At 42.8% G+C, this 208795-nt stretch overlaps 1 protein-coding gene across 3 annotated transcripts; it reads right to left on the reverse strand.

The window, feature by feature from the left end:
* Positions 1-20671: 20671 nt before the first annotated feature.
* Positions 20672-180987, reverse strand: AOAH (acyloxyacyl hydrolase). Of its 3 annotated transcripts, none has more exons than XM_059171560.1 (22): positions 180943-180987; positions 180397-180551; positions 162035-162130; positions 148505-148571; positions 140758-140857; positions 123821-123880; positions 118381-118451; positions 113044-113104; positions 111924-111994; positions 111030-111078; positions 109794-109842; positions 107975-108069; positions 88185-88276; positions 69002-69084; positions 54068-54104; positions 53230-53304; positions 44918-45090; positions 37810-37868; positions 37664-37723; positions 36278-36374; positions 30450-30526; positions 20672-21035 (listed from the first exon to the last, which is right to left on the reverse strand). In XM_059171560.1, the coding sequence occupies exons 2-22, from the start codon at positions 180521-180523 to the stop codon at positions 20907-20909; spliced, it is 1728 nt and encodes a 575-aa protein (XP_059027543.1). In that variant the 5' UTR covers positions 180524-180551; positions 180943-180987; the 3' UTR covers positions 20672-20906. The 3 variants fall into 3 exon arrangements, with proteins under 3 accessions (XP_059027543.1, XP_059027542.1, XP_059027541.1); XM_059171559.1 differs by lacking the exon at positions 180943-180987 and adding an exon at positions 180730-180931; XM_059171558.1 differs by lacking the exon at positions 180943-180987 and having other exon boundaries at positions 180397-180931.
* Positions 180988-208795: the final 27808 nt, after the last annotated feature.

Below are 208795 nucleotides of genomic sequence, written 5' to 3' on the forward strand. Positions count from 1 at the left end.
TCTCTGTCCTGGATGGAGAAAAGTGTTAGCAGACACCAGGTCTGTGTTCTAAAATCCTGAACAGTGTCTGACCAGTGGCTGGAGGCTCCGGAAGGCCAGACACAGGGCTTCCTCATTCCTGCTTCAGGCTCCAGCTCAGCATTGGGCTGAGAGAGGGCTCTCTTGGCTAACTAATTTGCATAAGAAAGTGAAAAAAAAATTCCTATCATCTTACGAAGTGTAAAGTACAATCTGAAAAATATAGGACACAAACGGAATGGCTGCAGGCTGCAGAAATTGTAGGGAATAATCCTAATAATTGTAGAGAATTGTAGGGAATAATTCAACAAATCCTGTTGGATTTGTCTTCTGCTCTGACTGGACTAGGTTTCCATTCAAGTTACTTAAGATGCAAAGATGATGGGGCACTTGGGTGGTTCAGTTGCTTAAGTGTCTGCCTTCATGTCAGGTCATGATCTCTAGATCCTGGGATGGAGCCCCAGCTTGGGCTCCCCACTCAGTGCGGAGTCTGCTTCTCCCTGCCCCCTTCCACCCCCCACGCATGCCCTCTCTGACTCTCTCTCAAATAAATACATAAGTCGATAAAAATCTCTTTTAAAAGCTGCAAAGATTTCCATTCTCTTATTTAACCCCAAAACAGCATGTACACACAAACTCCTAGGTAGAAATGTGGAGTACGAAGCCGCACATGTTTACTTCCCGGAGCTACCGAATGTTCTGCTTCTTTTGGGCGGGACTTATTTCCAAGGATGAAAGGTCAGTTCTCAGCTTCAGTTCTCAAACTTAAGGCCTCTGTGGAATCCTATTATGGTTCTCCCCTTCCCTGAAAGGAGCAGCTTTTGTTAGGAAAGCTGAAAAGCTGTCTATAAACACTCATCTATGGACAAGGAGATTCCGTCTTGGAGTCTGGTCCAGGCTTCCTGTGACTCCCAACAGACCTGCGCAACGGCCGGCCTATTACACTCACTTAACAGGGGAACAAGCTGAGACCCTGGGAGCTTAATTAAGTGGTTTGCTGAAGATCACGATAGCTACCAAGTAATAGAATCTAGGTGCTTCAGTTCCCTAGTCAGTGGTCATTCCACTGCCTTTCTCTCCACATAGTGACCCATAACATATATTTTCTTTTCTTCTTTTTTTTTTTTTTTTTAAGATTTTATTTATTTATTTGACAGACAGAGATCACAAGTAGGCAGAGAGGCAGGCAGAGAGAGAGGAGGAAGCAGGCTCCCTGCCGAGCAGAGAGCCTGATGTGGGGCTTGATCCAGGACCCTGAGATCATGACCTGAGCTGAAGGCAGAGGCTTTAACCCACTGAGCCACTCAGGCACCCCAAGTATTTTTTCTAAAGAAGTAAAACCATGACTTTATCATAACTATAAAATGAGCACATGTCAAAGGTTTTCTGTAACTGCCTAATTAATGAGGGAACCCTACGGTACAAAAACCAGTTTAAAGAGCACCCAGGCTGTCTGCTGCGTGGGGAGCCTGCTCCCTCTTCTCTCTCTCTCTCTCTGCCTGCCTCTCTGCCTACTTGTGATCTCCGTCTGTCAAATAAATAAATAAAATCTTAAAAAAAAATTAAAAAAAAAAGAGCACTCAGGGAAAAGATATTTAGATCTAGTGTTTGGGTAAGGTTGCTGGGTTAGATACAAAACAGGTTAATGTCCAACAGGGCAATAAACTATACCCCTTGGGGTTATCTGTTCTACTAAACAAATTATTTACATCTCCGCTAGACAAAAATCTACAAATTAACCTCTGCCCCGAGAGATTTATGAAATGGCTCATTTGCTAGGAAGTCAAGCCCAACACGGCACACCACACAGGCACCCTGTAATCTTTTCTATTTCCAAGTCTCAGATAATTTCAGATGGATTTTGAGACATGACTTTCAGTTGAAATTGACAGACACATAAGGAGAAGGCTAACGTTTTTTTCCTTTAAGGAAGAAGGTACAGGGACTGATAGCATTCTCTTTATGCACTATAGTTCCCTTTCTTATACTGTATGTGATAAATTATTATTGCTGGAATACACATGCCAGTTCAAAACCTTTAGGAAATCTGTCATCAGCTTTTTTGTATAAAGATAAAGCTGTGAAAAGCTTTCACTTTTGGTGAGAAAAATGCCTTTTGAAGCACTATGTGATTACTACTCTAAAAGTCTTGTATTCTCATAGTGACTTACTGAATTTCTACTTAATTGAAATTTTAAGGACAAAAAGCACATATTTTTCTATATTAGACAAATAGTAATTACCTGAATAGTTTTTTTTCTGCACCCTGGAAAGAGAGTACAGAGTTGGACTCACTGTCGCTAATTTGGCAACTTCATTAACCTTAGTTTCATTATCTGTAAACTGGTAATAATACGGAACTAAATGCATTCTTCGGTTTAAAAGCATTATTAAATGTCTCCTAATCTATGCTGTTAATTAGCAAAATATTTAACCAAAGTATAACTGGACCAGTATCATTCTATTTTCTGGTAAGATGTCTTGGGGAATGTAACTTGCTTTGGCCAACTAGCCACAACTGATGAAAGTCCATCCACTTTAACTGCCTCATAAAGTTAGAGGTTAACTTAAACAAAGCTGATATGATGTGTGTGTGTGTGTGTGTGTGTGTGTGTGTGTGTATGGGTTGACCTGATAGGGGACACCCCCAAGTATTATGGTATTATTGCTCTAGAGAAAGTTATTCAGTTTTACATCCAACTAGACTTTCTCATTTCTGCATTCATTTCCCCACTATTACACCCCATGTTGCAAGTGCTCTTCTTGTCAGTGCTTTTATTTATTGACCTCCTCCTTAAAAATTTAAGCAAAACTTTGCCTTATATTTCTATTTGTAAAAGAAGTGGGTTTTTGCCAGCCTGAGAATTAAATGTTTAACCAACTCAACAGAAACAAAAGAAAATAACCCAAACCTGATACCCAAATTTTTGAATGACAGTGTAGATTTTTACTAAATACTCTCAGAGATGGACTAGAGGGGATTATTAAGCCAAACTGACAAAATGTTCTCTAGAAATTTCTTTGTGTCTCCCAAACCTCTGCCTAAATTCCCTGTCTCTCTCCAAACTCACTGCCTCCCAGGCCCCACCTGTTCCCAGGCTCTTCTGACCCTTCTCCCCTCCTGTGGCAGACACATCCAATGGTGACCCCCAGTGAGTCACACACATGTAAAATCTCCTCCCTGGGTGAATGAGGGGAGAAATCTGGAACTTGCTTCTAACCAATAGGATATGGCAAAGTTTATAGGGTGTTACTCCTTTAATTAGGTTCTATTACATGCCAAAGGTGATGGAAGGTCATTCCCAAGATTATGCTTCATTATCTAAGACTCTGTTGTAGCAGATTGGAGGGACAGACTTTCCTACTCGTCTCTAAGAAGCAAGCTGTTCTCACATGAACTGTCTATAGAGAGGGATGCATGGCAGGAAACTGCCGAGTCCTCTGGAAGCCAAGGGCCTCAATCCTGTAACCACAAGGAAGTGAATTCTGTTATCACCCAGGAGCGCTTAGAAGAGGACCCCCAAGTTCCAGGAAGGAACATAACCTGGCTGGTGCCCTGATGTATCCCGTGAGACCCTAAGCCAGCTCAGCCAGCCTGGACCCCACATCCACTGGAACTGTGAGATAATAAATGGATGTGGTTTCAAACTGCTTGGTTTGGGTTAATTTGTTACCCAGCAAAACCCTCTAACCTTATTGGCTTTTTTCTTTTGGCTTCTTTCTTTTCCTTAAACCACCATTTCCCCATCAAAACATAAGAATTTTAAAAAATTATTATAATGTTCAGTTAGCCAACATATAGTACATCATTAGTTTTTGATGTAGTGTTCAATGATTCATTAGTTATACGCAACACCCAGTGCTCATCACAACACGACTCCTCTCTTCGGATCCGCACTTTGGAGAAACCAGGGAGTATGTGTGTGTGTCTCTGTGTGTGTATATGTCATAAGTGTCATAAGTGGGCCATAAGTCTCATTTTACCCTTGGTAAAAATCTATTGACTAACAACCACCCAGATGCCAGTAGGCTGCTCTCCAATGTGTGTATGCATCTCTGCCCCCACAAGCAAATGGTAGAAGAGTCATCGTGGTTTTTTTTCTCAAGTCTGATCTTATCAGTTGTAAATGTTATTGTAAATGATATAGTTAAATCTTGCATACACTGAAAGTCTGAAAAGAAAATTTTTTTCTATGCGAACCATGAGAAGGTCTATAAAGAAACTGCTGTTATATTAAGTAGAATAGGGGCAAATAATAGAAATCTAGAAAGACATTGCTCTGAGATTAATTCACAAGTATCTTTAAATTGGAGGGTTTTGTTTTTATTTTTGTTTGGGCATAGGGCACATTGGTTGTTTATGTAAGGAAGAAGCTGTATAACTCACTCTGCAGACTTCTGCTAAGAAAAAAAAAAAAGGCCCTGTCCTTATAATATGTTTGATGAATGAAAATGACTATTTGAAATGTGTGTGCAATCTTTTATAATGCGCTCCCACTTTAATTGGCTTTTTCAATTAATTGATTGTGTTAGATAAAAAGATTCCTTCTGAATTTTAATTTTAACATTTTTCCCTCTGTCACAATAAGATTGCATAAATTTCTATTCTGTTTTTAAGAAAAGGAATGTTTTGTGCTCACCGGCTGGAAGTATTTTAGGAAAAGTTCTAAGGCCTTGTCATAAAGCTAACTCTTGAATTCTGTTTGTCTTAGAGCAGCAGCAAGAATAGTTGAAGAGTTAAATGATAAGTTTGACAACAAAATAGGAAAGTGATCTCCAGGTAGCTCTTGGCATGTTTTCAAATGAATAACATAACAGGGTTGGAAGAGACTCTCATTGCTGACCTTGACAAAGAATTACTGGCTAGTGTGAATTAATTTATAAAAGGTAAATAACAAAGGACTCCCAGGAAGAATTTCCTTCATTCCTCCTTTCCTCCTTCCCTCCCTTCTCCTTTAATCTATATAACCCACATCTGTCCTAAGGCACAATGAAATCCTGATGGCCAATACAAACACATAAAATGATCCTATCCCTGGAACTAAAAATCCAGATAACTGGCTTACCAGTGGGGACAGACTATTTGGAACTGGGACATTCACTTCACTTTTGCTGTGGATTTATATAAAGAAGGGCTTGTGACTGTGGCTAAGAGCATTAAGAATCTGAATTTGGACACTGCCTGAAGGGGTGCCTATAAAATTTCTATTCTGTCCCTAGGCAGGCCTTGGGAGAAGACAGATATATCTCCCAGCCAAGGGAATCTTCAAAATCCTGCTCCAGAATCTGCAGATAAGGGGAGATTAGAAAGTGGGGAAAAAGAACCTTGTAAGTGATTTACTTCTTTAGGAAGACTCAAGAAAAAGGCTCCCAGACAAGAGAGCCCCTTCCTTGGTCTCCAAGCTCTTGACACTTGTCCTTTCTTGCTTTGGCTCACCTCCAACCACGCACCCCCTCTGCAAGGCCCAGAACCTGTGTCTCCCCTTCTAGGCCATGCTTCTGGCAAACGTGTCCTCAGAATCCCTTGCACGAGTGACTGGAGTCTGCTTCTAGGGCCTGCACGAGGCTTTCCTCTGGGCCATCCTGCCAAGGGTCGACTATGATGCCAGTGCTTCCCTGACCCTGAGAGGTGGTTGTGTATGGGTGGTGTGGAAAGAGCTCAGCAGGGTGAGCTAGGGTGTTACAGTGTGAGCACAAGGTCCCCTGAGTATGGTAATGGGACAGCTGCGGAGAGAGGAGGTAGCAGCCGCAGGCCAAAGACTGCTCATCCTTCTGTTTTATTTTATTTTATTTATTTGAGAGAGAGACAGAGTGAGAGAGCATGAGGGGGAAGGTCAGAGGGAGAAGCAGACTCCCCATGGAGCTGGGAGCCCGATGTGGGACTTGATCCTAGGACCCCGGGATCATGACCTGAGCCGAAGGCAGTTGCTTAACCAACTGAGCCACCCAGGCGCCTCTGCTAACCATATTTTGATGTAGGACTCAGAGGATTCCATGGTTCCTAAATTCAGATTTGGACATCCAGGTCCACAGGAAGATATATTTTTCATGGCATCAGAATAGGGCACACAGACCTTATTTAGCAGCTTGTTAGCTTAATATATAAGTTTTACATATACTTTTTATGTAACTAGTATATAGGTCTTCACTGTACTTTGTCCCAGCCGTTGCTTAGAGCTGCGTTGCTGGTAAAAATACAAAGCAGCCTAACCTTGGTGGGGCAAGCTGGCGGTATCTGTCAAAATTATAAATGTGTCTTCTTTGGCTCAGGAAGTCCATTTCTGGGAATCTATTCTACAGGGTAGAACTCTGACCCACCATCTGTAGCGGCGAGTGCAAAAACCCACTTAGTACCTACAGAAACCAGCCTAGCAAGTCATCTTGCTGTCTACAAGTCATACTTGGAGAAAATTGGGCCACCATCCTCGTACCTGGTCCAGAAAGCCGAACAATGACCTCGGTAACAATTGGCTTGATCAGGCTTCAATCATCACTGACAGCTTCCCTAATTCTTGTCCCCCATCCAATTTAGGACCAACCTGAGAAACCAAAATATGCATCCCCATCCAGTCACACGGGCGCTGTCCTTCTAGTTGGCCTGCCTACAGCTTGCGCATACCAACAGCTTCCAACCAGGGCACACCTAAGCCCCCCCCTTCCTCCCACCACAGAGCTGTCCCATTCCTCTGCCAACACAAGTGATGGTGACCCCCTTGCTGGGGCAGTCCCCAAATAAGGCTCCTTTGCCTCTTCTCATTTGAGTGGTCTTGTTTGTTTCCAGAATTGCCGCCGCTCTTCTGATCTCCCTAGTTCTCACAGCTAACCCAAAGGCAACGTTGTCTTGCTAAAAATGATTACTCAAAATATTTGTGTCTTTATTATTTACTTACTATATTAAATATTATTTAAAGTTTTCTGAGGCAGAGTGAAAGGATTACAAGTATTGACTGCTGGGAACTAGGGAGTATATGTATGTGGATTTCAATTCTTGTTTATTCTTTTTTAAACGATTTTCTTTATTTATTTGACAGAGAGAGAGGACAAGCAAGGGGAACAGCAGAGGGAGAGGGAGACACAGACTCCCCACTGAGCAGGGAGCCCGACACAGGGCTCGATCCCAGGTTCCCGGGGATCATGACCTGAGCCCAAGGCAGACGCTTAACTGAAGGAGCCACCCAGATGCCCCATAAATTAGTTCCTTATGGAACTTCTTTCATGTGAGTTTTCTTCTGGCCTAAACTGGACGGATATCTCAGACCACTGGTGTGAATTTGTGGGGCTGATTATAGACATTCTGGAAGGAGGGCAGCACTTGAAGAAGCAACACCAGCTGGATCAATAGTCTCCCTGGTCTAAGGTCTGGGTTTGGATCAGCTGAAGGTCGTTCAAGTGCACGTGCAGTTTTCAGTTTTACCAGAGGATGGTGCCAACACCTCTCCAGTAGATTTGGCCAAGCCGCCTTGGGACCCTCCCCAGCAGCATTGGAGAGACATGGAAAAGATTGGGTACTTAACTCTTCATCAAACTAAGGGTTTTTTTAAATTATTATTAATTCAACTTGCTATGTAGTTAAAAGTGAGTATACATGTATAACATCTTTCAGAACCACTTACGCCCAAGAAATCAGACAGCCTGAAATGAATGGAGAGCTACTTATTTCCTACAAATGTATCCACACTTTATATTTTAATTTATACAATTTCCCCAAACCAGTTTTTACAAGTGAGATCTTTTGAAATTTCCGTTTGTGTGCCATCTGCTGCACTGTAGACCAGCCATTTAATATTAAAAGTTGTTCAGAAGACGTGCTCTTTAACGCAAGTCCCAGCTCAGCAGGGGGCTTGACCCTAAGCTGGGAGGCAAAACGGAAGTCGCTTGTCTGTCGTCTCAGTCTTCATGATGGAGCTGAGCCAAGGGCATGGCCACTCTTTCACTTCCCCTTCTTTGACTCCATTCATTTGTTCAATGATGTCTTCTGAATAAAAGTGGTTGTAACATGTCTCCCGTGTCCAGGAGACTTGAGCCTGGCCTGGAGGTGGCAGACTGCTTTGCTCAGAAACTTTTGGAAGAGGACCCCCAAAACAGCCATAATCAACTCACAAAGACTGTTTCGAGATAAACTGAATCCATACCTCCTGAGTCCATAGTTGGTGCCAACAGCCCAACTCGAGGAGCACCTTGAGGAGCTGGGACATGCATTAGAGAGCGGACCTTCCAAACAACTCAGTGGGAGGTCTTAACCTGCCATGAAGTGGGAATAGGAAATTTATAAAGTAACAATAAAATAAGGATGTCAGGTGGTTTCTCTATCCCTTATCTGAAATTCTTGGGGCCAGATGTGCTTTGAAATTCTGAATGTTTTGCGTTTATAAAGCTCGAGTGGTATATATACCCAATAGTACGCAATGCCCCAGAAGGGTCTAAGGCAACTCCCCATAATCCAAACATTAATATTTCTTCAGAGAAACATGAATATTCACATTAAGTGGGATAAATAAAGACTAAGAGGCCTCTTGTCAGGGTATAGGTCAGGTTTTGCCTCCAAATGAATTAGGAAACAAAGCTTTGGTTTGTAGGAGTTTTTGGATCTGGAGAGTGCAAATAAAGTATTGTGGAGCTGTAATGAGTGCTTTCCATGTGCTATTTCATTTGACACTCACAGATGTCCTATGTTAAATACATGGATATAAGAATGGGGGGAATGAGTGTCAGAGTGGTTAAGTCACTTTCCCAAGATCACACAGCAGAGCTAACATTCAAACTTCGGCCTAACCCTTGCTTCCTACATTTAATAAAAATACTAAATATTCTCAAATTATAAAAATGCTCTAACTTCTTTGCCAACTTTTGGCCTTTCACCCATATTCTGCACTATCCTCTATTTCCCTAGTGGCCCATGAAAAAGAATAATATGGCATAATGAACTCTTCCATTGTCATGGATAGAAGTAAATCTGTCTGGCGTCTGCACAGAACAGGCTCCCCTGCTTAGGGAGAGAGCAGGGCTGCAGCCTGAAGAGTGAACCATCAATGCTCCAAACGTGAGATTTGCCAGTGGTTACAGATTCCTGCTGTGTACTTGGTCTGCACAGCTGATCAGGCCTGACGTCATCGGCAATGTGATCCAACATCTAATTAATGTCTGTGGCCTCGTTTGGCAGATTTTGCACCAGCCTGCCCTCCCATAGAGGATTCTGCTTCTTCGAATCAGTCTATCAGAAGTCACTTGGCTTAATAAAGTTGTCAACGGGGAGGAATCTTCGGCTTTTTTTCTGTACATTTTCTCATGATGGGAGTGAATTAAGATATCTGTATTTTAAAATTGTGCCTTCAAAGTAATTCATGAGCCATGTTCCTTTTTTTGCATTGTAATTATCCTTTTCCTCTCTTCCTTTAAGTCCTCCTCTCTTCCAAATTATAATCCTACTTCTACTCTAAAGTTTACAGGCATACCGTCTTTTCTCCCTCCCCGATGTTTCTTTCTTGTAATGCTCAGCAATTGCATGGACAGAAAACTCTTTTTATATTCTTGTAAAAATATTACAAGTCACAATAAACTGTGGAGCATTTTAATGGATTGTTCCAGTGACCTTTTATAGACTTTCAAGATCTGTTAGAAAGATGATTCATCTGTATAGATATACATATATCTGTATGTCATGCTGAAGGTGATTAAAAAAAATGCTTGACTTACTTTTGTAAAGGAAGATAGCAGACACAGGCAGTCATGCATTTGCACACCTTGCTTCCCATCTGTCCGTAAAATTTCCATAAAATGAAGTGTGCAAATCCGAAATGTTTCATTATGCTAAGTGCATGCATCTGTGTCATAGAAACCTTTATCAAGATAGAACTATCCTTCCAGAAATTTCTCTGATGCTCTTCCTCAGTTCTCTCACTTCAGGCAAACGTTTTTCTGGCTTTTTCCATCATAGATTCGTTTTGCCTGTTCTCGAATTTCATAGGTATACACATACATACAAATGATAAGGTGTATATGCTCTTTGTATAAGACTTCTTGAATTCAGTATAATAATCACAAGATTCATTCTTCCTGTCTGTGTCAGTAGTTTCTTTTATATCGGTGGTGGTATTTCATGTGTTTATTCCATTTTCCTATTGACGGATATCTGGACAGTTTCCAGATTTGAGCAATTATGAATAGAGCTGCTACAAACATTCTCATACAAGTCTTTTTGTGGACATATGCTGGTAAATAATTAGGAATAAATTTGCTGGGTCATAGGGTAGACTTATAATTAGTTTTATAAGAAACCTTTTTTTGATATTTTAATTCCAGTATAGTTAACATATAGTGTTAATTAGTTTTAGATGTATGACATAATGATTTAACTATTTTATCCATTACTAAGTGTGCATCAAGATAGCTGTACGCTTAATTCCCTTTGCCTATGTCCCCCCATCCCTGACCTGTCTCCCCTCTTGTAGCCATCTGTTTGTTCTCTACAGTTAAGAGTCTTTTTTCTGGGTTGTCTTTTTTGTTCATTTATTTTGTTTCTTAGGGTCCACATAAGAGTGAAATCATATGCTATTTGTCTTTCTCTGACTCACTTTAGTTACTTAGCATTAGATTCTCCAGATTCATCCATATTGTTGCAAATAGCAAGAGATCATTATCTTTTTTATGGCTGAATAATATTCCATTGCTTGTATATGAATGGCTCTGTGGGCTGCTTCCGTAACTTGGTTATTGTAAATAGTGCTTTAATAAACAAATGGGTGCATAACTCTTTTTGAATCAATGTTTTATAAAGAACTTACTCAGAAGCACTTCTGTATAAGAGTTCCAGTTTCTCCACACCCTTGCTAACACTTGCTACTGTCTGATCTTTTCATTTCTTGGCTATCTTGGCGGACGTGAGGTAGTAGTTTATTGTAGTTTTGATTTGCATCTCCCTGATGGTTAAGGATGTGGAGCACTTTCTCACATACTTGGCTCTTCACATACCTTCCTTTGTGAAGTATATTTTCAAATCTTTTGTTCAGCAAAAAAAAAAAAAAAGGGTTGTCTTTTAATTATTTTAAGTTGAATCATAGGCGTTCTTTAAATATTCTGGAGTCATATTTTCTCTCTGCCTGTGGCGTTTCTGGATGAGCAGGAGTTTTAAACTTTGTGTAATTTAACAGAATAATGTTAATTCTGTCTAAAGTTTATCCAGTTTTTTTTTTTTTTTTGCTGTTGTTGTTGTTTGTAATTGTTTCTGTGTCTTGGCTAGCAAACCCTTACTTATCCCCAAACTGTGAAGATATTTTTAAAAATATTTTCTTTTAGAGGGGTTTTGGTTTTAACTTTTACATTAAGGTCTATAATCCATCTCAAATTAGTTTATATATATTGTATGCTATTGGGGTGGAGGGTTGTTAAAAACATATAATGTTCCAAACATATAAATGTTCCATTTATTAAAGGCTTCCATTTTCCCTTGCATTTCCTCAGCAACTTTGTAAAGGAATCAAATGACCATATATATTGAGGGTTTTTTCCCCCAGGTACTATATTCTGTTCCATTTAGTTATTTGTGTCTTGATGTCAGTAACACACTGTCTTGATTATTGTAGTTTTATAGTAAATTTTAAGTCAGGGAGTGAAACACTTTCATTGTTTTTTACTATTCTTTCCAAAATTATTTTGGTTAACCTAAGTTCTTTGTATCTTCCTATAAGTTTTAGAATCAGCTTCAAATTTTATCCAAAATAAATCTCTGGGATTATGTGTAGGATTATGTTGAATCTATAGATCAATTTTAGTAGAATTTACAAGTTAGTAATATTTTTTCTTCTTCTTCTTCCTCTTTTTTTTTTTTTTTTTTTGAGAGCGTGAGTGCAAGCAAGGGCGGGGAGGAGCAGAGAGAGAGGGAGAGAGAATTTCTAGCCAACTTCCTGCTGAGTGCAGGGCCCAACATGAGGCTTGATTCCACAACCTTGAGATCATGATCTGAGCTGAATTCAGGATACAGATGCTTAACTGACTAAGCCACCCAGGCTCCCCAATAGTATTGAGTTTTCCAATTTATGAATAAGGTATAAATTTCCATTTATTTAGACCTCTTAGCTTTTTTTTCAGCAAAATATTATTTTTGTATATATGTCTTTCGCTAGGCCTGCACCACTTATGACTGGATGTCTTTTATGCGTGAAATAATTTTCTCTCTTTTTAAAGCACTGTCATTTCTTTACTCATAAGCAGCTGAACCTAATCCTAGAGATTCTTGTGCCTTCTAGCAGACTGTGAGTGTGTCTGTGTCTTCTCATCCGTGACAACAGTGGAATGAGCTGGGTCTTGAAGAATGAATAAGAGTGTTCCAATCAGAGAAGGGTGTGCAGGCTAAGGAGATGGCCTGTGGAAGGACATGGAGCTGTGAGCGGGCTAGGCCTGTGTTTTGGTTCACTGTTGCTGTATAAAAATCTCCTAAAAAATGAGGAAGCTTGGGGCGCCTGGGTGGCTCAGTGGGTTTAAGCCTCTGCCTTTGGCTTGGGTCATGATCCTAGGGTCCTGGGATCGAGCCCTGCTGCTGCCCCTCGGAACAATTTGTTATTTAAACTGTAACCCCTGGAGGATTTTACTAGTTACCAAGCACATTTAGATATGGCCTTAAGAAATACATATACTGGCAACAGGTCTTTGGGGAGAAGGACGATGTACGACCGTGAAGCTGGGCAGCTAGGGATACCTTGGCTCGCTCAGGGCAGAACGCCGCCCCTTCACAGAAGCCGGGCAGCCGGCCCGCCCAGGGCAGAACGCCGCCTGCTTCACGGAAGCCAAGCACCCAGGAACGCCCGGTCAGCTCGGGGTGGAACTAAAACCGCCTGCTTCCCTTTTCCGTTATCGCTCCTTTCTCTTCCCAGAAGCGCCCGTTGTTAGTTAGAGGAGTCCTGTGAATGTGCTTGGTTAACTATAAACTTTCTCCTCCTTCTTGCTGGTCTGCAAGACGGGATTAACATTTGACCTTCATCAGTCCTTCTGTTGGCTATTGTTTCTATCCAATAAAAGTGAGACAGTGGAGTTGCTCGAGGCAGCAGTCCTTTTCGACTGTTGTCCCCTGCTCCCAGTCTTTTGCAGCTGACTTGTGTGTGCCTAATTCTTCTCTCTTCGCCTGACTGGAAGCGGCAGAGCCTGGCATGGGGCTCTCTGCTCCATGGGGAGCCTGTTTCCTCCTCTCTCTGCCTGCCTCTTTGCCTACTTGTGATCTCTGTCAAATAAATAAATAAATAAAATATTTTTTAAAAAATGAGGCTTGGGGCACCTGGGTGGCTCAGTGGGTTAAGCCTCTGCCTTCTGCTCAGGTCATGATCTCAGGGTCCTGGGAATGAGCCCCACATCAGGCTCTCTGCTCAGCAGGGAGCCTCCTTCCCCATCTCTCTCTGCTTGCTTCTTTGCCTACTTGTGATCTCTCTCTCTGTCAAATAAATAAGTAAAAAATCTTTTTTAAAAAAATGAGGAGTCTTGGAATAAGAAGTGTATGATTCCTCATGATTCTGTAGGTTGGCTGGGCCCCATGTGGTCTTGGCTGGGATTGCCTATTGGGCAACATCCAACTGGTGGAGGGCTGGGCTGGAAACCCCAAGAAAGCCTCTCTCACACCTCCGAGGTGTGGCTACTCTCTTCCACATAGCATCTCATCGCCCAGGGCCCATCTTATGGCAGCATGGCCTCGACTTCCTTCAGGGTGGCTCTATGACCCAAGAGGTAAAGAGGCAGCTCGGCCTCCTTGTGCTAATCTGGTGTGGAAGTCTCCCTGGACCAGGCCAGCTTCAAGGGGGTGGGAATAGATACCATGTCTCTCCGTGGAGGGAGCAGCATGTGCATGAGTGGCTAGCCACCATCTTGGGAGACCTACCCACTGCCTGTGTTTTTAAGGACAAGTTTCCCGTAGCTGGGAGGTAGGATAAAAGACGGGACAGGAGAGGAGGGAGCTTGCAGGGGCATGGGCTGTATCGGTTGATGAGTTCTGGTTTTACTCCTCAGAAAAAAGCCAACACTAGCGTGTGTGGTGGCCAAACGACACCCTGGGTGTAGAGACCATGAGAGCAAATGTTGATGGATGACTTAGCCATCTTCTATAAACGTTATCTTACTTAATCAGAGCGGTGTCACCTAGTGGCTGGCAATGCAGAACCTGGAGCCAGAGGGCTTGGCTCAAATCCTTGATTCATCATTTATCAGCTGTGCAAACTCCAACAAGTTACTCAGTTGTTCACTGCCTCTGTTTCCTTACCTGTGAAAGCACATAATCACGGTAGACCTGCCCCGTGTGGTTGTTTAAATGCAAAATATATGTCACTCAGCCCTTTGTGAGCATCGGCTCTTACCATTAATGTTCGCCATAGGGCCGGGAAGCAGATGCTACCGCTCCAATTTGAAGAAAAAGTGACTGAGGCACCAGCGGCTTCAACAACATTCAAACCCAGATGAGAACTTCCAAAGCCTGTTGCTTCACGAAGTCCCTATTCATTGTGTTTTGATGTATCCCTCAGCTTGCAAAGGCGAGCAGGACAGAATTTTGTTCTTGCCACAAGAGTTGTATGCGCCCAGAATCTCCACTTCTTATCCCTCAAAAGCTCTCTGCTTCCCCAGCAGCCTCGCTCGTCGTCTGTGCTCTGGCTGATGTTTACAGAACTGCGATGGGGAGGCTGCTGTAAAAATATTAACACCTGGGTTTTTTCTGAGCCTGTGTAAAGTGTGCATCTCTGAGGACAGAGTCTTTGACGAGACTGAAAGTCTCTGGGGTCTGAAGCTGCCTTAAGCCTCGCCGGCCCCAGAAGCCCTGGGTGCGCCCCTCCTACCCATCCTTCAGCTGCTGCTTATTGACCGAGGCTCTGTGAACCCGTGAGTTACATTTGTAGCACTCCGAGGCTGAAAAGCGTTCCTCTAAATGCTCTGCGTATTTAATTATAAACAAAGCAGCCAGCCAAGAGCCCAAGGCCCAGAGCAATCCTCAGCAAGCCTCATCGTGTGCTCTTTATTTCCCCTCTGCATTTCTATCCATCCAAGATCTTGGGAAGTGTAATCCTTTTTAACGACAGATTCGTGATGATGAAGCCATTATTTTTGGATACTGTGGTTTTAAGAAGCGACCCAGAAACAGCCTTTAAAAGAAACCTCTCCCCAACCCCCTTTACCCCAAGCAAAGGACCAGATTAAAAGAGACCTAGCTCGTATGAATATTTATGCTAGAACCTCTGCCAGATCAGATTAGAGGAGTTCATCCCGCTGGGCAAACACGGATTCCGTACTCAGATTTAATGAGAAACTGACGTGTTAATAGCATATTGATGCATCCATTCATCAGGAAATCCATAAAGCACAGTGAATGTACCCTGGGTCTCAGGGCCCTGGAGAGGTGCTGCTTTGGTCATTTTAAGTTTGACCACGAAAGCTGTTGTTGCAATGAGAAGGATTCCAAAGACATTCTGCCTCACGGAGAAGCTGAGGAGTGGTGATTTGAGTCTAGATATACCTGGGAAATTGCCCTCTTGCACATCAGTGAGTACACTGGACAGACGCTCATTTCTCTAGGCAGGATCTCCCAAGGCAGTTCCATAGAGCACAGTACCTACAGCGTGTTAACAGCTATCATACAGGGAAAAGGCTTTAGGTTGAAAATGTGGGGTAAATGGTGAGTGGAACACCCTTCTTCACTACAGAACTTCTGCCCTGTGACTTTTTGGGAAGCAGAGAAATTATGCCATGCTTCCAGCTTTTTTGGACTGTGGGGTTCTTTGCCAAACACCACCTCCCAAAGCATACAATCCTTTGTGTCATGAATCCCTTTGGCAGTCTGGGGAAGCCTGGAGCGTCCTTTTTCAGAATAACATTTTTTAATGCAAAAAATAGAACATACAGGATTACAAAGGAAACCAAATATCACCCTACTAAAAATACTTCGAAATATCAAAAACAGGCACACATTAATACATGTGCTTCTTTTGCTTTTACTTTTTTATGTGCTTCCTTTATAATGGGTCTCATAACTAGAGTGATTTCAAAGTATTTAGGCCATAAATGATATTTTAAGAAATGGTCAATCCTCATTATTCAGGATTCTGTATTTGTGAATTTGCCTACATGCTAAATTTATTTGTAACCCCCAAATAAATACCCATGTCACTTTTGCAGTCATTTGAATAGGGAAAATTTGGTTCCCTGACCTGTATGTTTCCAGCTGAGGTTGAGTAAGGCAGTGCTCTTCTTGTTTCAGCCTTAACATTGTTAAGTAACTCACGTTTTGGGAAGTTTTATACTTTCTGCTGGTGATTTCATTGTTTAAAATGCAGGTGCAGTGCTGAAGCATCATGTGGGTTCCTGAGTGCAAGAAGGCTGTGACGTGCATTGTAGAGAAGATAGATGTGCAGATAATCTTCATTCGGGTGGGAGCTAAAGTGCCGTTGGCTATGAGTTCAATGTTAATTAATCGACTATAAATGAAATAGGTGTCTTTAACAAAAACCACACATGGAACAAAGTTATGTATTGATTGGCTGAATGATAAATGTTATGACCAGAGGCTCGCAGGAACATAACCCTCTATGTCCCCTAGGAGCGATGGTTCATTATTTGCTAATTCAGTGTTCAGAATGACTTAATGGAACATAACTCCTATGAATAATGAGAATTGAATTGATTGTATCTGCAGCAAATGGAATGTGATATGTAAATATTTGTGACAAAAATACAGCTATTTTGTTGCCTACATTCATAATAAAAGGAAATGCCGTTGTAGAGGGTCTTGAATACAATTTTTCCTCCACTCAAGTTCATAGGCATTCTAAATTCTGGGGGAGAGTAGGGTTCCCATGGGCTTTAGTTAAGAATCCCTTTTCTAGTGGCGTTAACGGGGTGAGAAAGTGGGATGGGGAAGGAAGCCATGTTCCTGGGTTTAGGTCCTGCTATGTCATGTGCCAATACAAGTAGCATACAAAGATTTTTAGCTGATCTACTCTGGCTAGGGGCCCTGGAGTTTTGTCTTTCACCAAGGCTTGAGCCCAAAAGGCTCTCTCCCAAATGAAAAATGCCCAGGAGTGGTGGTGGGAAGAATAGAAGTTCTTAATAATTGTTCATATGGAAAATGAGCAGCTCTATTTCAATAGGAAAGGGCTAGACAGGTCTTCAATCTGAAAGTAGGAGAAACCAATGAAAATAGAGGGCTGGATGTTTAGATGAAGATTATACAGGAGCCCAAGCCTCCCCACCAATGGTCCCTGGGAGCAAGGCATCTTCTCATTAATTGCTTTTCTCTTACCTTCTCACATCACAAGTGTGCGTCAATGGGGCAAATTTAAATGTGTCAAAAAACAGCCTCCATTTTTTGTTTTGTTTTTGAGTAACAAGAAATAATGAAATGTGACTTGGAAGGCAACTGTAATGTCTCCTTCCTTCTTCATTCATTCACTCGTCCACTCAGTTATCACTTGGTACTACTTACTGAACATCTCTTGTGGGCCAGCCATTGTTGTAAGGCTGTGGATACAGGAGGGAACATGACTGGCCAGGTTCTCATCTCCTGGAGCCTCTCTTCCAGTGCATCTCATCAGGAGGCCACTGCAGGAATGGGGGAAGGAGATGGAGAGGGATGTGAGCCCCCTAGAAAATCCTTCACATGCCTCTCTGAGGCTAGCACTCACACACTATGATTCTGAAAACATGGAGGCTAAAGACAGGATCTCAAGAGACACCAGTGCAGAAATACAAGATAAAAGTTGCGCCCTGCAGCTATCTTGTAAATTCTGAACACTTAGAAGTTATGAGAAGTACACAAAGCACCTTATAGGGACAGAACATCTCTCAGTCAGAGAGAAAGATGTGATTGAATCTCGAAGAAGGAATGTGTTTAGATTGGTGGAGTATAAAGATGGAGGCAGAGTGGACTTGCTTCACCCATAGGTTTCTGATCCCGGGGTGAGGGCCTGGCCTTGGACTTCAGTTCTTGAGGAGACAGTAGTGGTATTTAGCACTTACTTTGTGTAGTATTGATGTTTTGTTAAAAAAAAAAAAAGTGAGATGGGGGTGCCATCTGTTCCCACCCTTGGATTTTGGGATGTCATGCCCCAGGAGCGAGGAGGAAGGCCCGTCTGCCTCCTGACATGAACTGTTCAAGTCGGGGAGGGGAAATATGGTTCTGGTAAAACTGTTCCCCAATGTGGGGGCTTCCGTCCCTAAGGGAATTTGAACAGGGAAAAGTGGCCAGGCCAGAGATGACTTCTAGGGTAGGAAAAAGGAGGCGGAGGGTCTCAGGATGTTTCAGTCTGGGAACCTCTTCTCTGTACTTTCTGAATCTCCCTCTTTACTCCACACTTTTAAAACAACTCTAGTCCTTCAGGGCCTTCTGGAAAATGGCTAGGCCTAAAATGAATTCTCTATCCCCCCAGCAACAGCAAAAGCAATATGAGATTATCAGCTTCACAAGTAGCCTGGAAAGTAGAAGTTAGAAGAGCAATAAAATAACTTGAAAGCATCTTAAAAAGAGTGAGGATTAAATAGAATTCTTTCTAAAGGAATAAAAAATTTTAGTGCAGTGTTCTCTGTGTATGTCTTGAGACTACCCGCTTAAGATTTCAGATTAAAAAAAAAAAAAAGAACCAAGAAAACAATGCTATGACAAGTATTGGTATCTTGGTCCTTAACATAACACGAGATGTTGGAACACCAAAACCAGTGATGGACTTACCAAGACACTGTTAGTGGACACATGCCCCGGGAGGAGACAGGTAAGATTTCCATAGTCTTACACCTCCACACCTTATATGCTCCGATTCACTTTCCTCATTTGTATTTCCTGCTGGAAACAAGAGGCCTCCCGCTGGCATGTTGGTCCCCTGTTGATCCATCTCCCCAGGACATGTCCTGGTCAGGCTGAAGTAAGGGTTCTGTCCAGGGGACAGAAATTAATGGGTCGACAACATTTTAAGTGTTTAGGCCCCTAAAACGGAACTCGCACACCATCTGGCAAATTAATTTTGTGAGCTGAGGTGGATTGACCATGAGTCAAAAAGAGATTAAGTTTAGGGTTCCTTCCAAAGCCTCAGAAGGGGCCCAAGCAATGGTTTCGCATGGTTACCTGCTTGTAAAATTGGCAAAAGCAGGGTATTTTAAACTCAATTGCTGCTTCTCTTTATACTTTCTTTTCCATCTGGTGGCTGTGAGCTAGCCATGGGAATTTTGGGGCAGCGGAAGTGGAGATCCATTTAGGGTGGGTGTATCTGGAAATATTTATGTGGTTTGCAGTCATTTCTGGGCACAGCTGGGTGACTTTCAGTTTCACCAGCCTGGTTATAAGGGTGCAGGGCCGATGGGCAGATCACAGTATGAACATATCCTACAGCTCCCAGCATGGGAAGTGGTGGATCACGGAGGAGAAACAGGTGTAAAAGGCACAAAGCCAGACACTGGTCCATGGCAATGGACGGTGTACTGTAAGTAGATTTGGTTTGCGTTGATGTCTAGTTGAAAGAGAAGCATCTGCATATCAGCATTATTCAGTAGTAACGCATACACAATTCTGCACATACCATCATTTTAACTTTGTCTCTATTGAGACAAAGACTTAGGTGCAGGTGGTTTATTTGGGAATTTATTTATTCCTCCAGAGAGCAGGAATGAGGGGACAAGGAGAGTGTCAGAGTAGAAGGAAACACCATCGACGGCATTGTTGCAAGAACAAAGGGGCTGATTCTGCCCCTGAGAAGCACACTGAATGCCTCCCCAAACTGAAAGGAAGAGCTTGAAAGGAAGTGGCTGGTGCATTTATTCCCTGGCTCCTGGGATCCCTGGAGTAGGATAGCCCCACATCTCTGGGCTGTGGCAAGCAAGCTCCTGAGGGCAGAATGTAGGAAGACGTGCCCATGTGAAGTTGGGTGCTGGCAGTGCGATGTGGGTCTGGGTGTACACCTACACCCACTGACCCCCCAAATCCACGGCTGCATCAGAGATGGGCAAGGGAGGTGAGACACCAACGAGAATGGTGTCCAATAGAATTTACCAGAATTCCTGGGCTTATATGCACACAAAACACAAACAGTACTCCAAATAGGGAGCATAGCTCTAACAGCTCTCACTCAACAGAAATTTGATAGAGATGCTCCCAATTTGACAACAATCCTAAAAATGTACATGACTTTACCAATGAGTTCAGCAGCTGAAAGAAACTCCTCTAAATTATCCATAAAAAGCAACGCATTTTTGCTTTTCTGTCCTTTCTGTAGACCATGATATCACTGAGTCATTGTTATAGGGAAAGATGATGAGATTATGCAGCCAACGAATGTAAGAAAACCTTTTAAAGAAAGAACAATTGTCATTTTTCTCAATCATCTGGATTTTGTGGGGCTTATGCTATTTGTCAATTTTTTAAAAAAAATTGTCATGTTGTGATTTCTTTTCTTGTTCTAGATAAACATTCAAGTTTGTACCCACATTTTGTGTTTGTAGTCTTGTGTTCTCTTCTGAGAGTCCTTGGCAGCCAGCCAGCAGCCTTCCCAGGGGCCACCCCAGCTTGCTGGCCATCTCAGAGAAGCAGCAACAGACCGAGGTTCAATCCTGGGGTATGAAGACCCTGGCTAAGTTGCCAGGCATCGCTGGACTTTGAATTTGTTTTTAGAACAATTAGCTATTAGAGGGCAGAGATACCCTCTCTTGCTTGGAATGGCAGCCACAACACTTTATTAAAGGTGATTTGAGGGACAAACAGAAAACACTCAGCATCACACTGCCATTCAGATAGACTCCAAAATGAGAGAAAAGCACTTTGCAAAATTGCTGTGAAAGAGGGTCCTATGGGCCGGCAAAATGGCAGCCCCATAACCATCTGTTGAATGAATTCACTCAAGTTCTTGCTTCCCTGAGCTTCCCAGGAGTGGGTCTCCTAGAGGCACTCAGTGGCCCCCTTGGTCTCCAAACACCTGTTCGATCTGTGAGTTGAACGGATTCTCCTTTCCCAGAACCTGGGGCCACTGGAGCTGCACCTTCTTCCAGAAGCTATCTGCCAACAGCTGGGAAGCCACCTACAAGAGAGAACCCGAAGGAGGAACAAAAGGAAAATTATACCAAAGTAAAGAATTTAGCAGCAGGATTTACCATATTCTTTGTTGGTGGGCAGACTCTGGAATGGTCTCCCATGATTCCTCGCTTTGTGTCTTTGTAGAACCCTTTTCCCTTGCTGTGGGTGGGACCTATCACTTGGTTCTTATCAATGGAATATGGCGAAGGTAAAAGGATGTCACTTCAGTGACTGTGGAACATTATCTAAGACTCTGCTTTGCTGGAGACTTGGGAGACTCTGTGGGATTGATGAAGAGAGAAGGTTTGTCAGGAAGCCTGCATGGCAGCAGGCTGACATCCAGCAAGAAGCTGGGTCCTCAGTCCTACAACCACAAGGAAATGAATTCTACCAACAACCTAAGTGAATCTGAAAGCAATTCTTCCCCAGTTGAGTCTCTGGGTGAGGATGGGACTGGGATGACACAACTGGATTTCCACCTTGTGAGACCCTAAGTAGACGCCCAAAACTGCCTGCCTCACAGAAGTTATAACTTCTGGGTTGTTTTGAGCTGCTAACGTTGAGGTGATTGATTTTTTATTTAGTAACAGACAACAAATGTATGTTTTCATTTATCTGTGGACAGCTAACATCTAGTGCAGGCCTAAGGCCTAGGTTTTGGAGATTAATAGGGTAAACCTTTCTTCAAGGAACTCCAGACATGCAAAATGACACCACCAAGCCCACCGGGGGTTCTGTCAACGCTGGAAGGGGAGGAGGTGCCGGCTCTGCTGGGGGAAGTGACAGGTCCTCCTTAAAGAGGGTGATGGCTGAGCTGTTTTCAAGGAGGAAGTTCCCCCAGATGGGTGATGTGGGAAACAGTGCACCTTGTGGAGGACACAGCCTGTGCAAAGGCACAGAGGTGTGGAAGAGAATGGCATGGTGGGAAACCAAGAAAGCCTGGGAGACGAGGCTGCAGAGTCACCAGCTGAAGGAGGCTATAAGCACAAAGAAAGTGGCTGGGGTTCTAGGGTGAGCCCTGTCTCTGGCTTTTTCAGCTTAACGCCCACCTTCTGGTTGCTTGGTTTTACAGCAGGTTTCCCTTTACTCATAGTGTTAGCAGGATCCAGTCTTGGTTCTCTAATCCTCTGGCTCGTCACTAACATGACTTTGATGAGGACTCTTTCTCTGCAGATAATGCCCTTATTTAGCAGATGGGGCCTGGCCAGGCCCAGATGTCCTAACTTGGCTACATCGGCAAAGGGAATGCTGACAGAGAAATGTGGTTGCTGAAGGCCTTTTGGGGGGAACACACTGTTCAGAGCAGGTGCTCAGGGATGTCCCCAACTTTATTCAGAAGCACATGGACATGGTCCCCAGAGGGCAGGTCCTGTTCACCATTCCAACAGGTAGTGCTGCCGGATCTCTGAGGGATGTTAGGCAGTTCCCTTCTACTCTCTGGGCTGCAATTCTCTCACTTGCAAAATGAGTGGGCTAGAGTATATGGTTTAAAGACCTTTCTGGGTCTAAACTGCGTGTAAGGTTTTAGCAGCTGTTAGAAAAAACTAGAACTGGTTAAGTTGCTACATTAAATACCCCCAGTATTTTAGTATGTTCCTGAGCCTTCTGAGCTGGACCCAAATTCTGTGTATCCAACACTGTAATCTTGATCATATCCATGTGGTGCCTATCAGAAACATACCCCGCTACCCCTACCACATAGAAACATACTCCCAACACCCCCCCACAACACCTCACCCTCCAAAACCACGCACCACATACCCCATAGCCACCCTCCTCCATAACGGACACACACACACACACACACACACACACTCAGGCCTATGCTCATTCCCACCTCCTCTGCTCCCCCTCCCCCTCCCTTCCCACCCCAAGGATAACTATTAAGGCCACAGGTTTCCAGGAAGCGGCTACTCCTGTCTCACACACCAAGCGATCAGCATCTTCTGAAGACAGAAGGTTGGTCTTGTGGCTGTTTTTCCTGCTATTTTTCAACAAAGGAAGCTGCTGCCAGGTCTGTGGAAAATTACTGCTTCTCCTGTTTTGTTTTCTGCCCTTCTGCTATGTGGTACACCTAAGCTTTCTTCCTAACAATTATGTAAAACCAAGACATTTGTGATGATTTATTTCCCAATCTAAATTAATAGAGGAGGAGATGGGGTGAGGATAAGAAGAGGAAAGTTAAAAGGAAAGAGCTCAGCTTCGTGCATGCGGTAACTCTTCGGCTTGAAAGCAATTAGTTGGCTGTCACTCTAATGGAGATGAAAATATTTATGAGTGTGCACTGCTAATACACTGGGTCTAAAGCGAGAGCAGCGTGGTTATTATTAAACTAGAGATTTGGGGTACGATGACCCACTCTCATCACTCACTCATGTGATAAGCGTTTACTGAGCATCTACTGTGGGCTTCTCTTAGGACCAGCCTCCTGTTGTAACTCCTATGATACCCAGGGCAAGGCACGGCCACCTTTTCCCCTGGGTGAGGGTGAGCTCTTCCCTGAACCCGAATATTCTTTTGTGCTTCCCTGGTCATGGTTTTTAAAATAGTAAAGCAATCCCTATTCATGTGAGAAAAATCTGACAAGACAATTAAGCAAAAGGAGAAAACAGAGTAAGTGAAAGTTATCTGTAATTATAATAGAGGGAGCCCACGTGCACACACACGCACACACACACAGAGGCACACAGAGAGCGAATCCTTCTGTAAATATCATCTGACGGTCTGCTCTTCCCGAGGTATAATTTACACACTGTGGAATTAACTTCTTGGAGTAAACAGCTTCGGGAGCGTTGACAAATGCACACGGTTGAGTCATCGCCCCCACAGTCTGTAATCCGCTTTTGTTTGCTTCCCTCTGTATTACGAACGTGTTTCTGTGTCGCTCAAGGTAGATCTGTATCACGGTTTTTTTCAGGGCGCGGTATTCCATCAGAGGCTCGCCGGCGGAGACTTTGGTCACCCACGTCCCTGGCGTCTGTCCTCAGGACGGGGACCAGAGACCGAGCACCTGGAGGGGGTTCCGAGGCTGCGGGGCTCGCCTGCCTCCCACGCAAGTGTGCGGGTGACCTCCCACCCAGCGCAACGCTGGCCAAGAGGAGGTTCTGGTTCAGGGGGACTTCGCAGTTAATGCAGTCAGGCCCGTTTGTGGGTGATGCGGCGTGCGAGCTCTGGCAGCCCCCGCTGCGGTGCGTGCGGACCCCACTGCTAAGTTCAACAGGTGGGGCAGCTCCCTTGGGCTATCCTCTGAGAAGCCCTGCTGCCTTTTTGCAGGCGTTCCTGCAGCCCCAGTGCTTCTGTGGGATACGGCCACCCCCACCTGTCCGCCTGTAGGCCCTGCTGCTGCTCAGAAGCTCACGGTGTCCATTCCATGTGGGGGTCCCTGGTCCACTCTGAAGGCTCCTCTTCGAAATTCTCCCAGAAGGGGTAACAAAGCAGGGGGACTTACCCCTCCGCCGTTGACTTAAGTGGGTCTGGCGAAACATATCTTCCAGGATTGCTGTGCGGCCCTAGAATCCCCTGCGATGGAAGCAGGCGTCCCCAGAGAGGAGAAGGGGAGGGTGGGAACCTGGCGAAGTTTCTGGAAGAGCCACTGCAGGTCTTCTAGACTCTCTCTCCCTTCTGATGACAGCTTTTAAACAGAGCCACGCTTCTTCTCTTAACTATATTTGGACTTACGCCGAGCTCCTCTCCAGGAGAACGTCTGGTCCTCCCCGTGAACACACACCGTTGGGTCTGTCCCACAGGTTCCTGAGACACACCTGCATACCACAGAGGCCCACCGGGGCTCACAGCTGGACGCGATCCAGGATCCCTTCGCATTCCTACTTGATAAACTAATTTTATGTATTTTGCTACAAAAATAGAACTCATTAATAAGACAACTATAAAATCAAACCCTGAACAGTAACTACCTTTTTATAATATTAAAAAAAATAAATGCAATTCAAAGCAAGATTGCATAGGTTTCATCAAAAACTTATCATCCCTGATCCCTTTAAAGTTGAACCCTTGCTAAATTTAACTCTTGGGTTTTATGAGACCAAAGTTAAAAATAAACTCTGAATTTATTTTTCCTGTAGGAAGAACATTCTGGGCTATCTTGGTAAAACTGCTTTTAAACGCCTGCAGGGAAGTCCTTACCACAGGGAAGGCATGGCTCTGCTTCCCTGGGCTCTTAATCTGCCCAGAAATATCGTCTATTGGACCCAATTAATTTAATTTTATTTTTATTGAGAAAGAGTGAGAGAGAGAGAGAGCAAACAGTGGGAGGGGGAGAGGGAGAGAGAGAATCTTAAGCAGGATCCATGCCCAGGGCAGAACCTGACGTTCAGCTCCATCCTAGGACCCTGAGATCACAACCTGAGCTGAAATCAAGAGTCAGACGCTCAGCAGACTGAGCCATCCAGGCATTCCTCTCCCAATTAATCTTAAGTTTGTAAAGCAACAACGTGTCAGTGGTGTAAGATGTATTTAAACATTTACGTCTATGGGAGAATGGAAATTCCCAGCTCGGCCCTCTCCGTGCTGACTCAGTTTGTCATTCCAGAGCCACTGTTGCTAGCTGGCTTTATGTCTGAAGCAAACCGAACAGATATAGTCCTGGAAGCACAGGCAGGGCCAGCCCAAAATGTTTGAGAGTTCCCTGGCCCAGGAGGCCCTCCTCTCCACCCTCCCCACAGCCAGCATCATTTCCTTCTTTGGGGGACTCCACAAGTCCACTCAGGACCTTGGGTTCGCAGGGGCTTACATGCTGAGATAAACAAAGACCTGAAGGCTTTAACATTTAATAACCAATTATATACATAATAAATATTAAAGCCAAAGATATAAATACAATTTAAAACCAATCCACTGATTAGTATCTTATGTCTACTTCCAGCGATGCACAAGGTTTAGGGTTCAAGAGAAAGGAGGGGAGTCAATGTCCTGGAAAATTTATTGCTTACGGGAAGAGTTTGAGGAGCCTGGTTGGAGCTGCTACTGGCATTGTGATAGGAAAGGAGGTGGTCTTGCAGAGAGCTCTGTGGGGCAAAACTGCTAAGGCAGAAGGTGTCAGGGATGGTTAGCTAAGTGGTCTCAGAGTAGCCAAGGACACTGGACTTGATGTATGTCTATGGCTCTTCCAGTATTTTCTGTTTACTGTTGTCTGACCCCAGGCCCAGAGGTCTTTTAAGTACCAATTCAGGAGCTTAGCTTTGCAGAGATTTTAAAATATTTTTAAATAGTAGAACTGCTGCGGCTTCCACAGGCTACAGATCTAGGTCTTGGCCATATTTTTTCTTTTATAAGTTGAACTTTCTCTACATTTGGTCAGCGCTTTCTCAGTCAGCTATTCTCCCCTCTCTACTATACCTGCTCAAATGGTCTCCTGGGTCTCCTCTCTAGGGGGTCCTTCTGTGATGGGCCACGGTCACAAGTTGAGCCCATGGGCCAGTCTCTACCCTACAAGTGTCTCTAGTTCTCAACTAGATACTGTTGATTTCCAAACTTGTGTCTCCAGGCCAGGCCCCTGTCCCGAGATCAGAAACCATCAATTTGATCTAATGGTGATTTAGACATTTCCATCTGGATATTGTGCAAGCACCCCAGATTCAGAATGCTCAGATCTGCCCCCTTCCTCTTCGGGGTTTCTTGCCTTGGTATTTTTCACTTCTGTTCCTCCAGATGCCCAGTCCTGTGAGTCATCTCCTTCCCACCCACCAAATCCCATCAACTGTCAAGTCCGGCATTATAACCTACTTTCCCCTCTCCTATTGAAGAAGATATTTCTTAAAATTCTGGTTCTACATTTGGGCAGTGAGATGAAAAGGTAACACAGTTGTCAGTCTGTACTAAGATTTTTTTCTACGCCTGGTTATTTTCCAATAAAATATAAGCAAAGGGTTTAGATGGTCGATACAATTTGGTCAAAATATTTTAGTATATCAATCATAAATTTGAACTGTTCAACACGACTCATGTTTATACTTAATTAAACTTGCCTTCCTAAGAAAATTGGAGCAACTGAATCAACATTCTAGTAGTTCTCTTATAGGGTTTTAGAAAAAAAAAAATAGGCCAATAGGATAACGTTTGCTCCCTCCTTGGTGGTTCCCTCCTAGTTGGGCCAACACCAACTGCTTTTGCTGAAATGGACAGGAATTGGTGGGCGGACATGTGAATATGGCCGGAGTGTACTCCTTTTGTTGGTGTCATGTCCATGCCATTAATGTGAGGCCCTTGGGCCAACCTTGCCCATCTAGGAAAGACGTGGACTCCCATAGCTCCCTATATTTTGTGGATCATTTGCTTGTGTGTGTGTGTGTGTGCATGTGTGTGTGTGTGTGAGTACACACTTGTGTGGCAGTTTTAAGTTATTAGTTTTTACATAATAACCTAAGGTTCTAAAAGGAGCCATCAGTGCTGCCTCTGCTGTAAGAGGCATCATCTGGAAGGGACCTTGCGGGTAGGCCAAGAGATTCCTCTTCAAGGCTTTAAATCACAATGTGCTCAGCGGCTCACATCTGTAGCTTCCTCCTAGACCCCTTCCTGAGCTCTAAGCTTGTATATTCTCTGCTAAAACGACACCCCCATTTTGGATGTCCTGCAGGCTCCTTTAATCCAACATGCACCAAACTCCTCCTCAAACCACCCTGCCCTCTGTGTTCTTCACCTCAGCGAGCAACAGAATCATCTCTCCAGTTTCCCATGTCATGCTTAGCATCTCGTTCTCTTCCATGCTCACGTCCAGTAAACGGCCATGTTCTGTTGATTCAACTGTGGGAAACCAGCCCGTGCACACCTTTCTCTCTCTCCCCACTCCCCTGGGCCACCACCTCTCACACACAGAAGCACCCTCCAGACCATCTCCCTGTCTCTAGGATGGGCCCCACCACACTATTCTCCAGTTGCTACCACAAATCTGGTTATTTTTCTTTCTTGCATGAAAACCTTCAGGGGCTCCTCCTTTCCTACAGGAAAAAAGTCAAACCCCCTACAGACCTTATGTGATCTGGTCCCTGAGTAAGTATGCTTGGTTGCTCTCTCTCAACCCCATGCCCATACTCTATGACCCAGCCATACTGCAGCACTTTCATTTCCTCCAACATGCTCTGCTGGCTTTTTTGGTTTATTTATTTTATAATAAAATAAACTGCCCACGCAGTTTGCTCCGATCAGAACACTTCGTGCAGCCCCTCCCTCTTCCCCTGCACCTGACTAGATTGGGCTCTTAGCTCTGAGTGAGCTCCTCTGAAAACGTCTCCAAACCCTGCTCTCTCCCATCCCAACCTGCAGAATGCTCCCATAGCTTGGTGCTCATGCGACTGGAGGCATCGACCACACTGTATTTAATTGTCTGTTCACTTGTCATTCTTCCCCTCTAGACTACCATCTCCTTAGATGTCAGAGGCAGCTTCCTGTTGCCTCTTGAATTCTCACTGTGTTAGGCACTCATTAAACATTTTTGCATGGCAAGTTGCAGTCTGGACTCTTTGGCTCAATATATGATAAACAGGCAGGTTTTATGCATGGCCACCCACCGTCGCTCACTTTGAATGTGGCTTCAGCATGCCATTGTGGACCACCATGCCATTTGTGGAACAAATCTCTCAGGAGTAATGTGTGATTATGGCACACACTGATTTTCTGCTTTTTTACTTTTTAATTATTTAACTAATTAATTAATTAAAAGTAGACTCTATGCCCTACGTGGGACTTGAACTCATGACCTTGAGATCAAGAGTCGTATCTTCTATCCGACTGAGCTAGCCTGGTGCCACCCCTCCCACCTCCGCCCCAATTTTCAGCTTTTGACCCGGTTCTAAACGATCAGTTATAGGCAAAGCTGTTTCAGTGCAAGATAGAGCCCTGATGTGACAGACTTTGAGCCCTAATATTATTTTAAGTGTCAGGGACAGGATGGTCTTTTGATGGATCAGACAAGTATGTCCTAAAGAATAAAAATAAAGCCATTTTTGACCCTCTCCTTTTTAGTTTGTTCCTAATTAACTCCTTCTCTGACATTTCTTCATATCCACAATTCTCTCTAGAATGAGAAAAGTTAAACTCTGTGATATGCAGGAATGACAAGCACCACTGCCTAATTATTGCCAGAAAGAAGGTCTCTATATTAAAAATCATCCTAAGACAAAAGTCATCATTCTATGGGGAGCAGACTCTAATATTTAACCAGCTTCTAGCCAATAAATCTGTTGGATCAGTTTATCCACATGATACACAGGAAAGTTAGATATTCTGAGGTACATTTCCTAGATTTATTTTTTCAGTTGTTTAAAGTGAGAAATGGGCATTTGATGCTCACTTCCAATTTACTCAGCATTTATGGGACTCCACTGTTTATTCATTTGTAGACAGAGTGGCACTCTCTTTTGTTTCCTCTGAGACAGTTCTTAGCCTTGCCTGTGCACTCTGCGAGCCTGCAGCTTGAAGGAAGGTGGGCTGCCATTCCATTCAGGTTGCCAAGGGGATGGTCAGCCCTCCCTGTGGCCTGACTGACCACTGAGACCAAGGCTACTGGGAGAGCACACCAGGACTGCTTCTCTGGTGTAGACCGTGGTCGCGGCCACACCATCCTTACCAAAACTAGGCAAGGAGGCTAGAGTTGCAAAGGATTGCCAGCTTTTCAAAATTTGAAAAGTGGCAGGACTACTCCCATACTTACTTCTTTCTTCCTTCCTTTCTTTTCTTTCTTTCTTTCTTCCTTCCTTCTTTCCTTCCTTCCTTCCTTTCTCTCTCTCTCTCTTTCTTTCTTTTTCTCTCTTTCTTCATAAATGAAGAAATACCACAAGCAGGTCCAGTATAGATGACAGATAAAGGTAGAGCTTCTCTGGTTGAAGCTGGGATAATGAGTGGGGGGAGCATTGGAAGGGACAGAGTCCCACGCACCAGCAATTCTAGCTCTGTGAGGAGGCCAGATTAGAACTATTTTCCAGAATTGAACCTTGGAATCTTAGTTAAGAAACAGCTCTTACTGCAGGATAATGCTATGGACACTGTTTTTCTCTCATCCAGTGTTCTTTCTGGAAAGATCCATAGAAGAAATTTCTCATAGGTCTCGCTTCCAGGAATCCTTGCAATTTTTTTTTTTTGAGTATTTATTATTATTATTTTTTATGGATGCCATGACATATGCCCCTTTTTACATCAGCCCCTAGAAAACAGAGCCGATGTTGTAGGCTCTCACTGGCAGTCTGTGAGGACTGCCCAGCACACATGATAGGAAATGCAGGAAGCCAGGTATCATTTCCATCTCACTTGCCTTTTATTCTGATTTTCAGTTTGTTTTAATTGAATCGCCTATCTTTGACATGAGAGTACATCTTTCTGGAATAACATAAAGACAAATATATGGATGCCGGGCTATATTCTACAAGGAACCTAATAGCCTCAGCAACTGCCATGTGACTGCACTTACCTCATTGGGGTGGAATCCATCGACCGGTTCAATGAGCTGCCAGGGCTGCCCGCCTTGCTTCCGCCACTCCTCCGTGACTGCAGGGCACACAAAAGCATAGGGTCAGCGACCTGCTTCTCTAAGTGACGGTCAGTGCTGGAGAGCAAGGACCACATGGAAAATGTCAGAGCTTCCCATGGCCTGCCTGGCTGATGCTTACTCAGTCGTGGCTGCTCTGGGCTGTTACCTCGGGCTGGAGGCTTTCTCATCAGAAATGACCTTCCCATTGTATGTTCTCTCTCTCTCTCTCTCTTTTTAAATTTTCTAACTCAGGAAGAAAATGTGTGAGGGTGTTGGGTGTATGTGGTTTGTGCAGGGAGGAGGGCGGTGGGAAAAGGTGAGCTCTGAAATATTCAACACCGAAGTAAATTCATCTCACTTCTCAGTGGGAGGGTATCGCAAGAGAAGGGGGAAAATTAAACATTTTGTTAACATCTCTTTAGGTGGGCTGCCGTTCCCAGATACTGCCTGCATATGTCAAGCCGTCACCATTAAAAATCATACAGTTTCTCAGAAATATAATTACATGAAATGATCTCAACATCACATTTAGAGTGAGTATGACTACCGAGGAAATATTGTGAAGCCCCAAAGTGTCGAAAAGCAATAAAACTGCCCTTCAAACAGGAGTAAGAGACCAAGACTGTCAGATGCTCCAGGAACTCTCTACTGTAATATTATACGGTCAGGAAGAACTCCTCAAGGAAATTTCGAAATCCCTAGAGAGCCTCCAGAGACAGAGATTTGAAGCTGGCTGCTCCCAGCGTCACCCCTGCCCTCACTTCCTTGGCGCTCAGAAAGGGGAGCAGGCGTGGCTGCAATTTTTCTAGCTCTTCCCTCTTCACCCCCTGAAGACTCAAGAGCAGGAATGTGTGCCCTCTTGGTTCCCCCCATCACGCCCCAAAGGAAGGAATGGAAATTCTACCAGAAGCTTTGGCTGTGCAGGCTGTGAAGGCTGTCCCAGAGCTGAATCAGCACCACGCTGCTTTTGTAATTAGCCCTACTATCACAGCATGCTACCCCTGCTTGCTACCCAATCCCTGTTCCCTGAGGGGCTTCAAATACTGCTCAGAAAAAAAAAATCCTGCTGGTGGTCTGAAGTCCTACACACAGGACCACCAATTCCTATTGGCTTCCTCTCCTGCAAAATGGCCACCACCGACCCACTCCTCCATATTTTGTGTCTGGCTCTTATTGGGAGTCAGTGATAACATATTCCTTCCGGCCAGGAAACATGTTTCTGCTGCTGCACAAGTCCCTATCCCGCCTCACTACAAAGGAGTCCAGTCTTTAGAAGAACTGGCTTATCGTAGAGAATAATCCAACAGGCATTAAAAGAAATGCCGCAGGTTACCAAGGCTACTATCAGTCTATTCAGAGTGAAAAACATTTTCCAACACGATTATTGTGTCTGGGAGGGTTACCCATCATTGCAAATCTGCAGACATCAGTATTATAACACTTAAAGAGAGAATCAGAAACTCACAGGCAAGAGTTTAAGGTTTTATCTGTATCTGTACTGTGACTAGTGCTAGACAGAGTGACCCTTTTATATTTGTTGATCTCAGGGGGAAATTTTGCTTTCTGAGAATAAATGCAATACCAGTGAACTCTATTTCTTCTCTGATTGGTTTTATTTATTTAACTTTAGAAAAGATTTTATTTATGTATTTGAGAGAGAAAGAGAGAGCATTGAGGGAGGAGGAGGGGCAGAGGCAGAGGGAGAAGCAGACTCCCCACTGAGCAGGGAGCCCCACATGGGACTCGATCCCAGCACCCTGGGATCATGACCTGAGCCAAAGGCCGATGCTTAACTGACTGAGCCACCCAGGCGCCCTCTGACTGATTTTAGAGGAGGAGATCCAAGCAGGGGCAACATGGTAAGTTGGTCTGTTTTCTTCCTGCCTGGGACCACAATTACAAATAGGTAAATGGGGCGCCTGGGGGTGCCTCAGTCAGTTAAACAGCTGCCTTCAGCTCAAGTCATTATCCTAGGGTCCTGGGATCAAGTCCCACATTGGGCTTCCTGCTCAGCAGACAGCCTGCTTCTCCCTCTCTCTCCGCCTACTTATGCTCTCTATCTCTTTGTCAAATAAATGAATAAAAATCTTTAAAAAAAAATAGGTAAATGAATTCCTGTTTCTTCAGAAGACCTGAATTAAACTTCTTGAGTAATCACGAATGATCTCTTGGGATTTGATGCATAACGTATTTTCTATATCTGTAAAGTCAAGGCAGCTCTGCGAATGACCAGCTTTTCAATAGAAGCCATTGAAGAAGAGTTGTAAGCACTCGGAAGCTCCTGGATGAACAGCAACACTAGCAGATACTTAAAACAAGAAATCTGAATTCCGGACAGCACCAGGAAGTCATTGGCTGTTTTACAAACAAACACGTGGGGAGAACTAAGAACCAAGTTTACTCCAATTGAGTTGTCTTGGAAACTGAGAGCAGCTGGTATATTTAAACTGTCAGTGTAAAAACGGCCTTGTCAGCCAAGTGGCATTTTCCTTCCTCTGTTTGGGAGGTGCGGTACAGACAAAGAAAAAAGGGTATCACCTGCTCCAGCTGGGGTTTCCTGAAGGGAGAAAAGATTGCTGCCTCTGTTTAGCTCATAACTAGTTAGAGGATGAGTCAGCAAGAGACAAAAAGAATCTTTGGAGATGAGCAATAGCCCTTCACTGTGGGACTGACGCTGTCAGAGTGGAGAATAGATAGGCTCGTGCCTATCCTCAAGGGACAGCGGCCCTCAGCGGCAGTTTGCTCGGTCACAGGGGGTGGAACAGGCCATTTGCTGTGAAAAATGGGGATGTTTGTGAGGCAGTCGTCGGCTCAAATACAGCACTGAAATGAGAGGGGAGATTTCCATGTGACCTGAAGACCGCAGGTTTCAGGGGTGACTGGGTGGTTTAGCAGGTTAAGCATGTGCTTCGGCTCAGCTCATGATCCTGGGATCAAGCCCCGCATGGAGCTCCTTGCTCAGCGGAGAGCCTGCTTCTCCTTCTGCCTGCCGCTCCCCCTGCTTGTGTTCTGCCTCTCTTTCTCTCTCTGACAAATAAATAAGTAAAAATCTTAAAAAAAAAAAAAAAAAAGGCTGCAGTTTTCATAAGTGGCTATGCGGTTTTTATGCCTGGTAACTAACCTAAGACCACAGTGTGAATGAGATACATTTCCACATGGCTTCCTCTAGGGGACTCAAAGTCATCCACAGGTATGATTGGTCATGGGAGGTGGGTTGGACATTGGAAGAGAATCAACAGTTATTCTTCTATGACAAGCCCTAGGAGAACGTAGTCGAGCACACACGGATGACAGCGGTGGTGGGGAGACATCAACTAACAGGGTTCTCGCTACATCGCAGTGTTGTTTCAATCCTCACACAGCCCTGGGGATTACCCCCCAACCCCACCTGCTCCCTGGCTTAGTTATGGTTACCCTACACAAAAGAGAGCAAAGCAGAGTGATTACTGTCTTTGTAATCAACTCAAGGTTACGCAGTCACTCTGTGTCTGAGCTGGGATAGGGGCACATTTCCCTCTGGTGCCGAATGCTGGGCTCTTTCTACAATAGCACATTGTACCTCCATGATTGCTGGGGTCATGTGCTTCGCAGGCATGGCGGTTACCCACGGAGCTGGATCTGGGAGTGAATGAGCCTCCTCTGTATTGGCTGTTCAAGGGGGACAGATCATGGGCCGCCACCTCCTCTGCCTGTCGGCTCCCTCCCGCTGGCCCTGGATGTCCTCCCTGGAGCAGTGCCCCTAACTTCATATGGAGAAGGCAAAGAAGGCCCTCTACCAACCTGGATCTTCAGGTTTTATTTTTAATAAATGTCTCTCAGGAAAGTCCCTGAACTGCTGATGATTGTTGCCAAGTAAGGCCAAATACGGAGGAGGGTTCTCAGTAAGATGACCCACTGCCAATTGGTTTAGAATGTTCCATTTCACTGAACTTCTGGCTTTTATCCTGCATTTACTGTTGCCTTGAGGACAAGAAGGGGCCGATGAGCCTCTGCCTTCATGCCTGTGAGGTCATCAGTGGGAAGTGGGTAGCACTGGGTCAAGGGTAAAGCTCTTCTCCCCTATCCTTCGTGAGGATAAGGGCTGTTTTTTGTTTTTTTTTTTTTGGATGGTGATATTCCCAGCACCCACAGAACATGGTAAGACTTAGTAAAACTCAGATGACTAACTCCTTAAACTTGGAGCATTACAGAGCCCCATTTATTAAATTGTAATGTGCATACGGGTCATCTGTGGATATGTTGAAATGCAAATTTCAATTAGGTAGGTCCTAATTAGGGGTGGGGCCTGAGGTCTGCATTTATAACGCCCCCAGATGGGGGCGGGGCACTGCCTGCCCTAAGTCACATGTTGAGCAGCAAGGGTGCGAGGGGACCTTACTCCTTCCTGGGCACCTGCTATGAACCAAGCAGAGCATTTAGGGGAATTACACATTTTTTCCATATAGTCATCACAAAGATTTGTTATGTAGATATGGTAGCCCCATTTCCAGGTTTGGAAAGGAGCATTTAGACATGTTCAGGGAATTGCCTACATTCCCAGAGACAATAAACGACAGAGCTAGGGTTTCCTTCGGAAAAGGAAAAGTCCCATGTGAATGTTCGACTTTATTATATTTTTAATAACTTTATCTATATTCAAGGTTGACGATCATCAAAGATCACTTGGTGGTGCATTTGTTTACACCAGGAATTCATTAATGAGTCTTTAGCTCTGCATTTTAATGAGAGGTTATTTATCAAAACGTCTCTCCCCAGGAGACAATCATGTATCACCTAGGCAGGAAATCTAGTTAAGGGAGATCAGTCCTGTTGAAAGCCTGTTTAGGACTGAAGTACGAGGGTATGCAATGCCGTACGTGTCAGCTAAGGTAAAATTTGATAATTCATGATGGCCATCTGCTTCATTCCAGCTGCTGGGGCTGGGGCTGTTGGTGGCAGGGAGAGAGAGATGATAAACTCTGGATGAGACCTCTTCCATCATTTGCATACACTGTAAAGCTTTCCATTAGCATCATCTCAGCTGGCAGTCAATCAACAGGAGGCTTTTCTCTTGTATAACAAGTGCTTAGCCATGAAAATGAGGCTGGGAGGATTAAAGTCAATAAATAACAATTTTCCAGAGTTAAGACCTAAAGTTTAAATCAGTAGCTCTGATAATCACACCCATTTTTGTGTGGCCACTCCTCAATGACCCCCATATTCTGACAGAATGCTAGAAAAGAAAGAGCGGTGTTCTTTCCAGAAAGCTGGGAGAGTGGACACACTTGGCCACCGGCCAATCCAAGATCCCATCCTTAAAGGCTCTGATAAGTTACATCATGTGTGGGGGGCTGGGAATCTACACTGCCGCTGAGTCCCAAGGTCATTCTGTGTCCACACAGGGGGGGGCACTGCCTTATCCCTCATTCCTGCCACACTCATCTTTAGCCCACAGGTAAGCAGAGCATTGGTGAACTGGCACGAATGATCTAGGTGATTCCATTGATCTGCTGGCTCCCGGCCCAGAGCTCTCTCCAACTGGTCACAGTGGCTTCAGGGATTCCAAATTGATGGTGTAATGAGGTGAAGGTAAGCTTCCCTCCTCCCCGAAAGGGCCTCACAGTCCATCTTTCTTCAGTACTCAGAGCTGTGAGTGTGCCTGAATGTGTGGGAATCACGCTGCCCAATCCACTGCCCGTGTTGGCTTATAAAGGTTTTGCTCAGTCAGGCTCTAAACTGTGGTGGCTACTCCTTGTCTTGTGTCAGTACCGACTCCAAGCAAAACTTACCTTCTTGGAAGTCAAAATCCACGTAGAGAAGATCGAAGTTCGTAAATTTCTGGCTGGCCGCAATTTTTTTCAGTGTATCGGAGAGTTGTTTTGCTCTCTGAATACAAAAGAAACAGGGAGAATCCATGAAACCCAGAGTTTAGTGAGACAATTCAGGCAGAACAAAGAAATGGAGAGTCCCCACCCTCTCTCGGAGCCATCAGCGGAGGGAAGCTGCCTGTGAAATTCTAGTCATGCACAAACAGCTAATGAACATACAATACTGTTAACATTCATTAGGAATCAATCAGTGAAAATTAAAGAAATAAGATAACCTTTCTTTCCCATGGGGTTGGCAAATAAAAGATGGATAATCATGATAATATAGAATATTGCCTTGAGAGAGGTGACTGAGAATGTCAATTTGCTTTGCCTTTCTAGAGAGCAATTTGGAAATGGGATCAAACCCTTAAATGTGGCATGCCCTTTGACCCAATAATTTTTCTAAGAATGTGTCTAAAGGAAATAGACACAGTATAGAAAGAAATACAGATCTGCGTACATACAGGTTCATTGTAGTGCTATTTTTCATCACGAAAAACTGGAAACAACCTATCTGTCCAACACTAAGTGGTGAAATAAATCGTGGTACATTCATATGCTGTATGCTTTAAAATGATTACAAAATCATGATGTGGAGGAATCACTTATGAACACTGGAAAGCACAAAACAATATGTGTACTCTGATACTGTATAGGCAAAAATCCCCCAAGTATCTATGAAACTAATATAGGAAAGACATACATACATATTGACTTGGGTGATGGGATTTGTGGTAATTTTTGTTATTATTCTTTGTGTCTCAGGTTTTTTATATTCCCTAAATTTTTTTTAATTGAAATATATTTCTTCTGTAAAAAAAAATAAAAAATCTCTAGGTCTCTTACAAAGAGATTACCCACCATCCATGAAATAAGTACATGGACCATGGATCCCCTCAGAGAAGAGAGGAAGGTTACGGAGCACCTGGTCCTCGAATGCCGGTCGTCTGTACGCCTAACCTTGCTCACTCCTCTACAAATACGCCTAGGACTACAAATACTCCTAGGACCAGCTTTAAATAGGGTATACATGTGTCCATACATGTGTGTGTACAAGAGAGAAATGCATGTCACAGAGACAGTGAATGAGAGATCGCCAGAGCCACAGACCCAGAGCATGGCAGAAAGAGAGGGACAGGGCAGCCCACATGCTCTTGGCTTCTCAAACACACTGGCAGTTGGATGTTTTTATTCATCAGCTTGGAGGCCCTTCCCCTGCCCAGATCCCCTCCCCAGTGGAAATGCCAGAGTAAACACAGGAAGGAACGATCAAGGATGGTATCAGAGGAGCTATTACAGTCCCACCTCTGAAGTGAGAGTCCGGAGCGTCTTGTTGGAGGACATCCAGCTGTGGCAGGGGCTGACCTGTGAGTAAGAAAACAGCTTTGATTACAGAGGAACCAGGCCAGTAGCAGGGAATTCGGCCTTGGAACAAGTCATTGTGGGCTCACCTGGAGACAGTTCAGGAAGGAGTAGAAATGTGCATAGGTCACATCCTTATTGAGCTGGCCTGGAAGACACAAAGAACTGGTATGTTGTACTTGTTCAGATCTAGCAGCCAATTAGGGACACTTGTGGGTGACCCTGTCTTTCCTGAGGAGGGTGGCACTTCCAGGGACCTGCCCTGAGTTTTCATTCAGCTATTCCTCTTGAAGAAGGCCTGGGTGCCCTAGAAATCAGACCGAGCTGGGAGGGGCCCTAAGAGCTTTGGCCCCTATCTGGACCCCAGGTAGAAGGATACAAAGGCCCCCCAGACTGGAATCCCACTAACAAAGGACTTGCAGAGCAGTGGCTCTGTCCTGGCAATGGTATGAGATGCCAAGTTCCTACGGGGTACGAAGAGCATTCAAGGTGGTCATTGGCCAAACCCTCCTTTGTGACTTTATGTAACACTCAGATCGGCCCAGTTATCCCATGATGAGGACCTGCTGGGACACTCTGGGTGTCTGAAGTTCTGACCATGCACTTCCCTGACGTTTGGAAGACTGAAAGCCTCCAAACGTGCATGGGTGGCTGTTGGATGGGAGAGGACAACATGTCCTATCCCTTCACAGCCCGGTGCATATCTTATTTGGGCCCTAATTACTAGCTCTAATTTATTTTTTGGTTTAGGTTAAGAGGTGCAGAAGAATAAAGGTGGGGGCACCTAGCTTGCACAGCTGAAAGAGCTCACCACTCTTGATCTCAGGGTTGTGAGTTTGAGCCCAACACTGGGCATAGAGATGACTACAAAAATAAAATAAAACTTGAAAAAAAAAAAAAAAAAGGAATGGAAGTGTTAAGTGCCATATGTGAGTTCATCCAGAGTATTTCCAAACATCAGTTGTAGACCCAGAATCTGTCCCCACGGATTTTCCTCTGTCTTTTCACACACCTCCCCACTTCCCTCACCTCCCAGCCTATCTACCCCTGGGGGCGATTTGACTTTCATGGTGTGGCTGAGACACAAAACCCAGGCCCTCCCAAATCTCAGGGATGAATTACTGATGTCTTATCCATTAACATTTCTCTCACACTTGAAAAAATAAAGGAAAATAACAGGACCTATCTCGGAGTGAAAGGAAAGATTGAAGGTGATAGAACACAGTCTTATTTTTCACTTATACCTCAGATCAGTTAGACTGAAAGATAGATTCAATTTTCTTGTCATTGAGGAAATATGTGTTCTCTCTCTGTGTGGGTGAGTGAATCCCAAGCCTGGAAAACCACAGGGTTATTATCGCTATTAAAGTCACAATGACACACCAGGCCTCCTCTGTTCTCAAAGGTGTCTGCATCTTTGTATTTTGGATGAATCCCAAGCCACTGGCTTCTGTCTTTGCTTTCATTTTTTGCTCAACATGAAGCCTTGAGCTCTCATCTTTCTCCAAGATCCTGCTTTCCACCCCTGGGGCTTCTTTCCCTCTCTTGTATATGTGCACATGTGTGCATATGTGTGTGTGTGGGTGTGTTTTGTAATTTACCTTTCTGTATGTGTCCGTGTCTGTCTCAGCCTAGCCAGCTGCATTGACTAACACTCCATACCTGCACTCCCATCCTCCATCCTGTGTCCCAATGACTTGGCTCTTGTCTCCGTTGGCACTGCCCCTGAGCTGCAGCTTTCCCTCTGCCATCTTGTTTTGTTGTGTTTGTTCTTGTTGGGCTGCGGCCTTGTAATTAACCTTAGGTAGCTTGGCTGGAGCCCTGTTGACATGCTTGGCCCTGATGACTCCCCTCTCCCTGAGAACTGGCCCCTCTCTCTTTCTCTTGCCCAGTGGCTGACGTCTTTTTAACCTGTGTGTGGTGTCACCTAAGGCCTGACTATAAGGAACACTCTTGCACTTTCTCCCTTCCCACCAGCAAGGCTGGATTGCTCTGCTATCCAGAGGGACCAGAGTTTGTCCTGCTACTGGATACTGGGGATTCATCTGTGGGCTCCCATCTCAGGGCTAAGTCCAGTCATAGCCTTGTCTATCCTGGCTTACTCCTCTCTACCTGCTGTCCTACTGCTGAGGTCCCAGCACACCTTAGGATGAGACCACAAGGTGTGTCCTCCTTCTGAGCCTTCTCTCCATTCCTGTCCCTTTCCCCCCATCTTCTTGCTCATCTGGCACTAGCTCTAATTAGACAAGGTTGTTATAGGAAACATTCTTAGTTGAGTAGATAGGTCTGTTGAATAGGATAAGGGCATGTTAGCTGCAGTTAGGAGGGAACTGGGAAAGGTATAATGAGTTGGTTTCCCTTCTCTCCGGGATTTCTGCTATGGAAGGTAGGGTGACTCTGGAGTTGGCCAGTGGAAGGTCAGCTGGGCTTATAGTTTAAAGAAAGGGAGGAGAGAAAATAATTCTTAGGCTTTCCTCCACCTTTTGGTACTGTCAGTTGGTTATTCATTCTTTCCTTTTAGGTATTACTTTTCAATGGTATTCTTGCATATCGAGGAGCCTTGGTATAAAGATTGAGCTCACCCACATGTTGTACCTATAAAGAAGCAGTGTCTGCCACATTCTGGTCAGAAAATGAATCTGGTGAAGAAAGCTGGTCAACAATTGCCCAGGACAGGGGCAAGAGGACTGGAATTATGAAGGCTGAGGCACTATAAGTGTATGTGTGTGTGTGTGTGTGTGTGTGTGTGTATGCACACGCACGTGCGCGCGCTTATGTTCATGCACAGGCACAAGGAGTGGGGAGCCAGTGGGCTGGCCCAGTGGCCGCCCATATTTCCCCTTGAAGATTAGAGGGCATGTTCTTCCCCAACTAGCTATAGCAGCAGTTCACATTTTTATTAGTTCTTTAGGGCAAAGTCTTTGGCATTTACTTAACGCTGGTGGGACTGCAACTCAGATAAAAGCTTAGTACCAACAAAGATCAGCCACACCTCCATGAAATACCATCTGCAAGTATAAAGCCTGAGTAAAACCACATGAACACAGACAGGAGGTAAGCCAGTAATAAAATAAGGTATGCTGCAAGGTACTTTAAAATATATTAGGTTTCAAGTTTAGGAGTAATTGGGGAAAAATTAAGTTGTTGATGTTCTGTGGCAGAGGCCTTTCAAGGAAGGCCTACATGCAGACTTATTTGTGGCAGCAATCCTGGACTTTTTGACTGTAGTCCTCTGGGAACTTCAGGTAGTTCCCAGAATGCCCATGGCTTGTGCCAATGTCAGTGGCACAAGGTGATTTCACTGATAGGATCTATACAGTATTTTACCCAGTGGAATTATCTTTTCTCTCTTTTTTGAGGACAAGGACACCATTTTAGTATCAACTTTACCCCCAAAGCACATAATAGGTCTCTCAGACATAATTATGGAAAGATTGACTTTCTGTGCACCTGAACGTTTATAGCAGCAATGTCCACAATAGCCAAACTATGGAAAGAGCCTAGATGTCCGTCAACAGATGAATGGATAAAGAAGATGTGGTGTGTATATATATCTATATAGGAATATTATGCAGTCATCAAAAACCCAAATCTTGCCATTTGCAAGGACGTGGATGGAACAAGAGGGTATTATGCTAAGCGAAATAAGTCAACAGAGAATGACAATTATCATATGATCTCTGTGATATGAGGAATTCGAGAGGCAAGGTGGGGAGGGTCATGGCAGGTTGGGAGGGAAAAATGGGAAAAGGGGACTGGGGAGGGAGACAAACCGTAAGAGACTCTTAATCTCAGAAAACAAACTGAGAGTTGGTGGAGGGGTGGAGAGGGAGGGAGAGGGTGGTTGGGTGATGGACACTGGGGAGGGTATGTGCTATGGTGAGTGCTGTGAATTGTGTAAGACTGATGATTCACAGACCTGTACCCTGGGGCAAATAATACATTATATGTTAATTAAAAAAAAAAAAAAAGTTTGCCTTTCTCATAGACTGTGTCTGTGAGCACTTATCCCTGGTCAAGCTTGAAAAGATCTATGTAAGTAGAATCCTAATGTGTGAGACTTACTTTCTGGTAATTCCTCAAAAACACTATACATTCTCGCTAGGAATTTTAATTACTGCTAGAGACTGTGGGGCTGTTGCAGTCCTTGGCAGCCAGACTTGGATTGGGTAGTAACTCAAACATGGCTAAGAGATGCCAGGAGGGATTTATTACCCCCTCCTCCTTGGCAGGAGGGAGCTAGGAATCTGTTCTTGCCCTGGGCCTCCACTACCTGCTGATGCGACGTTACAGCATTTAACCTTTTTTTCGGTGAGTTCCTACCTTGTCCTACTGAGGCAACAGAAAATGTATCACTGACCCAGGAGTTCTGTTTGGTTCTTTCTGCTTCCCGACCACTTCCTTAATCCATAATGGGTGGCTAAAGTCAAGTCTAAAGTGCATGGTCACCATGTTTCCAGGCGCAAAGACAGAAATAAATGGAAAATCCTGCTTATTTGCTTACACAATCCTTTGCACAGTGCCCTGGGAATCAGACTCTGTGTTTGGTTATTGATTAAGACAAGACCTACTCTAACCTAGGCAGAGCAGCCAAACCCTGAGACTGGCCTGACTTTAACCTGTTCTACCCTAGCCTATCCTATCGGATGGGAATGAAGATTGACAGGCTGGATTTGAAGCAGGAGCGGAGCTGAGATGTAGGGCAGCAGCCTCCCCTTAAGCCTCTCATCTTATGTGAGTTATGTGCCAGCCAAGGGAGAAATGAGGAAGCTGGGTAAATCCCACCTACTTCCCCGGGCTGTCTAGGAAGGATACCGATGCTTCGTTGAGGAATTTATAATTTATTTCCCATGGCAACCAGGCAGCAGGGATAATTTAGGATATGAATAATAACTTAAAAACATTAAACAAATTTTAGATGGTTTCAACTTTGTTCCTAATTGGATTCTCCTCCTCCCCCCCGCCCCAAACCAGGTCTGTTTATATAGAACAAACTCATTCTACCTTTTCCTTCTTCATCTTTTGTGCTGTGAAATGCTGCTGCCTGATTAGTGGCTGGTGAGAGGGCATTTGAGGACAAGGTCAAGCCTAAAGCAGGATTTTTCAACCTTGGCCCTACTGATAGTCTCTGTTGTGGGGGGCGGTCCTGTGCATTTCAGGATATTTAGGAGCATGTCTGGATTCTACCCACTGGATGTTAGTAGCACCCCTTCTCCAGTTGTGATAATGAGTAGGGGCGACGTGAGAACTACTGGCCTGGAGAATCCAGCAAAGTGACTGGTGAGTCTCCCCAGTCGCCCTCTTTCCCTCCCTTCCAAATTGTACCGTGTCATTATCACCTACTGTGGTTGAGTCAAGTGAATTGTGCGGCATATCCGAGAGAAAGCATGGAGTTGTCTAACCAGAGTTCATGGAAAGAAAATGGGATTTGAAGCCAGAAAACCCAAAGTCCTGTCCCCACTGATGTGATAGAGTAAACCGGAAGCCCATCTCTCCTGTCCTACCCTTAACTTCCCTTCTTCAAGCATTTCTTAGTATGGGAGAAATCTAGGAATCTGAAAACATTTGTTGGGGGAACTGAAATTTTCAACCTCAATGGCTCAAAGAGACTTTCTTGGCTCATGTGACTGTCCTTCCTGTGTTAAGGCAACCTAGAGAGGAGTCATGTTCTCTGTGTGACCGTGATACTGTTTCTAAGGGTCACAGTCAAAGCTGTGGAACAGAAGGAATATGCTTTCCTCTTGGGAGGTTGGACAGTGTTTGGCCGGGATGATAATGATATTTGTCGTGCACTAAGTAACTGAAGGGGAAAAATGACTTCCATCTTATTGGTGGGAAGCCTAGAATGTGGGGATTTACTGTTGTTCCCCTGGTGAAGGCACCACAGTCCTTTGAAAACTGGTTAAAGGGAACCTGCTCTTTTCATGTGTTAGGAAGGGCCAAACTTCCTGAGGGAGGTGGTGGGGGTTGGCTGAAGCAGAGACTACGGGAGGAGGAGAAGAGGAGACTGGAAAGGTACAGAGAAGTTATTAATGCAAGGAAAAGCACATCACCCCCAACCCCCAAGGTGAACACTGAGGAAGGAGTTGCAGGGTTTTCTCTTTGAATTGCTCACCTGACTCATTAGAAACTGCTTGGACCTCCAGAACACGTTAGCAGGGATCGGTCTAGGGAGGAGGCTATGGCCATTCCAGGGAAGGGGTCGACTCTTTAATGAGACTGGCACACGTGTTGTTGACATGGAGCTGAGGGGAGGAAACCCAGGCCCCTCAATGCACATGCTTGTCAGAGAGGCCTGAGGCCAGCACTTCCTAACCCCGTTCCTGCTCAATTTATCTAGTAATACTTATCATCCTCTGGCATACTCCTACTGCAATACAAGCCTATGTTGGCAGGGATTTTTGATTATTGTGTTCACTTTTGGTTATGCAGTGCCTAGAACAGTGCCTGGCACATAATAAATATTTTTTGAAAGGACATTCTCTTCCAAACAGAGAGAGAGCCCTACTACTCCCGGATCACACATACAATAAGTCATGTAACATTTGGAGCCTTGGGCTTTTCACCAATAACATGGAATTAACAAAAATACTGTTAATTGGATTAACAGTATTGTTTTAAGGATCAGCATGGCAGCCCTTCCTGATGTGAATTACTATTACTTTTACAATGTTTAGAAAGAATCTCGAATGCTAGAGATGCTACTGACAGTTTCTGGAGATCTTCGAAGCATTTCAGAGCCAAGGACTCCAAGAGAGTGTAGAAGCAGGAAGCAAGCTCATGGGAGGATGTGTTGTGTAGAATTTTAACAGCTACCAGGGTCCACAGAATTTTTTAGAATCTGGCCACCAGGGGGCACTCACCATTGGGGTTTGGAAAAACCCTCCTCTGACTGGAGCTCTATCCACTTATTCTAGGTTTCACTTTTCCTTAAAGGAGTTTCCTGATTAAACTCTTACCCTTTGGTTGTCCTAATTTTACATTAAAAACTTCTGCCCTTTCTGACTTTGGATCTGGTTCTGACCATCTTTGGATACTGACCTTTAGAAGCGTACCTCAGGGCTCTTGCCTTCCACCAGTTCTGACCTATGCCCTGTGGTGGCACTTTAGGTGTATTCCTACATGGTTTGAACTACATATATTTGAACGATGTAAAACTGACATTGTTAAAGAGTAAAAGTATCTTCAAACTAATACCGAGAGGATAATATCTGTTGTGCAAATTATCCCAGAGAAATGTTCCATCTGGTAAGCCGTATAAAATAACATGGCTGCCATTTGGCAGGTGGGAATTGAGATACTTCAGAGTCTGCATGATACTGGAGTACAGTTTCTCAGGAGTGGTCATTTCTGGGATGGGGTCAACTTTCCTGTTGGTGAAAGAAATAGAAAATATCTTAGTAGATAAGGATAAATGCATACACATCCATTAACCCCCCCACCCCCTCCTCTGCTTGCCCCCCCCCCCCCAATAAAGTAGTTATTGGTGTTATTGGCAAAATATGTTAGGCTTCCTGATTCTCTTGTGGTTGGGTGGGCCATGCGACTGATCTAGCCTATCAGTTGTGAGCAGAAGTGTTTGTTGATATGAGAACCTCTAGAATGCTGTCATGAGTCTGGGCAACGCTCTATATAGCAGCTGCTTCCCTAATCTGAGTCCTGGAATAGAGTCCTGTGGTGATCCCTGGGTGACAATGTAGTAGAGTAAATATTTGTTGCTTTATGCTACTAAGATTTGAGGTTGTTCCTGCAGCAATGACCTTACTTATCCTGACCAATAACAGAACCAAAGGAGTCTCGTGTTAACTTATTCTTTGTTTGACCCTTTGAGATCTGTAACTTCATCTTTAAACTTTTCACATATATCACAGTTAGGAAAATATAATTTTACTGAGAAATAAAATGTCATATTATGTATCCATACTACATTCTTCCTTTCTACATTGAATTCGAACTTACACACTTCCAGGAATACATTAAGTTTGAGTTAAGATACTAACCTGCATTAACCTGGGAATACATTGTAGAATTCGCTAAGATTTTCAGCTACTCTGTAAAGTGCCTTTTGTTAACCTAAATGGAATAAGTTGTTTTCTATTTGGAGTCCTTAAAATTCCTAATTTACATAATTATCCTACCGTGTGTTGAAGAGTTTCCCTCAGAATGTGACCTTATTCGGAAATAAGGTTTTTGCAAATGTAAAGATATGGTCATACTGGATTCGAAATGGCCCTAAATCCAAAAACAAGTGTCCTTCCAAGAAGAAGAGGTGTTATGCAGACTCACAAATAGGAAAGAAGGTCATTGGAAGCTGAAAGCCCAAGGAATATTCTGAGGATTGCTGGGAGCCCTCCCCACGGCCCCTACCCCCAACAGGAGGCAGAAAGGACAAGAAACAATTTTTCCCCTGGACCTCTCAGAAAAAGCAGAGCTCTGCTGACACCTTGATTTTGGACTTCTAGCCTCCAGAACTGTGAGAGTTATTTGAAGTCACCCAGTGTGTGGTGTTTTGTTATGGCAGCTTTTGGGAACTTAATACAGGTTCCAAACCAGAAAAAGTTAGTCTACTACTCACAGGCTGGACCTGAGGCATAAGAGACAATGGAAGGAAGGGACAGAAAAAAGCCCCCAGGTATGTTCACTATTATCACTTTTTTAAAAATTTAATTTTTCTTTTTTAAGATTTTAAGTAATCTCTATACCCAACATGGGGTTCGAACTTACAAACCTGAGTCATGTGCTCTACCCACTGAGGCTGCCAAGTGCCCCTCCACTGTTATCCCTTCAAAAGGGCTCCTAAATGGACATTGATGCTGCAATTTTGGAGGCAATTTTTCAAAATGTATCAACATTTGGGGCACCTGGGTGGCTCAGTTGGTTAAGTGTTTAGCCCTTGATTTTGGCTCAGGTCGTGATTTCAGGGTCATGATATTGAGCCTGAAGTTGGGTTCTGGGCACAGTGGGAGTCGGCTTGAGATTTTCTCTCCCCCCTACCCCACCCTCTTGCTCTCTTGTCTCTCTCTCTCTAAAAAAAAAAAAAAAAGTATCAACATTTGAAGTTGGCTTAACTTTTGACTTTAAAATTTACAGTAACATTTCCACAAATGTGCAAAGACATATATACAACAATGCAACACTGCAACATTGTGTAAAATAGTGTAAAGTAAGAAAAAGCCAAAAGTCTGGTTATATAAATTATAGTACATCAAAGAGGTAGAAGGCTATGCAGCCACTAAAAAGAAAAAAGTAACTAATAGGGTGATAGTTATACAACATTCTGAGTTACTAAATGCCACTGAATTGTTCACTTTAAAATGGTTAATTTTACATTATGTAAATTTCACCTCAATAAAATAAAAAAAAATTAAAAATAATGAAGTAGTCTGTATGCATTAGCCTGGAAAAGACTGCTAAAAAGTACTGTTGATTGAAAAGAACAAATTACAGAGCAGTAAGCATACTATTATTTCATTTTGATGAATATTAATCAGTCTGTAAGTTAGAATTTGCATAGAAAATATCTGGATGCAGATACATTAAACTGTCTCTATTGGGGAGCTTGGAGCAGGCTGGTAGAGGGCTGGTAGGGAATGATTATGGGGAAACTCACTTCCTACACCCTGTATTATTTGAACGTTTCACAACAGATGTTATTTTGTAATCAGAAAAATAATAAAAATAAAACAGATTCTCATATTATTTTTATTCTTTCTCAAGCAAAGGGGGAAGAAACTGAACTCCACCAAAGCTTTAATGGGAAGAGCAGAAAGCATTGTAATTTTATGTTATCTGTCCCCCACCTATTTCACTTAGCCAAATAAAATCACTGAATTGCTGCCATCCAGAGGTGACAGGCTGACCACGGATGCAAAGAACACTTTGGCTCGTTTGTGATGAGCAAGATGTACCCAGGAAGAGGAGAAGGCAGAGCCAGGCTGATGGGTTGCCAGTAAGGTCTTAGTTGTAGGTGAGGTCCATACTTTTATACTCTCTAATGGGTTGCTTAGAACTCCCCCATCCAGCCCTGGGTGGGGGGGGGGAGAAAGAAAGATGTCCTATTTTACAAAACCCCAGCATATAGAACAGAATGCTAAAGTCATGCTTTTTGTTACCTTGGGAAAAATTATACTACTTTATGAGTAAAAATCTCTCCAACCCGAATAAAAAGATCTCATAAGGATATGCGATTAGGGTGCCTACCTACTAAGGGCCGAAGGCTGGGTAATGGCTTTGGCTTAACTTGTATATGTGCAGAAAGTCCTAGAAGGACCCCAGTTTGTGAAAAGGACTCAGACTGCCTTGAGGGTTTGCTCAGCCTGGGAGGACCCACCCAGAGTCACCAGGCTTGATACTCACTGTGTGTATGTGTGTGTGTGTACTGTCGCAGCAGGGCTGAAATGGATACCTTATCTTCCATCATAGGTAAGGCTAGCACATACTGCTTATTAACTTTTGCCTTGGCACTTCAGCTTCTTCTTCTTCTTTTTTTTTTTTTTCCCTTTTCCTGCTGATACACTAGCGCTCTGGCACAAGGCAATTATGCTGAGCTATGGCTCTCCAATCACATAAAGCCAAGATGAGTTAAGATGGAGAAAAGTCTCCCAAACTCCCTATTTAATGATTATTTTCTGGCTAGAGACACAACCCTGATGATAACAAGTATTCTGAGCTACTTTGTGCTTTTGCAAAAGCAACCATAACTGAAGCAAGCATCACAGAAATGGCTAACTACTAAGTGAAATCAAAATGGAAGCCTTGGTGTTGCTGGCAGAACATTCTCCAGTCATCTTTGCTCCTTCGTGCACAGCTACATAATTTACACATGTGTGCTGTTAGATAAAACCATTTATTTATTTATTTTTTAAAAAGATTTTACTTATTTATTTGACAGAGATCACAAGTAGGCAGAAAGGCAGGCAGACAGAGAGAGGAGGAAGCACGCTTCCTGCTAAGCAGAGAGCCTAATGCGGGGCTCTATCCCAGGACCCTGGGATCACAACCTCAGCCGAAGGCAGAGGCTTTAACCCTTTGAGCCACCCAGGTGCCCCCAAAAAACCCTTTAATGTGCATAGCAAAACTCACTGGTTCTTTTTTTTTTTTTTTTAAAGTAAGATCTAGGCTCAACATGGGGCTTGAATTCATGACTCCAAGATCAAGGGTTGCATGTTCTACTGATTAAGCTAGACAGGCATCCCCAAATTGACTGATTCTTAGTTCAGGCAAGAGGGCAAATGGATCTAAGTGACAAGGAGATGGATCACCCCTTCTGGATGTTTCCATAGGCACCTTCTGACTCTTTTCCTGAAAGATTGTCAATGCCATTTCGATCTGCCCACTCCTTCTTATCTGGTAGTTTCTGAGGAGAGTTAGCACTAGTATCTTGGAGACCAGAGTTCCAGGGGTTTGGGAAACATCTCTTAGGCCTTCCCTGATGTCCGCCGCAGGTTGAGCAGACTGAGCTGGAGGCGTCTAACCCTCTCCAGCCCACGTGTCAGGTCTGCTTTGTGAGCCCAGGCTTCCCTGCGTATGCCAGTGCCTGCATCCCTCCGCACACACCGGCGAGCTCACACCGGCCACTCAGAGAGGGGAGAAGTAAGGGGTGCTGAGCTTACATAGGGCAAGCCTGGGGCACGTGATGCTGGTGGCAGGGAAATGATGAGGGAGCACTGGCATCCCGGGCTGGGCTCTCAGGTCAGGAGCACGCGGCCGGCCACAGAGAAAGATTCTCGCCCCATGGGTGGCTCAGAGCCTGTCCTTATCCTCATGAATTGTGTCTGACCATGGAAATAAGCCTCGTGACTTGGGTGCAGGGCTGGCTGTGACTCTCTCATTACCCTGGCAGACATTCCAGCCAGATTTCACCTGCTGATGCCAGAGAGCTGTGCCCCTCTTAAGGAAGAAGGCAAACAGCCTCTGTGGAAAATATTTCCCAGAACCACCGCTGAAGCCCAGACAGGCGTCACGACTGAGTGCTCAGCCCTCACTCAAGCTTGCACTTGAGTTCTCTCAGCGGCCAGGGAAGGCAGGGAGCCCTTTTCTTCAGGCCAGCCCGCTGGAACCGCACTGCTGACCTCCCACCGACCCACCTTGAGGAGGCATCTTGACACCGACTGGGGAGGGCTGGGGACTCAGCGGGCCCACATTAGCCCACGCATGGAGAGCCTGGGTCCCTGAACATGGGGGTGACCTGGAACATGCTGGCTGCTTGGGAACCTCGTTATCCTTCCCTTGGCTGCCCCCGCCTCCACAAGGAGGCTGGGAGAAAGAACTCCTCTGTGCATTCCCTTCCGCGCTGGTTTTTCTACCACTTGATTGGATGGAATGGAGTGTTTGCTGCCAGTGCAGGCTCCTTGGGGCCAGTGACCTATCAGCATGCTGGCTGGTTTCCTCTTTTTTATTTAAAATTTTTCTAAAAAATTTAAATTCAATTAATTAACATATATTACTGGTTTAGGAGGTAGAGGTCGGTGATTCATGTCTTATAAAATACCCAGTGCTTATCACATCACATGCCATCCTTAATGTCCAGCAACTAGTTACTCCTGCTGGTTTCCTCTTAATGCAGTGCTGATCAGTTGCCCTGGGTGACATTGGAAACATTGGCATTGAAAATGTCAGAAAAGGGGCACCTGGGTGGCTCAGTGGGTTAAAGCCTCTGCCTTTGGCTCAGGTCATGATCCCGGCGTCCTGGGATCGAGCCCCGCATCGGGTTCTCTGCTCAGCAGGAAGCCTGCTTCCTCCTCTCTCTCTGCCTGCCTCTCTGCCTACTTGTGATCTCTGTCAAATAAATAAATAAAATCTTAATAAAAGAAAAAAAAAAAGAAAGAAAATGCCAGGAAAAAAAAACCCAACTTGGGTGCCAGAGGACACAGATAACCTGTGTAGGGTGGTCCCAGCACTTTCCATTAGGTGAAGAATGTACACTTAATTATTTCTGGGTCCACTATAAAACAAACAAACAAACAAACAAACAAACAAACAAAACTGAACCATGTCAGTATATGTGGCATGTCATGTTGTGGGGTAGAGGAAGGATTTATGATTTGAGGCCCTTAAAGCCATTCCCTTTCCCAGGCCGCCTGGGCTACTCAAGGTTCTGCTGCTCTAGCTCACTCAAATTTGCCCTATTTCCAGGCATTTTTCTCTTTTTGTATCACAGTCATTCCATCGCTTTCGAGGGCAGTGATAGGAGAGGCCAGGGGAAGCTGTATTAACTTTGGCCAAACAGAGTAGAGTCACGGGGGAAAGCTGTGTTTGTCTATGTGACCTTTCTTCTTAAATTCCAGACATTAAAAAGCTATCTTCCAATCATGACCTTCATTCATTTAGCACGTACTTACTGAGTAACTGCGTGAGTTTGGAGAATTGAGAAAAAGCACAGGGCTGCATTATTTCAGTAAATGCTAGCATCATCATAAAAAAAAGGAAAGAAAAAAGTCAAGCCAATATCCCCAAACTTGTTCCAGGGCGGACTTATTATGCAACTCATTGCTGGCTTGAGCTTTTTATGCGATCGCTCTGCTCATTTTGGGTTGTGTGCTCCACCTTGATGTGCTGGCAGATGGGGAGGTACAGCTGCCATCTGTCTTTATTTTTCTAACCCCACCGCAGGACATTGCAAAGTGGGCACTGCGGGGACATCCCACGCTGCCAACCCCATTCTTTCACCCAAATGCTCGCTGCTTCTCTGCCCAGATCCCTGGCGGGGGGAGAGGCTGGCACAGGTCTCTGGCTGATGTCTGCCTGCCCTTTGGCTCCTTGGAAAAGGAAAAGCAGGCCTGGGCTGGAAGGGACTCTGAGTAAGCAGGTTCTGCTGGAAAATGCAGGTGGAGAGGTTTGGGTTCTTGGAGTCAAAGCCTCTCTCTGCAGGTGTTCTGGACTCAGTAGCCATGGTTTGCTCTGTGTCCCCTTTGGGAGAACTTGATCCGGACCCTGGAAGGATGCTAGCTGATGTGACACAGGTTCGTTCTGTTCTGTGACAGGGCTGGGGTTGAAGCTCAGTGCTTCCCCTTTCATAAGCTCCTTGTGGTCAGGCCCTGTGGCCTCTTTGCCATTATGTCCCAGAGCCTGGTACAGCATTTGGCACACCGTAGGTGGTCAGTACATATGTTTACAAAAGTGATTGCCTAAAGGAAAGCAGTTAAGGCAGGTGTGGACTATGAAAAGATCATAGAACTTCCTCAGAGAACCTGGTCTGCCTCTCAACCTGGCTACTTGTAGCAATATAAGCAAGTTCCTTAACCTTGCAGAACCTGTTTGTTTATACAGAATAGGGACAATCATACTTTCCTCTTAAGGCTGCTAGGGGGTGGTGTGACTCTTGGTGCATGAAGAGTTGGAGGGGAGGGGTCTGCTATTTGCCAGAGAGTTCTATGTGGCTCATCACAGAAGTTGGGACTTGAGTCTTTCTTGGGAGCTTTGGGGTTTGGGGGAGGGTGGTAAACTAACCCAGGGGGTGCCAAGGTAGAATTTGGCACATCAGTACTTCTGCACTGCAGTATGGTATCTCCCAACTTGAACTCACTTCACTAATTAGGTCTACACCTCCTTCACTGTGAGAGTTCCAGGGCTTTCCTACCTCATGGAGGTGTTGGTGAGGGCAAATGCATTTTAGTAATATTGAACTGGGTTTTTAGCACAGGCTTAGAGAGCTTGGTGAGTGAAAGCAAAGGACAGGCAGTCAGTAGGATGACCTACTTCTAGTACCATTTGGGTTGGAGGCCAGCTCTGCCATTAATCAATTAATCAGGCAAGTCACATAATCTCTCTTGGCTTTACTTTTCTGTTTTCTGAGATGGTGGGTGGGTGGCTACTGGGGAGTTGTTCTAGATCTGATCTCACCTTTTTTTTTTTTTTCCTTTTTGGCCACAATCCCAGGACAGATGGCATTCACATGTGCAGCATATTCTTAGGGGTACACACAATTTTTGAGAAACCTTCCAAAATGTTGTGGGAGACTAAGGCATTCAACATTTTGAAATCACTACTGATATTAGCAGTTTAGCAAAATTGCTTTCTTACTATGGGCCATGGGCATAAATAAAAGTGGCTGTGAACTATACAGTTTGTTGGCAAATGCTCCAAATCTATGCTTTCTCTCCACGTGAATACCGATATCAGAATGTGAGTGAGGAAGCTATTCTTATGGGGTAGCTGTGATTCAGCCTTGTTTTATTTAAAAGGCCATGATATTCAGGCTTGGATTCTTGGCTAGTAGCAGCATGTATCTTGTGATACAACTGAGAACTCATATCGTGACATACCCATCTGCTGGGAATCAGAGCAGAGAATTAATGGATCAGATATTTTTTAAAGGGTCTTCCAGCTTTAGGGGTTGGTTCTATCAATTTCATATGTATCTAGGACTTGCTAAGACAGAGAAATTCAACTCAATAGTAGGATACTGTAACACAATGGAGTGGAGAAGAGAAGACGGCGGGGGTGGGGGTGGGGGTGGGGGTGGAACCCAGAGTCCAGGATTTTCAAAGCTTTCTTTCTCCTTAACTCACCCATTGCAGACATCGTTTCCGATCATGGCATATATGACAATGGCTGGATGGTCCAACAGTTGGTTCCTAGACAAACTGAGAAGCCAGAGATGGACTCTGAATGGCAAAACCTCAGAAATCAAACTTAGTCATAGCTGATGTCACAGCCTGGACCCGTGAAAGGATTTTTGTGGGCCCCACCCACCCCCTTACTTTGGTAACTTTTTGCTATTTTTCTTTCTTTCCATGATCACTCTTCCCATTTTCCCCTTCTTCTGTATAATCCGTAAATTACTTCCCCCTGAGGGGAAGACCGCTTAAGTGCATAGAGTTGAAAAGGGTGGACTGAAGTCTCCAGGAGGCAGACACGTTACCATCTTCTTAGGATTTTTCACAGCTTTTGTCCTCGAGTGTTACTGGCTTCCCTCTGTCCAGATTCATAGGACATCTGGATAGCTGAGCTCTAGTACTGAACTTTTGAAATTCCAGGGCATTCTGGGCAGCCAGGGCCTTGCTTCTGAATTTTAAGCTCAAAATGAGCACATAAAGTGGGAAAATGAAGTTGTTTTTCTTTTTGTTTGTTTGTGTTTTTTTGCCTTTTTTCCAGCTACCTCAGCTAGACTTAAGTTTGACCCTCTTTGTATGCATTTTTATGATCCTTCTTTAAGGACATATGCACATTAATCACTTTCTATGTCCACTGGTCCAAGAAGTGATAATGTCCAGTGTGTGGGAGTCACTAGCAAGGTCCTGGTGCTCAGTACAAGTGATTACACGGTGACAACAGAGGGTTTTCATTCTTTCCTCACAATGAGAAACCCAATTTAAAAACAACTTCATATATCCCTCTTTCACTTACGTCTCTAGAAATTTCTCCAGGTTTTGGGAAGATCCACCTGAATAATTAAAATTAAGAAATAATTAAAGTTAGTGAGTTCAATTTGACACTATCAGTATGATAATCTGACTGACTGAAAGCATGGAGAAGCATCACTGTGCAGCCAGAGGTCATCCACCCCATCACAGGGACGGGAATGACGTCATCCTGGAATGCTCCTTAATGGGTTTTCTGTTTACTTGGCGTTATGCTAACATAATTCTAAATTCTTTGGATATTCAGATCTCAAGATATTTCCTAAGGATGAGTAAACCTTCTAGTAGATGTGAGAAAATGATATACATCTATCTCCAAGAGGAAATTACTCCAAAGAAATTGGATGAGGGGCAAGAAGTAAAAAGGATTCCTTGAGAAATACCCATCCCCCTAGAAAGCCCCATTTAATCACCTGCTGGTATCCCAGCTCACCCCTGAGGCTTCTTCTGGTTGGCTGGCCTGTGCAAGATTCTGATTGTTCAGAGCCTATATTTCAACTCCTATCAGGACATGAGTGACCAACCTTGCTCTACCCATTACCACCTGTAATGTATCTCTTCCACAATAGTATTCATTTGATACTCATTTTGCTGTGGCCATGCTGTTAGGCACTTACATTATTATTTCATTTAGGCCTTCACACAACTCTGTGAGGTAGGTACAGTCATATTCCCCTTTTATAGATGAGGAAACTGAGGCGTACTTAAGTGAGTTGCCTAAAGCCACACAAGTCATAATAGGGAGAACTGAAGTTCAAATTCAGTCCCTTCTGTCTGCACTGCTGAGCTCTGGCATATTGCTCCTCCTCTAGAAAGAGTGAATCCAAAGAGGTTTACTGCTAGTTTGTGCCTTGGAGGCTGGTCTGCAGTAACAAGTGAGTAATCATGAGGTTAACTCATGGGTGGTACAACTCATGGGACAAGGCAGAGTCTCCTGTAATTTCCAGCCTTCAAAGCTTGGGGGCAGATGCACTTTATGGCAGACTCTGAATGTTTTTACAGAGCCACATGGGGAAAGGGGGCCTGCACAGCTGTGAAGGCCAGAAAGGCCCACATTCCCCTGAAGCAGTGTGGCCCCCTTCTTCACATACAGCTGGCATCAAACTATACCGGCAGCCCCAATGTTCTCTGGGGTTGACTCAGAAACGTCAGTACATTCAATGAAGGTTGCTTTAATTCCTTCTTTATTGCAGTAGAATATACAGCCATAAACTTTTCCATTCTCCCTTTTTTTGAGCGCACAGTTAAGTGGCATTAAGTATGTTCACATTGTGGTGTGACTGTCCGTACTATCCATCTCCTGAACTTTTCCATCATGGCACACTGAATCCTGGTACTCATTAAAGAATAATCAGGTACCTCATATAGAGGGAATCATAGAATATTTGTCTTTTTGTGCCTGGCTGATTTCATTTACTCTTCACAGTTCTTCTGCTGATAGCATGTGTCAGAATATCCATTCTTCTAAAGGCTGATGAATTTTCCATTGTATGGATATACACTTCTGGACTGTCCACTCCTCCCAACTGTCCATGGTGGATAGGCACTTGCTTGGTTTCTACCTTTTGGCTACTGTGACTAATGCTGCTATGAACACTGGTGTACAAGTGTCTGTTTAGGTCCCTCCTTTCAATTACCTTAGGTATATATTTTATTGAAATTGCTGGACCATATGGTATGCTAGGTTTAATTTTTTTTTTTTTTTTTGAAGAACCACCATACTGTTTTTTATTTCCTTCACGCAGCGAGGCGGGGCATATTCAGTATGCACGCAAACACAGAAATGAAGAGCAGTCAGCTCATCTCAGCACGCATGCGCTCATTCACTCTCTCCATTCAATCGCCGAACCTGCCACATGCCTGACATACTGCCATGTGCCTGTATGAAATTTACAGATGGGCTGGACACAGCCTCTATACCTGAGGAGCGGCATCTGCAGGGGTAAGGTTTAATGGGAACCCAAAGGCAATACTTAAAAAGAGGAAAGCCCAATGTGATTTCAGCCTCTGCTCTCTGCTCAGAGAATGTGCCAGATTTTTAAAACTCTGAGTCCTGAATGTAGAGACTCCAAGCATTCCTGGGTGTTAGATGGCTCCCTACTGTTCTCAAGGGGGAGGAGCACAGCCAATGCCTTCTGACGTGCCCTTTGGGGACTCAGTCATCTCGGCTGGGCCTTTCATTCAGTTCCTGCCCCACAATTCTCAACTTCCCATTTTCAGTAGGATAACAATCAAGAGGTGTTTAATTCTCACTCTTTGATTTTTCTCTTAATGAGAAATGAAAACTAATGAAAGCTCAAAATATGAGTGGGAAAAAAATTAAAGGACCAGGTCAGGCCAATAATTTTCCTCATTATCCAGAGTACAGCTGGGAATTTGAGGGGCAGAGCACCCACAGAGCTTGAGGGAAATCAAAATGAGAACCTGTAATGGCTTGCCACATAAGCAGCCCCCTCCCCTGCCCACACCACCCACATCCCTTGGCTGCAACGGACAAGGAAGGCAGGAGCAGTCGCCACTGGGTGCGGTGAGTTTAGAAACGGCCATCACAAACAATCGCTCAACGAGAGATCTCTACCCAAATGCTGATTTTTTCTTCTGCTGAATATTTATATTATAAGCACAGAATTCTCTGTGCTCTAGAGTTGTTGCGCCTTCCACAATTTCCATTTCCTTTTGGGAATCTTCCTTTGATGAGATTATGTAATTAGTTTAGGTAATTCCCATACCACTTTTTCTTCTTAGTTCCCTCTCGCTGTCATTCTCTACTCTTTTGAAGCCCCATCAACATTTGCTGTCTCTCTCCCTCCTGAGCTCTATCGTCTTTCTGCTCCTGGGTGGAGACTTCTCAACTGTGGATTTTGCTGCTGCTATTGTAGAAAATACTGAGCAGCTGGACCTACCTGGAAGATGTGAGCAGGAGACACAGGCAGTTGCTAGCCTGTGGGATGTAGCAAAACAAGGGGGGCATTTGAAGAACCGCCACCACCCCTGAGAGGCCCATAGTCTGGCCTCTACCATTCTAGTTCAGAGAAGTAGAAAAGATGTGACTACAAAAGAGGGGCATTTGATTTATTCATCAAGGTGGCCCAAGGGAGAATCTATCTGTCCACAGTTATGGGAAGAAGGGGGTCTTTTTTGGCCATCAAAATCAAAATTGTGGTTCATTCAGTGCCTTTTAAGTGAGGAATAGTGCATTGCCAGAAGAGAAGAAGGGTTTCATATTCTCTCAGCACTGGCTCTCCTTCCTAAATAAATTTCAGCTTACACTTCCCCTGCTAGATCAGTGTTTACCACAGCAGCAAGTGCTTCATACCTTAGACATGCAAATCAATTGGTAACATACTTTCAATGGTTTTCTAGATGAGCTTGCGACTTTTTGTGCCTGGCCCAGAATAGGAGTGCTCAGTCTCAAATTCCTCATGGAAAAAGATAAGGTATATTTAAGTATAACAGGTCTTCATAAACTAATGCATTACCTTGATCATGTTTGGAGTACTTTGGGCCAGGCATTGCAAACGATGCCAGGAACACATCAGCAAATAGAAAAGACATGGTCCCTACTCTTGTGAAGCTTATAGTCATGAAACAGACAATGACCATAAGGTAGTAAGGTTCTGAGAAGCCCTGAAGAAGTCATGTGAAGCTGTGTACTTAAAGAGAAGTAGGTGTTTCCTTTCTTGAATTTCTAAGACAAGAACCTGTTAATGAATTTCCAATAAAATACCTGTGGATTCTTACATCAGAATTCCTAGCTGAATGCCATCTTGGTTATAGGTATCTGAATAGGATGGGGGCAGATCCAGGTTTCAAGCTCTGAAGCTTATATAATCTGGGGACCCTCTTTAAGGAAAAGGACACAAAACATGAAAATGAGGACTGACCTAAAGGGAAGCCACAGTGGAAGGAGACAAGGGTCTTAACCAATTGTGGTTAACTATTTTAAGTTGGCAAATTTTACAAACTCAAATGGTCACCAGGATTGGGGCTGGGGTTGGTCCTTCAACTGCAGCCTCATTACCTTCCTAACTCTGCCTCTTGGTGCTCCTTAGAGGTCATCTGTGAAGTCTTGGAGCATCCACATTGGGTGGGACCTCCAAGAGCAAGTGATCAGGCAGCCCACTTTACAGAGGAGACCCAGAGGTGGAAAGAGACGTGGTCAAGGTTCTACAGCTAGTAAGCAGTGATTCGTTCCAGATGCCAGTTTAAAAACAGACATTAGTGGGGCGCCTGGGTGGCTCAGTGGTTTGGGCTGCTGCCTTCGGTTCGGGTCATGATCTCAGGGTCCTGGAATCGAGCCCCGCATCGGGCTCTCTGCTCCGCAGGAAGCCTGCTTCCCTCTCTCTCTCTCTCTCTCTGCCTGCCTCTCTGCCTATTTGTGATCTCTGTCTGTCAAATAAATAAATAAAATCTTAAAAAAAAAAACCAGACATTAGTAACCACTGAGACAGATCAGACAGCCTTGTGTCTAGGTTGGGAGATATCAGAGGACAACAAAATGCTAACCTCACTGTCAGTTTGGTGGTACTCGTAATTCTGGTTTTCTTCTTCAATTGACCTGCTACTATTTACTTTTCACAGCTCTCCAGTACCTGTTCCATATTTTCTGACCACGTTTCACAGTGGTATTCCGTGGGCCAGACTGGGTAGTGTGTACTTACTCTACTGTACCCAGAACCAGAAACCTAAAAAGCACTATAGAGAGTACAAAATGTTCATGGAAAATGTGTTGTTATACACAGACCTAAAGAAAATCTAATAATGCTTTTTAACTTTCATCAGATTTTAAATAATGGAGATTTGGCTATTTTTATAATTGAGGAAGCATTTTGAAGAGTATGGATTGTATAAATCTGGCTTAAAAAATCAGCCATAAGAAATTTAAACTCCTTCATTTCTCTAAAGTTGTTTTCTTGAGATAAGTAGGAACATTCAGACTAATACACTGACCTTGAGCTCAAAATAGTAGGCACTTAATAATTGTTTGTTGTGACAGTTTCTGATGGTATTTCTACTACTGAAAATGCTTTCAAATTCACAAGTGTGGTTCTGAATTTCTGTGACAAACTAGATAAATGATTCCCCAAACACATATTTTTAAAAGAAAGTAACAGCCTTCCCAGCATGGCTCTCACCTGACTCCTAGTCTCAGAACTTGACACAACTTCACAAACATCCTTCAGCCCCTCTGAACTTCTCTCCTCCTCTTTCCCAAAGATTATTTTGCCCTTGGAGCCTCTTTGCACCGAGTCACCATCTCCCTCTGTTTTTTGGTTTCCTAATTTTTTTTTTCTGCAGGACACTCTGCTCAAATGTACCTCATTAGTGAGGTTTTCCTGTCCTTCTCCAAGCAGAGGTAAATGCCTGCCACCTCCAACTAATTCCTCAGACTTCAATCTACCTCTCTTTTAGTGTCATTTAACAAGAACCATAGTGGTTCCCTTATTTGTCCCTTCCGCCTTATTTTTGCCTCTTTTATGCTCTCCTTGAAGGCAGGGACTTTGTCCGCTTCATCTTTCTATTTCTAGCAGCTATTACAATACTGGAGAGGATACAGAAGGAGTGGTGGAAGCAAAATCGAGTGGAAAATGAGAAAAAGGGAAGTAAAAGGGAAGACCAAAGGTAAAGGCACATCCCAGCAAGATTGGGAGCTGATAAAAAACCCAGCAAGTTCATGTAAGTTACCAACACAAGTAGCAGCGAGCTCCCCTCCCCACCCCAATGTCCCTTATCTCAAACCCTAAACAAAAGGGATCTAGAAAGGAGACCCCCTAGGACTTCAGGAACACTTGCCATTGACAATGACATAAAATAGTAGAAGATATTTGCTTCTGTATTTGCCATTGGTAAGTGTGCAGACTAAAAAGGTACAGGATGGAAATCTTGACCTAACAGAAGAATGGAAAGCTCACATTCTTCACGTTATGATCATGGTCAGGTGTTCTGCCTCAGACTGTATGAGCTGCCTGGGACAAGGAGAAGCCTTAGGAAAGGCTGCAGAGATAAATCCTAAGAAATTGCTCCACTCAGATCACAATGTCTCCATTGTTTAATAATTCTTGGAGACTGAAAGCCTTGAAAATATTAAAAAAGGGAATAAATCCCCCTAATTAAAAGGAGGGAAATGTGTTCTTCTATAGAAAATGTGTCAGATTGAAATGTTTTTCTTTCAAAAATTTCTGTTATAATATAACAATGTATCTTGGAGATGCGTTTGGACCTTAGGAGAAATGGCAAGTTTTGATACCTGCGGGCACTGAGCCTACCTGCATTTATCTTTTAGATCAAAGCATCTCAAAAATTGGTATTAAAATCGGGCTTTGTTGCTGTGAGCACACTGGATCGTGGCTCCCAAATAGAAATGTCCTAGTTGTCTTGTTATAAATAATTTCTGTCATCTCCTCTCGACATTTTGGGTTGAGACCAAAAATATGACCCAGGAGTTGGGTTCACTAAATACTTTCCTGAAGGCCTACTTGTACTTGGGAGGGTAACTTCTTTGCTTCTTTCCAGTACTCTGTAGCTTTTAAAAAACTGCCTGAAAATTTTCATTTTGAGATCATTTCCAGAAAGTTGAAAATAATTTACAAAGATTGAAATAATTTACAAAAAGTTGCCAAAACAGAACAAAGGATTTTCACCTTCTCTTTACCCAAATTCCCTAATGGGACCATCTCTCACAATCACAGTGCTGTGATCAAACTCGGGAACTTCCCACTGGCACAAGCCTACTGCCTCATCTATAGACCTATTCAGATTGTCCCACTGGTGGGTCAGCCCAACTCAGACCCAACGCTTTCTGTGTCGGACCAACTCAGGATCACATACTACCTTCAGTTTCGTGTCAGTTTAGTCTTCTTTAATCTGCACTAATTCTTTGGTGTTTTTTGACCTTGACACTTTTGAAGGGTACTAACCATTTATTTTATAGCATGCCCTTCGAATTTGAGTTTGTCTTATGTTTCCTCCTGATTAAATTCAGGTTATGCATTTTTGTCAAGAACACAATACCAGATGCTCAGTTAGCCAGTTACAGGTATAAAAAACAGGTACAAATTTTGTTGGAGAACAGAGATCACGAGGCGGGATATAGTGTGATGAAAATAAGTTCTTGTGTATATGACCAAATTCAGCAAAGCCTTGGTTAATACTCATTTATAGTTTGTTTCTTCATCATTCTTTTACCTTTTTCCTTGTCTATCCTTTTCAAAGAGGACCACTTGTGATAAAGAGAGGACACCGGCACAGAATGCTGGGTCGGGGTATCTAATTGTGATCGCCTACCTCTCCAGGGCTGGTGTTAGTTGTTCTAGACAGTGAAGTGAAGATAGTAGAAATGTAGTAAAGATGCTGGCTTTAGAGGCCAGACTCTGAAAGGGGGACAGCATGGTGTAGCTGGAAGCAGGGACAGACATGCTCTGACAGGGCTGGGATAATTCAGACCCAGGCTTGAGCTCTACCATTGACAAGTTGATGGACTATTAATTACCTAAGTTATCAAGTCTATCCAAGCCCCAGTGTCTTCACCTGTAAAATAGGGCTGTTGGTGGATTAAATGGGGATAGAATATGTAAATACTAGGATAGTGTCTGGGTAAGAGAAGAGAAGGTACCTTTAATGAACTGAATATTTGTGTTCCTCCAAAATTCATTTTGAAATCTAACCCCCATTTTGAAGGTCTTTGGAAGTGGGGCCTTTGAGAGGAAAAGGCCCTCTCTCTCTTTGAGAGAGGTCCGAAGGATAGAGTTCTCATGAGTAGAACTGGTGCCCTTTCAGAAGAGGGGGAGAGCTGGTGTGCTTCCTTTCTGCCGCGTCACAAGTGGAGGCGACCGGAAGTCCACAGTTCACAAGCCGTGAGCGGGCTCCCACCCAGGACCCAGGCCTGCTGGCGTTATGCTCTCGGATTTCCAACCTCTGACACTGTCAGAAATGCATTTCCGTTGTTTATAAGCTGCTCAGTCTCTGGGGGTTTTTTGTTAAAGCCATCTGAACTAAGTCAGCAGGCAGGACTTAATAGCTAAAACCTATAAAAGTAATAATAGCACTAGCAACCTCACACAACTCTCCAAAAGCATCCACCCATCGTGCTAACGGATGGTTCTGGAGACTCGAGCCCTGGCCAATGGTCCTGGACTGTAGTCCCAGTGGAACACATGATTAGCTGCCAAGGGCCTGAGAGGACATTGGTGTTTTCTTTCTGGCTCAGAGGAAGGCCTGACTCATGTGTGGTGTTTCTGTGCCCCGGGCACACTCCTTCCACAGTTCTTCTGCTTGTTGAGGAAGGACACTCCTTTCTGGCACATCCAGCAGCAGGATGGATGGCTCCTCCATGTCCAGCCTTGTTAGAACATCCCCCAGAGATGTCTTCTTTCCTCCTGCTTCTCAGCCTGGTCACCTTGCAGGAGCTCTTCCCCACTTTGGCACCTTCTGATTTGTTGTGCTTCCAAGTCTTAGTTCTACTTTTCCTTGAGTAGCTCCTGGCCCCTTAGAATTAAGGGGAGGGGGACGAAGGTTCAAACAGCCACAGGCGCCGGGTAGCTAAACCTGTAGTCCACTGGAGGGGGAGGCCACCACTCAGCTCCAATGGACTCTCGCCAGGCAGGAGTGTGGCTGTGTTGCCAGGGTTGCTGATTTTTGGAGAGAAATAAAAATTGGATTTTTATATAAAAGCTCTGATTTAGAATTTCAGAGTCATAGAGCTGGATGAACATTGAGATTATCTGGTTGAAGCCCTTTATTTGACACCAGGGAAACTGAGGCCCAGAATGGGGCACGATTCCCTGAAGCTCTGGAGCCATCCAGGGATAGATCAGGGCTTGAAGGTGGTCTCGTATGCATTAATAGGTAATCTTTTTATCTTCTGTGTCCGTTAGGGCGACCGGTGCTCAGAAATATCAGCAGAGACAACGAAGGCGTGGAGATGAATTTAGGGCTCCCTTCTCCCCCCAACTTTTCACTGGAGAGCAACAGGAATGAGTGGTACTGTCCTGCGGTACACGAATAAGGTGATTTTCTTTGCTGGTAATCTCAGAGCAGTGATGTGGAGAAGCGACAGCTGAACAGCCGTCAGGGGAGGGCCCAGGGCTGAACTGCTAGCATCATGGACACGCAGTTCCCTGCTCTCCTCTTCCCGCCTCTCCCCTCCCTCCACTTCTGCTCCAGGACCCCCTTCCTCAATCTGCTGAAGAATCTCCTCCACCTCTTCGCACCACCCACCCCCAACTCCCACTTAGCCTTCCCAGCCCTTGATCATGGAGATGGCCTGAGTATAAATTCCATCTGCTGCCCTGAATGTTGTCCCTTGTCTCTAGTTCTCCAGTCTGCTAGATTCTCTCCCATTCTCTAGAAGGTTTAACGCAAGCTTGAAGAAGGGGATCGGCAAGAAATTCTTGGAGTGGGGCACCATGGGGAGAAGTGGAGGGATCCAACTCACATCTGGCTTGCAGCCAAAGGATTGAGGCAGGGTAGGGGAGGTGAGGCTAGAACACATGCGCTTTGGCCACATGTTAGAATCCTCCGTGTTTCTTACCCATACACTTCCAGCTAGTCCCCTGCTCCTACTCCCTGTGAGTGAGTGAGCGCCTGGGTGTGCACAAAGGTGTGGCCCCACACCACGTAGGAGATTGGGCCTGGAGAAAAATATTCCTGTGAGCACTTCTGACTTTCTGAAAACAAAACAACTCGAAAGTGGTGTTTACACTAAGGTTTTGCTACACCTGCAAAGACAGAAAGAGGAAGCTGCCAGAGAAAAGGACATCCCAAGCTAGTGAAGTGTCCCTTGGAGGCCCCTAACCAGTCGGTCAGAGTGGCCTCCCTGGTAGGCTGTGGGCTGCAGGCTGTGGGGGCTCTAGGGCTGTGATCTGCTTGCCTTTTAAAGCAGATGAGTCTTGTTTATTTTAGAAGTGGGTGACTCGTGAATTTCTATTTACTTAAAAATACATATTGAATACCCCTTTAACATTTGTTTTTCTTCTACCCTTTATTTTAAAAATGAAGTGTAATCCTGCCAACGGTGGTTTTTGTCCACCGTGGAGGTATTCAGGTTGGCAAAGGATTACTGTGTGTGCTTTTCCTCTCTTCAAAGGCCGAACATAACTCCTGAAAGGTATTTGGGCTTAAAAGAAAGTGTGTGTCGGGTTGGCAAGTCCCTACTATGCACGGCAGAGCCTGACCTCAATGCCAGGAGTACAAATGTGGTTCCCCTGGGGCTCCTGCTCACTGTCACACTGGGGAGTCAGACTTGAAGCAAGAAAGTCAGCTATAAGCCAAGTAAAGGGGGGAGAGCAGAGGCCACGACAAAGGGCTAGTGCGATGAGGCAGGAGGTTGGCTCTGCTGGATGTGTGAACGTGGGGGCAGGGACATCAGGCAGGGCCAGTGAGGGCTGAATAAATAGCGTTCATTGAGCCTTCACTGAGCATGAGGCCCTGAGGCCCACTGCCAAGACCCTCAAAAGTAGGACATGCAGCATGGGTACAGGAGGTAGTTTTGGGGTCCACGATCGCCTCACCAGCCACCTAGGCCGCACCTAGCTCCCATTCCCCAGGGCTCCCTTGTGGTCCACCCATTTCTCCTTTGGCTCTGGCCCCAGCTCCTCTCGGTCATCTCAGACCCGCTATTTACCAGGCTTCATCTTTCTCACTCCTATCCTTGGCCCAGATTTTCCTTCCAGAGGGAGCTCTCTTTTTCCAGGTCCAGCCAGCTGCCCCTTCCCTGTTCCTGTTACCTCCCTGCCCACTGCTGTCCCAAGGGGCCTGGAGACCCGACCCTAGGTGACCCTTCTTTCTGTTCTTGCATTCTGGGAGTTAACAGGCCTTCCCATTACAGACATGTGTATTCTAAATGTATTTTTGTTTTCAAATCTACTTAGTTTTTTAAAGAAACCCTTTACATTGAAAAAGTGACTGATTTTTTAAAATTGCTGAGGAAATAACAGGACAGGTGGTAAGGGGAGTAAGCAATGATGATGGACACTGAGGGAATACTGCATTTTCCCATTCAACTTTATAATAGCCCTGTAAAGTTCAGGTATGGCCTGTTATCATCCCTACTGTACAAAGTAGGCCCCATCTGGGGTTTGTGATGAATTCCACAATGTCATGTGATGTAGTTTAAAAATTGGCTTTATTGGAGAAGGGGAAAACTTACAAGGCAGGGTTTGTTCCTGGAACCCCATAATCAGACTGACTTTGGGTGCAGCCTTTCCTCCAGCAAAATAGGGGGTAGGTGGCCTACTGGAGCTAGCTTTTCATCTACGCAACCCAGGATGATAGCCCGGGTCACTACTGACAGTTGTGTTCATCGAACCATGACCCCCATTTTATAGATGCAGAGGCAGGCCCGAGAAATTAAAACATTTATCCTAGTCACACACCCATTCCAGCACCTACATTCAAAACCAGTCTACCAGTTTACATGGCAAGGAGACGATTTTATGAAGTAACAAGTTGCAGAAACCTCTGTGGTCTGTTCTCTGGGCCTCGCTTTGCATCTCTGAGTCGTGAGATGACTTTGTGTGTGGAACCAGCCAGCTACGAGGGTTTTTGACCCTTTTCCCCTTCACTACATGGGTCCCTCCACTTGGGAACCTTGGGGAAAGCCGGAAGCTATAGGAGCCGCTGTTAGCAGGAAGCTTGCTGTGCCTAACCCTGGTGCTGGAGAATTGGTACCCAACTTAAACACGACTTTGACACTTTACATTTTAAAACACTTCATCAGGGGCACCTGGGTGGCTCAGTGGGTTAAGGCTCTGCCTTCAGCTCAGGTCATGGTCTCAGGGTCCTGGGATGGAGCCCCACATCGGGCTTTCTGCTCAGCAGGGAGCCTGCTTCCCACTCTCTCTCTGCCTGCCTCTCTGCCTACTTGTGATCTCTCTCTGTTAAATAAATCAATCTTAAAAACAAACAAACAAACAAACAAACAAACGCTTTATCATCCCTGGCAACCACTGGATCAGCAGTTCACAGCAGAGGAATCTATACACGTTTTCCAGGTCTTGTGTATAAACACCAAGAGGAAAATAAGAGCTGTTTCTTTAATTTTTACTGTACAGTTTTTAAGAAAGTCTTTAATATTCTATTCAACTCTTTCTTCTCTTTCTCCTTCCTGTCTCTCTCCACCCGCCCCTCTTTTTACTGGTTCTGAAACGTCAGTGTAGCCATAAATATGCAGGGCAGAGAAGGCTGACTCTTCCTATATCCAATAAACACCTTAGGGAGTAATTGAAATAACTTGGCACAGCTAGTCAGGGTACACACTGCATAATATCGAGAGAAAGCCCACAGTGAGGAAAAGCAACAGCAAATAGGAAGAAGGGCTGCAAATAAAACCAGAATGTTAAATTATGAGTAATTATGAGAAACTAAAACGACAGCGACAATAGCAATAAAAACCTTCTTAGAATTACAGCCTTAGAAAACGAGTCAAGAAGCATCTTCGAAGAAGTTACACTAGACGAGGTACACATTCTAATTATTTCTAAGAATTGCAAATTTAAAAAGGAGGAAGGATCTCATTCCCCCACCTCCCCTCCGCCCCATTCTCCCGCACCTACTCATTAGAAGCATGTCTGACAGACGGCATAGGTTTTTGATCCCGTTCTGACATGCATGCTTTTTCATGATTAGGCTTCCCTCCCATCTCCTTTCCCGTTTTTATCTCCATGATCTGAATGTTAAAGGAAGGCTGTCAACGCGGCATACCGCAAAAGGGAGAAACGTCTACTACAAATTGTACTTTGTACTTTTTGCAGTATCTTCGTTTGGTCTTTTTGATTTTACAAAAGATCTCTGTATGCGTTGTGGGTAGAAAGTAATGTTGAGTTGACATGTCTGGGTCGTGTGCGGGAGGGAAATGCTGGTGTCCTAGGCACAGGGAGAAAGCAGCTTAGAGTCTGTGTTTCCCCAGAATCCTATTGCTTCTTCTCACCCCTACTTGACACCCTCAGCTATGGGATCTTGGGCAAACCCTTCAATGTTGCTACACTGTTTCTTTCTAGGCTATTTTTTTAAAGGTTATTTCTATGTCAAAATAAAATCTTCAGAAAACAGAAAATTTAAAAAAAAGAGTGATCATCCATAATTTAGCAAACATCATGATTTTGGTCTATTTTCTATAGATTTTATGTACATCTAGTTTCTCCTTTTATTTTAAGAAATATAGAATATTTTAGAAATTAAGCTATACCGTCCAACTTTATATCCTGATTTTTTTTTTTTTTTTGCAGTGTTTTGTCTTTCTAAATAAATACATATATAGACTCTGAACCTTCATTTTCTAGCGTTGTATGATATTCAACTCAGGCATTTTTGTTCTTTGTTTTTTACAGTCTACGTTGACAGAGAGCTTTTGATAGCACTGGGGCTGTTAGATTATCTCACTGAAGGAAAAGAGAAAGTATAAGGGCTGCAGTTCACTTTGTATCTGTGATGATCTGTAGCCAGGTTCAATTCGAACTTTCCACTACATTGTCTGATATGTTCATCTGCAGAGAGGTGAGGCCAATCTGTTTCTGTAGATCACTGCAGATCCCAGACCAGTGACTGGAGTACCTGATTGTAGTAAGACAAGCTAGCTACAAATTCCAGCCCTACAACTTTGTTTGTGATCCCAGGCAAGGTTCTTGGTCTCGGTATGTCTCTGTTCTCTCAGCTGTAACAGTGTGGGTGTCCTGATAATCCCTCAATTCTGAGAAATACATTTTAACACGTTTGATAGGAGGTTGAGTGCTTCAATCAAAGTGTATGTTGTAATTCCTCCTTGCTTTTTCCTCCCTTAACACTTCCCAGAGCTATTATTATCAGTGGTATCTTAGAACTGAAGAAATATAGTAATACTTGCCTTACAGTTTATTGAAAAAAAAATCAGCTGAAATATTACACATAAAGTATTTTTAACACTTGGTAAGAGAGCAATAAATAGCAGCTATTATTTTATTAGTAAGAAAACTTATATTGTTCTTAGAATAGTAGAACATTTATTCTGTGCTGAACATTTATTATAAGACATAAATTCCTTGCAGGTCATATATTTAGTTAAAGCTTGAACTGCTTGGAAAATGCCTTAGCACTCTTGTTAATTAGAGATGGCACAGGATGGCAAATAGGCCTAACTCCCTGTGCCAAGTATAATCTGTTGATGATGATTGTCAGACGTGCTGTGCTGTGTGAATTGCTGAGGCAGAATCTGGGTGTAGCAGACAAGAGTGCCAAGGTTGATTAGTAACATCCTAGGGAGATGGAGTGGCAACGCACACCCTAAGTGTCTGCCATGTCTGCATTACGTGGCCTGAAACGTTACTTGGCAATTCATTTGGCATGAACCAGACATTGGTCTCTCAATCAGGGGTTTCACTGAAATCCTGTGGCAATGGACTACCTCTGGGTCCAAGGTGGGGGCTGAGAACCACGCAGGTAAGAAGCAAGCCCAGAGGACACTGATATCCTGTGAAACATGGGAAGCTGATGGAGACCTGTAAGTGTCCACGACACTCTGAAAACACATTCCTTTCCTTAATGACTTTGGAGATTTCAGCCACAATCACTTAGCCATTTTTCTTAAAGTGCCAACCCCAGTAGAAATGTGGGAGACTTTGCACAGAGGGAGAGGCAGAGCCTTTGTAATCATTTTGATTTTGCTCAGCCCTTATTCTTCTAAGGTTTGCTGAAGTTCTACCTCCTGAGCTTTGAATGCCCTGCACCTTGGCCTTTCCAGAACCTGGCTGGGGAAGGATTGATCTCATCTTGTTCTTATTCTCCTCTGCTGTGGGTAAGATGCTCAAATCCCAGGGCCCTTCTGTAGAAAGGAGACTACTCATTTTATTATGTGGTTCTGGTCATCTAACGCTCAGCTTTTGTGACACTTATGAAACAAAATCAATCATTAAAGGCACACTGCTAAAGGCTTAAGTGGAAAGTTACATACCATTTCTTGAAATATTCTGGTAGTCTCTGTGATTGCAGTGGTTTCTTTTCCGTAATCGAAGGTAAACAGAGTTTTCTTTAATTCTGAAACAAATATATATGTGCATAATTAATACCAGGACAGTCACATGATGAAGTTAAAAAAAAAAAACCGGGATTTTGTTATGATTTTCCAAAATGGGTGGTTCAAATGAACTCAGAAAAAACAAATTTTTGCAGACATGTTTTTCTCTAAACTGTCAGTACATTACTGAGCTGTTACAAGAAGCAATCCTATAAAATGGGTTGCATCAATGTAGTAAGATTAAATTCTTTTTGTGAAGACCTCCAGAATCATCCCCTTCTTTTTTTTTTTTTTTTTTTTTAAATTTCAGGCTTTTGTCATGTCCACAAACCTCAATAATTATTTAACTAATAAAAGAAACCAAACAAACCCAAATATGCAGAATGAACTTTTTCAAAGTTGAGTTTCTAGATCATCATAGAGTTCAGTTAATGGGTGGCTAAAAATGTGATTTTGTTTAAACAACTCCATATGCAGAGTCATCCCTTTCTAAACTTTTTACCAAGAGCTGCTATAAATTTCTTGAGCAATTGGTCACCTTTATAAAATGCGTTTTTTAAATAATTTTATTAAGTTTAAAATTTTAATTCAGTAGTAAATAGACAGTGTTTATTAGTTTCAGGTGTGCAATACAGTGATTCAACAATTCTATACATTGTTCAGTGATTTTGAACCTGACCTTATACACTTTCTTCTTTTGATTGCTGTGAAGCTGTGGCAGACACTCTTGCTGATCTTCAGATCCATCCCTCCCCTTCATCTATTTTAACAGAAGTTTTAGTAGAGAATGAGGATGCCACATGACAACTGCTTTACCCAGCTTCTCTCGCAGCCACAAGTGGCCACTTCACTCATTTCTGGACAATGAGGTAAAAGTATCCAATTTCTGGGAATATTTCTTAGGAAACAATTGCCAAGTGACCTTTGCTGCTTCTTTGTCCTCTTTCTCCATTTTGCTGCCCAGAATAGGTAAAAAGCTGTGATCTTGGACAGCGGGGGTGACTTCTACATTGGGAAGGCAGAGGGGTGAGCTGGAAGGACCCTGGATTCTTGAGGACCAGGGGAGTTGACATCCCATACCAGAACCGGACTACACATCTCTGAAATTTTACGTGTGAAAGAAATAAACTCAAGTATGATCTTATTTTAACCACCTACATGTGGAGTCTCTTGGATACTTGTAGCTGAATCTACTACTAATGGACACAGTTTAGAGACAAATTTGTGACCAGTATCAGGTTACAACTGGGCACATACTTTAAATCATTTTCTTGGCTTCTCTTGGTCCCATCTTTGATTTTCTATCTTCTTTTGCCAAGCCTTAAATTTAATTTAAATGTAACTTAATGTTATGTTCTTTATGCTTTTATAGGCTTCTGTAAAATCTTTTTTGAAACAAGACCAGGTATAGACTAATGAATAATAATTAAACTCAGAAGTATTTGATTACTCTGCAAATGTATTGTATCTTCTCTTCATCACAATAACTTCATATCTCATGACCTTACATAAATCACCATTTACTTGTGTTACATGAGTCTCACTTACTGTATTAGAGTGCCTGCCAGCTGTCTTAGTGCTTCAGAAAGGTAAGCATGTATGAGGCTTGGGCACTTGGCATGCACTGAAAATGTCTTTTTGAAGTCTGAGAAAACTAATGATAATATTTTTTGATAGAAGAGCATGATGTCTGAGCAATATTTTAAGTATGGGATTTTTGCTTTGTGGTGGAGTTTTGAGGTGAATGATTTATTTTATTTTCAAAAATCAAACCTACCTATGCACATAGTTTTAAAAAGTCAAATTAGTATTACTTGAGTGATGTTTAATGAGCCCTACTATGTTCCAGGCACTCCTGCAGGCACCTGGGTTGTATTGGTAAATGAGGAAGACAAAGATCCCTGCCCTGTATTGCTGACATTCTATCAGGAAAAGAAAAACCACTAAGCATCCTCAATGAAAAAGAAGAGAGGATGCTAGAAGATGCTAAGTGCTATGGGGAAAAAAAAAAAAAAAAAAAAAAAAAAAAAAAAAAAAAAAAAGGGAGGCAGCAGAAACAGGGTTAGAGTGGTTGGAACAAGCTTCACTGGAAAGGTGAATGTGAACCAAGACAGTTGAACTCTTGATGTCTACAAGGCTTGTAGAGATAAAGAGCAAACCCATACTACCCTCCCTTCCTCATTTCTCCATTCCCAGAGACAACTAATTTCAGCCTTAACTGACTGAGTCCCTGAGCATTTCCTTTCTTATCTCTAAATAACATACCTTCAAGTCCAATTTGTAGTCTTTGGCCTTATTTACTTTCCACCATCAAGAGGAGGAGTTAGCTATTCACAATTGATCTATGAATGCTTTCTCTTCCCTTCCAAATTCTTTTATATCCCTGGAGTTAATAGCAGCCTTCTGTTTCTTTGCCTAATTTTCTAAGTATTTGTCATCAATTTATTCTCAAATCTTTTACAGTTGTTTGGTACCCTATCAATATGCTTTATCAGAGAGCTTATTTATTTTTGTCTTGTGGAAATCTCTTGACCTGATTGCTCTGGACTTGCTACCCTCTCACCCTTGTGCTCAGTGGATATCCTGGGAATTCTCTTTACTTAGCAGATCTATTTTCTAGAAGACATGTTTATTTATTTGTTTATTTTTAAAGATTTTTATTTATTTGACAGAGAGAGAGATCACAAGTAGCAGAGCAGCAGGCAGAGAGAGAGCTTTGCTGAGCAGAGAGCCCGATGTGGGGCTCAATCCCAGGACCCTGAGATCATGACCTGAGCTGAAGGCAGAGGCTTAACCCGCTGAGCCGCCTAGGTGCCCCAATTTCTATTTATTTTTTTTAAATTTTATTAAAAATTAAAAAAAAATTATTTGATAGAGATCAGACGTAGGCAGAGAGGCAGGCAGAGAGAGAGAGAGAGAGAGAGAGAGAGGGAGGAGGAAGCAGGCTCCCTGCTGAGCAGAGAGCCCAATGTGGGGCTCGATCTCAGGACTCTGGGATCATGACCCAAGCCAAAGGCAGAGGCTTTAACCCACTGAACCACCCAGGCACCTCTTTTATTTTATTTTTTTGATGGAGAATGTTTTTAAGTAACTTTTGAAGCATGTGGGAGAAGTAACTTTTTAAAAATCATTTGTATATCTAAAAAGTTTCTATTTTTTCATTTGCTGAGGAATAAGGTAGGCCCAGAAATACAGCTTACATCATTAATATAAACATAAATATGGTTAATAAGGCTTGTTGGGGAAAAACTTCAAGTAGAGAAGTATCAGTGTTTCCTTGGTCCCTGAACTTTCATTACCTAATAGAAAGGTGTTTCAGATAGGGCATAGCTAGACTAGACACATCTAGGACGCCCTACATATTTTTAGGGAAAAAAGTTTTTGGTGTTTATAAGCCATTATGTAACAATAACAGATTTATGGTATAGGCGATTGTTTTGTTAAGTAGGAGGAATCCCAAACATGATAAATCAGCTTCTTGTTAAGCCATCAATAGGAAGATGGAAATAAGCCTCCTGGACCGTCAGAGTTTGTCTCTCCTTGGCTGGTGTGGTAGATTAGAGATGGCCTCATTATCTTTGACACCCTTACCCTTAAATCTTGGCTGTTATGTGACTTTTTGACAAACAGGGTATAGTAGAAGTGATCCTATGTCAGTAATGGCCTCGTTTTTAAGATAGCTGGCAACTATGGTCTACTGAAGCTCTGATCCACCATGTAAAAAGCCTGACTATCCTGCTGGAGATACCATGTAAAAAACCCTACAATGGAAGTAGCCAAAATATCTTTCAAAGGGTGAATGGGTAAACAAATTGTGGTATGTCCATACAGTGGACTATTATTCAGTAGTAAAAAGAAAAGAGCTATCACATGAAAAGACATGGTAGAACCTTAAATACATATTGCTGAGTGAAAGAAGCCAATATGAAAAGGCTATATTCTATATGATTCCAGCCACGTGACACTCTGGAAAAGGAAAAGCCATGGAAACTATAAAAGATTAGTGGTTTCCAAGGATTTGGGGAGAGAGAGAAGGGATTAACAAGTGGAGTGCAGGGGTTTTTGGGGGGAAGGGAGTCAATGAAACTCATTTATGTAGAATTGTAATGGTAGACACATGGCATTATGCATTTCTCAAAACCCATGGAAGGTTCTACATCAAGTATAAACCCTTAGGTAAACTAATGGACTTTAGTTAAGAACAATATGTAAATATTGGCTCTTCATTGAAAACAAATGTACCACACTTATTCCAGATGTCAATAACAAGGGAAATTGAAGAGATGAGAGAGTATATAGGAATGCTGTATTTTCTGCTCAATTTTTCTGTAAACCTAAAATTGTTCAAAAATTAAAGTCTATTTAAAAAAAAAAAAGGCCCTATCTGGAAAGAAAGAGGGATGCAGCTAAACCAAGTCTTCTAACTCCTTTTTCCCAGGCACCAGTTATATAAGTGAAGCCATCTTGGACCCTCTAATCCAGCCACTAGGTGAATACCATTGAGTGACTATGGTCAATGTCACATGGAGAGTTAGAATTGGGCAGCCAAAATTTTCCTGAATTCCTGATACCCTAAACTGAGAGATATAATTAAAATGGTTGTTGTTTAAGCTATGAAAGTCTGGAGTACTTTGTTACACAATAATAGATAACCAGAACAGATGGTTATAGAATTCTAGGTTAAAATCATTTTCCCTTAGAAGTTTGAAGGAATCAGTGCGTTGGCTCCTAGCCTCCTAGTGTTGTTGTCTGAAGCTTTTCTGTGCCTTGATCCTTTAAAAGCCCATGGTAGCTTTCAGCCTCCTCTGTTCCAAGAGTTCTAAAATGTTGTGATGACAGGCTTGGCATGGCTCTATTTCCATTCACAGTGTAGTCACTAACGGATTTTTTCTTTTCTTTTTTTTTTTTTTTAAAAGATTTTATTTATTTATCAGAGAGAGAGAGGGAGAGAGAGCGAGCACAGGCAGACAGAATGGCAGGCAGAGGCAGAGGGAGAAGCAGGCTCCCCGCTGAGCAAGGAGCCCGATGTGGGACTCAACCCAGGATGCTGGCATCATGACCCGAGCCAAAGGCAGCCGCCCAACCAACTGAGCCACCCAGGCATCCCACTAATGGACCTTTTCAACCCGGACTCATGTCTGTCAGTTCTCAGAGATGTTCTTGAATTACTTCATTGATGATTTCTTCCTTACTTCTTTTGCTTAGAACCCCAATTATTTGCATATTGGGTCAGTTGGGTTCTGGTCTTCTGATTTTCCTAGTTTTTCAGCCCCATTTTCTGTATCTTTTTCTGAAGGATATTCTTAAATTTATCTTTCAATCCCTTTATGGAAGTTAACTGATGTTATTAGCATAATTTCCAAGTGACCTTTTTTGTTCTTTGAATATTTTAGTTTTAGCATAACCTTATTATATGAATGAAACCTCTTTACATTTTTGAAGATATTAATTCTAGTTAATTTTTGTAAATAGGATATCAATTAGAATCTAAGAAAAACATTTTCTTAGAAAATAGAGCAATAGTTTGTTTTCTTGAAGTTGCCTTTTCTCTTTTTGTGTTGTCATTCACATTCAAGGTTTCCCTCAGATGTCTGATGATCCTGGAATGTTTGTTGGCTTGTATTTAAAAGTGGAAACTCGTTGAAAATATAAAAACTGAATGGAAAATGGACCTCTGGGTGTGACTTGTTGACCATGGTCCTCACCGTAGCATGGGCCGACTTTCTCAGGGAACCCCTGTTGCCTGTGTCTGGAACCTTCCTCCCTGGGATGTGCAGATTTCCCCTGGGAAGGATCTTCTGGTCTTCAGCTGGCTTGCCAGCACTCTGGGGCTGGTTCTCTGCATTCAGCATGCATGTACTTTACTGGGCTCCTCTCCTCCCTTATGTCTGGTGTCCCTCAACCCAGAAGCCTTTGATTTTAGCATCTCCAGAGAATAATAAACCTCTAGTCTTATACCAGAGTAAGGGGAGGCAGCTGCCCACCTGTGTAAAGTCGGGCAAGGGTCGAAGTATCTAACTGATTCTTCAGCAATCTTTCAACTGACACTTGTTTTTACCCTCGCCTCCATTTCTAGAGCTGCCATATGTGGTTAATCGCCAAGTCTTTGGGGGGCTGCAGCGTAAACTGGTTTGCTTCTTGACATTCCTTTCTACTGGCTTGGGATGCAGCTTTCTGAGTCATCTAGGTCATTTACCTTCTGGCCTGCTTTCTGGCTTCCAACATTTTGTAGCGATGACTCTTCCTGTTCTCTTTGTCCTTGTAGACCAAATCATTTACTGTCATTTTAGTGGGGTTTCTCAAGGGAGAGAAGTAAATGCTTTGTTCAATCTGCTATCTTACCCAGAAGCCTGAAATGAATACTTTATACTCTGCATCATTTACGCTGTCTGCCTTGACTATTTTATTATATTTTGAAAAAGCAGATGGGAAATGGACATTAGATCTGAGTTCAATGCTAAAATAATTTCACGGTCAATAAAGAGGGGTTACTTTCCTTTGGGAAAGTAATTGTTACTAATATTTAGCCATAAATGTATTTTTGATAATTCTAAAAATGGAATTTATGTACCAAAATACTGTTTGGCTCATGACCTGCTCATGGATGAGCGTGGATATTAATATTATAGATACAGTTAGTTGCATCTTTCTTTATAAGAATACAAAATCTTTGCCAACCGGTGAATAGTTTCATTAACATTTCTGACCAGAAATAGTACATAGAATTTTGAGATCAAGGATTTGGATAGGCACTAGAAAACATTTCACATCATCAAAGATAATGTTTTCTTTCATCCCACCTCGAATACATAATCTGTCTTGTAAATTCTAGGGTTGAATTTCTCATGGAGTGCTCAAGAATCCAGAGAAGACAGAAAAATCAATACGATATTTTGTGAAGCCTATAGCACAGTATTTTTGAGATGCTAACAAACTGAGAAGAATGCTTGATGGAAAGTCATCTGTATACAAGGTCAGTTGGATTTGAATTCATAGGAGAAACCAAGGATACTGTGGATAGTAAGCTTAACCCTGATGACCTCTCTGGTTTCAAATCCCTACTTCTCGGGCTCCCCAACCCTACTTGGACTCAGGTTTCTCAGTGTGACCTTTCATTTCTCCCTTTTCCCTCTGTTGTATATTAAAACCAAGTCCAGTGGGCTGGTAGAAGAGGTAACAGTATAGTTTGAGGGATGCAAAGGAGAAGTACGTGAAGTACTTGAAGGTTCTCTGCCTTCCACTTGCCCCAGTGCCTAAGATGCTGGTGTCCTCAACCTCCAGGGCTGGCTTGGAAGCAGGCCATGTTGAAGTCCCACTTTGACCAGATCTGTTTACTGCAGGGAGTTTCATATGAGGACACACTATCAGCTTTCGATTTCTTCTATTTATTTATTTAAAAGATTTTATTTATTTATTTGACAGGCAGAGATCACAAGTAGGCAGAGAGGCAGGCAGAGAGAGGAAGGGAAGCAGGCTCATCACTGAGCAGAGAGCCCAATGTGGGGCTCGATCCCAGGACCCTGGGATCATGACCTGAGCTGCAGGCAGAGGCTTTAACCTGCTGAGCCACCCAGGTGCCCCCAGCTTTCGATTTCTAACACCAAAATTCAAAATAGGTAAATCTCACACAGAATGTCTATTGGCTGCTCTCCCCAACATGGGTTCAGGGAGCAGACAAAAAACCCTTTCTCTGAGAGCCTTCCAGTAACCCACCACCCCATACCATTTCACTATCAAGAAATGGAGAAAAACAAAACAAAGAATAAAACCAAGAATAAACCTCAAGCATGATACAGACGAATGAAAGGGGTTGATTTTAAAACTAAACAAAATCATCACCTCCTATATTGAGTCAAAGTGGAACCTTCTTGGAGAGAAGAAGTCCCGATAGACTTAGCATTTCAGAGGGTTTGGGGATAGAACAAGTGTGATATTATGCAAGCAATAATAGTGTAATTAAGTTGCATCATAGAGAAAAAGACACACAAAAAAGACCAGGTGTGGTAGACTAGCAGCAGGGTCTGTGAGAGAAAAGAGGTAACATCTGATGTGAACGGTTAGGGCAGGGGAGTGAAGTAGGATAAAACTGAATAATTTAGAGACTGGAACAGCTTTATGCAAGGGCTGTTATTGCTAGGAATTTTAAGAAAAGGGTGGATGGTTTTCTTTCTGATGTGGGTGGAAGTCAGACCAGCATGGGACCAGGGAGACAGATTAAAGAACTTTCAGAATTCCTTTTAGTTCTTTGATACTAGATCCCTGTGTAACGTCTAATTCACCACATCATGGAACAACCAAGATTTCAGCCTCAGAGAGAACTAAATGTGCAGAATTCGACTCGTTGTGTATTCAGAGAGACCGGCAATGGGCTAATTATGCAGGGGTGTGTGCAGGGGTGAGAAGGGCTAGAGAGGAGGTCCGAGGAGTTCAGACATGAAAAGATTAGTCAGACAGAATGATAGATTTAGAATTTGGAGCAGCAAATAATACAGGGAAATAGACTTCATGGGCCTTGTGTTCAATAATTCATGAGCCGCTGTACTCAGACAAGGCTTCTTACCTGTTAAGTTAACCTCCCACTAAGATTCTTCCCTCTGTCCTTTTCAGAGCTTGGAGCAATGATAACTGTTTCCCTCCTGGCATGTTTGGTCTCAGATTTGATTCTAGGCCACTGCATCAGCATAAACATTAAACTATGATAAAACTGAGAGATAGAAGGTGTGGGCGCTTATAAAAGTAAAAAGATCACTTGTGATGCACAAAAGATTGTTTTAATAATCTAAACAGCCTTTCTCAAAAGATGCTGTGAAACACTACTTTCTTGAGATGTATCTTTCTCATAAAATATACATACAGACACACAGGGAAGGAGAGAGAGAGGGAAGGAGGAAGAGAGAGAGATTCTACATAGTTCTGTGGTCAAGTATGTAAATGAATTTAGGAACTGTTCCATATTAAACCTTGGAGATATGCAAAGTATTTTTGCCTTATCAAAGCTCTTATTAGTCTTATACTGGATAAATGTATTTCTCCTTGTTCAAAACGGCATCTCCAAAACTTAGTTAACCCAGGAATCTTGTGAAAAATGTATGTGACAGCTTGTGGAACTAGACCTTCCTGGAACAGTGTTTGGAGAATACTGATGAATTATTTCTATCTGTATGTGAGCATGGAGATGGCCTAAAATTTCAGGTTCGGTTGGTTATAGGAATCCTGTTAGAGAAATTTGGAGGTTTTTCCTTTGCTTTGATCAATTTAGACTGCACAATTTATCGTTCTGGACAAAACTTTACAATGAGGCTTGACTCATCTATAATTGGCCAAATTCACTTGTAGCAGATCTCTCTCTCATTTGTTCTATTCCCTCTACCTGGCTACTGAATCAGTATTTTACTTGAAGTTCACTATTTCCAACTTGTTGATTGTGTGGTTATTTTAATATTTTAATTGATTGCACTAATCTCTTGCAGAATATTTATTCTGGAACACACTCAGAAGTCCGAGGGCTTACATTATGCTGATTTATTTTTACGTGATCACATCATGCAGCTGGAGATTCGATTCATGCTGTTTCTATTCCTCCTCCTTCATCCCTAGCATTTTTTTCAGAAATGTTAATTCCTGCAAATCTGATTTGATTTAGGCAATCTGAGAAAATGCAAGGGAAAGAGCCTCGTAGATTGGAAAGCAATCTACAAATGTAAAGTGATATCGTTATGAATGTATTCAGTAATTCTTTTATTGAGCACCTCCTATGACGTCCCGTAATGTGGGGGTGGTATGCGTGTGTGCTGGGGCTACAGAACAAAGTCAAGCCTGATTCTTGTACTCAAGAAGCTCAGGGTCTGGTGTCGGGTAGGTGGAGGGGAAAAACAATAAAGAAACCGTTATGACCAGTGAGATGACATTGGTATTGGAGAAGCACAATGGGGAGTATGAGATAGAATCATCCAGTTAGATGGGAGTTGGCATGAGGCGGCTGTCTAAAGGAACCAACTCCTGAGCGGTGAGTGTCAGAGCGTGAACAAGGGCTAAGTAGATAAGACAAAGGTGAATGTAAATGCTCCTGAAAAGATGCTCAAACTCACGAGTGACCAGGAGGCTACATATGAGAACAACAATAAAATATTATTAGACTGGAAAACATTAAGAAACTGGGCGATACTCAGTATTGGCCAGGATGTGGGGAAACAAGTATTCTCATCTACTGCTTGTGGGAATGTAAAATGGGATAGCCTTTTTGGAGGGATGATGAAAAGTTAAGAATATATACATTCAGATTTAGCCACTTTTCCCTAAAGAAATCCTCATGTGTGTTCATAAAGAGAACTGCCGAATGTTCATTATGGCATTACTGGACATAATGAGGACTTGGAATCGACTGTCTGTTGGTAGGAGAACCAAACAACCTTGCTACGAAATACTGTGTAGAATTACACAAGAATAGAAAGCGCTTCAAGAAGTATTGTAAAGCAAAGCATTAATTTACAGTATGTTATGCACAGTATAATATTATTTATGGGAAAATACCAATGAAATATTTTTTTTTATATACCGATATGCACATGTGATCACACAGAAGGGATCTGAACAAAATCACACTAAATTGATTACAGGGTTTTCTCTTGGCAAAGGGGATGAAACTGGGGGAAAGCTTTGGCTTTTTACTTTACATACCTGGGTATTTTTTTTTTTTAAGATGAAAATGTAGTCATGACTTGAGTAGTTAAATTAAAAAGTGAAAATTTAGAAATGAGTAGAGTCAAGGGAGAAGTTGTTGCAAGTGGAGAGACTTGCCAGGGTGTGGTAGGAAGAGTCCTTGGCTAGGAGCCGTAGTGTCCATAGACGGTCCTTCCTAATCAAGGGATAGTGCCTCTCTCCCGTGCACTGCACCCCTTCTTGCCTTCTCCAGGACCTGGTTCCTTTCCTCATCCACCTTTCTCTCCTTGTTGGATCGTCCTCTCACTAAAGGCATGCTATAGGGGTTCTCATCTAAAAATGTCTCCTTGACCTTTTATTACCCATGAGCTATCACCCCCTTTCTCTGTTCCCTTTAATAGTGAAACCTGTTAAATGAGTTGTTGATGTTTACTTCCTTCATCACCTCCTGGAAACTACTCTCAGCAGTCAGGCTCCCATCTCTGTCCACTGAGACGTCTCTGGTCAGTCTCTCCTGATCACCACCCTGCGTACCCAGGGCTCTTTCTTCATTCTCATCCTCCTCTGCCTCTGGCAGTATGTGGCTGAAGGGCACCTGTCCTTTGGAAACACTTCTTTGATCTGTAGGATACTGAATCCTTCTAGTTTTCTCTCTGCTTTGAGAACTATTCCTTTATCCTCTCTTCTCAAACTTCTGCATATTGGCATTCCCCAGCCTCTGTCCACAGCCACATCTCTCTTTCACACTCACTCCCTGGCACAGAAGTTCTCAATTTGTTGCTTTCAGAACCATTTTATACTCTTAAAATTACTGAGGAACCTAGAGAGCTTTTATGTGAGTTACAGCTGTCAGTATTCATATTTTAGAAATTAAAGCTTAGAAATTTGAAAGAATATTTAATTATTACTTCATTTAAAATAATAATAAACCCATTACATGTTAACTTGAATTTTTTTCTGAGAAATATATATTTTCCAACCCCTCCTCCAATTAGTGAGAAAAACAGCATCATTTTACAATTCTGTGAATCTCTTTAGTGTCTGACTTTAATAGAAGACAACTCAGTTCTCATCTCTGGTTCTGCATTAAATCTGTTGTGATATGTTGTTTTGATGGAATTATATGGAGAAAATCTCATCTTAAACATACATGTGGTTGGAAAAGGGAGTAACATTTTCATATCTTTTTTATATAGGTTGGATAGCCTTCTTTGATTCTATACCAAAACTCGAGATGTGGTATTTTCTTATAAAGATTGATTAGTTGCAATGTACCATCTGAAATTACATCAATGAACTTTTTTGCACCACATTACATTAAAATGCATTTGTCTGTCTTGTATTTTGAATGGACCTTTTACCCATGCATTTTTAAAAAAAAGATTTTATTTATTTATTTGACAGAGAGAGAGAGAGAGAGAACACAAGCAGGGAGAGTGGCAGGTAGAGGGAGAGGGAGAAGCAGGCTCCCCACTGAGCAGGGGGAGCCTCACATAGAACTTGATCCCAGGACCCTGGGATCATGACCTGAACCAAAGGCAATGGCCTAACAAATGAGCCACCCAGGGGCCCTACGCATGCATGGTTTTATATATCATATACTGGCCATTTAGAAAATTTTGGCTCACTGAGTTATGTGGATATTCTAAATGCTGATACATTTTATGATACAATACTGAAAAATCATACTTGTTGGTACCACTATGTATCTAGTAGAAAGGTTTTGAGTATTAGGAAGCTGTAAAGTTCCTAACAGAAAATTCAAGTTTTCAAAAATTCAAAATTTTCTCTGAAAGCTCAAATTTTAATGATTAACAATCAATACTGTCAGTTGTTTTCCTTGAAGCTCCCTCATTTCAGATGCAATATCTGCCACATATCCAATCTGAATAACTATAATTTATTTTCTGATTCTTTTCAATAAAACTGGTGTTCCATGAAAAACTGACTGGAGTGGAATATAGCTCTCAACTCCCTTACACTAGTGTTTTTCCTTAAGAAAATCCTATTTTGTTACACGGCAAAAGTGCTTTATGTGTATCTCCCATTTCATCAGATGAAAATGTTAAAAAATCATGTGTATACGTTAATAAAGTTAATGATTTTTCTGCTTTTAAGTGAACTTTTCAGGGGAAGATGTCCCCTTCTTTTTCAAAACCAGGACCATGTAGAGGTGAAGACCACGGTGACTACTAATATAGTTCGGTGCCACCACTTTGATTTGTGCACGGATGTCAGCACCTTCAACCCCTGCTGCTCTTGCACGTCAGTACAAAGGGCTGCAGGGTGCGAAAGACAAATGCTGTTTTAATTCTGTTGTGAAAATGGCTTTTACCTAGTGGATCCTCTGAAAATGTCCGAGAGACCTACCTCCAGGCAGTCCACGGACCACACTTGGAAAAAATAACTGATGTAGACTATATACTCCACTCCAATCAGCCCCAGCTAACTTCAAATGACCAACTCTCTGGCTAATTATTTGTTTTGCAAAGTATAATTATAAGACAGCTAATCATTGGCACTTACATCACATGTAATTTTTGAATAATGGATTTAATAAGGTTATTAAACCCATTAGTGTTTAGTACTTACATGTCTTTTTTTAAAACATGAAATTAGGTTAGCAAATCTTAGCTGCAAATCCCTTCTCTCCAATTTTCTGTTTTTAACACCCCAAGTGACTTGGTTTGGAATTATACACTGCTTTTCAAAATTGTTCTCTCATATAATGTCTGCTGGGTTGGAGAGAATAGATAACCTTTAACACTCAGATTCTAGGACACCTCTCATCAAAGATGTGTGTTTAAATGTCCTTGAATAGCATTACTGTGCCACTTTTCACAATAGCTTTGTCTATTTCTTTCTAAGCATGTGCTATGTTTCTGGCCCCAAATAGCAAGTCTAAGCCAGAAGCAGAGGGATCAACATTTACTCTAGAAAATTCCAAGTGGTTTGCATCCATTTACGTTGACCCACTGCTCTCATTCGTATTCCTCCTGCTTGATATGATAACTTTGGTAATTGCTCTTGGTTCTTTAACTTTCTTGATTTTCTATGGCTAGCTTCACCTTCTTTTTTAAGGCTCTGATTGGTAACCTGTTTTTCCTCCCAGTCTCCTCTGCCCTCCAGCTTTGAAGGACTTCTCTACCATTTAGCCCTGGCCTGCAGAACTCTACTGACTGGACCATCCCTGCCTCCATGTTCAGAAGGGGATTTGGACAACCATAAATGCTCAGGTTATATGCAGTTGGGTTCAAGTGGTTATTTTGTTAAGGGTTTGGTGTTATCTGTTTCCCTTGCCGAGGTTTGCCTGGAGGAAAAAGTACCCATAAAAGACAATTACAGAGTGCCACTTTAATTAATAGCTGGTCCAGCACCCAGTATCACACAGTGCAGGGCTTACTATGCAGGGTTTCAAACTTTATGGTACAGCAATGCTGGCCCTAGAGAAACATGGTTCCTAGAATGTTTCAGGCTCTGATCCATTAAATTACCCAGGTCTTGTCTGAAGGCACAGCTAGTTAAAGGATGGAGAAAACATATTTGGTGGGTAGAAGCAGGAGCACTGTTCCCCACCAGCTTCTTCCAGTGCTTCTAAACCAAGCAGCATCATGAGGTCGATTGTGGACTTTAATAACACACTGCCCTATAGCCACTAAACTTGGACACTGGGGAGAACTTCAGAGATGGCTAGGTACAACTCAACTCAAACATATAAATGAGGTCCAGGGATGCTATCTATTCCACTGAGGGCCGTACAGAACCAGAACCCTTGTATGTGTAAACATGATCTTCCTCCTACTCCTCCACATGACTCACAGGGCTCTGTAATTTCAGATAATGCTTTTAAACTAAAAGTCTTTCCTACCTGAATTTTGATATTATTCCCCATATTTCCATATTTGTTACTGGGACTTGGATTCTCTCCCTTAAATAGGATTTTTCTCTTCCACTAATTGCTTTTGAGGGTGATCTGAGCATGAAGTACTTTTTTTAATCTTTAGAAAAAAATACCTTTTTCTTCTCACTCACAGTTATAGTTCTCCTTCCCAGTGTTAGTTATCGTTGGGCTCCCAGCTTCCACGCTACCAACCTCACAAGGTGGGTTTTTGTTTTATGTTTTTGCCTTTCAATCACTCAACTGCTTTCTGAACCACATTAAGAAGACAAAATAAAACACATGGTTTTACAGGAAATTGCTTTTTGAATTTTCTGGAGCCTGAGAGTTAAGAGAACAGATTTTTGTTAATGTTGACTCAACTGAAGGATGTAAGGGTTTTTTTTGTTTTTGTTTTTTGTTTTTGTTTTTGAGAGAGAGAGAGGGGGGCGGGGAACATGCGCTAGCTGTGGTGGCAGGGAGGGAGAGAGTGGGAACCTTAAGCAGATTCCACACTCCCTCAATGCAGAGCCTGAGCAGGGCTTCATCTCATGACTTTGAGATCATGACCCGAGCCAAAAACCAAGAGTCAGATGCTTAACCAACTGAGCCACCCAGGTACCCCAGAGTGTAAAGATTTGTAAAAGTAAGGGCTTGTGTTTGTCTTTTAATGCATGTGTGTAATTTCAATTAGTTACATTTATCTTATAAAAAAGATATTAAATTTTGACGGTTGAAGGGTATATTGGAAAAAGGAAAGCAGCCATTTTCTCTCCCAAACAGCATTCTTCTGCTTCCAAAGGTACAATTACAAAGAACATTGTTAATACACAAAGCATGAGGCTGATCCCAGATAACAGGAAGCACTTTCTAGAGATCCAGTTGAACAGAGAAATCAATACATTCTATCCTGTGTTGATAAGCATTTGGACTCAGAAGGACATTTGCTCCAAATGCCTGTGGAAACTGTCTACATGGCTCACAAATGCTGCCTCTGGGTCAACATTCTTTTCATTCTCCCAATTCCACCAGAAAAGGATCTTTATCATACGTTAATCTTTAATATTTTTTACACACTTTACAAATCTTCATTCTTTTAAGAAGGAGACTGGCTCAGCATAGATTATATGCAGGTATATTTTGCATGAGATTACAGAGCTAGTTTAACAGGACCTCCTGCTGGGGTGGGAGGGACACATCCAGAATGGTGACACACAGCGGGTGTCATGCTCTGTGTCTGCCTAATGGGGGAGTCCACGGCAACTCACATTCCAGAGAAGTTCCTTTTCTATCTAAAGGAACGGAATATATTTTTTCCCATTCCAGCTGGTGGCAGAGGACACAGGCAGAGCACACAGAAACAGGTAGCAAAAAGAAACAACTAGATAGCCTGGGGCCCCAGAAACACAGAGGAAAGCTCTGGCAGGGTAGGGGACCTGACAGCCCACCAGTGGGGGTGCTCACCTCCTTAGAAACAACAGATAAGGACAGCACTCAGAGTCACACTGAGGGATCTGTACAGGCAGACTGAGTTTTTGTAAATGGCAACACAGAGTCTCACACTGTGCAAAGTCAGCACGGACTAGCTCAAGATGCCCCCATGTTCATATAACACGCACCTAGACAGTCGCTTCCTTTGTGAGATGAAGTCAGAATGTCTCCGCACAGCCCTTAGAAGGATTATAACCCATGCGAGTCTGAAGACTGGCAACTTTCCTCTCCCTCTCTCCCCACTGCCTTTTTCCTAAGGAAGATCTGGCTGCCCGCTGGGCTCTGATGGGATTATAGGGGACCACCCCCCCCCCCCCCAATTCCCCACCCCCAGAGAAAAACCCTAAAACAACTGAACAGTGTACTTGGGAGCAGGAGCTATTTTGGGGTAGAGTTTGCGGGAAAATTCAATGCAGGAGATGTGGGGCACCTGTTGGCGAGTGTGTGTTTTAAGTGGAAAGAAATGAGCAAATGAGTTTTCACTTCGGCTGGGCCTGCTGAGGGAAGTCTTTCATTCTTTGCATGAGTCCAGGGAAGATTTAAGGTACTTGGCAATTAATTTTAAACATCAGACTGGTTATTTCTTCAATGGCAACTCTGTGAGGCTTTAGGCCAAAAAGTGGCTGAATTTTATAGGGTTCAACTTAAAGTTAAGCTTTCATCAAAATTATAGTAAATGATGTCCACTTCTCTCTCATAATGAATTCCTTTTGTTATTGTCATAAAAGCCTTAATACAGAGAAACTTCTAGGTAGTATTATACACGGCTGGATGGTGGAGGCCCACTTAAATATTTTCTCCGTTCTAATGTTGGCAGTGGGAGATCAGTAAGAGTCTTTCTTCCAGGAAGCTGCTCCAGCCCGACCATCTCTAGATGTAGTCCAAGTGACAAAGACAACAGAAGGTGCAGCTAAGGAGAGAAGGACCAAGGCTAGGGAATAGGGGGCCCCAGACCGCTGGCAGCATGGGTGCCCTAGAAAGGGGCTCCTTGAAAGACCTCTGAGGCAATGCATGCCACATCTCCCTGGGGAAGGGCTCCTTTAGCTTTTAGTCATTTCTTCAGCCCGTAGCCATGCCCTCAGACAGAGTGACAAAGTGACTCCAGATAGCCACATTCCCATGGCTGAAATGAAAGAGCGCACAAAGATTGGGAGCTGGGGGCTGGGAAGATCCACACCAAATCACTCTCTGAGACAACATGACGTCAGATTTCACGACGAGAGACTGCAATACTTCTTATTAACATGGGACCCTAGTCAAGTTTCTTAACCTGTCTACTTAATCCTTAGATTCCTCGGCTGTGAAAGAAATTAATGCCATCTCCCTTGCATAGAGATGAAATGAGAAAAACCTCTATGTAACACTCAGGACAGTGATTGGTATATAGTGAATGCCTCACAAAGGTTACTTCTTATTCTCCCTATCACTCTTATTATTATTACACTAACCTAATTTTTCACATGATTAAACTTGAAAAACTACACTTAAACTTGAAAATGCCTTTCCTCTGCTTTCCCTACATTCACAGATGATTCCTACATAATTATGAGTAATTATGGTTACTTTTCCTACTTTCTTCTCTACCTTTTTCATTACCCCAATCTCGTAAATCCTTCAGGGTTTGGGCCCCCTTGCCTAACATCCCCCAAAGAAGTGGCCGTTGATAAATTCTATGCATTATTTCTTCAATGACTCTGCAGCTCTGTGTTGAGAGTTGTCTTTTGGCATATCTCTCTTCTACTATCATCATTTATACATTGCCTTATCTGCCCTACTTGGTTGTAATTGTCTGTAGAGATCAGTCAAGCCCTATTTACCTTTGAAATATCTGTAGCTCCTGCCTGATGAGGTGGTATTTAATGAGTACTTAGATGAGTGAGAGAAGATAGTAAGATAATAATCAACTAAATTATTCATGATACACAGTGTCCTCTATTAAATTAAAAAATAGGGTGCTAACCTATGAATGGCCATTCCCACGTTCTGAGCCAGCACCCAATTGCACACAGCAGATTGGGATTGTGTGTCCCTCAGATTTGCCATACATTGTCTCCACCTTCAAATTCAAAGCATTAAAGCCAGGGTGATTCCAGGACCTTGTGACTTCCCTGTTAATTTTAGCCCTTACCTTTATAAATATTAATTTCTGAGAGTGAATAATCATAAACATCCTTGTCCCCGAGTGAGAAAAATTCAGTGAAGTGTTTATGTATTTTCCATTAGAGGTCAACAATTGTGCCCTGCAGCAGGAATACTCCCTCCTTGCCAGCAGTGATAAAATACAATTTGCAGCAAGCTGGTGCAGCCACTCTGGAAATCAGCATGGAGGTTCCTCAAAAAGCTGAAAATAGAGCTACCCTATAACCCAGCAATTGTACAACTTGGTATTTACTCCAAAGATACAAATGTGATCCAAAGGGGCATGTGCACCCAAATGTTTATGGCAGCAATGTCCACAATAGCCAAACTATGGAAAGAACCTAGATGTCCATCAGCAGAGGAATGGACAAAGAAGATGTGGTATATATATGCAGCCATCAAAGAATGAAATATTGCCAATGATGTGGATGGAACTAGAGGCTAAGCGAAATAAGTCAATCAGAGAAAGACAATTATCATATGATCTCAATGATATGAGGAATTTGAGAAACAAAATAGAGGAGCATAGGGGAAGGGAGGGAAAAATGAAACAAGATGAAACCAGAGAGGGAGGCAAATCATGAGAGACTCTTAATCTCAGGAAATAAACTGAGGTTTGCTGGAATGGAGGGGGTGGGAGGGATAGGGTGGCTAGGTGATGGACACTGGGGAGGTATGTGCTATGGTGAGCACTGCAAATTGTGTAAGACTGATGAATCACAGATCTGTATCCCTGAAACAGATAATACATTGTATGTCAATAAAAAAATACAATTTGCATTATATCCCACTGCATAGTGCACTCTATGTCAGGGGTGGGTTTCTAGTCTATTACTCATGTTCTAGAAGAAATTCCTAATGATTCCCATTTCAACATCTTGAGAACAAGCCCCATTTCTTGTTCTTTCCTTACATAGATACATTGAAAGGTTAAAGGTAGTCAAACATACATACCCACTAATGGAGTCCAGAAACCCAGTAACACCAGAGAGCTGGGGCCAGTCGAGCTCATTGGTAAGAGCTACTGGTAAATCGATGAAGGATTTCTAAAGAAAAAATAAAGTGGTGATTATAAAAACAGTCATTTGTTTTTTATAGATAGTAAGATTATTGATTGCCTAGGCATTGTCCTCTCTCTCTCTTACTCTCTTTTTCTTAATCTCTTTAAGAGACTTTGACATATATGAAGCATATGCCTCTCTATCATGAGAATCTTCACAAAGATCAGCATCACTCATGAACTGGCTTCCATTCAGCTTCTGTGAAAGATGTGAAATGCATGGCAGCTTCGGCTCATCCCTCATTTGAAAGGGATGCTGCAGTAGATGAGTAAACTTTCGACTCTTTTAAATGTGCTGAATTTTCTTCATATTTTAGTTGAGATATTCAGGAAATCAACTGTCTAAAGAGAAATAATACCCAAGCCTCCAGCAAAAATGTCTTCCTTGAGTTCAAAGCTATGCCCTCAGTCAATAAGATACGGTCTCCTGACCTCCTTGGGAGTCTCAGGCACCTGTGAGAATCTAATTTTGGCTCCTTTTCTTCCAAAGAGGCACATATACTTAACGGGGTCTACAATTTCAAGGGGTTCACAGACCCCCTGCCTCTCTAGCATAGACTCCAGTTCAAGAACTCCTGACACAAGAGTGTTGACAAAACCAGGATTCATTTGAACCATGTTTCTATGGTTTGTACAAAATCAACAGCCAAAAAATGATGTCAGCTATGTCCCCTTATGTTTCCTTTTATAAAGGCCTTCTGGGATCAATCTCTATTCTGGACTAATTTCTAGAAGAAGCTTATTTAGACTGATGTGTTTAGCACAGGGTTGCCAAATTTAACAGGTAAAAATAGAGGACGCCCAGTTAAACTTGAGTTTCAATACACAAACTGTGGTGTAGACATACAATGGAATACCACTCAGCCTTTAAGAAGAAGGAGATTCTGACCCAGGCTACAAAGTGGGTAAAATTTAAGAGCGTTATGCTAAGTGAAATAAGCCAGTTTCACAAAAAAGATAACTACTGTATGATTGCATGTATATAAGGTATTTAGAGTTGTCAAACTCATAGAAACAGAAAGTAGAAATGTGGTTGCCAGGGGCTGGGAGCGGATGTGGGCCCAGGCGGGTGAGGGCCCCTTATACTTGTCCCAAGTGTGATTTCCAGCACAGGAGAGGCTGGAAGTGGCAGAGAGGTGACTCAGAAGGATGGCTTCTTGGGACTGACAATGTTAATTCACAACAACAATGGTGTATTATCATTAGTAATTATAATAATTAGGTATTAATTATATAACAATACTAATGTATCAGTTACAATGTGTCTCCGTCAAAGGAGTAGAGACAAGGTCATGAAAAAAGGCTCCTGATGAGTCTTGAAGCACCATGCAGTTCCAGTGACTGGCACTTTGTCACCCGTCTCCCTCTCCTTAGCAGGAGGCACCCACCACTTTCTGCTCAACACTCCACCATTATTGTGAGTCAGATACTCTCTTTTGGTTTTTCTTTCTGTTGCCAGCATAAATCATATGTTTTCTCTCTCTCTTTTTTTTAAACCTTATTTTTTCGCTAGGTCTTTTTGCTTACAAAGTGTGTTTGCTGTAGGATCTGAGAATATTCAGTTCTTCCAGAGAAGACAAGGAAAGCAAGCAGAATGGATGAAACTTGTCAGACGTTTTAAGAGGAGGTAGCGAATCAGCGAGTGGCTTGTGAGATGAAGACAGAATTCATGCGCTGTGCTAAGTAAGCTAGTAGCCTGTAGAAGACACTGGAAGTTAAAAGAAGGACACAACACTCCTGGCAACCATTCTCTGTCCTTTTTCTCAGTCATCTGCATAATGACCACCCCAGATTTGGGGAACCGGCAGGAAGCGAACTAGGCTTCTCATTCTGGGCAGCTGGCTCCACCTTTCCCAGGCAGTGAGACAGGAGCCCTGCTGGCACAGGGAGGAAGTCTGATGCTCTCTGCAGCCTGGAGCCAGAATGGAGGGGACGGCAGTTCGGAACTGCGCCAGCAAAGTAGGAAAAGACTTTACTTTAGAAATCCAGGAGCTCTGACTTCTGTGGCTGGCTCTCCCAGTACGGTAAAATGCCACAATTTGGACATGATACATTGGCAGTGGTTTCCATATCCCATCCAGCCCCATTCTCAGGCGGGGGTGGCTGGTGAAGTGTTTATCTTCCCAGCTGGGGAAGAGCAAACGGGGAGGGAGGGGTAGGACAGGTGAGGAAATGGCCGGCAACCTCATCTTGGGAAGCGGGGTCTCTCAATTCAGTTAATTGATCAGTTGCTGGATCCATCTGAGGAAATGGATCTCAAACACGTGGGAGACTCTGGGACTTCTTGATGCTCTCAAAGAAGCCCCAACCAGTCCTGGAAGCATCCCCTCCAAGATTTAAACCAGAGCGGATGGCAACTGATGCTGAATCACAGAGGGGACCAGGATGGGTCTGCATCTGGCTCCTGGAGCCCCGGAAGGCCCAGGAAGGTCAGCTGCATAGGTTTCTCCCTGTCACTTGATTAACTCTAACATAACACACATATGTGTTTTCCTGGTTGTGTTTAGACTTCACTTACGGTGTTATGGCAAAGTTTTACTATTCCTAGCTGTGCAAAATCAGGGAAAATGAACTTTACTATTGTGTCAGTTTTGCTATCTCCGATGGCTATCAGATATTACTCTCTCTACTTCAAAAGCAACGTCGGGAGGATCTAAGGACAGCGAGAAGAGCAGGTTGACAAGTAGAAGCCCTACACTATGTAAAGGATCATGCTTGGATGGTCACCTAGTGTCCCTTGCCAAGTGGATTGTCCCAGGTTTAAGAGAAGTGAAGTTTATAGCCAGATAATAGAACAGATTTGAGCAGACAAATGGAAGCCTCGACATACTTTTTCTTCCTTAGTAAATCTGGTAGATAAAAATGAGAAGTAATGGCCATTAATAGCAAAGGTTTTATAGACCCTAGAAAAAGAGAATGTTTAAGTCATATCACATTAAACACTAAAAGCCTTATTCACGCAACATTATACCCAAGATATTTCAGGCATTTAAGGCAGGAAAGATGCAAATTAAGATCTCCCTCATCAACTCCTGCTTATTCCTCTCGAGCATTTATGTTCTCAGGAAACTTGTCTTAAATGTACCTTAAATGTACATATGTGGAAAGACTTAATATTTACCAAGAAAAATTTCCCCAATTTGTAAAGAGCATCAGATGCTCAGTGAGCACTAAGTCAACTATAGCACTGCCTCAGATGTTATTCTGATTTTATCAGCGACATAAAGTGTTTTTATGTCATAATTGGCATGTATATACTATATTTGTGTGATATTTTAACATTATTTTCTGTGTGTATGTGCACTGAGTAAGCCCACTAGTTCTCATTTTTAATGCATATTCAGAAAACGTAATACTTTGGATTTGGATATATCTTAAGCCCTAACCTTAATGAGCAACTTATATTTGGGTTTCTTAAAACCATCTTCAGTGAGAGAAAAAGAGTAAATGTATCAATCAATCACACATTCGTGTGGTCTTGCCAATCTTCCAATGATAAAGGGATTCTTTTTTCTTTTTAAGATTTTATTTATTTATTGACAGAGATCACAAGTAGGCAGAGAGGCAGACAGAGAGAGAGGAAGGGAACCAGGCTCCCTGCCGATCAGAGAGCCCTAAGGACCCTGGAATCATGACCTGAGCTGAAGGCGGAGACTTTAACCCACTAAGCCACCCAGGCGTCCCAAGGGACTATATTCTTGATGCCTTTATTTCACTGTTTCCACTCGAGCCCTCCCTATCCAGCAATGCTATGTACTCCCTTTTCCAATACCACTAACTGGGTTAGATCTAAGTTGTTTATTCTCAAATAACAGAAAGTCACTTGGCAGAATCTGTAGCTAATATTCTGTTGGAAAAATAAATAAAAAACACCATCCTCAGTTAAATTAGTATTTTAAAATTTATCTCCCAGGAACTAAACTGTCAAAGCAGACAGGTTTTGTTGTTTTACTCAAAGAAGAAGATAGCTCTTAGGCTGGTCTTTTGATAATGGTGCAAGAATTTCAAGGCCTGAGAATCAGAGGCTGCTCTCTCTTTAGTTTTGGGAAGAGGAGTCTTCCAGGTGGTCTGCCACTACTTCATCTGTCCTGCAGGTGGCGCAGATGAGGCTACCCTTCTCTGCCTTTCAATCCCAAAGGCCGGCTCTGACTTCCTCATTCAGTTTGCATCTCAATCTCATCACCCCCGCCTCTCCTCCTCCTATCGCTGCCACTACCTTAAAGCCCTTCCTTATAGGAATACCAACTCACGAAACTTGAAGGGCCCTCCTTGACCTTCACATAAACTCTCCTGCTCTGGTCCCATTCCTTTAGACTTTGACATGTGAATAGATCCAGTAAGTGAACATATATCCATTCATGATGTTTGCATGTGCTACGTTTCCCAGATAACTTTTGTGTTTTAGGCCAGAGTAGGGAAGGGAAAGAGTAATGAATTTCCCTTATGTGCCAGGCACCGAGACACGGAAACTTACACACCCTGTTTAACTTCATCAAACATCTCTGTGAGACAGGGACTCGCTTCTTCCTTCCTGCCACTCTCCCTCCTACAAACACTTTCTGAGAAATTACCTGTATCAGATGCTGGACACTACCTCTCAAGAAAGCAATGAGTACCCAGGCCTCAGACAAACAGCAGTAAATTGAATGAGCATGCTTCAACCTACTTGAACCTACAGAAAAAAACAAAACAAACAAACAAAAAAGTTTACCGTGGCGTTTCCCATCGCTGGTTCTGGGCCACAGAAGAGTCTATTTTCTGGGGAGGAACTGGGCAGCACGGGACCCATGGCAGACAGAATTCAGAAGGAGTCTGGGTGACTTGCCAAGGTCACAGAGCTGGTAGTAGGGGGTGGGGATTTGAGCCCAGGTTCAAGTGGGGCTAGGAAGAGAGAGGCTTAAAGCACGCTGGAGTTCTAACGGTCCTTGCTTATCCCCTAAACTGCTAAATCTCACAGAATCACACATGTGACTAAGCTGGTCTGCCAGCTGTTGAAAATGAGGCTTCCTGGGTGTCTACTGAGTGGATGGTCTCTTGGATACTGCTTTGGCTGAAAAGTTCAGAAAGCTACAGATAACCCAGGAGTGGCCGTCATTTTTCCTCTCTGTTTCTCTTACATGGAAGCCCTACATAACTTATGAGGAGTACAGCATGAGTGTTTTGGGGATGCATACAGAAATGATCTGTGATCGTAAGCTGACACCTACATACACACCCCACTCACATATTCGCAGGGCCTGTTCTGTCCTCGCATCTGGGGAGAGGCAGTCAGGGCGCACAACACACACTGCTGACCCGAAGGTTTATGTTCCCATGCGGCCTGGCAGATGAAGCTCTAGGAGAGCGGGGAAAGTGCATTTCATTTGGTTTCTGCCTCTGCAATCTCTTACTTAACTCGGTCGGGCAGCATCATTCACATAGGCTAATGCTTTGATATAGACAACACCAAGAATGCAATTTCACTCCGAATTTGATGCTACAAACTTTAGAATCCCATATGCAGTCAAGTGAGTCTCCTACTGAGGTCCCTGTGGCCCAGTAATTCATTAAACATACAGAGAAAGAGAGCAGAGAGGGAGGGACAGAAGCGTCTGTTGACCATCGTACCGGGCAGCCATAAGTTCCTCCTTCTTGGAGCTCACAGGCTGGAAAATAAAGTCTTCCCAGCTGGGTAACCTTGAAGACTTGCTTTCACTCTTCTGTATCTCACTTTCCTTGTCTGTACAATGGACTCAACACAGCACCTATCTCATCAGGTGGGTGAGAGGATTGGAATGGAAAAACCATGCAAAAAGTTCAGAATTATCAGTGTTCAATGAGAGTTAGCTGTTAGCAGGATTGATAGGGAAGCCCAGGGTGCTAGAAAGGACATCCATCCTACATGCGGGGGTGGGGGAAGGAATCTTGAAAGAATTGTTATCCCATGTGAGTCCTGTGAGGTTGCTAAGAGGGAGCCAGGCAAAGAGAGGCAAGGGAAGAGAGAGTTCAAGTGTTGGCAATATCATATGCAAAATTCCAAGGCTGAATTCATCGTATTATGTACAAGGAAGATGAACAAGGTCTTCAAACAAACCCAAATAACCAGTATGCCAGTTATCCACTGCCCTATCTGTTGTTATGACCAGTAACAAGAACTGCTCAGCTCCTGCCACGATGCCTACTGAAGGCACATTTAGACTTTGGCCAGTGCTAAATAAGTAATTTTCAGGGAAAAGGAGTGGCATTTCATCTTTGACCCTATGCCAGTCCAAAACCTTACAGGGCAGTGAAGAAATAGTCAAATAAAGATTGCTAGCAAAATGTGACCAGGAAATATAAAGAGGACAGAATAGCGGGCAACAATTTTTCATCATTTTCCCTGAATATAGTTCTTTTTATTTATCTATTTTTTCACCTTGTCAGCTCCTCTTAGTCTCTTTCTTTCCCCTTTTCTTTTATCTATTATTTAAGCTCTAACCCCATGATTTATTTATTCAATGAGTGAGTCAAGGGATGCTTTATCTAACTGCCCCATACCAAATGAAAATGCATCGCGCAGTTGGATTTCTTCCACAGAATTCAATTCCCTCCAACATTACTTCCAGAGTGATTGATTGAAGAACTGTATCCAAATTCATAAAACTGAGAAAATAAGAGTTTCAAGTGTCCCACTGTTTTTTTTTTTTTTAAATTTATTTGTCATAGAGAGAGAAGCGAGAGCAAGCACAGGCAGACAGAGTGGCAGGCAGAGGCAGAGGGAGAAGCAGGCTCCCTGCCAAGCAAGGAGCCCGATGTGCGACTCGATCCCAGGATGCTGGGATCATGACCTGAGCCGAAGGTAGCCGCTTAACCAACTGAGCCACCCAGTCAAGTGTCCCACTGTTATGCAGAAATAATCACAACTCAATTCTTACACAGAGCCTGGGAAACAAATTCTTCCACAAACAGAAAAAAATGACTCTTCTAAGGGCCAGGAACAGGCAACAAGGCATGCATATCATATTATAAGAGTCCCTCTTCAGATAGTTTCTTTTGATTTGTAAAGGTTTGGTCATTTCTAAAGCAGCCAGGCTGTCCCTTACTCTGGCATGGAGTAGTTCTCCCTTTTTGAGAGGTAACATCCAACTTAGACTCTAAAAGTCCAAAGTCCATAGCCAAGCTATAGAGGTGAGAAGAGGGGAAGCCACCACGGGGATACCTCATGACAAGGCCAGAACTGGGGTGTCACGCCCCACTGTCTCACTCATAAAGGATAATCTCATTTTCTTCCTCTCCCCTCTTTCACCTTCTACCGAGAAGCTGTCACAAACCTCACTGCTTCTAGCCTTCCAACCTGCACGTAGGATGGCCCTGGGTTACCAGAGCCTGTGGCCAGGGTCCCTGCCTTCTCACTCTCCCCCTACTATCTTCAGCAGTGTATTCCAGAATCTTGTGGGGAGTTTCTTGAAGATATGGATCCTGTTTGGATAGATTTGCGGTGGAGTCTTAGAATCCTTATTTTTAATGGCTGTCGCGATTGGCCAGGCTTGGTAAACACTGCTTTCAGAGCTAGTGTAGCTAGTCAATATCCTCCATCACACTGCACCACCCCCTGTCCTAACCTCTTCTCACACCCCACTCTACTATCAGTGGGCCACTCAGACCTCCAGGCCTGTCTCAAGCTCTTCTTCCTACTCAACCGTCTTTACTGATTGATCGCTGCTCATTAGTCAAGAGTTAGCTAAATCCTGGCTTCCTTGACGGGCCCACCTCTTCTCTGTGAGGGGCTCTCCTCCAGCTCTCGTCACACCCTGTGCATGCCCAGCTAATTACTAATATATTAATTATAGTAATTACTAATTACTAATATATATTACTAAATATTTCATCTAATATAGTAAATATTTCAGGCTTTGAGGGCCATTTGGTTTCTGTTGTGACTACTCAATTCTGCTACGGTAGTGGAAAAGCAGCAACTGACTGTAAATGAATGCGTGTTAAAACTTCATTTACAAAAAAAAAAAAAAAAGGGAAGGGCTGCATTAGGTTCAAGGGCCATAATTTGCTGACTTCTGCTCTAGGGTCTGACAGAATCAGTTTTTATCTGGGTTCCATGTTTAACTGCATTATCTTGGATCAGTTAGTTAACCTCTCTAAGTCTTCATGTCTTCATCTATAAAATATATATAATGGAGTCATTTCATATGACAGGAGGTAATGCTAAGTACAGTGCCTGGCGTTTGGTAAACACATGGTAATATCTGCTTACTGTTATAATTGTGAGTTTACTTGTCTATCCTCCCAAGTAGACTTCAAGCTCTTTGAGGTTAGAGCCTGCTTTTCACATCTAAAGCTCCACCTGTCCACCCTTATCTCTTTTTCTCTGCCTTTAGTAGAATTCCCAGGGCATTCGTTGGGCACACAGCTGCCCAGCCAGGCACTCCTCCCCAGCCTCTGCTGTCGCCTGGTGTGGCCATGCGACTGGGTTCTTCACCGTGAAGTGTCTGAGAGAGTAATGTGTGCCACCTCTAAGTCAGATTCTCCCAGGGAATGTGCGTGTCCTCACTTGGTCCTTTTTCTTTCCTACAGGTGAGAGGTGGCAAAAGCAGGAGCAGCCCCCCCTTAGACCCAGGGGTAGAAGCTGCATGTTGAGGGTGAGCTGGTCATCTTGCCAGCCCTAGACTGCTTCTCTTCGGATTATTATATGAAAGGAAAGCATATTTCCATGTTCAGTCACTAGATTTTCGGATTCTTTGTTATAGCAGCTAAGCCTATACCCTGCTGGATTAATAACTAGTCTTTTGAGAAAGGCTCTACCCTTCTCCTTGCTCTACTTGCTGGCTCACAACTATGTCACCAACAAGAGAACATGACCTTTCGCTCCTTATTGATCTATTTTCCTATGGGCTCTTTCACAATCAGTCTTTAAATTCTTGGCTCAGCCCTCCTGTCCTTAATCTGCCTGAAATTTTTGGACCTTGTGTTTCAGAATGTTCCCCTTGATTTTCCTCTAGAAGTTATGGTTTTGCTCACACCTCTCACCAATCTGCCAGCCATGGCCTTAAGTAGAAAAATCCCCAGGAAATCATTCAAAAGCCCGGCACTGGGGAAGGGCTGGGCTGGCCTATCTCTATTCTTATTACTCGAAGGACTGGCATGGAAGAAATTAGCTAAATGAACTAATGAATGAATGGGGTGTAGCAATCAATTCCAACCAGCCCAAATTATTTCTAAATGCCAGAAATTTCCTCTTTCTACATCCCCACTGGTTCAAGATCCTAAATGTTTTTCCTGTGATGAGTTAGTTCCCTGAGACCCATTTCATGGTTGAGGAACTTGAGGGAGAGCGAAGCAACGTGGTAAATATAATTAACTAGAGGGCAAGAGATTGCCTCGAGTCTTAGCAGCACACCGGCTGGCACAGGTGTTTATGGCCTCATGCTGCCTGTCTCTGACGAAATCTCCATCTCGTGTGCTGGGAGAGCAGGCATGTGGGCTGGCTAATTATAAATGCCTTTCAGAAGTATGGAGCTTAAAATAATTTCCTCTTGTAGTTTTTCATAACAACGAGCGTTTGTCTTTTTAATTCTTGCAGAAACTGCTGAGGGCTAAGATCACTGACGTTTTTGGAAGAATGAGCCCCCGAGAACACCATACTTTGCTGGCAGGTAAGAGCCCCAGATGCTCACCTTGAGCAGGGAGAAAAGGGCATCACATTGATCAGGCCTCAAGGCAACAGCCCGTCTGGCCTGTGCCCATGAACAGGGAATGAGAATCGAAGAACATTCTGTCTCTTGTGGCCTGAGAGCTGCTGGAGAGGATTCACCAAGATGAACACAGTTCTCTTTTTCTGACAGAATAAGTGAGAAGTACCATGGATTGAGGCTTCTCTTCTCACCAGTTAGCATCCTTAATCTGCCAGCCTGCAAGATGTCTGAGGAGCAGAAAATGTAATCTTGTCCAGTTTTATGGAACTCTGGCCTTTCCTCAGCTGGAAAAACAATAATCAAGTATTCTAACCCTTAAGTCTTTCTGGAGTCGACACGAAGTTAGTGGAGGTAGGATTTTCATATTTTACGTGCGCCATGAAAATCAGCCTTTATGCTTTATGGAAGCCTCATGCTCACTGTTAAATCCAGCAGGGCAAGTTAGGGAAGGTCAGGGTGTGAGCTCTGATAATACTGGACTGTCTGCGGGCTAATAAAGGGCAGCCAAACTTGACCTGGACACTCATCTCAAAGAAAGGAATGAAGCGCATGTGGGCTTGAAGACTGGAGCCGCCGGGCTCTCGGGTGCATATGCATTTTCTGCAGCCAGATTAAGGATTCATTTTGTCCTTGACACAGTACGAAATTCAATCTGCGCCTACTTACCCTACAGACAACAGCCTGCCGGGGGTCGTGCCGAGATTTTATAATAGTACAGGCAACAGCCTTCGCTAGCAAAATAAACATTTGGAAAATTGTATTTCAGAATCTCGTCTCCCTCCTCACTCCCCCAGCCCCAGCCCGTCATGCAATTCTGGTTCAGCGAAATGCAGCATTTAATATTTTGGAAATAATTTTCGAGCAGATGGGAAAGAGGCAGGAGGGCAGCCTCTACTGCTGCCCTTGATGATCTCTCTGCCTCCCTTTCTTTCTCAACAAAACATCTCAAGCAGTGATTGTTTTTCCTTTGAAAGGAAAAAAAAAAAGCACGAAAGTGTTTTCAAATTTGCTCGCTGCTTTGCTTTGCAATCTTTCTAAGCTGAGATCTTTCCTGTGGCATGGGAAGCTCATTCTGCATCTGATGACTACGGGTATCTTGGAGAGAAGTGAGGCTTGTTTAGGGAGGGAGCGGGCGAAAGCCTCTTTCTGCCGCCCCCCGCCCAGTGGAATGAAGCTCCTTGTTTCTGTGGAGCCAGTAGGGTGATTCTTCACACTCTCTTTATTGAACTACAAATATCTTTCCAGATGAACACACTCCTAATCTAATTAGCTGTAAACAGGCCTCTCGGGTGCCACACTGCTTAACGAGGGGATGGCAAGAAGGGGAGAGAAGAAGAGGCTGTGGCAGGAAAGATACCCCAGGCCGTGGAGTCTGTTTCAAAGGCGCAGTCGGGAGGGGGCGATGTATTTGCCGCAGCGTTTTCTGCTTTATAGGGAGATAGAGGCCAAGAAATGTTGAGTAGTCTCATAAATGGCAGAATGGCCTATGATGAAACAATGATTCACTGATCTTCTTTAGCACTCCCTGCACTTTCCAGACGATATGATGTATGACTTGGCACAGCAAATGCGAGCACCAGACACGCTGGGGCCGTCCTGACGGGTCTTTGTTGACCATACCTACTCCCACTGGCAGACCCCAGGGGAGGCCACCACAGCTTGGGGGTTACTACGGTTCCTGCATGAAACCAGAGTTTGTGGAGGGATTGCCAGGTGGGGTCACGGGACGGTGGATATTCTCTGGTGTCAAAGCAAAATAGCAAAATTCTGTAGCAAAAATGCTACAGAATCCAAATTCAGAACCCCTGTCACCCAAAGCCCTCAGAGAAAGACCCAGAGGCTTCATTTTTAAAGGTGATTCCTGTTTGTTTGCCCTCTTCTGGTCATTTTGGGAAGGCTTCCTCAAAGGTAGTTCATAAGGGAATCTGGGATCTGACATTGGGTGAAGAGCAGCCTTTACGGAACTCTAGAGATGAGACAGGTCCCAGTGTAGAAGGACATAAAAGGATGAGGCTCTAATTGGCTAAAACCATGCAGGCAGCCAACCAGGCCTCCCATTCCACTGATGGCCTCTGGTCTCTAAGCCCATGTCTAGTCTCTGTTCTGCAGAATGGGCTTGGACTCTGCAAACTACACTTCCCAGGCTCTTCTGCATCCCCCAGCCAATGGGAGGCACAGGTGGGAGAGGGGCATATGAGAGAGGAACTATTTTGTGGTTTCCAGCTGAGGTCAGCAACCTCCGGCAGCCTTCAGCCTCCAACCTCCCGCTTCCTTTTCTACTTCCCGCTCATCTCCACATCCCAAGGTGGTCCCAGTAGCGGCTGGTCTGTGTGCCCCTGGCAGTCAATACAGGATCTGCCAAGGTTCAAGCATCAGCCACACCCCTTGCTCTAGCTTCTGATAAACCCCCATCTTCCTTTTTGTTCACTAGCCTAGCGTCAGCAATGATTAATTTCTTCAGAAACTCCCTCTTAGTTCTAATACCGATGTAATCAGTTGCTTGTATTAAATCCAACATTGTGTAGCCAATCTCCTGTATTAAATCCCCTTGTTGGAATGCTTTTATTCTCCTGATTGGGCCCTGCTAACTGCTGACTCTGACTAGAAACCCAGACTAAAAGGGGTTCCACCTGCTGAATTAGCCAAAAGGTTGGAGGTTCTCTTCCTTTGTGGTGACATTACTAAAAGGCTCTCAAATAGTAGAACCCAGGGGCAGAGTGAGCATTCTCATGGACACTCTCTTGGGGAACCTCACATATCCCACTGTGCTCTGGGAATCTTGGGTTGAGAGGTTAGTCCACCATGTACTGATGGTTTCCCATTTTGCCCTAAGACATTCTATCTTAGAGTACCTCTTTTTTGGCATTTCTAGATGTAAATAATTTTGGAAACCGCACTGTGGTACTCCACAACCACATCTTTCTTTTGTAAATCCTCCAAGTTTAGACACTAGAGGCAGCAGGAAAACTCTGTGACAGTGGTTCTCAAAATATGGTCTGGGGAACCCTGGGAATCTTTGGGACTCTCACAGAGAGTTTATGAGATCACTATTTTCCTCATACTTCTACGACTTGATTTGCCTTTTTCATTTGCCTTCTTATTTCACCCATGAGGGTACAATGTAGTTTTCAAGAGGCTACATGAATGCATATGAAAACAGATTGAAGAGGGAAGCAGGTATGGGGATCTGGCTGTCTTTAGCCAGATATCAAAGAGAGTCACAACAATGGAAAAGAAAACTACCCTTCCAGCTTGTTTTTTGTTTGTTTTGGAAAATAACATTATAGGTCATAAAAATGTTACTTATATTGATTGTTTCTTATTGTTATTGCCAAATGAATTAATGAATAATTCACAGCGGAGGCTTCCGACCACAGGTGGTGCTGGGTGGAGGGAGAAGAGGTATAATCAGATGTGATTCTTCTGGCTGGGCTGATGTCCAAAGCTGGCTCTCTCTAATGGGGGCTCTGAGAGGCCCTGCTGGGAACACGTGACTAACCTTGCAGGTGCAGTCAGTGCATTCTCTTCAGCCTCTCTAGTCTTTTAGTATTCGTGCTCCAGTCCCTGGTCAACTGGTTTACCCTCCATGGTGCAGTCATCTCCAGGCAATCTTCTCCAGGATTTGTAATGATTCATGCTGGCTCTCCCTTCCTGGGGTCCATGTCCTTGCCCCCAGGACACACATTCGTTCTTTCCTCAGTCACCACTCTTACATTATTCATGAGAGTGTTGGACACCAGCCCCTTTGACCCCAGTCTCCGGAGACAGCTACCCAGGTCCGCTAGTGGTCGCCTACTCTGAGGGGGAAGCATGTCCACCCTTTCCCTGAGGGGAAAGCTGAGCCCCACTGCCATGCTGACACCAGCCATGCCCTGCCTCAACTCTTAGACCTTTGAGGTGGGTCTTCTGCTACAGGTAGCAGAAATGATTGTTCACTCCCTTCTGGTGCATGTCCTGCTGAAGTCCTTCTGATTTTTGAATGCGGAAGGTGGGAATTGTTAGCTCACATTGTCTTGGGGCCTCAGTTGAAATTCAGGTAGAAATAAATAGTCCATTTTAAAACATCCTCTTGTAAAATCTTCCCAAATTTCTGATGAGATAGCTATCATTACTTATATATATTTTAGGTGAAGAAATTAAGCTCAGGGAGGATTAGTATGTGGCTAAGCTAGGATTTGAACCCAGGTCTGCTTAAAAGTCCAAGATTATTTTATAGAGAGATGATTTAGGGGCTGGAAACTCCTCTGGGCAAGGCTCTTGGCTCAAGGTGTCGGTTTCCAACATGGCTGTCATGCTATCAGTTGGGTGGCCATACATCCCAGTTTGTCTGGGCCAGTCTAATTAATGCCTATTATCCTCATAAAATTACCAGTGGTGATCCCCCTTCCCTCAGGTTTGGACAACGAACTGTAAGTTCACTATAACTACTGGGAGTTAGGGGTATGATGCAGAAGAGCCAGAGGCATCCGAAGTTTCTTAGGGGGACAGACTCTTCCAGTAGAGTCTCCAAAAGCTGGTTTGACCCTGCAGGGAAGACCTGCATAAGGGGGTGCAGTCGATACAGCAGACTCTTCTGATGTGTGGATGCCCTCACGGCCCCAGGGTAAGCCGGTCAGGTGGGACATCTCCCTCCGGGAGGCTGATCTCTCCAGGAATTGGCTGTAAAGTCCACAGGGTGGGAAGTGTATGGGAAAAATACATGTCCACTGTGCATTCTAGATAACTGCTGAGTTTGCCCATTTCTTTTCTTCCTCACCATACTCTTCCAGGTTAGGGCACTTTCACTAGAAAGAACCTAGCTGGTCTACTTTCCTGTCTCCCCTCACCCCTCACCAGTCCAATCCAACTTGCCACTGGAATCAGGGTGATATTTCTAAAATTCAAATATGACTGCTGCTCTTTCTCAGTTTAAAACCCCTTGGCAGCTTCCTACTGCCTTCAGGATAAACTCTGAATTCCTTAATGTGGCCTCAAGGACCCCTGAGATCTGTCTCCTATGCACCTTTCCAGACTCTTCTCATACCTTCTCCACTTCATATTCTATTATCATCAATGCAGCCACACTAGACTTCTTCTCAGAATGCTGAACCCTCTTACTTCTGTGAGCCTTTGTGTGCTCTTTCTGCTCCTGGGACCCTCCTTCCTGTGAGGACCAGACTGCCCGAACTTCTTCTTTCCTTGAGTTCGGGGCATGCGTATGCATTGCAGCAGCTATGGAGTCTGGTCTTCATTTGCCCATAAGACCTGAAGCCTTCTGAAGGCCTGGTTCTTTCCATGCCCTTTACTTCTGTGTCATTTGCTTCTATCACAGGGCTTGGTATACAGTTGGTCCCAGGTTAGTACTTGGCAATATTTTGTTTACTTGCCACAAGTATTAAAGCCAAACAATCAGAACATGAGACATCAGAGCTCAACATATGCCATGGATGTCTGCCAGGCATTGTAGTTATATATATATGCTGACTCCCTGGCAAATGAAGAGATTCTATAGATAATATGTTTGAAAAATTAGTTTTTTTTTTTTTAAGGGAGTATGATCCACAGTAGTCCAGAAATGAATCAGCTTAATATCCAGTCGTGGCCAGATGGTTTAGTAGATTATGGCTTGTATACTGAAAAAGATGCTAGAGAAGACTGACAAATATAATGAATACAAAGACTAAGTAGCAATGTGGAAAAATGATTATAATTAGTGCTAATTGAAAAAAAGGAGAATGGCCAATTGCATACTTGCTACTCTTATAACTACATAATGTGTGTGTGTGTGTGTGTGTGTGTGTGTGTGTGTGTATGAACACTAGGAGTCGAGTTCTGGGAAAGAATGGAAAAATAATGAGAAAAGGTCAAGATGGTGGGGTTTTTTTTCTTAACTCTCAAAATTGGTTCTAGTACTGACTTCCTATCTTCTTTTTTCCCACAATAAGAAGAATATTAAGAGAATATTTTAAAACTAATCTGATACTCCCAAATGTTAAAATGATTCTCCCCGGGTGGTAGGATTAAAGAGAATGTTAATGATTTCTTAATAATTTCTGTATTGCTTATTTTTCTCGATTGAATATTTAACATTTATAATTAGATAAAAACAATAATGCAAATATTTACTTTCTTCCCTCTCTCACTTTGAGCAGATATACTTGCTTCCCCACTGATCGTGGGCATGGTCGTGTGACTTGCTTGGGCCAATGTACTGATTGTGGACATGATGTAGCAAATGTATTTGTGTGGGGCCTTTGTCCTCTTGCACTTCCACAATTACCATGAAAAGAATACTTTCTGGATAGACTGCCCAACCAAGAGAAAGGAGAGATACATGGTACAGACTTAGACCCAACCTTTAGCTTGGAACCAAGACCAACAGGGTTTAGCTGACCCTAGACAACCCACAGATGTGTGAGTGAGAAGAAATGGGGACTGTTTTAAGTCCCTAAGACGTGGGGTAGTTTGTACAGCATTATTTTGATAATAACTTGGTGATATACCTTCTTTTCAATGCTAACTTTCTAAGCAAAATGTTTCTCTATTATCCTTGTCTCATCTTCCATCTTATAAATGGCACAACACAGAAGTGGCCCCGGCTTGGAGTGGCTGGATTGATCTGTAGCTTGGAGATGTATATTAACCCCTTTGAGAACACTAGAACATCAAAGGCTTGAAATAGGTGACAGAATGCTGCTAAATCGGTGGTGTTGTCCCTACCACCAACAGCATTACTAATATGTTGGTGAGATTCATGAACCCAATTACCATTACGCCCAGTTTGGCTTCCACATCAACTCTACGTTCTTGCCCTTCTTGTGGCTGGCCATTTCTAAGACTATAATTTACTGCCAAAAAATGACAGGGGAGTGGGGTGGGAAACACAGGTTTCCCTGGCTATCTAAACAGGGAGAGTTCTCAAGGTTTGAGTTAGGCCATTCTGCTTTTCTGAAAGACCTACATTAGCATGGTAACGGTTTTTGTTTTTGTTTTTGTTTTAAGTGAACATCTTCTTTAGCTTTCTTTTGGCTGGGAAGAAAGGGGGCTAATGTAGGTCTTCTGTAAAAGCAAAGTGGCATTAAAAAAAAAAAAAAAAACTTTCAGCAACCAGGGGACTCCTGTAACCCAACCCAAACCAACAATGCTGAGCTGCAGTATTTCACTTAATTTGTTGTTGCAAACAGCAGATGAAAAAATGTTAGAATTCAAATCCCAGTTGTCAGGACTCCAGACTACTGGGCTAGCTTCTCAGTGAATCTTTCTCTTCCCTAGAGAATTCGCACACTATAGAGTGAGCTGCTGGCTCTGGTGACAGTTTCTGAGACGCCATTCTCTCCAGGAGAACCCTAAAGGGAGAGGCACCCTTCACCTCAGCCTCCAGAGGCCCAGATGTGGGACAAGAAGGACAAGCACAAGGACATGGACCAGCCTGGTTAGCTGCCACCACTGCACTGCATGAGCTGTGAGTCAATCTACTTTTTGTCTAGTTTGAACCCAATATAGAGTCCAAAGCATTTTCACAGCCCTTAGATCATGAAACACATGGCCTTGCCTGAGATTGTTCCTACCATCATTTACAGAGTTTCTGGGTAAGTGGCTTATTCAAGATGACAATGAAAGGAACTGAATCTTCCACCTGTTAGCTGTGTGACCTTAGGCAGTCTACCTAACCTCTCTGGATATCTGTGTGTACAGTGAAGCTATGTTGTGAAACACCTACCTTGGAGGGTTTTTACAAATACTAAGAAAAACAGTACTTTGGTGTTTTTTAAGCTATTTGCTCAAAACGAAACAAAATGATAGCCCAGGTCTTGGATTGCAATATTTGGTACCTACATAGTACAAATTCACTGAAGAAAAATGAAGAATATGTTACCCAGTGTTCTATAATCCAGACATATCAGTGTTAATGTACTGATCCACAACCTTCCAATTATTTTCTTTGCTTGCACACACAGATGCAATTACATATTCACAAAACTGGTTCATACATTATTACTTCATAACCTATTTTTGCCCCCTAACAAATTATTATTTGTATATTTCTTGCTAAGAAATATGTCTCTGACATGTGTATTAGTGGTTGCGTAACATTTCATTTTATGGGTATATTTTTGCATGTCTAATCCCTGTTTTTTATTTTTAATTTCTAATTTTTGCTCTTATAAGTAACTCTTTGATGAATACTCATATACACAGATTCTTGAGCAAATGACTAATCAGTTTTAGAGGTAAACTTCCAGATGAAGAATTAATGATTAAAACCACCATCATTTTCATGTCACTTTATATATTTTGTCAAATTGCCTTTCAGAGAAGTTCAACCAACTTAAACACTCTTGGTGGTGAAAGAAAATGTCCATTTCACCATATCTTTGCTGAAAATAGGTCTTTTATCACTTCTTAAGCTTTATCTGTTTGAAAGATGATAAATGATATTCTATTATTTTGTGTTTCTTTGATTACAATTAAAGATGAAACTATGTTTATATTTATTAGTTATGTTATTAAAACACTTAAAAATTTATTATTGACATGCAGGAACTGTGTGCTATTAGGGAACTTAAATATCGCCTTATATGTTATAAATATTGTTCTCATTTTTCATTTGTCTTTTAACCTTATGGATTTTTTTTACATTGTTTACATTTGATAATGTTATATACTGAAATCTAGTAATATTTGGAATAGTTGGAATAGTAATCTGGAATACTTCTTAAAATAATCTTTCTCAGGAGGGCATAGGTCTGTTATGTTTTCTGAATCTCTGAAAATGGAGAATAAGTTTCTGGAAGAACAAACAATATCTTGGCAGCCTGAACAATTCTGACATGCAACCCTCAAAATCCTGTCGAGGCTATTCTACTATTTTCTAAAAGTTAGCATTGAGAGGTAAGTCTGATGCTAAAATGTTTTTTTCCTCCTAGTAAGTACCTTGGTGATTTTTGTTGTTGTTGTTGGGCAGAATGATTGCAAGATTTTTCTTTATATTTGGAATTAAAAAAAAAAAAAGGAAGACACGGTTAATAGAGTCTATTTTACACTTGGGCCTGTGCTCACTGCGGGTTTAGTATTGAAGACAAGGATTCCTTCAACTCAGTAATTGAGTTATCTTTTATTGCTTATTTGGTCACCACTTCCTCTCTGCCTGATATGTTCTCTTTTCTGGTTTTCCTATTCAGTCTCCAGAAACCATCCGCATGCCGGTTCTCTGAGTTCCAGAATTTCCCCAGCAGGAGGACTGGTTTGCTAATCTTGTTTTTTTGCATCATCAACTTGCTTGTCAGTGTTGTCACTGGATTTTTACATCAGGTGATTATTGTTCTTTCTCCCTAAAGTAGTCTTTCCTGATGTCTGACTGCTCCTTTTTCATGGGTACAATCTCCTGTTGACCATTATTGAGAACCTGAATTTAATATTGTACAAAATGCCACTCTGTCTCCTACAGCAAGCTTTTTGCCTTTTTTTTTTTTTTAAAGAGCATTCCTCTGTTGAGATCATGAGCATTTTTTTATACATCCAGATGTTTCCCTGCTTGCTCCCCTTTACAAAGGGAAGTCTATGTCTGTTCAGTTTTGGGACTTGGCACAGGTTCAGTTGGAGTGTTTAGATGTATGTTCAATTTCTCTAGTTTGAGAAGAAGGGGTCAAGGAAGAATTTATAATTCTTGTAGTTGGATTTCTCCAGATCGGAGTTTCAGGGTTCTTGGAGAGGGAGAAGGGAACCACGGCTGAGGTGGCCATATGACCAGGGTTTCCCCATTGTGCCTAAGTCTCCTTTCCACCTGGCAGAGGTCCCCCTTCTCTAATGGACAGGACAGTTGCTGTGATGAGCCGGCTGTGACAATGCCCTCACATTTCTTATCACATTGTTTGAAATAAACCAAGCTGGAATGGTTGTGGCTGCGCCTTTTTACAACAGATTTTGCTGAGGAGGGAGATTTGCACCTGTTTGGAGTTGGCATCGCATTTAGAGGGAGCAAGGAGGGACCAAACACAAAGGGTGGCACATCCGGGATAATTACTGCCAAAATTACTTACCAAAGACATCTGTGAAGCTGTGATCCATTCGGGAGAGATGTGAAAATGAGCCCCAGCTGAGTCTCCCAGCAGAATGATTCCCCTGGGCTGTGAACCTGGGAGGCACAATTTATTTGCATTATTTATGCACTCCAGTAGTTTGGAGCTTCTGGATTGGGTGGTCAGAAGGGTAGATACCCTGGTGTGTATCCCGCACAGAGCCTCATAACAGTGATGCACTGCCGCTTTTCAAGCGTTGGGGAGTGAGGGGGATGGCATTTAGGAGTTGACTGAGATTTCTAGGCCACTGAAACTGTTAGGTAAGCTGTACAGATGCAGGTGTGTTTCCTAGCTCAGCATAAAACAAAACTGCTGTGCAACCTCATGAGTGAATGATGGATGAATCAAAGAATCCATACTTTATCTGAACTCAGAAATACACCCTGGGTTTTGGTTTTGGAAATGGCTCTCTTGAATTCTATTGTAATTCACTATAAGCATTAGTGATCTCATGGAGCAATTTGGACTTTTCAAAGTTGTTATGGTCTTTTAAAGCCCTTAATCCATATACACAAAAGCACTGGGTGGACAATTCTGGCTGATTAATGGGAGATGAACATAAAGGTCTCTGCAAAGCCCTATCTGGAGGTTAGGAATCTCTTAATCTGCCTCTGAGGTCCATCTGCATGATTTGTCTACCCATGGGTGATGGATGTACTCTTTTTTTTTCTTTTAAAGATTTTATTTATTTACTTGACAAACAGAGATCACAAATAGGCAGAGAGGCAGGCAGAGAGAAAGAGGAGGAAGCAGGCTCCCTGCTGAGCAGAGAGCCTGATGCAGGGCTCGATCCCAGGACCCTGGGATCATGATCTGAGCCAAGGCCGAGGCTTTAACCCACTGAGCCACCCAGGCACCCCTGGATGTACTCTCCTAAATTCCTTAAGATCCTGAAAGAATCAACGGATCCATCCCAAAGTCAGACAGAGGGATGCCTCTTTCCCCTAGACAATCAGACTAAGTTGATTCAGGGCAAAGACTGTGTGGCATCTGTCCAGGACAACTCAGAGCCAAGCATAGCCCTTGGTGCATAATAGGGATAGGCATTCAGGAAATATCCATCAAGTGGAGGAATGAATGAATGACTGGAATGCTTTTCAATGTTAGGGAAAAGCACTGCCCATATGTAAAAAGTGAGGCTAGCAGAGGGTCTTGCCTGAGACCCTTTGGTTATTACCAGGCACAAATTTTCAGTAGTATGTGGGTGATCATAGGTTTTTCCCAACAATACTGGCAGCTCAGATGTCTGTGGCATTTGGGCATTTAGAACACAGAGCTTTTGCTCAGATTTTTGGGAACTCCCCAATGGCTATAACTTGGAGGTGTCCCTCAAGTAACTCAGATATGAATCTTTAGCCCAGTTGCCTGCCACAGGGATTCTGTCAGCAAACCTAGATATCTGACCTTGTTGTGTATTGAGAAGGACATGGAAATGCCAGCACCTCTATTTGTTTTCATATTTGGGAGAAGCACTAGGTTTCCATTACCTTGTGCTCTCTCCTGTTGCCTTTTCTGCCCTCATCATTCAAGTTTCCAATCGTTTCCAATCTCCACATAAAGGGGGCAGTCAGAAAAATTCAGTTATACTTTTTCTAGGTTCTGCCTCCATTTTCTACAAGTTTTTTCATAGCTTTTTTTCATGAAAATAAATGGACATCGATCAACTTTAAGCTCTAGCACCAGGCACTTCCTCCCTTGGGTGGTCTGTTGGCTTAAGTGTGCCTCCGACTAGAAAAGAGTGTCCCTGTTGTGATAAGCACATTAACTCTACAATACATACCTTCACAGAACTTCTTCTCATATGGAATTCCATCTTTTGGATCAACACCCTTCAAAAGAGAAAGGATGGGATTAGCAGTTTGTTTTTAAATGTATGAGACACATATACTGTGGCTTTCCCTAATGGCTTTAAAAGTACAAAGGCAAGTTAGTGGATAAAACCCATTAAAGTCTCCTGAGCCCTTAATTCAACACAGCAACACTCGGTGTGAGCTGGGCTTTATGGTTGGGGGCAGCAATAAGGAGAGATCCAGAGGGCCAACCATCTGGTCCAGAGGATGCCCCTCTAGCAGTGTCTGAAGGGCTGGCAGTGTCGCCGCGAGGGGGCGCTCTTGGCCCACTAAGTGACCAAGACACAAGGTCAGTGTGTGTCCCTCTGTCTCTGAGCTGGAGCTCTCAGTGTGCTGATGTCTTCACTCCCTAAACATGGATGCTTCCAGAGCCCTGATTCTCAGCAGGGCTGGCTTCCCCCCACCTCTGCCCCGAGGGACATTTGGCAAAGTCTAGACATTTTTGGTGGTGACAACAGGGGGAGGGGGAGTGCCTGGCATCTAGTGGGTGGAGGCCAGGGATGCCGCTGCACAGCCTATAATTTCTAAGGGGCCTGGATTTCCAAGACTCTGGGATTTTGTTGGGATTTCTTCTATTGTTCTAATTAACTATTAGTAATTTGGTATTCTTTTTGTTCAGGAGGATCCTCAGTCATGTATTAGCTCGAGACCCCACAAAACGGAGGTCTGCTGCCGTTGTTGTCCTCAGAGAAGTATTTGGTTGGGCTTCCTCCTTTCTTCCCTCTCTCTTCCTAAAAGCTTCAGATCTGCTGTTCATGCAGAGCTGAAACACCAGCATTAATTTCCACCCTGACTGACTAGCTTTGTGGAATAGAAAGAAAATGGCTGCCTTGACGTGGTGGCGCAGTAAGAGCTTTTCTCCAACAGCTATTTGGGTCGCTGTAAAACTTTGCTAACAGAATTCTTCCTTTAATTTCTCCTGACTCAATGCAGAAAAAAGGGGTTGGATGTGGGTGACTTCAAGGGACTGTGACTGACAGACCCTCAACTCTCATTACATCCCTGCCATCCATCATGTGAGATCTGACTCTACAGCCCTCTTCCAGTTTGCAGAGAAAGCTTGCTTTCATCTGTCATCTTCTTCCATAGGACTGACTAAAGCAAATGGGCTTTTAAGGAGGGCAGAACGTCAGAGGATGGGACTAGGTTTGAATCTGGTTGCTTACCCAAATGCCATTACAGTTTGAATCCTCGTGTATATCCCAGTTGTCTGGCCTAAGAAGAAAACAGCAACATTGGCCTTCAGCATATGCTTCTCGCCCTGTGAATGTCAGCTGAATGAATGAGTGAACCAGTGCTGTATGAAGGGTCAGTGATGGACAACAGGCTTGTCAAGGAGGCGTGCCACGCATGACTGTCAGCGGCACACAGAAACCTCCACTTGGCCTCTGCCAGTATCTCGGTTTGGGATATTTTCTGACCACGGTGGACCAGCTCCAGTGGCCTCCATTCATGGACTGTGCTGCGGGATGGAGCCGATGGCAGAGTGAATGAGTCGGCAGCCCACTTTATTCAGATAGGTGAGGCATCACATGGTACTCTAGACTCCCAAACATCTGGTAAACGGAACACTGTGGCCCCACAGTCAAGAGGAAGGTCACGCATCCACTTTCTGAAGTTCGAGATGTGGCCGGCTGAACATCAGCCCGGGATTGAAAGGCGACACATGGTCCACTCACGGGAGCTCCTGCCTCACTCCTCAGTCCTGCGTATGGACCTTGAGCAGGAGGCTGGACACAGGCCACCCCCCCCCCCCCCCACCGTACCCTGTGGACTCGCATGTTCCTCCTACTAGACCAGAAGCTCCACGAAGGGAGGCCCTACTTCATTTCGTTAACCGCCCGACACCAGGCAGAGCGCTGGGCAACGAGCAGGTGCTCTAGGAAGGTTTCCTGGACAAATGGTGAACGAATGCTGTTCTTTCTTCACTGAGCTTTACTTTGGTGGGGACACGGAGGTCCCTTCTCTAAGTTCAAATCCCCTAGGCTGGGGCTGGAATGACGCCTCCTGCCTCCTTTTTAGAAGGTAATTTCCCGAGTCAGTGACCGTTGGAGACGTACCTTCTGCCCGGGTATGCCATCCTGTTGCTGTCATTGCAGTCTCTCCCTCGCCAGTGGTAGCCCCTCAGCGTCTGGAATTGAAGAACACACACAGGAAGGGTTCATTTCCGCCCCTTGTTATCCACGAGGAAGGGCAGTCAAAGCTGTCCCAGGGGTACCAGCATGTGCAATTCTTAATTCCAGTACAATCTAGGAACACTAGAGGTTACTAAGAAAATTAAGATTAATATGCTGAGACATGCTGTGTGAGGGAAATGTATCAGAGTCCCAGCACCAATGCCGAGTGGTAGTGTGTGTGCGTGTGAGTGTGTGTGTGTGCTGTTGGGTGTGTGTCTGTATGTGGGTGCACAACAGTGTATGCATGTGGGCACAGTGCATGCCTGCTGTATGCACATGTGCATGTGTTCATCTGTGTGTGTTCGTGTGTGTTTGTGTGTGTGTGTGTATGCACTTCCATGGACAGCACGACATCCAACTCTCTGAACTTCATTAGTTATCAATCTTCTTAGGCTCCAAAATAGTTGATTTATTTGGTCAAATGAGTAATCGTTGTACTGGATAATTTAAAAATCTCTAGCCGAGTTGGCTAACTTTGTGGATTTATTATATGATTGACCTGTCTTGATCCTTGATTTGAAAGACTTAAGAGTCACAATAATATCAAACAACATCTTCATTTCCCCCATTCCCAGGTAGACTATCTGAGATCCCACCAACTTGGCGGAGTTATACATGCCTCCTGCTTGTTCGCTTTTCCAGAGAACATCCTGACATCCGTACTGCTCTAAATCAAACATGTGGATACACATTAACACAACACACACGCACTCTAAAAATAGGTTTAAGAATTTCCAAAATAATTCTCAGCACCTTTCAAGATAAATGAAACACCTAGCTGGGAATGGCATCAAGAAACAAAAAATAGTCCCGGCCTAAAGACCCACTCTGACGGTTCGTGTCCTATTAAGATGCCAAAAAGTCCATAAAAATCATGGGATGGTATATTAACAAATTTTTAATACATTCCAATGTAATTCAGTCTTGTCTTATTAAAGGTATGATATTTGTAGAAAATGATACAATATTTAGTGAACATCTGGTTACTCTTAACAATACTTACTGGGAAAATGCTGTGTTTGTCTGAATCTACATCTTTGAATGGCACAGAATTTTGTATCGTTCTAGAAAAAAAGAAAACAAAACAGCTGGTGAGCTAAGAAAAAAGAAACTGTTTATGGAAACAAACAGGGACATTTCAGATGCGCTGTGTTGAGTGGATGTGATAGAAGTCCATTCTAAAAATAAAATGAAGTGTCTCCATGGTATGGAAGAGTGCCAGCCCCACTTTGCCAATCTCTGCTCTCCACCTAATTAGAACTATTTTCTCTCTGATATTAATTTGGCCCATATGGGGAAGTGAAACAATTACATCAACATTTTAGAGAAGACAGGATATTGATGTTGAGATGCCCAGAGAGGAAGGAACTGCATTTTCGGTCCAATGAGCTCAGCACTATAGATTGAATTTGTGCCATTTTACACATTCTGTGATGGAAGTTTTTTCTTAAAATCTACTCTTCTAAACCACTACCTCAAAAAATCTTGAGGCATTGAGCTGGCAACGTTCACTCCCATTCATGAGCCTGAAAAACCAAAGACTTGGATCATTGATGACCAAGGAAATTCATGCTAAAGCCACAGACCCCTCACCCAAGGGAGGCTCTCTCTCTGTGTCCTCACTACCAAACTTTTCCCAGCTCCTGCATGGCACGCACTGCTTTCCCTCTAGGAAAATCTCTTACGGGGTAGCAGGCTAGTGCCATCAGATGGCAGGGTGAGACTACTGGCAGAGCCTAGAATGTAGAGAGTAACATGAGCCTTTACAGAATTTATTAAATGGTCTTTCGAATCAAGAGCATTCAAGAGCAGTTGTAAGAGCCTCAGGGCAAATGGATTCAGCAAGAGCCAGCATGGAGCTTAACTGGTATCTTGGAGTCTGTCTTACTAACTCGGGGATGGTGGACCCAGAGTCTAGGTCATAAGCTTCTCTGGAGATGGCCTCATGATCTTGCGAGGCCTTCTTGTGATCTCTGTGGGTCAAATAAATAAATAAATTCTTTAAAAAACAAAAAACTGTATCTAAATCTGATACTCATGTATCCTTATAGACGCCTGGTTGTAGGCTGAAACATACATTCATTCATTCCATAGGTATTTTTAGAATCCCTGTTGTGTTCCAGACACCACATTAGATATTAGGGATGAGTATAAGACATATTTCCAATGTTAGAGGAGCTTCATGGGGGAAAACAACTCATCAGTAGGCAACTACAATGCTATGGAGAAAATGTTAAAAAGGGTTGGGCATCAAGAGCAAAAACACTTCTAATGCAATACAGGGAAGAAGGTAATCTTAAGTTTAAATTTAAAGGATGACAAAGCATTTTCAAGGCATGTAATTGGGTGAAGAATATTCTAGTAGGAACAAAGAGTCATGGGAAGTCTCTTAACATAGCTCTGGGTTCTGAAACTAGACTCTCAGGGTTTGAATCCCAGGTCTGCTGTCTACTTGCTATATAACCTTAGGCAGATTATTTAATCTTTTGTGCCTCTGTTTCCTCATTTGTAAAACAGGGGCCAATATTAGTACCCACTTCCTAGGGCTGTTGTAAAGAGTGAGTTGCTCCATGGGAAGCATAAAGACCTGTGCCAAGTATGTGGAAAACGCTCACAAAACATCAGCTTTTTATTATTTTGTGTAATGGTTACAGTTATTCCAAGGGTGATTTCTAGGGCTGGGCAAACAGGAGACAGGGATCTGCTCCTATGGCATTTTAGTTTCTGGAGCCATCCCAAATCCAACCCATGGACCCTCTTCAGATTTTCAGATTTCAAGGCACACGGCATTCTACCCAGTTACCTTGTCGGCTGGGACTTGCTCAGGGATGAATATAAAATCTATTTCCACGAGAGCCATTGCTCTATGACTGCCAGTTGTCGAGCTAGCGGGCTTGATCCAGTGAGCAATTGTAATGCAGGTGAATGTTATTCATTACATAATAGAATAGCTATTCAAGTTCAAACTCCCTAAAATTATTTCATGAAACTGGGACATTACAACAAAAGAAAACTAGGGAGAATAAAGTTTCCACGTGTAGCTGTCTCACATTCGAGTCCCAGGCAGCACTCCAGGGCTGGGAATGGTTCTGTTCAATATGCATGTGAATGTGTCAGATGCATCTCTGTAAGAGGAAATGAGAGCCGAGAAAACCAGGAAAGAATACACCCGGGCTCACCTTGGTGGCAGGGACAGGGACCAATATGGTTGGGAGGAGTGGGCCATAGGGAAGAAGGAACAAGTAAAAAAAGAAAAGAAAAGAAAAGAAAAGAATGATGAACAAAGGCAATTAACATGGGCTAGGATAGTCTGTATGCCTTTATGTGAATTGATCCACATGCAGGTTTATGCATATGGAAATTAAATAACAAGAGAAGATTATTAAGAGGGGATTCTCTTGACTTACCATTGTTACAATAAAAAGTAGACAGTGCATAGGCACTGTGAATTCTTACCAGCACAAAACAAAACAAAAAAGAACAAAAAAGTTGATTGCCCCATGGTAGTAGCTTGGTATCCTACATATTTCTGTTCTAGTAAAATAGTGCCTTTTCTTTCTTTATGCCTTGTTTCTTCAGTGAGTCCCTACTAATTGGAAGCAAAGTGTCTAAGTACAAGGATAAAAGGTTTACTAAGAGATGATGTCCTCGCCCTCTAAGAGCTTTGGGTGGTATGGGAGCCTGATGGAGAGAGGCCTAGAAGAACGGGGTGCACAAGCAGGCACTGGTGAGCTTGGGGTATGGAGGGCTAGCCAAATGCTGGGGAGCAGGGAGCTAGGAAACTGCCCACAGTGGGACACTGTCACTGTATTTTGAAGGCATTAGACCAAACAGGATGAGGCAGAAGAGGCACAGAACAGGAAAGGCATTACTCCTGGAAGGGACTTTAATGAAGGATTATGTAATAAAAGACAGGTAGGCCTTATCTCTACCATCTGCTGACTGTGCTTTGGGGTCAGACATCCAATATGCTAGAACCTACTTGCTCATCCAAAAGTGGGGAGAAAAGTCAAGGGACAGACAACTGAGTGGCTCTGAGCTCGGCCTTTGCAACCTGGCTGCTGGGTTCCAATGCCTGATTTATTGATTACTAGCATCACAGCCTTGGACAAAAGACTTTACCTCTTTAGAAAGGGGACAATGATGCCATCTGTCTTGTAGGGCTGCACTGATAAGAGTTCCTTATCAGACAACATTTAGTCATTGTTATTATTACTAAGCCACAGGTTGCTTTGAAGAATAAATGAGGCTGCATTTAAATATGCTTTGTAAATCATAAAGCACTGAATAAATTGTGATCTGGTGCAAATTATATTAGAAGCACAATTATTTTTTAGAAAGAAGGAAAAAACACACTGCTTTTGCTTTTTCATAAAAGAAAAATTTCCCTTTTAAATAGCGCCAGGAAAATCCCTGGTCACAGATGCTCTTGAATTCAATTTTTCGAAGTTGGTTCAATTGAAGAATTGTCACTTTGGGTTCTGCTGGCCTATGTTTGACGTAGAAAATGCAATAACGCTTCAGGAAGGAGGGGACAGGGTGTCTCAATTCAGTAAGAGTTAGACATGATGAAACGACTGGGGGCCTAGGGAGCTGCCTGCATTTCAGCCTTCCAGCATCTTCTTTCCTGTCTATTTCTCCTCTGCTCCCCGTGTCATGGTAGTCACTACATCCAGCCCTAGTCATGAAAAGTGGGGCTGATCCTGTTTCCACGACCCAGGTCAGCACTTTGCATAGCTGACCTATGGGAACTCATGTAGGCAGATGAACTCGGAAAAGTTTTAAACTCTTGGATCTCTAAGAGGCTTTCAATGTAGGTCAGCAGATAGTCTCCTCCTCTCCTGAGAAGCTTTCACAGCAGACAGGAGATGTTTAGTGGATTGAAACTCATGAAACTCATGAGATAAAGGAGGAGGAATGTAGAAAAAGTGCCTCTTCGTATGGGTTGAATTGTATTCACAAGAAGTCATGTTGAAGTTCTAACCCCCAGGCCCTATGAATGTGACCTTTTTTTGGAAACAGGGTCTTTGCCAGTGTTACAAAGTCAAGATGGGGCCATGAGCCCAGCCCCTGATCCAGTATGACTGGTGTTTGTACAAAAGGGAAAGACGGACACACAGGGAAGACGGCAGTGGAGGAGGCTGGAGGCAGAGACTGGAATTGCCAGCAGGATTGCGGGCTCCCATCAGAAGCTAAGAGGCAAAGGGTTTGACCCAGAGAGTCGGAGACACTCTTGGAGAGCAGAGTCTCAGAGGAACCCTGCCAGCACCCCGCCTTCAGACTTCCAGCCTCTAGAACAGGAGAGGATACATTTCTGTTCCTCCAAGCCATCCAATTTGTAGGTATATTATTATAGCTGCCCTAGGAAATGACTATAGCCTCTGAGTCCAGATGTGCAGCCTGAATCACATCCAAGCCCTTGCAAGGGGAGCTAGACGGAGCAGACACACGGGGCAGCTGGGAGAAATTATCTGTTTAAGACTCAGTGTCCTTCAATGTAGGAATAATAACAATTAGGAAAACAAGTAGGAATAATAACAATCCCTACTTACGGAGTTGTTATGAGAACTAACGTGGACAGGTTTGCATGTTTGCATGTGTGGCACCCACAGCAGTGACCGGATGCTGTGGGACAGCAGCCACTGTCACATGAGGAAAGTGGCCAAGTGCAAGGTAGAGCCTGTGCTATTTTGCCTCTTGGTCCAATGTCCCTCTTGGTACACCATTGCATCTTTTAATGTTGTGGACAGTGATTATGATGACACCCAGCATAACCCCAGGCTCAGATGAGAGCTGGGGTATGGGATTTAAATAGAGACAGAAGGTCCTGGGAATTGAGACAGTGTCTCTGCATTGGCAACACTGTATATGCATTTCTGAGCCAGAGCTTTTAGGTAATGGGTTGGGTTCTGTGAAATAAATTAGTCCCTTTCCAGCCTTGTGAGTGCCTTGGACTAAAGATGCTCAGAGTTCCTTTCATGACGAGGCGCCAACCTTGACCTTGTCTGTGTCTTACACAGCAAGGAGGGGCTGTCCCCGTGTGCGGCACGGATGTGCACCAAGTTGCCCAGAAGTTTCACCAGCAGCCTGCCTGCCAGCCCAGGGGATAGGTCAGATTTTTGGTTCAAAGATACTGTTATGCAGTGGATTTCCAAAATGATTTGTGCAGACCTCATTTGTCTTTTAGTTTCTGTACAAGTCATGGTATGAGACACGACCAATGCACACCTTCAGGAAGGTGCCTTTTGCTTCTGACAATTATTTTAGTCATTGGAAAACAGGGACAACCAACGGTGCCATCTCATGCCAGTATTCAGGGAGGTAGGAATAGTATACGTACGATTTAATCCTCTGACAGATCTTGGCCAAAAATGGGAGCGAACAAATATCAGAACTACTTCTGGAATGTTTCTGGAGAAGAGAACAAAAATAACAAAAAGAGTTGCTTAGTTCACAGAATAGCCCTGCAACTTATAAAGCTCCTTTTCCCCCTGCTGGCTCCATAGTCTGGATTTCGGGAGCCTCTTTCCTTTAGAACCTGGGCCATCTCGTTTAACTGAACTGACCTCTTGTTTCTGTCTGCACACTCTGCCCTCACTCTGTCTCCATGCCTTTGTTCTTGCTGGGGTCTCAGCCTTCAGCTCCCCCTTCCTCCTGCTGCCTGCGACCCCCACCTTCACCTATGCTCCATTTCTTCCCCAAAAGGTCTGGCCCACCATGATCTGTTCCACTTGTGCAAACAGCATTCTTCTCCCTCCTTCTACCCAAGGGCTTTGAGAAAGGGTTTGAAAAAAGAACGTGTTCCAATAGAATAATCCCAGCCTATTATGAGAGAAAGACAAGACTAGTTGGAGAGACATGCCAGGGCTTGGGAAGAAGGAAGGAGGAAGTCCCCTTTCCTGGGGGGTGCCGTGGGGGCAGGTGAGGTGGACGGATGAAGCTCCTGAAGCGTCGTGAGCACGGGATTTCAGAAAGCAGTTTCCATAAGACTCTGGCTGTGTGACGGATGGAAAGTCCCAGCTTTTGACTAAGAGATACGTTTACAATGATCATGGTTTCCATGATATGTTCCTCAGATGAAAGTAAAAGATAACAGGGTTGAAAAAGTTAGAAACTAGCATTTATCAGTGAGCAGGGAGAGAGGAGTGATTTTCACCAGCCAGAAGAGTCCTTCAGACGGCCATGAGTTGGATCAGTAGCGTCGGTGAAACATTGACCCTGACAGAGGAGAACAAAGCAAACTCATTTTCGTGCTATGAATCAAAGTTGAGCAAAACTTCGTGAGGTTTGCTCAGCTTTCTAGAATGAGGGGAGCAATCCTTATTGGTGTCCCATCCATGTGTAAGATACAGAGACAGAAGAGGCTGTCCTTGTCCTCATCAAGCTTACTGCTTAGGGAAGTGTAGGGGTGAGCATCTCAGCTCTTGGCGTGCTTTGGGATGTCTGCAGTGGTCCCGGCATTAACACAGCTGTCTAGAAACCCAGTGGAGGAGGCAGGAGATGAGCGAGAAGTCCTGTAGGAAAGATGCTGGCAGGAAGGGACAGATATTCTAGGCTTTGTGACCCCAAGTGTGGTCCAGACTTGCTATAGGTACAATTTGTGCACCCCTCCCTGATCTACTGACTTGGAAAGCCTGGGGTGGGTCCCAGAAATCAGTGTTTTCTAAGTCTCCAGGTCATTCTGATGGTTGCTAAAGTTTGAGAACCACTGATGAAAGTGTGATCACAAACCCAGAAAGTGTGCCTGGGAACTTTCGGAAATGCAGAGTTTTGGGCCCCACAGCAGACCTGTTGAATCAGTCTGTGTTTTATCAAGGTCCCAGGTTACTGAGGTGATTGCTGAAGCGGGGGAAGCCTGGGGCTTTGGAGAGGGAGTGCCCTGTGAGGGGCCGTGGAAGTGTGAGGTGTAGTATCAGGGGACTGCCGAATGTCTCACCCTGGCTGTGGGATAGCAGAGCACAAGGACGTGGTGAACCCCGGAGGCAAGGAGGCAGCATGACCAGTCCAAGATGTCGCACTGTGTGCTTTCCCCCATGGAATGATTACTGAAGGGTTAGCCGAGGGATCCCATTCGTATTTCAGGAAGGTATCCTGGGGGTGAGAGGGTGGCCCGGAGGAGGTGAGCTGGGGCAGAGAGACCCGATCCTGGGGTTGCTAATCTCAGCATTAATGCTATTTTGGGGCTGAATAAGTCTTTGTTGTGGGGCTGCGCTGTGCCTCGTGGGATGTTTAGCAGTGTATCTGGCCCCTAGCCATTCAGACGCCAGCAGCCCCAAAATGTCACCAGACATTGCCAAATGTCCTCGGGGGAGAGGTGGGGAGGATCAAGCTGCTGCTGACTGGGAACCACTGCTGTAAGGCGGGAGGAGGGGGATGTCAGGCAAAGGAGGGGTGTTCAGAAGGTTGAGTCCAGAGACCTGGTAAGTGAGAGGGATGAGCATTGCGGACACACCGTAAAGCAAACACCAGCATGAAATTATACGGCAACAAGGGTGGCAGTTTGGAAATACAGACACATTCTGAGACTCAGAGCTCCAAGGCAGGTGGCATTTGAATGTCTGAGCTCTGTCTTTGAATATTTACCTGAACCTGAAGGCCTCAGTCTAATTAACCTAACGACCAGGTAGATTTTAACACTGATGTAACCAATACATCAGAAAAATTTACATGGACAGCCTTATCATTACTGCACAAGAGGTACAAAAGAATTAAATGTTATATCTGCACAGCTGTTCACTGTCAGAATTCAACGGAAGGCTGCGGCTGTCTCTGACATTCATTGTGCAGAAATGGGGTCTAGGGTGTGTATAATAGATGATGAAGCTTGCCCAGGGACCACCTGGTCCCCCCACCCTGAACTCCTCCTGTTCAGACAGAGGTTTTAAGTATCCGGTCTTTTCATCACATGGCATGGGAAGGACTAGCCTCTTTTCCTTTCCTTGCAAAGAGAAATGAGACAGGCACAGAGTAATGTTGCAGAGTTCCTCCCTTGCAGTTTGCCAGCCCCTTCCTTTCAATCTGAACTTTGCTAGACAAAGGGAAAATGAGAGCTGTTATTGATTCAGCAATGGTTTTAAAATATTGCACCTGGCGGCATGTAATCCCATTTAAATGAAAGTCTCAGTCTGGGCTGTCCCTGGGCACAGGAGCCACGCAGCATCTTCATTTAGCAATCTATTCGAACCAGTTTCTGCTTGTATCCTGAGCTTTCCCATGCACCAGGATGTTAAATGAAAACAGAACAATACACAGGGGTTGAATAAAGGAAAAAAATGTGGTGACTGGGGTAAACAGAAGGTCAAAGGGGAGAGAACAACTACTCTTCTATACACAGCCAAAATGAAGTTGGATTTCTCCATGGTGAAGTGCTTTTCAACACTTGCTACATATTATTTTACCTGGTTTTAATTGCACCAGGGAAGATGATTCTATTAAGTAGGTAGGTTTTTGATGAGTAATGTCAGGTACAGTTGCACAGGTCATGCACTGCATAATTTTAACCTACATAGCCTGTGATGTGAATGGTGCTTCTTGAAAGTTAGTGCTGAGGAGGTTGAGAGCTATTGGCATAGTGGAGAAGGTAGGAACTTGGCAGTAGCTAGATCTGGATTTAAATGATGGGTTTCTCCCTTACTAGCTATGGGGAATGAGTGTATTACTTAACATACCTGATCCTTAGTTCTCTCATCTATAAAACAGGGTTGATAACAAAAATATACTATTTTCTATGAGTTTTTGTGAGAATTCAACAAATTGATTCCACAACTCAGGTACTCTAAAACTTAGATGCTCAGTTTTCTGCTAGATCCATGAGGAGCCTCTCAGGGCCTCACTGAGATGCAGATATTTTCTGGAACATTCCCTTCCACAATACTTCACTTTTCCCCAGCCTGATAGGCTGTGCTGAAATGATATGGAACCCACTGTATGTGTCCTCCTACATCCCAGCCAGGTCTGCTGTTAGACGAGCCATCACAACGTAACTAATTGTAGCTGCTATCATCTGAGCAGTAACTCAAGAGACACTTATTGGCATTTTATGATTATTTTTTCCTTGATAGCTTTGATCTAGAGAGTACATTAATTGGAGGAGGTTTTTGAGGGGTTTTGTATTAGTGTTTGGTAGTTTGTTTTTTTGTTTTTGGCTTCTCACTGGAAATTATTGGAATCTGGCCCTATGAATTATGCTTGCAATTCTGATGACAGAAATGAAAAATCATAAAATCTTAATTAGCTTCTGAGCCAATGCCAAGGCAGTTTGCGCTGGTGGAGTTAACAATGCTCCTAGAAGAAGTTTTTAGATGCGTGTGGAGAAGAAGGAAAGAAGGATCGTATTGTTCTCCAGTTTTGTTTAGAGCTCTGAAGGTGGTCAAGGGTTGCCTATGATGTTTCCAATTTCCTTTCTATGGCTTCAGCTGATTAGCTAACCCACTACTGTTGGTCTTTAATTACTCACTGAATTAAATAATGGTTGACAACATTGTGATTGATTAACTGATTGCATAGAAATGCCTGAATAATGCCATTCCCTGCATCCCAGCTCTGTACATCAAAACCCATATGCCCCCCAAGAGTGGGGCTGCCAGATAAAATATGGCACTGAACATACTTACACTAAAAATTTATTCATTGTTTATCTGAAATTCAAATTTAACTGGTCTCCTCTATTTTTATTTGCTAAGTCTGGCAAACTGAGCCACGAGGGCTTTTCCTCCTCCTTTTTTTCTGTGCTGCCAAATCAAGATTGCCTTAAATGTACTGCATCGGGGGAATGACGAGAGCAGGGTGATGAGGGAGAGGCTGAGGACAAAGGCCTTGCCCTCTCATCTCTGAGGAATGCTTCCTTATTGCCGGGATCTTTAGCATGGAGGGAGACTTGGTTCTTTGAAGGTTTACTTTTCTGCTTCCTATCCAGTTGGGGCTCATTTGCATTCAGGGCCTAAGTCAAATACTTGACTCCCTAATAATCAATTTGAACTAAACATGGTATTGATTGAGTGCTAGAGAATTTCCAGGCATGAGACCAACACTTGACACACATCGTTCTCTTAGTCCTCACAGCCATGCTTTGACAAAGGAGCACGACCACTGTTTCTATCTTGCTGATAGGGAAACTGAGGCTCACCTTGAAGTCACATATTTAGAAAGTGGAGGGTCAGGGGCGCCCAGGTGGCACAGTGGGTTAAAGCCTCTGCCTTCAGCTCAGGTCGCGATCCCAGGGTCTTGGGATCGAGCCCCACACATTGGGCTTTCTGCTCAGTGGGGACCCTACTTCCTTCTCTCTCTGCCTGCCTCTCTGTCTGTCAAATAAATAAATAAATAAATAAATAAAGTGGAGGGTCAGAAAGCTAGAAAGCTAGAAAGCTAGAGCCTCCTCTAAAATGGTCTGCTGGCGAGTAGCAGTCCTCAACTGCACATACCAGAGGATGTTTGGCAACATCAGGAGCCACTCACAGTTGTCACGACTGGGGAAGGGCGATGTGGCCGCAGGCCTTTAGTGGTTAGAAGACAGGGATGTGGCTATACACCCTACAGTGGACAGGACAATGCTCGCAACCAGGGAGTAACTAGCCCCAAATGTCAGTACTGCCCAGTTTGAGAAACACTGCTGCTGGGAGAGAGGGAGGAGAAAAAGGGGGGGGGGGGCGCTCACTTTCCTACGACGGTGTGTTGTGGGCATGGATCTGGAGTAGCCCATGGTCTCAGGGGTGTGAGAGCAGGGGAAGGGGAAGATGAAGGCACCCAGCACAACGCTGCTGTTCTTCTCATCCGCTGCTTACCAGAATGGGGGATTTCTTCACAATCTGTCTCGCCTTCTCTAATGTAAATTTCCATGGCTCCTATAAGAACAAAGTTAGACAACATTACAGCTTGCGCTTCATCTCTTCTTTGTATGTCTTCTCTGAAGTTAGGGCTTTTAAAGTCCATAACTTTGCAGTAAAGAAATGATTCCATAAAACTGTGGAAAAAAAAATTCGCAAGAAGGCGATTTCATGCTAATAACTCTTTATTAAAGGATTTACTCTGTGCCAGATGCCAGGCTAAGTACTTTGCAAACAGGATCTTATTTAATTTTCACAACAGCTCTGAGAGATACGACCTTTTTATAGATGAGGAAATTGAGATGCAGGAAAGCTAAGAAGCTGGGTGAAGATCGCAGAGCCAGGTCTGGCAGAGACCCAGTCTAAACTTTCACCTTTCTACCTGCTCTACTATGTGGAGGCCTCTAGATACCTCCTCCTTATGTCTGGAAGCCCCATGGCAGAAGGCTGCCAACAGCTCACCTGAGTGGTGACTGCTCCCACACAAGGTAACACCCCATCTCCCATGCACAAACTCTTCTGGTTCCTCACCCCTATTTTTTCAGTCATGTCTACAGCAACCAGGTTTATCTTTTTAGTTCACATTCCATGTGTAAACATGTAGGTGATTACAACAAATGACTATTGCTACATAATCCCATATTTGTATACTTGTGGGCAGTTTGGGAGAAAAGTAACCCTTAGGGAAGAGGGTGGGAGAATTTGCTCCCAGCACTGCTTCCCAAACCTTTTGTCCTCCCCCCATCTGGACTTAACTACATTCTTCCTTGTGCTGCTCTCTGTAAAACCTAGGAGAGCCTGGGCGATGGTTTGCACACCGGGGTTCAAATCCCAGGTCTACTGAGTATGAGCTGTGTGCCCTTGAGCAAGTTAAACTCTGAGCCCTTCAGTATCTACAGATTTACTTCCTTAACATGTAAAAAAGCCCTATTTTTGTCATCTGTAGTATGAGGGTGATGTCTACCTCCTAGGAGTGCCGGGAGGATGACAGGACATCATGCATGTAAACCCCTAGGCCAAGGCCTGCCCCAATAATCCCCAGCTCAGTAATTGATGGGTTGGTTGGAAAATTTCTGTTTCAGCTCCGGATGTCCCCTCACGCACATCAGTAGGAAAGCTGGGATTATGGGAGAGTGGCATAGTTCTCACTCCAGGAAACTGAGAACATTGCCCTGCATTTTAGCAGAAAGAATGGGCACTGGAATGGGATTCTGGAGCTGGCTGACAGCAGGAGAGGCCTCCTGGGACATGGGGCCCTTGCTGCTAATGGACGTTCAGGACTTGTGTCCCTGCTTGACTCCTTTGTATATTCTTCACCCCTGGGGAGATGCCTCCCTCCATTATGGAGCACCATGCTATTCCAAAGACCTCAGCCATGCAGAGCGAATGTGGGTGGAGGAGTGACCGCTCGGTGTGAGCTTGGGTTGGAGCCAACTTTCCAGCAGGTGCTTTAGGAAGGAGGAGAGCAAAGCTAGCCATAAGAGCTAGCTTGCCCTCCACAGGCTGGCTCTGAAACCCTCTCCCTGGCTTCTGCCCCACATCACACTCCTCCAGCTCAAATTCAAAGGAGGACAAACTAAGCCTCTTGTGTCAGAGGCAGCAGGCCCACTGGCATCTAAGAGTGCATGTTAGCAACTTGAGAAAAGAAGCTGCTCTCCAGGTCAGTCTGGTCACCAGGACGCCCCTGTACAGTGTATGTTTCATAAAATAATGAACCACGAATGTGCCAGTTGATGAACACCCACGTCCCTGAGCCCCTGAGGGTCCCCATCATCGATCTGGCCATACAGCCTCTCCCTAGAACTTCCAGACTTCCTTATGATCCATCCACAAAGGGGCCAAGGTCATGGTACAACCTCACGGGCACCTGTAGACTGAGCTCCAACACTACACCCAGTGTCCAGTCTGATTGGCTGACAACAGCCCCAAAACAATTCATTATAACCCTCCCTTTAAAATCCTAGATACGTGAATGCAATTTTGGATTCTTCTGGAAATTCTCACAAATCCTGGAAGCTCTCTGGTAAGTAAGCCTCTTGGGTAAGGTCAATATAAGAAACTGGATCTGGGTGCAAATTTCTGTCACAGTGCCCTTTTTGGCTGCTCTCATTAACCTAAAACTCATTCTCTGTAATACCATAATGTGATGTTGATGTCCCTCCACCTTAATTACGTGCCCCCTGTTTCTCTGCTTGGAAATACCCCTTTCATTCTAAAGCTCAGCTCAAGCACCCGAAGGGCCTAAAACTGTCCATGCTACATACTAGATGCTCAACTGATATGTAAATAAAAAGCAAGAGAAAACCTGTAGGATATTATGTTAATCAAGGAAAAGAGGCCCCAGATTTTACACACAGAGAAAATAAATCCTGCAGAGAAATATGCCATAATAATTGCAGGTGACACCTTTTTTCCTTTTTGGTTCTTTCTTGCATTTTCTAAATTTTCGATAATGAGCACAAATTCAGCAATGCATGCTTTTTAAAAAGAACTCAATATATATTGCCCTGTTCCTTCCTGAAGAAACAAAAACATGATCACGGCATATGGATGCAGTGAGAACACTGGAGATCTGGTGCGAAGAGACATTCCTGCCCTCCCAGGGTTTCTGGGTAGTGGAGGAGACAGATGAGGAAGGAGCACAGCAAGCAGAAGCGAGAGGGGCAGAAAGAGGCCTCAGCAGGGTCCTTGTAGGACAGGCCACTTGGGTCCCCTTAAGGGGACTAATTTGTTTTTCATCCGGCTCCGTTCTCTGAGGGGACCGATGTGTAGTGAGGGATAAAGACCAGCAAGCAAAACAAACAAACCAAAAGCCCAGTGACAAGGGCTGCACCAAATACCTTCTGACCCCCATAGTGCCATGTGTGATGATGCTTCTGTCGACCTCCCTGGAAGGCCTAGGGCAGGATCATCAGGACCTGGCTTGACTAGAGTGTCACTTGCTCCCATAGTTCAAGTGCACAAATGTCAACATAAAAAAGAGAATATAGATACCAGGCCTGATCTTCTGTCCCCAGAAGAAAATGGATGTAAGGATTCAAAGATACTTGGAGGGGCAACTGGATGGCTCAGTCAGTTAAGCATCTGCCTTCGGCTCAGGTCATGATCTCCCAGACATGGGATCGAGCCCCAAATGGGGCTCCTTGCTCAGCGGGGAGCCTGCTCCTCCCTCTCCTGTTGCCTCTCCAACTGCTCATGCTCTCTGTATCTCTCTGTCTCAAATAAAGAAAATCTTTTTAAAAAACTTAATAGAAAGATACTTGGAAAAGCTAATTTTTTTTTGCTTGTTGTGATGACAGGCAAATGGGCAAATTGTTAGCCATGGGCAAATGAAGATAATTACTCTCTCTCATCGGTAACCTTTCACTGTTGGCAATCTGGTGCTTACAGCGCCGCTTCTGAAGTATGAGGACCGCTCTTGCATCCTCCAAAAAATTAAGACTTCAGAATGGAGGGGGCAACTGTAATCAGAGGCTGCAGAGAACATTCGGGGCTAGATGGTGAGCTGGATATGACCCCTTTCTGGTTGGAAGGCATACTGGGGTTTCTGACTCAGAGCAATGATCTGAGGCATAAACAGATTCTCCATCAACAATGAGGAGCTTGGTTCTGGAGTGTTCATTTGATCCTGCAACATTCTATGGTCGATCCTTTCCAATTTCTCATTACTTTCTGCCTCTAGTTAGAGTGGCTCCTATTCCAGGCTCAAATCCTCTTCAGGGTCTCTTTAACATTCTCACGAGTGGCTTGCCAAGGAGGGCCCCACACAGGTTTACAAAGAAATAAGCTCTCAGAGTGGGAGCTTTAGAGTCCCAAGAACCATGGATACATAGAGTGCATTTCTTTACTCAAGAATTTGGAAAATTCCAAGGACGATATGGCACCGTGTGCCAGCAGGCTACAAGATGGGGAGAGGTCAACCTTTTGCTTGATCATCAGAGCACAGAGAAACACATAGCCATGGTTGTTCACGGAAGACATCTGCCTAGAATGACTGAAGTGTTCATGCAGACCAGAGCCAGCCCAAAGTCTTTGGACAAGAGGAGAGGTTCGGTGACTCCCGATCTTCCATGGAAGATATTTAAATGCTGTACTGATCACCAGGTCACAGTCTCCATCATCATCTTCTATTTAAAGTGAGTTTGGACTCCAGAGTGCTTGTGGGTTTGAATCCTAGCTTTGCCATTCACTAATTGTGGGACCTTGGGCAAGTTACTTAAGCACTCTGAGACTCACTGTCCTCCACGCAAAATGGGGATAATACTCTGTGTGTGTGTGTGTGTGTGTGTGTGTGTGTGTAAAGAACAAGAAAGCCCTTGGCACAGTGCCTTGCATGTGGTAAGCACAACATTAGTGTAACAGCAACCGATGGTTTTGAGTCGTTATGTCACTAATGCATAGCTGAAAAAATTACTGTAATTACAACATCAGCCTACAAAAATGGATGCCGTATTTCAATGATCTTCAAAACCACCCTGAGTGGAAAGTGGTGAGGTTACATAATGTAAGCAGGGCCACTCAGCAAACTGAGCAGACAGTACTCAAGTCCCTAGACTCCAACACCTTTTCCACCATGACCACATTGTTTCCCGAGAGCAAAGTAAGCCTGAAATTTTAACCAAGTGAGAAAATATGACTCCCAAGTTTCCACCAGGGCTTAAGGGAATGCAAGGGGAATTCATGTGTGTGGGGGGTGCTTTCAGGCAAAGGCTCACACGGTGGAGGAGAGAGATGTGACTCTGTAAGCCAACAATCCATGCACCTGTGTGTGGAAATGCAAGTACAAACATTGTAGCCAGCGTAGGACTGATCATGAGAGAGAAAGAAAGTCATTCAGTCAGTCATTTTGTTGGGCTGTCATTCACTCTACTCATTCATTCCACAAACGCTTACTGATTATGCTGTGTGGCAAATTATGTATCAGGGCTGTAACAGTGAATGAGACATAATCTTTCTCATCAAGGGTTTTATAACCTGGGAGAGACGATTGGCAATAAAATGTAATTAGAATACAATGTAGCAAGTGTTAAGTAATAAGTACCATTATTCCTATTTTACAGATGAGGTAGACTGAGTCTTAAGAGTGACTAAAATCCAAAGTCACAGAGCCAGTGAGGGGCACAGTCCAGATTCAGTTCATACCCCCTGGGCACAAAACCTGTGCTTTTAACCCTGCTCTGGGAGTTGTTAATAGGTGTGCTAGAAAAGAAAACTGTTGTTGTTTTAAGTTGAAGAAGCTGGGGAAATTCGCGAACTAAATGCTCCTCTGAGAGAGCCCTAACACACATTAGCATATTTAAGGCTTTCAGCCACTTTGTGTTAAGACGCACTAGTTAGGAAAGCATTTCCAAATATTCAAATCTTTCAGCCAAAGCGTAGTGTACCGTATTGTCTATGATGGGGAAACACGTAAAGAACACAGTGAACGGGGAATGCTCCAGAACTCGGGATCATTTCTCCTGACATTTTAGGAGTATTGGTGAATTGGACAAGACACATTCATTAATTGGGCCTTCTCAGGTTTTGTGATGTTAAATAATTAAATCCTGGTACACTCAGGAGTGAAGGAAGTAAAGAGAAATAGTATTTTTAGGCACGAGTTTCTACGGTGAACAATTTTTAGCAATTGCGTTCTCTACTATCAATTATAGCAGCAGGTAGATTTAAAAATTATAGAAAGTGCCTTTTGTTCACTTCACAGTCCTGACAACAGTGACAGGTACCCACAAAGGAGAAAGCCCCTTGGGAAGTGAAATGATTTTAGACACAAGATTTTTATTGTTAAAGAGCAGGCACGTACACGAGAGGGTTTGAGGGTGGGGGGATTTCACTGATCTACTTGGATCTTCTCTAGAAGTTTATTAGGACAGGTTTTTTTCCCACACCCCCACACTTAATGGTGTAAGTTGATCCAAAAACGGAGCAAGATTTGAGAGACGCTATCTCCAAAGACTTGACCACCAGAGGCAGTAAGCACAGGACACCTCTAATGTAAGGCAGACTAGAAGAGCCAAGGGAAGGGAGGAAAAGCCCTTTGAGGTGATTTCTATTAAGTAGAAAGACAGAGGTGGGAAGCGCCTCTACTTGTAAGATTTTATGAAATCCTGGCATGTCTGGCCTTTGGGTGGGCTCTGCTCATCTGTTATTGTATCTCTTTTCCACTGTATCCTACAGTGGTGATTTTCCAATATGTAGGATGAAGTCTACCAAAGCCCAGTTTGATTTCCATGATTTCCATGTTCCAACGAGGCCCAGCTCTAAAGGGCATTTATGACTCTTAGCTGTGTGGAAAAAATGAAGTCAGTTCATGCCACCTTCTTCTTCCAGGAACATGAAGGAAGCGAGGGGGGGAGGGAGGAAAGGAAGGACAGAAATACGAAAGAAAAAAGCCATTATCTTCAAATGTATTCCCTTTTTATCACTGAATAGCTCTTCTTCATAGGTATTTTACCGTTAGCTACATTTTCTTCTTTCCTTCTCCGGGGCTACTTCTGCATTGTAGAGCTATTAGTATCATTAATATATTTAATCATACTATCCTTATTCTACTCCCCAGACAGCATCTTTTAAAAAAAGCATTGTTTTATACAGCACTACTCACATTCCGCTCTTCTGACATTGTCATCCATCGAGTTTCCCACCATCACTGCATACATACAGCGTTCTTCGATGCTTCCAGGTCTGTACCAGGCATTGTATATGCTGTAGCTCTTCACCTTATACTGACAGCAGTGGCGTGGGGGTGGGGATTAACAGTTCTTAATCCTGCTTTAGAGACGAGAAGTCCAAGAGCCAGCGCTGGAATTCTCCAAGGCTTCACAACCAACATTCTTCAGCTATATTTTGACCGTTTCTTCCCTAGAGTCTGCGTGCACAGAAGTTCTCCAGTGCTAGACTCTATGGGCTGTTCTTATTACAGGTTATTGTCCTACTTTTTAAACACACAGTTTCTGGCAAATAAGTGGGTTAGTTAGATGGTAAATGTGGTTTGGTCATTGGGTTGTTTAGACCAACTGTTTTGCAACATAATATTCTATTTGTTGTCACTGTTGTTATGATCTATTATTATTCCGTTTGCATTCAGGTTGCTAGATCAGTCTTGTCCAATGTTTCACAATTAACCTGTGTTAGTTTCCTATTGTGGCTGTAACAGATTATCACATAGTGGCTTCAAACAACACCAATTTGTTATGTCACAGTTCCAGAGGAGGTCAGAAGTCTAAAATGAGTCTTAGGAGGCTAAAACCAGGTTTCAGCTGGGCTAACAGTTGTAGTCCCGGGGGAATATCCATTTCTTGCCTCTTTGGTGTTTCATGGCTGTATACACCCCTTGGCTGATGGCCTCCTCAGTCCATCTCTGTTGCCGTATCTTCTTCTCACATTCGGATCCTCTTGCCTCTCTCTTATAAGGACCCCTTTGGATTACATGGGGCTCATCCAGATGATCCAGGAGAGTTTCCCCATCCACAAATGCCCCGCAAAGTCCCTTTTCCATATAAGGTAACATTCACAGGTTCTGGGGATAAGATGTGGACCTCTTTGGGTCCACTGCTCATTCAACAAGTATTTATTGAGAGATTAATAAGTGCAGTGAATTGTGCTGGGCTCTGGGGAAATCACACATAACAGCATGTGCCTGGGGGATACAACAGCTGGGTTATCTGTTGCCATGGAATTTATACCTTAACAGAAGGAGCAGATGTTAAATAATAATTGTATAATTATTTAGCTTATTGTGCAATTGTTAATTATAATTGTAATACGTTCTGGAAGGAAGGGGTCTGATGAAAGGCAAGGAAGTCTGGGCACCAGGAAAAGCTTCTTTGAGGAAATGACTTCAGAACTGAGTTCCGATGTGGCTGACTATTTAGGTGAAGAAAAGGGCCAAGAGTGGATATTGGGAGACCATTGATTAAAACTTTAGGGAAGCCTGGCTGGCTCAGATGATTAAGCGTCTGCCTTAGCTCAGGTCATGATTCCAGGGTCCTGGGATCGAGTCCTATATCAGGCTCCTTGCAGTGGGGAGCCTGTTTCTCCCTCTCCCACTCCCCCGCTAGTGTTCCCTTTCTTGCTGTGTCTGTGTCAAATAAATAAAGAATTTTTTTTTTTTTAAAGTCAGAATTTGGGGATGCCTGGGTGGCTCAGTCATTAAGTGGCTGCCTTCAGTTCAGGTCATGATCCCAGGGTCCTTGGATGGAGGCCTGCATCAGGCTCCCTGCTCAGCGGGAAGCCTGCTTCTCCCACTCTCACTCCCCCTGCTTGTGTTCCCTCTCTCGCTGTGTCTCTGTCTGTCAAATAATAAATAAAATCTTAAAAAATAAAAAAAATTAAAAAAAGTCAGAATTTGAAGTATCTTTTGAACTGTTCAAATTCACTAGAGTCATTAGCTTTTCTTGAGCTAAGGAAAGAAAAGAGCATATTATCAAGAAAAAAACAGTTATTTTTTTAAACTTTTCTAAAGTAGGCAAGAAACATTTTTAAATCTTGAATGCCATATAAGTACATTTCTTGGAATCATTTGATTTCTTCTACTTAGCAGAAAGGGTAACTTAAATTTGCATTATTACTGCTGTATTTTGAAGCTTTTAAAGATCATATGAGTTTAATCACCTCCAAATTTGTCTTTAAACAAGTCTAAGTAGATAAATTCTCTAAGATTCCAAATATGGGCTTACACCAAAATAGAGGATGGTATCTCTGTCAAGATACCTCAAAATACCCAGAGAAAAGACTGAACAGTAGTCTGTATATCTGAGTATGGGGCTTAATGTTTTCCTCAGTTCTGTTAGCGTTTTAAGCCTTCAAGTCTTCAGGGAGCAATTTAATGTAGTAGTCTCTGATATTTAAAACCTTTCTGTTTCTTCAATAATTTCTTGTCTAATGACCTTCAAAGAGTTTTGCAAAGGCAAAATACATAAGAGATAGTTGGCCTCTCATTTAATTTTCACTCTTTTTGTTATGAGAAGAAGATTGGTATCCCCCTTAAATTTTTGGTCCTTTGATCTTCTTTCTCTGTGAACTAATTGTTTGTGACCTTTGCTCATTTTTCCTTTCTTTTTGATTTTATAAAAGCTCTTTGAATTGTGGAAAAATAATTCATTGTGTGGCATATTACAAAAATATTCTCCCCATTTACTGTTTTTTTGACTTTGTGTACAGCAGGTTTTTTTTTTTTTTAATCAGTCAGATGTATTCATATCTCCCTTTATGACTTCTGTATCACAAATCACAATTAAAGTTGCTCGGATTTTTCTTCTTTTAAGGTTTCATTTTTAATGATTCAAACTTTAACTTATTTGGGATTTATCTGGCTGTAAGAAATAGATAAACGTTTAGCTTAAATTTTATTTCCAAATGGCTAGTCTTTAGTTCCATCCATTTATTGAATAAGCCAGTGTTGTACCACTGATTTGAAATGCTGCTTTTATCAAAAACAAGAGTCTCCAATGCACCTGGGTTTATTTTTAGGCAGTATACTCTGTTTCCTTTTCAGCTGACTTTGCACATCTAGAAGGCTATATCGCCCTGTCATTTATCTCATTGTTCAACAGTTCCCGAGATGTTTAAATAGGAACTTTACAAACATTGTCAAATAACTACACAACCAGCAACTTAATTTGGATTTTGATTTCCCACCTGTAAAATTAGGATAACAGAATAAGCTTGCAGTTGTGTGGAAGGACTTTAAATGCTGTATGACAAGTACATAGGCCAGCTTTTGGTACAGGTATAACAACTCAAATTGTGTTTGCCATCGCCTTTTATCATTCATCCCTAATGTGTGCCTGTCACACAAAAGGAGCCTAGAAAAGGTCTATTGTGGGAATAAAAGAATGACTGTCTCTGCCTTAAAAGCCTATCAATTTCACCCAAGACACTTCTGACCCTAGTGCCATTTCTGGTCCCGGTTAATAAAGATATGGTTACCTTCTAGGGACAAACATGGATTTATAAAATGGGAAACTTTATTAACTCTTCCAGAGTATTGAGGTAGTACACAAAAAAATGGTCCAAAATTGTAGGTTATTCTTCTTGGAATGTATGTTCCCATCACAAGTAACACCTGATTTTTTAATAGTTTGTCAAGTCACAACTGAAGATCAGCCATCATTCAAGAAGGAAATTTCCTTAACCTGAAACTCTGATGATCACAAAAATGGGTATTATGTAATGATTTGTTTGCCCCTAAGCTTGGATATGGGAGAAAAGTCACATACTGTACAGAGTTAGGGTGGAAAAAGGGGAAGAGCAAATACGAGCTGGAGGGGTTGACCAGATGACCAAAGAGGAAGAGAGGCTTCTATTTAGTTTAGGTTGGAGCTACTATTTTGCTAGAATTGTCCATGACAGTAACCACGGAGGCTCCAGTGTAGTGATGATGACAGAGGAAGTAATTTTTTTCTTCCATGTTTGAATACAGATTCTGTTTAATGGAGAGCCCTGAATTCATTTTTATTTTCTCATAAAAAAGACAAGTCATCATTACAATGTTGGGAGGACAAAGGTGGACTTTAGAGACTCGGGTCTTATTAAACAGAGATGGAGTAGAGAAATGTACCCCCATACACACACACACACCATATTGGACCTTGGGGGAAGATTAGCTCGCACATCTGAAAGCATTGTGCACAGAGCTCAGCTCATCCTTCGGAACAGAAGGGCCCAACTGACGGTCCAGAACAAAATGTAGTGATTCATGCATTTTAGAAAATGTTCAATTTCCTGTCCACTTGTAATTTTTCCTGAACTTTACTACCTGAGATATTTGAAGAGATGCTAGATATTTTTTTTCACACTTACTGTTTAAAAAACGAAAGTAAGTTCCTGAGATCAGCTTATTTATCTCTCAGCTGAACAGCAAGAATTTGTTGCGTGACATTTTCTCATAAAAAGAGTACAAACTTATTCCTTCCCAAGCCTTTTTATGTCAGCTTTGTGGTAATTTGGGTCCCAAGAAAGCACGAGTTCCCTGTGTATGCATACACTCCCACACACTCAGCCTTGGAGAGCTTCGGGTTCCTGTAGCAATCAGACTCACTCAGGAAAAGCCATTTCAAATTCTGGATTGCTTTCCTCAGGCAACGGGTCCCCTCACAGCAGTTTACTATTTTTCTGAAATACTTTTCAAAATTGGTATTAATATGGTACCTGCATTAGAATCACCATTTATGTAAGATGAGATAAGAAGATGAAGACAAATGAGAAATAACTGGGAAGTTCTTCATAGCTCAAGGATGACCTCAATGCTAGACTAAGATGACTTAAAAGAAGATCGTCATTTCATTTCATATTTAACCCCCATTATACTTTATTTTATGTAGTGCTTCTTTGAAGTAATTTTTATTTTTATTTTTTTAAAGATTGTATTTATTTATTTGACAGATAAAAATCACAAGTAGGCAGAGAGGCAAGCAGAGAGAGAAGGGGAGGCAGATTCCCCACTGAGCAGAGAGCCCGATATGGGGTTTGATCCCAGGACCCTGAGATCATGACCTGAGCTGAAGATAGAGGCTTTAACCCACTGAGCCACCCATGCGCCCCAATTTTTATTTTTATATTAGAATACATTTAATGTATATTTCAGTATATTTGCATTTTACTTCTCTTTTATGAACTTTTGTATTTGAAATGTATTAAATAGTTTGTTTTACAGATTTCAAGTACTTAAAATTTGTTACGTGAAATAAATACCAAAACATGCTGAATTTTCACTCCAGAATTTGAATGACTCTTTAGTTTAGCACTGGAAGCCCTTCCAATCTGCCCCTTGTCTCCATTTCCTGCCTCCCTTGCTCTCTGCCTCATCCAGTGATAAATATGTCTATGTTTCCTTTCCTATATAGAACTCACATCTGGCTACCTTTTTCCTTTGCTTAAGGCCCCTTCTCCTACCTGTGATGTTTACACTGAATAAGCACAACTGGTAGAATAGGCTCTTAGAGCAAATTCATTCTCCACTCCCCCCTCCCTCTGCCTCTCAGCCCTTTAAATGGGTTGGAGGCCCCAGGGAAATGAGGAGAATCTATCTGCAGTAGAGCACATGCTCTGAATATAATTCTCTTTTAATGTGGATCAAAGTGGTGTCAAGTAGGTCTTGACTATGCCTTTGAGATGTCTGTGAATGTAGCATGTCCCTGCAGCTCGGGGGTGGTTAGGAAGGGCATCTGTTCCAAGTTACAGGGTGTGCCCAGAGGGAGCCGCATAAAGCCAGGGAGGCTCCACTCCTGGCCCGATGGGTGCTCTCTAGCACTGATCTAATAAAGACATAGTACACGTGGAAGAACCACATTCAATTTTCAGGGTCAGAGTGCTGCTCGGGCACATGCGTGCACATCTGCAAGAGTGCACGTGCACATGCATTCATGCAGCAGGTGCTGCCTAGTTTTGGGTGCAAATGAGATCGGAGTGGGGTATAAACAATACCCTCAAAGTCAGTAACAAAAAACCACCTGGGTGGTCTTTACAACGCAGTCTGCAATTTTCTTCTTTCTGTTCCTTTCCTATTCTGTCTCGTCCTCCTTCCCCAGCGGGTGCCGACTGAACACTGTAAACTGTTTCTTGCTTCAGTTAATCATGGATGACGCTCTGTCATTCTGAGCACACAACAGGTAAGGATATGACCTGCAGCTAAAAGATGGGCAAAAAGTGGGCTTGGAATGTCAACTGCGCCGTAGATGATGACTAGGCAGTTTCTTCAGGTCCCTAAATGTGCTTCCACTTTTACTTCTGTTCCTACTGCGGTCAGACCCCATTGCTCTGCACTTCTGGGTGCTGCCCACCAGAGTCCTGGAGCAGAAGGACCCGCTTCTTCTCTCCACCCTGCAGCATGCATTTCACAGGGGCAATGGCTCGTGTCATGTTATTTGTATTTCACCAGAATCGGAAACACAAGCAAAGCAGGACACTGAGGGTGTAGAGTCCCATTTGTGAGGAATTACTGACCCAGGATCGGTGGTTCAATTATAGAAGTAACCATAACCCCGGTACTAGCAAGTGGCCTAGAGCACAGTGGGGTAGAACTTGGGCTGAACTTTAAAAGACCTGGGGCTGAATCCTCTCATTGCCACTTACTAGCTTTGTAATCTCTTAACTTCTCCTTGTCTCAATTTCTTCTCACGTAAAATAACCCCCGCCCCCTGGGAGCACTGTTACATGAGATCGCACATGTCAAGGGCAGTGCTGGCATATCATCCGGACACCAAACACGTGCCTGGCACAATGGAGACAACAAAGATGGCAAGACACAGACTTGTCATCTTGATAAGCTTACATCTTAATAAGAAAATCTGTGTAAACTTAATATTTTAATATCGCTGTGCTATACTTTCCTCACCTATAACATGTGAACAACAACAGTACCTATTCATAAGATTAAATGATTCATGTACATAAAGCATTTAGAACAAGACCCGCACATAATAACACTTCAAAAGGTATTTAAGATGTTAGTGGAGAACAGAGTTAATATTTTGCGGAGAGGATTAGGAATTATCCTGCAGAGAAAGTGACAGAGACGTGAGCTCAAAGGATGGGCCTGGTAATGACAGGGCATCCTTGATGGAAGGAATGATTGAGAACAAGGGCGCAGAGGTGGGAAGATTAAGGTGAGCTCAAGGAAGAGCCAATCACTCTATTTTGGCTGCAGCAGGTAGGTAGATAGGTAGGTAATTTTAGTATGTAGGTAATTCTACCCACTAATTCACATCTGCTTTGTAGGTGTGCCACAAGTAGAACCATGGAAGTCCAGGAAGGCTTTTTGAGAATCCTGAAATGCTAAGTGAAAATGTATACCTAACTGGGTAGGCAATATAGAGATAAGCCGGGCACAGAGACAGGCACTGGGAAAACTAATGTGTCCATGAAATAAGGAAAATCAGAATTTCCATCAGCGATGCAAAGGATAAGCTAGAGGCACTTTATTCATTCAACAAATATGTCTTTGTTATCTGTGAGGCAACCTAGGCATTGGGTGTACAGTGGCGACCAAGGCCAAGTCCTCCGGGAGGTGACAGCATAGTGGGAGAGATGGACAGACAATCACCCAGTTCTATCGTTTAAAACAAGGCAGGTTCTGTGGAGGGACCTACAAGAGCTTCAACAAGACGGGTATATAGGATGAGTCAGGGATGCACTCCCTGAAGAAGCAACACATGAGCTGAGATCTGAAGCATGAGGGAGAAACTGATTTCCACATCAAGGCACTGAGGTGGAGTTCAAGATCAAATTTACCTTACAGAAGGGCCTTTCTGGCATTAATGTGGAGAATTTTTTGGGAAGCAGGCAAGAGCAGAATTTGGTTGGACTAACTGGGAAGATAGAGCAGGAGTGACACAAAGGATGATTGTGGGAATCCTTCATGTGGTGTCACACACACAAAACACAATGACCCTCCCAGGCAAAAGAAGCCAGACGTGGAGAAGACCATGTTGTATGATTCCATCTATATGACATTCAAGAACAGAACTTTATATGCATGAACTAATCTGTGGTGATAGACTTTAGAACAGTGGCTATACTGAGGGGTAGGTATTGACTGGGTGAGTCATGGGGGAGGCTGTTCTGACAACAGACTGGAAATTATTTACATCTTTAGTAGGTAGGTAATTCTACCCACTAATTCACATCTGCTTTGCAGGTGTGCCACAGCAATGAAAAGAAGGTCTGAAATATACCACTGAAAAATTTCCAGCCATAATAAATCACCATAAAGATAAAAAAAAAAAAAAAAAAAAAAAAAAAAAAAAAAAAAAAAAATACATGCTCAAAGTGTAATGTTAAGGGGGCAGAGTAGGGTAAGAATTACACGTTATAGTAACTCTCAAAAAAATCAATATAATAGCAATTAATTTAAAAATTAAAAAGAAAACATCCAAGATTTTGACATTGGTTGTTTGTGGTGGTGGGAATTCAGCAGACTGATGCAAAGAGACAACCTGGGGAGGATTTTCGGAAACATTGACAATGGATAAGAGATTAACCAACTGCTCTCAGCAGGCTAGGGATACGAATCGCAGTTCTGTTCTTTCCTAAGGGAATGACCTTCAGCAAGTTACATAACCCCTTTACCCCAGTTTCTGTGACATTAAAAAAGGGCTCATAATGAACAATGGTGCCTCCATCCTAGAGTTATCTGGGGAACTAAATAAGGTGACGGGTAAGCACAGCATCATATAGGACAGTGAGTCCTCAGTAAGTATCAGTTGTTGCTGTTAAAGAAATCTTGGAGGCGGAAGAGAGGGAAGCTGTTCATGTTTGCACCACCTGCCCGTCTTGTTTGGGGCACTTGCAGGGAGGGAGGCTGGTGATGGGGATTTGAGGAGGTGGGTGAAGGTCCAGAACAACAACTAGGGGAATGTCAAGGTGAGCAGGGAGCATGGCCTGAACATTTCTAGGGTGAAATCTTCCCACCTGCTCCGAGCCAGCTAGGACGGCTGGAGCCATTCTGAGTGAGGAACTACAAAGGGTGTCATGACGGGCAGACAAGGAAATGGTATTCTGAGTATAAACTGCACAGGGTAAGAAAATAAAGAAATGTCATTTTACATGGGAAAGTTTAAAGTTGAACATTTTGTGACTATAACTGTGAGTGTGATGTATATATAACGTGATGTTATTTAAGGAAATGACAAAAAACCCCTATCACCTGCCTTTATACAGACACGTTTCCTCTGTGCATTATCAAATAGTGAATTATTATGACACCATATTCACATGCTATTGGAACATATGAAAAAGAAATTTTTTTAATTAAAAATGCCTATCCCTTCTAGAAACTAGTGGATTCCAAAGCTTCTCAGGTAGATTTCGAGGACATGTAATTGGCACGTGGTCAGTCACTTAGGAAGCATGACATGTGCTCATACTGTAGGTATTTGCACCTTTTTCTTCCTTCTCTAGGGGACAGGCTGATGATGTTTAAGGCTGTCAGTCGGCAGCATCATGTTCATTGGTTAGGCCGCAAAGTTTTAAACTGAATTTATTTCAATGAGAGTAAAAAGGAAATTACATTTGAAACAGAAACCTATTGTGTCATACACAGAAAAACTACAATTCTGGAATAGGAGGCATAGAATTTTCTTTTCTTTTATATTTTCTTTTATTTTTATAGGAAGCTTCTGAAAATTCAGTATTTTGAAGCCTAATTAGATCTAATATTATACTCTCACCCAGAATGTGAGCTGAGGATTTTCTCAACATTTGCAGTCCTGTCTACTGCATTCCAATTGAAAATTGTCCAACGTGATACAATGCACACAGGATGTTCTGAAGAGCTATCTCTGAATAATAATGATACTGATAATAGTGATACTGACTACCACTTTTATTAAGACTTCTTTACGTAGCAGGGATTGTGCTGAGCATTTGGGGTGCCTTAGCTCACTTACTTCCTACAGCAAACCTATGAAGGAGTTATTTCAGGCATTTTATTATACCCATTTTATTGGTGAGAACAGTAAAGGTCAGACCAGAGTGACCAACAGCTCAGGTTTTCCCAGGACGTGGGACTTTTAGGACTTACCCCAAGAAATTCCTGAGCAAACTGGATGAGTTTATCTTGCTATAAAAGTGACCTGCTTGATTTTTAAACGTTAGAAAGAAATTTAACCTCTTCTCTTCTTGGCTGATTAGATTTCCCACTTAATGCAAGCCCAGTTCTAGATTATAGTCTATGATAGTTAAATAGAAAAGACATTCTTTGGCAGCATGGTGGAGGGAGGGGGAAGGGTCTGAGTTAAAACTGGGCAATATTATTTGACACGATGTAGTTGAAAATGTCATCTTGCCTCTCTCTGTTCCCAAACCACTGGGCCTGCAAAGCTGAACCTCCCTTTACAACATTTTCAAAGAGCTTGCATGTCACCATAATCTGACATTTAGAGTGAAAACCCACTCACCTTGGGAAGCGGATAGAGATGACACAATGGTTGGCCGGGGTCCTGCTTACAAAACTCCAGGGTATGACACACCACATCAGCATTAATATTTGCGCTAAGCCTGGAGGGAAATGGGACAAAACAAAGGCTATTTAAGATCTCTCGGGCTTTAGGAAATAGAGCCTATTTCAAAGGAAGGTAAATCCCCAGAATGGATTCTAGCATGGTGTTTGAGTCCAGCCCCATGTAGCTGCCAGGTCACAACCATCTCCTGCCGTGTTGTTCTCTCCTCTATGTAGAAGAAGGTCCTGGGGGTGGAAAGGGGGCACAGACAGCACTGAGCTGTGGTCAGCCTCTCACATGGGCACTGTGATTCTTTTCAGGAGAAGCCACAAATAAAACTGGGAAAGGAAAAATGAATGGGGGTTATAATTTGGTGGAAATAATATTTTAAAGTTTGCTAGGACTTATAGCAAAAAATCATGTGTGATAAAGCCTTAAACACCTAAAATTATTTTTAGGCATAATCCAAATTTCTTTCCCTTTAAAATAAATACATTTCTTTTAGAATAAAATACAATAGCGTTGACTTCCCCCCACCCAAGGATAGTGCAAGGAAAGAGTTCTTCAAACATTTTGGTTTATAACTAGTTTGAAGGGGCTAAAACAAACCTTCTATATCCATTTCCTAGCTGACACTTCCCAAACCCTTCTTACCAAGAAGAATGAGAACAATGTGCTGCTTCAAATGAAGGAAGAAATAGAGTATCATTTTCCAAGTAAATCACTGATTCAAGCCCAACCCAACCCAAACCAAAACAATGAAAAGCATCCATAAATATAGGATGGTCATACCTAGAGACTAATCTCAGAAAAACAGGTCTAGATTTTCTTCTCAGCTCAAATGATCATTTAACTGTCCCCTTCACCTTATAGGGGCAGGTTCCCGGCAACTGTGTTTGTACTCCCTATCTCTTGGCCAGTTGATTGGACCTCATTGGATGACATTGGACAAGCAGGATCAGTCAGATTCTCTCTTATGGAAATGTAGAATTAGTACTAAAGATTTCAACTTCATTCTGGGCTGGCTGTTCCCAGAATAACAAGAGCCATCGTGACTTGGGACTGTAATGTCACCTTCTCCCATGTGGAATAGCAGTTGGAAAGCTAATCTCTAGGATGGGGTACAGGGGTGAGAATCCAGTATCTGCAGTGAGGAAACCTGGGGAGAATATGCCCATGTTCCTGGTGGCTTCCAAGTCCTGATGCCATCTCTGTCTGAGGCCTGGCAAGATGGTGTCTTAATTTTTTTGAGCCACTGAGTTAAGAGGGAAAAAGAGAGTCATTTGCTTGGCCCCAGGGCTCCTTCGTGAGAGGTGGAGGGAAAGGTAGCTTAAAGTAGAAAAGGAGGCCACATCTTCTAATTTGTGGGGCAAGCTGTATATGGCAGATAAAGTCTATTAGCAAACTAATGTCTACTAAGGGTCAGTAAATCAGAAGAGGGTAGCTGTTTTCACACATCTGTTCTCAACTTAATGGTTCATTTATTTAACTGATGACTGCTGTCTTTATGGGGGTATAATATTTAGTGGGCTCACGAGGGTGATAAATAGGGCTCTGCTTAACCTTTTTTTTTTTTTTTTTAACCTGCAGCCAATATCCCATCTGTGGTAATCCAGGACCACTAACTAATCATATGATATCTAAGACCTATTCATTATCTCTGCAAGTAGAGCACAATTTCAAGTAAGTGAACTTGATCACTGGACTGGTAATGGGGTCCCCACAGTCAGAGAGTGAGGCTGATGGTCTCTACGTTGAGGAATAGGAGTAGAGAACTAGGTATGTGGTATTCTTCCCAGAGTCCTCTAAAGTCAGAGCTTCATCATCAAAAGACTGAAAGTGAGAAACGGTCCTTCAGACAAGAATAGAAAATGCTGAGCCTCATAAATCCAGAGAAGTGTAGGACCACTAGAATTTACAAGATGGAAAGAAGTGCCAATGTGTGGCAAAGAAGTAGCATGTGTGCTCTTCACCAGCCATGGAACAGAAAGCTCAAGTGACTCATAAAATGTGAAATACTTAGGAGAGCTCCAAATTATTATTATTTTTTTTAGATTTTATTTATTTATTTGACAGACAGAGATCTCAAGTAGGCAGAGAGGCAGGCAGAGAGAGAGAGGAGGAAGCAGGCTCCCCGCTGAGGGGAGAGCCCGATGTGGGGCTTCATCCCAGGATCCTGGGATCATGACCTGAGCTGAAGGCAGAGGCTTTAACCCACTGAGCCACCCAGGCACCCCAGAAATCTCCAAATTCTTAATAACCATTCCCACCCAATATTGTTTTCCTATAGCAGCAAAAAGACCAAAATAGTCACATTTTAGTTTACTTCCTTTTACTACCCTTACTGGTACAGAGGTGTACAGGAGTGAGGCATGTTGTGGGGGAGCAGGGCTGGTGGGGAAGGAGGCGTTAACACATTTGGCAGAGCTAATTAACAAGTTTAATTAGGATCACAGTAGAATGAATTCAATGAGGATGATCATCACCATAAATCAAAAGAAGGGAGCAAGGTCAGGGTTAACAGACAGTGAGAGTAACATCCTATGGCAGGGAGTAAGGACAGGACCTTCCACACATGAAAGCTCTCAAATTTAGACCTTGACATCACTTTCAAAGAAAGTTTAAATATTAATATATAGTCACAGAAATATACTCACAACATTGAAAGATCTTCCTCATGCAATTTAATAATTTTATCCCATTTCTAAACCACACCCATAGCATGTTATTAATTTATTAATTTCCCTAAATCTTGTATAGTAGTCCTCCTCTTGTCTGTGATTTTGCTTTCCATAGTTTCAGTGACCAGTGGTCAACTGTGGTCTGGAAGCTGATGATTATCCTTCTAACATATTATCTGAAGGTCAAGAATAGCACACGTACCCCAATTTTGTAGCGCAATGTCCACAATAGCCAAACTATGGAAGGAACTGAGATACCCTTCAACAGACTAATGGATAACAAAGATGAGGTACATATATACAATGGAATATTATTCAGCTGTCAGGATTAATTAAAGGATTAATAACCACCATTTGCATTGACATGGATAGAACTGGAGGGGATTATGCTGAGTGAAATAAGTCAAACAGAGAAAGAAAATTATCATATGGTTTCACTCATATGTGGAACATAAGGAATAGCATGGAGGACCACAGGGGAAGGAAGGAAAAACCGAATGGGAAGAAATCAGAGAAGGAGACAAACCATGAGAGACTCTGGACTCTAGGAAACAAATGTAATTGCAGAAAGGAAGGGATGGGAGGGGGAGGGGTAACTGGGTGATATTTTTTTTTCCAATGGTTTTATTTATTTCTTTGTCAGAGGGAGAGCATAAACAGAGGAGTGGCAGGCAGAGGGAGAAGCAGGCTCCTTCTCGTGGGATCATGACCTGAGCTGAAGGCAGTTGCTTAACTGACTGAGCCACCCAGGCATCCCTGGATGATGGGTATTAAGGAAGGGCCTGTGTTGGGATGAGCACTGGGTGTTATATGCAACTAATGAATTGTTGAACACTACAACAAAAACTTGTGATGTACTATATGCTAGCTAACTGAACATAATGGAAAAAAAAAGTAGCCTAACTCTACATCACAATGCCTTGTCATTCAGCTCTCTTCACTTCAACATGTAGACATTTTATCATCTCACATCATCACAAGGGTGAGTACAGTGAAATAAATATTTTCAGAGAGAAAGAGAGACAGAGACCACATTTACATAACTTATATTACAGTGTATTGTTATAATTGTTCTATTTTATTATTTTTGTTAATTATTTCCTATGCCTAATTTATAAATTAAACTTTATCACAAGGATGTATGTATAGCAAAAAATATATATAGTTCAGTACTGTCTGGTTTCGGGCATCCACTGGGGGTCCTTGGAATGTACCCCCCTCTGGATAAGGGAGTACTGCTGTAATTATCTTGTGAATGGCACAGATATTGCTTTGTATTTTGGGTGTCTAAATAATACATTAATTACATTTAAGGTGTACTATGTTATAAACCCTGTTACACATTTTCTTCTAAAAAATGTTAGTAGTTTAGGCGTCTCCTGATCTCTGAGAGTTCCTAGGTTTGGAATACAAGGGCTTGAGATTTAGAGGCAAGCATAAATAAATCCCAGGAAGCAAGGTGAGATGTACAGAAGACAAGCATCATCCTTGCTATGGCAACAAATGGCACGATGGAAATCAAAACCAAGTAGCGGAGGTCCTGGTACTGGCTAAGATTGGCTGCTCCTGGAAGTAGCCCCTCCCTGCACAACCCAGGCTCTTGGAGGAATGCATGAATGCTCAGGTGTCCCATTTCCCAAAAACATCCTGTGGCTTGACAATGGGCAGGAAATGTAATTGCTAAATAATTAGTTCATGAATCATTGAGAATTGACTGGTATCAAATAATGAGGAGGGATGCCCTCTGGGTTAAGAAACACATTTAATACTGGAAGCCTGAAATTCAGGTAGAACTAAATCATAAGGTTGTCATTTTCAGCACCTATAACAACCCAAAACTATATGTGATTGATTAAAACAAGTTGTAAGAAGGGCACACACTAAGAGAAGAAATGTCTATCAGCAAACAACTAATATGAGTACTGGAAAATTACTCACAAATCAAACTAATGGTGGACTGAGCCATGAAGAGCGATGATTTACTACATTTGACTTTCTTCAAGTGGCCCAGCCCATACTAACGAGAATTTGTCATCTTAGTACTTTGAGTCATCTCACAGGGAAAAATGTCCTCCCCTCCCCGACACCTACTCAGGGTGTGTTCCTCTTTTGTGGTTTGCTGGCACCATTCTTCTCTATCACCTTGTGTTCATTTGTTGTCATTTGAGGTGGGGATTGTCCCTTGTACAGTTCACATCTGCAGTACCTAGTATAGTGTCTGTCTGTCCTTTCTGATCCTTGTGCTTAAATGTCTCCTGCACTTGCCACTCTCCAGGCAGCTACAGAAGAGCAATGGGTTTCTCCACCAACCCATGCCACAGCCCTTTTGTTCCCAGCACACGTGGCAGCTAATCTCTGGCTCCCCCTTTTGGGTATCCGTATGCCCTGCCCTCTTTAGATTCTGTGACTTTTTCCCACCTACCTTTCTGGTTCCCTGATCTAGGCCCAGCAGAACCTCTGTGGTCAAGCTGACATTTCCCCCAGAGCACTTGGCTTATACTAGGTATATAAGCAGATTCAATGAATAGGTTAAAAAGTTTTTCTTTTTCTCATTTAATATGTTCAACCTATTTCTTTGGGGCAGTCTAGTCATAGCTCATAGCTCATCTGTAGTGATACTTCTGTTCTTTTAAAATAATTAATTAAACAAGCATTTGTGGAAGGCCCTCAATATATATTGAAGACTCAAATATAGCACCAAGCCCTGAAGATTCAAAGCCTTCTCTTTCTTCCTCTCCTTCCCTCCCTCCCTCCCTTTCCTTCCTCCCTCCCTTTCCTTCCTTCCTTCTTTCCTTCCTTCCTTCCACATATTCAGCATTTTGCTCTCATAAGGCTTTCAATCTAGTTAGCGACTCAGAAAAGTCCACACTTTTACACAAAGGTGGGGTAAGTGCTGTGCCTGGGGTTTGCATGGGGTCCTAGGTGTGAGTGAGAGAGAAAGAAAAAGAGAGAGAGAGAGAGAGAGAGAGAGTGTGTGTGTGTGTGGTGGTCGTGGTGGCAGCAGTTGACATGTCTGTCTTAGTCTGCAGAGGGTCAAGAAAGCTTCCACAGGAAGTGACCCAGGAGCTGAGGTCTAAAGACATAGAATTTGTCTGGGGTAGGGGTTTCGGATGCATCGAGCAGGGCAAATGTCCCGAGGCCAAAACATTTGGTGTGTGTGTGGAGAATTACAAGTGGTTTGGAGTATGGAAGGGATAAATCTGAAAACGTCCTCAGGGACTGATTTATAAATAGCCCTGTGTATGTCACTAAGGAATCCTGCAAATGGCATGAATATTGAAGAATTTCATGTTTGTGCCATATTAGTTTGGCATTTAAAAGATATTGGCCAGCTAGAATGTGGACTGTCAGCTTGCAGGCCAATGGGCAGACCTAGAAGCCTAGAATCCAGTTAGGAGACAGGGACAGTAATAGAAGTATGAGTTAAAAAGAAAGTGTTCCTGCCTTCCAAATACTCACAGTCTGGGGTCATTAGAAATCATTTACTATAACAAAGTGAGGTACATATTGATAGAGGCAGGTGCAGAGCATGACGAAGCACTCATGACCACTGTGGACTGTATGATTTTCAGTTCCTCTTGTCCTTAATATTCTGCCATTCTAGGCTACCTAGCTGTAGGGAATGATGCTTCCAAGACTCTCTGCTTTGAGTCTTATGGCATATAAAAGAGGAATCACATAAGAATATTCATCATATCATTCACAAGACAGAAAACCAGTAAACAACCCAAAAACCCATGATTGGAAGAGTGAAGGAACTGACTTTTGTAGAGGCACAATATTCTATATAGTCAGAGGGAATGAGCTACAGCAACAACACTAGGTTATGTTATGGATGAAACTTAGACATATAAATCTAAGTGGTAAGTCCCAGAAGATTATATACATTGTGTTATCCACTTCATAAATTAAAGAAATAACTAATATATGGTTTAAAGCAATATATATATATATAATAAATGTAGTAAAATTCTAATTATTTTATGTAATTATATTATCATTAATTATAATGATTAATCATTAAGCTATTAATCCAATAATATTTGATTAAGATTAATTTTCTATATTTTATTGACATATTTCTTATATACTAATTATTGATATTGCATATATTTGTATATTACATATATTTATATTTATTGTTATTTATAAATATATCACATATATTTATTAGCATAAATAAATATATATAAATTTAATATAATACATATTAACGTAAGTATTTATACACATATACGAAAATTACAAAAAAAAGAAAGCAAGAGAAAGATGAACATGGAGATTATTACTTGGAAGGAGAAAAGCATGAGAATGACAGAGGAACTGGACTGTTAGAGTAAATTATAACTAAGGTCCTAGACTTAGTTTTTTGGGTGGTGGGTTTGGAAGCTAATTACATTATTCAAAGTAACTAAATCATAAATGTAAGAAAGCCATGTATGGATCCTTGATGAAAAAATGCCATGAATAGGAAGGAAAATCATTTATCTGATTCAGTGCACCTGAGCTCAAAATAGAAAGAAACATAAGAGACAGAAGGAAACAGACTGATGATAATGACATGCATGCGGGAACCTGAGAGGCATGGGCTGGGGCTAGGGAAATGGAAAGGGCCAGGAAACCCACGAGGAAGGAGAGAGGAGAAGAGCCTAGGAAGAACACAGCCTGGGACCGGAGCAGGAAGAGAAGGAAAGGGTGGGGCTCCTTGGGGAGCTCAGGAGAAAGGGTTAAATGCTTAGGTCCAGACAGTAGGATCTGGTTACTTGTTGGTAAAATTCCTTCTGAGATGCTCTTGAAGAGAAATCGAGCTAGGTGCCACACTGTAATTCAAGGGGAGTCTTTGCCTCGAGTGACAACCGATCTGAGTCAGGTCTGAATGCTCCACTACTAACAAGAACAGGAACACAGCTCAAGCCCTTGTTCTGTGAATACATCCTGCTGGAAGTGGAACCAGCTGCCTGGCAGCTTTCCTGTTGCCCCCATGTCCCAACACCGGACCCAGGTTACTGTGCCGGCATACTCACAGTTTTATGAGGTCCGGTCCAAACATTCTTATCACTAAATAGCAGGTCGTCTTCAAGAACAGCTTTTCTAAGAAGAAATAAAGAAGGGGAAATAGATTATTTCTTATTCTGATGAATTTAACACATGAGTTAAAAATAATCATCTTTACTAGGAACTGATGCTGAATGATTAATTTAGCATTAATTCAAGTGATTAATTATAAGGGTTTAGAAAAATGTTACAGTTAATGTATTCATTAAAACCTCATTTTAGGATTATGTGAATGCCACTTTATTTACCGTGCATGATAAAGATCACCAGTTTATTATAAAAATACAGTTACATTTTTGGGTTTTATTTTCTTTTGTACAGCAAGGAACATCTGAATGTTGATGAAGTTCTCCTTTGTTGAAATAAAAGAAACAGGACTCACATTGAAGTAAGCAAGCTGAAATATAGCTTTGTTAAAAATACACTTCTTTTGTGTTCATTCAGGGAAAAAAAGATTGCATTTAGGCTATTTGGTTTTGGGTGTTGGTATTCCAGAGACAGGAGACTGTCAAGATCCCTGCACTGCTATCTACCCCAGAGAACACACAGACCCCCGACCCCCACCAACACACACACACACATAAACAAAGCAATCTCCTTCCTCTCCACTGTGACAGTACAGGGATGCCTTGTGGATTGATCTGCACAATAAAACCTATGAACTCTCTGGACCTGTTTTTCCAGTTTGTGACTCCACTGTGAAACCCTGGGAATTAGAACCTTAGCACAATTAGGACAGATGGGCTATCCTGGGAAAAGATGGGAATCTCTTCCTGATGAGAATCTTGTCATGCTTAACTCAAACGGGGCTACACACACCTTGCCTGGAGGGCAGGTAGTGAAAGAACAGCATAAATATTCGGAACTCTTGCCAGTAGTTCATTTTTACTCAGTAGTAAATAATGTAAATAGTATTTTTGTATTCCAATAGATCTATCGATAGGACTTTTTTTTTCCTACAATAAAGCATGAACTTCAAACACACTATGCTTTGGGAGTAGGAACTTAAAACCATATCCCCACACTGACCTTCCAGAAATGAAAAGAACCATCGGGGAATACTATGACATGTGATGACAGCAAATTAGATAACTAGAGGAGATGAACAAATTCCAAGGAAGACAGGATGTCAAAACTGACTCAAGAATAAATAGACAATCTGGATAGATGTATAACAAGAGATTGAATTAGTAATCAAACGCTTCCCCCAAAGAAGAGCCCAGAATCAGGTGGCTTCACTGGGGAATGGTATCAAACACTTAGGGAAAGATTTTCTGAATTGATTTTCTCCAAAGAAGATATATGAATGGCCAATAAGCACACGCTCAACCTTTTTAGATATTCAGGAAATGCAAATCAAAACCACAGAAAGATACCACTTCACACCCACTATGATATGCTGTAATAAACACAACAGATTAGCAGGTACTGATGTGGAGAAATTAGAATCTTCATACACTGCAGGTGGGAACAGAATACGGTGCAGCCACTTTGGTTAATGGCCTTATAGTTAGTTCCTCACATGGTTCAACATAGAGTTGCCGTAAGATCCAACAAGTACACTTATAGGTATATACCCAAAAGAATAAAAAATATACATCCACACAAAAATGTGTACATGAATGTTCATAGTGGCATCCTTTAAAATAGCTGAGAAGTGGAAACAACTCAACCCTAATGTCCATTCACAAATGAATGAATGAACTAAGTGGGTTATATACATACAATAGAATGTTATTCAGTTATGAAGAGTAATTAAACTCTGCTCTGTGCCACAACATGGACGGTAAAACCATTATGCTAAGTGAAAAAGATGTAATTGTATTTATATGAAATATACAGAAGAAGCGAATGCGTGGAGGCAGAGAATAGACTCGTGGTTGTTTGGGTCTCTTGAGGATAAATATTTGGGGTGGTGAAGCTTAGAGGTGCTAGGGTCCTTTTCGATATAATGAAAATGTTCTAAAGTTTGTGGTGATGAAAAAGGAGAATTTCAGACCAATATCCCTGATGGATATGGATGCTAAGATTCTCAACAAGATCCTGGCTAATAGGATCCAATAGCACATTAAAAAGATTATCCACCACGACCAGGTGGGAATTATCTCTGGGTTGCAAGGATGTTTCAATATTCGCAAATCAATCAATGTCATAGAACAAATCAATAAGAGAAGAGAGAAAAACCACATGGTCCTCTCAACTGATGCAGAAAAAGCATTTGACAAAATCCAGCAACTGTTCCTGATTAAAAGTATAGGGATAGAGGGAATATTCCTCAACTTCATAAAGTCTATGTATGAAACACTCACAGCACATATCATCCCCAATGGGAAAAAGCTCACAGCCTTCCCGTTGAGATCAGGAACACGACAAGGATGCACACTCTCACCACTCTTGTTCAACATAGTATTAGAAGTCCTAGCAATAGCAATCAGACAACAAAAAGAAATAAAAAGTATTCAAATTGTAGAAGAATGAAACTCGACCATTCTCTTACACCACACACAAAGATAAACTCAAAATGGATAAAAGACCTCAACGCGAGGCAGGAATCCATCAGAATCCTAGAGGAAAACATAGGCAGTAAGCTTTTCAATATCAGCTACAGCAACTTCTTTCAAGATGTGTCTCCAAAGGCAAAGGAAACAAAAGCGAAAATGAATTTTTGGGACTTCATCAAGATCAAAAGCTTCTGCACAGCAAAGGAAACAGTCAGCAAAGCAAAGAGACAACCCGCGGAATGGGAGAAGATATTTGCAAATGACAGTACAGATAAAAGGTTGATATCCAGGATCTGTAAAGAACTCCCCAAACTCAAGACACACAAAACAGATAATCATGTCAAAAAGCGGGTAGAAGACATGAGCAGAGACTTCTCCAATGAAGACATACAAATGGCTAACAGACACATGAAAAAATGTTCATCATCACTAGCCATCAGAGATTCAAATCAAAACCACACCAGTTAGAATGGCCAAAATTAACAAGACAGTAAATAATGTGTGTTGGAGAGGATGTGGAGAAAAGGGAACCCTCTTACCCTATTGGTAGGAATGCAACTTGGTAGAGCCACTTTGGAAAACAGTGTGAAGATTCCTTAAGAAATTAAAAATGGAGCTTCCCTATGACCCTGCAATTGTACTACTGGGTATTTACCCCAAAGATACAGATGTGGTGAAAATAAGGGCCATCTGTACCCCAATGTTCATAGAAGCAATAGCCACGGTCACCAAACTGTGGAAAGAACCAAGATGCCCTTCAATAGACAATGGATAAGGAAGATGTGGTCCATATATACAATGGAGTATTATGCCTCCATCAGAAAGGATGAATACCCAACTTTTGTAGCAACATGGACGGGACTGGAAGAGATTATGCTGAGTGAAATAAGTGAAGTGAAATAAGTGAAGTGAAATAAGTCAAGTAGAGAGAGTCAATTATCATATGGTTTCAATTATTTGTGGAGCATAAGAAATAATAAAGAGGACATGGGGAGATGGAGAGGAGAAGGGAGTTGGGGGAAATTGGAGGGGGAAATGAACCATGAGAGACTGTGGACTCTGAAAAACAATATGAGGGTTTTGAAGGGGCAGGGGGTAGGAGGTAGGGTGAGCCTGGTGGTGGGTATTATGGAGGGCATGTATTGCATGGAACACTGGGTATGGTACATAAACAGTTGAATTCTGGTACACTGAAATTAAAAAAATATAAATAAATTTTGTGGTGATGGATGCACATCTCTGGGAATATACTAAAAGCCACTGAGTTATACATTTTAAATGGGTGAATTGCCTGGTATGTGATTATACCTCAGTACACCTGTTTTAAAATAAAAACATCTCCCTTTTTCCCCGGGGAGCTCCTTGTCAGGGCACTGCAGTGGAGAGTGTCGAGAACCTCGGATGTCCTAGGACTCAGAGATCAGATTTCAGCACCTGTCCACCTGCCTCTGACCTTCGACTGCTTACCCTTTCTGGATTTCAATTCCTTCATCTGAAAAAGGTGGGACAGGGACTCAGTCTTCTTCACTAGACCATCTAGGAACTTGGGAGAATTAAGTAACAGCCATTCAGAACTACAGGAATCGGCAAAGCACTCTGCCAGCAAGTTTCAAGTACCCTGACACAGAACTAGTTTAGCTGAGAGCTGGGCAATAGTTTGCTCTTGCAGTACTTCTCGGAAGAGAAAATTTGCTTTCTTTCTGGTAAAATAAAAGACGTTGGTGTGTGTGTGTGTGTGTGTGTTGGAACCTCGTTTTGCTCAAGTTGAAATGAGTGGCTGGTTTCCCCTCGCTCTCTGAGTCGGACCATCCGAATGACCCATTTCTTGAACGGATTCTGGGATCATTTCTCAGATGGATTCTATGATGCTTAAGGGTGAGGGGCTCCTGGAGCAATAGCTGGTCTGAAGCATGAGATGACCCCTTGACAGCTAAATTCTAGATCAGCACAGTAGGATACAGAGTGGAGACATGCAAAGTCCCCAGAGCAAGCCAGATAGAGCCTAATCACCATGATCAGTTGTAACCTCACCATTAGTGATGGAAAACAAAGTTGTTCACATATTGCTAGTTACCTGACTTAAAATATACACAGTTAAACTCTCTGTGACCAGGAAGGTACAACAGCATTTAATTTCTACAGAGTCAGACTTGGAACAGCATCGGAGAAAAAAAATCGTGGCCATTCCCAAGGGCAAAGAAGGGTTAAAAAGGAGCCAGTGAGCAGTCATCGTACTTAGATGTACACACGTGTATGTAAATAACACCAAGCATATTCTAGGCTGTCATTCACCTTCACATTTACTGTGAAGAAGTTTCTCATAAGAATCTTTTGAGGGAGTGTTTCTTCTTACCTTTGTTGTATAGGGAGGAACGTCCAGGTTTAGAGAGCTTAAGGCCCCAAGTCACAGATCGGCCAACTGGTTCGGTTAGAGATTGTATTTTTTACTCCAAAAGCCCATGTTATTTGCAGCATGACTGTCAGGTGTACTTAGGACATTTTATTTGATGCTTTGTCAACTCCAAGTATGACAGGGTCAGTGACAGACTAAGTACTGGTGAGAAATTTGAAGCACAGGGAGATTAACTGACCACACAGCTAGTTTTGAGGCTATGTGTTCTCTAGCTTGTTCGTAGATTTTCAGAATCTCCAGAACACGAGGAGAGTTGCCTTCCTCATTTTCAATCTACATGAGTTTTTAGCTATCATATTCCATGAAGATAAGATTTTTGCAGAGGTGACCCCCAGAAGAATGAAGTTCCAGCAAGGGTCTTAGGGCATAGGAGTCTGCTCATCCCTAGGGAGAATGATTCCATTAATCATTTTTTCATTAACAATTCTGAGATTCTTCCAAGGTGTTTACTAATGAGAGCCAGAGGCAAAAGCAGCAGGTGAAACCGAAGGTCAGTAATGCTTTGCAAAATTCAAAAAAAAAAAAAAAAAAAAGAAATCTTCTCAGGCAAGAAAACGCCAACATGATTTACTGAGTGATTATTCTCAAGAATGTTGTTTACATGCTTTCATTCTGCTAAAAGTTATGTTTTCTGAGCTTGTGTTGCTTTGGAGGTAAAAGCAATACTATTTTAAAATAGTTTTTAAAATAGTATCTGTGGGGCGCCTGGGTGGCTCAGTGGGTTAATCCTCTGCCTTCGGCTCAGGTCATGATCTCAGGGTCCTGGGATCGAGCCCCACATTGGGCTCTCTGCACAGCAGGGAGTTGGCTTCCCCCTCTCTCTCTGCCTGCCTCTCTGCCTACTTGTGATCTCTCTCTCTCTCTCTGTTACATGAAGAAATAAAAAATCTTTAAAAAAATAAAAATAAAATGGTATCTGTGTGTTGAAATCCATAATTTCACTTCCTCTGTCCCCATTCTCATGGCTCACCAGACAGGAGGCAATACTGGGGTTCTGGTAGGCACTATGGTTCAGGCCTATTTGATTTCAAGAAGGAAAAGTCCTGAGGTAGGAGGCAAAGTGTCTTTGTCACCCTCTACCATCTGCATGGCCATTCTACGCCCTGGTTTCCACTTCCGTAAAATGGAAACAGTAATGCCCACCCTAACTTAATGTATGTCAAATGAAAGAGCCTTTACTGAACTGAGCGTCTTATTTTTTTTTTTAATATTTTATTTATTTATTTGACAGAGAGAGAGAGAGACATCACAAGCAGGCAGAGAGGCAGGCAGAGGGAGAGGGAGAAGCAGGCTCCCCGCCAAGCAGAGAACCTGACTCAGAGCTCCATCCCAGGACCCTGAGGTCATGACCTGAGCCGAAGGCAGAGGCTCAACCCCCTGAGCCACCCAAGGCACCCCTGAGCACCTTATTTTTATCCAGAGGTAAAACATTAATTAATAAAATGAAAATAACCTCAAGCAGCATTTTTTTTTAAAGATTTTATTTATTTATTTGACAGAGAGAGATCACAAGTAGGCAGAGAGACAGGCAGAGAGAGAGAGAGAGGAGGAAGCAGGCTCCCTGCTGAGCAGAGAGCCCGATGCAGGCCTCGATCCCAGGACCCTGAGATCATGACCTGAGCCAAAGGCAGCGGCCCAACCCACTGAACCACCCAGGCACCCCCAAGCAGCGTTCTTAATCCTTTGAAATTCTTTCAATTGAGAGGTAACCCACCCCAGAAACTGAAATACCTACTTTGCTTCCTTTGGTAAAGTAACAACTTTCATTTTGCCAGAATCTGACCTTCTGCCTCTCATTTACCTCAGCAGACACTGAAATGTCCTGCGTTGAGTCAGCAAGAGCCCAGACCATACCCTGAAGACCAGCAATCTTGGTCCCTGTTGTGCTACATTTCGCTAGTACATTAGGACAAGGTCATCTAGGAAGGAGGATTTTTACTGAGCCTTTCATCTTTGAACAACACAACCTTGCCTAAAAAGAGAAAATCAAACACCAGGTACAAATGGTGATTATCTTCAGTGTGGTCTATTACACGGAAATGACAACCAATAAACAAATCTTAATGATAATTATGACTGTTTTCACTTTTTTTCCTGTTTTGTGAAATGGTAATAATGTTTTCCTCTTCTTTCTCTAATTCAGGGATGTGAAAATGCAAAGTCAAGTTTATGATACACTGTAAACATCCAGTAATGGGGGATGGGTCAGGAAAATATGGGACATTTATGTGGTGAAGAACTGTAGAGTAATTAAGGGGCTTGACCTAAGTCTCTAGGTCTTAACATAGATCTACAGATCTCAAAAACATACTGTTGAGTGAAAAACAGAAGTTGCAGAGCTATACATACAGCAGACATTACTATGAAAGCAAAATCCCACACGGGGAGAATTCTGGAAAGATAATGTTGAAGGCAGAGGAATTTTGGAATTTCTTTGAGTTTCCACCTAAGAGGGGAAAACGAGCTCCTGGAAAGAAAAACCCCAAATCTATGGACAATTGTTATAACATAAGTAGGTATTTCCATGAACCCCAAAACACATTTAGGCAAGGATAAACCACTCATGGCCACAAGACCTATGGGTTATCAATGTCTATATGACAGAAAGTAAAGGGAAGCAATGGAATGCCAGAGAAACCTGAGAGTAGGGGAATCCCCAGATAGCCCATAGGTATTGCTCAGAAAGTATGGTGGACCAATTAAAGTACAGCACCTGAGACTGGGAGGGGTTTGGCCCACTGTGACAGATGAGTACAAAGGGCTCAAGGCAGAAGGACTAAGATGGCTGGCTTGTCCAGGCATGTATAAATTGCAGAAACTGACCTGCCAGTGCTCCCTAACAGGACAGTGTGATACTGAGGAGAAACTGCTGGGTTTGGAAACAACACTGAGCTGGACAGAAGCAAAGGAAAGAGAAAATCCAGATAAAAGTGGGCAGGGAAACAGTCAGAAACTCTCTCAGCAAGCAAGCTGCTGTGGTTTGTGTGTCTGTGTGTGTGTTTTAACACTACATAGGAACAACAGAAAAAGTTTTATGCATTTAGAAAAGTACCTTGAACCACTTCTCTTTAAGAGTTTTGGAAAACTAATTTCACTTAAAAATGAGCAACAGAAATATATCTAGGTCAACTCCCATACAAAGTTATTATAAGAAAAAAAGAATAAGGAACAGAATCACATCCTTATAGATAGCAAAAGCATGCCAGAAAGTCAAGCCCAAAAAAGGATTAAAAAATAACATAGTATTTCGTAATGAGTTAAGGAGCATTAATAAAATGTTACAAGTCGTGAAAGAACAACAGAAATCAGAATTAGAATAACTCAGACATGGAATAAAAGAACTCAGGGAAAAATACAAGATTATAAGAGAAATGAAGTCTGAACTAGAGTGTATACAAGAACTGAACACAATAGCTAATGTCTTAAGTAAAATACAAGGTGAAAAGGAGCAAAACTTTCAAGAGAAAAAATAAAGGGATAGAAACTATTCAATAGCTAGGCAACATATCGAGGTTAGGCAAAGGAGATTGAAAATACGGATATTAGAAATCTCTGAAAAAGAAAACCAAATCAATGAAACTGAACAAGTAAACAACTTTCCTGAAATTATAAAAAAATGTACTTGAGAATATTCTCTGTGCCTGACGTCAACATACAACAACTAACACTAAGACACATTCTACTTAGATGACTGAATTTTGGAGAAGAAAGGAAAAAGCAATCTTTGAATTTCTAGGCAAAAACAGCAAGTGACTTACAAGAAAAAGGGAATTAGATTACCAGCAGGCTTTTTAAAGACACATTTAAGATACTGAGGGGAAGAAATTGTGTGCCAAGGATTTACATATCCAGAAAAACAACTGATTTTCAAGTGTAAAGGGCACAGAGAGCTAGCTATTGACAGGAAAGAATTCAGGGAATATTGTTCCCATGAGTCCCTCCTGAGGAATGAACTTTAGACAACAGCTCAGCTAGAGAGACATCCTCATAAGGGCTGGTGGTGAACATCGATCAAATAGTTGCTGATGGGACCGAGACAAAGTGATGGCGGGCAGGGAATGGGTATCATCCGTAATAGCTGTATGCTCAGGGCATATAGTCAATGACTAGAAAGGGTGGAGAAACAGGAAAAGTATATGCAAAAAAACAATGTTAACTGCTTTCAGTGATTATAAAGTATATTAATGGTAGCAGGACGAGGACTGACATTCTGAGACGTTATATATGTAATGAGGGAGAGGTGAATGAGTCATGATGGGATATTTTATCCCTCTGCCCTTGAGAATTAGGCCTTCAAGTATGGAAAGAAGAGATACAGATAAGATTCAGAAGAGATTAAGAAGAAAATCCTGTCAAGAAAAGAATCCTGTAATCCTGAATTTGAAATGTTAGTATGAACTCACTAGACATTTTGTCTTAAAATTATATGTAATATAGGTAAATGTATGTATATATAAATATGTTTTTTTCCTACATTGTCTACTAAAGAAACCCAGAAAGAATGACAAACTCAGTGGCCAATGAACACCCAGATTGTGGTTTTAAAATACTATTTCCCAATAATGGAAACCAGAGCTTTTGAGAGAAATGATTGATTTCAAACCTGGGGCTGGAAAAGCACAAGTCAGGGCTGGAACATCTTGTATCAATTAGTAAGGAAGCTATCAAAGGTTACTTAGACTCGTGTCAAAGGGACTCAGGAGCCAACTTGAAGTTCCCACTGGTCAAACATGAGACAGTTTGAGTTACAGAAGGATGGTAATTGAAAAAAACAAAACAAAACAAAACAAACTCATGAAATACGTATAAATTCAAGAGTTCATATTGGTATTTTAAAGAAAAGTGATTGACTACTGTGGGATGATCACAGAAAGGAATGAATTATTTGAAAACTGGCAAGTAGAGCAAAGGAATCAGGAATGTATCTGGACTTTCTTACTATAAACATTATCATTAGTGACTGTGGGGAACATGTCTTTAAAATATGATGAGGATGAGGGAACTGTCTCTAATGCATTTCCACCACTAAATATAATATGAATGTTATTTAGAATAGCACCATTTTGCAGCTCCCAATTAACTAATAGATTGGGTTATTGAGCATCAACAGCTGCTAATATCACAAAAAGGAAAAACCACATTTAATGGCCTCTCAATGAAAGAAAACATCACCACTTATAGTCTTGCCAAAGAAATCAAACTGGAGTCTGATCAAGCCTCTGGATCTAGCTGCAAATTTTCACGAAATACAGAACACACAACAACATACTCAACCATATCACAGGGAAGCAATCAGCAAAATCCAGGCTGTGGGAAACTCTATAGAGCAAATCCCACAATTAAATTACATGGCAAAGAAAAGGGAAGGAAAGAAAACTTGTAGATTAAAATAGACTTAAAAGACATATCAAACATTTTAAAAACATTTTGTTTTACCAAAAACAGGTTAAAAAATTATTCACTGAATAATACCATAAATTGTTTATGAATTCATACAAGTGAATGTGAAAGTATAAAGCTCAACAAGAACAATACTCATCAAGTTCATATGAGTGGTTCCCTCTAAGGAGATTGGAGGAGAAAGGAACTGGGGGTGAGGGGAAGCCAAAGGGTGTTTCAAGTTTATCTGCCACATTCTAATTCCATAAAAGAAAGATGATGTAAATATGTCAAAACCTTAGCAATGGTTAATCTGGGACATTGTAAACACATCTGTTTTATTCTCTCTTGATCTTTAGTTTAAATTCCAAGAAATTTAGCTTGTGAATGCATATTGTAACTGAATGCAGTAAATCCTCCGAAAATGCTTCTGTGCTGTTCACACAACATGCTGTATAAGCCCAAGACACAGATGCCATTAGTCTAGCTTTCTTACTTCAAGAAAATTCATCCTTGATGAATTTGTTTCTTAACGTTAAATCAATGACAATTTGATTCTCAAAGAAGTTTACCCATTGTGATTGTTCACTTAATAGTATTCTATAAAGGATCTATAAGGGAAACAGAATCAGCATTTTCTCGATTTTGTTGAGATTGAAAGAGAAATACACAACTTGTGTATTTTTGTACCTACTAATCAGTTTTATTCATTCTAGAAGATGGAGATAATGTTAAATTATGATTGAATCATCAAACATAATACCTATTATACCCAAATCTGCAAATTCACTAATTATGCTTTCTATTTCTATTTCTTTTTTTTTATTTAAAATTTTGATAGTTAACATATAATGCATATTGATTTCTGGAGTAGAACTCCATGGTTCATCACTTACATACAACACCCAGTGCTCATCATAACAAGCGCCCTCCTTAATACCCATCGCCCATCTATCTCATCGCTCACTCACCTCCTCACCTCCCTCCATTAACCACCATCATCTCCCCCAGTTTGTTTTCTTTTCAAGAGTCTCTTATGGCTTGTTTCCCTCTCCCCTTTTTTCCCTTTTTCCCCTTCCCATATGTTCCTCTCTTTTCTTTCTTAAATTCTACAGAGTAAATGAGATCATATGATATTTGTTTTTTTCTGATTTATTTCACTTAGCATAATACTCTAACTTTATCCGCGTTGTTCCAAATGGTAAGATTTCATTCTTTTTGATGGCTGAGGAGTATTCCATTGTATATGTACCACCTCTTTATTCATTCATCTGTTGATGGACATTTGGGCTCTCTCCATAGTTGGGCTATTGTTGATAATGCCACTATGAACATTGGGGTGCATGTATCCCTTCAAATCTGTACCTGTGTATCCTTTGGGTAAATACCTAGTAGCGTGACTGTTGAATCACAGGGTAATTGTATTTTTTAACATTTTGAAGAACCTCCATACTATTCTCCAGAGCGGCTGTACCAGTTTGCATTTCCACTGTCAAGAGAGTTCCCCTTTCTCCTCATCCTCACCAACATCTCGTTTCTTGTGTTATTAAATGAAAAAAAAATAAGAAGAATAAAAGAAATATAGAATACAAGTAAAAAGGAAGCTCAATCCTATTTCCCCTAGAGCTGAAGCTTTGCAGCACTCAATGATAATAAACTTGGTGGGAGCTAGTTGTTTCTGCTGGTCGGCTGCGGGAGTGTCCTCTGCACCGATTCTCAAGCTAACCTGTCTCCGTGGAAACCCCTCTCCAGGGCTCAGTGGGGTGAGGCTTGGTGGCCAGGGCTCTGGCCTCCACTAGGTGGCGCTGTTTTTGCTCCCTGAACCCTTATCAACGCGGATGTGCGGGATGAATATGGCGGCGCCCTGCTCTCCCGCCTCGGAGCTGACAGTTCACACCCCCTACTCTTCTGTGAGCCCTCAAAGAAAAGCAAACAGTCACCCTATTTGTGTCCCCCGTGTATGCTAGAACCCTGCATTCACTCTGCCTGTGTCCGAGCCTTTTTATTTCTGGCATGTGACTGAATTTCAAAACCAAATTTCGGGGTCACCCACCCCTCAAACCACACTGTTCCCCTGGGAGAGATTCTCCCCACGCCTGCCTGCCCCTCCCAGGAAAGGGGTCGCCAGACCCACGCGGAGTCCACACTTTATAGCGGAAAGCCTGCACGAAGTCCCGCTGCTCTCTCGGGCCTCTGGCTTCTATGCCTGGGAACCCAGGCGCCCCTTGGTGCCACGCATTCTTCCTGAAACCCAGGGGATCCTCAGACTACCTGGTCACTCCTGGGATTCTGCCCCTTTTCGCCACCTGAGCACCTTTAATCCTGGCTTATCTGCCCCCATAAGGAACTTAAAAGTTCAGATTTTGCGTTCAGAGGCCTCTAATACTTAGCAGTAGCTCGCCCAAGCAGGCTCCCTCTCTGCCCCGTTTCCACAGCTCAGTCTCCCCCGGTGAATTTCTGCACTTCCTACCTCCCAAAAGGTGGTCGCTTTTCCACTTGGAGCCTTGCAGTTCTTTCAGACCCCGAATGGACTTCTTGGGTGGTCAGAATAACTTGATAACTATCTAGCTGCGTTTGGGGGGCGAGAGGAGCTCCGGGATCTCCTACTCCTCCACCATCTCAACTCCTCCCCCCACAACTTGTTTAAATCATCAATCAGTTCTTTTTTTTTTTTTTGGAGGATGGGTAAATAATTTAATTGAGATCCTGTTCAAATCCATGGGCTGTTCCCAGATTATTTTCCCCAGTTAGGTTTTTAAGATCAGCTGTCTTCTCAGCCTAAACAAAGCTCTGTGTTGGTAGGGCTCTGGGTGCCTCTGGGAATGTGCATGAGGTTAAACTAACATAAATCACTGAAAATTATCCATTTTTTTCATTATTTTGACCTTCTTGGTACTTAAGGCAATGAACCCCAGTTGGTGGGCAAATCCTTATAAATGTAACACATGAAACAAAAATTAGCCATTCTATGTTTTATTCCATAAATGTCCACAGCAGTCTCATCCCGCCATGATGGAAAATGAACATCGGGGAGCACAAATATACTAGAGTGGTTTTTTGTGTGTTTGTTTTAATTTCTATTAGTCTCATAAAAATATCAACTCACATAAACTCCCTAAGCAGGTGTAGGGTATAAACTCACTCATGATGACCCAGAATCAAACAAAGAAGCAGACCCACAGCTGCATGACCCTTTCTGTACTTACCCGGCAGGTAGCTGCAGAGTCTCTCCATGGAGGCCTCCACCGTGGAGTTGTGAACTTGAGCAAGTTGTTCAATCACAGAAACTACCACCACGCAGGCTGCAAGGGGGGGAGGGGGCAGAAGAAATGTCAGCAATGTGGAAAAGAAAACAGTGTTGGAGGGCCAGAAGAAAGGAAGGGATACGTGTGTGTCCTTAGGAACACCAACCTCCCCACAACACAGAACGTTTGTTGGCTAAGCCTTTTAAAATCTGCCATGTGCATAGAGGCCCTGTGAGTTGTAATGAGGTGTGAAGTGTGCTAAGATGGTGTGTTTGAGGACCAGAAAGAATGGTTGTCAGTTCAGTTTTGCTACTTGGAAGCTATGTGACTTTGGGGACCTAACGGAATCTTTGTTTATTTCTATTTTGATCACATGGAGAAAGAAATGGCATTTAAAGGAGATAGTGCAGAAATAAACCAGCTAGCACAGAGTGGAAGCCCAGTAGGCATTGGCTTCTTTCCCCTCTCCTTTTCTTCTTTTTTGCAGTAGTTGGCTTCATTGAGACTAGGATCATTCCCACTCCATACATGCTCAGCTGTGATCCAGGGTCAGTTTTTTAATTTTAGAAAAGTGGTGGAAATTGCTCAGCATTTGGAGTCAGAAGATCTGGTATTGAGTCTTGCCCTTGAATCTTGGACTCAGCATCCTGGATTTCTAAGACTTGGTCTCCTCACTGCAATGTAGGTAATAATTCTACAGGGCTGCTGTAATGCTTAAGGGAGATAACAGTGCAACTGAATGTGGCTTTGAAATCATAGTACTATTGTAAAATATCATTTTACCTCCCAGCTATAAAGCACTCTGCTTGAAAGCATGTACCAATATAATAAGTGTCTGGAAGGAACCTCAGATTAAATTAAAAATATATTCCTTCAGCTATCTTGATATATAAATGTGTAGGCCCAGAAGTACTAGGCTGACACCCCTTAGAAGGTTCTATTACCAGCCTTGATCTGAATGTCTGTGGAAGCCCAATCCTCCTTTTTCCAAAGGGAGGGGACTCTTTCTTTTATACACAAAGGGTTGGTTGGCCAAAGATCAGTAAGTCTGTGCGAGGAAATTGGTAGGCCTTCTTGAGATAGCAGGAGTGGCGTTTATTAGCAGAGGTTGGTTTCTAAGGAGGCAAAAGAAGGCTTATATCCCAAATGAAGACGTTCCAGGGGGCCTGGCCCAGTAGTAGCTCGCTATTATCCGTATGCTCAAGGAGCTGGGAACCCAAATTCACATGCAGTGTCATTAAAACCAGATTTCTACAAGGACCCCTTGAGGGAAGGTGGCTGATAACAGATGTGAGAGTACAACCAACCATTTCTAGACAGATAAAGCTGGACAAAGCTGGACTCCCCTAATCTGAGATAGCATGATCTTAAAAACCAGTCTTACTGTTCTGAGAGCAATGGCACGTTTATCAGCATCAACTATCAAGGTTGATTAGATGTGCTTTTAACCTAATCCATGCATTGAGAGTCTTATTACACCCAGTGAATTCAGTAGCTAATAGTTATTAGCACTTTATAGTCTAAAAAGCATTGCCATATATATTTTATTTTAAAAACATTTCAAAAATACAGATTCAATGCAATCTCAGCAAACAAAAAATACAGAATACTGTAAATAAAATGAACATCCTTTAAATCACCCAGAGATAGACCAATTTCATTTTTATTTTAAATATATAAATATATTTAACATATGTGAATATTTTCAGCATTTATAATATGCTTTTATACCTTAATATGTCTCCGCCAATCACCTCTTAAGTTAGGTGGAGCCAAATAAATTTTAATAGCTGCAATTGAAAAGCAATTATAAATAATTATATTGCAGTGTGGAAAGGGGATACAGTGAGGTATAGTTAAAAAGGGAGAGGCTTTGAATTAAAGAATAAACTTGGGTCCCAATACTGGATCAGTCCGTTATAAATAGTGCAACTTGGCACAAGTTACCTACTCTTCTAGAACTTCTTTTCTAAGAGTTTAGAGTTGGACCTTAAGTTCCTTGAGGGTGGGAATGGGGTCTTAACTCTGACTTTGAGTGCCTGATGCAGGGTCTGTTTTGGAGTCAGGGGACAGCAAGGTTTTCTGACTTCAAGCAAGCTGACTGAGAAGCACTGAAGGGACATTTCAGTTGTTAGTTGCCAGGGGTCTCCACAGGAAAAGCTGAATGGGTACACTCAAAGCTGTGTTCTGACTCAGTCACGATCCCCAACAACATTGCTTATATTGGTTTTGTCTTGTTGGAGGGCAGAGGGCATAGGGCATGGCGGTACTTCTATTCTGATGTGAAACAACCAGAGCCATCAGCTGAGTCATATAGCAGATTCTATAGCAAATAGTCATGGCATGCAGCTCAGGATCAAAGAAGGCAGAGGAGGGACATCTGGGTGGCTCAGTTAGTTGAGCGTCTGACTCTTGGCTTTGGCTCAGGTCATGATCTCAGGGTCATGAGCTCGAGCTCCGAGTCAGGCTCCACACTCAGTACAAGAGTCTGCCTGGGAGTCTCTTTCTCCCCTCACTTGTGCGTGCATGCATGCACTCTCTCTCTCAAATACATAAACAAATCTTTAAAAACAAACAAAGAAGGTGGTGGAGATTGGGTTGAAATCTTGCATCACAGTCACTTCATCTGCCATTTCATCAATGAGCGGCTTCACCCAAAGTGGACTTGAAATACAACTATGCCTTTGTTTTAATCCAGGGCTTGGAAGGATCAATGCAAAGCGAATTGCGAATCACGCTGTTCAAAACCAACCTGCTTCTTTGTACTTATAGATATGGGTTTTTCTTTTACGCAAAGGAATCCCATCAAGGACTCTTATGACTTTGGAGGCTCCTTAGCACAGCTTGCTAAAATTGGAAATCATTAGATAAAAAGGAGCAAAAAAAAAAAAAAAAATCAGCTGCCTCTGAAGATCAGTAGGATCTTGCCATTACCCTCACTCTGCCTGGTGAAGAGTTACCATCAAAAGAGCTCTGCAGAAAAGGGGGTAATAGGTTTGAAATATGTAAACGCCCAGGTTGGGCTCCGCTTTGATTTGAGTCCTGCCCACTTGGACATCCCCGCCCATTTTCAAAGAGGCTCGACTCCCCTTCCAGCTGGATTGTTAATTTAGGGTCTGCAGTGAGGTGTGTTCTGAATCCTTCAGTTGGCGAGAATAGAGAAATTGACTTTGCTGTAGTTTCTAGTAAGAGGTTCCCCGGGCTTGACAAGCTAAAGAATGTTTTCCTTGGGAGAGATGCATGAACAGAGTAATTTCTCCCATTACAGACCATTCTCTGGCTGCTAATAAAAGGCATGGCTCTGCGCAAGTGAGTTTGTCCAAGCTACTGTTCATTTAGGAAGTGACAAGAGCCGGTGAGAGCTGTGCATTAGCTGAGTGGTCACCATTTGAAACCTCACATATGGCAAATCTCTTCTCACATGGCATCTGAGACTAAGGAGGGTAATCGAAACAGACACTCCTGATATTGTACAAGAAGATGAGAACGGGCCCAAATGAGAACACCTGCCAAAGGGATCTGCTTCTGGACACATACTGGAGGTAGGTTGCGTACTATACCCAGAATCCTTTTGAAATGAAACAGGAGTCTTGCAACTCTAATTATAATCATATCCACACTGGCTGGAAATGCAGGCACTGTGGAGAGCAGGTTAAAAGATTTCCCACTTGTCCGAAGTCCACACTTCATGGAAAAGCCTGGAAAGCACTTGGCATTTGTCAGAGCCAGGGTCAGCATGACTCTACTACCTTTTTGACCCTAAGTGGGGGCATAAATAATTCGTCACATGGCTAGCGTGTGCCCTACACATTGTTTTTTTTTTTTTTTTTTAAGATTTTATTTATTTATCTGAGAGAGTGAGAGAGAGAGAAAGAGAGCATGAGTGGGGCGAGAGGCAGAGAGAGAAGCAGACTCTCCGCGGAGCAGGGAACCTCCATCCCTGGACTGCGGATCATGAGCTGAGTTGAAGGCAGACGCTTAACCAACTGAGCCACCCAGGTGTCCCTGCCCTACAGTTTTTGAAGTGTTTTGCATATATTATCATTTCATTCAAACTTCACAACAACTCCTAGATGTAGGAATTATTGCTCTCAATTTACAGACTAGTGGACAGAGGCTTGGAGAGGTTAGCATACCTTGCCAAGTAACCAGCTGGGACTGGAACAGAGTATGCATTGAGTTCCTTCTAGATGGAGGCACTGTATTGGGCTCCTAGTACATGCTGGAAACAAACTGACAGAGTTCTTGCCCTCTTAGAGATTATACTCTGTTAGAGAATAGTGATCGTAAACAAGTAAACAAACACAGAATTATAAATAATTTTAGGTGCTAAAAAGAAAAAGGACAGGGTGAATTAGCAGAGGGTAATGAGGATGCAGGTGTTATAAACCTTAGCTAGAGCCGATGGAGAAGGCTTCTTTGTAGAATACACACACACACACACACACACACACACACACACACACACAATGACTAATATAATAGAAAGGATCATGAGGAGCTGGGACAAGTTTTGTAAGACGTGGGGGCTGCTGATGGCCACTTCATGGCATAAAACTAGGAAAGCCAGAACCCAGGGGTGAAAGATGAAATTCAGGGGAGGAAGGGGCCAGGTTCAAGGGATCTGTAGATTGCAAAAAAGCCAGGGATTTTTCCAGAGAGTGATGGGGAGCCATGGCTGGGTTTTGTTTGAAGGGGCTGCTGCTATCTGATCTATGTCTTTAAATTATCATGCTGACTGTCATGGGGAGGAAGGGCCTTAGGGGACAACGGTGGGAGCAGAGAGTAACAGGTGGTCCTGGAGAGAGATGACGGTGGATCACAGAGAGTAACAGGTGGCAGGGGGGACCGAGGAAAACAGAGAGATTTGGGATCTACTGTGGAGGTTCACCTGATACAATTTATTAATGAAGTGATGTATGAAGGAAAGAAGTGGGAGGAAAAGTGAGAATCAAAACTGACTCCTTTGTTCCTGGTTTGGGCCCAGGGAGGGGCAGAGCACAGGTCTGGGAGTCATGCCACACCTTAGTCCCTGAATTTCTGTTGGACTCATGTGACTTTGTACATCCCACCTGCCCCCCCCAGTGCCCCTCAGTTCTGTTCTCCTCAGATTTCCCTCCTTGGGTGGGAGCAGAAGACATGGCTTTACATGTTTACATTATTTCTCATATTGGTGGAAAGAAAGGGAAATAAGAAAGAAAGGCATGAAAATGATCACTTAGAATTATCCTACTCTCAGTCTAGTTTCCCTAAGCTATTAGTTACTAAGCCAGAGCTGGTGGCACACCACCCAGGGAGGGAGAGGCAGACAGGGAAGAAAAGAGAATGGAAGAGAGGGAAGAGAAGGGAGAAGCTATGTACCAGGAGAGAGCAGAAGAACGTGGGGGGTCAGACAGACCTGGGCTCACATCCTGCTTCTGTGACTTACGAGCTGATGTATTTGGTAGGATGGTTAATCTTTCTGAACCCAGATTTTGGCACCCACCAAATAGGATAATAACACCTGTCTGCACAGTACACTAAACATGGATGCCAGCCACTGTTTTGCACTTATTCCCATGAAGAGGGGTGACCTACTTCCCAGTCTTCCAAGTGAAGTAACCTGCTTTGATCAGTGGACCGTGGAGGAGATGACAGCATGTTGGGTCTGAATCCAGACCTTCAGAGGCCTTGCAGCTTCCACTTTTGCCCTCTTAGAACTGTTTAGCTGTGAGCTGGAGCCAGCCTTCTGGAGAGGCCACAGGAAGGGAAATCAAGGGGCCCAGCCAACAGCCGGCCAACTACTAGATTGGTGAACAAGGCCATTCTAGAACATGCAGCTCCCGTCATCTCCCCATCTACCACCTGAATACAGCCGCAGGAGTGAGTTGAGGGGATACAAGTGGGAGGACCCCCCGGCTGTGCCCACCCCAAATTGCCAGCCCACAGAACTGTAAGCTAATGACTGTTGTAGAAGTGTGGAGTGGTTTGCAAACTTAGCACAGGCTATCTGACACACCGGGCAAAAGCGTTGTAAGGTTTAAGCAATGCAGCACGTAAAAATGCACAGTTTCTATTCCAGCTGCTGAGACTATAGAGCAAAGACATATTCTCTGTGACTCTTTTTTAAAATAGAAACTCAGAAGGGCGCCTGGGTGGCCTAGCGGGTTAAAGCCTCTGGCTTCGGCTTAGGTCATGATCCCAGGGTCCTGGGATCAAGCCCCGCATTGGGCTGTCTGCTTCAGCGGGGAGCCTGCTTCCCTCCTGCCCGCCTCCCTGCCTACTTGTGATCTCTGTCTATCAAAAAAAAAAAAATCTTTAAAATAGAAACTCAAAAACTTCTTTGAAAAAACATATTGCAGTGACAATAGCGTTTTCACCTTTCTATGGCCGAATTTTGCTTTTATTGCCAATAGCTAGTATTTTCACTCCATCTGGGCAGATCAGGCTCTGTGGCCTAAACTGACCATCACCTACAACACCATCTTTATGAGAAAGTGCTCAGTGAGTTCCAAACTTCTAACATTCACAAGAACATGGGCAACAAGAGAGGGCCATTTCCTGGTGAGAGGCTGAGGGCACTCAAAGCTGAGCAGAGCGCAAGCAAAGGCGAAGAGAAGAAATAAGCAAACAGTGCTGAGAGATGCAGGATGGTGGGCTTGGCTACTTTAGAAATACATGAAAAGCTAATAATCAAGAAATGAGAGTACAGACACAGGAGCCATCCCATCTTGTTATTAACTCAATGCATACTTTTGAGCACCTGCTATGTGCTCAGAGGCGTAGGATACAAACGTGCATAAGAGAAATCATGGACCAGGAGGGCAGCCCGATGACTAGAAAGACAGTCTAGTCCTGGCAGCCTGTAAGCACTACGGTTCAGGGACCCATTAATGCTTTGGAAGCACAGAGGAGGAAGAAACGCACTCTGCCTCGAGGAACCGGGGACAGTTTCCTGGAGAAGTTGAATGTTGGAAAATGGGGGAACCTCATTCAGCAGGAAAAGGCAGGAAAGGGCTTCAAGGAGAGAGGTGTAGCCTTTATAAAGCCTTGGATGTGAGAAAGAGAAGAGTTGGGCATCCCCAGGCTCCGTGGGAAAGACGGAGTGAGAGAGATAGGAAGAGATCCCATCTTGAGGTGCTTTGAAGGGCACATGGCAGTGCATGGGCTCTTAATGCTCTAGAATCTAGATTATACACCAGTGGTGTCAAATATTTCGCTTTGTACCCCCCAAAGGAAATTTGAAAAATTATGTTCCCCTTTTCACATTTTAATGGATGTTAAAATATTATTAATGGATATTAATTTACCTAGTTGCAAAGAGTATAATTCTAGGCAGACTATAAATATTATAGTAGAAATCATACATTAATCTCTATGTATCCAAAGGAATCTAAATACTATAGTGATTTATACCTACTCACAACCACTGGAAAAAAAATATAAGCTCAAACGCTTCTTTCACAGTGAGAAATTTATGTTGATAATCCCTCTCCTTGAATTCATATTTCAATAAAAAGTTGACTTCCTTGAATTTTTCTTCCATTATAGAATTTTATCCCAATGTAATATATTTTTGTGGTTGAGAGTATTTTATTGATCACACTGTTATACCTCTTAACACTAAAAATATGAATAAAACTTACATGAAAATTTGAGTTTCCTGTGAATATAACTCTAAGTATTAAAAAAAATTCTTCTGGATAGAGTTTTCATTATTAGTAAAATTAGCTTTTCTAAGCAGTATGTATTGCCAATTCGATAAACAATTCCTAAATAACAAAAGTAAAATTTTACTGGAATTGTACTCCTTAATGAGATGATTGGTCTTTTCGATTAGTACTTACATCTGTTGAAGAATGGCAAGACTCCGTATCATGTCTGTTCCTATTTTTCATTATTAAAGAGGTAGGTGCTGAGAAAACATGTTTCCTTAAGTAAATGGAAATGGAAGGACTTTTGATAGAGTGATGTCCCTCCATTCTGTTACTTCTTCTGAGTTAAATATCAAAAATCTTAAAGTGATCTATCGTTGGAAATTATTCCAAATGATCCATCACCTGACAACTCCATTAACTACCCCTTCAATTGTGTTGAAAGCAAAGAACTAGAAACCACCTGACTTGCAAAAAAAAAAGTTGTTATCTAATCAATGGAGTCTTTATTTTTCTCAATTTCTGGAAAGTTATATTAAAATAAGAAAAAAGTTTTAGTAAGACTCTCCTTTTAATTATACCCATTACAGTTCACCCAGAGAGACCTTGTGAGAACTTAATATACTCAGAAAGAATTGGGAAGTTGAAATATTGTTCGTTTCAATATACTTTTGCCAACATAATATTTTAAGTATAATCTTTTCTCTTAATGCATACTTCATATATATCTTTGCTGAAGTTGGAGCTGCAGATTTAGTTCATCATGTTATGAGACATGTCCTCTGTGTAATCCAAAATGGCAAAGTCAGACCTTATCATTAATGCCATGAACTAATCAGATTATCTTTCAGAAAACATATGGCTTCATTTTTCCTTTCACTTCTGTGTTTGAATTCTAAAATAGATACTTAGAGATAGAATATAGATGAATAGAAAAATAAGAGGGATGAAAGGGTGAGTGGGTGGGTAGGTGAGTAGACGGATGAATGAGTGAAAAGAAGGACAGACTGATAATGGACGGAGGGATAGATGGGAAGATAGAGGATGTTTGGGTAGATAGAAATAATAGCTCATCTTTGACCATGCCCAACAGTTTTTATGTACAAACCTACTTTTTAACTTGAAAAATTTTCACCTGCTAAAAAAGACTTACAACTACAAAAATTTTTACAAATGTTTTGTTGGAAAAAAAAAAAAACCAGTATTTGATTTTAGATTGTTTTCTTTGCCATCCAGATTTAGAAATCAAACAATAAGATCCAAACACCATAAATACATACCTAGACAATTTTGAAAGGAAATATAACAAAATATCAATAGTGTTCATCTGGATTTGGGGCTTACAGTTGATTTTCTTTTTTTTTTTTAAGTGATTTTATTTATTTATTTGCGAGAGAGAGAGCATGAGAAGGGGAAGGGACAGAGGGACAAGTAGACTCCCTGCTGAGCACAGAGCCGGACACAGGGCTCGACACAGGGCTGGATCCCAAGACACTAAGATCATGACCTGAGCTGAAGCCAGATGTTGAACCAACTGAGCCATCCATGCACCCCACAGCTGATTTTATTATTTAAAAAACTTCTTCAGTATTTTCTAAAATATCCCAGAAAGTCACATACTCCTCTACAATTAGAAAAAACAATTATATTTTATCAAATAATTTCTCATTGAATAAGCTTTTTAATAGTTGCCCTTTACCTTACTAAGTTCTAGGAAAACATGAAATGACATTTTCTAGAATATCTTCAGCTCTCTGCTGGGTATTTTTGCGCACTGTGTCTCAGCTAATCCTCTTCCTCATGGGATTGTTACTTTTTACAGATTGTTACATTTGAGGCTCAGAGAAGTTAAAGGACATATCTAAGGCCTTTTACACAAGCAGGAATTGCACTGTTAACTGGCTAAATCATTCTAATCCAGACCAGTTGAACTTTGAAATCTATAGGCTTCTAAGTGTCACACTGAATATATAAAATATGGGATACTGAAAGTGAACATTGTCAATAACATTTATTAAAATAATCATTGCTATATTGTAGTCTATATGATTTGTACATACTTTCCCACAGTATTCCTTTCACTTTCTAATGACATTTCCTGGAGAACAAAAATGTTTAAATTTAATAAATTTGTAAATTTATTATTTTTATTATGTATAACATATATTTATATATAACATATATGTTTATATATAACTTATGTATTTATTATATATAGAATTTTAATATAGCCCTTTTGATGTCATATTTAAGAATCTTTAAATCCAAAGTCACAAAGATTTTCTTCTACATTTTCTAGAAGTTTCATAGTCTTAGCTCTTATCTTGAGACCTAATAATTGTGTGTGATTTTGAAATCAGATATATCACTTCTCAGGAAATCAGATATATCACTTCTCCAACAGTGGTTTTCTAAATTTGGGGCTATTCTGGTTTCTACGTGTTTTCATTAAATTTTAGGATCAGTTTGCCAATCTTTACAAAAAAAAGACGTTAGGATTTTGATTAGAAATGTGTTTAGTGTATAGGTCAATTTGGGGAGTACTGCTATCTTAACACCACTGTCTTCCAATCCATTACCATGATGCTGCTCTCCGTTTCTGTAAAGCACACTTTCATTTCTCTCAGCAATGGTTTTTAGTTTTCAGTGTTGCATTGCTTTTGTTAAATTTATTCCTACATATTTTTTGGTATATCGTGAATGGAATTTTTTCCTCAGTTTCAATTCTTAAAAATTTGTTGTTAATATAAACAAATATAATTGGTTTTTATATTACTCTTAAATCCTGCAATCTTATTAAACTTTCCTATTCAATATAGTCATTTTATTTAGATACCTCAGGATTTTCTATTCAGGATCATGCTGTCTGAAAATAAAGACGGTCTTACCCATTCCTTTCCAATTTTCAGACTTCTATTATTTTTATTTATTAAACTGATTAGAATTTTCAATAAAAATTGAATGTGGTGAGAGTGGACATCCTTCTTATGTTCCTGATCTTAGGACAAAAGCATTCAGTCTTTTGTCATTAAGTATGAAGCTGGCAGTAAGGTACTCAAAGATGCCCTTTATCAGGTTAAGAAAGTTCCTTTTTATAATTTATTGAGTGTTTCTGACATGGATAAGTGATAGATTTTGTCAAATCATGTTTCTCTTTCTTTTGGGGATGCTAATGTAGTTACAACCTCGACTAATTCAGTATATTCTATTAACTGATTTTCAGATGTTAATACCATCGTACATATCTAGGATAAATCCCAGTTGGTCATGGGTATAATTCTTTTTATATGTTGCTGGATTCAGTTCATCAATATTTTGTCAAAGATTTTTGTCAATTTTGGATTTTTCTTGTAGCATAAATGTTTAAAGTTTTACATTTTCCTCTAAGCACTGGTATAGCTACATTCCATAAAATTTGGTATATTGTACTTTCTTTTAAGCCAAACTATTTTCTAATTTCTCTGACTTCCTCTTTTATCTATTTTTTAAATTGTGCACATTGGTTTTTTTTTCCAGATTTCTTCTTGTTGTTGATTCTTAATTTAACTGGATAAATGTTTGTATGATTTCAGATTTTAAAAATGGATTGATACTTGTCTTATTGTCTAGTATATGGTCCATAGAGGACAATGTGCCATGTATAGTTAAAAAATAATGTGTACTTTTCTGTAGTTGAATGGAATGTTCTATAGATGTTAGTTGGGTCAAGTTAGTTGTTAAGTGTTGTTCAGGTCTTCTATATCCTTACTGACTTTTTGTCCCCTTGTTCTATCAGTTATAGAGGGAGGAGCATTGACATTTTCAACTACTGTTGAACTATCTGCTTTTCTTTTGAAATTTTTAATTAAATTTTTAAATTTTTGTTTTTTGGGGCTCTGTTATTAAGTGTATGCACATTAACAATTGTTACTTCTTTCTTGATATATTGATCTGTTTATCATTATGGAAGATACTTCTCTGTCTTAGGATTATTTCCTTTTTCTTTCTTTCTTTTTTTTTTTTTTTTTTTTTTTTTTAGAGAGATTGAGACTGTGAGCAGGGGAGGGACAGAGGGTGAGGGAGAGAAAGAATCCGTAGCAGGCTCCACTTAGTATGGAGCCCGATGTAGGGCTTGATCCCATGACCCTGAGATCATGACCTGAGCTGAAATCAAGAGTTGGATACCCCATTGACTGAGCCACCCAGGCACCCCAGGATTGTTTCATATCTTAAAGTATATTTTGTCTGATAATGCTTTACTTACTCCAACTATCTTACTTTCAACCTATTTGTCTTTGAATCTAAAGTGCATCTCTAGGAGACAGAATGTAGTGGGGTCTTGTCTTGTTTATCTCTTTGATCGTCTTGTGTTTTGATTGACAAGGGCAGGTCATCCACATACGTGGAAACTAACAAACAGCTGTGCAAATAGATGGACATATCATAACTTTACACTTAATGCTTTGTAACTTTCTTTTCTTTCCTCTTTCCTGTAGTACATTTGATCTATGATCTAGTTTCACCCTCCTCCCCAAAATTTATTCATAGTCTTCCTGAAGAAAAGCATACTGTTAACTTGACTTCTTTCAGTTTTGCTCACTTTGTGACCTTTCCCCAAAGTTGTGGCTTGCTCTGTCTCTAGACTGTCTTTGTGGTCTTCCTCTTCAGAGTTGTGAGCCCAGAACAATCCAGGAAAAAAACGTAGGCGGAGTGAAAGTTGAGATGATCAGAAACCTACCATTTGTGCTAAGGTTGGAGTTAAATTCTAGAATTTGAAAATAAAAGTAGGGGAATTAAAGAGAGGAGAAGGTGTGAAAAGTGGGGGACAAAGTACAGGGGGCTTCAGCGGAGAGCCAGGGGGTGACCTGTTAGAGCAGCTTGGTCTGCAGGACCTAGGAAGGTGAACGTGAGCTGCAGGCCCTGGAGAATGACTTGACTGTGTTGCTGAGACAAGCCCCGGAGCTACACCAGCCGGGAGACCCCACATGGGAGCGGTCAGGACTGGGGACAGAGACATGCCTTCAGAGGCTGAGAACTTACATGGCAGAGGGGACATAACCCCGCCCTCAGAACTGAGACCAGCCCTCAGAGAGGAAAGAAGAGAACCCTGGTGGAGGAGGGGGTAGGGCGACTAAATGTAAACACAGAAGGGGTAACATGAAGAGTTTTCTGTTAGCAGCAGCAGTGGTGGCTTAGCAACAAGTGTTCAGTTACAGAGAAAAAGAGAAAATGAAATTTCTGGATATAAGATTGTGATCGTAAATTTTTAAACTTTTCTGCCAGCTCTGTCTAAATCTTTCCTATTTTTGTTGGTGACCCTGTCATCTTACCACTCACCACTTTCTCATCATCCAAACTAAAAAGACATCTCTTACCACTGTGTGGGATGCTGGGAGTGGGAGTGGGGTGGGGAGACGGGGGTTAATGGACTCTGAAGACGTTCTGTATATTTAATCAAACATGGATGAGGGGGAAGAAAGGTGATGTCTTTTTTGGTTTTGTTTTGTTTCTTAACCTTTTAGAAGGTTTCCTGAGCACCATGTGGTGCTTTATAAAATAAAAATTTTTAAAAAACCCTCAAAACTCAATGAATTAATTTAAAATGTCAATGATTTAGAAACATAAAGATTACTTTGCCCCTAAATCACCCAGGTAGAGAAATGATGTTTTGCAGAAATGAACATGGCTTATTATTGATTCCATAACATTTGGAAAGTGGCAGGAAGGAGCACTGCTTATTCAAGCGCGTTAGAAACAGCGTTTGCTTAGTGATCAAATGAGAGGTACAGTTCTGTGCCAACAAATCATGGTAAATTGGGAGGGGGCCACTGGGGCTTTGCACAGCTTGATTCTGCAATATGTTTAAGTCCATGTCCTCCACTTCTGCCTGTGGTCTCTACTGTAAAGTCTACTTCTGGGACTGATGCTGAAGGTTTTTGTTTCCATAGGGATATTGGCTTAATGTCTCAGTCACATCTGTGGTGGTTTCTTTTAGAGTTATCTCTCCAGTCACAGCACTCCCCACTTCCGTGAGAGCAGTCTTCTCACCCCACAAATACATCTGTGCAGTAGGCTCTCCTCATTGCCACCTGCCCCTTACTTGGCCTAAAACTTGGCCCAGATTCTTGGTTTAACAGCAAGGAAAGTCCATCTCTGTGTGTGCTGAGAAATGGTAGGCAAACACTGGACTGTGGGAGCCCATAATCAACCAAAGGGCCTAGAGCAATAAAACCAGCTGGTCTGTGGGGTCAGAGATGGAAGCAGTACCAAAAGGCCAGGGAAAACTCCCTGGGACCCTGGCAGCCACCATTTTTGGGATCCTGGCTCATTGTTTTTAGAAAAATGGAGTGAGCTCTGTTTTTGTGACTTTTGGTTCCAAAATTCATGCTTGAGATTCTCATAAGAAAACTCCTTCCTTTTTCTTTTCTGCTTACCCTAGCTTAACTCAAGTTAATTCCTGCTACTTACAACCACAGGAGTGATGATTGGCGTTGCCAAAACCCAATGTCTAGGAAACAAGATAAGGGGATGGGCACATGACAATAGGAAAACAATAGTTAAAACAATAATTTTTTTAAAAATATGGGATTAGATAGGACACAAAAAGCATAACAGGCGAAAGAAAAAAAAATAGATAAACTGGACTTCATCAAAATGTAAAACTTCTGCACTTCCAAGGATACCATCAAGAGAGTAAAGAAACCCCTACAAAATGGGGGGAAATATTTACAAATCATATATTTGATAAGGGATATATATATATCTAGATGATATAAATAACTTTTACAATTCAACAACAAAAAGACAGTAATCCAATTTAAAAATGGGCAGATGAGAGTCGCCTGTGTGGCTCATTCAGTTAAGCATCTGACTTTGAATTTCAGCTTGGGGTATAATCTCAAGGTCTTGGATTCGAGCCCTACGTTGGGCTCCAGCTTTGTGCTCAGCATGGAGTCTGCTAGAGATTCTCTCTCCCTCTGCCCTTCCCCTTATTCATGCTCTCTAAATAAATAAATAAAATCTTAAAAATAGAAGGGCAAAGGGCTTGAATAGACATTTTGTCAAAGGAGATATGCAAATGGTCAATAAGCACGTGGAAAGCTGTTCAACATCGTCATTATTTTGGGAAATTCACATCAAAACTCGAAGGAGGTATCCCTCCATATCCTCTAGGATGACTATAATAAGAGAGATGGGTAATAACAAGGGATTGGGGAGGTTATGGGGAATTCTTACCCTCTTGTTCATGAGTGTAGAGATGTAAAACAGTGCCACAGCTCTAGAAAACAGTCTGGCAGATCCTCAAAAGGTTAAACATTGAGTTACCCTATGACCTGGAAATTCCACTTCTGGGCATATACCCAAAAGAAAAGAAAACAAATGTCCACACAAAACCCTTGTACATGGATATCTGTAGCAGAATTATTCAGAATAGCTAAGAACTGGAAACAACCCATATGTCCATCAACAATGACTAGATAAACAATGTGGGGCATATCCGGATGATGCAATATTATTCATTCATAAGACGAAAGGAAGTTGGTGCATGTTACAGTATGGATGAACCTTGAAAACCTTGTGCTAAGTCAAAGAAGCCAATGACAAAAAGCCATGCATCCTTCCATTCCATTTATAGGAAGTGTTCATTAGAGACATAAGGGAGACTAGTGACTTTCAAGTGCTGAAGGGACAAGGAGATAGGGAGTGGTTGCTAATAAATACTGGGTTTCTCTTTAGCTTGATAAAAGTGCTTGAATTAAATACTGATGATCAAGACACAGTTAATGAATATACTAAATAAACATTATACTTTAAAAGGGTAACTATCGTATCGAATTGTATCTCGACAAAGTTAGAAAATAAAATTTTATTTAAAAAAAATATGGGGAATAAATACTGTGTCCCAACCTAATCACTTAGAAAACAAACAAACAAACAAACAAACATAATCACACTTGCAGTGATATCTAAGGCAAGTTTTTACCTGGCTGTGTAAACTTGGCCAAGTTGCTTGTTTCTCTGAGTCTCAATTGTTTCTCCTGCCCAGTGGGAATAGTGATGATTTATAAACCATAAGGTCATTCTAATGATTAAATGAGGTAGTCCATATAAATCTCTTGGAAGAATGTTAATTACACAATATGTGCTCAATAAATGTTAGCAGTCCCATAGTTATTAACTTACAAATGTAATTGCTACGGCTGAAGAGCCCTTCCTTTCCCCACGCACCATTCCAATTAGCCCAGATGCAACTCAGAAAAAAGATAGAGGGCAGCATCGAGAAATGCCAGGGAGAGGCAAGAATGGCTGCAGACCAGCAGCAAAAAAATTTCATGAGTAAGAAACAATTACAATCACTAAAAGTGAGTCTTCATCAAAATGGATGGAACCCAATTAATTCAATTGAACTGCATGAAAAATGGGAAAGCAGAACTACTTCCATGTGTTGAGAAGGTGACTCTAAATATTTTATTTTATTAGGAGCTTATAAATCAAGGCCAGTGTATACTTTAATGAACAAGGGAAAATTTTATTTTGGAATGGTGATTAGGATATTGCCAGCAGCTAACTGGCAAGATGATTCCCTACCACTCAGTTGGATGACCAGAAATCCTACTGGCTCACCAACTTTTCTCAAGGTTGCCCAGCACCTTTAAGCAGAGAGGTAATGACAATGGAATCTTTGAGACCCCTGAGGCTTCCGTCTTCAACACTTGGGTGGAAACTCTTCTAGAATTCTAACACTTTACCCTACTCCTATTCTTTTTCACCCAGCTTATATTTTCACCTTCCTCTGGCGACTTTATGAATATGATGAGGTTCTTGCGTTCGGCAGTTATCTGCTTTGAAATGGCTTGCCTTCGCTCTGTGCCTCTGGGCTTTCTGCTGGCCCTCCCAAGAATGCTGTGGTTTATAGGGTTCCTGGGAAGGTGGGTATCACTATGTGCACTAAGTGCCCAATTTGTCTTTCATCTTAAACACTGTAATCTTTACAGTCCAGATTCTCATTTTTTTTTCTCCTAACCTGGGTAGTGAATTCCTGAGGACAGAGACATTTTAAAAATTATTGGTATTCACCTTTGTGTCTCTAACTCAGAGCACAGGGCCTGGCATGTGGTGGCCACTCAATGACCATGTGGGGGATGGACACGAGGAAGGTGCCTTTGTGCCAGTGGACTCGAAGTCATATTGTCCTGCTTTTCATCAGAAAGGAATGGAAGACTAGCCAGTATCCCTTCTCTTCTCCTGCCTCCTCCACAATGCTCCTTCACTTACTACCAGCTTCCCTCACTGCTTCCTAAGACATGTCCCACATTGGCCCCATAAACCAGAGCACCCCCAGATTCCCTTTAAGGAGATCCGCCCTCCCCTTGTTGCTGGGACTGTTGGTGTTAAGAGCTCATACCACGTGCCTCTGAAGGCATTGCCTCCCCCCAAGGGAGCTCCCCATGGGGTTGGTTCTTATCCAGTGACTGCTCACTGTGGTAGTTCCAGAGTCTAGACCCACCTCAGACCACTCTGAAGAGCCTTTCTGGCTCCAGAGTTCTCTGTGAGATTGACAGAGGGTGTGTGTGTGTGTGTGTGTGTGTGTGTGTGTGTCTACAGCATAGCCCATATTTTCCTCCTAACTACTCCTGCTGCTTCACCCTTCCTCGTGGTGATTTCCCCCAAAATCACACCTCAATGAGACACCTGGGGGCTCAGTGGGTTAAGCCTCTGCCTTCGGCTCAGGTCATGATCTCAGGGTCCTGGGATCGAGCCCCACATCGGGCTCTCTGCTCGGCAGGGAGCCCGCTTCTTCCTCTCTCTCTGCCTGCTTTTCTGCCTACTTGTGATCTCTGTCTGCCAAATAAATAAATAAAATCTAAAAAAAAAAAAAAAAAAAAAGAACACACCTCGATAAAATCCCCTGTTTACAAATGGGGAGTTTAAAAAAATGGAGTATTTGACCCCTGTTTCTCCAAGGAGCCATCCAGACAGTGAGCTCTCCAGCTGGGACGGCCAGCAGGCCCTGGCTCAGCACAGTCAGTGACGAGTCCATGTTGATTGCATGACCGACTCCTCTCACCCTTGCCTTTCCTCTGACCACGAGGACAGTCAACAACTCCAGGCGGAGTTAGCCAGAAGTTGTGAACTGGGAAAAGGGGTGTTAAAGCATCATCAATCCTAGCCAGCAACAGACTCCCTGAGCTCTGGGGGCCACATTTGCATAGGAAACCAAATGAACCCCCATGGCTAAAGAGGAGGGTGACAAATTCTTCAACACTCCCCATGGAAAGGAGGGAACTATGTCCTCTACCCTTGAGTCTGAGGAGAAGGATCAGGACCACCTTCAGCAACAGAAGATGATGCTGAGGTCACAGGCCATTTTCCTTCTACTGTGTGATACTGCCCACTATCCTTCTGACAGAGGTAAGAATTTCAGGCTCTTCTAAGGGTTGCCCACCCAAGAGAAAAAAAAAGTGCCAGTCACTAGCGAGGTGGAGGACTTTCACAACTAATTCAAACTAGCAACTGGGTAGGGTATTTATGTGCGGTCGTGTGAAAGCTCAGTCTCAGGCTCAAAGGTTTTCTCTGTTGGTGAGGCTGCTGGCTCCCGACCTGGAACTCACAGCTAGTGACGTCATTAGATAGGTGATTTACTACCCAAGCGGAGTATTTGACCCCATTGTTATGTCCACTTGAAAAATAGACAAAACCCTCACTTACCTACGCAAGTGTGGCCCTTGGAGTGTCCAGTGCTGGGCTGGTCGTCAGAGGCTGGAGAGGCCAATGTGTGAAGGGGCAGGAGTAAGGACAGAGTCGTCGCCAAAAGGATATTCCAGAGGGACTTCATCTCAGGGCTGTGCACCAGAGAGATCAGCCTGCGTAGAGAGGCCGCCCTCTGAGGGACGCCGAAGCTGGGGCCACAGAAGCTCTTGCTCAAGCTCCCCTCCTCTCACGTCCTCTCTTGGAAACACTCCCACCACACATGCCCCACACTCTCACATAGACACACTTTTCATAAGTGTGAAGGGACTAGAAAAACATACAAACACTCACAGACCCCCTTGTTCCTCTTGCGGAACCCCCAGCGAGAGCCAGAGGCCTGCGCCCGGTTAAGAGCTGCGAAGAGTCTCTGGGAGGCGGGAGGCAGGGTTTCTGAGTTACAAGCTGAAGCCAAGGACAGACCCAGGTGGCCGCAGCGGCAACAACGTGCCCTTCTGTGCTCGCCAGCTGAAGTCAGTCAGAAGCACGGGGAACCTCAAGGCTTACCAGAATCATCCTGTGGGGTGGTTAGGAGGCCCTTCCCCTTTCGCTTGTGCAAAATGAAACAAAACTAAAACTGAAGGTTTGAAAAAAAAAAAAAAAACCACAAACACACACCCTTTAGCAATGTGACCAGCAGCATCTACACATTCTAGAGATTATAATTGGCTCTATTCAGAAGTTATCTAGTTTTGCTCTAAATAATTTTATATGGTGAGATCGAGCTCCTTATTCTGTTGCTGAAGAATATTCTGGTCAAGTTGTTCTTTTCCTCAAGCTTTCTCAGGGCCTTCAGTCCAGTACGCAGGGAAAAACAATATAGACAGGAAAGAGCACTCAGCATGGCTGGATTTTAAATCTAATGAGAAAAAGGACGTGCTGGAATTAACCTCTTCATATTTACTTGACTGAGTGTGATGCATCTCTTTTCTCCAGAATTTCAAAACATGTTAATATTCCCCACCTGTAGATGATTTGTTCACTTTTAAGAGACCAATTTTCTGTTTTAAAGATGAGAACCAAATACTGTTTCTCTGGGTTGGGGGGGGAATGGAACCAGATCATAGATAGAGAAGAGACATATAATCTAAGTGCTTTGCTTTGAAATAGGATACAGCAAAGTCATTGCCATTCTCAGGCAAGATAAGGGGATTGGGCCAAAGTCCCACCATCTAGATAAGCCTGGGAAAATCCTGCAGTTTTTATTCCCCTTTGTTTAGGCTCTGAGGGAAGCTTATTATAAAATGTGTGAAATATTATGAAAGCTATCAGACTTGGTAGAGAGCTTTACTTCTCCTCTTCCTGCTTTTACTTAAGAAACAGCAATTAAGGGGTGCCTGGGTGGCTTAGTGGGTTAAGCCTCTGCCTTCGGCTCAGGTCATGATCCCCAGGTTCTGGGATCGAGCCCTGCATCGGGCTCTCTGCACGGCAGGGAGCCTGCTTCCTCCTCTCTCTCTCTCTCTCTCTCTCTGCCTGCCTCTCTGTCTACTTGTGATCTCTGTCTGTCAAATAAATAAATAAATAAATCTTAAAAAAAAAAACAACAACCAGAAATGGCAATTAAAATAGCAGGCAGAATTTTAGAGTTGTATTCTTTCTAGGATGTAGGAAATACTAATTTTTATGGTTTGAAGATTTCTTTGTAAGCATTAGTTAAATAAAGGCCAATTGGTCAAATCTCTGAATCTGCAGCAGAGACCTCATATGCCAGAATGTTCTCCTGCTTATGTTCCAGGACAGGTTGGACCAACAGATGCCATGGATGACCCTGGTCACCATGGAACTGTGATTTCCTTTGAGGCTGGTCCTCAAGGTCCCCGACCCTGTGACCAAGGAAAGCTCTGGAGGTCACCAGGTCATAGGTCACCACAGAGGGCAGGGCCTAGAGAAGTTCTAGAGACTTCCTGGAGAGGCCACATAATGGATTGATTAAGAGCTTTTACTGCAAAGACAAAAAGACCTATGTCCAAATATAACCTTTAAATGCTTCAGTTTCCTCATTTATATTGGAATAGTAATAATATTTGTCCTACCTACAGGGTTGCTGGAAGGACTAACATAAATGATGTAACCCAACTATAAAGCAGTGTACCTGGCAAGAAGACAGCGCTTAGTAAATCAAAGCTTTGGTTATGATTCCAGCAGCAGTGTGATGAAATCTGCACCCCAGGCCAGACTTGGAGAGAGGGATAAGACACCCGCACAAGGTGCAGGCCAAGGTGTGGGAAAACGGCATGGGTTGGAGAAGGCAGCATCTATCGAATGCCTTCTGTGTACTGGGCAACACTCCAGGAATGCACAGTTTCATCTGCTAACCCATAGGTAGGTGAGGAATCTTCCGGCAGCTTCCAGAAGAGCACTTGGCATCGACTCTGGGCCTCCTGAGGTTCTTTTGGTCTAGATTTATAGCTGTGAGCAGGCTGTAAGCAGGCCTCTCGGGGTGAGAGGAATTTCTCAGCATAATGCTGTATGCAAGTTTTCAGCCTTGGTCAATGTGTGTGCAATGCCTGCAGTTCTGCCTACAACCACCCCCCACCCCCCAGGCAGGAACAGTGAGCCCTGAGGCAACCTGGGGTGCTTAGGCTTCAGGGCTGGCCAAACTGGGAATTCCTGGCTTAGATGTACAGCGCTGACCAAGTCCTTGACTGTTTCCAGGGGTGAGATTTCTCAGCTGTGCCGGTATGTCATAGTTATACTTGACACATGGTAGGTTTTCCACAGAGTGATTTACATGCTTGAAGGTCAAGTTCTTACTGGGCAGGGTCAAAAGAAGAACATAGAAATCAGGAAGTGATTTCTGCTAACTAATGTTAAAGCAAAAGTATGTGCCTGCATTCCCCCAAACACCACCTTTCTGTCACCAAGTGGGGGGTTCCTCGAGGTGTCCCCCAGACTGGCTGCTCTCATTTCCCCCCACGGGGCTGCCTATGTTCATTGATCATTGAGTGCACAAGACCTAGGATCTCTGCCCAACTTGCTGAAAGGCTCTGGATCTGCCCGCGGCTTATAATAACTAGCTGGACCCTGGACAGTGTCCCTAGGGGACCCCTGCTGTCAGATGCTCCAATTCGGATTTTCTTGATATCTGCTTTGAGGAATGAGATTTCTTCCTTGCAGCATTTTGTTACTTTACTTGGGGAGTTTCAAACCACAGTCCCTGTAGCAGAAGGCTGAGTGTTTCTGATTCCCAGATGCTGCACCTGTGGTTCTGGTTTGCTCTGTCTGAATATGCTTCCTGATTATTTTTTGACCTGCCTTGGCCTCAGCCATCTCATTCATAGCAAGTCCCTTAACCGGCGGGGGGGGGGGGTGTGGAGTGGGGGGAGACCTAGATGGCAGGAGATACTGGAGAAGCTGATTCTGTCACAAAAGCATATCTTCCCTTTGACTTTCTCCCCTTCCTGACACCAAGGGTCCCTCTCTTTGCTTCTGGCTTCCCAGGATTCTCTGCGGTGGTGCTCGGTTCAGACCCACCAACCTCAGACGCTTTGCTGATACTCTCCTTCCCCGTCAGAGCTTATTTATTCTAGCTTTAGCCAGTCCTCTTTCTGTTCTGTGCTAGGGAAATAGTAAATTAATCCACAACAAGGCTGCACATCTGTTAATTAAAAGAGATAGGAATTTAGGAGGGGGTGCCTACATTCTCACTGTGGCTTCACTCTTTCTTAGCTGTGTGCCTTTGGGTGAGCAGATCCACCTCTCTGGGATTAGCTGATGTCACTGTAAAATGGGACATGATGCCAATATTATAGAAAATTCCTAGGATTAAAAAGACAATGTGTGGGGCACCTAGGTGGCTCAGTGGGTTGAGCCTCTGCCTTCAGCTCAGGTCATGATCCCGGAGTCCTGGGATTGAGCCCTGCATCGGGCTCTCTGCTCAGCAGGGAGCCTGCTCCCCCCCATCTCATTCTGCCTGTCTCTCTGCCTATTTGGGATCTCTTTCTCTCTGTCAAATAAATAAATAAAATCTTAAAAAAAAAAAAGAATGTGAGTGAGTGTTAGATAGATTTAAAGCTAACGATCAATTAACATTGTCCTCAAGTAATATTGGAATTTTATCATGCTTTGCTTTGTACATTTTCTGAGGACATTTAAAGAGATTTCCATTTTAGTAATGCTCATAAGTAGATGCAAAGATGGAATTCAGAAAGCCCCAGGGGAGTGGCCAGCCACAGTTGCTATCCCTTGTCAGCGGGTGGACTTGTGATGTAATGTGAGTAGTAAGCGTACAGTGGGCAGTGGGTGAGAGTGTAGAGACCAGGAATGTCTCTCCCAAAGGTATGCTGGTAGCTTCCAGCAGGAAGAGCCATGCACCAAGAGATAAGCCAATGATCCTCTGGGGATGGGTGGCCAAGCAGCGGTGCAAAGTAACCTAGACACACAACAGGCTGTGTGCTCCAACACTCTCCACAAACCCCACACCCTCATTCACACACTTGTAGGTTCTGAGAATTTTAGAGCTATGTATCTGGCAGGGGTATGCGATTTATAACCACAGCCTTCTAAGGAGGGTGCATTCTATTAGAAACCACTGCGTTTGTCTGCTGGGCACCTGATCAAAGTTTGGAAAAAGGAGCTGCGGTCAGTGAACCACTTTTCATAAGCAGGGCAGAAGAATTTGGACATAATCTGGAAGGAAAAGTGTATGAGCAGAGAAATAAGAGTGAAGGGAGAAGCAGGACAAATGAGACACTAGGATCTCTCTGACTAGAAATCAAGAGAGAAGTGCAGGGAAGTGCAGTGACAAAAGACTGAGCTAATAAAAAAGTCTGATGTAGATTTGCAAGTTGTTTGCTATGCCATGTGTGAAATGGTCCTTGGCCCAGATCCTGAATGGATTTTTGTGGAAATCAATGAGAGCACCTTTCCTGTTTGGATCAGAGCAAGAAGAAGCAGAGGCAGAAGAAAGTGCAGAGGCAGAAGGACCAAGAGAATACAAGCTCAGGAATTCACAGGTGTCTTGGGAAGGGATTTGGACTCTCATGTGCTATAGACTGGGGAGGGGGTAGTCTTCAATCACTTTGAGCAACATCTACAAAGTGTAAAGTTTGAATGCACAGAGAATAAAATCAAATAAACATCGTCAAAATAAGCTTGAAGCTCATCCATTCATTTTTTTCATTCATTTTTAGATAAAAGAAGTCCAAGGCTAGGCTGTTCAGGGGGAGGCTGGCAGTCCCCTGATATTTTTAGGTACATAAGCTCTTCATTTTCTTTTTCTTTTTTAATTTATTTTTAAGATTTTTATTTAGTTATTTAACAGAGAGAGAGAGCGCACAATCAGGGGGCAATGGGAGAGGGAGAAGCAGGCTTCCCACTGACCAGGAAGCCTGATGTAGGGCTCCATCCCAAGATCCTGGGATCATGACCTGAGCTGAAAGCAGATGCTCAACCAACCGCGACACCCAGGTGCACCTCCTCATTTTCTGTCCCATTATCCTAGAACTGATTTTCATCTTCAAGATCAGCAAAAGTCTAAAACGGCTGCTAGTGCTCCAGCTCTTGTGTCTACACTCCAGGCCAACAGTAGAAGAAAGCAGAAGGCTAGTGGAATCCAAACCTACCCCTTTACAGGTGTTTCTTCCTAAACCTCCCCTAACACTTTTGCTTCCATCTCAGGTAAGCAAAACCCAGACCTGGCTGCAAGGGATGCTGGGAAATAGATTCATATTCCCAATTGCAAGGGAAGCTGGAGCAGGTGGTCTTTATTCTGGTGCATGTTCAGCTAAAACCCAGGGTTCTGAAAAGAAGGAGAAATTGAATTGGAGGCACTTGCCTACCATGTATATTATGCATAAATGCATATTAACATTTTTCTTTCTGAATTAAATATGTTTGATTAGGTTGTGTGAGTTTTTGGAAGATAAAATGAGCAGGCATCCTGACCTGTCCTATTCTTCTCAGTGGGTTTTCTTTGAATGCTGGGCAGACTGATGCTTCCCAAAGGCTCTATCCCCTCCAACTTTTGTCCTAGAGACTATGGGAAAATGAGCTGGCAAAAATCCTCATGAAAATCACAGCTGAGGCTGAGACGAGTTGGGCCAACCTGCGGTCAGGGGACCATCATGAGTAAGACAGGCTCCCACTATACTGGGGAGTTGGCCACTATATAGAAAAGCAAAAACAAAAACATGGACTAAATCTTTTCTGCAAATACTTTCTTGAAGGAACCCCAAGGAAAATGCAGTCAGGTGCAAAAGAAATGTAAACAAAATGCTAAAAGCAGCTTCAAGTTTCATGGCACAGCAAATATAGGGCGCTGCAGTTGCAGAGGGCCCTAAGATTACGGGGTCGACCAGAGGGCTCATGGTCAAGGTTCTGGGTGATCAAGCGGCTACAGAAATGGCAACCCTGTGAACTTGACTCAACCGGAGGGGACTGTTCTGTGGCATGGGCCCCAGCTGTGCACAGCAAGCTCAGACCACTCTGTCTCTTCAGGCTTCTCCAGAGTTCCTGCATCAAGACTGAAAGTCTCTCGCTGACTTGCTGAGTTGTTGCATCAGGAGTCAGTGAGAGACAGAGTGAGGGGGGATTGCTTTGCTAGTGCCTGGCACAGAGCAGTGCGTCAAGCGTCGTCCCCAAACTCCTGCCAGTGTTTCCTTTGGGAGGATGGAAGGAGGAAGAGGGTTTGGGGTTGAACATAGAGTTGGGGGGGAAATAAGCAGAATCAATATATCCCTGAATGACCTTATGTTAAGATTATACGGGCCTTCAGGAAAAAGAGAAAGATAATGGGGAGCTCAAATATAAAATCAGTGTTAAAGAAAAGTAGTAATCTTAGTCAAAACACAATAGATCATGTTATCATGTATTACAACTGCTCCAAACTCCTCAGGGCCCCCAAACGAAAGGGTTAATTCCTCAGAAGGTTCGAAGGGATCTTCATCATCTGGAGATTGTTATCTCCCCAGCCAAGTTTCTAGACACTTTGCTATGTTTTCTGTGTTCTGGTGATAACAAATTACCAGTGATGTCCCCAGACATTCCCAGCTGTTCATGCCTCAGTGCCTTTGCATGAGCTTTCACTCTGCCTAGAGTGTTCTCCTTATCTTCCAGGACAACTCCTCCTTTTCCATCAAGGCCACCTCACTGAAGACTTCCTCGTCCTCTGCCAAGTACAAGTTGGCTCTGTCTTCAATGCCTCCCTAGCCCTCGCTTCTGCAGCCTGGCCATGAGAGTAGGCAATTGACTCCCCCACCAGTGGGCGGTTCCTAGAGGGCAGCTTATTTAGTGCCATCCCCACAGAACATGCACTGGACTCATGGCAGGTACTCAGTCAATGTTCATGGGGGAAAAGAGGAGTGAGCCAGAAGAGAAAATATGTTAGCTATTACAGCAGAGAAGTGGAGCCCATGAGGATATTTTTCAAAAATGTCCTCAGGAGTGTTATGTGAAAGGAAGAAACATTAAAGGCAGGCAGTATATTTGGGGTTCAGAACTCAACCCTAGTGCAAATACTTCTGAGTCAGATGAGGGAAGGGCCGAGCATCCGTCAGATTTGAGAGGCTGGTCCCGGGTAGAGAGAAAACAAGAAGTGAGAGAGTCATGCTGTCGGGGGGTAAAATCTAGAGTCATGCAATTTCCTCCTGGTTTTTCACAGTTTTTGTAATAAGGTGGTAAAGCTGATTTCCTGGGTGACTGTGGACCTGAGCCAGCTGAGGGGAGCAGAGAAGGGAAGCATGGGGAGGAAAGGGTGTCATCTTGCCGAGGGCCGGAATGAGCTGCTTTGAGGAGCCATGAGGAGGGTGACCTCACTGACCACACTGACCACCGCCCCCCCCCCCCCCCAGAGAAGGAAGACAGAAAGGTCTTTGTCTCTGCACCTGCAACGGCAGATCCTCTTTGCCTCTTGGAGATGCCCAAACCATCTTTGCAAATTACTTCTTGTGGTGATTTGGGGTGGGAGGATGGCCAACTTAAACAGAGATCACAGAGGAGCAAAGTGAAGCGAGGGCGGTGGGCCTGGGTGCTCTGCCACAGGGGCTGACACCTAGAGAGTCCGTCTGAATTGACCTGCAGTTTTCTCCTCATCCCACATCCTAAATAATGCTTTTAAAAGTCACTCTCTCATAATTTTTTTTTTTTTTTAGTTTTGCTGAGTTTTAGTGTATGTGCATGTATCTATGTGTGCATATGGCTGTTGGATTGAAGATGGTCTCAAATTCTTTGACACTCTCACTATCGAGAGATGGGTCCGTTGGCCCTTCTCCTGAATCTGGGCTGCTGCATGACTGTTGACCAAAGCTGTCTGGAAGACATGTTTCTGGGCTAGTGCCAGGCACAGACTTTCAGAGGACTGCTTTTCAGAGCCTCTGCTTTGGTTTCTTGGAGCTCTGAGCTTCCAGGTAAGGAGTCTGATGGCTTTGCTACAGAGGTCACATGCAGACCCTATGACCCTGTGGAGACCTAGAAGTCCCCTTCTGACTCAGCCTTCCAGCTGTCACTCCAAACGTACCAGCCATGAGAGTGAGACCAACTTTGACCTTCCAAACAAAAGTGAAGCCATCCTGGACCCTCCAGACCAACTTCCAGCTCAATGCCAACAAAGCTCCTCCCCCACCCCCAGTAGATATTACTTGAAGCAAAAAAAACCTACCAGAGGAACCCTGCCAGGAAAAGAGGTAATAAAATAGTTGTTGTTTTAAGCCCTTACATTAGGTGTCACCTGTTATGTAACAGTGGATAATCAGAACAGTGTGTGAGATTGGAGACTGAGGTAAGGTTGGCCAGTCTGCATCAGCCGGGTGTTAAGGGTTTGGGCATATCTGCCCCATTTCTTTGGTGCTGTGCTTTTCAGAATACTAAGGTCCTTCATTTGAGATCAAACCAGCCCCAAAGCACTGGACTTTTCTAGTGATCAGAGGTGGTTGCTGCACGTCCCAAAAGGACAGTAACCCAGACTCAGAAGATGAAAGGACCATGTAAGACTTTCAAGGGCATGTATCTTCACCTTGAGAGCAAAAGTCACATTTTCTGGCTCACACTTTTTAAGTCCCCCAAGAATACTTACGTTGCTTGTTTGGGTATATCAGTTTTTATTGCAGGGAAGGTAAGGAGAAGGGGGTGAGGTGAAGGAAGAGAGGTTATCTGCCTGGAGCTTGTTAATATGTTGCAACTGGAGTAAGGGTTTAAGTTGTAGAATCCTTTGTTGACATTTGCTACCTTTGCACTAGGTTGAGATAACACGGGACCTGTTCTCAAGCACCACGAGGTTGATACAAATCTCAGAACCAACAAACAAGGAGGAACTTTGGCTTCTCCCCAGAGCTCAAGGAAAGCCATTCTCCTGAATCAAGTTAGGAGCAGGTAACACATGCAGAAGGTTACCCAAAACAGCCTCAGAGAGGTCAAGATGACTTTTCTGGAATCAAAGCCCAGAATGAAAACCCCAAATACGATTTTGAATCCAGAATCCTTTCTGCTTCTTTCTTCCATATCCTTTCAAAGAATTGTTTCTTCTATTCTACTTTCAGGGGCCATCATTTTTACTTTATTTTAATTTTTTAATTTATTATTTTATTCTATTTGTTTATTTAAGAGCAAGCGAGCGAGTGAGTGAGAGAGAGAGAGAGAAAGAGAACGCACAGAGGGCTGGGGCAGAGGGAGAGAGAGCCTTAAGCAGACTCCATGCTAAGCACAGAGCCTGATGTGTGGCTCCATCTCATGACCCTGAGATCATGACCTGAGCCCAAACTAAGAGTTGGACTCTTAGTCCAACTGCGCCACCCAGGTGCCCCTATTTTATTCTATTTTATTTTAGAAAATGTTTTACAGATGATGTAAAAGTTTAATGTTATATGTATATAATATATATTTAAATATTAACATTTAATATATACTTAAATATACACACACACATATATATATACACATAAAATTGTTAAATAGGAACTGAATGTCCTAATATAACTAGGATACAATAAATTTATTGTAGTATAACTATGTAATTTTTAAAATTCAACATTAAAAGAAATAATTGATGCAGAATGTTTTGCTAAAACATTATCTCCTCTCTTTTATTCCATGTGTTTAGGCAGCGAATCCTAGACAAGGACATTGCCACTGGGCAAAGTTTCAGGTACAGGTATAGTTTGCTTCAGCCTCCTTGTGCCTTCTCTTAGACAGTCTGGATCTGTCTGAGACCTTAAGGGACACACAGACCCAAGTGAGTTGCTCCAGGTTGATGGGGATGTGCGTTCCCTCCAGGTGTGTCAAATTTGCTTTCCCGGCTTCTCCCTGAGAGGACAGTCCTCCCAGATCCTCACTAACTTATCCCAGAGCAGGAAGGCAGCTAGTTGCAGCTGGAGAGGTCTGAAATGTCAAGGCTTTGTGTTTTGGGGTGAGACCTTGTGCCATTGGTTCTCCAGGCTGCCTGCTGGCTCAGTGTCTGAACTTGACATTGCTTCCATTCCCACTAAGCTCTCCAGGTGCCAAGCTGACCTGCATTTCTGTGAGGCTCCTGACACCAGTTGAGCTCTTGCCCCTCCCAATGGGGCTAGAAGGCCTCATTTCCCCACCTTACAGATAGTTGCTGGAGTCTCACTGCATGTGGCCTGACCTCTCAAACCACATCCCGTTTGCTCACATGACTATCTGTGTTATCTGTTGCCTGCATTTCCATTATGCCTTGCCTCCTGGACTGTACCTCTTCTGGGTACTTGGTGTCTGCCTAAAATAAGCCCAAGCTTTCTTTAAGCATTAGACCCTGAACTCTGGCCCCAATATCCACCTTGATAAGAGCCAGCTTCATCAGTAATCATGGGGCCACTTCCAATTTGTCTGTCTTGGTCTTACAAGTTTTTCCATTCTCACTGGTCTGCAAGGCTAAAGTCCAGTAAACTAAAGTTGGTTTTGCACCCAAGGCCATCTGAGATACCTGAGTCTCAGTCTTGAAGCCACTCCAGGGTAGAACCAGAATTTTGAACCATTCCAACACCTCCTCCCCCACCCTTCCCCCCCAAAGTTGCCAATTTTCATGATGGTGGTCGGCCAACATCTCAGATATGACTCATTGCCCTTACACAGAGTGATTTGCCAGTTTGCTCTGACCAACCCAGAGAGACCTTCAGACCCTCATCCCTCCATCTCCTGGGACTAGATTCTTGACAGCCATTCATTAGACCCACCACTCTCCCTGGAATTCACTGCTTTGCTGGAATATGTTTCAGGAGTGAGTTAGTACTCTGTCCTCACTGCTCTGTGGCACCAACACTTCTACTTTCCCAGAACTTAAGCCAAAAGAGAACGAGACCATCTAACCAAGTATTTTTTTTTTTTTTTTTTTTTTTTTTGTAATCGGGCTCATTTGCAGTCGAGTCCCTGCAAACTGACAAGTTCAGGGAAAACAACCAGCCAGCACCTTGCTTCACCTGGTGAGACATTTGTCCTGGAGGGTCCAAATGCGTCTTGGCTGCAAGCCACAATATAAGAAATCGACTTAATTTCTTTTTTTTTCTTTTAAGATTTTATTTATTTGACAGACAGAGATCACAAGTAGGCAGACAGGCAGGCAGAGAGAGAGAGAGAGGAGGAAGCAGGCTCCCCGCAGAGCAGAGAGCCCGACATGGGACTCGATCCCAGGACCCTGAGATCATGACCCGAGCCGAAGGCAGAGGCTTAACCCACTGAGCCACCCAGGCACCCCAAGAAATCGACTTAATTTCTGATTCAGAAACTTTCCTTACACTCTTTGATGTGAGAAAGTGATCAGATTTCAACACAGACCTGAGGGTTCAGAAGGCTGCTGTTTGTTGGGTCTGACATAAGATAGCCGTGTGGGAGTGATCCATGCCTGGCTCAGACCAGCTCTGCCAAAGACAATACAACTAGCACAGGGCAACACCAATAATGCCTTTGAGTTCCACCATGCAGGGAAAGAGTTCATTTTCAACCAACAAAAACAGAAACCTTTCATCCTGTCACTGTTAACTCTGGAACTTTGATCTCTTATCTCCACGGGGTCAGAAGTCCTAAATTACATGATTCCAAATGGAAAGCATCAGTTAGTGGTCTTGCCTCCCCATTTGCTTTCATATGTGACTTTTTAATATAAATATAAGAAAATGCTGCATTGATGAAAATCAAAATGTTTCAGGGAACAGCTTTCAGACTTTCAGCATGAAAACAATCACAAATAAAGTATTAAAATTTTCTATTCGAGGCCAATGTGCGGCTTTTAAATAAAATCAAATAAATTTCTTATTAGTGGTAGAGTACATTAAAAAGCCAGCCTAATTTAATTGGACCCACAGTCTTTGTAGGTTTTTAGAAACTCTTCGTTGATGGATTCATTCAGGGCGTGTTATTGATCACCTTCTAGTCAGACATTGCTGGAGGCGTGAGAGTGAGGAGAACCTACAAGACTTTTGCTCTCATTGAGTTCACATTGTTTGGACTCACAGTTGACTTGCTGTGCCCTTCAGCAAATACATGTATTTAAGTATGGTTTAATTGCTTTTGCTTTTTGTCATTATTCATCCACATGATCAGAGGATACATGCTCCTTGGGACACTCAAACCCCCACAATTTCTCCAGAGCAGAAAGTCCGCTTTCTTCATCTGGACTTTGGACTTTGAGTAGGTGCTGAGAATGGGCTCTAGGGCCGCCATGTGGATTGGTCCCCATGTTTACTGTGAGCACATTTCACAGATAAAAGGAAACAACTTCTTATACCAGGAAATTAATGACACAAGCGCTTTTTATCTTTTTCTATAGATCACCTTATGGAAATACCTTATATTTTATAGAATCACACACCCCTTTGATAATTTGATGAATGCTATGGATCATATTTCTAGGAAAACATATTCAATTTTATACCTGAACTTAGAATACTATGGACCCCCTGAAACCCATTTATTTTCTAGGGGTTCCTGGATCTGAAGTCAAGAACCTCTGGTCTGGAAAGTCTTACTTTTCTCACTGCCTTACTCTGTTTCCTATATACATGAAATTTCCACAAACTGGAGTTTTCCTCTTTAAATTTAGCCACTTGGGTTGAGAAATCGTACAAACTTTGGGCAAACCTATTTCTAGATTAACACTGTCATGTAAACGCTTCCTCCTGAGCAAGGCACCAGAGCAGACACTCCCTGTCCTCTGGGATGGAAACTGTTTTCATGAAGCAAAGTGTGGGGAACTCCAGCCCAAGGACTGGTCTCCTTTCCCCAAGCCAGACACCATACAACAGCTTTCATTTCTTCTTTCCAGTTTATGGCAAAAAAAAAAAACCCACAAAAAACAAAGTTCCTTTGTATATTTACTTCACATATTTGAGCGAGCTCTTTTATTTCAGTTTGTATTCCCCTTTTTGCATTTTGAAAAATCTGCTGAGCACCCTACTTTAGGCAATCAGAGAAAGAACAGGCGGACACCCGCCAGCGCGGGCTGTCTCCTTTTCTGCTGCCATGAGAGAAGGCTTTCCGAGGATAGAATGCTGACATGAATCTCGAATTGGTTATGAGATTCATTTGCCAGTATGGCAGCTTGGTCAGTGGTCCTTCAAAGATGTTCATGTCTTAATCCTGGAATCTGTGAAAAAGGTTTTTCAGAAATGCTTAGAGATCTTGACTGAGAGAAATTACACTTGACTATCTAGGTGGACCCAACATAATCACAAGGGGTCATTTTGAGAGGCAAAAGAGGGGTGCCTGGGTGGCTCAGTTGGCTAAGCATCTGACACATGATTCTGCCTTGGGTCATGATCTCAGGGTGGTGAGATCAAGCCCCAGAAGCTTGAGGAAGATTCTCTCCCACCTTCTCCCTCTTCCCCTAATCCCTGTCCCTGCTCATATGCTCTCTCTTTCTCTCTCTCTAAGAAAGAGAGAAAGGCAAAAATATCAAAAAATATCAAAATATCAGAAATAGGAGCTGGAGATATGACAATGGAAGGAGAGGTTGGAATATAAAGAAGGGGCCATGAGCCAAGAAAAGCAGGGAGACTCTAGAAGCTGGGAAATCAAGGAAATAGATTTTTCCTTAGAGTGTCCAGAAGGAATGCAGCTTTTCCAACACTTGGAGTTCATCTGTAAGATCCAGTTTGGGTTTCTGACCTCCAGGATTGTAAGATGATATTTTGTGTGGTTTAATCTACTAAGTTTGCTTGGAATTTATTATAGCACCAACAGGGAACTGATAAAGTTACTATTTTATTAAAAACAAACAAAGGGTCAACATAGAGGCAAGAGCTACCTTCCTTAGGAACCTACTTGTGTTCTGTCCTCTAGAACATCTGTAACATAAGATGCTCTAGAGTTAATTCAGGTGTTTGTGGCTGATTCTCCTCATTGACTCTAGATGCCTTCACAGCTGTCAGAATGGCTCAAATCAGAAGGACAAAGGAGTAACAAGTGTTGGTGAAGATGTGGAGAAAAAGGAACAGTTGGGCACTGTTGGTGGGAATGTAAATTGGTCCAGCCACTGTGGAAGAGAGTGTGGAAGTTCTGCAAAAGAATGAAAAGCAGAAATACCATATGTTCCAGTAATTCCACTACTTGAAAATGAGAACATTAATTCAAGAAGGAAGATACATGTAGCACTGTTTATATGTTTATTGTATTTATTTATAGTAGCCAAGGTATAGGAGCAACTTAAGTGCCCATCAATAGAAGAACAGATAAGGAAGATGTGGGGTATGTCTATATCTATCTGTCTATCTATCTAGAGGTATAATATATATATATATATATATATAGATATATATATAATGGAAAATTACACAGTCATAAAAAGATGAGATTGTGTCATTCGTGACAACATGAAGGAACCTAAAGGGTCTTATGCTAAGTGAAAGAAGTCAGACTAAGACAAATACCAGATGATTTCATTTGTAAGTGGAATCTCAAACAAAATAAATAAATGAACCTATTAGACCTATAAATACAGAGAGCAAACGGGTGATTGTCAGGAGGGAGGGAGGAGGGGGTGACCAAGATGGGTGAAGGGGAGTGGGAGAGATAGGCTTCCAGTTTGGGAATGACTAAGTCACAGGAATAAAAGGCACAGTGTAGGGCACATAATCAATGATATTGTACTAGCCATGTATGGGGACAGGTGGGAGCCACACTTGTAAACATAGCCTAATGTAGAAACTTGCCAAATCACTCCGTGATACACCTGAAACTAACGTAGCATTGTGCATCAGCTATACTAAAAAATAGATGCAAACATTAAAAAAAATAAAGGGTAAGCTTTATGTGCATTATTCACAGGATGAAAGGATGATTCCATTATTAGCAGAAAAGAAGGAAGCTGTGTCTTCTTCACATAAAAAGTGGCAGAGTGTACAATTTTGGACCCCAGTCAACATGACAATGATAATGAGGAAGGAGGGGTCTGTAATGGGTGACCCAGCCCTGGTTCTTGAATAAGATGTCTTAGTAGAGGCTTAAGAGTGGCCACAGAATGAAGAGCTCAAGATCACGACAGAATCATGTCCGGAGACTTGAGGATCACGGAGCCAAGGGTGGCTAACTCAGCCTAAGAGGCTGAAAGACCACCCCAAGGGAGCTGGTAGAGATACTGGGTGGGGGAGGGGGGATGAATGTGTTCCCTTCTTCCAACAAAAGAGGCCCCCCCGCACACCAAGAAATTGACACCTTCTTTAGGCTCTTTTGGTTTTAAGTTATAGGAACCCATGGGAATCAGCTTGAGCAAAACCTTAATTTCAATAGAAGGATACTGCAGAAACACCTGGATACCAAGAAAAGGAAAAGCCATGGGTGGGGGTGCCTGGGTGGTTTAGCTGTTAAGCATGTCATGATCCCAGGGTTCTGGAATCGATTCCTGCCTCTGGCTCCTTGTTAACTGCTTCTTCCTCTGCCTCTGCCTGCCACTCCCCCTGCTTGTGCTCTCTCTCTCTCACTATCTCTCTCTCTGTGTCAAATAAATACATAAAAATATTTTAAAAAATATTTTTTAAAAAAGGAAGAAAGAAAAGCCATGAGGACTCAGGAGGCACAGGACCCTGAAATCCATTAGGAATCTGAATTCCTATCTTCACTGTTTTTCTCTGAGCCTCCACCTCATTCCTCATCTTTGGTTTTGGGTTCTCTTCCCCTGTTTCCAGCCTGGAATGGCCACCAGTACCTCCTGAATTTGCATGTCGCAAGGCCAAGCTTCTCTCTCTCAGGTGAAACTCTTCATTTACCTCCTTCCGATCCATCGACTCTGGCCAGGAGAGAGGGAGTCCAGGTGTGCAAAACTGCTCCCAAAGCCACATTGTATATGGGAAGGGAGGGACCAGGTACGTATAAGGGGTCTAGGCTCCTCTCTCCAGGTCACCAGGGAGGGTCTGGTCCTCTCTCCACTGAGTTAAGCAAATTCTAGAGCGCAGGGAGAATGACTTAAGGAAGGGGATTGGGAGTGGGCAGAGGAGAGCCCCTTCCAACTTCCTCCTGGCTTGGGAAAGCAGAGTCAGTTCTTTCTGGCCAGAAATTGGGAAGCAAAGGTGTAAGGGGGATAGGTATAGGACCACTGACACATTTTATTTCACTTTTTCATGATGTCCCCTTAAAGAAATTAATGAAGCCTTCAGCAAAGGGAAAGAAAATTAATGAGGAGGAAGTTATCCAGAAAATCTGTTAAACATCATACCGGAATTTCACAAGAGGTTGGTGTACTGATTTTCTCATGGCTCCTTAATGAGTCTTAGGGAAAAATCATGATATAACTTTAATGTGATTTTGATTGCTTTATTCTTAAGTCAACCTGGTAAGTTTCTCATGATGCTAAATTATTCATTTTTATAAGAAGCTTGCATAAATAAAAGTATAAGGGCTGGGGTGTCCAGGGGTTTGGAGAAAGAGGTGGAGATAAGTATGGGAAGAAAGTGAGAGGTAGCCAGAAAGACTGGATTTGCTCTTTCCCAGAATCATGACATCACAGAGAACTGGCTTTAGGCGTCGTCTACAGCCTTTAAGAATTGCCCTGCAGGGGCGACTGGGTGGCTCAGTGGGTTAATGTCTCTGCCTTCAGCTCAGGTCATGATCCCAGGGTCCTGGGATCCTGCTTTCCTGCTTCCTCCTCTCTCTGCCTGCCTCTCTGCCAAATAAATAAATAAAATCTTAAAAAAAAAAAAAAAAAAAGAATTGCCCTACAGCCCAAGACCACTGGAGTACACAGGTAGTTCTGCAGCAAGGGAGAATACATATCCTGGGGAGCTTAGGAGCCTCTCTAAAGGGAGGATTCGAAGGGAGGAAGGGACACTTAACAAGGTGTTAGGGGCTGAAGTTTAGTCATAGGAAGGTCTTGGCAGGATTGGATGGCATTTTGTAAACTCAGGAGTTCCTAGAAAAGCCTGCGAATGGTCCTCTCTTTGAGACACACGAATCTGTGGAGTTACTGTTAGATCGGTCTCTCTATGGACTTAGTGCACACAGGTCTGAAGGAGCTGGTGTTTCAAGACTTTGAGGTCAGATGGTCTGTGCTGCACACACGAGACAGTCTGGCATGACTGATCTGTTTTATGAGGGAGGTTTATGTTTCACACGTGCCATTTCTGTTTCCCTTCTCGCCCCCCCCCCACTCTAGTCTGGGTGTTGGCTGGGTCTGGTTTCATTTCCGCCCTACAATTCTGCGCCAGAGCCACAATTGTCCCCCTGCCCATACACACATATGAAATGGAAAGAGCTCTCCAGCTACATAACCTCCTGCCAGATGTCTCCTGTCATCTGCACCAGAGAAACAGCAACAGTGCTCACCTCCCGGAATCGAGTACTCAGAAAATCATCTTGTTTGATTACTTGTCCCCCCTCCCCACAGGTCTATACCTTCACTGTGTATGACAGACATAGTATGTAGAGTTGACAACCAATTCAGCTCAACAAATGTCCATATTGGGAACTATGATTTCTAGGAAGTGTCTTCTCTCTCTCTGTTCAGACTCTTCCTTAGGAGCCTGGGTGGGATGCTAGCATGGCAGGCCATTTCCTGGGGCTGGGTCTTACGGGGGGTGCGCGGTTAAGAAGTCCAGCAGAAACACAATGAAATACCACCTCACATCCACTAGGATCATTATTATCCAAAAAAAGAAAGAAAGAAAGAAAGAAAAAAACAAGTATTAGCAAGAATGTGGAGAAATTGGAACACTCGTACACTGTTGGTGGAAATGAAAAATGGTGCGGCTCCTGTGGAAAACAGCATGGCAGCACCTCGAAAAGTTAAAAATACAATTTTTATTATACATATGATCCAACAATTTGACTTCTCAATATATACTACCTAAAGGGATTTCAAGCAGGGTCTCAAAGAGTTATTTGTATACCCATGTTCATAACGGCATGATCTATGGCAACCAAAAGGTAGAAACAACCCCAAGTGTCCATTGACAGAGGAATGGATAAACGAAATAGGATATACACATACTGGAATATTAGCTTTAAAAAGGAAGGAAATTCTGATACGTGCTACAGTGTGGATGAATCTCAAAGATATTATTCTAAGTAAAAGAGGTCAGTCACAAAAGGACAAATACTGTATGACTCCACTTATGGAGGTACCTAGTGTAGTCAAATTCATAAAATGAGGAGTTATTCAATGAACACAGAGTTTGGGCCACAAGGGAGGCTTCTGGAATGCAAATGTTCTTAATCTGGGTGGTAAATACATGAGTGCATTCACGTTTTAAAAATTCAGGTCAAGACTTACAGACTGCATGATATACATATTACACATTAAGCTTCCAAAAAAAAAAAAAAAAGTGAAATAAACACAGACTTTTCTAGGGACCATCCACTGCCTACACTCCAAGCCATACACCAACACTGTCTATACTTGGCTTATCTGTGGTTTTCAGATACAATAGGCCCCTCTTGATCATGAGTGAGATGAATGTGAGTGAGATGTTGGGCACTTGTCTTTGCCCTCTGTTCACCTACCTGTCACTGAGGTCATTGTCCCAAGTTCAGAGTCAGTCTAGTTTCAGCTCAAGAATTGGTATTTTGATGCTCATCCTAACCCTTCTGAGGGAAGCATATGGTATATACCCGAAATGGGAGTGACCAATATTATTAATAAAATTCTCTACTAGCAACAGCTGTGGGCCAATCTTTTAAGCCAGGTGTATGCTTGGAACATATCAACCATATCCACATACACAGGTACTATATTAGGAAGTAGAACTTCCTGGATGCAAAGACTACCCAGTCTGATCTTTAGGAGATGACACAGGTATCTCAAAGGACACAGATTTGCTAGCCATGCGAACAAAATAAGACTCAACAACGGAATGCATTCAATTTGTCTTTATTTGGGTGGTGAAGAAACTGCTTTTCACTTTTTTTCCCATGTGGTGTATCCTCAGATGAGGTATGGATGTTCAGATAAGGATCACAAGCCGACTTACTCCTTTCAGTGACCAATCCTCTCAGTATGGGCTGAGTGCAAATCAGATCTTCAGGAACATCAGCTCCCAAAAGGGCTTAACATACTTCCCTCACATGGGCCCAGGCTCCTGTGGTATTAATGGCTCATTGATTTCCTCTTGGATGGGCTGGGGTGACTGTGGCCTGAACTCTGAATGCCTAAGGGCTCTTGGGTTGGTTACACATATTGAGCTGCCTCACGGCTTTTAAAAATTGCTAATAGTGTCCTTCCCCTAGGAAGTGTCTTCAGATGCTCCAGAGCTAGTCACAGCCGGCAGTGTTTAATTGCTCAGAAAGGACCCAGCATCATCAGACTGGTGTCTAAGCCATATTATAAATTACTGGTGGCACTTCTAGCCTGTCTTCCCTGTGCCTCAGTCCTGGATTTGTGTCCTTCTCTCTCTCTCTCTGCTTCTCTAGATCCTCTGGGAATAAGGTCTACAGTCATGTCATCTGTGAATAGTGACACTTTTACATCTTTCTTCCAAGTCATCCTGTTTCTAACCTTTCCTTTTTCCTTTTTTTGCATTGGGTAGGCCTTCCAGTTCAATGATAAAAATAAGTGGTGAAAGCAGATATATTCTTTTCTTACTCCCAGTCTCAGGGGAAAGTTTTCAGTATTTCCCTGGCAGATGTTATGTTTGCCCTGTGCTTGTTTTTTTGTTTGTTTGTTTTATTTTCTGGATCCCATCATGTCTGTTTAAAAAATAGACTTAAGACTTTTTGTAGGTAATGTATCTTTTTTCTCTGACAGCTTTGAGGATTTTTGCCTTGTCTTTGGTTCTCAGCAACTTAATTATCTGTGCCTAGGTCTGTTTTCCTTTGTATTTATCCTACTTAGGGCTCATTGAGTTTCTTAAACCTAGCTGCTGCTGCTGCTGCTTTTTCTTTTTTTTTTTTTTTAATCAGTTTTGGAAATTTCTTTGCTGGTCTCTTCAAATATTATGTCTTACTTATTTTTGTCTTTTTTAAAAAGATTTTATTTATTTATTTGAGAAACAGCAAGAGAGAGAGAGCATAATTGGGGGGATTGAGGGGAGCAGCAGAGGGAGAAGCAGACTCCCTGCTGAGCAGAGAGCCTGATGCAGGGATCATGATCTGAGCAGAAGGCAGACACTTAAGTGACTGAGCCACCCAGGTGTTCTATTCTCATTCTTTTTTCCCCATTTCTGAACATCAGTTATATACTCCCTGAGTCTCTTTTGTTCTTGTCTGTATTCTTATTTTCCATCTTTTTTTTTCTCTCAGTTGTTTTCTGTTTGTGGTTCAATACAGATATTTTTTGTTGGCCAACTTTCTGTTAAATTACTTCATTGTTCTTTGATATCTAACATGCTGCTAAAACCATCTGTTGAATACTTAGTATCATTTACTACATTTTCCAGCTCTAGGATTTCCATTTGACTTTTTCATAGATTCCAATTATCTGGGAAATTCATCATTTTCCATTAGTTTTCTTTTTGTATGTATTGTAATTATCTTAGTGTTAGTATTTGATAATTCACATATCTACAGGATTCTGGGTGTCAATTTTCTGGGATTTTTATCTTTTATTTTTCAATGATTTCTTTCTATTTCCTGTTATGCCTATCAATTTTTTATTGAATGCCAAAATGTATGAAAAAGAATAGAAGCTCCAGATGATGTTATTTTCTTCCAGAAGATGTTGTTTACTTCTAGAAGGCAGACAGAGTATTGGCATATCATCTGGGTCCAGTGGAGTCAAATCTACTTCTGTTTTTCTCTACTTATAAGTTGTGTCCTTCAAGAGTTTCAACAAAAGCTTGGAGGTCTATCAGGGCTCCTTCTTTTTTGTGTGTTCTCAACCCTTTTCTCTCTCTCTCTCTCTCTCTCTCTCTAGCATTTGCAGAAATCAAAATATCTGCTTAGTTTTTCCCACTCCAAAGTTTCTTTCTTCTTTGTTTCTCAGTATCTAGCCCCATGCAAACACAGCACAGAGGACAGAAAGTGCCTCAAGAGGTGTTTGTGCACAGAATGTCCATCTCCTGTCAATGCATTCCCTTCTCTATAGGATTTTCAGTTTGTGAGAACTGTGCTTTGTTAAGGAAACGTGGCTGCCTTGGTTCTTCCCCAGTGCCTTCAAATGGTCATTGTTGTTGTTGTATCCAGCTTCTGTAGTTGCTTTCAGTGGGAGGTTTGTCTGACACCAATGACTCCATCAGTCAGAAGAGGGAGTCCTCTTTGTTCAGCTTCTAATTGATTCAATATTAGAGACCCATTAAAAGCTCAAGACAAAAAACGTGAAATATTTTATGTCATTTTTATGAATGTCTTTATTCTTCTGCCTTCATGTTTTAGAGGAATGCTTGCATACAGCAAAATGTGCCAATCTTAAATGCATTGGTCTTGACACGTGTAGACCCATGTAACTGTGTCATTTAAGCTTTAAAAGCATTTTCTTTATAGCACCTAATTTTGTCAACACTGAAAAAGCTTTGGCATGATGGTCAAAATTCATAAATCAAACAAATTTTTATAATTTGGAATTTAACAAGATTTATTTAAGCAACCGTGTGAATTACCATTTTAACACAGTGGTCCCCACACCCGCATATAGCCATGCTGGCCTTTTAGATCAGTAAATGTCTTCTGGATTGAAGTAAATTGCTGACTTCATTTTAAAAATTAAGTTGCTCCAGTCTTTGCCTTCAACAATAAATAACTCTAAGTTTGGCAATTTTGTTTGAGTTATTTTTAAACAACTTCTTATTATAAAGATAAATCATTTTTACTGTTCAAAGAATGGAAAAATGTAGAACGGTTTCCCCAAAATTTCCTCACCAGCAAGTTTATTCCAGATATAACCAGTATTTATAGTTTGGTATATACTCTTCCTGGCATTTTATTATTTTTTTTAAAGATTTTTAATTTATTTGAGAGAGAGCGAGATCTCCCTGACATTCTCTGCATGTACAGTTTTTAAATAAAAAATCCTGTCATATTTTTATAAACTCCTTTCTCTTAAAAATTTACCAATAAACATCTGTCTCTTGTTAACAGTTATGCTTCCATACTTCCCTTTTAAATAGATGCATACAGTGTATTATATGAAATTTACTTAAAAAATACCCAATTGTTGGAACTTTGGATAATTTCCATATATTCTCCATTAAAACCCACACTGTTACACATTCCCAAAGTGAGAAAAATTCTCAATCTACTAAGTATTTTCTTAGGTTAAATTTTTACCGGTGGAATTGCTTTGTCACTGTTATACACATTTTTTTTAAAGACTTTTTTTTTTTTTCACACAGCAAAGTTTCCCACGAGAAATCTTTGCCAATTTGTACTTCTCCAGCTGCCTAGGAAAGATCTTCATTCTCTCCTTCCTTCACCTACAAAGGCAGAAAATATGTCATTGTTGTTTTAATTTGTATTTCTTCTGTTACTATTGAGGTTGGGCTTTTCCCCCTTATGTTTATTCTCCCTACATATATTATATTTTTCTTCTTTAGAATGCCTGTATAAATGTATATATATATATATTTTTTTTTTCTTTTTGAACAGCTCATGCTCTGCTTCCTGATCTGTGATAGCTGTTTATATATATCACACACATAAGAATTGTCATATTTTCATATATGTTACAGGTACTGCCCCGTTTGCCACTTGCCTGTGCTTACATTCCCCCCTGCAGTTCTGCTAGAGCCCAGCAGGCCAGCCAGCAGGGCCCTGAGCACAAGTCAGACGGGGGTGTGAGAAGGCTGAGGCCAGAGAGCTAGGCACAGGCTACGTCGCCCAGGGCTGGTTGTCGCACAAGGGAACTGGAAGTTTCCACCGAAGAAGGAAGTATTTAAGAATATCTAGGGAGCGAATTCTTGAGGTTTTAAGGGAAGTGAGAGGGACAGAGGTGACAGTGACAAGACTCTGACTTCTGAGCTGAGCAGTGACAGGGAAAGCGGTGCCTTCACGTGGCTGAGGGTCAGTAGGTGCGAGAGTGCCTGGAAGGAAGGAGATGAGCATTGAAGTTACTGTCCTGCGGTGTCTGCAACACTCAGATATTAGTGGCCTTCCGGGCCCCATAGCCAAGTACAGTCCCTGCACATGGTGGTTGCCCACTGGGTCAAGTTTATTTATTTATTTTTTAGATTTTATTTATTTGAGAGAGAGAGAGAGCAGGCCTGAGTGAAGGAAGAGGGGACAGAGGAAGAAACAAACTCCCCACTGAACAGAAAGCCTGATGTGGGGCTTGATCCTGGGACTCTGGAATCATCATCTGAGCCAAAGGCAGATGCTTAACTGACTGAGCCACTCAGGTGCCCCTGGGTCAAGATTAATTAAGAGGAATTCATTGTCAGCCTCTATCAACTATGATCCACTTTTCTTTGGATCCTCTTGAGCTCTGTGCCTGGTGCCAGCAAACTCACAACTAAATTTAAGAATCTCAGTTCTGCTTCTTTGAAACCCACAGATCCCAAAGAGAATAAAGGCCACAGGTGACTTTCCCCTCACATTTGGCTGAGGGCCAGCACTTTCTTAGGGACCTTAATTATTTCCTTCTCTACTCTGGAGTTTATGTGGTTAAGGTAAATGTTTCTAGAGTTCTGCATGGATTCCCTGGTGGAAGTCAACCCATGATTCGCCCGTTTCCCGTCTTCAGCAAGCTTGGATGCTGGGCGGCTCCCATGGACTCTCGTTCAGCCTCTGGCAGCTCCATCCCTAGAGAAGGCACAGCCCCGAGCAACAGTGGCATGAAATGCTGTTGCCACACAGACAAATCTGGGGTGCTGCAGGGTGGGGATGAGAGAAGTGGAGTCCTTGTACGGGGGCAAAGCAAAGGCGGTCATTAAATGCCTGGTGTGGGGTGGAAGGAGGGGGTGGAAGAGAGTGGGATCTGAACAGAAAAGATCGCAGGAGACGCAGAAGAAAACCTCACAACTCAGCAGTTCTCAGTATTCACAGCTATTACAAAGCTCGTATTTGGGCTCATTCTATAAGTCACTCATCCTCTGCTACCAGAAGTACTAGGCCCGTGGTCATATTAGAGTTCTGTGAGCAGTTAAAACTTCTCCCTTGCATGTGGAATGGCCCAACGGTAAATCTGAGGAGGGTTAGTCCGTGCAGAAGAGGCAGCTGCATCAGCTCTGGGCCCAAGATAATTTGGAATGCACAGGTGGAGCGGACCTCCGTTCCACAAGCCGACCCGATTCTGCAGCCTGCCGGGCGGCTTTGTCCTGGGGGCTAGAGAGGGACTGGAGGCAGGGGGGGGGGGGGGAAGGAACATGGTCTATCCTGTAAGAAAACTGTGCTTCCCTCTGGCATTTCATCCCACCTCTTCTTTTTCTTTTATACTTAAAAAACTCTCAGCCCCTACTTTGAGCCACACCATGCTGGGGATGGAGAATTCAGAGAGAAATAAAACACAGCCTTTGTTCTGGAGAAGCCAATGGGCACAGGGAGGCGATAGATGTATGAACATTTAGAATTCGGGGTCACTCTTTCTGCACAACTGCATGAAAAGAGTCCCAGGGGGCCATGAAAATTAATGCAAGTAGCTCTCTGGGTTCGGGATTTGGAAATGTTTATGCAACATGGACTTTGACAGGTAAGAGGGATTTCGGCACGAGGAACGTGTAGAGGGAGAAGCTGGGAAGCAGAGGGAGCAATAGTTTATGCAGAGGCATGAGGACTCCTGGATGGTGGCCAGAGTAGAGGCTGGCAAAGGGGGGCAGAACCCAGAGTGGAGATGTGGGAAGGCTACGGCTGGCTGGGGAAGAGGCTGGAAACGTGGGTATGCCTGTTTTGCTGATGAAGGGAGACCTGCCCTTTGGGTCATCCTAGATGGTGTGTACCGAGGGCTCTGGAAGACCGTGCCGAAGTGGACATGGCGTTGAGGGCTACTCCCAGTCCTTTAACAGACAGGGATAGTAGAAACTGGAGAGCTTGTCCTAATAGCTTTTCATTTCATTTCATTATCAACATCAAATATTTATGCAGCCTCTGTAGGGAAATGAGTCCCACAGACAGTGAGGGGTAGCAGATCTAGAGGTTAATCAAAGGATGCAGTCTTTGGGTCCTTATGTTTGCAATTTAAAATGGATACCCTGGGGTGGAAATGCCTGAGAAGAATTAATCATGGGACAGATAGAACATTTTTGCTAATCAAATGTTAGCTAGAAGACTTTGCTATGTTCCTTGATTTTGTTAGCATCTCAGCACAGTGGTTTGCTAACATTTTTAACCATGGCCCAAAGGAAGAAACACATTTTATGCTGTGACCCAGGAACCCACACAAAAATTTCACCAAGTACTATTGCAATGTGCTCTGATACTTTATACTCTATTTTACCATTTGATTTTACTATTTATTAAATGCCGGTCACTGACCCTCTAAATCAATTTCATGACCCATTGCTGGATTATAACTTGCAGCTTAAAAATTGCTATCTTCCCATTTCGTGAGCGGGAGATGCATGGGAAGGGAAAAGAATGAGATCAGGCTGGAGAAGGGGGGGTGAAAGAGGGAGCACGTCCCTGGTGAAGGAAGGGGTGACATGCACAATCGCTTCAGTAAATTCATGTGTCCAAGAGGGGAGTGGATGATCAAGGGCGCTGCAACAGGAAGGGGGACTTACTTGCTCTTAATAGATTAGAAGGGAATTAATTGCTCGGTTCCCGGTAAAGATGTGGAGTAGCACTGATGAACCTGCGTTGTGTGAAACACTAGGAAATAAACATAGTATTCCCTAAAAGGAATTACTGAGCGGTGGAACGAGTTTGGGAAGTGCTAAAATTTATCTCCCCAATCTGGAAGGTCACAAATCATATTTAAAGATCAGAGAACATTTCTAGTAGCAAAATCATTTTATCCTTAAAAAAAAAAACAAAAAACAAAACCAAACCGGGCACCTGGGTGGCTCAGTGGGTTAAGCCGCTGCCTTCAGCTCAGGTCATGATCTCAGGATCGTGGGATCGAGTCCCGCATCGGGCTCTCTGCTCAGCAGGGAGCCTGCTTCCTCCTCTCTCTCTGCCTGCCTCTCTGCCTACTTGTGATCTCTCTCTGTCAAATAAATAAATAAATAAAATCTTAAAAAAAAAAAAAAAAACCAAACCAACCCAGGATTTGATTTATCACAGAACATTTTCTGTTCCATGCAACACCGATCACTACCTCACAGAGCAGTTTGGGACACATATGTGCAGCCAGGCAACATAGTAGAAGACAAACAAAGGGTGCAGAGTCAGGGGTAGGGTTAGTGTCCACTGGAGCCCCCCCGTTCATGAAGGTTCTAAGCCAGGAGAGCATTTCCTGTGAAAGGCCAGAAAGATTTTAGGCTTTGCTGGCCCCTGTTCTTTGTTGTAACTTCTCAGCTCTGCCCTTGTACCGTGAGAGCAGCCATACATAATACATAGGAGAGTGCCTAGGCTGTGTTTCAACTCAACTGTATTTATAACCACTGAAATTTGAATTTCATATGATTTTCCTGTGTCAAGACATTTTAGTCTTCTTTTTCTATTTTTTTCTCTAACCATTTAAAAATGTAAATATCTCTGCATAGCTCCCAGTGGATTTGGTCTGCCAGCCACTGGTCTAAATCTTTGGTACTTGCCTCTCTGCAAAGACAAGGGAGAGTCCAAGATAGGTAGAATATTCCCTTTCTCTCTGCTGAAGTAGCCCTAACCCCAGGAGAAGAAAGTCCCCACAGGCCTAACTTGTTTGTGCCCTAAGGGTTTCCACTGTCAGTTGTCAACTTGTTTCTCTCTCTCACACAGATAAGAAACTGTGCAAGTTAGCTTAGGGAGACTTTGGAAGCTTCTTTTATTTATTTATTTATTTATTTAAAGATTTTATTTATTTCTTTGACAGAAAGATCCAAGTAGGTAGAGAGATAGGGGGAAGCAGGCTCCCTGCTGAGCCAGATGCCGCACTCAATCCTAGAACCCTGAGATCATGACCTGAGCCGAAGGCAGAGGCTTAACCCACTGAGCCACCCAGGCACCCCTGGAAGCTTTGTTGGTCCCAGAGCTGTTTGAGGGCCCTTCTTCTGTCCCCCATCCACCATGGGCATGTGTCTCTGGCTCCTCTTTCCCCATGCCTCCCTCTGTGATGGCTGCTCTGATGGGCAGTGACTCAGGGCTACTCCTGCTCGAAAATTTCCACCAGAGCAGGAGGAAAAAACGATGTGGAGTCTCAAATCTTGAGAAAAATAAATTTCAATTTTGCATTCTACTCCATGACACGTCCTCTAATCTAAAAAATAATGTGTTTCCCTCCCAGGAAAGTATTCTAGTAAAACCAATGCTCCATGAAGGGCCTTGCTTACCTGGTTTGAATATCAACTCCTGGTACAGTGCCCCTTACTCCATGATTGGAAGCGTAAGCTTATGTGGTAGGTTTCAAAATCCTGGCACTTAATACCCAACAAAACCTGGTCTCAGCCTATCTTTGGGGACCCCCCGCAAAATTTCTCCTGCCTACAGATGCCAGCCCAGGTGCACCCCTTCAGAAAATGTTCATGATCTCGTAAGCTGATGTGATTGCTGCAGCCTAGAGATCATAACATTCCTATTTGTATTATCATGTATTTACACATCTTGTTTGCTCAATTCAATGGAAAGCTCTTTAAAGCCAGAAACTATAATTCATCATCCTTATATTATAAACTCCTTTGGAAATAGATTCCAATATTTTCTCCCATAATCCTTGACTCCTGATGTATACCCTTTCATGTGATTCCTCCCTTCAAGTGTAGACTCATGCTGTGACTTGCTTCCAACCAACAGAATATAGCAAATGTGATGGGGTATCATAACTCCATTATAATTATCATCTCCATCATCATCAACACCATCATCATCATCACCACCACCTAAGATGTTGTCATGCTAGTAGACTCACCCTAGAGATGTTCCTTCTGGCTTGTTGAAGTATTCTATGTTTGGGTGTGGGGTGTAGGTGGCAAAGACTGTAGGTGGCCTCCAACTGATACCTGGGAGAAAGCCAGTGCCCCCAATCTTACATCTACAAGGTAATGAC

Source organism: Mustela lutreola, chromosome 4, assembly GCF_030435805.1.
Source record: "Mustela lutreola isolate mMusLut2 chromosome 4, mMusLut2.pri, whole genome shotgun sequence".
Classification (NCBI taxonomy): Eukaryota; Metazoa; Chordata; class Mammalia; order Carnivora; family Mustelidae; genus Mustela; species Mustela lutreola.

What these genes read in the sequence shown, in the direction of transcription:
- AOAH (XM_059171560.1), bottom strand. Translation starts at nt 180,523, where the DNA reads ATGAAGTCCCTCTGGAATATCCTTTTGGCGACGACTCTGTCCTTACTC. An exon ending in ATCTCTATCCGCTTCCCAAG is followed by an intron (nt 123,881 to 140,757) that starts GTGAGTGGGTTT and finishes TTGTTCTTATAG; the next exon opens with GAGCCATGGAAATTTACATT. An exon ending in CTGGAGAAATTTCTAGAGAC is followed by an intron (nt 53,305 to 54,067) that starts GTAAGTGAAAGA and finishes CTGGCTTCTCAG; the next exon opens with TTTGTCTAGGAACCAACTGT.